Here is a 257,487-nt window from a genome sequence, read left to right as displayed (position 1 = left end):
GCCCACGTAAGGGTCTCTTACTTTCTTCACACTCCTGGTGGGGGGAGGCAAAACCCTGGACAGGGTAACCACTGTTTGCTGCACAGCCCTTTTTGGGTTTTGACCTTCCTCTGCAGACTCAGACCCTCAGGAGGTTATGAGGATTTCTCTTGCAGCCTTCCAAGGCCAGAAGCATTGTTTAACTCCCCACAGGAGGGCAGCAGTTGTCCTGTGGGTGATTCAGGATTTCCCACATTGCTCTGAGCTGGGGAGGTGGCATATCCTGTACGTGGCCCCACAAAGCTGGGCTGGGCAATATGGCTTCTCCACAAACTGTTTGTGGTGTACCTGTCCCTTTTCTGGCACTTGCTAAGGCTCACCTGGAAGTCCTGGCACCAGTCTGTGACCTTTTTGTTAGTGATGGACTCCCTGGCATGCTTGGAGACATCCCAGCAGCCATCTGGTTGCAGACATGGATACCTGCAATACCTGCAAGTTGGTGCTGGCAGGCCTGGCCATGGTGGTTTGGAGCCCTCTAGAGGTTTCTGGCCCAGCCCTTGGCTCAGAACAGGGCCAGCTTTGAAGACAAAACAAGTGCTGCAGAATTTTCTCTTTAGCCAGGCTTGGTGGCTTTCCAGCAGTGCCAAGCAGCCTCCATTTGTGCAGAAATGTCCTTGTGTCAAAGTCCTTCCATAGCTTCTGGAACACTTCCAGTCTGACTCCACTGAGCAGTGAGATGTGAACTCCGGAGGGCCAGCATGGCCTCTCTGGACTACGTACCTGAATGCAGGTCATGTTCAGGGTTCACTCATCCTTCCCTGGCATCACTTTGACCCTGAGCCAAATTAGAGCTGGCCATCCCTTAATCAGGGACTCATGCCCTACTGAGGTTTAGACTCCTGTGTTTCTTTGCTGACCAAGCCAGAGGGTGATGCTGTGAGCTGGCTGTGTAGACTCCATCTCTCCTCCCCTCCCTGGTGTGTTCTGTGGTCAGACCCCATGTGATGGCTGCGTGGACCTTCTCCGACCGCCATAACGGTCCTGGCCATATGGTGAGGAGGGAAGCTTGGGCTGGTGATTCCTATCCTTCCAGCCAGGTTTGGCTATGTCATTGGAAAGAGCAAGCTGCCAGAAAGAAGTGGACCACAGGAAGAACCCCAGAACCTGTAAGGACTGGGATGGCTAATGCCCCTGAGGGGCAGAGACAATTCAGAGTTTAGACTTTGGGGCTGTCAACCTTTGGCATATGGAATGGACAGTGTGAGGACCAAAATCTTGGGAACAGTGGAATGATAGGTGGCAGGAGTGGAGAGAGGTTTGGCTCTTCCCCCAGGGTATGGTTGGGCACTCAAACAGGCTCCTTGGTCCTGGCTTTAAGGCTGCCAGAGCTCAAGGAGCTTTTGTACAAATGGTAGGTTTGTTGAGGTTGTCCTATGCAAGGCCAGGAGTTGGACTCAGTTGGGTGCCTTCCAGCTCAGGATATTCCATGATTCTGTTATTCTAGGACACTGGAGTCAGGTTCTGCAGCCTTGGCTGGCGGCTGTGTTGGAGAAGAGCCTGAGCTCTGGCTGTGTTGGGGCAGAGCCTTAGAGTGGCCTCCATTGGGGGAGGGGGAAAGGGGACCAGCAAGGTGTCTGGTTAGTCACATGGTCCTGTGGGAGGAGGAGAAAGGACTTAAGTGTAACATAAGATGTACATCCCACGGGATAAAAATAAGCCAGAAGTCAAAAATTAAATCACCTACAATGCCTGTGCTGGAGCTCTCCTGGTAAAGGAGGATTCTCCCTGGGGCTGCCAGTCTGACACGGATCCCTGGGCAAAATTAGCAAGTCAAAAAAAGCTCTGCCAGAGTGCACAGCAGAGGTCTCGATGTGTCCAGCCCAGCTTTCTTCTTCCCAGTGGAAAAGAGAGGGAGAGTTTGGAGGCCCAGTGAAGCCGTGAGCAGAGGGAGCTGGACTGGGCTGAGTGCCAGTTGCTTGTGTCCCTATGCAGGCTGCATTTGCTGTGGTTTGCCCAGTGAAGTTTCACCTCAGGACTTTGGTTGTGGGACAGCAGCTGGTGTGAGGTGAGTTCAGCTGCCTGAAAATAAATGTCAGGGCTGCAGGAAGGAAACTGGAGGGATCAGGAAGGAAGGCGAGGGCTCATGTGGGAGCAGGATGGGTCTGACAGTGAGTGTGGTGGAACCAAGAGGGATGGTTTCTGCTCTGTGTGGTGAGGGCCTGGTTAAAACTCAACCCTCACATGTGCCACCCTCTGAGTGCATCCTGGCATCACTGGAGAGTGGCCCCTGTCAGGCCTTGGTGCTGACACTCAGGTGCTATTTTGCAGCCTGAAGCTGTGGCATTGAACACCCAGCCCTGTGTGGCAGTTCTCCCCTGGGTGCTGCCATGAAAAGAAGGTGCCTTCTGCTGAATATAGCTGCCACTGCAACTTCTGCCCTCCCCAATGGGCTCTTCTCCCTCTTCTCTTTGCTCCCACCACCCCATACTCACTGATGGGGTGGAACACCTGCAGCCCCCTTGGTGCCTGCCCAGTTTAAACACGTGGTGGGTGAAACCAGATGCAGGAGGCCCCATCCTAGTCCCAGGAGTCTGGTGGTTTCCAGGCCAGGAGAATGGGGTGTCTGCGGGCATGAAGTAGGACAGAGGAACCCACGGGTTTGTCACGGGGCTGTAGTTAGTTTCGATGCCTCTGGGGGGCACTGGAGCCCCCGGAAAGGCAGTGGGGGCCGGGCGGATACCCCCCCGACAGAGTAGTAATAATTTAACCAACTGCTTAATTCTCCACAGCCCCTTCCTTCTGAGAAAAACCTAGAGCTACCAGCCTGGGTATGAGGGGCGCATGAGTTAATGTGCAGTTCTGGCAGCAGGAATGCAGAAAAGAGCTTAAACAAAAATATTTTCCATCTCCCTTCCTTCCCCCCGCCTCTCCAGCCGCTGGTGAAGAAAACCGCTGCCACCAAAATCTATATAAAAACTTGCTCATTCTGTCAACCTGACGGCTCTGGAAATGTAGGGCAGGTACCATCCCAGATCTGCCAGCTCCCATCAGAGCCTCATGCTGCGCCCGGATGCTGGGGTGCTGGTTGAGAACATCTTATGAGGTACAGTGAGATGGTAGCAGCTTTTTCAGGGTCGATCCAGATGAATCAAGCCAGTTTTGCAGGTGTGGAGGTTTTCAGGGCTCAGTTTGGGGCTTGGCTAGGTCTTCCCAAGTCCCTCACCTTCCCCACTTGTGAAAGGCAGGTGAATCAATTCCTCTTTGCTGCCCTGTAAATACACTGAGGACTGAGGTGTCTTTGGGGTGACACTCATGCTAGGAGCTATGCCACAGAAGAAGCCAGACTCCTCCTACAGCTGTCCCAAGTGTTCCAACCATCCTTCCCCAGCTGTTGCAGCTCTTGCTGTCCCTGCCTTGCCAGAAGGGTAGCAGGGCACAGCCCTCCTCATACCTCACCATGGGGCTGCTCTTCCTGGCATTGCAACTGCACAGTCCCAGCTCTGGCTCTTCCCCCATCTGCTCCCAGAAGCCATCCTTGCCTGAGCTCAGCTCCTAATTTTGAACACCTCTGCTGCCCAGCACCCTCCCCTTCCCCCAGCTTGGATTCCATCCTGCATATATTTGCCACACAGCATTTAAAATAGAGCTTGGCAGCCCACGTGTGGCACTGCGCAGCCCGGCCTGTGCTTGTGCTTTATGACTTTGGTTCCTGGCTTCCCTCTGCTCCTTGCTTTTTCCCAGTATAAATGGGGGAGGAAGCTCTGTCCCCCTGTCCTGTGAGTCCCTTCCCTTACTCCATGTATGGGCAAGAGGTTGTGGCAGGAGACTGGGGTGGGCAGTCCTGGAAGCCTGTGCATGATGGTGACTGTCTCACCTTCATGTGTTTCTCCATCCAGCTTTTGTGTCTCTCCCAGATGCTTGCTCCTACCAGGTGTGCTCAGGATGGGGCAGCTCTGGTCTGTACCGTAGAGGTCATCTGAGCAGGTGAGGTCTCTGAGAGGAGGAATTTTGGGTGTGGACAGCACAGCCAGGGCTGGAAGCAGGGCCACTGGGAAATGGAACACTGTGCCGGTGGGCCCAGGAGGATATACAAGTGCCTCATTCCTGAGGAAGCCTTTGGCTGCTGCTGGGTGATCTGGCACAGTAACATGCAGAGCAGAATGAAACCCTGGGGTCTCAGTGGCCTCAGCCGTTCACCTTCTACGGTGTGGAGAGGGAAGAGGCAGTTAGAGGAGTGGGCTGAGTTTAGGAGGGGGCTCTTCATGGCTCCCCACTTTGTGAACACCTTCAGGTGTTCTGGAGTCTGTGGCTGGGAAAGGACTCCGCTCACCCTATGCACACAGTGCTATTGTGTCAAGGAAGGGGGCAAATAGGCTGCTGCTGAGCAACAGAGCCCTGGCCACCCTGACTGCCTCAGTCACCTGCTCCAGATGAGCCCTGCCAAGGGCTGGTCTCTTTGGCATTGCTCTGCTATCCCTGGGAGTGGGTGCTGGGGCTCACCAGTGACCTACAAAAATCTCTGGTATACTCCCTGGCTTGCTGGCTGGTGAGAAGCAGAGTAGAATTGAACTGAAATGCATTAATCTGACTCCTAACATTCCCACTCTCTCCGGAGACCCACCACTCCCATTCCCAGACCCCCTGGTGACCTGGAGTTAACCCTTCGTGAGACACACTGGGAGGATCCCTGGGATGATACAGCAGTGCTCTGGGAAATTTCCATGAGGTCCCTGTATGAATCTAACTTGACTTAGCAATGGCTTGGCTTTGCTGGAAGCCCAGATGGCATTTTGTTGTGAGGTGCCTGCAGGATGGGCTTCCTGGCATGGCTGGATCCTCCTTGGGGTGCTGGGGGCAGGAATTTCACTACTGGTCACCCTTTGTGGGGGAGCAGGGCTGTGAAGAGTAGCAGTTGCTGCACACTGCTAACATGAGGCCAGTTTTGTTTGACTCAGAGACTGCATTGTTTCAAGCTTTCTCCTCTCAAGCCTTTTCCATTCAGAAGGGAGGGGAACCCTTAGGTGCTCAGCAGTTCTGTCTGGGACTGTCCAGACCAGAAGCCAGTTAAACTGGTTTCCTTCCCCACTGCCCCTATGGACTTTCCTGATGAGCTCACCTCAGTCCGTGCTGTTCTTCCAGCCTGACCTAGAAAGGAGCTGATCTTGATCCATATTTAAGGAGAATCTGCCCTGGTTCAGATTCCTCTTATGCATGTGGGGCTGTTGTGCACAGGGAATTCCTCCAGCATGGCCAAGGCCTGTCATGAGCAGGAGTCAGACAGAGCTCGGGGAATGGCCTGACCTGATACAGCCGAGCTCCATCTGGCCCCGTATCCTGTCTCCATCAGCAGCAGATGCTGGGGGAAGAAGAGAAGAACAGAATGATCAGTGCAGTGATACTTTCTCTGTGCTTTCATCCTGCCCTGATACATAGTGGCTCAGCAACTTTCTAAGCACTTGGTCCTTCAGCCCTTTGGGGGGATTATTTTCCTTTTTCTTTCTGAATTTCAGCCCTCCCATGCCTGAGGGCTGTGCAACAGCATCCTGCAGCAGGTCCCTGCTGTGCATCACTGCTATGTGTGGCTGTTTTCTCCATGCAGGTGAAGAGGCATTGAGTGGGTCCCCAGTCCCCTTCTCTGCCTTCTGTGGGGTTCTTCTATCATGTCAATTTTCCCCTTTCAGTCTGTTTTTGGGCAGAAGAGTCATCATTTCCATGCTTGTTTCTCACTTGAGCATCCTTGTGCTCAAGTGCATGATTCTCCAGTGCTCTGAGGGCCATCCCCATGCTTGTGTGTGGACCCATTGGTGTTCTCTTCCTCCTACCCTGTTTCTTTTCTCCTTCGCTGTCCTGCTTTTTCTGTGAGGCCAGGAAATCTTCTTCCAGGCACATGGTACCTCTCACCGTAAAGTGACATCACTCCAATCCCTTTTTCTCCCTTCCCAGCTCTCCCGATCACTGACAGCTCTTTCAGGTGTGAGCAAGAGCTGCACAGAAGCTCTGTGTTGATGAGACGTACTGCTGACACACCCCAATGTGTCCTTGGCTCCTTATGTGGCACCAAGGCTTTGGGTTCTCAGGGTCTGCAGCACTGCACTCGCGGTGCTGTTTTGTTTGGTTTCTGGGAGGAATGTATCCAGGTAATACTGAGGGAAGCAGGGAAATGTAACTTAAGTTGTCTTTGATAAGTGGAGTCTTTTTTGCAATGGAGACAAGCCATTCCTGCTGGGAGAATTAATTTAATCCATATGCCTTCTCCCATTGTGGTGGGAACTCAGGAAGCATCCTTTCAAAGAGCTGAAACACTTGAGCTGAGGGTGAAATCCTTTAGCCCTTTCTGGTGCAGCCCTTGTCACTCAAGCCTTTTGCAGGTGATGAGGAACAGTCAGGGTCCAGTTTTCCAGTGTTCTCGTGGAGAACCAGGCCCCTCTGGTTAGGTAGCTAAGATCAGCAGCAGAGTGCCAGTTTCCCTGTGTAGTGCTGAACTGCTAAGGCTTTTGGTTGCCCTACCAAGGTACTGAGCTCCAAAATTAGGTCCTGGGACCAAAAATAACTAAATTAAAACCTAGAAATTTTTGTCTCAACAAGCAGAAAATCCCAGAGCTGCAAACCAAGGGACAGCATGTGCCCAATTCTTAGGTAAAAAAGCAATCGCTGTTTGTTTGGTTTAATATTGCAGCGTTCACCAAAAGGGGCCTAATGTGGAAAACTACCTGGACTGGGCTAGGTTGTGTTGGTGGTGCAGGGGTCTGAGAGGCCACCTTGTTATCTATTCCCACAGCTCAATCCCACTGACTTCCTTTGGCCTTGTCCCCCTTTCTCGGGGGAGCCTAGTTGGCTGTGTGTGGATCTCTCTCTTAGGAGATCTCTGAAGTCCAAGGTTGTATAAGCACTGTGCAAGCAATAAAGATCCCAGGGGTCTTTTCCAGACAGTAGCATGTCCTGCTGTCCTTGACCTGAATATCCCAGCAGCAGTGAAATTTAGCCCCCTGGTGCTGGCACTCCAACACTCTCCTGCAAGCTAGTGGTGGCATTTCAACTTGCCTAATGTCAGTAAGTTGGTGCTGTTGAATAACTGTAAATAACTCAGGACACAAAAGGGAAGGCTAAAAGCTCTCCTGAAGTGAGCGAGCTTGGGAAAGTGTAAGGCTCTCCCCCACCAGGCAGAAGGGCAGAGCATCTTGGTGGGGCTGGTGGGGGCTCCAGATGCAGAGGAGGAGGGTGGATTTGTTGGTTGGCTGCTGAGTAGAGCAGCAAAGACATCGTGTGGGTGGTGCCTTGGGCACCTGGTACACAGGAGCCTTGATCCCTTCCCACTGCATCACCTGGGCTTGGTGACACAGTGGGATCTCAGGGAATGTGTCTTGATGGGCTTGATTTTTGGTTGTTGGTCCCATCCTGGTGGTAAGTTGAAGCTCTGAGGCTTCCTGGAGGTGAGGTGACCTTTGGAAGTACGGGTCATATGAGGAACAGCTGGGGGAGCTGGAGAGGCTTAACCGGCAGAAAAGGAGGCTAGGAGGGACCTTCTCACTCTTGACAACTCTCTGACAGGAGGGTGGAGCCAGGTGGGAATCTGGCTTTGCTCCTAGAGAACAAGGGACAGGACAAAAGGAAACAGTGTCAAGTTGTGCCCAGGGAGGTTTAGGTTGGATTTCGGGAAGATTCCTTTATGGAAATGGCTGCCCAGCCCTGGCACAGGCTTCTTAGGGCAATGATGGAGTACTCATCCCTGGAGGGATTTAACAAATGTGTAGATTTGGCACTCACATGAGTGAGTGGTGCCCTTGACAGTGCTCAGGACACAGTTGGACTTGATGGTCTCAGAGGGTTTTTCCAATTGAAATAATTCCATGATTCCATGATCCTTGTAAGGGTGATGGTGGGCACTTCAGGCTTGAGCCTGGGCTGCACTTCCTGCCTGGGATGTGCCTCGGGTTTCAGAGTGAGGGTGAAGGCACTGGCTTGCATTTTTGACTTTTTGTTTTTGAGAGCAGGACCACCAAGCTGCACAGTGCAGGAGGTATGTGCTCAGGACCCCAGGGATAATGGGCTATGGGGAACTGTTGACAGACTTCTGCCCACTTTGGGGGTGAAGAAGACTTTCCAAAACTGAATTTAGGTTGTTCTCCAGCAAACCAAACACACCTGGGCTGGAAGAAATGCTGAGGATTAGGAGAGCCCTGGACCACTGCTGTGCTCAGGGCTGGAGCTTGCTGCCAGCCAAGGAGTGTTGGAGAGGATCGGGATGGATCAGAGTGGATCCTGAGGCTTATTGACTGCAGTGCAACTTGCACTGTAAAGGAAGGGATTTGGCATTCAGCTTGCTAAATGCTGTGCCAGAACCCTCATTAGTTGAAGTGCTTCTACAAAGAAGCCTTTGTGGAGCCCTTGATGCCTTCTAGACCCCAGCAAAGGTCTGGGAGCCACAGTCTACATTTTCCTACCATAGTGCTTCCCAGGCAGAACCCAGAGACAGAAAGTGCAACTGTCCTGATGTTTTGATGCCAAAAGATGTTAAATCTGGAGGTGGGGGGGAGGCTCCTTTGCAGCTTGCTTGCAGAAGGAGCAGAAAGCTGGGATTTTCCATGCACACAACCCCTGCAGTTTGGGGAATGCAGCCTTCTGATGAGGTTAAACCTCTGGCTTCCCTACCTGTTGCTACAGCACCCACAGTGGAACCCTGAGAAGCAGAGGGCACCTATTACCCTCTTCAAAATCATCTTAGAAGCTGGGTTTTTTGTTTTTTGTTTTTTTTTTTTTTGTTTTGTTTTGTTTTTAGCTTTTGCTGTTGTTCAGCTTAAGCTGAAGCTTGGTAGCTTTTTGGGGTACACAGACCTTCTGGTGGCTTGAGGCACTTTGGTTTATCATCTGGAGGGCTAGTAGGCAGAAGTTCTGGAAATCTGTTTTCCAGTAAATGTATTCTGTTGCATGTGCTGATGTCTTAGGGTGAGCATGGCCTTTCTGCAGCGATACAGAATGGGCTCTGCCATCCCCCCACCCCCTGCCTGCCTAGCTGGCATTTCTGTATGGTTTCTGCCCTGGTGTGCATGCTGCCCCTTTAATGCTGAGAGGGCAGGGTGCAGGTGTGGTGCAAGGTACTTCCCTAGCGGGGAGCAGGGATTTGTGGTAGTGTAAAGACCTGGAGGCTGCCAGGGGTCTGATGGGCCACCCTAGGTGGGTGACCCAAGTGTTGCCATGGTAAGAGGATGGTGGCTGCTGACGTGGTGCTGGTTCCCAGCAGCCCTGTGGGAATATTTTCAGGGGGACAGACTGTGAGCTGCTCTTCTAATCTTTCCTCAATATCTCCACATCTGGCCTGACATGTTTTCCTTAAAGCTGCTTAAATAATTCACCTTGACTAGTAGCAAACAGCAATGTCAGCTCCGGAGGAGGCTTTCTGGGAATGCCAGTGACATGAGGCTGTCTGCTGTATTGGCCACTGAGCCATGGCATCCTTGACTGCCAGGTATCCTGGACTTCCCTTCCTGAGAGGACAGGGATCCTGCCTTAGGAAGTTAAACTACTCCAGGTTGAGAGGATCACTTTCATTGAGTTCTTCTCAAAATCCTTGGAATTTTTTCCTTCTTCTTAGGGTAAAAAAAGAGGTCCATTTGGATTAATGCCATATCAGTTCCCTCCCATGACACTTTCCCACTTCTGCCCCTCATGTGTCTTTTCCTCAACTTTTGCATGCTTGCACCAAAACTCCTCAGTGAAGAGGAACTTGGTGAGCTGCCCTGCTTCTTCTCAGCTCGAACAACCAGATTCTTTGGTGTGTTTGGTTCCTGCTCTTTGTTGGTGTCCAACACTGTGTTCACAGAGTTGGTGCTGCAGCTGTTCAGCTCTAAGGACAGGAATGTGTTCAGCTGACTGTCCGCAGAGCAAGGATTGCTGTTGCCATTTCCACATTGCTCAGCTCATCGTGCAGCACCAACCCACGGAGCTGGGAATCCCGGAGTAAGAAATGCCCAGAAATCTGTGTATGGGGCTTAACATACATCTCAATCTTCCGACATCCAGCATTCCCACCAGGGACGACACTGCTGCCTCTCTTGGGGTCTTGGTCCCCTTATGCTGCTGCTCAGGGTCTCACCCCATGTGTAGGGAGTGGCTCCAGTCCCAGTGACAGTGCAGCCGTGCTGCGCCATGTGGCTCTGAGGAGTGGGAAACAGATCGGCTGCTTCTCCACGGTGCATTGTTAAAGGTTTCACCTCCCCCAAAATGACACATTGCGAGCAAAAATAGAACAAGACAGAACACATAGACCCACCCCCACCATCCCCACCACCCGGCAGCCAAGTGCACGCAGTGCCAAACCCTTGGGTTTAAAAGCTGGTGTTTTGTCACCCTCCCTCCCCTCAGTCCTGCCACCACCTGCCCCAGCCCAGCAGGCATTCAGTCCGATGAGTGACCGTCGCACCAGGAGCAGTTGTACTGCTGGGACAATCACCACCCAACCCACACTGTGTGCTGGATCTGGCCTCCCTCTTCACTTGGTGGCTCTTGGGATGGGAGCAGGAATGGTGGTGTTGGTGTAGGAGGTTCTCTCGTCCCCTGCACAGTGGTGCTCTTGAGACAACATGACGGATGCCTTTGGCCAGGAGAGCCACCTCCAGCGTGGCAGCATGGCTTGGCCCAGCATACTGTGAGCCAGAGCTGTCTCCTGTGAACGGTGAAGGAAGCTGCCTCCCAGCCAAGGAGCAGGGTCCAGTCCTGGTTGTGCCTGTTCTTCTCCTGAGGAAGAAAAGGCACATCCAGGACAGACCTGGTGGCTTTGTGACAGCAACTGATTGTTGTATTTATCCATGCTGAGGCTGTGTGGCATTTGCAGCTGGCGTCTCACCATGTGTGCCTTTGTACCAGTGGATTTCTCCCATCTTTGATGATCTGCATCTGGTCTCGTGAGCCTTGGCTGGGCATAGGCCCATTGCTTCCTCCTCCTCCTGCTTCCTTTTGACTTTTTCCCAGGAGAGGTCAGGAGGGGAGCAGCCCAGGGGAAATGGACATTTGATGGTTCTTGTCTGGTTCTTTCGTGATTGTGGGGAGCCACAGACACTTGGAAGGGCAACTTCCAGCTTCCCTCAGGTGCCTTGCTGGCAGGTTTGAGAGGAGCCAGGTTGGGCTCTGCCTTGGCCAGCATGGCCACTGAGCCAGGAAGCTGGGCTTCTCATGGAGGGAGGCTAGAGAGCACTGAAGGGTGGTGCAGGTAGGACTGTGGGGTGTCAAAACACCCTCCATGCTGCTGCCCATGAAGGTCACAGAAGAACAGAAAGTGGCCCACACTGCTTAGAAGGAAACCCTCTCTTAGGAGGAAAAAAACCCAGCTGGGTTTAAAATGTGTCAGATTTGTCCTCTGGTTCACTGCGTGGACTTGTGGCCAACTTGGGGTGGAGGGCAGGAGTACTGTGAAGCTGTGCTGTACCTGGGCACACCCCACAGCATGGGTAAACATCCTGTGAGGGCATTTAACCAGCCAACACAGCCTACACACAGACCCTCCTCCCTGACAGGGGCTGGTGCAGGGTGGTCTCTGACACAGTTGTGCCTTGAGAGCCAAGTTGGGTGCTGCCACTGGGTTTCCTAGGTGGGAACACATGAGACACATGAGACAATACCTGGAGACATGCCACTGCCTTTCAGCATGTTTGCTTCCCATGGGGGTGAGTGTGGGGCCCTGAAGACCCTTTCACCACAGCCCCTGGTTGCCTGCATCATTCGGCTTCTCGCCCTCCAGCCTGTTTGACTCCTACAATCCGGGGGTGGTTGGGAAGCGACAGCTGGAGCCAACAAACCAGCCCAGTGTGCGCTGCCATGCCAACCCTGTTTCCATGGCAATGGGCACCCAATGGGCGACTGCCAGGCAAGGCCAAGATGCCCGAAAAATGATGTGATGCCCCCTGAAATGGCCAGCTGAGGCTGGGAGCCTGTGAATGCCACTAGTCCCAGTAGTGCCTTCAGTGCCTGGGAGCAGATCAGAGCCACCCCAGTCCACAGGTGTAACAGGGCAGGTGAAACCCTTGGTGCACCCGGCGAAACCACAGAGAAAAAAAATGGGGAGGTGTGCACAGCCACGTTGACAGCCCCCTCTGACTGTCTTACAGCCTAATTGACTTTAAATAGATGGCTCTTACATAACCCTCAGGGCACTGTGCTGCTGGAGCCAACTGCACCCCATACTAGGGAGGGGCCCCCACAGTGAGGGTGCCAGGTAGGCAGTGGGGTACAGGAAGACAGGCTCCCCAGGGTTGTCTGTGCCCTGGGGCTGCTCTTCACCAGCCCCCCCCTTTACATAAGTCCCTGAGCCCCATGTTTATCCAGCTCCACAGTGAAACCTAGGTGGGTATCAAAACATTTTAAAATAACTCTGCCTTTTGTTAGCCCCACAGCTATCTTTAGAAGAGATTTGATTTTATTTGAAAGCCCTCTCTGTGAGGGTTCAGTGGGATAGATCCCCAGCTCAGCAGTTTAAAGGTATATAGGTGTGGTGATCTCCTTTCTTTGCTGGAAATACTGTATTAATTATTGCTTATTTATCTGATAAACCCCATCTTAACCCTGCAGCCATCTCCTCAGCTTTTTTGAGATTTCCACAGCTGGAAGGCGCAGTGTTGTGCTCAGTGTTGCTCGTGATTCACTTGTCCAGGCACCCTGGGATGGCTCTTGAGGCATCCTGGTCCCCAGCTCCATCACCTCTGAGTAAACAATTGTCCTGGTCATAACAGTTGATGGTCTTCCCAAACATTAAAATCAGGGTGAGGAGAACCAGTGCTGTGTTTTCATGGTGAGCTCAGGTCACAACCATAGGCCGCCACCTCTGCAGCCGTGGCAGTGGCTTGGGGAACAGCTCACACCCAGCACGTGCCAGTGTCCCTGCTCCAGCCATGATGGGAAGTGGAGGGAAGGAGGTGCTCTGTACTGGAGCAGAGGTGTCCAGGAAAGTACCCTGGGCCCATTGGGGGCCAACTCTGCACCTTTTGGGCAGTCAAACCATCATGTGTTTAATTGGTTGTCTTTTCAGCAGCCTGACTGCTGCTACAGCAGACTGGGGAGAGGGGACTATAAGTCACCCACAATGGGCAGGGTGGCTGTGCTCCCTCGGTCCTGTGGCTGCTTTCTTGTTGGACTTGTTCCCTTCCACAGAGCCAGCAGTGAGGGAGAGACTGGGCAGGAGCCCAGCCTTGGAGATGCTGTAGAAGGGCCGAGCAGGGGCTATGCCCTCCCTTTTGGTTTCTTGCATCCTTTTCTCAGGCTTCCTGCTCTCTCTAGGCTTTGATCTCTCTGACATTTAACATGTCACCCCTTTCTCCCACAACCAGGAGACAGGAGCAGTTCCAGACAAACCCTGACAGCTACAATGGAGCTGTGCGAGAGAATTACACCTGGTCCCAAGACTACAGCGACCTGGAAATTAAAGTGCCCGTGCCCAAGCACATTGTCAAAGGCAAACAGGTAAAGTGGTATTAGTGGAGTCTCTTTAGCATTTCCCTTTCCATTGGGATGTGCAGCTTTCCAGGGAAATTCTGTTTGGAGCAGAAAGACTCCTTGTCCTTTGTACTGAAGGACCAGGATGTGATTGTGCCTTATTCTCCAGTGTGAGTATGGTGGGGACTCAGATCACAGCCTGTCTGTGTTCCTGTTGTGTTGCAGTGTCCTCTCCATCTCAGCTAGGTTCCCTGGCACTGCCTCACCCTTTCTGCGCTGCTTCTTTCTGCTTCCACTACCTGCATAGTCACATGTATGCTTCGGAGCCTGGCTGGGGATGGATGCCCTTCCTCGCTTGTTCCTCTGGCTCTGAGTGTCTTCTGCCTTCTGTTTGGAAGCAGGAGCTGCTGGAACGGCTCATCTGGCACCGGGGAGCTGGATCAGGCACAGCCCCTGTGTGGCTTGACCTGCTCTAGATGGAAGGGAGCTGGCCTAGGGTGGAGTCTGAGGGCCAGCCCCTCCTCCTGGCTGGCTTCTAGCACAGAGATGTCTCTCCTCTCTCTTTGGCTCAGGAGGAAACTTCCCTGTTCTGCTTGTGGTCACGTTGTTTTTCCTGCACCACTTTTGTTCCCTCCTGGTAAGGGGCCCAGAAGGAGTGTGCCCAGGGCTGGCCTTAGTCAGACCTAGAAGTTTGAACTCTTTCCCAAGTGCTGCCCTTCCTTCTGTATTTTTCCATTTGGGAAGCCTGTGCTCCCCCACCTCCTGCTCTCCTTTGCTTCCAGGGTGGCTGAAAGGAGCACGCTGGAGTTTGTCACTGGCTTCAGCCTACACAGCTCCTCAGCATGCCAAGGAATGTCACTGGCAGCAGCAGCAGCAACAGCCTGGGCCAGAGGGGTGAGGGGGCACATGGCTGCCTCAGGCACAGCAGGGCACTAGGAAGATGCATTTCTCCCAGCAGGTCTCTCTAAAACAAGTCCAGGCTGTTTCTTGAAAGGATTCTGGGGTGTCCAGATGGATATTCCGTATATGGATAATCCTGCAGCTGGGGACCTGAGCAAATGGTGGTAGTGGAGGGCAGAGCCTCATCCCCATGCCTGGTCTCTGCGGTAAGGTGTCAGCATTGCGTTGGAGGGAGCTACTCCATTTAGGGAGTACCTCCTCTGGAGGTGTTTTCATCCCAGGGCAGCTGATCCTGTAGAGGCCACATGCTGGGTGACAGCCTGTTGTCCTGTCCCATCCTCACATGTCTTCCCATATCCCTTGTGAGCACGGTTCTGCTCCCAGCCATCACACTGGAGCTCAGTCCCATGTCACCCTGTGCTGTGTATGCTGGGCCTCCTCTGCTCCTGCTGGAGTACACAGCAGGTTTGGGGGCTGTACCCGGGTGACATCAGTCAGACACAGCCGCGGTGCCCTCCCTGGCTGGAGCAGCTCTGCCTGTCTTCTGCCTGTGTGGAGCTAGTGAGCTGCTGGAAATCTCCTAGGTAATGGATAATGTAATAACATTTCAAATGAGATCTGCAGAGCAGGAGGAAGATCTGGGGGAACTCTGGGAGAGAATGCAGGCAAATCTCACTGCAGTCTCCTCCTCTTGGGCCGGTGCTGGGGGCCACAATCCTGCCCCTTCCCAGCCAGGTCCTCCCTACATCCCCTGGCTTGGCGTGGGCTCTTCTGGCAGCACCACAGGGCTAGAGGGGACAAGAGAGAACATATGGTCTCTACAGAGACCACGGGTACTGCGTGCCTCTCACAGCCTGCCTCTGTCTCCCCAGGGGACAGCCATGTCACCTGCATGGCAGGTCGGAGCAGGGTTCCCCATATGGCTGCTGTGGGCGGGAACTGGCCCCGTTCCTGGGGACGGAGCTGCCCCTGTAGCAGGGAGCCGGGAAAGCGTGCTGGAGCATTCCTCCTGCACGAGGCCACTCCTCACACACCCAATGGGAGGCCTGGGCTGATCCCAGTGCTGGCTTCAGCAGTGGAAGCAGAGCCAAGGAGCATGCTTTCAGCATGGTGCAGTGAAGAGGGGATGACCTGCTGCAGCCCTAGTGTAGGAACTCCCCAATTGCCCCTGCTCAGCTATCAGGATGACACAGGCTCATGCCCAGCTTGTCACAGTGACAGACAGGCACACCCCTAAAGAGCTCTCTCACAGCAAGTAGGTGCCCAGCCTTTGAATACTTTTGGAGGCCTGTAGCATTACTGATCTTCTTTGAGGGGAAACTGAGGCACAGTGTAGAACCAGCTGCCTTGAATCCTTCAAGGGTCCCCCCCACTGCTGGGCTGTACTGCTTTTCCTTCCCTGAAGAGGTTCCCTCTCTCCTCCAAACTGTCGCTGTTTGCTATGAGAAAACAGCGGGATTCCCACCCTGCTAGTATAGGCATCATCTCTCCCTCTCATCCCCTGCAAGTGCACTTGACCCCAAACCCCAGCTTGCACAGTGAGATGGCAATCAGGAGCCTTCCAGATTATTGTCTCTTTGTTTCCAGGTGTCTGTGGATATCAGCAGTGGTGCAATTCGTGTAGCAGTGCTGGAGGGAAGCAACCAACACGTCCTCATGGAAGGGAAACTCACCCACAAGATCAACGTGGAGAGTTCCCTGTGGAGCCTGGAGCCTGGGAAGTGTGTTTTGGTAAGGGTGGTCTACACCATCTGTGTCTCATTGGCTCGCAGCTCTGCCACACTTGACCTAGAAAACTGGAGCAGCTGAAAGTTTGAGCCAGCTCTGGATGTGTCTTTGCTCATGGCTTTGCCTGTCCAACATCTGGCTCATGCTGCCCTTGCCTGTGCCTTGCCTCCTACTTCTGAGTTGCCTGTCAGGGTGCCAGCTGGGCAGGACTGTCAGGCTTGGCAAAGGGGTCCTCAGCTCCAGCTGACAGCCATTACTTGGGGGTGGTCATTGTCCTCAATGCCAGCATGGGGCCCTGCACTGCAGTGCTGGTCCTGCACACCTGGCCTTGCTGACTCTGCCTTCTGATTCTCCTGGCCCCACTCTGACCCCAGCATCTTGGCAGGTGCCTGTTCCCCACCATTCCTTTCTGTCCTGTCATGGGATTCCTATTTGCCCTGTGTGATGTGGACACTGTGGCTCCTCTGCTTTCAGTGGGCCTGTGGTTTGCGGTGTGCCTGTTGTCCCAAATCATCCCTGTCGACGTGGTCTTAGGGCTGGTGATGCCCAGCTGTGTATTACTGGTGGGTTCCCAGCCCCAAGCCTCATTTCTGATGTGCTCCAGATGTTCAGGCTAAGGGTGTGAGTTCAGCTGTGTTCATAGCTGGAGCTGTTGCAGGAGTTCTGCCCATCACCCTGGGATCTTGAGTGTCAAACAGTTTCCAAAGTTTATATGCCAGTTTGGGGGCCAGGATTGTGCTAGGAGCAGGATTTTGCTACCTGTGACCATCTTTGCCCTATCCTTTTCCACCTTTCCAGGGTAGTTTCCAGGGGAGTTTCATGAGTCCCAAGGCTATTCTGAGATCCAGGGACACATGCTGTCCCTGGGAGGGAGGGAGCTGGATCCAACCCTGTGGCACGAAGGTGGCAACAGATAAGCACCCAAATCCAAGCCCTCACAGTGGAAAATGGAGTGGGAATGTGCTGCCAGAGTCAGGAATCCTGTGGATGGTGTGTAGGGAGGCTGCACAGTGCCACTCGACCACTGCTGATCTGCAGGGATGTACCTCAAGTGACAGGCTGGTGCCAAAAGGGTGAGTGAGGGCCCTGCAAGGGAGAGGGGCTTCTCTGATGCTGCTAGGCCATTGAAGGGATATAGTAATGACATCCTTAACCTGCATTTTGTAAATATTCGTAAACATCTTGAAAATTAGCTTATCTGGGGCAAAGAAACAATCCTGGAAAGATATAAACCCATTGAAGAGGAGGCGGCCCAATGAGTGGCTGCTCCACGGTGCGGATGGAAGTCTGTAAGTCCCTGGTGGGTGTTCCCAGCATCAGCAAGGGAGGCAGTGTCTCTCCAATACCTGTCAGAGGCCGGGAATGGCACAGGTGGAGCAACACTCAGCGTCTCTTGGAGTGGCCACGGGCAGTGTGGGGAGTAGAGTGGGCCCATCACCCCCAACCCCAGAGCTGGGTCTTGCCTCGAATAGCACGAGCTTAGGCTTGTGAGGATCTCCAGCTGGCTGCCAACATATTGATGGTGGGATGAGATCTCGCTTGAAGAATTGTAAGGTAACTGGAGCAGAGTGAGTAATTCTCGCCCAAGAGCATCTCCTTTTTCCATGCGCTGAGTAGCCAGGAGTGGTTTGCGCCTCCTCCCGATTCATTCATCAGGGGACACCCACCCATGTGGGAATGCATTGCTTCATTCAGTGCCTGGATGGGACCACTGTGGTTCATTTGGAGCTTATGTGGCACATGGACCCTTTCTGTGCCCCAGTTTGTGCATCACTCTGTGTGAGCTCCAAATGCAGCAGTTGGGCTGTCTCCCTCCTGCAAGGTGCTGCAAGGTACTGCAAGGTGCTGCCTGGCTTCCCTGTGGGACCCAGGGATGGCGTTCCCTGGCAGGGTGTGGATGTAGTCAAAACTGAACTCACCCAATGCCAGCACTGGGGTTGTCTGAGGAGATCCTGCCTGCCTTGGGGACTGCTTGGGGCACTTCAGTGGCCCTGTCCAAGCTTCATGTTCATGGTCTGTGAATTGAGGTGATCCTGCAGCAGAACCCAGTCTTGGCACCAAGGAGGTGGAATCTCTCATGTGTGGTCCTGCTTGTCTGAAAAGGTCTCAGTTCTGTGCAGAGAGGCTGTTGAGTCCCTTGCCCTCTTGCAGGACATGTCAGGGATCATCAAAATCCCCAGATTCTTCAGGAGGCTGCTGTTACAGCATTTTCGCTGTCCTCAGCCCCCCTGGCCTCCTCCCGGCTCCCTTCTGGGATTGCCATTCACGGGCGCGCCATGATCAGACTCCCTTCTCCTCCAGCTCTTAACCTGGGAAGGTCATTTTGCCTTACAACCCATCCTAGTTCTACTTCCTCCATATTTATGTATCCTCTTCATGGTGTCACTCACACTCCAGCAGCCCCAGAACTCCCTTCACCAGGATTCAGAGACCACTCTGCCTTTCCTCTTCTGCTCCATGGAGCTCTCCCAGCTGGAGCCCAGCCTGACACCAACATGTTTCTCATCTCAGCCTTTGGCACACCTGTGTGCATGGCAGCAGAATCCAGCTGGCATTGTTCCACAGTGGAGTGCTCTGCCGACATGGGGTGGCAGCCTGTCCATACTTCCTGCTTGGGATTTTGTCCCAGGATCGTTCCCCTGCCTGTGGTGTGCCACACAGTACCCTGGTCCTGGGTGTCATCCCTGTGCTTTCCCTTCTCCGTCACACCCGCTTGCTTGTGGAAAGCGAGATTAAAATAACCTCGCTGTTTTTAGCAATTCCCACTGGGTGTTGTGCACAACTCCTTTTGGTATTATTTTCGTTGTGGAGGATTTTTCTCCCATTCCTTCTCTTTTTCTCTTCCTCTCAGCTTTTGTTTTCCACACTTGGGCTTTTGTCAGCAAGTCCTTCCTTGAACGTTTATTACAGTTTGACTTGTCATCCTGTGAGCCGTTGGGGCTGAGGAGAGACAATTCAGTGGTGCTCAGCCTTGCCCTTCCTTTACTGCTGAGAACAGCATTGCTGCCTCCTCTGTCCCCCTAAACACCTCCAATGGCTTTTGAAGTGACTTTGGCTGCTGTGGTTCCAACAGGAAAGCAGGCAGGAGGAGGTTGTCTTCCCAAGACCTACTTACACCCCTTGGCAGCATCTCTCCAGGTTTGACAAGGTATTTGGCATCAGAGAGGAAACCTTGTGCTACTGCGAAGCCCAGCACTGACAATGAGGGGTTGTGACCTTCCCAGTAGGGTGTGGAGATGGGACATGACGTAGTGTCCATGCTGGTGATGCCTGTCACCTGCTGGAGGGTCTCTCCTGCTGAGTGTCCCATTGTTCCTGCAGCAATCCTCCTTGCAATCCATCATTACCCTGGTGCTTTTCCAAGGAACAGCCCATCCTGGCGTGGCTGAGAGCTCGTATCTTGGACACCGGCTGTGGGAAGTGAGTGCTTCAGCATGAGGACACTGCCAGCTTCAGATACAGCATTGGGGTGTGCCTCCTGCAAGCCTCCCTCTCCTCAGGCCACTGTTGCAGAGGCTGTTCCTGCTTCCCTGTGCATCCCAAAAGACTCATCTGGACTTTTACCCCATTGGGACCCACCAAGCAGAGCCAAAATCTGGCTGAGAGCACAGGCACACCTCATCCTTCCACAGTGGCTCTCAGCATGTCTGGGGCCCTGGGGTCCCAGCCAGAGCTGTTGGCTGGAAAACTGAGCAGCAGTGTCAACTGCAAGCAAAGCTTTGCTTTGTCTCAAAGTGAGAAACATAATCAGGTTGGGGTTTGTCCTTGTGGAAGAAGCCATATTCCCTCCTAGAGCCCTCCAGTTTCTGGAACTCTCCCCAGCGATGCCCACAGCCTTGGGGGGGCCTGTCAGCTGAGTGCCAGTCTCTTCCATGGGCAGGTGAGTGGGTGAGGACTGGCATGTGTGGGGAATCACCCAGAGACCTGCCATGGTCTCTCAACTCTCCCTTGCCTCCACCTTTGGGCACCCAAAGTGCTTGTGGGAGGAACCAGCTGCATCTCCATCACCACTGGCTCTCATAACCCAGACACTCAGCCAAGCAGGGGCTGGATCCACAGAGGACATTGGCAGAATTGTCTAGGAAAATTGCCTGTATCTGTGTCCCCCATCCTGGAGGTGGGACCTGTCTGTGCCAAGTCCTCCAGCACCGCCCTGAACCACGAAACTGCAAACTCACTGAAATAGAGTGACCTTTGCCCTGACCCATGGGCATTTCATTTTAGAAACGGGCTCACTTGGAGTGAGTCTCATTTGGACAGCTATCCTGCTGGAATTAAGAGGGATGAACAGATCACCCCAGGCTGCAGAGGTGTGCAGATGGTGGCAGGGTGCCAGCAAAGGACAGGGGTTTGGTAGGGAAGGGAGTAGGATGGATTTCCATCCCCCAGTGCTCTGGGACGGAGTTAGGGTGATGCTTGAACTCCTCCAACACACCCCAATGCCAGCAGGCTGGCCCTGGTAGGGGTATACCAAGCCATGCATGCTTCACAGCAATGCCATGTGAGCATGGCTTGGAGCCCTCACTAGGGAAGCTCACACCTTGGCATCAGCACCATGGGGGCATCCTTCGTGTTCCAAACCTGAGGAGCCTGAAGGGTGCTCCTGCTGTGGGACACTCAGGGCTGCTGCCCCTCCACTTAGCTCTCTGTCTCAGGGTGATGTTCTGGGGACTCCACCACTCCCCCACCTGCCCACCCAGGGTTGGGAAGCCCAGGAGCAAACCCTCAGTGGCTCTCCCTTCCCTCCAAAGTGGAACTGTGCAATTAAAAAGAGAACAAGCATGTCTGTCTAGCTGGAAAAACTAACGCCTTCCCCAAGCTGGAATATTTTACCGGCTCTGCTCTCCCAGAAGGATTAAACCTCAGCCACCCCCTCCTGTATTAATTGGTTCCTTTTCTTCACACCACAGAGAAGCTTGGCTTTGTAACAGGAATGGCTGTCCGTGTTCTCCCCTCTGGAGCTATTGAGCTTCCAGGGAGGTTTGAGCAAATTGTATTGTCTGCCTTTATTGATGATTTTGCAGAGGCCGACGAATGCCATAAATCTGCCCTGCTGCTGGGATTAGTGCTAAAATAACATGGGAGGAAGCAGCCCACTCTTCCTTGAAAAACTAAAAGCAAGTTGGAGTTCCTGTTGCAGGATGCCCCATGCTGGCCCCAGCTCTATTCAAGGCACTGCCATCAGGGATGCCTGAGCCTACAGCTGGTGGCCTTTCCCAGTGAGGATGTTGGCTGGAGCAAGGGGATATCCCCTCTTCTTGTCCATCCTTCTGGGGCTGCTGCTGAGCTGCAGTGCCACAGGAAGCAGGTGCTGGCAGTCAGGGGTGGCAGAGAGCAGCAAGTGATATCCTTGCTTCCTTTGCCACCCATGCTGCCACCGCCCACTGAACCAGTGTCAGGGGAGCTGAGGCCAAGGTTCCTTCTAGGTTTCTTCCTAGGTTCCTTCTAGGTTAGGGAAAGGCAAGATGGCTGCATTACCACACCAGAAACCTTGGCCCTACACTCCACTGGACACAGCCTTCTCATCTGACAGTGCTGGGCTCTGTCACTGCTGGTGTGTCAGCCATGCAGCCCCAAGCCAGTGTCAACTCTAGGCAGGCACTGCTGGGGGACACTGGTCCTGACTTTGAGCTGTAGTGCAGGCTGAGATTTCATCCCCAGGGCCTGATCTGGGGCTGTGGGGGCCCACAGCAGGGTTGTGCAAAGCCTTTGGCTGCTGAGGGAGAGAGGCACAAGCATCCCTCCCCCTCTGCCAGCTGTGAGGCTGGATCAGTATGAGCTCGACTTCCACTCGTGGGCAAGCCCCAGCTGCTGACAGCCGAGCTCTGCATCTCTCCCGTGGAGCTGTGAGGTGGGCAGGGGTACCATGTTCTGGGCAGGAGAGAGGCTCCTCTCCCCATTCACTGACCCACACCTTGTCCTCAGATCAACCTGAACAAGGGGGATGAGTACTGGTGGAATGCCATCCTAGAGGGTGAGGAGCAGATCGACATTGACAAGATCAACAAAGAGCGCTCCATGGCCACTGTGGACGAGGAGGAGCACGCTGTGCTTGACCGCCTCACCTTTGACTACCACCAGAAGCTGCAGGGCAAGCCCCAGAGCCATGAGCTGGTAGGTGCTGGCTACCCTGTGCTACCGGCTCAGCCTGGCCCTCCCACCTGCCCTTCAAGGGTCCCATCCCCAGGAAAAGGGGCCCCATGGCTCTGCTCCATCTCAGAGCTTCTCTTCACAGTGTCCCCCCACATTAACATCTGGGGGCTCTGAGGTTCTGCTGATCAATCTTTTGCCATGCACTTCTGTCTTCCCTTTCCTGGCACCTTGGCAAGTGCCTGTAAGCCCAGACCCCCTGTACCAGGAATGGGCCCCACATCCCTGCAGCTCTCTGCCAAGCTGGCCCTGCTCAGGGCTGGACCCACATGGTCTGCCAGGAGCTGCCTGGTGCTGCCTTGGGTGCTGTCTGCCCTTTCCCAGGCAGCAAGGGGGAGCACAGAAGTGGTGTGTGTGCCCTTGGCAATGACTACTGCCAGCCAGGGAGGAGGGGGACTGCTTCCCACATCCCTTCCCATGGGTCAGGTGGCCATGCAGACCCAACGCCTGTGGGATGAGCTGCAGGGGAGAGCAAAGGGTGTGGGGAACACTGTGGTGTCACCCCGGCCTGACGGAAGCCTGCGGCCTCTTTACAGAAGGTGCATGAGATGTTAAAGAAGGGCTGGGACACCGAGGGCTCGCCATTCCGTGGCCAGAAATTCGACCCCTCCATGTTCAACATCTCCCCTGGTGCTGTCCAGTTTTGACAGTGGCAAAAACAACTGAAAAATAAAGCAGGGAGAGAAGACCTCCCCACCCCTGGATGCCCACCAGGACCCTCACACCCAGTGCCAGTGCCCTGGACTCACTGATCCACGCTGCCAACACCCATCCACGCTGTGTGGGGAAGCCTGAGGAAGCGGGCAGATTTACATCCTGTCACCACAGAAACCTGGGCACCAGGACCCCTCTTCTCCCTTCCCCTCCCCTCCCCTCACCTCGCGCTGCCGACGCTCCATGTTTTTCTGGAATAGAGGGTGCACGTTGGGTCGAGTTGGGTGATGTAATTATGTTTTTTAGTGGATGAGGATACTGCTTTTGGGGTTTCTGGGGATGTGGAGCCCTCCCTATCCTGGTATACTGGGCAGGTTTGCCCCTCGCAGGTGGAGATGGGTGCTGGGTATGGGCAGTGGGGATGGGGAAGCCTGCCTCTGCCTGCCTCTGCCAGCACCCTTCCCACCTGGCATCCCCAAATCCTCTCGCCAACCCCACTCCAGGGTATCCCAAGGGGGTTGTGCTGCCCCTGGCCTCCACCCAGCCCCAGGGGAAGCTTCCTCCTGGCTTCCCCCTCCTTCACCTCGAAGGAGGGTTGTCAGGACACCCAGGAGTGGGCAGAGACCACAGCTATCCCCTAAGGTTTGCTCCCCCTTCATCAGGGAGCAGCAGGGGTGCTCCCCACAGCACTGGCATTTGGGGAGGGCTACAGGCCCACCCCTCATAGCCAGCAGCTGCGCAGGAGCCTGAGAAATATACGGGTTTCTCTGGCATGGTACTTGGGGGTCTGAGAGTGGGGATTGCCTAGGAGAGTAGGCTCCACCTAGGCTCAGCCTGGCTCTCACAGCTTCCTACCAGCCCTCCACCCTGGGGTGTGTGGGCTGGGGGTCCCTGGCCATCACCTTGTCCGGTTCCCCACCCCCAGTTTGCAATAAACACGTCTCACCGTGGGGCCTGTGAGTGATTCGGTGCCACCCCTGGGGAGATGAGTGTGCCCAATTCTCCACCTTCATCTTGCTTATGGGACAAGGGCAGGGACACCCAGGCAGGGTGCCTCATCATGGGTTCCAGACGCAAGGGTGGATGTTGGGGTAGATACGGGATTCCTGGGGAGACTAGAATTTGAGGGTCCTTCAGGGTGTGGATATTGGATTCCTGGAGGTGGAGGGAGTGAATTTTGAGATCCCTGGGAGGGGCTAGATAAAGAATACCGCGAGGAGGGCTGGATTTATGGGTTACTCGGGCGCGGGGATGTTGAAACGTGGAACCCCGGGGGGGCTGGATTTTGGAGTCCTTGTGGGGTGATATGAGATCCCTGGGGAGAAGTGCTGGGTTTTTGTGTCCTTGGGGCAGGGGGGTGGATATGGGATCCCCAAAGCTGGCTAGGTTTCACATGGTGGGTGCTTTGGGGATACCACCCCCGTGATGTCACCCACAACTCTCCCCCTCTCCCCCTCCACCAGTGCCGACATCTCCCGGTGCTGATGCGCACACCGGGCCCGCGGCCCCCCCGGCCCCCCCGGCCGCCCACGGTCCCCATGGCAACAGCAGCGCCAGCCGCCCGCCGCCCACCCGCGCTGGGGGGGCACCCCCCGCGCCCACCCACCTCCGGCTGGGGGGGACACCCGGGCCCTAGGGCCACTGGTGGCCTGGAGGGCGGCCTTTGTGTGTCCCCCGCACCAAAACCCAACTCCACATTATGCCGCTGAAACTGGGGGGCTTCAAGGTGCCCTTGGGGGAAGCGGGGGGGTGATTTTGTCCCGCCCCGACCTCTCCCGGGCGTTTTGCTTAGGGAGAGGTTGGAGCCTGTAAGGGTTGTTTGGGGTGACATTGGTGTAGGAGGAGGGAGCTCCGTATTGGGGGGAATAGGGGGGATTCCCCGAGTTGGGGGGGGAAAGACAGGGCATGGATGTGGGGTCTTTGAGCAGGTTATCTGGATATTTGGGGCTTTTTAGGGGGAGAATGTGGGTTTGGGGTCCTTTGGGGGGGGTTGTGAGATTCTCGGGAGGGGTCTGGATGTGAGTCCTGTTGCGGGGGGTTTGAATGTGAGTCAAGATTTGGGGTCCTTTGGGGGGACCCGTCAGAGGGAGTCTGGGCACAGGGCTATTTAGGGGGGGAGTCCCAGGAAGGGGCGTTTGGATATGGGGCCTTTAGGGGTGGGAGCTTGGCATCCCACTCCTGGGGGTAATTTGGGATAAAGGGGCCCCGGGGTTGGGGGGGTCTGGTTATGGGGCCCTTGTGGAGACAAGGGGGATCCCTCCGGCATGCGGGGGCAGGTCCACGGTGGGGGGGTGCCCCGAGGAGGGGGTTGGGGGGGATCCCAGGCGTGGGGGGGTGGGGGGGGCGGCGGGGGCTGTCCCGGGCTGGAGCCTCCCCCGGCCCGGCGCCTCCCCCCGCCCCCCCGCGCCGGGCGGAGCCGGAGCCGAGCGGAGCCGGTGCCGGGGCGGCTCATTGCGGCGCGGCGCGGCGGCAGCATGGCCACCACCGTGCCCTGCACCCGTTTCACCGACGAGTACCAGCTCTACGAGGAGATCGGCAAGTAAGGGCGGCGGCCCCGGCCCCGGCCCCGGCCCCGGGGCGCGGCGGGGGCGGGGGGGCGCTGCCCGGGGCTCGGGAAGCCGCTCGGTGCAGACGTGACGCATCCCCCCCCCCCCCCTCCCCCCCGGGATGGGACACCCGGGACTGGCCCCCCCCCCGCCCCCCCCGGGACCGGCCCCCCCACCCAGCCCACCCCCCCGGGACCGGCCCTGCCCAGCTCCCCCCCCCCCCGCTACTGCCCTCCCCCCGGTATTGGCCCTGCCCCCCCACTGGCCCCCACCCCTTATACCGCCCCCCTCCTGGAGCCTTCCAGCCCTCCCCGGCGGCCCAGACCCCTCAGGTCCTCCGGGTCCCCCCTCCCCATAGCCCCCACTAGTTCCTGCAGCCCCCTTGTTCCCCAAGGTTTCCCCATCCTTATGGACCCTCACCTTTAGACTCCTCTGATCTGTCTTCATCCCCCCAGCCCTGGTAACCCCAGACCCCTCCTCCGTCCCTCCAGATCCCCTGCAGTCCCCAATCACCTGTCCCTAGAGACCCCCCACTCAGTTCTTACAGCTGCCCTTGACCCTATGGTCAAGGCCCCTATGGACGTTCCATCCTTACAGACCCCCCGATTCCTCCTCAACCCCCCAGTTTTCCCAGATTACCCCAGCATTCCTAATCCTGGCTCCTGCAGACCCCCTCAGTCCTTAAAACACCCCTGCTCCAGTAGAACCCCCATTCCCACAGACCCCTCATCCCCATAGACCCTCCCCCATCCTTACAGACCTCCCCACCCCCTGTGTTCCCTGGTCCTTATAGATGCCCTGGTCCTCCAGACCCCCACCCCCCAAGCTCCTACAAACCCCCACTCCCTCCAGTCCTTATAGTCCCCCTGTCCCTTCCAAACCCTTCACCTCACTCAATCCTGATAGACTCCTCCATCCCTAGTCCTTACAGCTGCCCTATAGACACTCCCCATTCTCCAGACCATCCCTGAGTATTTATAAGCACCTGCTCCTTTTAGACATCCTCCCCTTTCAGGACCCCCTTGCCCCTCACCCTGACGGATCTCCCTCCCCACCCCCCCCCCCCCATTTCCACAGACCCTCCCCCATCTCCATGGACCCCCCCCTAATCCCTCTCCTCTCTGGTCCTTTTAGACCATACTCCCCCCCATCCCCTATTAGACCCTTTTGGGCCTTATATAACTCCCCAAATCCACTCCCCCTTCGGGTCCTTATGGATTCCAGCCCTCTTGGGCCCACCGGGCCTTAAAGGCTTCTAGGTCCCCTCTGCTGCCCTGAATCCTTCCAAGCCCCTCAGCTGCACCCCCCACGTGATGACCCCCTCGAGTGGGTGTTGTGAGGAGCTGAAGAGGAGCTATTTCTGGGGGGGTTCGTTTGCCCCCAGGGCTATAGGGGTTGCAGTCGTCCCCCCCCCCCCCCCTCCATCCACGGGCAGGGATTGGTGGGGAGTAAAATGCGGGGAGGGAGGAGGGGAGACCTCTTGTGAGGGGGGTTGCACCACCACCCCCCTAGACTGAGGGAACATTTTACAGGGGTGGCTGTAGTCCCTTTGGGGGTACCAGGAGGGGAAACATGGTTCCAATCAGGGGCTGTTTTGTCCGTCTGCCCAAAATCCAGCCCATCCTGGTTGCCATGGCAACGTGGTCCTGTTTCCCCCTTTCCATCTCTCACTGTAGCCTGCCAGCCATCGTGCATGTGTTCCCCCCCTCACCAGGGTGGGGGGGGGATATTGCTCTCGCCGGGGAGAAACTGAGGCATGGCTCGAACCGTGACAGTGTGCCCCGCCTCAGGGGCTAGCATCCACCACCATGTCCCCTGTCCAGGGGCCATGTGGGGAAGGGAGGGGTCAGTGCCCCTTGGAACCCCCACTTTTCACCTGGTGGTGAGAGGGTCTCCACTGCTCTGGCCAGCATGGGGCCCTTGGTGCCTGAGGACATGGGGACATGGGGCGGTGGCAGGAGACAGCCAGGCCTTGCGCCCTTCCCAGGGCACATCCTACACGGCGCTCTCTCCACGGCAGGACTGGGGTGGTGCTGGTCTCAGCCATGTCCCCAGTCTGTTATGGGAATCTCCTCTGTGTGCCCTGACGCTGCCTTGACCCCCCCACAAGGGAGGGGCCTGTCAGGCAGGGAACAGGCAGGGGATGTGCAGGGACATGGGTCCAGGAAGGGGGACAGCTGCTGATGGCACTTGAAGAGGCTGCAGGTGTTTCTGCCTGGCGTGGTCACGACCATGCTTTTCTCATCTCTGTCCCTGTCCCTAGGGAGCTGGTGGCTGCCAGCTCCCTATACTCCCAGCTGGGTCGTGTGCCCACTGCTACCACTGCCACCACTGTCACTGCCGCTACCATCATCACCATCACCGCCACCACCACGGCCACTGCTGCCATCCGGGCCACCCACTGTTCCCATGGCAACGAGCTGCCGGTGCTGGATCCTTCCCGCGACCCTCCCCCCACGATGATGCGTGGCACTAAGCCCCCCCTCCAGCCTCTTCCCCCCAGCCACCCCCTGGTGCCCCCCCAGCACACCCACGGCAGGGGCCCAGCGTGTCAGGGCCCTCCCTCCCCACCCCCGTGTCAGGGTTCACCCCCCTGCTGCTGAGTCACTGTGGGTGCAGCCCCCTGACCTCGGGTGCTGAGTCATGGGTGGGAGCCATCCCCCACCCACCCCCCAAGGTGCTTTGGGACGTGCTGAGCCTGTCCCTCCCCAGGGGAGCTTTCTCGGTCGTCCGGCGCTGCGTCAAGCTCTGCACTGGCCATGAGTACGCTGCTAAGATCATCAACACCAAAAAGCTCTCAGCCAGAGGTAGGACCCCTAGGAACCCTGGGACTCCCTGAGACCCCTCTGGCATTTGAGGGGATCACTCCCAGATATCCCTGGTAGCTTGTGATAACCCCTGGTACCTATGGCACCTCTGATGCCCCTGGTGCCCCTGACAGCTGTGATACCTGTGGTGCCCATGACACCTGTGACAGCTGTCACCCCAGTGGTGCTGGTGACATCAGGTGCCGGTTGGGGGGGACAGGGTGAATGCACCAGGGGGTGGGGTCTGGCCCTGCCTATCCCCATTATCCCCCTGCTGCCTGCCCTGGGGTCCCTCAGAACTTCATCTGTCCCTGAGGGGTGTCCTGCGGGTATGCAGGTGTAAAAGCAGATGGCAGGGGTGAGGGGGGTGTACGATGGTGTGCACGCACAGGTACGAGCCCTGTGTATACACACATGTGAGCTGTGTGTGCACAGGTGTGTGCAATGTGTACATGCGGGTGTGTGATGGTGGGTATGTGAACACATGAGCAGTGGGGGGTACCTGAGTGTGTGTGCACACGTTTGTGTTCATGGTGTTTGCTTATATGTGTGTTCATGGTGTGTGTGTGCACAGGTGTGTGTGTGTGTGTTTGGTGTGCACCCAGGTGCAAGCAGAGTGTGTGTCAGCAAGGCTGCAGGTATGCATGTATCAACAGTGTGTGTGTGTGTGTGTGTGTGTGTGTGTGCGCTTGCACGTGAGGGCGGGCACTGCTGTGTGTGCACATCTGTGAGCAGAGTGGGTGCCTGTGGGGTGAGCTGGGGTGTGCTCACAGCTCAGTAGTGCGGGTGTACAGGTGTTTGCAGGTGTGGGACATGTGACAGTGCGTGGGGCTGTAGATGTTTAGGATGTGCACCTGGATAAGAGGCAGCATAGTGTGGCACAGGGTATGTGTGTGTGTTCTGTGTGTGTACACTTGTGTGTCTGTGGCTATAGCTGTATGCACAGGTGTGAGCGGTGAGTGGAACGGTGCACACGTGTGTGTGAACTGTGTGTGAGCTGTGTGCACATCTGTGCACGTGTCTGTGTGCTCTTGTATGCAGACACATCCAGAGGTGCAGCTGCACACAGAAGTACATGTGTACACTCATGTAGTGTAGACACACACGTGTAGAGTCACACACAGCTGCACAGATGTACACACACAGGAACCGCCGTGCACAGGGGTACAGCTGCACACTCCACATCACATACAAACACAGGTACAGTGATACACGTGGGTGCAGCCACACACACGTGTACAGCTGTGCACACAAGTACAACCACGTAGCTGTATGGCTGCACAGGTATTACACAGGTACAGCTGCACACAGGCACGCTCACGTGTGCACAACTGCAGGACAAAGATACCCCTGCACACCCATCACACCTGCACACCCACACACCTGTATGCTCACACACAGGTACAGCCACAGGTGCTTGCACACATGTGCACACCCATCTATACGTGTGTACAGGCATGCACAGCCTCACTCATGGGCACACACATGAGCATGCACACCTGCACAGGGTGTGCATGCCTGTATCCACATGCACACCCAACCCATACATGCAAACCTGTACACACTGGCACATGAGCACACCCAGACACATGCACACAAGCCCACAGGTACAACCCCCATCCCTGCCCCCAGTGCATACCTGCACAGAGCCACATGCACTCCCACATGGGCATCTTTGGCTCCTCTTGCTGGGGTTGGCCTGGGGGCAGGTGATGGGAGATGGGGGTAGAGGGGACAGGGCAGATGTCCCCCTGACCACTGCCCCCCCAGACCACCAGAAGCTGGAGCGGGAGGCGCGTATCTGCCGGCTGCTCAAGCACTCCAACATCGGTGAGTGACTGAGGACACCGGGGAGGGGTCTCACCACTGTGGACCTGGTTGGGGCCACCGAGGGACACCCTGAATGACATCCTGGGGATACACTGGGTGTCCCTCTGGGGATGTATGGGGTCCCTCTGGATGCCACCTTTGGGTCACTGGGTGTGGGTGTGTGGGCTGCACGTGACACAGACACACATGGGTGTCACATGTAGTGGCTGGGGGAGGATGAGGCCAGGGAGTACATGGGGGGCTGAGACTGAGCCTTTCCCTGTCCCCATCTGGTCCCCACAGTGCGGCTCCACGACAGCATCTCTGAGGAGGGGTTTCATTACCTCGTCTTTGACCTGTGAGTGTGGTGGGAGGCTCTCAGAGCTTCAGGAGGGGCTCAGGGGATCCTGGGGCCTTGGGGTCTCAAGGTGATGTGGTGCCTGGCTGTTTTTCAGGGTGACGGGTGGAGAGCTCTTTGAGGACATCGTGGCACGGGAGTACTACAGTGAGGCTGATGCCAGGTGAGCCTTCACCCCACCACCCACACCCCCTAAAGCGCTGGACACCCCCACCCACCTGTGCCCTGCACCCTGGGAAGCATGCAGGGATGGGGCAGCTCCAGCAAGGCAGGCAGGGGGGCACCCTGTGGGAGGGGGGGTGCACCCCCTCAGCCCCCACGTTGTTGTAACCCCTCCACTGGCCCCATCCTGCTGCTGGGTGGGGTGGGGCCCCCAGGTGGGGCCCCCCCCATATTCCACTTCCCACCCCATGCTCCCCTCTCTGCTGCTGAGTCCTGGCACTATCATGACCTGTGCTGGGGGGGGTTGGTTGCAAATGGGGGGCCCCCAGGGCCCGTCCTTTGCTGTCCCCAGCCCCCCAGTGCCCTGTGTGCCACTGTGTGCCCCTCCCCGTGGTCTCTGGGCTTTCACAACATTGTTTCTCCCCCTCTCTCGTTCCCCCCATCTCTGCCCCCCCGTCCCTGTCCCCCTTGTGCCCCTCACCTCCTCCATCCATTCCCCCCATCCCTCTGTCCCTCTTGTCTCCCATCACACATTGCTCGGGCTCTGTGTGTGTCCGTGTCTCCATCTGTGTGTCCGTCTGTCCCACCGCTGCCCTCCACTCGCTGCACCCCCAGCCCTTGCCCTCTGTTTTGCCTCCTACACCCATTCTTGTCCCCAAAATGCCCCTTATCTTCCCATCCCCCTGTCCTGCCCCTTTCTCCCACCCCGTTACCCCCAACCTGTCCCCACACCCTGACTGCCACTTCTTGCCTCCCACCCCTTTACCTCATCCCACCCCACCAACCTGCCCCCCCACTCCCACCCCCTTTACCTCATCCTGCCCCCTCCCACCCCCTCCATCCTGCACCCCTTCACCCCATCCTACCCCACTCCCACACCCTCTGCCCTATCCTGCCCCTGTATCCTGACCCCTCTCCTACCCCTAACCCTCCATCCTGCCCCCCCGCCCCCGCCCCCCGTTCTGTTTTGCAGTCACTGTGTCCATGAGCTCTTTGCCCGCGTTCCTCCCACCCATCACTTTGCCCCTGAGCAGAGGGAGCCGCAGGTCAGTATCTGGGGGGGGCCGGGGGGGCCATTTCCCCCTCGCTGCCCCCACCCACCACTGCCCCCGCTTCCTGGCCCCCACCTCCGCTCGTCAGGACCCTGCTGTGGGGCTTTCTCCTCACTCTTTTTTCTCCTTGATCCCCCTTTTTTGCACCCCCCCCTCACAGAGAGGTTACCCCCCTAATGCCCCTGCTCCCCCAGCTAAGCGGGGCCCCCTTTCACCCCCATTTCAGGCTCTCATCCCCTCGCTCCTTCCCTCTTTCTTTCTTGTCTTGTCTCCATCTGCGCCCCCCCACGCCCCCCACCCTCTGTTCCCCCACTTCCCCCTTGAGTCCTGTCTGGGGGACCTGTCTGGGTGGCAGCAGGGATTGGGACTCCCATGGGGACAAAAGCACCATTGGGGTGACCCTCATGGCTCTGTGCCAAGGTTGGAGGTCACCTGGTAGGTGCTGAGGGGTGACCCCCAGGCAGTGACCCCCTCAGGGATGAACCACCAGCCAGTGACCGTCCCCCCCAGCATGACCTCCAGGTCGTGATCCCCCAAGGGATGATCCCACAGGTGTGACCCCTAGTCAGTAATCCTCTTGGAGTGAAAACCCTGGGATGACAAACCAGGGGTGACGCCCAAGGGATGACCCCCCAGACAGTGATATGCCCCCAGGGGTGATGCCCCCCAGGAAGGAATGACACCCTCAGGGATGACCCCCCCTCAGGCTAGTGTCCCCTAGGCAATGACCCACTCCAGGTGGGATTCTCCCCAAGGGTAACCTCTCCGGGTGACCCCCCAGGTGGTAGTGATCCCCCAGGAGTCCCCCAGGGGTGATGCCCCAAGGCTGACCCCCTTGGGATACAGAGGGGTTGCCATGCACAGCACCCACAAATCCAAGGTCACCACTTGTTTTTGTCAGTTCCCCCCTGGGTGCAGTGAGGCACAGCAGGGCTGGTTTGGAGGTGCAGGTTGTGGACAGGGGTTGTGGGAGGTGGGGTAGCAGTGTACCTCTGACCCCCCCTCCATTTGCATGCAGCCACTGCATCCAGCAGATCCTGGAGGCTGTCCTGCACTGTCACCAGATGGGGGTGGTCCACAGAGACCTCAAGGTAAGTGTGTCCTCCCAACCCCCATTTGTTCCTCTGCCCCTCTCCCCCTGCCCAGTTCTTGGGGTCCCCACAACCTGGGTGTGGCCCTGGCCGGGTAGATTCTGGGGAATCACTGAGATCTTGCTGGGCTTGGGGGATCCCCTCAGCTCTGAGCACTCCCATCTACCTTTTCTGGGGATGCACATGTGTCCCCCAGTTGTGGCACTGTTCTGCGCTGCTGGGGGTTCTCACTGCAACCCCCCAGTTACCATTGCCCCAGGAGGAGTGTGAACTGGTGGGGATGGGGACATGGGGGGGGAGCAGCTGGAGCTTGCCTGAAGTGTCAGGGCAGGACACAGGGGGATGCTGGGATAGGGGGGAATGCTGGGATGAAGCCAACGAGACATGAGATATCCCTGAGCCAGCCATGGGGCTGTGCCATCCGGCACCCTCAGCCGTTGGCAGAGGGCACCCACAGTCACAGCCCCACAGCAGAGAGCCAGCTGATGGGCAGGACCTGGTGAATGGCAGCAGTAAAGTCCCTCTAATTGCCCCATCCCTCCTCTCTCACCCACCCATGTCTGTGCCCGGTGCTGTCCATGCCTGGTGCTCCCTGTGCCCGGTGACCACATAGCCGGAGAACCTGCTTCTGGCCAGCAAGTGCAAAGGGGCAGCAGTGAAGCTGGCGGACTTTGGCCTTGCCATCGAGGTGCAGGGGGATCAGCAGGCCTGGTTTGGTGAGTGCTGCCACACCCCTGCCCACCATAGCCCCAGCCCCTGCCCACTGTGTCTTGCTCACCATGTCCCTGCGCCGTCTGCTGTATCCCTCCACGTCCACTGAATCCCTGCTCTATTCCTACTGCATCTGCTCTGTGCCCACCATGTCCACCCCTGCCCAGCACATCCTGCCCCATGCCTATGTCCCAGTCCTGTGCCCTGTCCTTGTCCCTTCCCATTGTGGCTCACCTGTCTGTCCTCACCCATCTCTCTGTCCCTGCCAGGATTTGCCGGCACACCTGGCTACCTGTCCCCTGAGGTCCTGCGCAAGGAGGCCTATGGCAAACCGGTGGACATCTGGGCATGTGGTAAGAGCCAATCCCTGCCTAGTCCCTGCCTGGTCCCTGCCCCTTCTCTGCCCCCCTCCCAGACCTGGACCCAGTCCCAATCCTGAACCATGCCCCCATCCCTGCCCCACACCTGCCCTAATCCCTGCCCAATCCCATCCTAATCCCCACCCCATCACTGCCTGGTCCTATTCCGATCCCATCCCACTCCCATTCTGTCACTTTCCAGGCTCCATTCTAGTATTCTCCCATGCCCATCCTAGTTTCACCCTCTTTGCCATCCCATTTCTATGCTGCTCCCAGTTCCAGTTCCAGCTCTGACCCCATCCTGGGGCCATCCTGTGCCACATGTCCTGGCAGTGCCACACTGTTCCCTGTTCATGCTGGCAGCATAGAGGACAGGCCATGTTTGGAATAACTGCTTTGTCATGGGGACACTGCAGGGCCGGAGGGAGCCAGGGGTGGTTTGGGGTACCTGCACTCCCCTAACCCCACTCTCCCTGGCTCAGGGGTCATCCTGTACATCCTGCTGGTGGGCTACCCGCCGTTCTGGGATGAGGACCAGCACAAACTCTACCAGCAAATCAAGGCCGGGGCCTATGATGTAAGTCTCCGGTGCCCTGCGACGGCTGGCCCATTGACTCTGGAACCTACTGAGGGATGCCACACCTAACCTTTGGCAAGCAGAGCCTGGGGGTGGCTCTGGGCCATGTCTTTGGTGGCTGGCTGGGGATATGTAGGAGTTGAGTGATACAGATACCATGGCACTGCCCCTCCACAGCTGTCACCCCCATGTCCCTGTGCTCCCCCAGTTCCCTTCACCTGAGTGGGACACAGTCACCCCCGAAGCAAAAAACCTCATCAATCAGATGCTGACCATCAACCCTGCCAAGCGCATCACAGCCCATGAGGCCCTCAAGCACCCGTGGGTCTGCGTAAGTGCGGTGTATCCCCCCCAGTGCGTGTCACCCCTGTCCAGTGACCACTGGCACCTAGTGCTGACCCCACTGTCCCCTGCAGCAACGTTCTACCGTGGCCTCCATGATGCACAGGCAGGAGACAGTGGAGTGCTTGAAAAAGTTCAATGCCCGGAGGAAGCTCAAGGTGAGGGGGCTGGTGGGGGAGGTGTGGGCTGGGGACAGTGCTTATCCCCCCAGCACCACTCTGCCTCTCCATGGGGCTCTCCTGTGGGACCCTCCCCTGTCCACTGTAGGACCTCTGCCCTGCCTTCTGTGGGACATTCCCTTGTTTACTATGGTACCCCTGCCCTTCCCACTCTGGCAGCACCTGGACAGCCCATTCCTACCCCAGAACTCGTCAGGGCCTTCCTGTGCCTTTCCATGGGGTACAGTCCCTTCCCACTGGGTGTTGTGGTCCCACTCTACTGTGCCTGGTGCTCTGCTGCGGGCTTTGGTCCCATCCCAGTGACACACAGTGTGGCATAGTCCCACCCTGTCCCTGCCCAGTCTCTTGCCCCATGCCATAGCTGTAGCCTGCCCCCTCATCCTGCAAACCCCTCTCCCAATTCCCTGTCCCATGGGCCATATCTTGTACCACCCCCATCCCATCACCCCATTTCTCCCCCTCTATCTCGCTCGCCCCCATCACACCTCACAGTCCCAGGGCCCCGTCCTGCCTGTCCCACCCCAGCACCCTCTCTCCGGCTCACCCTGCCCCTCCCCACAGGGTGCCATCCTCACCACCATGTTGGCTACCAGGAACTTCTCAGGTAAGGGGGGGGCTCCCACTGGCCGGGGGGGCCGGGGGCCGCAGCCCCCCCTCCATAGCCCCCCCCGGGCCGGTGCCCCCCTCTCTCTATCTTGCTATCTTTCTCTCTTTCTCCCCTCCCTTCCTTAACCCCCCCCCACCCATTTTTTCCCCATCGGTGAGGACGGGGCATGTGGTAGCCAAGGTGGGGGCAGGACGCGGCCCCCCCGCCCCACGCACACAGCAGCAGGTAGTGCCCGGTCCCCGTGTGTGTCCCCCCCCCCCACTCCGGTGGCTGGCGGGGGGGGGCGACATGGGGAGGGGGACGGAACAGCACCAGCCACCCCAGGCCTGAGGCCAGGGTGATGGGCACCCCAAGAGTTCTTGTTGGGGGGGGGGAAGGTGGGGGTCCCGGCTGTAGCCCCTCCCCGCCCCCCCTAACAGGAGCTCTGCTCCCTCTCTCTCTCTCCCGCGGCCCGCAGTGGGCAGACAGACCACCGCTCCTCCCACCATGTCGGCGGCCGCTGCCGGGGCCCCCCTGGGGCTGGTGGAACAAGGTAGACGCGTCCGCAAAGGGCCCCCCCCGGCCCCCCGGCCCCGCTTGGTCTCTGTGTGTCCCCAGATCCTTCATCTTCATGTCAACCTCTTCTTCCAACCATCCTCTTCCCTGCCTCCCACCTCCCAACGGGTTTCGGGTACCCTCCTCGGAAATTGGAGCGCATGCATGGCCCCCCCCGGCACTGCCCCCCCGGCAGCCCTCCAGCCTCTCCCCCTCCCCGCTGGCCCCGAGAGATGCCGCTGTCCCCGCCGCTGTCACCCCGCAGCTGCCCCGGGGGGGTCTCTGCACCAGCTGCCGCCCCCAGGGCGGGGCTGCTGAGTGCTCCACCCTGGCCCGGTGGCTCCTGGAGGGGGACACGCAGGTGGCATCCCCAGGGTGCACATCTGGGTCAACAGTGGGGAGCTGGGGGTGGGGGGATAATTTTAGGGTGTGTCCTCCCACTGCTCCCACTCCACGGCACTGCCCCCCTCATGCACACAGGGGGGGCACAGCGGTGCATGAAAGAGGGGACAAACAGGCTGCATGCCCTGTGTCCCCCCATGCCCCCCCTGCGTCCCCACCCCGCATGTGTCCGTCCCCCCCTGCATGTGTCTCCCCTCGGCACGTGCCCCCCCCCAGCATGTGCCTCCCCACAGCTTCTGAGAGCTGCAGCCAGTGTTTGTGATGCTGCGAAACACTCGGCGGGTCTTAAACCATCCCCCACACAAAGGCACACCACTGGCCCCCCTGCCAGGGGTCCCCCTCTCCCGCCCCCTAATTTGGCTCTGGTTTAAGCCCCGACCTCTCAGCGCCCGCCTGCTTTCAGAGGAGGGACCGGGACCCTTGGGGACACCCTGCTAGGGACTCCTGAGGAGACATACGTCCACGAGGGAGGGATGTGTGGGTCATCTCCTCCTCCCAGCATCTGCCCACTCCCTCTTTTGGTGCTGATGGGTGCCACCCTGCTGTCACTGAACTCGTCACCGCACGTCCCCCCTCAACTTGTGGTGCCAACCGGGGGAGGGGTCCCTCAGTGTGGAGGAATGGCAAGGATGCTCGAGGTGATACCCCCTGCCCTTCACACCCCCAAAACCACTTGTGCCCCACCATGTCCCCATCACCCTCTATTGCCCTACTGGCCAGAGATCGTGGTAGCAGTGGCAGATGCTCATACCCGTGCCCGTCCTTGTCCCCGTCCAAGGAGACAGGGGGGGCACAGGCAGCTGTCCCCACCCCCTGTACTCAACTCATCTTTTTTATGTTCTTTTTTTTATGTTTTTCCCCTTTTCCTCTTTCCCCCTGACCCCGTTTCTCTCTTGCCCCCCCCCCCCCCCCCCCCACTCTTCTCTCTTGCTTTCCTCTCTGCATTTGTCCAAGGTAAGCCAGCCCTGCGCCCCCCATGCGGGGGCCACCAGGATGGGGACCCTCTCAGGTTGGGGGCACTTCTTTCCCCCAGTCTGAGGACTTGCTGAGTTTGGGGACCCCTCCCTCCAAAATGGGGACACCCTGCCTGGATGGGGATCTCCACAGGTTAAGGACATCCCTCCCAGGATGGGGACAGCCCCCCAAGGTTGGGGGCCCCCCTGAGTTGGGAACCTCCCACTAGTATGGGGACACCACCAGGATGGGGATGGCCCCACAAGGTTGGGGAAACCCCTCCCTGGGTGGGAACACTCTCTTCCCCCAGGACAGGGACCTTCCTGAAGTTGAGGACACCTCCAGGTTGGGGACACCCCTCCCAGCATGGAGAAACCCCCAAAATGGGGATTCCCTAGGATGGGGACACTCCACCCAGCATGGGGACTCCCCCCAGTAAGGGAACACCCCCAGGATGGGGACAACCCTCCCAGCATGGGGACACCCTCAAAATGGAGACCCCCTTGGAATGGGGACACCCCTCCCCGCATGGGGACCACCCCTCTAAAACGGTCACCTCCCCCAGGATGGGGATACCACCTTCCTTGTGTGTTCCCCCTCTCCAACACTGGGGTGGCAGGTGCTGCTAGCACCTGGGGTGGGATCAGGTTGGATGGCCGGGAAGGGTCTGGATTTCTAGGGACACACAGTGTCCCTTGTGCTGGGAGGGCGCACTGACACTGTCTCCCCCCGCAGCAGCTAAGAGCTTACTGAACAAGAAGGCGGACGGTGTGAAGGTGAGGGTCCAGAGGGGCTGGGGGTGGGGGGTGGGGGGGGGGCGGGTGGGCCGCTTCCCCCCTATGCCACTGACACCCTTCCATTTCTTCCCTCCAGCCCCAGACCAACAGCACCAAAGGCAGTGCTGGCGTCACCAGCCCCAAGGGGACCCTCCCGCCCACCGCTCTGGTAGGTGCCCCCTACCCTGCACCCCCTAGATCCCACATCCCATCGGATCCATCCCACCAGCCCATCCCATCCATCGCCATGCGTGCCCCTGACCGGCTGTTCCTGGGGCTGCTGGGGAGGGGAGTGTCCCGAGGATGGAAAGGGGTGTGCAGGACATGGGCACAAGGTGACCCCCCTGGACAGACAAGGTGGGTGAAGGGTGCAGGCATGTGGACAGGCCCTGTCTCCCTCAGCCATGGGGACAGTGGCATGGGTACAGGACACAGTCGTGTCCCACCACAGGGACAAGGTAGGTCCAGGACATGGACACAGAAATGTTCCTGCCATGGGGACAGTAAGGTGGGTGTAGGATGTGGGCATGAGGATGTCCTGTGACTGAGGCAGGTACAGGACATGAGTATGGGGGTGCCCCACCATGGCAACAAGGTAGGTGCCCCATAATGGGGACAAGCCACAGGCAGGAGGATCCTGGTGACACGGATGGTGAGGTGCGTGAACGGTTGGGGGATGGGGACACCCTGCCATGGCAGTGGCAAGGGAAGTGCAGGGTCACAAGGATGAGGCTGCTGACTGTGACCTCACAGGTGAGGTAAGATCCAGACACAGGACTGCCCAGCTGGCACAGGGAGTGCAGGACACAAGTAAAGGTGTGGCTGTCTCGAACAGCAGGTGCAGGATTTGGGGGTGGGTGCTCTGGCAATGCCAACAGCAAGGTAGATGCAGGATGTGGTTGCAGGGGTGACCGTTGTGACCTTCATGGCACAGGGGATGCAGTACAAGGGCAGGGACATGGTACCTGAGGGCAGGATACAGGCAGGATGATGCCCAGCTGTCACAGAGTGCTGTGCACTGGGGAAGATGTGCCTGGCTGGTCAGTGAGTGCAGGATATGGAGAAAGGGGTGCCCACCCCACACAGTGAGGGTGGGATGCAGGCAGTGGGAAGCTGTGGATGGGGTTGCCTGGGATGTGGGCACTGGGATGGTCAGGGTCCAGACACAGGGACGGTTGGGATGCAAGCCAAGGGATGCTTGGGATGCAGGCAGTGCAGTGGTTGGGATGCAGACAGTGGTATAGTTGGGATGCAGGCTGCAGGATGGTTTGGATTCAGGCACAGGGAGGCCCAGGATGCTCAGATGCACGGTGAGTGGAGCCCCTGGGCAGCGGGATGCAGGACAGGGGCATGGAGCTGCCCTCCAGCCCAGCCCATCCTTTTGGCCTCACTGCGTCTCTCCCCCAGCTCTGTCCACCTCTTTCTCCCCTTTTTTCCCCTCTCCATGTCTGTGAATTAAACCATTTGGCTTTGCTGGACTAATGACTTTCTGCTTCTCTCCCCCCTCTCTATCCCCTTCCCAAATCCGGTCTGGGTCTCTCCTCACCCCTGTCCACGTGCTGCTCAATCCGTCGTTCCCCCTCGTTGTCCCCTCCGGGCTCTCGCTTCCCCCACCCCCGCCTCTGTCTCTCTCCCTTCTCCCGTAGGAGCCTCAAACTACTGTAATTCATAACCCCCCGGACGGCACCAAGGTATCGCTGCCCCTGCTTTCCACCTCCATCCTCCCCCAGCATCAGCCATGTCTTGGGGGGGTGGTGACGTGGATGAGGAGTGCACATGGGGCGTGGTGACAGCAGGGTACCCCCATGGCGTCCAGCATCACTGGGGTCCTGCCAAGCCCTGGTTGGGCTTGTCCCCCCTCCCCATTCCCCCGGGGCCAGGTCTGACCCCCCTGTTTGTGTCTCCCCCCCACCGCCTCCGTCCCGCGAGCAGGAGTCCTCCGACAGCACCAACACCACCATTGAGGACGAGGACACCAAAGGTGACGGGCGCAGGGGGCGTGGTGGCAGGGTTGCACTGGGTTGCACTGGGAGGGAGCTGGGGTGCACTGGTGTGGTGCTAGGATGCATTGGGTTGCACTGGAATGGCACTGGGATGCACTGAGAAGGTCTTGGAATGCACTGGGATGGTGTTAGGATGGCACCAGTATGCATTGAGGTGCACTGGAATGGTACTGGGATGAACTGGGATGGCACTATGATGGACAGTTGTGGAATGCACTAGGATGGCACCAGGATGCACTGGGAGTGTGCTAGAATGCACTGGGCTGGAGCTGGGATGTGCTGGGATGACACTAAGATGCACTAACGTGCACTGGAATGGCACTGGGATGGCACTGGCATAGCACCAGAATGCATTTGGTTCACTGGGATGCACTGGAGCAGCACTGAAATACACTGGGATGGAACTGGGATGGCACAAGGATGCATTGGGGTACACTGGAATGGCACTAGGATATGCTGAGACTGTGATGGGGATGCACTGGGATGCCACTGGAATATACTGGGATGGCACCAGGATCTGTTGGGGTGGTGCTAGGACACAGGAAGTGTGCTGAATGGAGTGCATTGGAATAGAGCTGGAATGCATCGGGTTAGCACTAGGATGCCTTGGATTGCACTGGGATGAACTGGGATGAACTGGGGTGGAGCTAGTATGTCACCAAGATGCAGTTGGTGCACTGTGATGTGCTGGGGCAGCAGTGGAATGCACTGGGTGAGATTTGGGATGGCAACAGGATACATTGGGATGGCACTGGGACAGTGCTAGGATTCACTGGAGTACACTGGAATGGCACAGGGATGGCAGCAGTACGCATTGGGGTTGTACTGGGACATTTTTGGGATGCACTGGGAGAACGTTCAAATGCACTGGAATGGATCTGGAGTGTGCTAGGCTGGAGCTGGACTGACACTAGGATTCATTGAGATTGCACCAGGATGCACTGGGAGCACACTGGGATGCACTGGGAGGGTACTAGCATGCGTTGGGGTGCACTTGGATGGGAATTGTATAGACTGGGACACGCATGGAATGGCAACTGGGGTACATGGAAAAGGCTTGAGGTGGCATTGGGATGCCTGATGATACTGGGACACAGTGGGATGGTACCAAGAGGCACTCTGGGTAGAGCTGGGCTGTACTGGGATGTATGGAATGCCCTGGAATAGCAGTGAGACACAGTTTGTTGGCACTAAGATGTAGTGTGAAGTCACTGGCACAAACTGGAGTGTACTGATACACTCTGGAGTAGTGCTGGGTCATACTGGGATGGAAATGGGCTGCGTTGGAATGCACAGGAGTGACACTGGGATGCACTAGGAGGGCATAGGAGTGACAGTGAGATGCACTGGCACAAACTGGGATATAGTGGAGTGGCACTGAGGATTGGAATTTATTAGGGTAACAAAAGAATGGACTGGGGAGCGCTGGGATACGGTAGAATGGTGCTAAGATTAATTGAGATGCACTGGAGTGGCAGTGGGATGCACTGGATGGAACTGAGGATACTGGAATGCACTAGAATGGTACTGCAATTAACTGGAATGGTACTGGGATGTATTTGGATACACTGCAATAACACTGGGACACAGGAGCTTGGCACAGAGATGCAGTGAGATATTACTGGGGTGCACCAGGGCAAACTGGAATGTACTGGTATGCTCTGGAATAGCACTGGGATGCACTAGGATTGAAACTGAGGTGACTGGGATGGCATCAGGATGAAATGACTCATTGGGATATAGTGGGATGTGGTACACTGGAATGATACTGGAACACACTGGAATTGCACTGGCACACACTGGAATTGAACAGCATGATGCTGGGATGCACTGGGATGGAACTGGGATGAACTGGAATATACGAGAAGGGCACTGGGACACAGTAGGTTGGCACTGGATTGCACTGAAGTGCAGTCGGATGGCCATGAGATGTATTCGTGTAAACTGGGGTATATTGGGATGCCCTGGAATGGTACTGGATCACCCTGGGATGTGACTGAGATGTGGAATGGCACTGGAATGGCACTAAAGTGTACTGGGCTGTCACTGGAATGCAGTAGGATTGCATTAGGCTGGAACTGGGGTGTACTGTAATGCACTGGGATGCATCGGAGGACACTGGAGCAGCTCTGGGATGCACTAGGATTGCACTGGGATGTATCGGGATGCATTTGCATGGAACTGGGAGGGTACTGAGATGCACTGGAATGGCACTGAGACACAGTGGGCTGGCACTGAGAAACACTGGTATGGAACTGGCTGTTTTGGGATGTGCTAGAATGGCACTGGGATATACTGGGACTTGCAGGAGTAACATTAGGATGCACTTGAAACTCCTGAGACATGCTGAGCAGGCACTGGGATGCTTGAGCATGCTGGGAGGGCACTGGATGGCACTGGGACATGCAGGGGTGGCACTGGACTAGCAATGAGACATGCTGAGAGGATTCTATGAATACTGGTGTGGCAGAACTGTGGGGGTCCTGGGAGCACAGTGGTGCCTATCTGTCCCCAAGGGGTGTCTGTCTGTCCCCATGGTATCTGTGTCTGTCCTCAAGGTCCCTGTGTGTCCCTGTGGTCTGGCTGTCTGCCCTCATGGTCGGTCTGTCTGTCCCCAAGGTCCCTGTGTTTGTCCCCATGGTCCATCCCCATGGTCTGTCTGTCTGTACCCAAGGTTCTCCTTCCCCCAAGATCTGTCTTTCTGTCCCTGTGTCTATCCCCATGCCTCCCCTTCATGTCCCACGTCCATCCCAACATCCTGTCCGCCCACCCCCACGGTGTCACCGGGGGGCTGGGGCGGTGGCGGTGACAGTGACGTGCCCCCAGCCCGCAAGCAGGAGATCATCAAGATCACGGAGCAGCTCATCGAGGCCGTCAACAACGGGGACTTCGAGGCCTATGCGTGAGTGGGGTGGGGCCGGGTGGGGCGGGGACAGGTGGGGTGGGGCCAGGCGGGACCACTCTCACCTGCTGCCTGCAGGAAGATCTGCGATCCGGGGCTCACCTCCTTTGAGCCCGAGGCACTGGGCAACCTGGTGGAGGGGATGGACTTCCACCGCTTCTACTTTGAAAACTGTGAGTACCCGACCTGCCTGTGCCCACCTGGCCACCTTTCTGGGCCTGCCCATCTCCTCCGTGTCCCAGCCCAGCCCGATCCATCCGGTTGTCCCCGCCTGTCCCCCGTCTCTTGCCCACTGCCTGCCCATCCTGGTCCCCTCGCCTCCCCTGCTGGGCCACCAGTCCGCTTGCACTGCCCTTGTGCCTGCCCCTTCCCCTTCCAGTTCCTCTCCCGTTCCCTGCCCCGTCCGTGCGCGTACCCCTGCCCGTGCCAGCCGCGCTGATCTCGGCCGCCCCGCAGTGCTCTCCAAGAACAACAAGCCCATCCACACGACCATCCTGAACCCACACGTGCACGTCATCGGGGAGGACGCGGCCTGCATCGCCTACATCCGCCTCACCCAGTACATCGACGCGCAGGGCCGGCCCCGCACCAGCCAGTCCGAGGAGACCCGCGTCTGGCACCGCCGCGATGGCAAGTGGCAGAACGTCCACTTCCACGGCTCGGGGGCCCCCGTCGCCCCGCTGCAGTGAAGGTGAGGGTGGGCTTGGGGCTCGGGGGATGGGGAGCCCCAGCTGTGGCTCACCGGGGTGTCCCCACAGAGCTTGCGGTGGCTGTCCTGGTTCCAGCCCGATGGAGACGGCGATGGGAGCCGAGGCGGCAGCCGGAGCTGCGGCCCCCCGAAGCACGCGTCCGCATGCCTGTCCCCCCTACCCTGGCCCCTGCTCCCCCCTCCAGTGCCTGTGTTTGCAGAAAACAAAAAGAAAAAAAAAAAAAAAAAGCCAAAACAATGAAAACAAAAACAAAAAAAAAACCGAAAAAAAAAAGAAAAAAAATAAAGGGGAAAACTCCACCCCAATCCCAAACCCACCCACACCCCCAAACCTAACCCAGCCGCTCGGCCACAGGCGAGGGCGCTGGGGGGCTCAGCCCCCCCCCTCGGCCCGTCTCTGCTGGGGGGGAAGGGGGGTCCCAGCCCCCCTCCCGGCTGTGCTCGTGGCGTGTTGCTGTCGCTGGTGGTGGATGTTGTTCTTTGGGCTCTGCTTTGCTCTGTCCTGCCCCAGCCCCTGTACATAGAGAGAGCTATTTATTTTTTAATTCCCACGGGGGTCCCCAGCAATGGGGGGCTGCCAGGGGGTGAGTGAGGTTTGGGGGGGGGGGGGACACACACAGACTCTCTCCCCTTCTCCCCAGTCCAGTGCCTCCCCTGGGAATGCTGCCTATGGGGGCCTGAGGCTTATCCTGGGCACTGCTGCGCAGGGAACACGGTGGGTGCCTTTGGGAGGGTCCACCAGTCACACCCCCGTGTCCCCATCCTGCTGATCCCTACCCCAGCACCCCATGTCACAGGTGCCAGCTCCAGGTGCTGGCACGTTTTGGCAAGGGGGATGTGGGTGCCACGGCAGAGGGCAGCTGGGGGGTGTTGGGATTTGGGGTGGTGGGCTCAGGACGATCCAGCCAGCACTGACGCAGCATTGAAAGCACTTTAGACTAAGAGAATGGGTCTCTTAGGGGGCACAGGCTGCTCTGCCGGGGACTCCCCAGCACAGGGGCACCGGCAGCACATCCTGCACCCCCCCTCCCATGGCCAGCGCTCGGGTGGACTCCATCACCCCCAACCCCCCCATCCCTGGGGAGGCATCACTCCACTCCCAGGCACTCCCCACGCAATTCCCCAGGGCATCCCCACCATGCTGAGGGCTGGTTTTGGCTGGGGGGGAGGGGGCGGGATGGGCGGGGGATATTAATTATTTTTTAATTATTCTGATGATTTCTCTGCATGCCCTTTGCGCGGGAGCAACCCTCGGGCGCTAACGCTGTATGTCGAGGAGCTGAGCTGTTCCTGTCCCATGAATGCTGGTGGATCGTTGCCAAATTTTTCTCTTTCCTCCCCTTTTCTCTCATTCTTTTTCTGTCTCCCCCTCCCCAGCATATCCCCCCATGCCCCTCCCCCCAAAAAAACCCCTTGTCTTTTCTTTCTGAGCCTTGTAAGTGTAAAAGATGACTCTGATTTCGTTTTTGTCTCGGGAAAACTGCAAATAAATTATGAGGAAAAACCAATGATCATGAAGGTAAGAGGTGGAGAGGGAGGCCAAGTGCATCCGTCCCTGCCAGAGTGCCCAGGACGTGTCCATCTGAAACCCCAGCCCGGGACGCCACAGAGAGGGAACAGGGCTTCAACTGCCAAAGACAACTTTATCCCCCTGGCCAGTGCGGCCAAGGCATGGAAATAACCAGAGCACCATGCGGTACAGCCCAAGCTCAACTTTCCCCTTCCCAAGGAGAGGAGGAGGCAGTGGGGGCTGCTGGGCCCTGGCAGGTGCTGAGCCCCCCAACCCTTGCTGGCAGGGGCAGGGGCTCTGAGCTGCAGGGCAGGCTGGTGAGCTCCCCCCATCCCAGGACACAGCTCCAGGCTCACCAGCGGGGAGAGAAGCTGCCCAGGGAGGCAGTGAGCACTCCCCACCCAACAAACCTTTTTCCCTTCCCCCTTCTCCCACCCCCCCAGCTCACCCTTAGGACACAAATACATAAAAAGCCCCGCAGCCCCTGGGATGGCAGCAGGGGGCTCTGCCTGCCCCCTCAGCCCCCTGGACAGCAGTGGGGGGGCTCCTCCAGGCTTCCTGGGTGGGGGTGTGAAGGCAGGGGAGTGCATGGCTGGATGCCCCCTGGTCCAAGCTGTCCCAGGAACAGTGAGGGTGGGGGGGGTCTTCGGTGTGGACCTCCCCCCATGGGTGCCAGCCCGGTGCCAGCCTTGGTGTCCCCTTAAGGTGGACAACTGTCACATCATCCCAGGGGGCTGAGGACCCCTGGCCCAGCCCGAGGAACACCCCTAGGGTGGCTATGGAGGGGGGTTGAGGGCTGGTGATCCGGAGGTGGAGACCCCGGGCTCCACGTCACATAATTTCACAGCAGGAATTCTGCTTTCGGGCCTAAGAAGAAAAGGAAAGACATCTGTAAAGCTCCCCAAGGGTTCGGGGGTCCCACACAGCCCCTCTCCTGCCGGAGGACGCCAGCATAGCACAAAGGCTGATGACCTGGACGCTCCTCTCCTTTTGGCCAGACCTGGTACCAGGAATTGGGATGGGCATCACCTCCCAGCCATGGCAGGGTGCAGGACACCCCCAGTGAGGGTCAGGGGGGCTCTTCAGCTGGAATTGCAGCACCCAGGCTCTCTCCAAGCCCAAAGCTTCTGGCAACAGGGCTGATTCCTCCCTGGGACCCAGAGCTGTGCCCCAGCATTCATCCATTGGGGGTGACCCCCCGAGGATGACGTTCCACCCATCCCCAGCCCCCTCAAGGAGGGGTTGACCTGCCACACCCACCGTTTTGTAGAAGGCTTTGGATTGTGCCCCCAGCACCTCCGATTTAGAGACCAGGTCATCCAGCTTCTCCCCACGCTCCAGCAGCGATTCCATAGTGTTGTGCTGCCAGAGAAACACGTGCTGAGCTCCAGGACCAGCCCCACACCACTCTGTGGCAGGAGATGGAGGTGCCACCCTCCTTCATCCCACCTTCCTACAACCCCCCCAGCTCTGCAGCCCCAAGGGAGATGGGAAGATCATTTTGGCTGGGGGCAGGAGCAGCACAGTTCCCATGGGCTCACCACACATAAAGGAGAGTGGCATTTGAGGAGGGGTCAGAGCCCTGGTGCTTGTATCTGGCCAGCTGGGAAAAGCCCAAGGAGAAAAAATTGGAGGAACCGAAAAAGGGGAAGAGAAAAAGAAGGTCCCACACCAAGGAGATCTCCTGGAAATGGCCTGGGGTGAGTCTACCCTGCCCCACAACCTGCCCCTAAGACTGTGCAGGCAGAAGCAGCTGGCTGCAGGCCTGCAGCCTCACCAGGATGATTTTGGTCTCGTCCAGCTCTGCCTGCACTCGGGTCATCGGGTCAGCATCCCGGGGATTCTGGGGAGAAACAACATGGCACTGGCACCAGCACAGGGACAGCAGGGTCCCAGCATGGGTCAGTGCTGTCCATCTCCCCTGCCATTGTCAGGGCTGCAGGGAACACCTCTGTCCTCCTGCCCTCTAGGGTCCCAGGGGTCTGTACCTGGTATTTGCTGAGGTATCCATCCAAGGCAGAGTAGCTGATGGTGGCAGGTGACCCTGAGGGCCAGTCCATCCTGCTGACCTGTCTGGAGAACTCATCCAGCACCTGCCAGGTACGGAAGCAGCAGTTACCATCCAGGAGCACAGCTGTGGGGCCACAGTGGCTGGAGGGGTTTTGCTCATAAGAATAGGAGATCTGGAGATTTTTGGGAAGGGACCTTACAGCTCATCCACACCCTGCCATGAGCAGGGACACATTCTGCTACACAGCTCCAAGCCCTGTCCAAACCAGCCTTGAACACTTCCAGGGATGGGGCAGCCACAACTCACAACTTCCTTGGGAAACCTGTGTTAGTCCCTACCACCCTACAGGGAAGGACTTCTTTCCAATATCCCATCTAACCCTGCCCTCTGGCAGTGGGAAGCCATTCCCCCTTGTCCTGTCACTCCAGGCCCTTGTCCCAGGTCCCTCTCCAGCTCTCTTGGAGCTCCTTTAGGTACGGGAAGGGGTTTGGGGTCTCCCTGGAGTCTTCTCTTCTCCAGGCTGGACAACCCAGGTCTCCCAGCTTGTCTCCCTGGCAGTGGCAGGAAAACTGCCAGTTTTCCTCCAGGAAAACTCCAGGAGAAGGACATGGAGGTGCTGGTGACAGTGGCTGGACACGAGTCCAGGTAAGCCTAGGTGGCCCCTGGCCTGTACTAGCCATAGTGTGGCCACAGGTCCAGGGCATTCTCTGTGCTGAGGCCCCTTGAGTGCTGTGTCCAGTTCTGGGCCCCTCATGGTAAGAAGGACACTGAGGGGCTGGAGCATGTACAGAGGCAGGGAGCTGGGGAAGAGGCTGGAGCCCCAGGAGGGGCTGGAGCTCCAGAAGCATCTGAGGGAGCTGGGAAAGGGGCTCAGCCTGGAGGAAAGGAGGCTCAGGGGGGAACTTCTGGCTCCAAACAACTCCCTGACAGGAGGGGACAGCCGGGGGGATCGGGCTCTGCTCCCAGAGAACAGAGACAGGAGGAGAGGGAATGACCTCAAGCTGTGCCATGGGAGGTTCAGGTTGGATGTTGAGGAAATTTTGCCATAGAAAGGGTTGTCCAGCCCTGACACAGGCTGCCCAGGGCAGTGGTGGAATGCCCATCCCTGGAAGCATTCAAAAAAACATGTGAACATGGCACTTGGGGTCATGGTTTAGAGGTGGCCTTGGCCATGCTCAGGGAATGGTTGGACTTGATGGTCTTGGAGTGCTTTTCCAACCAAAACAATTCCATGAGAGGTGCTCCTGCCCTCTGACCACCTTGGTGACCCTCCTCCTCCCCTTCCATCCCTTTTGAATGAGCTGAGGGCAGAGACATGAACAAACAGTCTTGGCAAACAAGGACCAGTGATGCTCAGGCCGAGGTGGCCAGCCCCGACTGTCCAAACGTGCTGCATGTGCCAGGGCAGAGAGACTGGAGGAGCCCCCCGGAGCAGCTCCCAGCATGCACCCTCACCTTGTCCAGCAAGGTGAAACAAACCCGCTGTGGATATTCATTGTCTGCAATCACCACTCCAGCCAGCCCATCATTCCGGACATACACATGGCACAGGTACTCTGGGGAGAAAATTCCTGTCAGAGAGGCAGCAAAGGTCCCGAGCCTTCTCCTGCACCCACCACCCTCCATCCATCCCCCACAGTTTCCCCGCTCCCCCAAACCACCCTGGAAGGTGTCATCAGCACCTGCATTTTCATTACTTCATTAGGAAAGTAGGAAAGGCTTAAAATTTGGGGCTCAGACCCAAATTGTGCTGTGGCAGGGGCTCACAACCATGCCACACAGTGTGGGACAGGAAACTGCCATCCCACAGTAGTCAGAGGTAAATAAAAACCAGTGGGAGAAGAGCTCAGCTTGATTTTAACTAACTTTAATTAATCACAAGGCTGGGGTGTCATTAAAGAGGCTCCAGCAGCCAATCTAGGCTGCATCCCACGTGTCCTGTGGCTCAGGAGGCATGTGAAGCAGGACAGGGAGTCTGGAATGAGGTGAGGATTTGGGATATGGAGCCTGGACTTGCATGGCAAAGCTGGCACAGCCACTCTGCAGGGGTTGGGGGGCTGCAACCCAGGGGGTCCCAAGGGAGCCAGGGAGAGTGCCGACGCTGGAGCAGGTTCCTGCTCCCTGCAGAACCTCTCCTGCACAGGGCTGGGCTCACACCCGGCCCAGCAGCTCCTGCCATCAGCGCTGCTCACCCGGGCACTGCGTTTGGTTTCCCAGGAGTGGGGTCAGGGGAAGTGGCTGCGTGGGTGGGTCTCACCTTGCTCCTTGACCGAGGCCCTGCTGCCCAGCGCCGAGCGCTCCGCGATCAGCTGGCTCGTGAACGTCATGAACTCCTGCACACTGCGGGGACACAGCACCACATCAGGGGACAGCGCTGGGAAAACCAGCCTTGATCCCCCAGGCACCCAGCCACCACTGTGAGTCAAAGTTAAAGAATATCCTTAACTTGCTCTGAGTTTGGAAAACATTCCTGAACCCAGGCTCAGGCCTATCCCTGCTTCATCAGAGAGGGAGCACGGACACTTTCCTCCCAAGCTGAGGGATCTGCTGCCAGACACAGCTTCCCACCATCATCCCAGGGTTTCATATATATGATGGAAAAAACATTTAAGATCACCGAGTCCAACCACATGTCAGTTAGATCCCAGTATATATTTTCTTCAAGGACAGCTCTTCCACTGGGAATACTGCTTTTATTTCCCAGTATTCTGGAAGAAACTGCCCACTCAATACTTCACTCTGCCTTCCTGACCCTGCCAAATTCTTGGCAGATGTTCAGCAGACATGAGGCACTGGCACAGCCCAGCCCCGTGCTCCTGCCCAGCAGGTTCCACAGCTCCCAGGAGCCACAGCCCTCATTATCCCAGATCCAACCCTTCAACCCAGCTCTCTGGGAACTCCAAACTTCAGCTAAACACACCTCAGACATCACACCTGGGCTAAGCTCCTGTAGGCCCCCTGGGAATAAGACTGGGACTAGCATCCTGAGAACAGCCACAAGACTGACGTGTACAGACCACCCCCTCTCCAAACTTCACTGCTCTTCCCAAAATCCCAGACTTTCTTTAAGCAGAGACACAGCCTGCTGTGGCAGAAGCCCACAGTATAACCACACAGGGAATTTTCTTGGGATTTGGGAATAGAAGAGCTGCAGCTACAGAGTGTTTTTGGATTGGAGCTGACGTCACACGCTGGCACTGCTCTGCATCCCACTCACACATTTGGCTAAGAAAGAGCTTTTTAAGATAGTCTTACATCAGTCTCTACCCCTGGAATTACAGAACCAAATGTGCCTGAGGCTCCATAAAACCTTGGCATGGAAATTTTGGGTTCCAGAGGAATTTCTTGACTCCTTTACCATTTGAAACAGGCGTTGGGAACAGCTTACTCCACAGCATGTTCCTGCTTTGTTTTACAGCTTCAGGAGGTTCTCAGAAGCTGCTGAGAGCTCCCTGATCCCTGTGTGCCCAGAGTGGGGAGTGGAACACAGGGAGCCTGAGCATCTGGGGCTCAGTGAGCTCACCTGAAGCCGTTGGAATAACCTGAGCAGGGTTTTACGGGCTGGGAAGGGCTTCAAATGAGTCCAAACAGTCCAAGGGCACCAGGATGCAGGCAAGTCCTGTGAGCCTGGCACAGACAGGCCTCCCCTAGCCCCGAGAGGGAAGAGCTGACCCCACTCCCAGGGCATTCTCTGTGCCATGATTTCATCACCTTGGATGCACTGGAGGATTTGTGTAGTCAGCTCTGACCTACTGCGGCTGAGGCTCCAGGAGTTTCACTCCATTCCTGAGACTGATCCATCATTCCAAGTGCTGCAGCACGTCACAGCTCCCCAGGGAGTAGCTCCTGGAGTATTTTCTTTTAGGAAAAGTCTTTCCTGCTGCCACTGCAGTCCCAGTGGGGCAGAAAACCTCCCAAAAGCTTCTGCTTCCTCTCCCCAAGGTCCTGCCTGAGCCACATGCCAGCCTACAGCACACAGGAGCAATTGCCCCCCAGAGGTTCCAGCTGCCTGGCACCCACCTGGATCTCTGAAAGAAGTTGAAGGTGGACACATCATAGGCAGCTTTGAGCAAATGCACTTTTGGGTCACCTTTGTAAAGGACACTTAGGCTGTAGAGCCTCATCGTGGCGGCTCCGTGGGCCTGGGGGAAAGGAAGGGTTGGGGCTGAGGCCATGACAGGGCTAGGACACCCTCGGACCCTCCCCTGTGCCTGGGGCTCCCCCCAAACCCTCCTTCTGACCGTTAAATGCTATCCCAGTCAGCCAGAAATCCCCTGCCCCCGGAGCCCCCTTGACTCCTCATCCCGGCCCCAGCCCAGCCTAACCAACCCCTGCCCTCAGCTGTCCCAGTATAACCCAGTAAAACCCAGCTCCTCCACACAGCCCAGCCCTCGGCCCCGAGTAAGTGCAGCCAGCCCGGTCCCGCCTTCTCTTGTACAGCCTAGTTCCCCCGTAATGACCCGGTACAGCCCACAGTCCCCGGTACAGCCCACAGACCCCGGTACAGCCCACAGCCCCAGGTACAGCCCACAGACCCCGGTACAGCCCACAGACCCCCGGTACCGACGCTGCGGTCGCGGCTCAACGCGGGCGGCGGCCGACGGGGCGATGGCCACAACCCGGAAGTGGAACACAGCGGCCGGAAGTTCCCCGGTGGCGGATGCTGCCACGGGACTCCTGCTGCCCTGCGCACGCGCCAATCTGGCCCCGCCCCCTCAGCATTCTCACCAATCACCGCCAGCCTCTTCTCACTCCGGTGTCAGCCGGACAACCAATCAGCGCAGCACTTGGAGCCGTAAGGCGGTCCCCGTTCCTCAGGGCGGCCAGCAGGGGGCGCAGTGCCCGCCCGGCGGGTTCTGTGGGGCCCCCTCGCTGTGGGGTGGGACCCCTCTGTGTGGGGGGTGACTCCTCTGTGTGGGGGGAGGTCTCGCCCTGTGGTGTGGTGACCCCTCTGAGAAGGGGTCCCAGGGGGGGAACAGCCTCCCCTGGGTGCTGGGGGACGCCCTGGGGAGTGGGAACCCTTCCATGAGGTGGTTCTGCCCCTGGGTGGGGACCCCTCCGTGGTGGGGATGTACTCACGACATGGTGGGTGAACCATCCGAGGGTTTCGGACCCCTCTGAGGTGTGAGGACCCCTCTTTGGGCGGGCACCAGCACAGGGGCAGGGCTGCCAGAGCCTTGCTGTGCCCCCAGGTGCGCAGGGGGCAGGTGAGGTACCGTGACTCGGTGACCCTGTATCCGCTAGGGTCTGCTCTGCCACTCACAAACCCTCTGCCCTCCTCTGAGCCCCCGCAGTCCCCCAGGGGCTGTCACCCCCGACACCCATCCAGGCTTCCTAGGGATCTTCCTTAGCTCTGTGTCTGAGGAGATGCTGCCAGAGACCAACACCAGGAGGTTTTGGGATCTACCCGTGACCAAGGGTGCTCCTCATCCCATTTGGACCTTCATACTCCCCTGTTTCCACAACACTGGGTGGATGACGTGGCTCCAGGGGTAATGGGAGTTGCCACATCCCCATCCTCAAATCCAGCACCCGTCCCCAATCCGTTGCTGGTCAATCCCAGCACCACTGGATCCTTTCCCACCCTGGGGGCTCGGAGCCCTTCCCCATCGCCCTCGCCCCTCTGCGGGTGTCTGTAGGCCGTGCTGTGTCCGCAGTCTCCATGGGAGCACGCTGGTTGCCAAGCCGGCCGCTGGAGTGCTTGCCACCACCATCGAGCCGTTGGTATGACAACGGGGACACGGGTGACCCGGGGCGTGGTGCTTCCCGTGACGGGGCCAGCGGCCCCTGCAGGGACGCTCCTGGCCAAGCCTCGCCAACTCGCCAGGGGGGTCTCCACGGGCTGCCAGAACCCACCGCGCTGGGCTAGGGCCCCTGCGCCAGCACCGGCCCGGGAATTTATTGACACATTAAGGAAGCAAGCGGGAGACTGTGAGCAGAACCCCTCCGGAGCAAAGGATGTGGGGCGACAGGGCTGATCTCACCAGGGCCCCGGGCCCCGCTCCCTGCCCCTCCGCTTGAGGCCTGGAGGAATCAGGACTCCCTCACTGAGTGCTGGACTGGGGTAACAGATGAGATAACGCAGCGCAGCAAAAGTGGAGCATCCGCGTGTGGAGCGAGGAACGGAGCAAGGGACGGAGCAGCCTGGTGCCTTCTGGACAACCTCCAGGACAGGGCAGGGGGCTCCCCCAGGCCAGGCACCACGGTGGGGACGCAGGGGCTGAGGGGGGCACGGCTTGGCCCGCAGCCCACCCCACCCCACCACCTGCCCCCATGCTGGATCACCGAGCCAGGATGGAGAGCAGCAGGAAGGAGAAGGTGAGACTGCTGCCAAGGCAATGCTGGGGGGCCGGGGGAGCCAGGGGGTTCCCAGTGGATGTGAGGAAGAGTGCGGATCCTCACCAGGGTTCCAGTCTTCCCTGGAGCGAGTAGCCAGGTGCTCCCAGCGTCTCCCAAGGTTACAGCAGAGGTAGCCCAGAGGGTGGCTGGTGGGGAGGACACCAGCTCCTGAGCAGCCTGTGGGCAGCCCAGCATGCCCCAGGGAGGTCCCCATCCCTGAGGTCACGCCCCAGCACAGGCCCTACTGAGGTCAGCACTGATGGTCTCATGATGGAGCATTTGTGGGACATTCTGCTGGGCTGGGATACTCCCACCATCCAAACATCGCCCCGGGCATCTTGCAGCATCACAGCTGCATCCCCAGGATGAGACGGGGCTTGTCACCTCCTTCAGCTGGCTGTTATCACTGTCACTGAGGCACCCAGCAGGATGGCACGTGGCTCATCCCCAGTCAAAAAACAGTTGTTTGTGGGAAGCATCCTCTCCCAGATGGACTGAGCTCATGGGGTCATAGGCGAGGACAGTGGAGACATTCCCTGCTGCCAGCTGGGACACCGAGGGGACACCGAGGGGACACGGCACATGCGGGACCAGCAGAGATGGGTGTCACTGGCCACTGCAGCCAGCAGCCATGTGGTTCCCAGCTCCATCCCATTTGTGGGATGCACTGGAGTATACCATTTCCATGAGAAGCTGAGAGCCAGATAACGTCATGTGGGAAGACCCAAATCCTGCCAGGGAAGGGCCAAACCCATTGTTTTGAAGGCAAGTGAAGAGATGAGTAGGGACATGTGGTGCCGAGATGGAAAAAACATTGGAGAAATAAAATTTGGTGCCAGCCTTGGGACGGGGATCCTCCGGCTGTGGCAGATCTGGTGCTCCCATGCCAAGCGGTGCCATGGGATGGATTAACACTGAATGCCTTCAGCCAACAACCCAGGAGAGATGATCAAATCCAGCTCCATGCTTTTTCTGGCAGGATTTTTCCAGTCATTCTGGGCCAAACATCCTCTGGATCAGGGCAAACCTCACCACAATGTTGTTGTAGGTGCCCAGCCCCATGCCAGGGGGCTCTGTGCTTCAGCATGGCATTGGGGGCCAGGTGATGTGCCAGGACAGAAGGCAGATGGACTGAGCCATGGCAAGGGGTGCCCTCAGTGTTGGGATGCTCCAAACCACACCCCAAAAGCTTTACTGAGCCCCCTACCCCAAAAACTGTCAGGAAACAGCAGCAGCCTCGAGGCAAACATCAGTGTGCTGGCAAGAGCTTTGGAGCCTACCTGGAGCCCGGTGACTAATGAGCCCTAATGCTGCCGACTGCAGCTGGCAGAGGAGTGCTGGCTCCAGCTCCATCTGACAGCCGAGGCACCTGGCCCCAGCCCTGCCAGCTAATGGAGGCTGCTCCAAGCCTGGGGTTGCTACGGAAAGGATAAACACAGATCCTGCTTGCCAGGTGCTTCCCTGGAGTGGGCCCTGTGGCTTTCCCTGGCAGCGAGACAAGGCAGCAATCCCCAAGAATATTCCCACCTGCTTGCCCTCTGCCCCATATTAGCCCCACATTTGATGGGTGAAAAATGGTACCCACAATTCCCAGTGGGATATAGGGAGAGGGATGCTCCTGGGAAATAAGGAAGATACACCAGCATATTGATAATAAAAGAATCCCTTGATAAAAGAATCTCATCATAAAAGGATATCCTTGTGCTCCTTAATGGCATGACCAGAAGCACTCCTTGTTGGGAATGACCCTGGGATTCATCAGGATGGGATGTCCCAGGTCACCATTGGAGTGATGCTGGCTTCTACACAACCATACAAAAACTTCAACCGGGTGACAGGGATGGCAGAACCCCAGTGCCAACCCTGCTCCTGAGGGACCCCAGAGCTGACTGTGGCATCCTGCAGGCAGCACCAGAAGGGGACTTGGTGCCTTGTGATGGTCCTATAGATTCCCTGGTGCCTCTGTTTAGTGGGAGGACAAAAACAGAGTAATAGGATAAGTCATTTCAGGGTGTCCGTGTGCTGATGGGGAAAACCAGGGCTGGCAGAAGGGAAATTTGGATATTTCTTGCAGTTCAGGCCCCTTGCATCCAGTATCCTTAGTCCCTGGCTGATGCTGTGTGGTGTGCAGGTGGAGCAGATCCTGTCGGAGTTTCATCTGAAGGAGGAGGACCTGAAGAAGGTGATGTACCGGATGCAGAAGGAGATGGACCGAGGGCTCAAACTGGAGACACATGAGGAAGCCTCTGTCAAAATGCTGCCCACCTATGTCCGTTCCACCCCTGAGGGCTCTGGTACGGTGTCACTCCCTGTCCCTTGTGTGTCACCCCTTCCTCTGACCCCGTCAAGCTCCATGTGGAAGGCTGAGCCTACCAAGAGCCCATCACCTTCTCCCCCTCTCCCTGGCTTTGCAGAGGTGGGAGATTTCCTGTCACTGGACCTGGGTGGCACCAATTTCCGTGTGATGCTGGTGAAGGTGGGCGAGGGGGAGGAGGGGCAGTGGAAGGTGAAGACGAAGCACCAGATGTATTCCATCCCAGAGGATGCCATGACCGGGACGGCTGAGATGGTCAGTTGTAGCACACGGGGCATCCCATCCTGCCCCAGCCCCTTTCATTGTGTATGTTTCAGTGGGAACACTGGAGGGGACACCCCCATCCATCCAGCCAGCGGAAGCTGGGGGGTGGCCAGGCCTGGGGAGCCCATGGTGGGGGACAGCATCTGTCCAAGAGCAATAGGAGGGTGGGGACATCCCTTGGGAAAGGCTGGACCCCCTGTCTTCCAGCTTTTTGACTACATCTCCGAGTGCATCTCTGATTTCCTGGACAAGCACCAGATGAAGCACAAAAAGCTGCCCCTGGGCTTCACCTTCTCCTTCCCTGTGCGGCACGAGGATATCGACAAGGTGAGGGGGTGGCCAGGGAGCAAGAGGGCTTAGGGGTTCCCAGGCCTCACCTACAACCACAGACCCATTTCTGTCTGAACCCCATTCCAGGGCATCCTCCTGAACTGGACCAAGGGCTTCAAAGCCTCCGGCGCGGAAGGGAACAACGTGGTGGGGCTGCTGAGGGACGCCATCAAACGGCGAGGGGTGAGAGGATCAGACAGCTGTGCTGGTACCGCCATGGTGCGGAGACCCCAGCACTCCCAGCTGTCCCTGTGATGGGCTCACTGAAGCCTGGCTGTGCCTGCAACAGGGCCACTGGAGCCTGGTGTGTCCCCAGGAAGGGATCACTGGAGCACAGTTGTCCCCACAATGGGGCTGCTGGAGCCAAGTGTGTCTCTGGGCAGGGCTGTTCCATGTGTGCACACATGTTGCATGACACATGCCCAGGTCCTCACCTTTGGGGACCATCCACTCCAAACCTGCCTGTTGTGGGACAGCCTGACCCCCCATAAGCCCACAATGGTCCCTGTCCCCAGGACTTCGAGATGGATGTGGTGGCAATGGTGAATGACACAGTGGCCACGATGATCTCCTGCTACTACGAAGATCACCGGTGCGAGGTTGGGATGATTGTGGGTAAGATGCCCCTTCTACAGGGACATGTGGCTGGGGACAGGGAATTGTCCCATGGCCCTGCTCCCCTGCTGCCTCCCCTGTCATTTTGGGGAGACACACCAAGGACATGGGGTGGCAGTGGCACTCTGCTGAGGTGTCCGGTGGTTGGGACATCAAATGGCATCGCCTGGCCCCAACAGAGTGGTTGGGGCACTTTGGGGGTAGAAAAAGGGTTGTCATCATAATAGGGCAGGTCCCCACAGGACTGCCCTGCCCTCAGGCTGTAGGTGGCTCTGGCACCTCATCATAGGGACCCACAAAAGGTGGTAGGAATGAGTTTGAAGCCTGCAGGCTCCATCCCCCGATCCCTGCAGAGAGCAGCCCCCCACCTCCCCCAGCCCCTCCCTATCTTTAGTGCCATCAGCCACGTGCTAACATGCCATCTGGGCTCTGTGTCCCCTCACCTGGGTAAACACATGTTGGGATGTTTATCAGTTTCTTGGGGCTGGCACAGGGCCCAGAGCCCCCTGGAGCCTGCCATGGGGACAAGTGGCCAGCCAGGGCTGTGGGGACACTGTGGTGGTGGGGAGCAGGAGGGATGTTCATCTCCATCACTGCAGGACAAGGATGTGCAGCTCCAAGCACAGCCTTCAGTCATGATCTCAGTAACTGAATCCTGGTGCTCATGCAGTAGCAGGCGCTGGCTGTTCAGTCAGTTCTTTTACTCGGAAACGAAGTTTAGCATGGAATCATGTTTGAGTTGGAAAAGCCTCTAAGGTCATCAAGTCCAACCAATCCCCCAGCACTGTCAAGACCACCACTAACCCATGTCCCCAGGTGCCACATGCACATGGCAGTTGAGCCCACCAGGGGTGGTGTCTTCACCACTGTCCTGGGCAGCCTAGGCCAGGGCTGAACAGCCCTATCCATGAAGGAATTTTTTCCAATATCCAACAGAAACATCCCCTGGTGCAACTTGGGACTGTTTCCATTATATCCTTGGAGCAACCTGGTCTAGTTGAAGGTGTCTCTGCCCTGGGCAGGGTGATGGAATGAGATGAATTTTAAGGTCCCTTTGAACTCAAACCATTCCATGATTCTATGATTTGATGATTCTATTGCATCCCAATGCTGGGTAGAGCAGGGATACAGATTTGGGACCTATGTAGTAAGTTCCTAACCATCCTTGCTTCCAGCTTTCATGAAATCACAGAATGGTTTGGGTTGTAAAGGACCTTAAGGATTACCCAGCTCCATGCCATGGGCAGGGATAGCTCCACTAGACGAGGCTGTCCAGCCTGGCTTGTAACACTTCCAGGGATGGAGCAGCCATAGCTTCTCTGGGAAACCTGTGTGGGAAACCTACCACCCTCACAGGGAAGGATTTCTTCCCAGTATCCAGTCTAATCTCCCTTCTTTTTGTCTAAAATCTTTCCCCCATGTCCTGGAGCCACCCTTGAAGTAGTTGTATACCATGGTGCCAGTCACCAGGCTGAGGAATGTCCCTCAGGCTCCATGTGGGTCCCAACCCCTGCCCTGGCACTTTTGGACCCCCTCCAGTTCTTCCCCATTGCTCCACAATACTGTCCCAGCTTTATCCCAGTTGGGATGGGAGGGCTGTGGCGGGGGGGTGTGACTGCTGCCCCTCCCTCCCCACCGCCCAGGGACGGGCTGTAATGCCTGCTACATGGAGGAGATGCACAACGTGGAGCTGGTGGAGGGCGACGAGGGGCGGATGTGTGTGAACACGGAGTGGGGAGCCTTTGGTGCCTCTGGGGAGCTGGACGAGTTCCTCCTGGAGTACGACCGCGTGGTGGACGAGACCTCACTTAACCCCGGTCAGCAACTGTAAGGAATAGGAGAGATCCAGTTCCTCTGGGCATCCCTCCCATCCCCTGCGCCATGCTGGGCTCAGCCCCCCAGCACAGGCATCCTTCACCCTGGGCCATGCCCATGTGCGGGAACACATCCAGCAAGGAGGGGGGGAAGGAAAGAGGGGGTGCTGTGGGAAGTGGCCCCTCAAATCCCAGCTCTGATGCCGCCCCCTCGCCTATGTCCCCCCCCACCAGGTACGAGAAGATCATTGGAGGGAAGTACATGGGGGAAATCGTGCGGCTGGTGCTGTTGAAGCTGGTGGATGAGAACCTGCTTTTCAATGGGGAGGCCTCTGAGAAGCTCAAGACTCGTGGGACTTTTGAGACCCGCTTCATGTCCCAGATTGAGAGGTATGAGGTTGGGGTTTGGCATCCCCAAACCAGCCTTCCAGGCTGCATCGCACTGGGAGGTCTGTGCTCTCACTCCACACTGGTTCAGGCATACTGAGGAGTTTGTGCTCTCGCTCTGCACTGGGCTGTCCCACATTGGGATCCCCCTATTCCATCATCTCATACCAGTCTGCTTTGACTGCCTCATTTTGGGGTCCTTTATCCTGTTACTCCACACCAGCCTACTGTGACTGTTCATCTTGGAGTCCCTGCATCCTACCACCCAAACCACAGTGTCCCATGTCATGGACCCATCATGATGAGACATTGTGATCCCATCATTCTGTACCTGCCTGCTCTGTCCCAAATTCGGGTCCCTATGTCCCATCATCCCACCTTAGGGGGACCCACTTCCAGGTCCCTCTGTTCCATCACCCCACATCAGCCCTCTACAGTAGCCCCCTGTTGGGGTCCCCCATCCCATCATCCCACAGCAACCTGCTCTGACTGACCCAGTTGGGGTTCCCCATCCTGTGGCCCCATACAACTGTCCCATGTGAGGATCCCCAATCCCATCACTCTCCCATCCCTCTCCAGCTGTCTCACCCATGGTCCCCACTCTTTAGCCTTTGCTGACCCCCTCTTCTCTCCCTACCCCAGTGATTCTGATGACCGCAAGCAGATCTACAACATCTTGTCAGCCTTTGAGCTGCTGCCATCTCGGACAGACTGTGAGATCGTGCGCCGGGTGTGTGAGAGCGTGTCCACACGGGCTGCCCAGATGTGTTCTGCCGGGCTGGCCGGTGTCATCAACCGCATGCGGGAGAGCCGCAGCCAGGACACCCTCAAGATCACTGTTGGTGTCGATGGCTCCGTCTACAAGCTCCATCCCAGGTGGGGATCCCCAGACCCCAATGATATTTCTATCCTCTCCCTTCATCCCCAAAGCCTTGACTCCATTTGTGACCCTGTGTTCCTACTCCCCAGCTTCAAGGACCACTTCCATGCCACAGTGCGGCAGCTGACGCCTGGCTGTGACATCACGTTCATCCAGTCAGAGGAAGGCAGCGGGCGCGGGGCCGCTCTCATCTCAGCCGTGGCCTGCAAGATGGCCTGCATGATGGGGCAGTGAGCTGGACTCAGAGGGGGGACGGCAGGGGCTGGTGGTCCTGCTCGGAGCGCTGTGGGAGCAGACATGGACGCGGGAAGGAGGCAGCTCCGGCCCCCCAATAAATGGGGTGTGTGTGGACTTCTCTGGGGCCCCTTGGGCCAGTCCTCCTTGTGCCATGCTGGTAGAGAGACGTACCCAAATGGGTATGGGGCAGCCAAGGAGCTTCCCATGCCCTCACCCCCTCCCCATCCTCACCCAGCTGCAGCAAGGAGGGCTCCAGCGCACCCCGGAACCTTTGCTGGGGGAAAGCCCCCCAAGGGGATTGGCCTAGAGATAAGGGGCTTTTTGGGGGGTACTTTGAGTGGGATATCGGGGTAGAGGAGCTCCCCACCAGTGATCCCTGAGGTGCAGAGACTGACCAGAGTGCACTAGAAATAGACCAGATGGAGGTGGGTATACTGGGGTACACATGCCCTTCCAGCCATGTCCTCACACATGTTCCCTGAAAGGTCTGGGGTATCCCAGAGATTTAAGTTCACCAGAGGGTCTGGACCAGAATATTGGGGTCCCTCTGTGGGTCATGGGCACCCCAGGGTGCTTGGGATTTCTCTAAGGATCTGGTAATACTGGAGCATATTGTGGTTCCCTGAGGGCTCTGGAAGCACCCCAGGGTGGAGGGGTTCTCCTGGGACACCACAGGGCGTTGTGGTCCCTTTGGAGGTTTGGGGCACTCCAGGGTCTGGGGCCCACTCAGGGTGGGGTCAACCCTGGGGGTGTGGGGCTGCCCCATGATATGGACCATCCTGGTGGTCCAGGGTTATATCTGTGATATTTGGGGCCACTGCAGGGGTCTTAGGGTCACCCTGGGACATGGGGGCACTGAGCATCTAGGGACATCTCAGGGTGCTGGGGTAACTCTTGGGCATCCTGGACCACCTGAGTGGACAGGATCACCACAGGATGTGGGCCCAACCTGGGAGGCTGGGACTGCTGTAGGGTCTTGGTGTCCTCACAAAGTGCAGGGTCACCCCATGGCTGGGAGTGCACATTAAGGGGCTTGGGACACAGGTGTCTGTGTCACCTGAAGGGACAAAGCCACCCAGTGGTGCTGCTCCTGAAGCCCCAGATCCATGGGTGGCAGTGGGATCCCCACAGCTCATTGCAGGAGGGGAAGGGGATCCCCTCTGTTTGCTTGGCTGCAGCCCTCAGCCAGCAGGATTCTGTCTGTTCTGATCGGTTTGCATCAGAAAAATATCCTTGAGTTCTAATTGATGGCAGCCCTCAGAGACCTGCAGTCTCTCTGTTCCAATTGGCCAGAGGCAAACAGAAGAGATTCCCTGCACTCAAATTGTCTGGAAATAAAGAAAAAGGGGTGTGGGATTCCCTGTGCTCTGACTGGCTGGGACTGAAGAAGGGATTCCCTGTGCTCAGCTGGGACAGTGCCAATTCCGTGTGTTTGGGACACAGAGAATGATCCCAAGCCCATGGCAGTGCTGGTGACAAGTGGGTGACAAGTGTCAGTGCCAAGTGCAGGGACAGATGCAGTGCCAGACATGGGGACACATGCTGGTGCATAGTGAGGGGACAGCGATGGCCAGGACCGCTCACTCAAGCCCACATGGGACACATCCCCACACTAGCGCTGGCATCTTTGGTGTCACCTTGGCCCTTGGGGGCAAGCCAGGGCCAGACTGTCCCCTGCTAGTGCCTGGTGCCATACACCCTTGTCACCGTGTCCCCCCAGGGCAGACAAACAAGACACGTGGAGCCAGAGGAGGGACTTTATTGTGGCGGAGAGAGATGGCTGGGCTGCGGGGGCATCAGGGACTGGAGGAGCATCGGGGTTTGGGGGGCACTTGGGGCTGTGCCTGTGGAGAAAGGAAAGAGCAGGGGGTGAGTCGGGGGCCAGCAGAAGCAGCTTCTCTAGCCTTCCTCCTGCTCCACAACACACTTTGGGGTGACCTGGTTCACCCCCACCCTACAAGGCTGCAGCAGGGAAGGTTCAGAAACCCCAAGCACACTCCCACCCCTCCGGCAGGTGTGGGGGTGCAGGATGTGGGGTGCAAAGTGTGGGACGCAGAGGGGGGATATGGGATCAGCATGCAGGGTTCAGGACATAGTGCAGGACTGGGACATGGAGTGCAGGACATTTGTTGCAGCATCAGGATATGGGTGCAGGATGTGGGTTCAGGACCAGGTCGTAGGGTGCAGGACAGGGGGTGTGGGATTGCGATGCAGGGTGCAGGGCATGGTGCAGGATGCGGGATGTAGGTTGGGATACGGGGTGCAGGACACAGGGTATATGGGGTATGGGATCAGGATGCAGGATGTGGGATGCAAGACACAGGATGCAGAGTGCAGGATCAGGCCATGGGATGCAGCATCAGGATACAGGTGGGCACTGACCATGCTCAGGACCGGCAGATGCCCATGGCAGTGCAGATGTCCCGGGGCATGTCCCCGTTCTGCAGCGCCTCAGTGATCTGGTCCTTGTACTTGTTCACCAGCCGCTGGCACAGCCTGCCCATGACCCGGCCCAGCACCCGGCAGCCCTTCTGCAGTGCTGCTGCCACTGCGTCCTGCCAAAGCCACTGCAGGTTAGGGGCCATAGGGAGTGGGCTCCTGGCCCAGCCCCCCAGACCCTCATCTCCTCTCACCTGGTCGGGGTCGTCACCTGCTAGTGTCTTTATCTTCCTCAGGGCCTTGGTGCACAGGCTGCACTTAATCCCCCTGCCCTGCGCCACACCATCCCCATCAGTCATGTTGTCCCTTTCATCCACATTCACCTGTAGAGACACAAAAGACCTTCAGGGCTGCCTGGTCTCCTGGGTGGCCCTGGCAGTACTTGGGGGTGGGGCACTCACCAGGCTGTCCCAGAGGTGCTGGCACGGCTGCTCCCAGCCACAGCGTGTGACCATGGCCATGTCCCAGCACCGGGACATTGGGTCACCCTGGCAGGGCAGGGAAGGTGTGGCCTGTGTTGCTGCATGGGGACAGGACAGTGAGCATGGCTGCAGGTTGGGTGCCAATCATAGGGGCCGCGGAGGTGCCCAGACTCCTAAACCACCAGTCCCAGGTATTCAGCCCCATCCCCACCATCCCTCCTGCCCTCACATCCTTCTGTGAGGACGCCATCCGTGCCACCCCCAGGTGCTTGTTCTCATAAGACACCATCCCAGCAACTCCCAAGCCCTCACCATCCCTCCTGCTTGTCCCCTTGTCCTCCTCCTCACATCCCTAAGTGCCTGTCACTACAGAGACCCCATCCCTGTCACACACAGGTCCCCACACAGACCCCAGCCCCCCAAGCTCAATCATCCAGGCTGCCACCCCCATTGTCCCCATGTGTCTCCTCTCCACCTCGGGGTGATCATCGCCCCTGGGAGGCAGGAGGGTCCCCATTACCTCCCAGCAGCAGCAGCAGCAGGAAGAAGGTGGCAGCCATGGTGAGCACACTGAGCCGGTGACAGCAGGTGACTGACAGGGGGTCACTGCCCTGACACCTTTTATAGCGAGGCCGCGGGCTGTGGGGGTGGGGGACCAAAACCCCAAAACGCCTTAAAACAGAACGCGGCTGCTCCCCAGAGCCCTTCCTGCCTCACACCTCCACCCCCGCAGGAAGGGGACACCGAGGGCCTCGGGGCGGATATGGGGGAGCTCAGCAGCCCCCAACCTCCTCAGCCTCGTCCCTTCAGGGAAGCTGCCCGTAAGTCCCCCAAAGTGTGGGGCAGGGAGGGAGTGGCCAGACTGGCCACTGGCCCGAGGGCTCCGGAGGGTCTATCCCGAGATGGGTGAGGTCTATCCCGGGGTCCTCTCTGGACCCCTCAGGGCCCTGGGGAGTGCAAGGGCTTGGGCTTAGTGTCCCCCCGGGGTGAGTCCTGGTGTCCTCTCTGGACCCCCTGGTGTCCTCTCGACCCCTCTGGGGTCGGTCATGATGTCCCCCAGGGTTTGGTCACTGTCTCCCCTTCATCCCATGGGCTCGGTGTGGCTCCGGGATCGATCCCGACATCTCGCCGTCCCCTCCATGTCCCCCCGTGCGGTACTCTCGCACCGCCCGCTCCACAGCGGTTGCCGCGGTGACCCGAACGTCACTTCCGCCGCGCGGAACACAACTTCCGGCTTTGCAGCGTTCGCGCCTTTTCCCGCCTCGGCCCCACCCTCATGGCGAGTGCCGGTGTCAGCGGCGACCCTCGACCTCTGACCCCTCAGGCCGTACGTGACCTGCGGGAACCCCGAGCGGCGGCCGAGGGCTTATTCCCGTTTGGGAGCGGGGGAGATCCCGGTTGAGGGGGCTGGGGGGACCCTGTGATGTCCTGCAGCCTGAAGGGGGCTGGGGTTGGGGGGGCTGTTGTGCCTTCGGGGGTTCCCCGGTGCCAGGGAGGTGTGTGGGGGCCCAGTGCCGCGGGAAGGAGGATTGTGCCAGAGGGAGGCACTGGTACCCGGGGATGTCAGGGTGCTATGCGGGTCCTGAGTCCATTTGGGAGAGGGGGGGTCCTGGGAGGATCCGGTGTCCAAGGTGTATTTTGTGGGGTCTTCAGGTGTCCTATTCTGTGGGAGGAGATTTTAGGAGAGGTTGGTCTGGTGCAGTCACCAGGCTGAGTTTGGGATGCCCTGGGTTTCAAGGAGAAAGGGAGGAACGGGGGCTGAGGAGATGCAGTGTGCAGAAGGAGGGTCAGACCCAGACATGGTTTGTATTTTGGGGGTGGAGAAGATTTTCAGGGGGATTGTTGTGTCTTGGGGTGATGGTGATGGCCAGGTGGGAGCTAGGGTCCTTAATTCACCAATTTATTTTCCAGATCCTTCGTTAGACCCCCATGTCCCACACCATGTTTTCAGAGCAGGCAGCCCCCACGGCACAGGGGCTGCTGGCCCCCCCCTCGGCCGAGCCCCCCACCTTCCCCCGGGTGCCTGTGTCAGGCTATTCAGACTGCTCACAGCCCTTCCAGCTGGGCGAGCGCAGCTTCTCCCGGCAGTACGCCCATATCTACGCCGTGCGCCTCGCCGGGATGCGGCCGGGCCTGGAGCAGCGTGCACGGAACCGATGGGGTGAGCCCGGGGGGAACCCTCTGTTTGTCAGAGCCCTGCCCCAGGAAAAACACTGAGGGGCTGGAGCGTGTCCAGGGGTAGGGACAAAGCTGGGGAATGGGCTGGAGCACCAGGAGTGGCTGGGGGGCTCAGGCTGGAGAGAAGGAGGTTTAGAGGGGACTTTCTGGCTCACCACAATTTCCTGGCAGGAGGGTGCAGCCAGTAGGGCGTCAGGCTCTGCTTCCAGGAAGCAAGGGATAGGACAAGAGGACACAACCTCGAGTCGCACCAGGAGAGTTCAGATTGGATATTGGGAAAATTCCTTCATGGAAAGGGCACAGACTGCCCAGGGCAGTGCTAGAGTCCCCATCCCTGTGGGGAAATAACAGTTGTGTGGATGTGGCACTTGGGAACATAGGTTAGTGATGGCCTTGGCAACAAACGTCTGTGGAGCTGCCTTTAGATTTTATATCCATGTTTGACCAGATATATATCTGGGGTCCAGAAGTGAGTTAGTTTTCTCGTTCTCAGGCTGGATGTAATGTACCCTGCAGGCATCCCTGTGGTCAAGATCCATCCTTGTTGGGGGGCAGTCCATCCCTGCCAGGCTGGGATCCACCCACAACCTTCCTGCAACCTGAGCAGCTCCAGTGTAGCCAGTTCTGCCAGTCTCCAGTGACATTTTACACCCTTGACAGGCTGTGCAGCACAGCCCAGCTGAAGCAGCTTAGCCCCATAGCTCTGGGATGCACAGCAATGATGGGATAATCCATTTGTGATTATGTGATAATATTTGTAATTATGTGATAATCCTGCTGCAGCTCCCACCTGGAGTTCTGACCTTGGGACAAACTGCATTCCCCATCACAGATAGAAGGGGGGGTGTGGGCAGGGAGAACACAATTGTCACATCGCCCCACACACTTTTAGGAGCAGGAGTTGAGTGTGAGGTTTGTCAGGGTACCTGCAGGAAGGGTAGTAGAAAGAAGTGGGGTACAGGAGGGTGCAGGGGTGTGAGAGGTGTTGGGGGGGGTTGTTTCCTGGCCAGGGGGTTGTGGTTCTGTGGGTGGGACACTCAGAGTTTCCATCCGCAGCATGAAGCAATGCTGGTGCTGCTGAGGCTCTGCCCCCCCAGCCTGGGCACAGCCTGCGATCGAATTTCCTTTGGCTTTGCCCTTCTATGGGCAAAAACCCCTTCAGTGGAAGCTTTTGGGCTGGACGCCTGCTCTTGTGCTCTTCCCAGCCCCGTGGGCTGTGTGGAAGCAAAGCCAGTGCTGGTCCCACAGCAGATGTCATTCCTTGGTTGTCCACCCTGAACTTTGCCAAGTGTGACAGGACCCAGTGGTTTGTAAAGCTCCACCTCCTGGAGTCCTGGGATGGGACCAGATTTAGGGGTTTGTCTCCCAGCAGGAAGTGCCTGCAGGCAAAAATCTGGAGAGCACAGCCCCCTCCCCCCTGAACACACATTTTGGGGAGTTTGAGCCAAAAATAAGAAACTTCAACAGGATTGTTTTTGTTCTGACTCATAGTGTTTGCATTCCCGAGCTCGGGAATCCATGTTTCCAGTGTGGGACGCCAGGGATGGCAGTGGGGTGCTCTCCTTGAGACAAGAATCGTGTTCAGCAGCACATGATGAGCAAAGTGAGATTTTTGGGAGGAGAAATGTCACCCAGAAAGGACGAGGAGCTGGCGCAGGCAGTGTTGTTTTGGGAGAGGAGACCAGGAGCAGGTTCCTTCCTCTTCTCTGGCGTCTGAGGCTCAGGATGGACTTAACAGGCTGGTTTGAATGGGGAATGACAATCTCACAGCCACATTTGGGATGGGAAGATGCACACTGAATGGGGCTGGAGCACCTCTGGGTCCCCAGGGTTGTGGGGTAAGAAGTTTTTAGCTCACCTTGTGGTGAGGGAGACTTTTGCTTCTCAGCTACAAAGTGAATGCAGCTGGGGCTGCGATGCTTCTTTCAGCTCCTGAGGTTCTCCCAGCCTGTGTCCCCTGTGGATCCTTGCCTAAAGCCCAGGGACCTGTCAGCATGTCAGGATCTTCTCTGAATGTAATGGGGATCCTGAATTCCACAGGGATCTGGGGCAGAGGATCTGGCCCTGGCAGAGGTCAGGTTTGGAGGTGTTGAGTGATCTGTCAACTCTGAGTAGGATGTTTGGGCCATCCCCGGGGTGAAGAGCAGGAACAGCAGCCCCCAATGCCCAAGGGCAGGAACATTGCATCCTGGACCCTTCCTGGGTAGAGCTGTTACTGGGAGCTAAACACACCACCATGACCCAGCTTTCCCCCCAGCACAAAGGAAATGCCTGAAGGCTTGCAGGCTCTGGAATGCTCCTCGGCCCCATCTGGCCCACACATGTCTGTTCGGCACCGTGCCTCAAGGAAAAGCAGGAGACTTCCCAACATTCCCCACCTCCTCTTGCTGGCCTCAACACTGGGGCCCTTCAGCTGCTCCCACTAGCCCTGCACTGTGCCCGCCACCACCCTGAGGCCACTGACCTACGTCTCTCCACAGGGAATGACATTGCACTGCGGAAGCTCTCAGAGCTGCAGGCAGGAGAGAAGTGCTGCGTGGTGGGGACGCTCTTCAAGGCCATGGAGCTCCAGCCCTCCATCCTGCAGGAGATCAGCGAGGAGGTAATGGGCTCACCACCTCTTCCTCCTCCTCTGCACAGTTTGGGGGGTTGTGCCAGCACACTTCAGAGCTCAGCTGGGTTTCCATGGCTTCCCTGTGCTTGTAGCCAGGGCACTGGCAGGGATTTGAGCAGGATGGCCTTTGCCCAGCCTGTCCCTGGATGCCACCTTGGTGCCAGCATGTGTGTGTGTGTGTTTGTGTTCCTTATGAAATCATGGAAACATGGAATGGGTTGGGTTGGAAGAAACCTTAAAACTCATCCATGGGCTGGGATACCTTCCACTAGCCCAGGTTGCTCCAAGCCCCATCCAGCCAGGCCTTGAACACTTTCAGGGATCCAGAGGCAGCCACAGCTTCTCTGGGCAACCTGTGCCAGGGCCTCACCACCATCACAGGGTATTCCTTCCCCATATCCAATCTAAACCCACCTTTTTTCCATCTGTCCCTCCCTCCTGCTTGCCACCACTTGCTCAGTGATGCTTTTCCAGCGCTCAGTGAAACTGGCCCATATGGGGGGTTCCAGCTGCCAGGGCCCCCAGCTGGTTTGTTGGCTGTACTGGTGATGGGGGTCTGGGGTTGGGAAAGGTCCTTGGGGCCTGCTGGTCCTTGCTGAGGCTGTCAGAACTGTCCCTGTGCTCTCGCAGCACAACCTGGTGCCTCAGCCACCCCTGCCCAAGTACATCCAGCCCTCTGACGAGCTGATCCTGGAGGATGAGCTGCAGCGGATCAAGCTGGAAGGAGCCATTGATGTGCAGAGGCTGGTGACAGGTAAGGGACAGTGGTGGCTCTGTGGTGGCACCCACCCTGCAGGTGCTGGCCAGGGTTGACCACCTGCTCTGCTATAGGGACCATCTTGGCTGTGTATGGCTCTGAGCAGGACGACGGCAGATTCCTGGTGGAGGATCACTGCTTCACCGACTTGCCGCCACCACTGCCCTGGAACGGGCCCAGCTCTGACCGGTGAGTCAGCAGCAGCAGGACTGGGGCTGGCAGTGTGTCCCTGCTGTGTCCCTGAGCCCCTTGTCCCAAGAGGGCTGGCAGGTGTCTGGGCCCTCTGCCCCAGCTCTCTGAAGCCCTTAAGTTTGGGAGCGTGGCACTGCCTGAGCCTCTCCATCCATCCAGGTTTGTGCTGCTGGCCTCAGGACTGGGGCTGGGCAGTGTGAGTGGGGAGGCCCTGCTGAGCACTCAGCTACTGGTGGATGTGGTGACGGGGCAACTGGGTGCAGAGGGCGAGCAGAGCTGTGCTGCTCACATCACCCGTGTCATTCTGGCTGGGAATCTGCTGAGCCAGAACACACAGAGCCGAGACACCATCAACAAGGTACAGCAAGGAGGGAGCTGCAGCCTTCGTGGTGCTCCTGGGGCACTGGGAGGGTGTGGAGAGAGGGAAGAGGGGGTGCAGGATTGTCCCTCACTGTCTTCCCGCTCACCTAGGCCAAGTACTTGACCAAGAAGACCCAGGCTGCAAGTGTGGAGGCTGTGAAGATGCTGGATGAGATCCTGCTGCAGCTCTGTGTGAGTGCTCAGGGTTGGCCAGGGAATCAGGTTCCTTTGGGGGAGGGAGCCTAGTTCCTGACATGGGGTAGCAATCAGGAGTGCAGGGTGGCAAAACCCCCTTCCCCAGCAGCCAATTTCCCTTTGAGCACCCAATATGGGGAGGTAGATTACAGCCCAGCTCCAGATCCTTCTCCTGGGATCTGGTGGAGCGAGGTGCGGTGTCCTGGGAAAAAGGAGCAGCAGTGACACCAGCGCTTTGCTCTGAGCCCCCTTGGAGGGCACTTTGGCCACCCAGTTAGTCCCTGTTCTACCCACAGAGCTCCGTGCCTGTGGACGTGATGCCCGGCGAGTTTGACCCCACCAACTACACGCTGCCGCAGCAGCCCCTACACCGCTGCATGCTGCCCCTGGCCGGTGCCTACGCCACTCTGCACCTCGTCACCAACCCCTACCAGGCCAACCTGGACGGTGTCAGGTAAACTAACCTGGTGCTCTGGTGACTGTCAGTGGCGTGGGACCATGGGACATGTCCCAACATGCCCAGCATCTAAAGCTCTCCTTCTTTCCCCCATGATGTAGGTTTCTGGGGACGTCAGGACAAAACATCAGTGATATCTTCAAATACAGTAGCATGGATGACTACCTGGAGATCCTGGAGTGGACACTGCTGGCAGGACACATCAGCCCCACGGCCCCAGACACCCTCGGTATGGTGAGGGCTGGGAGGTTGTTGAATGGGGGGCTTTGCCAGGGGCTCCCCCCTAATTCCCATCTTCCCCAGGCTGTTACCCGTTCTACAAATCTGACCCATTTATCCTCACCGACTGCCCTCACGTCTACTTCTGCGGCAATGCGCCCCACTTCCAGTCCAAGCTGCTCCAAGGTGGGTCTCACAGCACACCCAGATCATCGTGGGGGTTGGAAACCCGCATTGGGGGCTGCTGGGGGACTCCTCTGCCTGACATGCACTTGTGTTTGCAGGGAAGGAGGGGCAGCGGGTGCTGCTGGTGACAGTGCCAGACTTCAGTGCCACACAGACTGCCTGCCTCGTCAACCTGCGCAACCTCACCTGCCAGCCCATCACCTTCTCCAGCTTTGGAGCTGACAGTGAGGATGGGGACATGGAAGTTGGACACTGACCATAGGGAGGGCACAGACTCCACAAGCCCCCACCCCTCAAGGGGTCCTGGCAACCCACTGCCTTTGTCCTCTGGGAGGGTAACAGCTGGGTGGGGAAGCACTGGAGGGACAAGATGTTCATACCAATATAACTTGATTTATTTGTGTAACAAAAACTATACAGAGGGGAGAAAGGCTGTGCCTGCCTCCATGGGCCCTGCCCAGGAGAGCAGTACCAACCCTGCCATCCCACTGGGACATGGACAGTGGGCTGGCACTGCCCAGCTCTGAGGGATGGGGTAGCACGTCCCTGACAGCACCCAGCTGTTGGCAATGCTGTCGACAATCCTTGGAAGCAGCAAGGTGAGGGGCTGGAGCCCACCTGGAACAGCTGCCTGGGCTCATGGAAGATGTTGGAAGCGGATGCCGAAGCGTCCGACCATGGCTTGAAGCAGAGTGAGGGGTCAAGTGTTCCTAGTCCCCAAAGTTCACGGTGTAGGTTTCGGCTGTGGTGAGGGGCTGCGCCGTCCCCGTGTGCAACTCCCAGCCCTCCGTCTCTGTCACCAGCTCGGTGACCACCTCTGTCTCAGTGTCCATCTCCCAGGTGCCAGCAGTGGGTGGCTCCTGGCTCCAGGGTGTGTAGGCTGTGCTGCTGAAGGGGAAGGGCAGGGCTGTGGTGGACGGCGGGGCTGTGGGGCTGCTGCTGGCCATGGTGGCATTGAGGCGCCGCAGCCGCATCTGCTCCCGCAGCCGCATGCGGTGCCGCAGCCGCATCTGTAGGCGCAGGCGCTCACGGGGCGTCATGGGCCGGCCAGGCACCACACGGCGGATTGGCCGGTTCCCGTTCATGGCCATGATCTCCCGGATACGCTTCCAGTTGGAGCGGGACAGGACAAAGTTGCACTGGGTGGCCCCGATGTCGTAGAGGACATGGCAAGTCTTGACGCTGGGGTTGTAACCCTCGGCCCGTGCTGACACGCGGTACTCGCCCGGATTCAGGATGCGCCAGTAGTCTCCACCGCTGGCTGCGGATACAGGAGGCAGCAGGGTGGGGTGGGGGTGGCATGGTGCTGCCAGTACCCTGCCAGCACTTCACAGTACCTACCTGTCCTTACGTTGTGATTGATGCCACCCACCACAATGGTGGCATTGGCAATGGGCTCTCCCTGCTGGTCTGTCACTACACCCTTGATTCCCCGGTGGATCTGGGTGAGGAAAAGGGATGAGTGGAATTGTGTGGGACAGGTGGGGCAGCTGGGCCATGTCCCAGCACACACCTGCTCCATGAAGGTGAGCAGAGACTCCTTGTTGTTCTCCCATTCCTGCTGCAGCTCAGTCTCATGGGGAAACTTGTCACAGCCCAGGTAAATGGAGAGCTCCAGGCAGTTGGTGTGCAGGTAGCTGAAGTCATTCATACCTGCAAGAGCATAGACATGCCCAGACTTGCTCACTTGCCAGTGGCCAGGTTATGGGGCAGCCACACCACTGGCCCCAACTTACTGCCAGCCCGGGGGTGCCACTTAGCACCCTGCACGATGCCCATGGCATCGGTTACATCCTGTGCATGGCAGCCTCCACGGAAGGTCTCAGTCATGGTGAGGTGTGCCGAGGCATAGGAGATGGCAAGCCAGCGGAACACAGCATGGTCGGGTGTCTCCTGCAGCTCAGGGCGCTCATCCTCATAGTCCAGTGGACGAGGGGCAGCTGCCGGTGTTGGGGGGCTGGGCCGGGCCGTGTCGAAGGGGAAGGACACCAGCTTCTCCCCACCCTGCAGGTTGGCTCCCAGTACAAAGGGGTTCTTGTCCATCCATGCTATGACAGCCCGTGTCTCTGCTGCCACCTGTGAGGCAGGCACGGGCAATGAAATGTCACCCCCTGCCACCCTCTCCCCATCCCTCTGCCCTACGCCACACTCACCGCCGCATCCTCAGACAGGTAGTGCTCCGGGATAGGGATGTGATGGTTGGGGAACTGGTGGGGCACCAGCCGCCTCTCCTCAGCTGCCCACAGTGCTGAGGCCAGGTCAGGGAAGTTCTCAAAGAGGTCAAAGCCTTCCTCTGTCCAATGGCCCAGTGCCCAGTTGCCCAGTTCAGAGCCCTGTGGGCAGCCCAGGATACCGCTGAGTCTAGGGCGCCTGCATCCCACCACCCATGTCCCATCCCACTGCTGCAGGTCCCATCCCCTCCACTGACACATCTCAGGTGCCCAGCTTGGAGCCCTGTGGCCAGCCCAGGGCAGTAGTGAGCTGTAAGGGGGGCCTGCCTCCTACTGCCCCACAGCCCATCCCAGCACCCCACATCCCACCCCACTGCCTCATGGCCCATCCCACCCCGCTGCCCCCTCACCGCCTCATGGGCCAGCTCGTAGCCGTCAGGGTTGAGGGACGGGACGAGGTGGATGCGGGTGTCGGTGACCAGGCCCCGCACGCGGGGATTCCCATCCTGGTACTCCTTGCACAGGAACTGCATCAGCAGCAGCAGCAGCTCCCGGCCCAGTGCCTCATTCCCGTGCAGCCCCGCCGTGTACCGGAACTCTGGCTCACCTGCAAGCAGGGGCCAAGGAGGGTCAGCAAACACCTGGGACCATGGCTGGGGGCCACCAGTCCCTCACACCTCCCTCACCCGTCTCATGCTCGCCCGGGTTGTCGGAAACCTCCATGGCGTAGATCTTCAGCCCCCGTGAGCTCTTGCCTATGTTGTAGATGCGGGTGATGGTGGGACACTCCTCATTCACCACCTTCATCAGCTGCAGGGTGGGGAGAGATGGGGGCAGTGCTTGGGGGGCATGAGCCCACACCCTGCAGGGCATGCCACACCTATGGAGGATCCCACCCCATGAAGATGTCCACCACCACGAAAGTGCCCACAACCACAGAGAATGCCATGCCCCAAAGATGTGCCCACCACCACAGAGGTGTCCACTCCTCATGGAGGATCCCATCCCACAGATGATCCCACAACCATCAGTATTCCAACCCCACAGAGGATCCCACTCAGTGGATTTGTTCACAGAGTACTTCATCCCCTACAGAGTATCCCAGCCTCCCCAGCAGGGCTCACCTGCCTCATGTCCTTGTAGGAGTGGTGTCGGAAGTCCAGGTTGTCCATGGAGGTCACCTCATTCTGCTGGGTGTAGTAGCTGCTGACAGCTGAGGACAAGGACACAGCAGCAGGGAATTGCTGGAGTGATCCCACCCCCCGTGCCCCCCAGGGTGCTTTGGGGTGACTGTTACCAGAGAGGGGGCACCCCAGGACCTCAAGGCGCAGGCAGAGGCTCCCGTTCCAGCGCTGGGGGTAGATGCGGATATACCGGGCCACCACTGGCTCAGGGAACTCGCTCAGCACTGGCGTGTCCTTGTCCACGTTGCCGTAAAACATCTGCCAAGGAGGGAGAGATGTACCCAAGAGGGTCCCCCCGTTGTTCCCATGTCACCCGCCCAGAACAGGTCCCCACCATCTCCTCATAGCCATTGCTGTACATCACCCAGTGTTGGCTGTCGTTGCTGAAGCCCACATAGAAGCTGGTGACAAAGTCATCACTGTGGGAGGACAGGGACAGGTTGAGACGGGGTCCCCATGCTGCTCCCCTACCCCACATCCCCGTCTCCACCCCCATATCCCCATACTGGATCTGAGAGTCGCGACCCTGGGTGACGACACCGGTGAACATGGTGATGCGGCGGGTGTCCACCTCGAGCCAGTGTGCCCGGCTGTCATCCTCAGCACACCATGCCCCATCAAAGAAATCATCCTCGTTGGTGCCTGCCTGGGGAGCAGTGAGTGATGTGTGAGTGGAGGTGTCACCGTGACCTGTGGGGTGGGTGCTGGGGGTGACCCTCACCTGCATGTTGAGGCGGCCACGCTGGGCACCCAGCCCATGACGCAGCATGGAGGAGGCCAGGATCTGGTCATCCTCGATGCGGTGGGACTCCAGCCCGATTGGGGGACACCCTGCAGACAGCAAGGGGTAGGGGGTGATGGGCTTCCACCCCCAGCATGGTGTCCCTGTCACCCCAGGAATGGGGATGCTCACTTTTCTTCTCTGCTGGAGGGGTCCATTCCTCCTCATCTGGATCCCCCTTCTTTCCTCCTGATTTTTTGGGTTTTCCTGGGAAAGGAAAAGGCACAGTGAGGGGGGCAGGGACAGGGACAGGTGTGAGGGTACAGGAATGGGGACTGGCACTCACCTTTGCGGTCCTGGCCCTTCTCCTCCACCCAGCGCTCCTCCTCCTCCTCCTCCTCCTCTTTCTTGGGCTTCACTGTTGGTGAGGTGATACCCACCCCAGGGACATGACACCAGTACCCAGGAACATGCCACCCACCCCAAGAACGTGCCAGTGAGCTAGGGGCATGACACCCACCCCAGGAACATGCCACCTCCCAGGGGATGTGACACTCACCATGCAGACATGTCACTCACCCCAGAGACATGCCTCTCACTCCAGGGATGTGCCACCATCCCTGAAGACATGACACCCACCCTGGTGATGTGCCACCCACCGTGGGGATTTGACACCCACCATGGGAATGGAACACAGCCCAGGGACATGCCATCCTCCCTGTGGCTTTGCCATCGACCCTGGGGCACACCTGCCCACCACGGAAACATGCACCCCCACTCCCACTGGGCCCTGCCCAGCCTTCTCCACCCCTTCTCACAGGGTCTGATTTTCTCCTTGTCCGTCTCCATCCTGTCCTCTTTGTCCGGATGTTCATGGGTCTTCGTCGGGGGGGGCAGCCCGTAGGTCCCTGGAGGGCACAGAGTGGGGCTGGGACAACCTTCTGGAGATGGGAAGGGCAGGGATTATTGGGGTGCTGGGGTGCCTTATCCTTCCTGGTTCATCACTCACAGTCATCGTAGTCAGGTGGCTCGAAGCCCTCGCCATAGTCCCTTTCAGTCACCGGGCCAGGCAGGGGGGGCTGCGGGAGGGGCTGCAGGGGGGGCTCTGGCTCTGCTTGGGGGAGGGGGAGGAAAGGGGCTGTGCTGAGGATGGGGAGGCAATGAGGGTCCCCATGTCCCTATAGGGTGCCCTCTGTTCCCTATGGGGTCAGCATGCCCCTCTGGAACCCACATTTCCCTTTTGGGTTCCCATGTACCACGAGGTCCCCATGTCCCCACCGGACTCCTCTGTATCCCACTGGGATGCCCATGTCCCCAGAGATCCCCACACCTCTGGTGTTCCCGCAAGAGTCCTCCATGCTCCAATGGGAACTCTATTTTCCTACAGGGTTCTCCATGCCCCCACAGGGTCCCCATGTCCCTGCAGGGCTCTCTGTGTCCCTACAGGACCCCTCTATATCCCCAGAGGACCTCTGTGCCACCAAGAGATCTTCACACCCCTACAGGGTCTATGCACCCCCTGTGCTGTCCCCATGTTCACCCCAGCTTCAGGCTGCCCCAAAATGCTGCTTCCCCAGACTCCCAAGGCTGGGGACTGTCCCCCTTCCTCACCCTGAGCGGTGCCAGCCCCCCCATGTCCCCATCCTCCCACGTACCTGTCTCCTTGGGCTGGGGCCAGACCCGGTCAGGTCTCCTCCTGCCTGGGGGCTTGGGGGGCTGCCGCCGGATGTACTCGACTGGGGACAGAGAGGGTGGCAGTAGCCTTGTGGTGAGAGGCGGGGGGGGGGCATGCCCTCCATCCCTCCCTGCAGGCCAGGGGCCCCCGTGGCCCCCCGCCTACAGCCCAGCACCGTACAATCCTCGTAGTCCTCCCGCTCCAGCTGCTCATTGTAGTCCAGAGTTGGGGGTTCTGGCTCCTCAGGGACCTCTGCAGAGAAGGGACACACAGAAAAGGGGCACAGGTTTCCACTGAGGTGCAGGCAGGGGACAACAGGGAGGGAGGTGGCACTTGAGAATAGGAAGGAGGCCCTGAGGTAAGGGTGACGGCCCTGGGGCATACAGGAGGTGACACCTGGGAGCAGGGAATTAGCCCAGAGTGCAGTGGAGTGCAGGGAAGTGACACCAGAGAGGAAGGAGGTGGCCCTGGTGTGCAAGGTGATGGCACTGAGATGTAGGGAGATGGTGCTGAGACACAAGAAGGTGACAGAGGGGTGCAGGAAGGTGGCATTTGGGAACAAGGAGGTAGCCTGCGTTGCAGGGTCATGGCCCTGGGGAGCTGGACATGGCATTGGGGTGTGGAAAGTTGACATTTGGAGACAGGGAGGTGGTCCCAAAACACAAGAAGACATTCCCAGGGTTCATAGGGGTGGCCCTGGCCTGCAGAGGAGCGTCCTCATGACACAGGGTGGTGACCCTTGGGAAAAGGCACTTACCTGGCTGCGGCTGAGGGTTCCAGTCCTCCCAGCGCTCTTTTAGTGACTCTTCTCGCTCTCCTGGGGACAGAGACAGAGCAAGGGACTGCTGTGGCCTCCCAAGGCCCCTGTCCTGGCCCCCCTAGCCCCACAGTGGGAAGAAAATCCCATGGGAAAGAAAGTGGGGAGACAGAGGAGAAACGCAAGGGCACAAAGCCCAGCCAGCTGTAGGGTGCTGCCAGGGCAGCTGAGAACAGTGTGGGATGATGCTCTGCTGTGCTGAGGCCTCCCATCCCAACCCCACTAATGGCAAGATGAGTGCCCCAAAACTCACCTCGGACACCTCCATCCTCCTCCTCCTCCTCCTCCTTGTTGTGCAAAGGCTCCAGGAACCTGTGTGTCTTTTCATCCTCTTTGCCCTGTGAGGGCTGCAGAGTACTGGGGAGTTCAGGGGAGGGGCTTGGTGGCACTGGTGGCTTCTTGCCAGAGGGCTTGGTGGCCTTGGGTGGCTTCTCCTTGGGCTTCTTGGAGCCTTTTGGGGTTTTTTCAGAGGCTTTTGGAGGTTTTTCAGAGCCTTTTGGTGGCTTCTCCTTGGACTTCTTGGGGGGTTTGTTCTTGCCCCGGTCTTTGTCCTTAACCTTGTCCTTATCCTTCTTGGGGCCTCGGGGTCTCTCCTTGGGCTTCTTGGGGTTTTTTTCCTTTTTCCCCTTCTTGGGTCTCTCAGGCTCCACCAGCGACCCCGGAGAGCCTGAGGGGACAGAAGCGGAGGGGCAGCCACGCCGAGGCAGGGGGAGCGTGGCAGGGCCGGGTTTGGGGGTCCCGCCCATCCCACCCCTCCCATTCCCCGTGGGATCCTGGTGCCGAACACTCACCGGTGCCGGTGCCGATGCTGAGGTCGGCGCCGAAGCCCAGCTCAGCACCGTCCCCGTCCCGGTCGGCGTCCCGGTCCCCGCCGTCCCCGGGTTCAAGGAAGCCCCGCAGAAACTCCTCGATCTCGGCGTCGGTGAGCGCGGGGGGGCCCGGGGCTGCCCCCGGTGCCGGTACCGGCAGCAGCGGCAGCAGCGCGGCCGTCAGCAGGAGGCACGAGCGGGGCGGCCCCGCCGGGACCATCGCGCTCCGCACCGGCCCCGCTCCCCGAGAGCCCCGGGAGCCCCGGGCGGGCGGGCGGGGGGCGGTGCTGCGGCCGGGGGCGGGATCCGCTCGGCACCGAGGTGGTACTGGCGCTTAACGGGACCGGGCTGCCACTGAACGGGACGGGCACCGACACCGTCACTGTCGCTGGGCCGGGATTGCCGGGAACCCGCAGTGACACCGCGCGGGACTGGCGCTGCCCGGCACCGGCACCGGCACCGGCACCGGCACCGGCACCGGCACTGGCACCGGCACCGGCACCGGGACTGGCACCGGGACTGGTACTGAGCCCACACTGGCGCCGTGCGGGGCCTGGGTTGCAGGGGTTGGTGCTGCATCAGCGCTTGCCCGGCGTGGGGATCGGCGCGACAGTGGCACCGGCCCTGTGTCACCACGCCAGCCCCACTGTGACGGCCCGGCCCCAGCGCTTGCACCGGGCCCGGAGCTGCGCCCGCAGCAGTGGCACCGACACAGCGCTCCCGGGTCACAGCACACGCCTGTACCCCCGTACCCGCACACCCCCGTACCCCTGTGCCCCCGTACCCGCACACCCCCGTACCCCTGTGCCCCCGTACCCGCACACCCCCGTACCCCTGTGCTCCCGCGGGTGCGGCACACGCCGGCACAGAGCTTCACACACCGGCCCTGCGCTTTCATGGGGACCGGGCACACACCCACTGCGTCCGTGACACTGCAGGCACAGCACACGGGAAGCACATCACCCGGAGCAGGGCACGGACACGCGGCACGAGCTAGGACACGGAATGTGAGACATGCACAGCACATGGAACACGCACCGCACATGCACACACGGGTCACACACTGCACATGGACCTGACACACGGAACACACCTGATACACACGCAACACACACACACGGGTCACACACTGCACATGGACACACAACACCTGATACACACACACTGCACACGGACCTGGCACACGGAACACACCTGATAGACACACACTGCGCACGGACCTGGCACACGGAACACACCTGATACACACACACTGCGCACGGACCTGGCACACGGAACGCACATGGCACATGTGAGAAGCTGCACACGTGTGGCAGTGCCTTGGGCTGCACACGGAGGAAGCACACGCAGAGGATGCAGTGCACGTGCTCACACTGCACACACATTACACATACGTGACACCCCCCCCAAAAAGCCCCCCTGCTTGCAGGGTTGAGGTTCAGGCCGGGGTGTGCATGCCCAGGGTGCTCCCTGGGGCGCTGGGGGGTGCACGGGGTGTCCCCCACCCGCCCGGGCCCCGCAGGCTCCCCGGGCTGATGTGGTGGCAGGGCCACGTGGCAGCTCAGGCCGCCAGCGATCGTCACATGCGTGACCCCCCCTCGTCACACGCGTAGCCCCCCCAAGCATGACTCACTGTCCAGCAATGCTGTGGCCTGCCGGGAGCTGGGGGCGCCACCTGCACCTCCCAGCGCAGCCCAGCGAGCCTCTGCTGCAGCCCCTAATCCACCCCATGCAGCCACCAGGAATGGCCCCCCACTTCCAGTTCCACTCCCCCTACAGCCTCCCCAGCCTGTTATGGCTCCCCCAGTACAGCCCTGAGTACAGTACATATATTACAATACAATACTTCTTGCAGGACTTGCAGGGCACCTGCACCCTCCTCTCCACCTCTGGGCGAGTGCCCTGTCACCCACCACGAGGTGCAGGGCAGTGAGTCCAACCTCTTCATGGTCTACTTCCCCCTGCCTGTCCCATCCCATTATCCCAATTCCTTCGCCCACCCCATGCTTGTCTCCATCCCTATCCCTACACCATCCCAAGCCCATGTCATCCCCACAAGCCACTGTCCCCCCCCACTGCTGCTGCAGCTTTGCCACCTTCTTGCATGTGGCTGTGCCACACCGTGCCCACCCCGTGCCCACACTGCCTGTGCCCACACATCCTGCACCCCAGTCCTGGTGAATAAAGGGATGTGCCATGTCCTGAGAGGTGTGGTGCCAGCCCTGGGAATGAGGAGGTGTGAGGGGACTCAGACAGGACAGGGCAATGCCAGTGCAGGGGATGAAGTGTCTCCAGCACCCTGGTGTGATGCCACCCCATCTGGCACACGGCAGGGCCACCTGTGTCACCAGTTCTCTGTCCCACGGCCACATGATGTCCCCAGGTCCTTGTGTGAGCACCTGATCCCCTGTGTTTGGGAAGGGTGGGAGATGGCCTGTGGCACCCATCTGGCTGCCACCATGGGTCCCCCATGTCCCCAGATCCCTCATGTTCCCAAATCTCCGCTGTAGCTCCATGTGCACCCTCTGCTCTCTCCACAGTCCCTGCACCCCCAATATCCCCAGTGCTCTCAAACCACCGGTGCCACCAGCCACAGCCACAAAGCCCCTCTCCACCTTGGGACCACCCAGACCCAAGGACCCCAACCACTGCAGGCTACTTCCTCCCTCATTAGACCCAGAAAATTAGTGTTGAGACTAATTATATCCCTAATTACCCCCTCCTTGGCCCCTGCTCACAACCTGGTGTGATAACATGTCTGGCATTATGGACACCAAACCCCTGGCATTCCTCTTCAATTCCCACTGGGATCCTGCTACATCCATCACCAAAGAAAAGCCCTTTTATTGTAGCTGGGGAGGGCCCAGGGGGAGGGACTCAGAGAAGCCACCATGTCCCCCAGCACCTGAAGGAGGGGTGGGTGAGCTGGGACCCCCCAAAGCCCCAACCCTTTCTCTCCTTCTATTCCTGAAGTGACACCAGGGCGGGAAACTCTGTATGGGGGAAGGGCTGGGCTGGGCTTTTCCTTGTTCACAGTGAGTTTGGGGGGCTGGGGAGGGGGGTCCCACACGCTTGGCCAGGCTGGATCTGCGCTGCAGGGGAGGTTATTCACTCCCAATTCAAATCCCTGGAGCATGTTTGGGGTGAGAGAAGGGAACAGCGGGGAGGAAAACACAGGATCACAGAGTGGTGAGCTCAGTGTGCTCAGGATGGTGGGGAACAGAGCCAGGATTCACGTCTCCTGGTTATGTCAGACCCTGCAGGATTCCAAAATGATTCTGATGAGCTTTTCCAAAGAAATAAAATTGGGAAAGTGGCTTCTCCAGTGTGGCTGCGGCAGGTCCAAGGTCACGGGGTGGGAGGGAGCACAGCGGGGAGATCATTTGTTCCCTGAAAATTCCTGTGGGGGATTTGTCACGCCCTCCTTCCCACTCCAAAGCCAAGGGAGGGGGCGGAGAGCAGCACTGTGGGCTCAGGGTGGGATGGGACCCTTCCTTCACCCACTCAAGGGCAGCTATGGGGGACAGGGGAGCAGTGCCTGCGCATCCCCACTGCCGAGGGACTGGGGAATGGCATTTCACTGAGAGAGAGAGAGAAATAGAGAAGAAGAAAAAGCCACATGTCGTTTGGAAGAATCAGGCAGGAGCAGAGTGGTCTCGGGGGTCTGGAGCCCCCCCATCAGACCCCCACCAGCTCCCCTACTCTATCAGTTCCACGTAGTTGGCAGGGAACATCCCGAAGTGGCCGTCGGGGCCGTAGCCGCGCCACCAGCCCTCATCGATCATCTCGATGTTGGTGATGATGTTCTCAGGATCAAAGGAGATCTCGGTGTCATCAGCTGCAATGGGACAGAGGGAGGGGGGTCAGACTACCTGAACTACCCCAGTTCTGGGGGTCCCAAGATAAGAGGGATGTCGAGCTGCTGGAACAAGTCCAGAGAAGGCCATGGAGGTGCTCCAAGGGCTGAGCCCCTCTGCTCTGGAGACAGGCTGGGAGAACTATCAGTGTCCAGTCTGTGAATGTCTCTGGAGCAGAGAAGGCTCCGGGGAGACCTCAGAGCCCCTTCCAGTGCCTAAAGGGGCTCCAAGAGAGCTGGAGAGAGACTGGGACAAGGGTCTGGAGGGACAGGACAAGGGCAATGGCTCTGGGGGTCTCACCAGCCTGGTAGTCATAGAGTGCCCGTGCACAGAGCCCCTTCCCCGCCAGGTCCAGTGGCTCCTGGTACTCCACCCTGTAGTCATATTTGGCATTGTCAACTTGTTCCTTCAGGAAGGAGAGGAGAGCAGGAATTACCAGAACAGTGGGAGGAAAGAGAACAACAATGTCCAATACTCAGAAATGTCCATCAGCCCTCAAGGCTTGGAGACCTGTGTGCTGGAAGTTCTGGAAGAAAACATGGCTCCAGGAAATTTGTGCCATGTTGTCAGCCACAGGAGCAAACTAGTTCTTGGCCGAAGAGCCAAGGTGGCCACATCTCCATCTGGCTCAGCACCAATCCCTGTCCCTTGGAAACACTGGAGACCAGTGGCAGCTTTGATCTCTTGGGATCCCTGCTGCAGACAGAGGCTCATCCCCCAACAGATAAGCTCAAGTTTCTGAAGCATTTCTGCCAGAGCCTGAGCTGGCTGTGGTTTGCTTTCCTCAGGAATCCTTTGGAACCTGCTGGACACTTGAAGACAAATTCCAGAATGAGAAAATGTTTGGAATGCTGATGGTTAGGTGAGCACAAAAGAAATCCAAGGGGCCCCACAACTCTGAAGGCAACATGGCAGCACAGCACAGCCCTGCAATGAGCCGCTGGAGAACCTTGGACTGCACCAGGAATAGCTGGAATTGCAACTCTGCTGGGTCCAGATGCGCAGAGAAGCAGGAGAAAGAGAAGGGGCTTTGGAAGAGGCTGGTGGGTCCTCTCTCCTCCCTGGTCTGGGGTGTGGCACTGACAACAGCTGGAGCTGGGGTGCAGGATGGGTGCCAGGGACTCAGTACCAGTGTCTCCTGGTACTGGGAGCATTGGGAAGAGACACAGTAGCACCCCTTTGCCACATGGGTGTATCCCGAGTACACCTGACCTCTGGGGTTTTGCCGTTTCCTACGATTTTAGCTCAGAAAAGTGTTCCAGGCTCATCCTAGGGATGGGACGTGCTCTTCCACGTAGATCTGGCCCCGATGGGGTCCCCTGCCTCTCCAACTCACCTGGGGCGGCTCCTCATAGAGGGCCAAGGGCTCTGGAGGCTCCTCATACAGATTCTCTTCCATGTGGGACCCTGGGACACCAGAGTTGTATCCAGAGTCCCGTCCTGAGGAGAAACAAGGGATCTGTCACCACAACCATGCCCTGGCTCCTGCTCCAAGCTGGGGTGACACCACATTCCTGCTCATGAGCTGGGTGTCCCCCGGGTCTCCTGCTCAGCTGGGGGATGGAGCAGGCAGGAAGCATGGGATGGAGTGGGCAGGGGTTTAAGGGAGCAATGGAAAAAACAGAGGAGAGTAGCTCTGATAGGGAAGGGATAAAGACAGGGAAAGGATAAACTCGCTCAAGATGAAAAAATTCCCATGGAGGGGAAGGGCTGGAGAAGAGGTCCTGGCCAACAGCAGCATCTAGTGGTGACAGTGGCCTAGGGACATTGGAGCCCCAGCACATCCCTGGATCCCTGCCCAGAGCAGGGGAGGTAGAACTAGGTGGTTTGAGATCCTGTCCAAGCCAAACCAATCTGTCATTCCATGCTTCAGGGAAGGGCCAGCCCCCGGTGCCACCTACAGCACATGGGGAGACCTCTGGGCACAGCCAGCCTTTCTCTGGAATTGCTTCTTCCCCTAAAACACTGGGAAGTGGTTTGACAGGGACACCTCCCACAGTCCCAGGTTGTTCCAAGCCCTGCCCAACCTGGCCTTGGACACTTCAGAAGCCACAGCTCCTCTGGGCAGCCTCTACCAGGGTCTCCCCACCTTCCTAGGGTGCGTCTGGCAGTGAGAAGCCAGTCCCTCCTGTCACCCTGTGCCTGTGTGCTTCACCTCAACAAGGAAACAACCCAGTCTAACTCTGGAGCAGGGGTGGAGCCACCTCGGCTGGGCCTTGGGGCATTTTGGAAAAGCCCAAGCCCCTGTGGCAGGTCTGGAGGAAGGCTGGGGGTGCATGGAGCCAAATTCCAGGCTGAATTCCAGCCTGAATCCCAGCAGGAGATATCCTCATCCCCCAGGCACTGAGCCTTCGGCTAAAGACAAGCAAGAACCATCCTCATCCTCAACACTGAGCCCTGGCTGGAGACAAAGCCCAGGGGAAAACCAAATGGAATCTCCAAGTCCAGCCTCAAAATGCCAAATTTTGTGAGAACTAGTTGGAAAGATGAGGAGAAAAGCTTTGGGGAGTGGAGGGAGCCAAGCACGTACCAGCTACAGGTACCGGGGAGGCTGGCAAGGACCCCCAGACATCCCGGCTGGGGGAGGCAGGACCGGGCACAGAGTTCATCTCCTTCTGCAGGAATGGGCTGCGGAGCTTCCCTGGAAAAGGAGTTGAAGGGGCTGCAGGAGCCTGTCAGGCAAGGGGGTGCTCCCAGCCTGACTGTGCACCCACAGGTACTGCTGGGTCAACCTCCCAAGCAGGATTTTCCAGCTCTAATCCTGCTTGTGGAAAACAAGTTTGGCAACTGGTTACAGCAGCAGCCAAGGGAAAATTTAAAAAAAAGGGTTTTGTGGAGGAGGAAGAGCTGGACAGCCCTGCCTCTGGCTCTCCATGGGGACTTTTAGAGCACCCTGAACTCAACAGATATCAAACTGGGAGGGGATGATGCAAACTGGTTTCTGCCAGTGTGTTTCCTGTGGCAGGAGGTAACTGCACTGGTATCTCTTCATCTCCACCTCCAAACCAAACAAAAGCTGAGCAGAATTCCCAGACAAGCCCTACTAGCACCAAGACTCCTGCCTACCCTTATCTCTGTGTCTGATCAATTCCAGGGCATTTATCTCCCTTTCCTCCATGAAAACCATCAAACCTTAATGAAATACCTCAGGAAGTCTCTCCCCATGATGTCCAACCATCAAAAAAGCCATTTTCCCAGCGTGGCATTCCCTCCTCTCCTACCCATGGCTTGCCTGCCCAAGGAAGCAGGGATTCATGCTCCTGTCACCAAGTGAAGGTGGTTATTCTGAACCAATTTAAGGTGCTTTGGAGGGGGTTGGGCTGAGGAGGACAGGGAGGAGGAGGTGGCAGAGGCAGTCACCCTGGGGTGTCACATGCTCGTCACAGCTACTTCCTTAGCTACTCTCAGCTCTGGTTTGCAAACTTCCTGATTTCTATCTGAGAGATTGGATCAGGCTCTTCTAACAGCACAAGATTCTGTTTGGCTGGGGCAGTGCAAAAATCCAGGTGAAATTTCATTCAGTCAGGATAGGCTGCAATAGTGGTGTTTTCCTAGTCTTAACATATTGAACTATAATTTAAAAAAAAAAAACAAAAAAACCAAAAAAATCTTTAAGGCTCAGAAGGGGAATCAGAGTATGAAAATCTGTCTTTGTGATTAAAACTTGGCTAGAGCCACACTCTGAAAAATGTCAGGAGCCAGGTGTGGGACACAGCACAGCAGTGTAGTGAGAGCAGCCTGCTGTCAGCTCATGTCCCACTGGGACCCCTCCATGTGCAGAGAGACCCAGTGGGGGACTGGGACCCTCCCTGTGTCCCCAGGCCATACCTGGCTGCGCTGGCATCCCCGCATCGCCTGGCCCCGCTTTCTCCCTTTGCTTGAAGATGTCACGGGGGTTCACAGCTCTCTGCGCGATCAGCGTGGCAGCCTCCTGCCCAGGAGGGCACACAGTCCAGTTAAAGCCCTGAGCAGCTCAGGGGGGCAGAGCTGAGGCAGCCCCCTTTCCCCAGGGGCTCGGGGTCACAGTTCCTCACCTGGGCTTTCTCCACCGACTCGCTTCTCTTGACGCCCTTCCACTGCCGCGCCTCCTCGGCCTGCTCCTTCTGCAGCACAGGAGTGGTCTGGGCAACCAGCCACTCCTCCAGCCCCAGCCAGCCCTCCTGCCCCCTCCAGCCCCATCCACTTCCTTCCAGAACCATCTGCCCCCTTCAGCCCCCTCGGGACCCAAGGAACTGCCGTGGCAGTGGAGGGTGGATGAGGAGAAAACCCTGGATCTGGGAGGGAGACGTGGGAATTCCGGGCTAAGAACAGGAACTTGGTGTTACGGAATCATGGAACGGTTTAGGTTGGAAAAACCCTCTGAGAGCATCAAGTCCAATTGTTCCCCAGCACAGCCAAGGCCACCACTAACCCATGTCCCCAAGCACCATATCCACACAGCTGTTAAATCTCCCCAGGAATGGGGATGCCAGCACTGCCCTGGGCAGCTGTGCCAGAGCTGGATAACCCTTTCCATGAAGGAATTTTCCCAGTAACCAACTTAAACCTCCCCTGTGCAACTTGAAGCCATTTCCACTTGCCCTGTCCCAGGTCCTTGTCCCCTCCATCACGGGTAAACCTTGCCTGGGGCCAGCACCAGAGCTCACCCATTGCTGCTGCTCCCTGTCCCTGTTCTCAGCCTCCTGTTGCTGCTGGAGTCTCCTGTGGGAACGAATGTGTTAAAACTGAGGCCTAAAATTTGAGACTTCACCCCATTATTCCAGTTCCCTGGGAATGGCACATAAAGGCCATCCTTCACTTTGGCCCTCACTTCAAGGTGCTACAGGTCACCCTTGAAGAGAGGAGCATGGTGAGAGGGGCAGGAGCTGCTCCAAATAGTGCTATCATTCCAGGGAAATCTCTTCCTCAGGGATATGGACAGGAGCATCTTGATATGGGAGCTGGGCAGATTTCCCTGGAGTTGTCCCTGTGGGGCTTGGAGCTCCCTGGACCTCTGACACCACAAAAATAGAGGCCACAGGTGTCAAGCAAGAATTTGGGAAGCAAAAGGAGGAGTAGTCCTGGAGAAAGATCCATGGGCAGGGAGACTCAGGGATGATGCTGGACAAGCAGCCAAGCTCCCTGGGGGTTAGCCAGGGAGGTATTACCATCACAGCCAGAGCAAGATGCCCTTAATGGAGATTTCCTGGGACTGCAGGAATTCCAGCAGTGAGAAATGCATGGACATGATCTACCACTTCCAAAGAAATAAACCTTGCTGGAGTGGGGGCAGCTCAGAGAGGTAGTGACAGGGACACCCAGCTCCAAAGGGACCCCAGACAGCAGGATGGGCTCTAGGAATCCTTCCCAAAACCCCACTCACTTCTGGGCTTCAATTTCACTGGATCTGGCTTTAAACATCTGCTCCCGCCCTGCTGCCTCCTGCAGCTCCCGCTCCCGCTGCTCCCGCTCCAGCCGCTGTCGCTCTTCCTCCGCCCTCCTCTTCTCCTCCAGCCGACGGTTCTCCTCATCCTTCTGAGGGGAGATGGGCACAGAGGCTTGGGCATCCTGGGCTGAGGTGTGGGGGTCACACCTGTGACACACCTGTGACTGTCACAACCTGTGCCAGTGCTCGGAACCCCCCAGGGCACACAGCAGGGCCCAGGGGACATGCCATATCCAAGGGCACACAATGGATCCTGAGGCTTGTGGTGGATCCCCTTATCCAGTCAGAAGGTTCATATGTTATTGCTTAACCCCATAAAACCCAGCATGAAAGGGAAGGAAAAAGGGAGCAGCCCTCAGAGAGGTCAAAAACCAGTTTCCTCAACCATACGGGTTTTGCTGGGAGCTGGGATGCAGCCCAGCTGTCTGCCAGGAGAGCCTGGGTGCACCCCAGCAGCCCTGAGCAAAACTCAGATGAGATAAAGGAGCACCTTTTCCCCTTCAAGACTCAGCCCCTCCTCTCTGAGCACTGCAGGGCAGTAACTCTGCACTTCCCTGAGCTCTTGATTCCAGGCAGGACTGCCCAGTTCCCAGACAGGGAATAAGCATATGGAGAATAATTCCCATCTAAATCCAAACACTTTGTGCTCTGAGGCATGAGTTCACTCACCTCTGCTTTGGCCCAGAAATTATCCTTATTGACCCGTTTGATTTCAGACATCGCATTCGTCTTCTGGTACACAGAGCCCTGAGGAAGACACAGAGAAATCACCTTTTTTGCATTTTTTGTCAACAGTCAGCCCAAATTATCAGTCTGAGACTTCTCTTAGAAGTTCCTATAACCTGATGCTTTGCCCCACAATTTAAAGGAGAGCTGGGTGCACATTGCCAAAACCAGGGAATTGCTGGCCCTGGCACAGGTTGCTGTCCCATCCCTGGAAGTGTCCGAGGTTGGACAGGGCTTAGAGCACCCTGGAAGGTGTCGCTGCCCATGGCAGGGGTGGGACTGGATGGGCTTTAAGGTCCCTCCCATCCAGCCCATGATTCCACGCTGCAAACCTGCCCTCTGGCATTCCCCCTTGTCCTGTTACTCCGTGCCCTGGTGCTCTCCAGCTCTCTTGCAGCCCCTTTAGGCCCTGGAAGGGGCTCGAAGTTCTCCCTGGAGCCTTCCCTTCTCCAGTCTGAACATTACACAGACATGTCAATGGCCAGGGTGCCTCTTCCATCAAGGGATGATAATGGTCCCAGACCTTCACCCCACCCAGAGGCAGCCAAAAGCCCTCAGTGATTCAACTCACCACAGGAGCCTGGGGCCCTGAGTCCTGGAACTTGCTGCTCTCCTTGTGGAAGCTGTAGTTGGCCCCAGAGGCCTTGGCGACCTTCTCCATGATGAGTTCAGGCTCCACATCCTCCTCTGCCCGGGCATTGATGGTGACATGAGCCCCCTGAGAAGGAGGAACCAGGATAAGGGTGAGGGGGTCACTCTGGGAGCCCCCAAACCCACCACCCTGCCCTGGTGGGTCTTGTCTGTGCTCCCAGAGCTCCCAAGGAAAGGAAAAGGGTGCTGGTGAGAAAGAAAAAATATCCAGAGGGATTTTTTCAGCAAGCTGGTTTACTGGAAGATATCCCTGACCATGGCAGGGGAGTAGAACGGGATGGTCTAAGGGCCCTCCAACCCAAACCATTCAGTGCCGAGGACACGAGGAGAATCAGACCTTCAGGAAGTTGGCCACGGTGCTGACGTGGTTGGCGCAGGCTCCTTTCCGCACGTCATTGACACCTTCACCCGTCTGCAAGGAGACACCATCAGCACTGGCTCACCTGAGCCCCTCCAGGGTGGACTCATGGCAGCAGCACCTGGATCTGAGCCTGAGTCCCTCTCCTGGAGCCCCCCAAGGCACTGCAAGGGGCTCTGAGGTGTCCCTGGAGCCCTCTCTTCTCCAGACTGGACACCCCCAGCTCTCCCAGCCGGGCTCCATGGCAGAGGGGCTCCAGCTCCCTCCCAGTTAAGCCAAGCTCTGTCCCCACTCACCCAGTTGACAAGGACATATTTGGGCAGCCCAGAGTTGGGATCCTTCACACGGCAGAAGCCGTACATCACCTTCCCACTGTTGAGCTCCTCCACCATCTCTTCCAGCCCCCCATCTGTCCCAGGAGGAAGGAGAGGGGGTGAGTCCAGCCCATTCTGTACATGTGCTGGGAACAGCCAAACCCACCCCAGCTCTGTATTCCCTGGAGATTTTCCCCATTAGGTGTGGGGCTGTCACACCTCCTGAGTGTCTCAGACCCCTGTGTTTACTCTGTAAACACATAACCTGATCATTTATCATCCACGTGATTATTTGGGAGCCAAGCCCCAGCCTTTTCTCACCCACTCCCATCCCCAGCAGCCTTTATCACACAGTTTGTCTTCCTCAGGCCTTCACAAATCCCATATGGAAAGATCCTGGATCTGCAACCAAGTGCAGGCATGACAGAGAAAGGGAAGGAGCTGCTCACACTCCCTAATCAATTAGAAGTTTTAATGAGAGCAGGCAGCTGTCAGTTTTGCCCACAGGTTCCTGCACAAAACCATACTCAGAAACACCTCAGTGAGGGTGGGAATGCTGCTGAGAAGTGGTGGAGGAACTGGCTGAGCCTTGTTCCTGCTTTGCAAGATGGGAAGCAGAGAAGGAACCAAAAGAGTAACATGGGGCAAGGTCCTGCAAGTCCACCATGGGGAAACTCCTGCCTCAACACTTCCCTCCCTGTTACACCCACCCAGAGTGGTCTCAGTGCTGCTTTGAGGACTTGAGAGTGAACCCCAGAAGAAAAATCCCACACAGGGCTCAGGGAGTGGCAATGGAAAGCGGACAGCGTCGCTCCCACCACACCAATAAGCTACCAGGAAAGGAGGAAAACCACCAAAAATGCACGTTCTCATCTCAAAAATATTCTCCCAAACCACAATTCTTCCTGTGCTGGGTTGCCTGAGCCCTGAAAAGTGGGAAAAGAGACACTGGTCCTTATCACTCCTGGGAGGAGTAACACAGACCAACACAGCTTGCTCTGCTCTGCAGCATCACCTGGATCATTTCCTTCTCCCTATTAAGTATTTATGTTTTGGCTCTACATTTGGCTCCAAACCCGGCAGGGAAGTTGAAGGTTGGAAGTCTGAAGCTGGTTGGTGAGGGCTGGCACAGAGGGACATGACAGGAATGCTGGGGGTAGCAGGGATCTGCAGGGAGCTCAGGGCACTCTGCAGCTCCACAAAACTCTCATTTGTGACTCAAGAAGAGTTTTTCTCAACAAAATTCCCTGGCTCCATGGGCTCCACCAGACCCTGTGGAGCATCACAGAAACTTCCACAGAGCTCCACAGGCTGGGAAAAACACTTGGAAATTAAGGAAGAAGTTGGGGAGGGATGAGAGGATGCAAATTCCGAGCGCGGGGACACCCGCCTGAATGTGCTGCTTCCTGAAGGCTTCGGCTTTCCAGCCAGTAGTGCTTGGGTGGGAATCAGCAGCCAGATAAAAAATAAATAGAAGAATTGCGGGAAGAAGGGAATTGGACATGAGGGGCTTTAAGAGCATTGAGTAGGGAGCCCTGGCTGAGTGAGCAGCTTTGAAGCACCATGTGGTCCTGCCTAAATCTGGGATCTAAAATACTTCAGGGATGCAACGAGCAGTCAGGATCCAAACTCTGGATCCTTTGGAAAGGAGAGGAATGAAAGGAAAGGAGAAGCAGAGCTGCCAGTGAGGCTCTGCTCCATATTCCTCACTCCGAAATCACACCGGACACCCCAACACAGCTCCCACCCTTGTCCCACCACCAAGGGCACTCCCCAAAACACTCTCAGGGATTAAAACCCCCCCAACATCTCAGGCAGGTTCAGTGAGACGAGCCCTGGAAGCCCCCCAGACCCTGGAAGCCATGGAAACAGAGTGATGGTCCCCAGAATCCTCACCTCCGGAGCCGGCCACCCGTAGATCATTGCTGTTGCCTTCATAGGTGAACAGAGCCCTAAAATTAAGGCAGAAATGGTATTTTTGGCCAGCACAGTGCTCATCTGGGGTGTTCATACCCCCCTGACACCTTCTGAAGTGCAGAGCCCCACAGGGACCTGCCAGCCCACAGCCCAGGGAATTACTGATCCCCCAGACACCCCCTGATCCTCTCATACAGCCCACCCCCCAATCGCCCCCCTACCTCCCCATCCATCCCACACCCCTGACTCCCTCTATACACCCCACATCCCCCCAAACACCCCCACAGTCCGGTCCCTGTCACACCATGTCCCCCCAAGCCACTGGCCCAGCCGTAAATGTTTTCCCAGGCCCTCCACCCGCACCCATCTCTGTTTCACTTGCACCCCTCCATCCCCTGCCCACCCCCTCGGATTCCCCCTACACTCCCATCCCCCACCCCAAACTCCCACATCCCTCCGAACACTTCACACTCCCCCCCCAGCTCTTCATCCTCCCCCATCCCCATCCCATCCCCATCCCCATCCCCATCCCCATCCCCATCCCCATCCCATCCCCATCCCGTCCCCATCCCCATCCCCATCCCCATCCCCATCCCCATCCCGTCCCCATCCCATCCCCATCCCCATCCCCATCCCCATCCCCATCCCCATCCCCATCCCCATCCCCATCCCCATCCCCATCCCCATCCCCATCCCCCGTCACCGTTCCCGGTCCCCGCCGCCCCTCCCTCACCAGTCCGTGGGGCTCCCCGCGGCCACCACGCTCCCGTAGGCCTCCTGCAGCGCCCGCCCGTTCTTGGCCAGGTTCAGCGCCATGGCCGCGCCCGCTCCGCCCGCCGGGCCCGCCCCCGGCCCCGCCGGTGCCCCCGGTGCCGCCTCCGGCCCCGCCCCGCCGGTGCCCCGGTCCCGCCCCCTGTCCCCCCCGCCTCCGGCCCCGCCTGTGCCCCCGGGCCCGCCCCTCCGGTGCTACCGATCCCTCCCCCGGTGCCCCGGTTCCGCCCCCGGGCCCGCCTCCGGCCCCGCCCCGCCGGTCCCACCGATCCCTCCCCCGAGTCCGCCCCTCCGGTGCCCCGGTCCCGCCCCTCCGGTGCCACCGGCACCGAGACCCCGCCCCGGAAGCGCTCAGCCCCGCCCCAGACAGCCCCGCCCCACAGGGCCACGCCCCCAAGGTGCTGCACCGCACCCCCGATCTGCCGGAGCACGGCCCTGAGTGGATGGACCCCCCCCAAAAATACCGAACCCCCCCGAATAACGGACCCCGACAGGGAGGGAGACCAGCCCCGACAAGGAGACCACCCCTCCGAACAAACCGGTCCCGCCCCCGGCTCGGTTTCTCCCCCGGACCCCCCGTCCCAGGTGTTTCCGGGGGTTCTCTGTCTCAGAGCGGCTCTCGGGGACCCTGGCCCGGGGCGGCTCTGGGGCTCCCCCATCTCAGAATGGCTCCTGGGGGCCCCGTTCCCGGGATGTTCCGGGGTCCCCCGTCCCACATCAATTTTCGGAGACTCCCGTCCAGTGAGAGTTCTCGGGGTCACGCACCCCAAGGACAATTCTCAGCTATCCCGGGCTCCAGGACACCCGCTCCAGGCGCTTCTCGGGGTTCTCAGTGCAGCCCCGACAGTGCCCATGTCCCACACAGCCCCCCGCAGTGCCCGTACCCCCAAACGCAGCCCTCGGGGGCAGAAAATGGCATTTCCAGGGATTTCCCTCATTTCCCAACCGGAGTGGGAGCGCGTATCAGGGATGTTTGCAGGGACCGAAAGCAGTTCGGAGCCTGGAGCTTTTTGGGGTGTAAATGCGTCTCAGCTTTAGCTCAAATCATCAAAATTCTGCCTCTCAGCTCCCCGTGGCCATGACCCTCCCGAGGACGTGTTCTCGGGCGGCAGGAGGTGGCCCGGGGGGACACGGGAGGTGACCTGAGGCAGAGGGGTAGGTGAGGGGAGGGACAGCGGGTGGGCTCCCGCCCGGCGGTGTCCCCAGAATGTGTTAAATCGACATTAGCAGCTCATTGTTCCCCCAGCCCTCCCCCGCTGCCCACATCTGGCTGGGACCGCCTCGGGAAGGGCTGCTCCTGGGATTTCGGGGTGGCCTTCCATCGGGTCCCCTTTCTCTCCCCAGAGCCTTCCTCCACATTCGGGGTCTCCTTAAAGTTGAGAGAGTAGCAAGGACGCGGAGATGGGGGAGGTTCCCCCAAAACTCCTGGGGCGTCTCACCCCCCACCCCTGCGGGCTCGTGGGCCACGGGGAGAAACTCATCCACGACCCCTCACCTTCACACACGGGGGAAATAACGGGGGCCCGAGGTCTCCGAGCCCCCGGAGGCCGAGCTGGGGTTTAAGGAGCCCCCCAGGCCCCCGGTTTGTCCCCAGTGGTTGTGATGGTTCCAGTGCTCTGTCAGGATTTGTCTCAGGCTTTGGCTGGGGAGGTGGAGGGGGTAGGAATACCCTCGTGCCTCCAGCTCCCGGGGAAAAATGTGTCTGGGGGAGTGGGATGGGGTGGGAGATGGTGAATGGAGTGATGGAGGATCCTGGGATGTCCAAGGGTCCTGAGGCACCTAAAAGCCCTGGGGTGGCTGAGAGTCCTGGGGTGTCAGATGGTCCACCTTACACCCCTCATCCCTTCCATCCCATGAATCCCCCCATCCATTCATCCGGCCATCACCCCCAGAGCACCAGATGTCACCTCCCAGTGGATGAAACACATTGGAGAGGCTCTCCTGTGTTTGTAGAACCTACAAAAATGTTGGGAAGCACTCCAAAACTTCAGGGCTGCCAGTGCCTTTTTATGATTTAGGAGATCATAGGAGTGCAAAGCTGGGGGGAACCTGGGGAGTGCCGGGTGGCACAGGATGTTCACCTTCCACTGTCCCCTGTTGAGAAGCAGCTGTGTCCTCATGCCTTGAGGATTCATCCCATATTTATGGGAAATACGGGAAAAAATAATGCATAAGGTGATTCTTTATATTTTTTAGCATCCTGGGACTCACACAGACCCCTGAACATATCCATACCCCTGCTCCATGTACCCCTAAACAAGGAGCTGTCTGGGAAGAAGGGGCAGATTTGAGCTTCCCCATTCAGCACGTGGCTGGAAATGTTAATTAAACACAGGGCAATAAAACATCTGGAGGGCTGGGAGCGGGGAAGGGCCAGCCGGCACGACCCCCCACAGCTGCCTCCTGCTTTTCCTTGGGAATCTTGGGCAGGGGGGACTGGGGTCACCAGCGATTTCGACGGTACAAAAGCCTTTTCATGAAGTATTTCAGGCAAAGCAACTGAAGAACCTTTGTGGTGCGGAGCAAGGGGCTGCCGGGGGGTGGTGGAGTCTGGTGGCCCCAGGGGTTTGGGGATTGGAGATGGTTGGAGATTGGGGTTCACGGTCAGGCTGGGGGTGATGGGATGGGACAAAGACAATGCTTTGGAGATGCTGGATTAAAGCCCATTCGGTGCCACCCCACCAGCCCCGCATGGTGGGAATGAGCCCATCCGGTAAAAAATAAACGGGAAAGCGGTTTTTCCAATGAGTCTGCCTTGCAGGCTGGCAGGTCCCATCACGGCAGGACCCTGCTCCCAGTGTGGGGACGGATGGGCATCTCCCTCTGAGCACTCCCTGGGGTACGGACAGGGACACTGGAGTAGACTGGGGTCACTCTGGTGAAACACATGGGTGAGATGGGGACACCGTGGCGGGCCAGGTGAGATGTGGGCTTTCCTGAGACATGGAGGCACACAAATGGGACAGGAATAGCGGAGGGAGGGGTACCCTGGGTAGGATGGGGGCACCCAGGGAGGGCGGAGGCAACTGGGTTGGGTGGCAGAAACATGGATGGAATTTGGGGGGGACCGTGAGCAAGCTGAGAATACTCAGATGTATCAGAAGTGTCACCCCGCATCGAATGGGGGGACCACGGGTGGGATGGGAACACTCGGATGGGAGGTGACAACCTGCACGGGACGGGGCGACCCCAGCTGGGGCACCCTGGACGAGGCGGAGGAACCCTGGCTGGGATAAGGACGGCACGGACGGGATAGGGAGCCCGGGCAGGATGGGGGTCCCCGAACGCGCAGGGGGCCTCGGACGCGGCGGGACCGAGCGTGGGCGCCCCGTGGGCAGCGGGGCCGGTGCGGAGTCGGCGGCGGGACCAGTGCGGGCCCGGCGGGGCGGCGCGAGCCCCTGCCCGGCCCCCGGTGTCGGTTTGCATCCCGGCTCCTCCCCGCCCCGCCGCCCCGCGCATTCCCGACCCTCCGGGCGGTGGCGGCGGCGGCGGCGGGGCCCGGCGGGGCCGGGGCGGGACCCCACGATGCCGCAGCTGGAACCGACGGGGGGAGACGACCTGGGGGCCCCCGACGAGCTCATCGCCTTCCAGGACGAGGGCGAGGAGCAGGACAAGGGCGCGGGGCGCGGCTCGGCCCACGGGGACCTGGACGAGCTCAAGTCCTCGCTGGTCAGCGAGACCGAGAACCGGGGGGGCCCCGGCCCCGTGGTCGGCCCCGGCCCCGAGGTGAGGCGAGGGGCGGCGGGGAGCCGGGGGGAGGCGCCCCCCGCCCGGCCCTGCTCCGCTCACCGCCTCTCCCCGCAGGCGGAGCGGCCCCCGCCGCCCCGGGAAAGTTTCCAGAAGCCGCGGGACTCCCTGGCAGAAGGTACCGGACCCCCCCTCCCGGCGCCCCCCTGCTCCCCGCCACATCCCCCGGGACCGGCCGACACTTCCCAACTTCTTTGTTTCCGCCCCCGGCCGCGGGCGGGACCCCTCGTGTGCCCCCCCCGTCTCCCCTCCCCGTGTCCTTCAGTTCTCCCCACCGTGTCCCCCCCGCAGTCGTGTCCTCGCCCCCCATGTGTTTCCCCCCGTGTCCCACTCCCCTCGCATCCCGCCCGCCGTGTTCCTCCCCCCGGCCCCCGAATTCCCCCCGTCCGTGTCCTCACCCTCGTGTCCTCGCCCCCCCGTCTGCCCATCCGCCGTGTCCCCCGTGTCCACTCCCCCGTCTCTGCCCTCCCGTCGTGTCCCCGCTCCCACCCGCGCCCCAGGGCCCGCCCCCCGCCCCACTAACGGGCTCCGCTCGCTTCCCCACGGATGCCTCGGTGCCTCCCATGGCTCCACGGAGCAGCCGGACTCGGGACACCCCCAGGGACACCCCCAGACCTTTCAGGGAGTGACCAGCACCGGGTTCCGCCACGCCCCGGGACTCCCCCCATGCAGCCGAGAGCCCCTCCCGGGGGGACCGCGCTCCCCTGTAGCGGGGACACCTCCCAGAAGAACCGAGGACACGCCCAAGGGACCGGGACACCCCCAGAGAGACCCATCCGGGCCCCTCCCCAGCGGGGATCCCCCAACAGAACCAAGCATCCCCCTAAGGGGATTGGGCACCCCCCCAGGGACATACCCAGGTGCCCCTCAAGTGGGAACCCCTAGAAAATCAAGGACCCCCCCCCCACAAGTGACTTGAGCAACCCCAGAGGGGCTCACCCATGCCCCACAAGTGCGGATCACCCTCCACGAGAACCAAGGACTCCCACAAAATGACTTGGGCACCCCCAGAGGGAGTTCCCCGGGCCCCCCCATGCACCCAGCCTCGCCCCTTTCCGCGGGTGCGCCCCCCACCCCTCCGCCTCCTGACTCCCCCCTTCCTTCTCTCCCCAGTGGTCAGACGACAGCAGGATGGGGGTTTTTTTAAGGGCCCTCCCTATCCCGGCTACCCCTTCCTGATGCTCCCTGAGCTGGGCAGCCCCTACCTCGCCAATGGAGCCCTCTCCCCCGGCGGAGCCCGCACCGTAAGTGCCCCCCCGCACCCCCCCTAACCCCCCTTTATTTTTGGTTCACTTTGCCCCTTTGGGGGGGGCTTTGAGGGGGCTTCACTCTGGGGGACCCGCCCCGAAACCTGACCCAGAGCTGCCGCTTTTCTCATTTAAACGGGTTTTAAAGCCGTTAATGGGCCAACATTGGCCGCGGGGGGAGAAGTGATTAAGCAAATTGAGCGAGAACTGGGTGGTGGGGGGGCATGTTGGGAGAGGGGGAGCGATCCCCTGCCCCCAGCAGAATCCCTCGACCCCCAAACCGTCCCCCTCAATTTCTCTCCCTGAAAAGGCGTTTCAGGGATGTAAAGGTGTTTTAGGAACAGAAGGTGTTCTCTACGCGGCCCTACAGAGCCGTCCTGGGAGGATTTCTCAGCCCCCGAGGGAATTCTCAGCCCTCCGGGGGTCCTGAGCCTTCGGGGAGGGAGGGATGCTGACTCGGGCACTGGTACCCACCGAATCCTGGGCTGGAGCACCGCTCCTCACTCCTCATTGTCCAGGTGTATTTCTCACTCCAGTGATGCTTTTCCACATATCATTTCTCTGGATCCATAGGGAACTCTGTTCCCATATGGAATGTATATGGGATATTGTGGTGTTTATAATGGTTTGAAATCCCAGAATCCAGCTGGTTTGCGCGGAGAGTTTTCCGTATTTTCAGGATTTTCCTACTTTTGCTTTCCTGGAAGCAACTGGTTGGAGTGGCCGTGAAGTGCAAATCCCTTCATGGGGATGGGGAGGGCAGATAAGCTAATTATCCTGGTGTTTTGCCGTGGCTGGATAAAGGTTGTATTCCCAATTTGTCACTTTTGGGATTACGAGGTTTTGGGGATGAAGCACGATTGACCACGATGCCAAACACTGGCAAGGAATCCGGGATAATGAGAAGGGATTGGGGTTGGGATCTGTCACAAGCGGCCACTAACGATGATGTAATGAATCCCAGAAAGGGGATTAATTAACAGGGGCTGGAGCTGGTGTCGCCTCCCGGATGTTCTAGGGAGATGAGATGACTGGGGTTGGGAAAGCATGGATTTGGGCTGAATTCCGATGGACTGGGGCCTCTGTAGAGCCAAGTTAGTGAGGGGTGTATGTGGGGGAGCTGGGGATGATGGGGGTGGGTTGGCTGAATTTTGTGATGCTGCGGGGTGAGGCCCTGCTGGATCCCACAGCCACTCATGCACAGAGAGCAGCTGAGCTCTGTGCCCATCACCAAACCCCCTTCCACGAGCTCCCACGGCGTGGCAGCACGGGGATCCCCCAGATCCCAGGACATCATCACACCTAGTGCAACTGGATGGGCACAGTGTCCCTGATCCCATCTGGGCACAGCACCCCCAATCCTGTACCAGATCCAGCAAGGCTCAACATCCTTCTGCTACATCCATAACAGAAAATGACAGGATAGAGCATCCTTGATCCCAGTCTGGATCCAGCCAGGCGCAGCATCTTTGATCCTGTGCTGGATCCGTTTGGGTGCAGCATCCTCAGTCCCAAACCAGATCCTGCTGATCTCATATTGGATGCAGCCAGGCTCAGCGTCATTGATCCTGTTCCTGATCCATCCAGGCACAGCATCCCTGATCCTGTACTGCATCTGTCTGGGCACAGCATCCTGGATCTGATTCTGGATCCATCCTCAGTCTCTTCAGTCCCGTACCGCGACCATCTCGGAACAGAATCCTTGATCCTGTAGCAGATCGATCTGGGCACGGCATCCCCGATCCCCTACCGGATACATCCAGGCACAGCCTTCCCAATCCTCTGCTGGAAGCAGCCTCCCAATCCCTTCTGGATCCAGCTGGGTGCAGCATCCCCACATGCAGCATCGCCCGGAGGCACTGAGCTTGCCAAACCCGCCTCCCACCCTCACCCCGGGAGGCTGTGGATGAGCCTGGACACGTGGAGCACCGGGGTGGCAGGAGGCACAGCCTGCCTTGGGAACCGTCTTTTTCTTGTTTCCTTCTTTTTTTTGCCCCAGCATTGGAGGAAACAAGCTGATCTGCAGGATCCAGCCATCCCAGTGGCCATGGCACCCAGCCTCACATTTCGCAGCTGGGCGCTGTGGATTGAACCGCGTGGAAAAGAAAGATTTTAGGAGAAGAAACGCAAACCCCAGTTGATCTCTGTGGCCGGGAGATGCTCAGAGGAGGTGGCCAGGAAGGTGCTGGATGAGTCTGCAGATGCCAAGGCTGATCTGGCCAAACAACTGGAGGACTTTTTTTGGAACACTGGGCAGGAAAGCAGTGCTTCTGCATTTCTCCACTCCAAAATCTTAATAAACCTGGGATATCCGTGGAAATCTGGGAAATATTTAGGAATATGTTTACATAGTGCCTTCCCACACTCCAAAGCAGGAAGTCTCATCCCTATGCCAAGCCACCAAGCACCAATGGATGGATGCTCCTGCTCTTCAATCTGTGTGAATTTACTTTGCTCCTAGGTTATTTCCAAATGGGATCCTGGAATTTGGGAAGTGTCCGTGGTCCCCAAATCACTTTCCAGGCAATTTCTGTCCAGAGAGTATTTCTGGGGCTCTGCTCTGATGCTGAAGGAATTTGTTGGAATCTAACGATGGCATTGCTGTTCGGAGAAGCATTTTAGCCTGGATTTCTTCATGGGGAATCAGAACCTGGAGACCTGTGAAGCTGTGTTTGGCTCCTTGAGATCATTCCCAACAACACAAAGATATCCAGGTCGGGATGGGAAGGAAATGCTCTGGACATGCATGAGCTGGATGGATGCAAATCCCTATTGCCATGATGCTGGGTCCATTCCTTCAGGATTGTGTGGAGCTGCTGGTTTTATCCCAAACCCAGAATGAGATGGATCCACACCGGGGTAAAATCTCATCCCAGCATCTTTCTCCTGCTTGGGAAGTGGATGGGAACCAGGCACGGCACTGCCGGAGCAGCGAAACTGAGACCATGCACAGGATTGGCATTATTCCCAAAAAAATCAGTTTAACCCCAGGAATTCGAGTCTGGAGGCGAGGATTTAAATAAATCCAAACCTTCCTCAGGCATGGAATTCCATCCAAACAGCTTTCCCGACGCCATGCCCGGTGTAATTAATGCACCTCGATGTAATTAATGCGCCTCGGTAGGCTGCGATCCCAAAATAAATGAGGGAAAAATCAATAACCTGGGCTTATTCCGGCTTCTTTTGCGCCACTCCTGCAATGAATTCCCGAGGATACAGAGCCGTATCTGTCTCCTAAAGAAAATAGATCCTTAACTGCACTGCTGCCAAGGAAAATGATTAAAATACGGATTTTTGGCAGGAAAAAGGGTTGCTCCAAAAACTGGGCGGGTCTTGCTGGCGGTTCTGGCAGAGCGTGGAGGGTTTTGGCATTGGGATGCGGACGGAGGTGCTGGAATGGGGGGATTTTTCCGGCGTGGGGGCTCACTCGGTGCTCAGCATCCTCGGACCACGGCAGTTCCCGCTTCCTCCTGCACTAATTTGGGATTTTCTGGTTTATTTGGCATTTGCCCTCCATCAGTGCCGCCTTCCTTCCCCACCTGGAAAATATTAAGGAAAAACCCTGTTTTTTCGCACTTTTTGGCTTGTCTGTGTTGCTCTGTGCAGCTGCTGGGTTGATCCAGTCCTCCCCGGCTCTGAGCCCTCCCCGTGCCTCAGTTTCCCTGCTCCCAGACTCTCCTGACTGCTCTGCAGAGCTGCCGCACACAATGGCCCTTTTATCCCGCTCCTTAATTATGTTCTTCGGCTAATTACCCTGCGGGCGGAGTTTGTAGACCTACAGGAGATTTCCACTCCCCCCACCCCCCAAATCTCCCTCCTCCCTCCTTTTCTAACACGATTCCCAAATTAAAGCGATGAAGTAAGTGCTCGGGGCGCCTCTGCTCAGCCCTGGGATTGTTCCGGGACTGAGGCGCATTCATCATCCTTCTGGAATTCCCAGCAGCTGCTTTTCATTAGTTTTCCTTCCTTGAAGTCGCTGGCGGGAGCTCGGGAGGGAAGAGGAACCCGGGGGGAAGTGCCCGGTGCATCCTGGATGGAGGAAGAGGAGGGATGAGGGAAGAAGGGACCGGGACCGGGTGTGTTGTGTTCCGTCTCCCGGAGTTCGGGGCAGGTTGGAGGAGGAGGGGGAGATGTGTCCCTTTCCGGTTTGCCTCTTTTCTGCTGTTTTTTGGCAGCGATTTCAGGCTGTGTTGGCCCCGGGGGTCCCGGAGCCCTGGGGACGCTGCTGGGGCTCTGGCAGAGGGCAGGACGGGGAGCTGTGCTGCTGCCCCTCGGCTGCTGCTCCCCGGCTCAAGGATGCTCCGGGGAGGCTCTGGAGCAGCGGATTGTTGGTGCCGGGGCAGGCTGAGCCTGCTGGGATCCCCGTGCAGATGCAGGGAGATGAATGGATCCATTGAGGCCGGGAGCTGCAGACAAAAGCCTCGGGGCAGCAGCAGGATCAGGGGCAGGGAGTGGGGGCCCGGTGGGAGCTGAGCCTGTCCTGCCCCATGGCTGGGGGCACCCATGGCTGGGGGAAGCTCGGGGTGTCCCTGGGAGGCTCAAGTCGCCCCGGGATGTTTGGGTCCTGTGTGTGGGGAGGGCTCTCGGGGCACTGAAGGGTGGGGGAAGCTCGGGATGCTCAGGGCTCCCAGTGTGGAGGATGCTCCGGTATCCCGGTGCCGAGGCTGCTCTGGGCTCAGGCTCTGTCCCAGCTGCTGTCCTGGCAGTGCTCCAGCCTCATCCCGCTGCCTCCCATCCCTCTCCTGCCTTCCTGTGGGACCAAGTCCTTCAGCAGATGCCACCAGTGTCCCCAGAGCGGGGACAGGGGATCAGTGGGTGGAGATGAGGTCACACAAGTGCCACCACTCCCAGCTCATCCCTAATGGAGGGGGTTTTTAACTTAATTTTTCATCTCTCAGCTGCTTTTCCCACCTTCCCATCCCACCCCATTGCCATTTCCCATCTGGTATCTGTGGCTGTGTTACAGGAAGGGACAAATATCTGTCATGAAGGTGTCACAAACCCTCATTCCCACCCCAAAATCCTTGTCCCTTGGGACACCCTTTGTCTTGCCAGTGTCACCCAAAAAATGCCAAAGGGGGACGTGATGTCTCCTGCATCACCCCCACATTGCCCTTTAGAAACCCTAAATCCTGATGGGAAAATAACTCTTATCAGGAATTGTTGGGGCTCTCCCTGGGGTGTGGAGATGCAGGAGACCCTCCCAAAAGTCTCCTGGTTGGAATTTGTCATCCTGGTGTTCATGGGCAACATCTGGAGGAGATTATTTGGCTGGGAAGCGGATGGATGGCGGCAGTGGGGAAGAGATTTATGTCTCATTCCCTGGGCTGTAAATCGGAGCTCTAACTGGGATTTCTCCCTTCCCAGTTATCCCAGGGAAGCAGAATGCAGCAGCTGCGCTGCGAGGTTGCAGAGTGGGTGATGGGCTCTGTGGGACCGGGATGCTCCTGGGTTTCCTCCCTGAGTTTTGGCATGGGGGTGATTTGTTGGGGTGCAAAGGACAGCCCATCCTGGCTCAGGAGGGGGAGAAGCCAGGTTCCTACTTTCCCCTGTCCTTCCTCCCCTTCCCCCACTCCTTTTTTCCCTGGTTTGGGGCTTCCCCCCAATCCCCTTTGGCACCATCCCCATCTGGGTGCAGCCTCAGACCCTTCAGCCAGAAAAGGGATTGTCGTAAGGATGGGTAGCTGGGGGTCACCATTCCCCACCTCTTGTCCTGGGACAAAAGGATGGATATTTAAATGCATGGATGCCTATGGGAATCTTCATGGGTGCCTTCCAGCTCGTCCTGGGGGTTTTGGGGATGGGGATGAAGCACATGGTGGTTCCTGTGGGATCATCTCCGGGCTGGAGCCTGGGCAAAGGGAAAAGACAGCAAAGAGGCTCCTGCCTCAGAGCCTCTGGCAGAATGGTCCCAAACAGAGCTTTTCTCCCCCAAAATGAGGCCAGTGAGCACCAAGGCTGAGGCTTTGATCCCAGCAGAGAGGAGCCTGTCGGGATAAGCGATGGGATGTGCAGCACTGGGATGAGTCCTGGAAAATGGAGCAGTGGGATGGGCAGTGCTGGGTGATCCTGGGACCCCTGGATGTGGTGCATCCAGCCTGGAAAACCCATCTCCCTCAACAATCCCATCTGGTGCTGGGACCAGGACAGTGGGGCAGGACGTGCTGGGACACTCAGCTGGCTGATGGAATCCTGGGACACGCCACATCGGCACACGGAATGCCAGGATGAGCAGTCCTGGGATGAGCAGTCCTGGGATGAGCAGTCCTGGGACACAGCACCAGGACGTGCCAATGTTGGCAGGTGCCACACTGGGACATGCAGCCCCAGCCCAGCCCTAGCCAGGGTTTGCCAGTGGCACTTTTCCCCCTTCCCAGGGAAATCATCACAACTGGGTTGATCCCTGTGCAGAAGAGGAGCGGAAATCCTCTCATGAATGCCCTTAATTGGACGTCAGGGGATCCCCTGGCCCCTTTTCCTCTGGGGTCCTGGGGCTCCCAGAGGGATGGGCTCCAGCAGGGAAGGGGTTATCCCTGGTTTTAATTGGCTGGTAACGAGGACCCAGGACTGGCTCTAATCTCTCTGGAATGTGACCGATTTTCAACTATTTTCCTCTTTTTTTTTTCTCTTTTTTTTTTTTTTTTCCCTGCTGTTTCACAGCTCAGATCCCCATGTGGGGGGACAGTGGGGGCTGTGTCCCAGCTGGAGCCAAGGGATGGGGAGGAAAAAAAGGGGAGGGGGGGCTCATTTTTCCACATCACCACTGAACCATTCACCAGCTCCCCCCGCTTTGTATATTTTGAAAGAGTCCCCCCTCTTCCTCCCCCTCCCTTCCCCTTTCCCTTCCCCAGGCTCCTGAAATGGCCTCAAAATGAGAATCAGCCTTTTATCCCCCAAACCTTCCCCCACTGCCGTCCCCCCTGCGCTGCCTCCCCGCCTGTCCCCGTCCCCGGGCGCCTTCTGCGCTTACAGAGAGCCCAGAAAGCCCCTTTGTGACAGGGAGGGGCTGGGGCTGGGGGCTTTGGGATGTGAGGGGGCATCTCCTGCCCTGTCCTGGACACAGCCACAGGGGGACACGGTGGGGGAGCAGCGAGGGGCTCATCCAGTGCTCACAATGTGGGGTCTTGGCTTGGGACAGGTGGGGGGTCCCCGGTGCCGTCCCAGAGTGGCTGCAAGCGTGGCCATGGAGCTGTTGGGACATTTTGGCTGCCCTGGCACTGTGGATCACCCAGATTTGGAGGGTGCATCAAAGCTGTCACTTTGGGAGCAGCTCTTCCATCTCAGGGAGTGCTGGGTGACAGTGAGCCCGTGGGTGACAGTGAGCCCATGGGTGACAGTGAGCCCGTGGGTGACAGTGAGCCCGTGGGTGACAGTGAGCCCATGGGTGACAGTGAGCCCGTGGGTGACAGTGAGCCCGTGGGTGACAGTGAGCCCGTGGGTGACACGAGCTGGCAGATCGTGGCCAGCCCGCAGGAGACAGTGAGCCCACGGGTGATGTGGGGCCTGCAGGTCAGGGTGAGCCCAGGGTCACGAGGCCACTGCATTCCAGGCGTGCTCTGGGTGCGTGGTGTCTCAGCTCTCAGTCCCTGCAAGCAGCTGCCAGGGGATGGATCCAGTCCTGGCACCTGTGGGATCATCCCAGTAGTGCCAAAAGTCTTCCCGTGGGGGCACTGGGAGCGTGGTGCTGGAGCGTCCCTGTGCCAGGATGGGGATGGGAAGTGGCCCCGTGGCTCCTGGGTTAGGCAGTGAAGCAGGTTTTGGGGGATCCCCTGTGCCAGCAGCTGTGGAAATGGATCATGAGGAATCCTCATCAGCTTCAGGACTGTGCTGTGCCATGGGGGTCCTGGGTGGGGGTTCTTGGGTGCCAGCAGGGAGGGGGGCGATGGGGGGTGCTGCGGATGGAGTTCCTGGAGGCAGAGGAGGAGGAGGAGACTAAAGGTGAAGGAAGGGACAGGATATCAGAAATGCAGGCTGGAGATACTGGAGATGGAGGGGGGATACTGGAGTTACAGGCAGGGGTGGGGGGTGCAGGAGGGGCGTGCTGGAGACAGGGGACAGCCAGAGGGGCTGCAGGGGGCACATGTGACACATTGGGGGTGATAGGAGGCCACGTGAGGGGGAGGAACCCCCCAGCCCTGCAAGAGTTAACACTCCCCCAAACTCCTCCTGGCCTTTCCTTCCAGCTGCCTCAGCTCAGGAAGGTCTGTATTTGGGGAAATTCCTGCAGGCAGCTGCTCCAGCCACGTTCCCACATTCCCGAGCCCTGGCATCTCCAGGGACCCTCCCTCCTGTTGGCTTTGGGAAATGCCTCTGTCTCCCCAAACACTGCACAAAGCGCCTTTCTTTGGGGGTGCCAAGGAGACGCCCCAGTGTCACAGCGAGATGTTAACCCAGAAAGGGGGAAAAGCCCCCAGAACCTCTTTGCCCCAGCCCATGGGTTGGGGCGTCCTCGGCTGGGTATGCAGGCGAGGCTGGGGAATGTTCTGGGGCTGAGTGAGGTGTTTCAGGGTTGGGAGCCTTTTTGGGCTGGGGGTGTTTTGGGGTCAGAGGGTGTTTGAGGCCGGGGGTGGGGTGATGTTTCAGGACTGGTGCAGTGTATTGGGACAGGGCTTTTTTGGGGCTAGGGGTGTCCAAGGTTCTTGGAGGCCATTGTCCCATCCCTCCCACAGTACCTGCAGATGAAGTGGCCACTGCTGGACGTGCCGGCCGGGGCCACGCTGAAGGACAACCGCTCGCCCTCGCCCGCCCACCTGGTAAGAGCAGCCCCCACTACTGGGGTGGTGGGTTCCCAGCACCCTCAGATCCTGCAGCTGGGGAATCTGGGAGTGGTTTGGGCTGGAAGGGCTCTTAAAGACCAAAGTGGCACAATCCTGCCATGGGCAGGGACACCTTCCACTGGAGCAGGTTGCTCCGAGCTGCCTGGAGCAGTTGCAGGGATGGGGCAGCCCTGGTGACGCTGCCCTGCTGCCCACGGGGGTGTTCCTGGACGGTGGCCGCAGGTCCCCTGCCACACGCTCTCCCTGCAGTCCAACAAGGTCCCGGTGGTGCAGCACGCCCATCACATGCACCCGCTGACGCCGCTCATCACCTACAGCAACGACCCCTTCCAGCCCGGATCGCCGCCCAGCCACCTCTCCCCAGAGATCGACCCCAAGACAGGTGAGCAGGGCATGGGGGACACCTTTGGGGGAACAGAGGGAGCGTGATGATGCGGAGAATGTGCTGGGAATGGGGTCTGGGGTGTGCAGCCGAGGACCAGGGGGGGCCTTGCCCAGCGACAGGCTGGGTTGGGGTGTGGGGATCCCCCCAGGACTACACTGTGGCTGTTTCAGCCCTGCCCAGCCTGGGGTGACGGGTGCTGAGGGAATTGGGGTCCTCAGAGGGAGCTGGGGTGCTCAAAGGAAAGGTGCTGGAGGGCACAGGGGGCTCCAAGGCTGCTGTGCCCCTGTTCTGACCTCCCTCCTTGCCCCCTCTCCCCCTCACAGGGATCCCACGGCCGCCGCACCCCCCCGAGCTGCCCCCCTATTACCCGCTGTCTCCTGGAGCCGTGGGGCAGCTCCCACACCCGCTGGGCTGGCTCGTGCCACAGTAAGGATGGACTGACCCTGGCACGGGGTTCCTGGGAATCCTGGGAGCCCCACTTCTGACTGAGACCCTCCTCCTCCTCCTCCTCCCACTTTATCCCATTTTCCTGCGAGCTCAGCTGGATGCTGCAGCCTCCCGTGGGGGGTGGGAGGGGAGGCTTTTCCCTACTGCTGGAAAACCTGGGAATGGAAAAAATCTTTGCAGATGGAAATCAGCTGAAGACCAGTCCAAAGATGCCATGAACTGGGAAGGGATCTTTTTTCCCCCTGAAACTCATGTTTTTGTAGGCAGGGACAGCCTGTGTACTCCATTCCTGCTGGTGGCTTCCGGCACCCGTATCCCGCCCTTGCCATGAACGCCTCCATGTCCAGGTGGGTCTCGGGAGGGACCCTCAGGGACACCCTGGAGCTGGCACTGGGTTTTGGGACACACTTTCCTGCACACAGAGCATGGGCACAGAGCAGTCCCAGGAGATCAGGGTGGTCTTCTTGGCTGAAAATGCCACCAGAGCGGGTGGCTGGTCCTCAGGGATGGAGGAAGGGGACATCCCATGGGCTCAGGGCATCACTTGGGCTGGGGTGTCACCATCTCAAAGCTGGGGTGGGATGTGAGGTGGACTCAGGATCTCCAGCTGGCTTTGGGAAGTGCAGTGTGGATTTGGGGTTTGCAGAGTGTGTTTGAGGTTTCTAGAGTGGATTGGGGTTCCAGCATGTTCTCAGGTTTTCCAGTTCAGCTGGGTAGAGGCAGGTGGTCTCTCAAACCCAGGAGGTTCTCAGGGGGGTCTTTGGCTGCCTGTGGGGAGGTGACCACCCCTCCTGTCCTCTTCCCCCGCTGCAGTTTGATGTCCAGCCGCTTCTCCCCGCACATGGTCCCGCCACCCACGCACGGGCTGCACCCCTCAGGCATCCCACACCCCACCATCGTCTCGCCCATCGTCAAGCAGGAGCCGTCCCAGCCCAGCGCCAGTCCTGGAGGCAGCTCGTGAGTGGGGCCGGGCCGGCCGTGGGGACGGGGGCTCTTACTGGGGGTCCTGACCCCCGTCCCACTCCTTCCAGGAAATCCCCGGTGGCAGTAAAGAAGGAGGAGGAGAAGAAGCCTCACATCAAGAAGCCTCTCAATGCCTTCATGCTGTACATGAAGGAGATGAGGGCCAAGGTGGTGGCCGAGTGCACGCTGAAGGAGAGCGCTGCCATCAACCAGATCCTGGGCCGGCGGGTACGGTGGGGATCCCCCCACAAGGGACCCTTCAGACCCCCGGCTTCACTTCTCCCTATGGATGGGACCCCAGACCTGGGGCACTGCCAGCCCAGGGAGTCCCAGGGAGGTGCTGGTGGCACTGGGATGGGGAGGGATGGAGGCCCATCAGCCCAGGGCAGCAGGTCCTTGGGGTCAGCAGTGTGGATTTGGGGATTCCAGCTGGACTTTGGGGCTCCCAGAGTGGCTCTGGGGTCTCCAGCATGCTCTCCCCTTGCAGTGGCACTCGCTGTCACGGGAGGAGCAGGCCAAGTACTACGAGCTGGCGCGGAAGGAGCGGCAGCTGCACTCGCAGCTCTACCCGACCTGGTCAGCGCGGGACAACTACGTACGTGTGGCCCTGGCCACCCCCGGCCCCTGCCCGGGCTCCGGCTGGGGGGAGGGAGCTGCCTGTGCTTGGGGATCGGTGTTGGGGTGCTGGGGGCAGCGGGTGATGGTGCCGAGTCCCCGCAGATGCTCTGGGGCACCGCCAGCCTGTTTCCCACCACAGCATCCACCATGGTGGCCAAAAGACCTGAAATCATCTTTTCCAGGGCAAGAAAAAGAAGCGAAAGCGCGAGAAGCTGGCGCAGCAGCAAAGCCACGACGCGGACAGTGAGTACCCCCCCTCCGCCTCCCCCCGTGCTGGGCTCCGGCCCTCACGCCGTGCCTGTCCCTCCAGGCTCCCTGCCCTCCAAGAGCAAGAAGCCGTGCGTGCCGTACCTGCCGGCCGAGAAGCCGTGTGCCAGCCCAGCCTCGTCCCACGGCAGCATGCTGGACTCGCCGGCCACGCCGTCGGCAGCGCTGGCCTCGCCGGCCGCGCCGGCCGCCACCCACTCAGAGCAGGCCCAGCCGCTCTCGCTCACCACCAAGCCAGAGGGCAGGGCTCAGCTCGCCGTGCATTCCACCATCCTCACCAGCAAAGCCTCCTCTTCCTCTTCCTCCTCCTCCTCCTCCTCCTCCAGCCTCGGCAGCCCACCCTCGCTCCTCTCCAGACCCATCCCCTTTGCCTCGGTGACCCCCACGGCTCTCCTGTCCTCCCCGCCTGGCTCCATCCCTGCCGCCCTGGCTGTGCTGCAGACACAGCCCCTCTCCCTGGTCACCAAACCTGCTGACTGAGGGAAAAGCCTCCTTCCCCTGCCTCCCCCCTCGGGCTCCTCCCCGCTGTACATTGCAGAAGCCACAATCAAGATTCAAATGCAGCCAAAACCATTATTGGTCAATATTTGACCCTTTCTGAACTCTTTGGAAGCAGACTCTAGAGGAAGAGGCTTTCTGCTCGGAGCTGCTGCCAGCAGTCAACTTAAAGACTGTTTTTATTAAAAAAAGGAAAAAAAAAGGAAAAAAAAAATAATGAAATAGACCCTCCACAAGCTGCCGATGATGGGAATCTCTGCGGGATGAACTGAGTGCTCCTCGCTGCTGTGGGGCACGGGGATGAAGCCTGCGTGGTGATGCCAGCACCAAAATACAGCAGGTGTTGACTGGAACTCCATCCCGGATCCAGGAGCAGGAGTTCCTCCAGCTGCTCCCAGATCCTCCCGTCCTGCTCCCATCGCCAGCTCTGTCCTGGCAAGGAGCTGGATCCTGCCCCAGGGATGCTGCTTCGTCGGTGCCGCTCCTGCCTGCAGTCCTGCTGGAGTGGGCAGGGTCTGGGGCTGAGCCCTGGGAGGGGTTGTGTTTTTATCACCTCAAAATCCTGTTATTTTTCACAAAAGGAAATAAAACTACAGCTGCAACTCACTGTGTGAGTGTGGTCTGTGTGGGAAGTGCTTGCTGCTTGTCCACTGGCACCTTCCTGGGAAATTCCTGAGGACAGAGCTGCAGTCCTCCCCTGAACACCTCTGTCGATGGGCACAGGGGGATTTTGGGGTGTCCATTGGGGTGTTCAGTTTGCTAGAGTTATCCAGGCATCAGGACCTGGGGGGTTTGGTGAACCAGTGCCTGAGGGAGCGGGAGTTACTGGTGTGTACTGGGTCCTCTGTGCCTGCTTCTTCCAAACCAGGGATGAAAAGATTGGAATTGAAAAGGACCAGCAGAAAACCAACCCAATGGATTTTCAACCCATTTGGATTCCTCAGTTAGTTTAACAGGAAAAAAACATCAAATTTTCCCCTGCAACTCACAATTTTGTTTCTGTTACAGGCTGACTTGGAGCTGCACCTGCCTGGAGATAATTTATGGGGTTCACAGCCCTGTTCCATTCCCCTCTGGAAGTTCCTGCCCTTTTCCCAGGCCCAGATCTCTACCCACCCCCCCCCCCTGCATTTTGGGGACCGCAGTGTCCCCCAGTTCCCAGGCGTGGTGGTGGCAACATCCCAACCATCAGTGATGGGTGAGCCCATCCCACAGCCTCTGGCTCTGGTGGGACTTTGGTTCATTTGGGTGACCAGTGACACTTTTTCCTCCTGCTGTGACATTTCTCTTCTCCTTTCCAGTGCTGAGAAGTTACCAGGGAAGTGTTTTTAAGGAAGTGGAGCAGCAGCAGTCACCTGTCTGCAGGTAGAGGGGAAAGGGAACTTCATGGTGGCCAAGGAGATCTGTCTGTGTTTTATAGATGTGCAATACGTTGGCATCCATATCTACAGCAGTTGAGAGCTGGATTTGAGGATTTTCACATCAGAGATGGGCAGAACTACAAGAACTCACGCCTGAACCAGCCCCCAACTACAGGCATGAGCCCTTGGCTGAGCCCTGGGGACACACCTGGGGCCAGGGCCAGCTCCCAAAACCTTGTGAAAGCTCCTGATGCCTTTGCAAGCCCAGTGGGACCTGAGGCAGGAGCATGGCTTCTCTGTCTAGCTCAGGACCATCATGTGAACAGCTGAAATTCCCAGCCTGGAGCATCCCAGAGCTCCCAGAGTCAAGCTGGGAGCCATGAACAGAGAATGCAGCTCACACAGCTGTCCGGTGCCACCAGATCCTCCGAGTACCCAGAGCACCCTTACTGTTGTCACACCCAAGACAACCCCAAATTTGGGAGATGCTTCCATTCCACGCTCCAAATTATTTAAATTTCTTGTTTTCAAAGAGAAAAGAATTGTGTAAATTCTGGAGTGGAGCACGATTGCTCCTCGGGAGCACCCGGGAGGAGCAGCCACGTGTCCCATAGTCGTGTGAGCATCGGGGTGGAGGGGATTAGGGTGTCACCCAAAACGTGCACGGCTGTCGCTTGAAAAGAGGCAAAGCAGAGCTTTTTTTGAGAGAAACTGTTCCAAGAAACTGGTTTTGGTGAGGAATGCCCAGACGACATGCGGCCCTGCTCTCCCCAACACCAGGAGCAGGCTGCGGACAAACAGCTCCTTGAATTGGATTTCATGGGACATTAGAGGCATGAAGAGACCTGTCACAAGAATTAAATCTGAACCAGAGCCAGACAGCTTCAAACAGATGTTGGGCTTCAGCAGGAGAATATTCCTTTGTTTTACTCAGTGTTTTCCCATACGGAAAAGGAACATCTGTTCCGATGCTTTCGCGGCGCTCTGGAGCTGCGACGTCCTGGGATTATCCCTGCCACAAGGAACTGGTCACCAAACCCTCCTGGCCTTGCTGCTCCTGGGGAAGAAGGTGAGACCAGGGATGCATTGCTCCAGTCCTGGGTGAACCCACTGGAGCTGTCATCGTGGAACAGATCACAGGATCAAAGTGTCTATCATGCCTGCAGCAATAAAGCTGGATAAAAATACTGGATTCAGAACGGTTCTCCATGGAAAATGGGTCCTTCTGGATTTTATTTGTCCTCTGGAATACTTCTGTAGGAGGTGTCTCTGCTCATGAGAGAGGACTGGAGCAAATTGTTCTTTCTAAACCACATCCAGGGGAGAAAAGGCCAGGAGGAGATGAAGTGGAGTGTCAGCAGCAGAGGGAAGGGATAGCACAGCGTGAGAGAGGTGGGACAGCTGGATCCTGCGCTAGCTGAGAGGCACGGAACAGCTGGAAGAGGGGCCAGCATGCCTGTGATGGGGTCCTGTCGAGGCAGGGAGCTGGGAGCAGCCATGTAGATGATGGAGCTGGGACTGGGAATGAGCAGCTGTCCCTGGTAGCTCCCAGTCACCGTCACTGCTGCCCATCCCAGAGTGAAACAAAGCTTGGGAGGCGTCCAGCATCTCGCCTGGGGCTGCTCCAGGTGAGAAGATGCTGCAGAGCTGTGCTTGGGGTGGAACTGGCTGCTCCATCCCTGGAGGTGTCCCAGGCCAGGGGCTTGGAGCCACCTGGGACGGTGGAAGGTGTCCCTGGCCATGGCAGCGGGGTGGAACGAGGTGATTCCTTTGAGATTCCATCCAGCCCAAATCATTCCCTGGTTCTGTGGAAAGGCTGAAAACTTTCTAGGAGGGGCACGGGCCCCCCTCAGCCCCAGCCCCTGGGGTTCATGGCCAGGAGCTTGTTAAGGGCTCCTTGGGAGCATCTGGGAGCCAGCTTGGAGCCAGCTTGGAGCTTTCCTGGCCGCTTTCTGGGTACGGGGTTATTCTGTCACCTCAGCCCGATTAATTGCAGCCCCCTCCCCCAGCCCCCTCCCCACCCCAGCCTTTCCCCCCGCTCCCCCCGCAGGCTGGCCAGGCACTAATTGAAAAGCCTAATGAGGTCCCAGGGGTCTCCTGCAGAGATGGAGCTAATTAGGGTCTCCACCACCAACTCCGAGGTTTCTTCAAACCTCTTTTTTTTCGGGGGCTGGAGGGGAGGGCGCACCAGATGTCCTGTTATCCCACTCTGCACCGGGATAAGGCTGGTGCTCCACGTTCTCCGGGCTCCTGCCAAAGCAGCTGGTGGAGAGGCAGTGGCTACACTTAATCCATTTTAATTAGCATCATTAAATTCTTCCATTTGCTAATTGTTTCTCCTTTTGATCCTTTATCCTGACCAGATTAGCCCTCAGGGGGAAGGGGTGGGATGGGGGATGCAGACATGTCAGATGAGGTGAGGACTTTATTATCTTGACACCAGACCTTGGGACACCACATTAAAACACCCCAATTAGTGTTAATTAAGGCCAGATTTGTGTGTCCAGCCTGCTCTTGGTGGCTGTTCTCAGAGTCATCCCCAAAAAGTGAATCCACGAGGATTTATGAGAAGTGATGGCACCAGTCCAGGAGCGCTCCGGAGCTGAAAGCAGAGTGTGGAGCTGCTGTCCAGGTGATGACGTGCTCAGGTGTTGGGGTCTCTCTGCAGGGCCAGGAGCCGAATTCCACCGTCCTTGTGGGGTCTCCAGCCTGGGATATTCCATGGATCCACGATCCAGGAGCAGCCGCTGCCAAATGTTGTCTTTTCTAGCGAGACAAACACCCCGGTTCAAGGAACAGCACGGTGACCACACCACTCGGTCCATAAAACACAAACATCAATGGGATGGAAAATCCCTGGAACTGGGGGAAAAACGGGAATGGGGGGAAAAATCTGGAATTGGGGGAAAAAAAAGTAATCGGGAAAAAAAAAACGGGGGGGGAAAAAAAGGGGGAATTGAGGGAAAAAAAGGGGAATAAAAAAAAAACGGAAATTGGGAAAAAAAAGGGGAATAAAGAGAAAAATGGGAATTGTGGAAAAGCGGAAATCAGGATAAAAAACGGGAATGGGGGAAAAAAAAACCGGGAAAAAAAACCCCTCGGGAATTGAGGGGGGAAAAAACCAAAATGGGAATAAAGAAAATCCCGGGAATTGGGGGAAAAAAAAATGGGAATTGGGAAAATCCAGGAAAAATCCGGGGGGGGATGGGAAAATTTGGGTGGGAATGGGGAAAAATAGGAAAAAAAGAGAAAAATCGGGGAGGATTTGGGGGGAAAAGGGAAAAAATTGGGAAAAATCAACAAAATCCAGGTGAAAAGTGGGGGAAAAGAGGAAAACGAGGCCAAATTTGGGTTAAAAATGAGGAAAGAGACGAAATTGGGGCAGATTTGGGGGAAAATGGTCCAAAAAAGGTAAAAAAATTGTTCAGATTTGGGTAAAAAGTGCCCAAAATGAGCAAAAAAAGCCAAAATTTGGGGTAAAACCCGGAAAAAAATTCAAAATTAATCCAGATTTGGGTCCAAAATGGCCAAAAGTTGGGGAAAGGAGGAAAAAGGGGGAGAAAATTGGGTGGGAATGGGGCAAAAAAATGGAAAATGAGGCCAAATTGGGGGGAAAGAGAAAAAAAAAGGGAAAATTTGGGGGAAAAACCATAAAAAAGAGAAAATCTGAAGAAAAAGGGGAAAAAGAAGAGACAAAATGTGGTGGAAAAGTGGAAAAAAAGGAGAAAATTTGGGATAAAAATGGGAAAAAAGAGACAAAATTAAAGGGAAAAGTGAAAAAAAAAGATTTGGGCTAAAAACTAAAAAAAAAAAGATAATTGGAAGAAAAAAGGGGAAAAAAAAGGACAAAATTTCAGGGAAAAGTGGAAAAAAAAGAGAAAATTTGGGATAAAAATGGAAAAAAGAGACAGAATTAGGGGCAAAAATGGGTGAAAATCCCAAAATTCGTCCGGATTTGGTTCCAAAGAGGCCCCAAAGAATCAAATGAGGCCAAATTTGGGCCAAAAATGGGGAAAAAAGACAAAATTTGGGGTAAAAATGAGGAAAAAAGGGAAAAAAAAAAAGAGGGAGATTGGTGCAGGTTTGGGTCCAAAGGTCCATGAAAGGTTCCTGAGGGACTTCCAGAAGGTTCTGGAGCCACCCCGGGGTTGCTAGACTATCCTGCAGGGTGCTGAGGTTCTAGATCGTTCCGCAGGGTTCTAGACTGTCCTGAGGGTGCTGAGGTTCTAGATCGTTCCGCAGGGTTCTAGACTATCCTGAGGTTCTAGATCGTTCCACAGGGTTCTAGACTATCCTGAGGTTCTAGATCGTTCCGCAGGGTTCTAGACTATCCTGAGGTTCTAGATCGTTCCGCAGGGTTCTAGACTATCCTGAGGTTCTAGAGCGTTCCGCAGGGTTCTAGACTATCCTGAGGTTCTAGATCGTTCCGCAGGGTTCTAGACTATCCTGAGGGTGCTGAGGTTCTAGATCACCCACGGGTTCTAAACTGTCCTGCAGGGTGCTGAGGGTCTAGATCACCCTATGGGTCCTGAGCGCCTTCCAGAAGGTTCTGGATCCATCCCGAGGGTGCTGAGCGTCTTCCAGATGGTCCTGGGTCCATCCTGAGGGTCCTGAGTGCCTTCCAGAAGGTTCTGGATCCATCCTGAGGGTCCTGAGGGTCTTCCAGAAGGTTCTGGATCCGTCCCGAGGGTCCTGAAGGCTGCTGAGGTTCTCCCGGTGTTTAGGACTGTCCTGGGTGATCTGGAACCTCAGCACCGAGCGGGGTCCAGCAGAATCGTCTAGAAGCCCCAGACTGGTTCCAGAACCTCGGGACTCTCTGGATGGATTTTGGGCTGAAATTTGGGGGTTTTGGGGTGAAATTTGGGGATTTTGGGGGTGAAATTTGGGGGTTTCGGGTGGAAATCCCGGGGGGCGGTTTTGGGGTGAAATCCGGAGATTTTGGGGTTTTTGTGGCCGCGCGAGCCCCCGGGAGCAGCAACAGCGCCCGCGCCAGGGCCGCTCCCACGGTGACACCGAGAGGGCAAAAAACCCCGGCCCGGTTTGGGCCTGGACTCTCAGGGCCGGGAAGCAGACCCCAAAGCGTCAGTTTTACCCCACACCGGTAGGTTTAACCCTAGACCAGCAGGTTTTACCCCAAACCTGCAGATTTTACCCCAAACCTGCAGGTTTCACCCCCAAAATGCGGCCGTGGCCGCGCAGGGATTGGGTGAGGGGGGCGCCGCAGCCGCCAGGGGGCGCCAACCGCCCCCCAATGAGGCTCCGGCTCCCTAAGCCCCGCCCCCAGCCGGAACAAGCCCCCCCCCCGCCCATTCGGCCACGCCCCTAGCACCCCGGTAAACCGCGCCCCTCTGCGTCCCAGGCCACGCCCCGTGCACAGGGACCCCGCCCAGAGGTTCGAGCCCCACCTCTTTCCACCTCGGCTCCGCCCCCTCGCCGCCGTTCTCGCTCCCTCCCATATCTCGCGATATCAGTGCCCGGAAGCGGCAGCTGCGGCCCGAGCCGGCGCTAAGGGGCCCGCCCGCAATGGAGGCCCCGCGGCTCCTGCTGCTCCTGCTGCTCCTGGCGCTCTGCGCCGCCCGTGCCGTGGGTGAGGAGCCTCTGGCACACCGAGCGGGGGGCCTGGCGGGTCCGGGGAGGGGTCGCGGAGCTGCAGCGGACGGGGGGACTGTGGCAGGGGCAGGAGAGGGCAGCGAAGCCCCTGGGCCGGGGGTGGGTCGGGCCCCGCACTCGGTTTGCGGCTCTGCCCTTGAGCCCCGGTCACTCGGGGGTTCCCCCTCCCGCCTTGGTAACCCCCGTTCCCCACCCCTCTCGCGGTTCCCTTCCCCTTCTGCTCCCGCCTGCCCCCGTGGGTTCCCCCCGACTCCTGTGGGCTCCCCCCGGGGGTTCCACCGCCCCTCGAGGGCGGTTTCCCCTCTGCTGTCCCCCGGTGCCGACTGACTGCTCCCCCTGTTTGCCCACAGCAGAGACCTCACAAACGGAGACCGGCGAATCGGGGGCAGCCGGGGCACCTGGAGCAGGTGACAACCAGGAAAACCAGAGCACATCCCCAGAGAATAACGAGCAGAAGAATAAACTCAACAATGGCAACTCTAAAACAGACGCGAATAGCGGGACCAGCGTGGATGTGAACAACAAGGAACAGAGCAACAATCCGACTAGAAATGACAGCAAAGAGGAAGAGGAGAAAAAGAAGAAGGAGTCACAGAAAGCCAGCACCACGGAGGCTACTCAGAATAGCCAAAGTGCAGATGGGACTAGTGAAAGCAGCAAAGCAGGAGGCAAGGAAGAAGGAAATGAAGGCCAGAACAGCAGCGGTGGTAGCACAGGCAGCACAGACGGTGGTGGCACTGGTGCCCAGGACAACACTGGCAGCAACACTGGTGGCCAGGGTAACACAGGCAGTGGCACTGAGGGCCAGGGCAACACAGGCAGTGGCACTGAGGGCCAGGGTGACACTGGCAGCAACGCTGGTGGCCAGGGCAACACAGGCAGTGGCACTGGTGGCCAGGACAACACTGCCAGCAACGCTGGTGGCCAGGGCAACACAGGCAGTGGCACTGAGGGCCAGAGTGGCAGCAGCAACAACAACGGGCAGAGCGGAGACCAGAACAGCCAGGATGGCAAGCAGCCAGACAGCTCTGGGAAAAAGGACACCAAGGGAGACGGAAGTGAGAAGGGCACGGCTGGCGATGGCAAGAACAGCGACAGTAATGACAACGAGAACACAAATGGCAGCAACACCCAGGGCAGCAACAAGGACCAGAGCACCAACCAGGACAGCAAGGACAGGAACGGGGCTGGCACCCAGGGCAGCAAGGCCAGTAGCGGGCACACAGATGGGGGTGTCAGCCAAGGCAGCAGTGGTGGGCAGCAGGCCCAGGTTGAGACCCCAGGCAATACTGGTGAGAGCCAAGGCAGTGCTGGTGGCGAGCAGCCTCACAGCCAGGACAATCCAAAGAACTCCCAGGAGGACCAAAGCCCTGTGTCACACTCCTCTCCCTCTGCTGTGGAGGACAACAGCTTTTTGGACAATGAAGAAACTGCTGCAGAGGACGAGGCTGAGGAGGGCAGTGACACCTCCTTGGAGCAGGAGACAGGGAACAGTGTTCCCTCCCTGCCCAGGGCCCGCTCAGAGAGCAGCCACTTCTTTGCCTACCTGGTGACCACAGCCATTATTGTTGCGGCTCTGTACGTGGCCTACCACAACAAACGGAAGGTGAGCAGCCAGCCTCAAGCCCTGAAGTTGGGACTGGGACTTGCTCAGCCCTTTCCCCTCATCCTGACTGCAGTGTCTCCTAGTTTGGTTCAGTGTGAAGGGGTGTGAAATCCCCTTCACATCTTTTCTCTGACAGTTTCCTACTGACAGTGTTCTGTAGCAGGTTACACAAGATTGTTTTTTCTCACATAAAGCTGGTTTTGAGGGAGGAGAAAAAAAACAAAATTCTTACTATTTTCTGCTCATTGGGCAAACTTCATTATCCATCTTAGCTGGGGTCGAGTACTGGCATTTACATATTTTAAGTACTTTGTCACAGGAGAAGGGTTTTAGGAGCAGGTGAATGAAAAACTACAGGTGAGCCTGTGTTGGAAGCTGCTGTTCCACTCACTCTGTCTCCATTTTTCTCTCTCCAAAGATCATTGCTTTTGCTCTGGAAGGAAAAAGATCAAAAACTGGTCGACGGCCCAAATCTGGTGATTATCAGAGACTGGATCAAAAGGTGAGACCCAGCCCAAAGTGGGGGTTGGGGTGCCTGGTGTGTGTTGGAAATACAATTGGCCTTTGCATTAGAAAGGGTCCCAAAGCCCCAACTCAGTTTGGGAAAGCACAGTTTGGTGTAGAAACAGGGTTTTGCCAGGAAATGGAAAAAAGACTGAGAAATGCTGGCAGAGCTGACCCAGGGTACAGCTGGGACAGTCTTGAGCTGGGCTGTGCTGAACAGCTTTGTCACTGATCCAAATGACTTGTCTGAGAGGATTTTAGTGGGAGAAGGGTAGGATTTGTAGAGAAATCCCTTTCTTCTCTCCCTTGATACCTATTTCCAGCTCTTGCCCTTCAAGGCAGACGTGCTTGTAATTATTTTCTGCCATGGGAAGAGGAAAGGTAGGAAAACAAAGAACTCATGTTTGCTTTGGGAGCTTCTCAGCCCACACAAGTTGGACAGATCAGCAGAGCAATTCTGAGCTTTCAGGTAGTTCCAACCTTTCCTTTTGCCTTTCCAGATCTAGATTCCTCCTCAGATTATGACAGCTGCCAATGGGAACACAGTGCTGCCACAGATGATTTCAGTCCACGGGAAGGAGGGAAAACGCTTTCTGTTTTGCACCTGCACCTTGATAAAACTTGTCACTTCCCTAAACTGCTCCTTTCCCAGCTGCCTTGTTTTCCCCCTGGGTGTCTGGCTGCTGGAAAAGCCAGTCCCAGAACTGCACACCCAGAACTTCTGTGTCCCAGTGCAATGGAATTTGCCATCTGCTGGACTGATCCCTCCTTTTTGTGGGGGAAATTAAGGATCTGCTGCACAATGAGCCACGGGACTGTCCCTTGCCTGGGAATGAAGCTGCCTTGGTCTCTCCCCTCTCCTTCTCCTCCATCCCTTGGGTTTGGATGCTCAAGTTGGGAGCATGTGAGTTCTCTTGCACTTGTTTGGAATTGACCCACCACAGCCTCAGATTTGGGTTTTCTCTCCTTGATCAGTTTTCAGATTTCACACTCGGATTCCCTTTCTCACACATACCTTTGGCCATGCTGAAGCAGTTTTTGTGATGTAGCTCAAAGCCCTCATGCTCTGTGCAGGTCCTTTCCCTCCCAGTGCTCCCAGTTCAGCTGTCTGCCCTGGGGGTGCTGGTTGTGGTACAGTGCTGTGGAGGAGGGGTCAGGCTGGGGAAGCTCCGTGCCCTGTTGGGGTCAGGGATTCAGATGGGAAGATTGCTTCCTCCCCCTTGTCAAGTGTAGGAAGGAAGGAAGGAATATAAATCCCTGAGGAGTTTGGGGTGAGTTCCCAGTCCCTGCAGTTGTGTTGGATGGGTCCTGCTCAGACCAAGGGCTGACACTGCCGAGGTGCTTCTCATTCCTGTACTTCTACTCCCCAGAGGTTTGTTCAAGCTGGGATGTTCCTGGAGAAGGCACAAAGTACCTGCTTGGCTCCTGCTTTGGATTTTTCCACTATAGGCAGAAAAAAATGGATTTGAGGAGCCCAGCTGTACCACATCAGGTGCCAGGCATGTGCCAGTCCTGTACTTGCCAACTGACTGCACAGGAAGAATGCCAGGATGGTTAAATTCCCTAAATTCCCTCCTGTTTTTTTTTTTTTTTTCCTGGCCTTCCCAGGCCTGGGAACAATAAGCACCTTGCTCTTTGGTCACCTTGGACAAGGGCAGAGCCATTTTCTGGTCACTGTGAAAGCTGCCGCTCTAGTTTTGACTTCCTCATAGTTCATTCCAAGAGGGGAGAGAGGGCTTGACCTTCTCCAAACCCTAAAATCTTCCTTTCCCTTTTTTGCTGGCTCTTGGTGAGCATGAGGAGCATGAAGAGTCCTTCTTGGCTTTAAAGATTCTCAGAGTTACCCTAGGAAACATCTAGGATGCTAAAAGGACTTCCAGGAGTTGTTTTGGAGAGCAGGAGGGTGGAGGGAAGGGAAAGGGAAACAGGACTGGGAATGTAACTCTCAGGGGAAAGGGTGGGAGCCTCTTGCAGCAAATCACCCTGCTCCAGAGTTCCTGTGGGATCAGCCAGGCTGGGGGGGCTGCTTCAGGGCAGGGCTGGGGAGGGGGACACAGGCTTTTGGCTGGTGACAGCAGGGATACAAACCCTATTCCAGTGTGTGGAATTCTGTGTGCTCCTGGGCTGCTCCAGCCAGGATTTTTTGAATGTGTGCGCTTTTTGGAGTGTGAGTGCTCTTCGCTTGCTTTTCCTGTTTTGGTTTTAATTGAATAATAATTTAGAAAGGTGATGGGGCTTTTTTTCCACCATCCACTTATTTTTCTATCCTGAGAGCTGATTCAAATCCTCTCTTGCTCTAGGCTGTGGGAATCCCACCCTGCTGCCAACAGGGGAGGGAATATTTTGGACCTCAAACAGCTCGATCCCAGGCTGAGCCAAGCACAAGCAGCTTAGGGAAATCAGGACACACCTCATGGCTCTGGGAAGCCCTGGGTCTGGGGAGAAGCAGATCTCACACCAGGCTGAACTGTGGGGTTTTTCCCCCAGAATCTCCCTGCCAGCACTTTCTGGGGCTGGTGTGTTCTGCCAGCAGTGTGGGCTGCCCCAAACCTCTGGGAATTGGTTGAGTTTTATGGTGTTTATGCAACATGTCCCAAAGGGGTCAAAGTGCACAGAACCTTTTCCCTTTAGACATATGTGTTTTCCATGGATGGTATCAGTTGGTACAGAAGGGTTTTTTGCCAAACACTCCTACTTTTTAGGCTTGAACCAGCACATGATTTGTTTTCTGCTGCAGTGAAATGCACCTTGCTTGGAAGGATCAGAATTTTTTACAGCTCTTTGTACTGTTTTTTTTTTTTTATTTTGTGTGGTGAAGTCAGTAAATGGATTTAAAACTGGTTGAGTTTTCACTTCTCTCTTGGTTTTGTTTTTTTTCGTGTTCTTTGCGTGGTGTTCATTGACACCTGGCACCAAAGGTTCAGGGTGGCTCCTCTGTATGCAAAACCAATTTGATTTTGATGAAAACACCTGCTTTTGTGGAGCTGGTTGTGCTCAGAACTCTGTGTGCAGCCGGAAGGAGCCCAGACAGGCCGAGGCCAGAGCGGATTTGAAGTTTCCAGTCCGCTTTGCAGAGCCCAGTGTCAGCCCAGCTCCACGGGGGCTGGCATGGGGTGATGTGAGGTCAGGGCCCAAGAGGAGATTAAACTGCTCTGGACAGAGCTTAGTCCTGAGCTCTCCTCTTGGATTTCTTCTTTCTCCTCCAGAGAGCCCCAGAGGGCAATCACAGGATGTCCCAGCCTGGTGGAGCAGCAGCAGCTGGGAGACTGGAAAAGAGAATGGTGTGGCTGCTGTCAGTCAGCTGTGGAATGGGGACAGAACGTGCCTGATCCCCAGTGGATGATGAGGGTTCTTCTGGAGAGTATTTCCTGCAGAGAATGGAGGAAGCTCTCTCCTTTCCCCCACCTCTTTCCCCCAGAAGGAGAAAATCCCACCTTCCACTCCCCTCGAGTCCTGGCAGTGGCCAATTGGCCAGACAGGGAACAGGGCCACTGGTTTTCCTGGGGATGGGGTTACTGACAGCTTGCAGGAGGAAAAAAGAGTGAAAATGGGGGATTAAATGAACATTCCCATGGGGATGTGGGGTTGGGAGAGACCTTACAGACCCCCCCAGTTCCAAGCCTTGCTATGAGGGGCTCAAAGCACTGCTCTGTGTCCTTAGGGTGATTTCCCAAAATAAAACTACCTCACTGTGCTCCAGGAGCTTGCTGAACCCCTTTCCTGCTCTCAGCCTGATCTGAGGGGGCTGGGAAGGCCCCAAAGCACTTTGGCAGGCAGAGGAGCTGCAGTGGGGCAGGAGCAGCCCCTCGGGTCAGGGCCTGGCCCTGGGTGCAGGAAACAGTGGGAGCATTCCAGAGGTGGGCAGTGACTGCCCAGGAGTCGAAGTCCATGAGTGGAAATAATGTCAAATCAGAAATGCTTTGCCAGCTGGGTTGGGCTTGACTTATCAGGGCTGAATTGCTGACACATTGCGATAGAGGCAGTTTAGCAGAGAGGCCCAGAGGGTGGAAGACGTTTTATGCATGAGAAGCTGGGTGAAACGGGGCACTGAGCTGGGTGCTGGGGTTGGGTCTGTGCCCTCCAACCCTCCTACTCCTGCACAGGCTGACTGGAGAATGCTGCCAGCTGGGGGTTGGGGTCTGCTCCCAGGGAACAAGGGACAGGACAAGGGGAAACGGCCTCAAGCTGTGCCAGGAGAGGTTTGGGTTGGATCTATCCGAGGTTCCTCTATGGAAACAGCAGCCCAGGCCTAGCAGAGCTGCTCAGGACAGTGGTGGAGTCCCCATCCCTGGGGGGATTTAGCAGCTGTGTGGATGTGGCACTTGGGGACATGGGTCAGTGGTGGCCTTGGCAGTGCTGGGGGAATGGTTGGACCTGATGGTCCTGGGTTTTTTCCAGCCCAAATGATTCCATGGTTCTGTGAAATGCTGCTACATCCACTCCCTGACCTCCATTCTGGGCCCCAGTGAACCTGATCTGCAAACCCTGTTAACCACCCAGGGTTTATTTTTTCTTATCTTCTTTTGTTGAAAGCTTTGAATCTTGCACAGCCTCCTGAGCAAATAGGTGAACTTAAGCTGATCCCACAGTAGGTATTTTCCTTATGGGCAGGGCACCAGCCAAGCAAACACATCAGCTTTGCCTCTGCAAGACAAATTCCATGGCCTGGGAAGGTTTGTTTGGATTAAAAAGTCACCAAAATGGTGCATCAGGGGCTCTCCCTTACCTGGGCTGCAGGTGAACATCTGCAGGGAGGGATGGGAAGGTCATTTGAGATTCCACCTTGGTCAGCCTCCAGGTCTGCACTGTCACACTGCACACCCACCCCTGGTTGAATCTTCCCCCTGACCAGTCTGTGGGGAGAATGGCCACCTTGAGCTCCCCCAGTTCTTCTCTCTGGGGTCCTTGGGGGCTCCCTGTGGGCCTCTAACCACAGACAAGGATCCATGGCTTGGGAGAGACCTTACAGACCACCCAATCCCAGCCCTGCCTTGTGAAGACAATTCCAGGGATCCATGAGCAGCCACAGCTGCTCTGGGCAGCCTGTGCCAGGGCACTGAAAGGAGCTCTTACATTCTCACTGAAGCCATCTCTTCTGCAGGTGAGCACCCCCAGCTGTCCCAGCCTGGCTCCAGAGCAGAGGGTCTCCAGCCCTTGGGAGCTCCATGGCCTCCTCTGGACTCACTCCAGAAGCTCCACATTCCTCTGGAGTGGTCTCGGAAGTGGAGGAAGTTCTGTGGGGGGGGTCTCACCTGGGCTGGGGGCTGCAGCTGCTGGAGGTGCTCAGAGCAGCCTCCCCAGCTCACTGCTGTGCCCAGGGCACTCCAGCGTGGATTTCCCAAGGGGTTGGCTCGGGGTAATTTCTCTCTGCAGAGCTCACCTTCTCTGCAAATTCCATCCCATCGCTGAATTATCTCCTGGCTCAGTGATCTAATCCTCTTTGCCAGATCAGCCTTCAAGCGTCTTTCCAGGGCTCCTTTCCAGTACGGTCACACTATTCCCTGCTCAGGAACCAGCTCTGGGGTTTATCTTTCTTCTACTCCATCAGCAGCTCACAGCTGGGCTTCTCCCAGCCCTGCCCTGGGGGGTTGCTGTCCCCAAATGTCACCAGGATGGGATTTCAGGTCAACTTCTATGAATTCCTCTACTTCCAGTTGGTGTCTGGGAGGAATATTTGCTCCCAGTGATGTCCTGTGTCGTGGCACAGTGAGATTTCAGTCCAAAGAGTACAAACCACTGGGAGAAATGGGGACACTGGGGATGACTGAGGCTGTACCCTGAAGGAGAGACACCTGTAGGGATGGCAGGAGGCTGCAGTGAGCAAGAAGACCTCAAGATCGGTCAAAGCATCAAAAAAGAGGCATAGAGCATAAAAGAATTGGGATGGAGGGCTGTGGTGGGAAGCTGGGGAGTGAGGAAGGGATCAAGGACCCACAACCAAACCAGATTTGTACTGGCAGCGGTTCAAAACTTCATGCTATCAGTCCAATTCTAGCCCAAACCTAGCAAAAATTCTAGCCCAAACCAAAATTTCCTGGTGGGGAAATTCTCATCCAGCAGCTGCTTTCCCTGGACAAAGATATTTCAGGGGATTTTGGTGAGCACTGTGTACTTCTCTTGTGATCAAATCTGGAAAATCTGTGTCAGGTTCATGGGCTTTGAGCCACAGCCCAAGGTGCCCTGATGCTCATGAAGGACTAGCACTGCTCACAGCAGTACACCCCAGTACCAGGGAATTCCTTCTTCCCGTGGCTGTCAGCTCCAGGGAGGTGGGAAATAAATAAGCTAGCTGGTTTTCCTCACTTGGGTTCTCAATCTATGGCTGTTCTGCCATTATTCCTCCCTAAAACTTGTCTGGTGCAGGACAAACCCCCAGCAACACGTTCACAACAATGGGGCTATCCCTTCCCCTTTCCCTTCCTGTTCCACTTCCCATTCTGCTTTCCCTTCCCCTTCTTTTCTCCTGCACAACCACTGAGCCATTATGAGGCACAAATCTCAGGATCATTATCACTGTTTTATTTCTTCCAGTCTCAAGTGCTTCCCTTCCCGTCTGGAGAGGACTTTGATCCTGCTCCCAAGGTTTTACCAGCAGACAGAGAATGTTTGGAGAGTGTGTTTGTGCCACCGATGCCTTGGGGCAATGGCGAGGGAGCACGAGTCCCTTCATGGCCAGGGACCAGCACTAGACATGATGGTGGAAGGGGATGCATTGTTTTGGAGGGGGTGTGAGGTCCAGCACAATCTGTCTGGGAATGGGAACGGCATCTTCCTGGACTGAAATCCCTCAGCTGCAAATAGAGATGGGTCTGCTACAGGTGTGTGACAGCTGAGAGTGAGGTGGGGGTGATGTGATGGGGAGCAGGGGTCCCTGGTGCTGGGGTGCTGGGCTTTAGTCTCCCTTCTTGGAGCTGCTGGCCTGCAAGCGCATCTTCAGCCACGCTGCATCCACGTAGAGGTTGCGCTTGAGGATGGTGCTGGCGCAGACGATGGCTCCTTGCAGGGCTCCCATGAACCCCCCCAGGCACAAATCCTGCCCTGAAAGGAGGGAGCAGCAGATTGGTCCCGCTGTGAGCAGCCCTCTCTCCCCATTCCATCCCCATCAACCACCAGCGGTGTTTTGGGCATCACCTTCCCCACCTTCCAGCTGCCCTTACACCATCCCTGGGGTCTGAACCCACAGCCCTCTCCCTGCCTGACCCTTCCTTGTCTCCAGCAGAAAAAGGGGCTCATCCTGCCCCATCGTGCACTGGACAAGGAGACTTCCCAGGGCTGGAGGAGCACAGCCCATTTCTCCTCCCCTTGGGACCATGGAACTCTGCTTTTCCAGGCATTATTCCATTGCCCTTTATTCCATTTCAGCACGGAAGGTTTTCTCCCCCCACATCCCGCTCCCCCAGAGCTCTCCTCCTCTGAGGACGCTGCTGGCCCCGTCACCTGTCAGGTAGAGGTTGGGCACAGCCGTCTGTGCCCGCACAGCAGCAATGGCTTCGGCCTGCAGGCGCGGGATGCTGTGGCTGGCGCCGTACAACTCCCCTTGGGGACTGGCGATGTAGTGCTGGTTGGTGAGGGGAGTCCCACCCGAGAGGTACTCGACCTGCAGGGATGGGGGGGCATTGCAGGAACCTGGGTGTGGGGGGTTTGGGCTGGGCTGGGTTTCCTCACAGACCCTGGGGTGGTGGTTCTGGCCAGTTTCCATCCCAGGATGGTTCTGGATGATCATCCTGGGATGGTCATCCAGGTCTGCCCGGGTTGGATGGGGCTTGGAGCAGCCTGGTCTAGTGGAAGGTGTCCCTGTTCATGACGGGGTGGAACTGGATGAGCTCTAAGGCCTTTTCCAACCCAAACCATCCCATGACTCCACGGTCCTTGGTAGGTAGAGGGGACCCAGAGAGGAGCTGCAGGACCCCTGAACCCTGTGTTTCCTCACCCGGCCCTCGATGCGAGGGTAAAGCTTGAAGACAGTCTGCATGATGGCATCCACAAAAGTCTTCTTCAGGTCCTCATAGTCATCTCCCCGCTTGTGGACCTGTTTGTCCTTCCACTCCTTGAACCACTCGTACCTGGCGAAGGTGACGATGGCCAGTGTGGATTTACCTGCAGGAGGACAAGGCTGGGGTGCTTGTCCCTCTGCCCACCCTCATCCCACCCTGTCACTGCTCCAAACCCTCCCCAGCCAAACTCAGGAGATGTCCCCTGACCTTTGGGGTTCCGTGTCCTTCATCCAGGTAAACCCAAAGACTGTGTTCATGAGCCCTGTGCTCAGCAGCTTTGATCATGGAAAGCTGAGCAGAAACTCCTTGTTTGGGATCACCAAAACCCAACAAGAGTTTTGAAACCCCTCACAAGCATTTGTGGCTGGGTGTCAGCCTTACCTGGGTGCCTCATTTCCCAGGTGGGGTCCTTGGCTGATGGTGAGGTGACAAAGAGGAAAGGGATGTTGTTGGCAGCTTCTTCTCTGGACGAGCCCAGGTAGCGCTTCATCCTGCATGAGGGGAAAGGCCTGGGGTTCACTGCACACCTTCCCCTGAATCCTCCTTACAGCCAAATCCCCATTCTCTGAGTCACTGCCCAGGAATTCATCTCCTTACGCTCAACAAGCACATCCAAGGTGAAGCCAAACCTACATCCCATCCAGGTCATTCCCTTGGAATATGAAGTAGTTGGTGGGTTCCAGCCCCAGCTCTTCCCTCGAGCCGCTGAGGCCAACGAAGACGGTGAAACCGCCCTCACCGTGGGTCACCATGCGGAGCTGGGACTGGATCTCTGCAATGTGGAGGGAAAAAGGGGAATTAGAACTAGTCTTTCCTGGGGGAAATCAGGTTTTTTTAGGGTCCTCAGCCACAAAGAAGTGGTTTCTCCAATCCTGGTCCTTTCCCACCAAACCCTGACCCTTCCCATCCACACAACCATCCCCTTTCCACCCAGCTGTGACCCATCCACCTAACTGTGCCCCTTCCCAAGCACCTCTGTCCCCTTCTGCCCAACCATTCCCCTCCCATCCTTGCCCCTTCCAGAAGATTTTCTGGCAATCCAGCATTAAGTGGACATTCCATCAACTTCAACTAATTTTGGGGCCCTGCACTGAGTTTTTCAGGGAATCCTTGCACCAAACCAGGACTTTGCAAACTACAGCCAATTTGGGCCAATTAATCTAAGCTTAATAAAACCCCCGTGAAGAAGTGAGTGGCCAGGGCTGGGTTTTGAGGGCTGTGGTACAGGAGCAATGGGGGGTTTGCCAATGTTAATTGATAAATCCGCTTTCTGATGAGGCTCAGGATGGGATTAACGCTGTAACCCCGTGCTCCGTAACCAGAGCTGACGCGGGACCTGGCAGAGCCTGAGCCTCCGCTGGCAGCAGCCTCTCATAGGTGTTGAAGATCCCGGCATCCGAAATGATCACGGGAGCGAAGATATCCACCAGATCTTGGCCTTTTTTGACACTCACACCTGGGAGGGAAAACCCAGAGGGAGAAGAATGAGGGGCTGGTAAAAGGAACCTCACCGTAGGGAGCAGCCCCTCGCCCCATCCCAGGCTGGTGCTCACCACAGGCTCTGCCCTGGGGGTCCAGCAGGATCCTCTGCACCGGTGCCTTCCCAAACACATTGCCTCCGGCCTTCCGGATCACGGGAATGGTGTGGAAGGCGATTTCCCCAGCCCCACCCTTGGGGTACCAGGCGCCGTGGAGGAAGTGATTCACCAGGATGCTGTGCATGGAGAAGCTGGCCTTGGAGGGGAGTACACCTGGGAAAAGGGGCAGCCAAGGTGGGTTTGGGAAAATCTTGGGTTTGGAGCCCATCCTAACTATTTTAGGATGAGGAACACCCTGGACATGCCACCAAGAGGAAGGTGAGAAACCTGGAGGAGTAGGGAGGATGTCGGGTGTGGGTGTCCCATGGCAAAGCCCGTGATCACCAACCTGACCAAGCCATGGGGGGCTGTGAGTAAAAACCCATGTGGGATGGAGGGAACAGGGAGGCTCAGGAACCTTCCCTTCTACAGGAACGATGTCACCCCATGGGGAAGATGAAGAAGGCAGAGGGAAAGAGATGGAGATGAACAATGGGGCCACGTCACCTGCCAGTGACCTGGGGGCAAGGATGCTGGTGAAGCATCCACCATAGTGTCCCTGCAAACCTTCCAAAAGCATGTAAAAAAAGGGGTTCTTACCTTTTTTCTGCTTCTAAAGGGTTTAACATCATCCCAGGGCATCCCGGTGACCTACCGTAGGTGGGGAAGAGGTAGCTGAGGACAGCCCGGAGCTCAGGGTTGGGGGTGAGACCATCCACCACCTCCTTGAGGCTGCGTGAGGCCAGGTGGGAGAAGGAGCAGAGGCGTGGGAGCAGCCTGGAGCGGATCAGGAGCCCAGCCAGGAACCGTGGGAGCATCTTTAGGATCCCCAGCAGCACAACCCCGCGGCCAGTGCTCTGCAGGGAGAGCCTGGGGCTCACTGCGCAGGCCCAGGGGCTCAGAAATGCCCTAAAGATGCTCCAAAGGATTTTTTCCCCTTAAATTCACTGCTAGGCATCCTGAGGAGCTGGGAGTACTAGCTCCCTCAAAAACCTCCCTTAAAAAAAATCTTCCTCAAAAAAGCTTCCCCACCAAAACTCCTCCAAAAAGGTCCTCCCAAAAGACATCCCCAAAAGCTCCCTAAACAAATGGTTCTTTAAATAAACTTCTTTAAAGAACTCTGCCCCAACTCCTTGAAGAACTTCTTCCTGAAAGAAATCTTCCTCGTGACACCGTGACACCGTGACGCTGCATTTTTGCGGCAGAAAGAGGCGATTTTGGGTTTCCCAATGCTTTGGGGTGATGCTGTACTCCCTGGGGGTGCCCAGTATCCAGGTGCCAGGGGGGTTCCCCCCTGTGTGACTCCCCAGACCCAAACTCCCCTTGTTTTATTCCACCCAGATATGTCTCTACCTTCACCAACTGCTGGAACTCATCGATGGCCGCTGCCTCCCCAGGGAACTGCTCCTTCAGCCTCCGGAAATATTCCCTCTTCCCAGAATGGATGTGGAAGGTCTTTCCAGCACCCTGGGGGTCCCCCAAAACCACGGCATCGTAGGTGGCTGGGAGCGGGGCCCACTCCAGCTGCCCATCTGTCAGCTGGTCCATCAGGAACCGCATCAGGGAGCCCTCCTGCATCTGCCCCACATAGTGGATCCCTAAAACAGACATTTTTTCCCCTTTATTTTCCTCTTTTTTCCTTTATTTTCACCCTTTTTATTTTCCCACCCCTCTTATTTATCCACTCCCACCCCATCCAGCTCCATGTGGGAGGGAAAGGGAAAATCTGGGATACGCCTGCCTCCCAGCTGGGGTGAATGGCTCTGACCATAGCGTTTTCAGCTGGTAATTTCGCAATTTTGTTACACTTAACTATTCATCTCTGCTGTAAATAATTAATCCTGGAGATTCAGGGACATGCAGAGCCAGAATTTGTCCTGCCACAAGAAGTTTGCCAGCAAGATATGTCCTGAGGTAATATCCCCCATGCTGGGAAGTACATAGGGGCTGGATATAGGAATTTTGGGGGCTTTGGTATCCTACACCCAGAGGATTTTGGGGTGAAGAGCAGGAAAATGGTTTGTCTAATACGAAGTGTGTGCTGGGGAGCCCCGGTCCTCACCCCAAGGGGTGCAATTCCCACCCTGGGGGTATCCCAAGCCCCTCCCTTGGATCTGGGGGGAATCTGGGGCCCCGAATCATACCAGTGTCAAACTCAAAGCCCTTCTCAGTGAAGGTGTGGCAGCAGCCCCCCAGCTTCCCGTGCTGCTCCAGCACCAGCACACGCCAGCCCGCCTTGGCCAGCAGTGCCGCGGCTGCCAGGCCACCAATGCCGCTGCCCACCACGATGGCATCGAGCCCCTGGGGCACCTTCTCTGCCGAGAACACTGCAGGGAGAGCAGGGCGTCACTGGGGGGGAGCCCCACAGCATGGGGGGACCCCCAGAAGCTCGGTGAGCGGGTGGCACCGCGGGGTGACACTGGGGGGACAGTGCCATCCCGGGGGGATCAATGACACCCCGGGGGTGGTGCTGACCCGGCAGATGATCCCACCCTGGGGGCAATGCTGTCCCGGGGGGCGATGACACCCCGGGCTGTTGATGCCACAATCCGCCCCGGGGGTCCCGTACCTGTCTTGACCACGGTCCTGCGCACAGCCTTGTCGGTGACGAGCGGGGCGGGCGAGCGGCGGCTGTCGGTGGCGAACGGGTTGCGACTGGCCGGGACCCGCGGGAGCAGGAGGGAGAGGAGGGGGAGGAGGACGAGGAAGAGGAGGAGGAGAAGGGGGACGAGGAAGAACAGCGCCTGCAGCCACATGGTGCTGCGCCGTCCCGGAGTCCCGCTGTGCCCCGCGGAGCCAGAACGGAGACTGCGGGAACGGGAACAGCGGGGACACGGACTCCGGGCAGGGGCGGGGGCACGGGGGCTGGCACTGGGCACTGGGGGCGGGAACCGCCATTCCGAGAGCCGGGAACAGGAAACAGGAAACGGGCACTAGGAGCTGGGACTGGGAAGTGCCACTGGGCACCGGGAGCTGGCCTGGGATACTGCGAGCTGGGACTGGAGAGTGAGAGCTGCCACTGGGCACCAGGAGCTGGCACTGGGATAATGGGAGCTGGTACTGACAGCTGGTAGTGGCACCGGGCACTGGGCACTGGGCACTGGGCACTGGCGCAGTGCCCGAAAGCCCCCAGCCCCTCTCTGGGTCCCTCCCCCGAATTTCGCCCCTCCCACCGGGCCCCACCCCTGTCCCTCACTTGGTGCTGACCCTCGCGTGCCTCCGTCCCCGCGTCGCGCGGTGCACGCCGGGCGCTGTAGTCCCGTGTCCCCTCCCTAGCGGGCGGCGGTGCGGACTGCAGCGCCCGGCGTGCAGCGCGGCCGCGGATGGGCAGTGCGGCGGCCTTGGGCGGGGGGAGCCTGAGGTGTCTGAGGGGTCCGGTGGGCTGAGCGGGGGCTGGAACGGGCTCCTGAGAGGTTGGGGGGCCTCAGAGCCTGGGGGCTGCTGAGGGCAGCACGAGGCTGCTCAGGGAGCGGGGGACCCTGAGCGGGTTGGGGGATTCCCGAGCGGCTGAAGGGAGCCTGGGAACGGCTCCTGAAGGGTGGAAGTGCTGAGGGCTGCCGGAGGCTTTCCAGGGATGGGAGAGTCCTGAGTGGCCCAGAGGGGTTCCTGAGGACCTGGGGTGGTTCTGGGGGTGTCAGTCGTCAGGACAGCCCCATTCCCACCACCGCCTGATCCCCTCCTGTCCCGCAGGCCATGAACCGCGCCGGGGGCTCGGAGCGGCCGCAGGAGCAGCCGGAGGAGCGGCAGCAGCGCCTTGTCCCCCCGGCAAGTCTCTGTCCGGCCGGAGCCCCCCCAGCCGACACCCGCGGGACCCCCCACCTCAGGGTTACAGCCCCCCACTTCCCCTCATTGCTCCATTTCTACCCTTACAACCACATAAAATCATCCTGAGGGTACAGACCCCCCTGAAGGGGCCTGAGCCACCTTCCCACGGCGCACAGGGGTTGTTACCTGGGGGAAAACCTTGGAATTCGGGGTGTTTGGGGTCTGTCCTGGGGGGTAACACTGTTCCCTCTGTCCCCCTCAGATTCCAGCTCAGGGACAGGAAGGTGTCCTGCAGGAGCTGGTGCTGGGAGCCAGGCAGCCCCCAGACCCTGGTGAGCTTTTCCTGCTTCCCTTGGATCAGTCGTGGTGTTTCCTGGTGGGAAAGTCAACTGCAGGGCTCAGAGGGACCCCAGGGAGCAAGTTGGGGGATTGTCTCAGTCAAATCTGGTGTCAGATTATTCCCCAAATTAATGCAAGATAAACCCTGTGGTTCCCCAGGTGGCTCCAGTTGGGATTTTCCTTGGAAAAGAGGAAATACAGCCCCAGGGTGTACTGAGTGGTTTGAGGGGAAGGGAGAAAACCCCCCCACTCCATGTCTGCCACCCAGATCTGACTCCTGTTCCTCTTCCCTTGGGCAGGGATCAGCGAGGAACAGCGCCAGGCCCAGGAGGAATGGGAGGCTCTGGAAGTGATCCAGTCAGGTACTGGGACTAACAGAGGCCTGGCAACTGGAAAGGTCCAGGAAAAGGGAAAGGAGCTGCGTCCTGGAGGGCAGGATGGGTGGGGGAGAAGCTGGGGGCGTTATTTGCTATGGAGGGGCTGGGAGGTTCCATTTTCCCCTTGTTCCCCACACTTTCAGTCTCCTGGAATCAGAGATGATTCAGGGGGGGAGTCAGGGGTAAGTGGAGGTCTTACCCACTCCCTGCCTCCCTGCAGGGTTGGGGGGCACCTCAGGCGCGCCCCTCCCTCCGATTTCCTTCACTGAGGCGCTGCAGCACTTCCAGAGCACGGAGCTCTTCGAGAGCCGGGTACGGCCGGGCTCCGGCTCCTGCTCCTTGCTGGGAGTGTAGGAAGTAGGAGTTGGGGGCACCAGCCCCCTCCCCTTGCCTCTGGCCACGTTCCCTGATGGGTTTGGGCTGTTTGTCCTGCAGGGGAAGGTCCGGACACCAGGGCGCCGGGGGATCCTGACTGCTCTGCTCCGCTGCCTCCGCGGGCCCCCCCAGCTCCGGCCGCAGCTCCGGGGAGAGCAGGAGCTGGTGCTGGCCATGGCACAGTGTGAGTGGCCCCAGGGTGCCCTTGGTGCCCTGCTGGATCTCATCCCTGCTCCCTATGGACACAGCTCCAGGTGGGAGCCCTCTGGCTCCATGGCCTTCCTGCCCCTCAGTCCAGGGGCAAACGGGATGGGAATCACCCGGTCCCTTGGTGTGAGGGGGTTGCACACACATGGAAACCCTGGGCCTGTGGGTTTGGGGGCTGAGTGGCCTTTTCTGGGCACCAAGGGGGTTTTTAAGGTGCCAGGCTCTGGTTTTTAGGTGCTGTGAGGACAATTTTGGAGGGTGTGGGTTTGGTTTTGGGCACTGAGGGACATTCTCTGGGCACTGTTTTTTTAGAATATTGAGGGGTGAATTTGGGATCTTTTGAGTGCCAAGAGGCATCTTTTGGGTGCTGAGGGGTGTTTTTGAGAAACCAGGGGGATTTTTAGGGTGCCACGGGGCATGGGTTTGGCTACTGAGGGTTTTCAGTGTCAAGGGGCATTTTTAGTTAACAAGGGGGGTTTTTTTGGAGGATGTGAGGTTGTTTTTTTAGATGCCAAGGAATATTTTTTGGGGCCAAGGGGTGTTCTTGGGGCACTGAGGGATGTTTTTTAGACACCAAGAGTGTTTTCAGCCAGCTGGGTGTTGGCTCCCTCCCTGCAGGTGCCCTGGATGACTCGGAGCGGGTGCACATGCGGATCCTGCAGACCATCTACCAGCAGCTGACACGCTCCAGGCTGGGCTGCCCACGCTATGGAGCACACTGGGAGGAGCTGGGCTTCCAGGGTAGGAGAGGGAGCAACCCTCTGCCTGTGGAGATCCCCAGGGCCATTCCCAAAATCCATTCAAACCTTCCTTGGAGTAACTCCGTTCTATCCCAGCTCCCTCAGCCACTCCCTGTGCTCCAGACCCAGCTCCACTGGCCTCCCTTGGACATGCTCCAGCTCCTCAGTGTCCTCCTTGGACCCCAAAACTGATCCCAGGTTTTGATCACCTCTCCATATCCCTACAGGATTCCCAAGGGCACTCTCAATCCCTCTATCCATAGAAGAATTAAACCAAACTGGCCCCAGTACAACATCTGGACTGGTTGGCTGGGTCATCCCAGTATCATGTTCCTAAAAAGGCTGATAGCACCTGGAAAAGTGTGGGAATGGGAGTGGTGGGCTGGAGCAGGGGCTAGTTAATACTCAGATGAGCGAGATGATGGCCCCATTAGGGAAGCTGCCTGAAAGCTTTCCTTCAGGAAAGGGAATCCCCAGGATTCTTGGACTCTGGAAGTGCAGTGACAGGGAATAAACAGCCCATGGAAGTGGGAAGGTGACAAGGAGTGACTCCATGCTGTCGCTCACCTTCCCAGGTGCGGATCCCGGGACTGACCTGCGTGGGACGGGAATGCTGGGGCTGATGCAGATCCTGTTCTTTGTCCTGGATTCTCGGACTTTGCCACTGGCACGGGAAATTTTCCAGCTCTCCCAGCATGAAACCCAGGCATGACCTTCCCCCTCCTCCCTGCCAAGGGGTTCTCCCTTGGAATTCCTGCTCTGGGAAAGGAAAGAACAAAAACCTTCTCTTCTCAGTTTTTTTGGGGATGCTGAACCACTTTGTGCTTGTGAGGGGAAGAAGGTGCCCCGATCCAGGCTGTATTAATGTTGGGAATGGGATTTCAGAGGTTTGATGCTGGCTTTGAGTAGGATAAACAGGCTGGAGAGTTGGGCAGCAGGTAAATGGGAGTGAGTGGAGCCTGTGTTCCTAAATTCCAGATTTTAGGCTAGGTTTAAGCATGGGAACAAGACTGGCTGAACCCCCAGCGTCCATCCAAACCTGGATCTGTAGGGCTGTTGTCCCATGGATCCATCCCATGGATTTGTGGATGCATGGATGCGGTGTCAAAGGGCTGGAAGTGCCAGAGGGGAGGAGAGTTTTCCATCTGAGCTTCCATAATGCTGCAATTCTGGTTGTTTTCCAGAATTTTCCCTTCTGCATCATGTCCGTGAACATCACCCGGATTGTCATCCAGGCGCTGCAGGAGGAGCGGCTTTCCCGGTGAGGGGGGTTGATTTTGGAGTCTCCAGCTGCACTGTGGGTCCTTCCCCATTCCCAGGATGTGGCTGAGCTCTCTCCCCCTTTGCAGGGAGTGCAACCAGCGGCAGCAGGTGATCGGGGTGCTGAATGACCTGTACGCCGCTGCCTTCCTGCAGCTCTCCCGCCTCTGGAGGCGGCAGCAAGGGACCATTGCCGACGCTGGCTTCTTCCTCAAGGGTTTGTCTTCCTGGGTTTTCCTTCCCCACTTTTCCTTGGGGAGACAACCTCTGGACAACAACCTCAAAACACCTCCCGTTGTGTTCTCAGCACATCCTAGCTTAATGCCAAGGCCTGTAATGGCCAAAAAATCCAAACATTCACAGTTTAACCCTCAAACTGAGGTTTTTCCACAAATTTTCCCTATCCCAGTGCTTCAGGGGGTGTTTTTCCTCCCGTTTTCCACCCCAGAGGGATGCTGTGACAGGGTGGCTCAAAGTGCTGCAGACACTCCCTGCTCCCCAGGCTCACAAGGAGCTATAGCTTAGCCCCTGTCCATGAATTACTTATTCCAGAGAGGATTTCTGTCAGTGGGACTAATGTATCCCTCAGAAATCAGGATCTGGGCTCCATCTTCACCTCATCTTCCCTGCATTCCAATCTCAGGGTGCTCAGGCTGGCACTGGGCTTCCTGTGCTTCCTCATCCCAGGGAAAGCATGAGCATGCCCTTACCCAAGGGAAAATGTCGGGACACCTAATGTATGGGACCCTTGACACCATGCAGGCCCTGCTTCCCTCAACGTTTTCCCCCTCTGACCTTTCCAGAGCTGGAATTATCCACCAAAAAGAAGCCAAGGCAGCTGCTGAAATCCCTGGAAGCCTACCTGAGCTGTGGCCTACAGCCTCCCTCCCCTCTCTCCTCCCAGATCCACTTCACTGGCATTTGTGACCCTGGGGCAGAGCTGGAGGGAGATTCCCGGCTGATCTGACATGGACTGGGACCTGGCATAGGGAGTTCTGCTGGTGGATCAGCCCTTGCAGGCAGACACACCACTGTCCCCCCTGGTTTGGGGGCTTGGAAAGGCCGGGAGAGGTCACGGAGCTGGGATCTTGTGTGCTTCAGGTAGAATTCGAAGCGAAGGAGGAAAAGGTGGTGGAGCAGGAGATTCCATTATTCCAGCCTGCCACTGGGATAGTCCCTGTCTCCATCCCAAATTGAGGGTCCCAGCTGAGTCCTTGCCCTCCCCAGCTGGAGCTTGAAGCTGGTGCTGAGTTCTTGGATCCCATCCTGGCTCCAGCAGTGCCTGGAGTGGGTGACCCCCACTTTGGGCTGTGGCAGAACCCCCAGGGTCACTGTGGGGTGTCAGCACCCAAAACAGCGATTAAAGGGAGGAGATGAGGGATCTGGCGGAAAAGAGGTTTGGATTTGCCACTGGACCCTGTATCTGGGGAAAGGTGAACTGGGGGTGCCCAGAGTCCACTTTGGGGTGAAAAAGATGCTGTGGAGGAGAGAAACGAGGGTTGAGAGCCCCAAGGAGGAGGGGAAGGATTATTCCCTCCCTCTGGGAGCAGCTCAGGGCCAATGCTTGGGAATGTCCCCAGGCCCCTAAAAATGGGGAAAAGCAGCCCCCAAAGCCCAAATCTGGAGGGAAATGAGGGGGAGGATTGGAAATGAGTTTGGAGGAGAGAAGTGGGAGCTGGGGCAAGAATGGAGTGTTGTGGCCCCAGTTCCCCTGAGAGGGAGATGATTCCTGAGGGGTGGGAATGCTCCTGAATGGAAAAAAATAAATGGAGAAAAAAGAGCCTGAAGTTGGGGTCTGCTCTCCTGATCTTGAATTATTGTGGAAATTGAAGGGGGAATCCTTTTCAGGTGTTTTGGGGGAACAAAGATGCGGGGTGGGGATGGGAATGCCAGGAAGGGGGAGGACGTGCAGGTGGGATGCAGTGACCAGGGAGGGATGAGGGGAAGAGGTGGAGGTGTCACCTGCTGGGGAGACTGGGGGAGTCTTGCACCTGTGGAAACATATTTGGGAGTGGGATCTGGGATAAGGGGGAATAGAAAAGACAAGAAAAAAAGGAAAAATAGTGTGTTCCATAAAAGGAGGGGGGAAAACCAAGAAAGAAATAGAAAGGACAAGGAAAAAAGGAGGGAAAGAGCCCCCAGCGCCCTTTCCCTAGTTTGTTTGGGGGTTTTATTTTGTTTATTTGTTATTGTGGGTATTTTGGTTTTTGTCTTTGCTTGTTTTCCCCCTTTTCCCTGGCATTCCCATCCCATCCTTTATCGCAGGTCCCGGGTACCGCTCCCAGGTGTGGTCCCGCAGGTGCAAGGCCGCCAGCCCTCCCCGGGTGAATCAGGGCCTCTTTGGCGTTTCCAGGCCGCCGCAGCCCCCCGGGTTCGGCGGTGTGGAAGGGACAGGGCCGGGGAACGGGGCTGTGGGGCTGCTGGCCCCGGGGGTGCCAGGGATCCCCCGGTGGCCGTGGGGGCTGTCCCGGGCGGTTCCAGCGGGGCCGGTTCCGGCCGGGCTGCCCGGGGGCGGAGCGGGGCCGGGCCGGAGCGCGGTGTCTGTGGTGAGCGGGGCCGGGGCCGGGGGGCTGCGACCCCCGAAACTCCGCAGGGCCGGGGAGGGGGCGTGGGCCCGGTCTGGGGGTGACCCAAAGGGTCCATGGGGGCTGTTCTGCCTGTGAGGGGGGTGCTGCCCCCACACCTCGGGCCTGTCGGGCCCGTGTGGGCTGTGTTACCTCCGTCAGGCCCTCAAGGGCCCGTGTGGGCTGTGTTACCTCCATCGGGCCCTCTGGAACCCGTGTGGGGTGTGTTCCCTCCGTCAGGCTCTCAAGGGCCCGTGTGGGGTGTGTTCCATCCCTCAAGGAGGAATGTGAGGTGTCAGTGTGGGCTCTGCTGTCCCCCCCAATTCCACAGGAGCTGTGGGGTGTTAATCCCCCCACCCAGGCTGTGTGGAGCACACGTGGGGTCCCTTTCCCAACTCCTGTTCTGTGTGTCCCAAGCCTCTCAAAATTCCCCTTTCCACCTCTTTGTGTCTGCAGGATTTTTCCCAGGACCCTTGAGCACTAGTTCTCCCCAGTTTGGGGGTGTCCCCCCAGCCATGACATCCCCCAGGGTATGTGACACCACAGGGACCCTCTGTGCCACCAGCCTGCCCCTTGTGGATCCTCTCCAAATCATACCAGGGTCCCCTCATTTTACCCTTCTTTTCCTCTCCCCCAGCTCTATTTTAACCCTAATTTGCTTTTTTTTCACCTTCTTTTTTTTAGGAAATAAAATTTGTTCATCCCACCCCTCAGAAAAGGGAGGGGGGGAAATCCCAATTTGGGGGCCAAGGAATTGGAATCCCAGTGTTCCAGGGTACCCCCTGACTCTGGAGGTGGAAAGGGCTGATGAGGGGTCTGGGGTCTCCCCAGATTCCACTGAGCCCCCTCAGGCCCATATTTCCCAGCTGATCCCACTCGATCTGGGTTAATCCCACTGGATCTGTGTCTCTGAGGGACAGAAAACCCTGTGCCAAATCTTGCTGGGGTGCTGATCCCCCAGAACCAGGTTGATCCAGTTACCAAAATGTGCCACCAGCTTGTCCCAGCTAAAATTCCTTTATTCCTTGCCATTATTGAAACCCCCCACATCACAAACCTGTTTTGAGATGTATCCACCCACATTTGGCATTCCCAGATGCCCCTTCCCATTTTTCTTTTGCCCCTCAGATTCAAACATGGATCAGCCACTCGGGCCCAAAGCTGGAAGTTTTCATCCCATTCCTGGGCAAATACCACCACCCTGTTTCGGGGCGCTGCTGCCAGACCTGCACCCCCAGGAGCTGGGTAGGAGAGTTTGGGATCCTGGGATGCCGAGGATCTGCACTTGCAGGGATTGATCCCGTTTTTCCTGGCAGGATGGATTCTATCCCAAGGATCTCGCTGCTCTCGGGTTCCGCGATGTCAGCCGTGTGACAGAGACAGACACGCGGTGAGGATGGATGAGCTCTGTGCAGAAAGCACCTGGAAAACCGCTTCCCCCCCCATATTTCACCAGAGTTCCTGTGGGAATCCCTCTCCATCCTCTCCTGTTCCTCGTTATCGCAAACTGAGCTCATTAATCAATTTTGGGAGGTTGGAAGTGGCATCTCTGAGGGCTTGGGCTGTGCTCCAGTCCTGGAATTGAGGATTTGGGGTCATGCCTTTAATTGAGCAAAAATTGGAATTTTGGTGGGAGGAACATGGAGGTGGAGGGTTGTTCTTTTCTCTGGCTCACAGGGAAAATAGAAAACAGACACTTCCTCCTCGAAGGAGAAATCCCTGGTGCCTCAGCATTTCTGGCTGTGAAATGGGGAGAAATGTCCTGAATCTGGCAGAGAGGCAGTCTGGGGGGTCTGATCCTGGTGGAAAAGCTCGCCCCGCCAGGATGTCACCATGTGTCCCCTCCAGGTTCCGGGGCTGGCTGGTCCGGAGGGTCTGTGGATTCCTCGCAGCCTGGGAATGGGAAATCCCAGCAGAGACCCCCGGGGAGCTCCTGGTGCGGATCTGCAGCAGCAGGAGGTGGGTGGGAGCTGCTGGGGCCATCCCAGGATCACCCTCACCTGGGAGGGGCCGGCCCCCAGCCCTGGGGATCCTGTTTGGATCCCAGGTTGGTGTGATCCTGGAATCCACTGAGGCTCTCTGGGTCCCAACATGTGGGTCCTGGGGTGCTCCCCCCTCCCATCCTCTCCCCAGGGTGCAAGATGCTGCCTCTGGCCGGGACCCTGGATCTGGAGGGGATGAGGGATCCCGGCGGCGCTGGAAGGAGGAGATTTCCCGGATCCTGGGGGAAATCCAGGCCCCGCTCTCCCCTCTGCTGCTGAGGTCATGGATCTTTTGGAGAAATATTCTGGGATTCTCTTGGGGGGTGGATACAGATCCTTTTGGAGATATTCTGGGATTTTGGGGGGATGCACATGGATCCCTTGGGTGGTTTTCTGGGATGCTTTGCAGCGATGCGCTGGAATACTTTGGGGGATATTTTAGGGTCCTTTGGGAAATGCACACAGATCCTTTGGCTGGCTGCCCTTGCGGTCCTCTGTAGCTCCTGGGGCCATTCCCCCAGTTCCTTCTGAGGAGCTGGAGTGGGAAAATCCAAACCCTGCAGGAAGGAGAGAAGCAGAGAAAACTTTCCTTTTCCCTTTCCCATCCCACTACTGACAGCTGGGAATCTGGGGCTTCATTTCTTGTCTGATCCAGTGGGAATAAAGAGTATTTCTGAACCGTTAAAGGGGAGGTATTGGGGATCCCAAGGTGGGACAGGAAGATGGAGGGAATGCAGGATTCCTGATGGCAGCCATGGTTGCCAGTGGAAAGGAGGATGTCTCATCACATGCAACCTTTCCCGTGTGATAAAAGTGAGAATTTTGAGCACGGATGGGTTGGGAAAACTGAGGCAGGGAGAGTTCCTCATTCCCATTTTTCCCACAGGCTGTGCCACTGGCTGCTCCCCAAGCTCCTGACCCGTCTGTTCCTGAGCGTGCAGCTGCACCGGGGGCAGCTGGAGATGGTGCAGCGAGCTGCCAGGACGGTACGGAGCTCAGGAGCCTGGCTGGGCACTCTCAGCCCCTGGAACGCTGGGAATTCACCCCAGGATCCTTCGCTTGCAGCCCGAGGTGCCTCTGGTGTTCCTGTGCAGTCACCGGTCCCAGGTGGACGCGCTGCTCCTGTCCTTCGTGCTTCTCTCCCAGAGGATTGGGCTGCCCAGGGTGATGGTGGGTGCCTGGACAAGCCCTCGCCTCAGGTAAGGCAGCGCTGTGGGATATTCCCAGAGGATCCAGACGGATGCAGTAGTTGCCCACAGTGTCCTTCCCTCACCAGATCCCTGCTCCAACGCCTGGGAGGGATTTTCCTGCCTTCAGGAATGGTACACACACGGAGTGCCCGGGATGAAGAGCTCCCGGGGGCTGTGCTGGATATGGTAAGTGCAGTTTGGGCTGAAAAATCTCTCTGGAGTGTTTGGGGAGGTGCTGGCAGCTCCCAGTACTCCCAGTCTCTCCCCAGTACATCCAGGAGCTGCTGCGGAGCCGCCAGCCCCTCATCCTGTTCCTGGAGGAGCCCCCAGGCTCCCTGCAGCTGGCGGACCCTGCCCGGTGCTGGCTGCTCCGCGTGCTCCGGGCCCTGCGGGACCGAGCTGTGCCTGACGTCCTCATCGTCCCGGTGGGAATTGCCTATGATGTGGCTCCCGGCACAGTGGAGCAGGATGAATTGGTGAGAGGGGGTCAGGGGGCTCAGCAGTGCTCCCCCAAATCACTGGCACTGTCCCTGGGAGTCAGTGTTCCCCAAAACCTCTAGGAAGCACTGTTCCCCTAAATCTCTGGGAGGATCCCTAGGGAGAGGCATCACTCCAGATCTCTGGGAGCATCCCTGGGGAGTGGCATCCCCCCAAATCTGCCATTAAACTCTTAATGTCATCTCCTGGCAGCCCCCTCAGCCCCTTGGGATCGGCACGTGTCTCTGGGCAGCGTTCCAGGCCCTGCGCCGGCACCCTGGATGTGCCCGGGTGGATTTCTCTCAGCCCTTCTCCTTACGGGTACGGCAGCTGCGGATCCCCCTGGATCCATCCCAGCACTGGGAGACTGTTCCTGGGATGTTGGTGGGGTTTGAGGTGTCTGGGGGGATCGAGTGAATCATCCTGGGGATCCTGGGATCAATTGAGCTCATGATGCTAAAGGGTGTGAGCACCCACAGGCTCCTTCATCCTCATTCCCAGGAATTTGTGGACAACAACCTCGTTGGGCCAGTCCTCACAGGGAATCATCCGGAGCAGCTGCTGCTTCCCACCATCCTGGGCAGGCGGTGAGGAGCCGAGCCCCAGGCAGTGTTTCCCCTTGGATCTCTGCTCCTGGCTTCTCTCCTCACCTCTCATCCTGACTCCTCAGCCCGCTGGATGTCGGGAATGTGGGGACTTTGAGTCCCAGCTTGGGGACTGAAGAGGAGACTTTGGTGACGGCACTGGGGCTGCATGCACTGAGTGGTGAGGGGGGCCGGGGCTTTCCTGCATCCCTTGGGATGGCATTCCCTGCTTGGGAATGGGGTGGAGGTTAATCCCCTCTGGAAAACGAGTCCTTCTCCCCCACTGCAGATTCCAGCACTTGCTCTGCCATCACGGCTGTGGGAATCACTGCGGCGCTGCTGCTCCACAGACACCAGGAGGTGGGATAAGTTTTCCATCTTTCCCTTCCCTCAGAACAGCATTCCCAGCAGGACTCCCCGCTTCCCATAAGGCAGCATGGCCAGTGGGAATGACGCTTCTTTCCCTGGGAGCAGCATTCCAGGATTCCAGGAGTAATCTCCCTCTTTTAACAGGGAGTCTAGTCCTAATGAGCCTCACTCCTCAGAGCAGCATTCCCAGTGGGAATCACCCCCTCTTTCCCTCAGAACAGCATCCCCAGCAGAATCCCCCTTTGTTTCCCCAGGTGGTGCTGCTGCCCCGGCTGATGTGGGATTTCTCGGAGCTGCTGGAGCAGCTCCTGCTGCGGGGCCGGGCCGTGGGGTTCTCGGGGCAGCTGCGGGCGTTGCTGGGGCACAGCCTGCGGCAGCTGCAGCCCCTGCTGGCCCCACTCCTGCCAGGGACCCCCAGGGCTGCTCTGGGGCCCCCCAAGGCCTTGGCCCGGGCACAGCTGGGGCGGCTGGCAGGGGGTGTCCGGCACCACCTGGCCAGGGAGGCCGTGGGTGGTGAGTGGGGATGCCAGGGAGGGGGGACGGGGTGACACTGGTGGCACTGGGGAGCAGGGATGCCACAGGAATTGGTGACACCAGGGCTTAGAGGCACTGGGGGAATCTGTGACACCGGGAATGGGCGATGGCTGCAGTTTGGAGAACATCAGGGTATTGTTTATATCGTGGGGTTGATGACATTGGGATTTGGGACACCAGGGATCGGTGATGCCAGGGAGATTGGTGATATTCAGGAAGTCAGTGTCACCAGGGTAAGTGGCACTGGGGAAATTGGGGATGCAGGGGATTATTGACACTGGGGAAGCGGGGGATTGGGGATGGCAGAGGTCAGGAGAGTTGGGGACACTGGGGATTTGGGATGCTGGGGTATTTGGTGACTCTAGGACTGGTGACACCCCTGTCCCATCAGCCTGTGCCATCCGTGCCCTGCTGCTGGAGGTGCTGCCAATCCTGGGCCCCCCCTCCAGCCTCACCAGGATCGTGCTGAGCCGGGATGAGCTGCTCCACAAGATCCTGGAGCTGCTGCAGCTGCTGCCTCTGACCCTGCTGGGGCTCCAGGTGGGGACATGGGGGTGGTCTGTCATCCCCAACACTGCTGGGTCTGCAGGTGGGGACCCAGGGGTAGCCTGTCACCCCTTTCCTGTGTCCCCAGCCCTGCCAGCCCACAGACTGCCACAGCCTGGACATCCTGGACAAGCTCATCCTTGGGGGGCTGCTGGAGGAGGAGGAGGTGGGTGACACCCCAAGACCTCTCCTGGGGCACAGGGACAGGGTGGCTTCGAGGTGAGGTGACACCCTGCTGTCCCCATAGCCAGAGAGTGAGCGCTGGGGTTGTGACGTGGCCCCCCAGGGCTTCTTGCGGGGACGTTCCTTGGGATCCTTCACTGATGACAGCGACAGTGACAGCGAGCACGGGGTCCCCAAGCAGTGCTACAAGGTACTGGGGGCTCCCCCCGCTGCCCCCCAGGCTAGGGGGAAGGTGATCTCCCCCAAATCTGGCCGTGTATCCCCCACAGCTCAGCGAGCCTCAGGGCTTCCCTGGCTTCCTCCTCTTCCTCTGCCGCCTCCTGAGCCCCATCCTGCAGACCTACAGCCGGGCTGTGGAATTCCTGGAGAGACCCCCCTGGCCCCAGCCTGGTAGGACACCCCTGAAGTGGGGAATCCCTTGGGACTCCCTGGGGGCACTGAGGCACAGCTGCAGCCCCCAGGAGGTGGGATCTGACACCCCTCCCCATTGCAGAGGCAGACTACGTGGAGGCACTGCTGGAATTCCTGGCTGAGGATGAGGATGGTGAGTCAAGGTGGAGGGGTCTTGCTTTTAGGCTTCAGTGACCCCCAAACCAGGCTAAGGGTTCTTGAGAGGTGGCATTTGGGGGTTCCCCTGGGATCTCTCTCCCCACAGGGTATCCTGACAGGAGCCTGGCCCTGAGCTCCCTGCAGAGTTTCAAGGACATGGGGGTAAGCACAGCTCCCCCAGCCCCCCAACATTTTGTTACCCCCTCTCTCCCGTCCTGACCTCCCTGTGCCCCCCCAGGTACTAGAGGAGCTGCAGTCCCCCACTGGACGCCTCCTGCAGCTCTCCCAGCCTTTCCAGTCTGCTTTCATCCGAGAGAAACTGGGAGCCTTTATCCACCAGTTCACCCAGCAGTAGACACCCCCCCACCAGACCCATAAACGGGGCACAGTGACCCAGTGGCTCGTGGATTTATTGACCTGTGGGGGCAGGTGGGGTCTGGGGCGTCTCTCCACCATCAGACCACCCGGTTGCAGATGGTGCCCAGCTCCTCAATCTCGCACTGCACCTCATCACCGCGCTGCAAAGGGGGACATGGTGGCATCTGTCCCCAGGGGGTTCCACTCTGTCCCCACTCACACCCCAGCCCCACCTGAGCCCCCGTTTCCCCTCACCTTCAGGAAAACGGGTGGTTTCTGAAAGACCCCCACTCCCGCAGGGGTCCCTGTCAGCAGGATGTCCCCAGGGACCAGTGTCACAAACCTGGGAGCACATGAAGTGTCAGCCATGGCCACCCAGGCTTTAGGGGTCCCCAGCCCCCCCATTCCTACCGGGACACCCAGGCAACGAGGGTGGGCACCCCAAAGATGAGGTGGCGGGTGTTGCTGTCCTGCATGCGCTGCCCGTTGACGCTGCAGCGGATCGACAGGTTATGGACATCTGTGGGAGGTGACATGGGGGGACATGGGGACAGCGCCACCATGACCCCACCTTGGGTAAAAAAACACACGTGGTGGCACCAGTGGCAGCTGAGAAAGAGTTGCCGTCCCATCCCTGTCCTGTCCCTGCCCTGTTCTCATCCCATCTGTCTCCTGTCCCCATCCCATCACTGTCCTGTTCTTGTCCTATCCCCATTCTCCGCCCATCCCATCCCTGTCCCACCTGGCACCGCCTCCCTGGTGACAATGGCCGGTCCCAGGGGACAGAAGGTGTCGAAGGTTTTGCCCAGCAGCCACTGCCGCCCGTTGCGCCGCATCTGCCAGTCGCGGGCGCTCACATCGTTGGCCACGGTGAAACCCAGCACGTGCTCCAGCGCCGCTGCCTCCTGGGGACAGCGGGGACCTGCTGGCAGGGGGACACTCCCACCGACCCCCCAAAGTCAGCTGGGGATCAGGACGGGGGGGGTACCTCGATGTGTCGCCCCCTCTTCCCAATGACGGCAGCCAGCTCCACCTCCCAGTCCAGCTCCTGTGGGGACAGAAGTGGGGCTGGGAGGGCCATTTCCCTGGGGGGCCGTGGGGTGGCTACCGGGGTACCCACGCTGGTGTCCTGGGGGTGCACGATGTCATCGAAGGGCCCGGTGATGGCGCTGGGGAACTTGCTGAAGATGAGGGGCTCCTTGGGGACCTTCACGCCCTGCTCCTGACAGTGGTCGTGGTAGTTGAGCCCCACACAGATCACCTTCTCGGGGTCTGCTATGGGTGCCAGCAGCTGCACGGTGGCCCGGGGCACCCGGTGCTGTCCCGACTCCAGTGCTCTGTGGGGACAGATCCCCCCTTGGGATCAGCCCCCCTTTGGGACACACATTTCTTTTGGGGGGGTCATTCGGAAGGGTCAGCTGTATTTTAGGGACTCCCCTTTTGGAGGGTGCCCCAGTTGAGGGGACCCGGTTGTTGGGGTCAGCCACTCTTGGAGGTCACACATCATTGGGGGTCACCTATGATTTGGAGTGCCCGTCTTTTGGGGGGTCCAGCTGTTGAGCGTAACCCACTTTGGGGTCATCCAAAGCAGCATGCAGATTCGGGTGGCCACTCCTGTGGGGATCCACGAGGATACCCCCTTTTGGGGTTCGCTCTCCGTTTGGAGGACCCGCCGCCGGTGGGGATCGCTCACCTTTGGGAGCCACCCTCGGCCTCACCCACCTCTGGGCGAGCTCCAGCCCGCGGGGGCCGATCTCCAGGAATTCCCGCATGGACCGGGGCAGCTCCGGCTCCGCCGCGCTCAGATCCACCAGGTCTCCCCCGGGCGCCTCCTCCAGCCCGAGCCGGGGCCCCGCGGGCCCCCGGAACCGCAGCAGCCGCAGCGCCCCGCGCATCCCCTGCGGCACCGGGGCTCGGGATCCCGCCGGAGGAAACCGGGGCCGAAGGATTCCCCTCGGCTCGGGGTGAACCCTCCCCCCGATCCCACCTGGCCCCGACCCCGGGGGATCCGACACGACCCCAGTGCTCGAGGGTCGCGATGCCCAGAACCCCCTCGGTCACAGGGGATGCCATCCTGATCCCGTACCGCTCCGATCCCAGGGATTCCCACATTTATCCCGCACAGCCCCGATCCCGGGAATGCCCCCGACCCAAGGGATACCCCCCCCAGTCCCACAGTGCCCCGTTCCCAGGGGTTCCCCCGTTCCCAGGGGTTCCCCCATCCCGGGGTCCCGGGGGTCTCACACTCGGCTGTTCCCCCGCTCCGCTAGGGGGCGCTGCGAGCCCCGGCAAGTGTCACGTGACGCTTCCCCTGCCCGCCTGAAGGTCGCCGCGCCGAGACCCCGCCCCCTTTGTGCTGTCCAATAGGAGCGCGGGGGGGGGCGGGGCCAAGCAGCCAACGAGAGCCGATGGCTGAGGGGCGGAGCCCCGGGACCGGGACCGGGACCGGGAGATGCGAATGGGATCGGGGTGGGAATGGAAGGGACACGGGGAATAGGAGCGGGAGCGGAACAGGGAGGGGGACACAGAGAGCAGGACAGGGACCAGGACAAAGCGCGTCTCTCACATCCATCCCTCTTGACTCCATTTCACCCCTAAATCGTCACTATTTGGTTTATTTATAAAATTCCCCCCCTCTCCACGCTCTTGGGTGAGGGGGCTTCATAGGGGGTCCCCTGAGTGTTGCGGGGAGAAGGGGCTGTGTGCTTCTGGTTGGTGTTTGGGGGCTCCATTTCATGGCTGTGATGTGGAGACCCTCACCCAGAGAGCCCCCACATCTCGGGGGGTCCCTGCCCTGGGGGTCCCATCTCTGAGGGTCCTCACACCCCGGCAATTCCCGTGTCCCAGGAGCTCCTGGGGTCGGGTTTGTGCTGGGTCAGGTCCCTGCACTGCCACGGGGGGGTCCGTGTCGAGGGGAGGCTCAGTCCCCCAAAATGGCTCTGTCTGGCAGCACCGTGCTGGGCTGGCTCTGGTGGCAGCGTTGTCTTTGTCCTGTCCCATCTCAGGGAGCCACATGCTGGATTTCTCCTGACTTTGAACTTCTTGTTTGCCTGAAACAGTAGAAAATCTCCGGGGCGGGCTGGGGTCTAGAGCACGTTGTGGAATATCTGCATGGAGCTCATGATGTCCTTGTCCTGGGGAGGAGAGAGCAGAGACCCCGTGTCCCCTTCCCCCTGCTCCCAGCTCTCCTCCTCTTGTCACCCTTTTGCCATCTCCCTCCTCTTCCCCTCATCCTGTCCCCGTCTCCTGTCCCCTCTCATCCCACATTTCCCATCACAATCCTGTTATCCCCCCCACATCCCTCTCACAGCTCTGACTCCTGTGCCTCCCCCTGTCCCTCCTGTCCTGTCCCACTCCCATCCCTCCTGGGGTGACCTCCTCCTCTCGCCTGGTGTCCCCAGCACATCACTTTGGGACAGAACAAGGAGGAGGAGGATGGTGTCCCCCTAGAGCCCCTCACCTCCTGGCAAGTGGCCAGGAACTCCTCGAAGGTCACCACGCCGTCCCTGTTCCTGTCCATCTTCTGCAAGGGAATGGCCAGGCCTGAGTGGGGCCAACCCCTGGCGGCAGAGTGGCCCCGAGAGGTGACAGTGGGGACAGTCTCACCTGGAAGAACAGCTCCACGTGCTGGGCCGGGGCGCTGGCCCCCAGGGCGGGCTCGGTGCAGCGGCCCATCATGGCATAGATGGATTTCATGATCTCCAGCATGTCCTGGGGGACACAGGGAGCTGGCAGGTCCCCGTCTGGGTGTCCCCACCCCATCAGCCCCCTCAGTGTCTCCCAGTGTCCCCCACTGTCACCTCCTTGCTGATGTAGCCGTCCTTATTCACATCGTAGAGGTCAAACGTCCACCTCAGCTTCTGCTGCTCCGTCCCCCGCAGCAGCACCGAGAGCCCCAGCGCGAAATCCTGCCGGAAGGGTCGTGGCCATGAGAGGGGAGGGACCCTCACCCCCTGCCCCTCCCTCCCTCCCGCTGCCACATCGATCCCGGGGCGCCCGAGGGATTTCATTCCCTATTGATCCCGTTATTTTTACCCCCAGTGCCGCAGCGCCCGGCGCTCCCGGCACCCGCGAGGGAGAGTTCGGCCACAGCCCGGGATGGGGAAGAGCAGCAGGAGGAGGAGGAGGAGGAGGAGGAGGAGGAGGAGGAGGAGGAGGAGGGGAAAGATGTGATGAATCACGGTGCTGGCACAGCCATTCCCGCCAGGAATTCCCACCTGGAAGCAGAGAGCCCCGTTGCGGTCGGCGTCGAAGGCGTCGAACAAGAAGTGGGCGTAGGAGCTGGCGTCTGCGGGGGAAGGGGGACGGTGACTCCCCCGGGACTGGGGTCGGGCCATTTCCCAATGGGCCCCCCCAGACCCTCGTGCCGGGTTTGGGGACCCCCCGACTCACCGCCTTGAGGGAAGAACCGCGAGTAGATGAGTGTGAAGGTTTCCTCATCCACGAGGCCGCTGGGACATTCCTGGGAAGGGGAGCGGCGCCGGTGACCCCGAAGAAAGTGGGGACCCAGGGATTTGGGGTGTCGGACCCCCAGACTCACGTTCTTGAAGCCACGGTAGAGGGATTGAAGCTCCGACTTGGTGAACTTGGTCCGAGCCAGCAGCTGCTCCAGCCCCTCGGGTTGGTGCCGGATGGTCGGGAGCTCCACGTCGGCATCGCCGCTGTCTGCCAGGAGAGAGCCCCGGGCAAAGATCCCCCTTAGGAACACCCCCTGCACACCTCAACCCACCCACAGCCCCCTAAAACCGCCCCCGTCCCCCTAAAACTATGGCCCAGCGCCTCGGCAGAGCCCGAATCCCCCTCGGGACCCTGGAACGCCGCGGGTGTTGCATCCCGAGGTGTTTCCAGCATCCCGAAGGCGCAGAACGTTCCCGAGCCGCCTCTTAGCCACTGCCGCTCCGGTCCGGCCCGGTGGAAGGTAATTAATAAATGATGGTTCATTAATAATTTCAGCCTGGGAAGCCCCTGTGGAGCTGCTCAGCGAAGGGGGGTGTCAGCAATTTTGGGACGGGATTGGGAGCCTGGAAAATTCTCGGGGGCTGTCAGAGGGGGGTGAACCCCCAGCTCCTGCTGTGAGGGGTCTCAAGGGACTTGGGGGGGATTGGGGGTCCCTGATGTCCCATCTCAGGGGGTTTAAGGGGGCAGAGGGAGTGGGGGACCCTCATGTCCCCTCTGAGGGGAGGTTCAGGGGCTGATGCAGGATTTGAGGCTCCCTGTGTCTCACCTCTGGAGGTTTTGGGGGTCACTGTGGGGTCGAGGTCCCCCAGAACCCCATCTCGGGGGCTTCTCGGGGTTCAGCACCAGCTCAGAGCCCTCCCAGCCCACCTTGGGGAGGTTTGGGGGTCACTGGGGGTCCCCGTTATCTGTTTCTGGGAATTAACGGGGAGTGGGGAGGTCTCTGGGGTGAAGGTGCCCACCCCCCCGGGTGTTTGGGGGGCAGCGCAGCCCCTCGGGGAGGGTCGGAGCACAGCTGGGCCATGACGCTGCTGGAGGGGACCTGGGGGCTCTGCCCGCTCCCCCCGCACTCCCAAATCCTCAACCTTCACCCCAAACCCTCCCGAGGGGGAACCCCAAAAACAGCCGGTTCTACTCCAGGGGAACCAATTAGAGGTCAGCGGGTCACTTGGTGCTGGGAGGAGGGTCGGGGACACCCCGGGATGGGGGGGTTGAGAATCCATTTAATAAAATAATTAAGATTAATTAAGGTTGGGGGGGGGGTGGGTACCTTCTACAGAGATGGGCTCCAGGATGCCGAACTGCTTGAGGACGGCGATGAAGAGGAGGATGACCACGGCCACGGCGCACAGCTCCATGCCCTGGATGCCCATGGCCCCTGGGGGGGGACTGGGGGCTCCCCCCCCCCCAAAAGCTGCGGGGGTGCAGCGCTGGGTGCTGCGGGAGCGTGGAGCGGGTGCTGCTCCCGCCGCCCGTGTCCGGCTGTCCTGTCCTGCCCTCCTCCTCCTCCTCCTCCCCTGGCACGCGCCCACCCCCGGCCCCCCCCGCCGCTCTCCCATATTTTATTTCCAGTTTCCCAAATAAAGTTGGGGGTTGGGGGGGGGGTCAGGGGCGCGACCCCCGCCCCCCGCAGCACCCGTGGGTGCTGGGTTCACAGCCGGGGGTTCAAATCAGAGCGCGCCTCAAAATTGGGTGAAAAAAAGGTTGTTTTGCCCCCCCCCCCCCCCCCCCGCCCCGGTGGGATCGATGGGATCGATAGGGATGAGTAAGCAGCGAGAGGAGGGGAAACTGAGGCAGAGGAGGCGAGCGGGGGGGGCTGTCCCTGTTCCCCCACCCCTCTGTGGGTGTCCCCCATCGTCCTGGGGACATCGGCCCTGTTCCCCGAGGACTGTCCCTGTCCCCCCGGGGCTGTCCCTGTGCCCCCAGAGGTGTCACCTCCCCCCATGGCCATCTGTGCCCATCGCCGCAGGGATGTCACTCCTCAGTGCCTGCGCTGGCCTTGTCCCCAGGTCTCCAGGGACACCGGCACTGTCACCCCGAGGCTGTCCGTGTCCCTCGGGATGTCCCCGCCACAGGACACCGTCCGTGTACCCCCGGGGATTCGTGTCCCCAAGACCTCAGGGGCGTCTGTCTCCATCCCTCCAGGGGTGTCCCATCCTCATGGTCACAGGGACATCATCCCTGTCCCCCCAGGGCTGTCCCGGTCCCCAGGGGTGTCCCTGTCCCCCAAGGGGTGTCCCTGTCCCTCAGGGCTGTCCCTGTCCCCAGGGGTGTCCCTGTTCCCACGGGGGTCCCATCTCCCACCCAAAATCTCGGGGGCCCCCCACCCCCCCCGCCCCCCCCAGTCCCGCACTGGGGGCGGGGCCGCACACGGGGGCGGGGCCGAAGAGGGCGGGGCCACATGAGGGCGGGGCCAAAGGGGCGGGTCCAGATTATCTGGGCGTGATAGGGGCGGGGCTAACAATCACTGCCCCGCCCTCTCCTGACGTCACTTCCGCTTCCGCCCGTGCAGGAAGCGCCGCCACTTTCGCCGCCATGGCCTCAAGGTTACTGCGGATGAGCGCGGCCCTGCGGCTCCTGCCCGCGGCCTCTGCCCGCGCGGTGCCCGCCCGCCACCTCGGCGTGCCCGGTGAGCAGGGACCGGGGGAGCGGGGAAACAGGGAGGGAGCGGGGGAGGAAGGAGCGGGAGCGAGGAGGGAGCGGGGCCGGGTGTCTGCAGCTGCGGTGTGACGGCCCCACGCAGGGAACCTGGCCAGCGATGAGGAGCAGGCGACCGGGCTGGAGCGGAAGGTGATGGAGGCCGTGAACAAGGGTCTGGTGAGTGCCGGGCATTGGGGGGCCTCGGGAGGGCCCCGTGCTGGGGCTCGGGCCGCGGGGTTCGGAGGATTGCGGGCAGCTCTGCGGTTTCTCAAGGGTTCCCGGGGGTTCTGGGGCGGTTTCAGGGTTCGGCTGTCCTTGGAGGGGCAGAGTGTGGTGAATGGGTATTTGGGAGAATGGAAGTCACAGGGTGTCCTAGGGGGGCCCAGGGAGTGGCGAGGGGTTCGGAGTTATTTCAGGGTTTTGGTGCCTTTGGTGGGGGTAGGGTCTGAGGGATAATGGGTGAGGAGATCTGGGGATCCCAAGGGGTTTGGGGAGTGCTGAGGTGGTGGCAGGGATGGAGGGGGGTTTCAGAGTTTTGGTGTCCTTGGAGGGTTGCAGGGTCCAGGGCTGGGGAGTTGTTGGGAAAGTCTGGGGGGTCTCAGAGTTGGGGGTGTCTTGGGGATGAAACTGGGGGATGCCAGGGTGGGGTGGTCAGTTTGGGGTTGTCAGGGCCGGGCTGCCCTCAGAGGGGTCTGAGGCACGGAGGGGGGGATGGGGGTGCTGGGGTGCTCACAGCCTGGGGCTGGCCCCGCTCACACCTCGCCCACAGGATCCATACAGCATGTTCCGGCCCAAGCGCTACGCGGGCACCAAGGAGGACCCGAACCTCGTCCCCTCCATCAGCAACAAGCGCATCGTGGGTTGTGTCTGTGAGTGCCCCCCATCCCTGTCCGTGTGTCTGTACTCCCCTGTGTCCTTATGTCCATCCCCGTGTCCATGTGTTTGTCCTTCTCCTGCACGTGTGTCCATCCCCGCGTCAGTGTGTCCCCGTGTCCGTGTGTCCATCCATGCCTGTCCGTGGTGTTGGTGAGTCCATTCCTGTCCCTTGTCCATCTGTCTGTCCCCTCCTGTCCTTGTGCACTGTCCCACGCTGTCCAGGTCTCCTGTTGCTCTCCCCCACGCTCTCCCTGTGCCCCCAGGTGAGGAGGACAACAGCTACGTGGTTTGGTTCTGGCTACACAAGGGCGAGGCCCAGCGCTGCCCCTCCTGTGGTGCCCACTACAAACTGATCCCCCATGAGCTGCCCCACTGAGGGGCCGTGGGACCCCCACCCTCAGCTCCCCGGGATTCTGGGGCCTGCTGAGCCCTTTGAATCGGCCCAGATAAAGAGGTTGTGTGGAGAGCCTGACTCTTGTCTGTGCTGCGGGGGCAGTGGGGTGGGGGGATAAGGCCATGAGTGGGGAGGGGTCTGGGGGGAATGCCATGGTCTAGGAGCAGTATTTGGGGTGGGGGGACCCCATTTCATTGTCCCTCTGCCCTGGGATTAGGGGAGCCCTGGCTGCAGCTGCAGGGGGAAAGCCTTGTGTGTCTCATCGCTGCTTTGTCCCCTTTGGGTGTCCTTGCCCAGCCTGTGCCATGCCCCACCCCAAAAGAAGCCCCTGAGCACTACGGGGGGTTGGGTTGGTCCCACAACCTCCTGGACAGATCACAGCCCCCCACACAGAGGGTTACCCCCCAGAGTCCCCATGGAGGCTGGTTTGTCCACTTGGACCTGTGCCTGCCTGTCCCGTGGGTGACACCTCTGTGGGCAGGAGCCTCCTGCTGCTGCCGGAGGGTCCCAGGGCGCCGATCCTGCCAGGCACCTGTGGCTCCATCTTCCTCTGAGGGGTCTCGGAATGCCCCACCGGGTGCCAGGAGATCCCCAGAGGAAGCCTGAAGGTTCCCAGGTGATCCCAAGTGGCCCAAGGAGGTCCCTGAAGGGTCCCAGGGTGTCCTTTAAGGGGTGACACATGCCGGACATGATGACTCCCCTCGGGCACGTCGTCCCATACTGGGGGGAGTTGTGGGTTCTGCTCTCCAGGCTCTGCTCAGGGGTCTGGGCAGGCCAGGGAGGACACGGAGGTTGCCCATCCAAAGTGTAGCCCCATGTGCTGTGATGTCATCGATGATGTCACCGATGATGTCATACTGATCGACCATGACATCATGTGTCCCCGCTGCAGGGGGTGGGGCTGTGAGCGTCACTGGCCAATGGGGGCTGTGAGAGACTGTGACTGACAGCGGGAAAGGGCGGGAATCTGCTCGCAATGAAGGGAGGAGCTGGGGGCGTGGCTTCAGGGATCGATAGGCGCTGCCTGGCCGTGATTGACAGCCGGGGGCGGGGTTGTGCCGCAATAGAACACTCGTGTGGGGAGATGCTGCGGGACACGTCTCATCGTGGGCGGAGCCCAGGGCCTCCTTGGCCAATAGGAGCCAGCCGTGGCCGTGACTGACAGCCAGGAGCAGAGCTCAGCGCTCAATGGAGCGGGGCCTCTGGGGGGCGGGGCTTCGGCGGGGGCGCGCGGGGACGCGGAGGGCGGGGCCCCGGCGCACGTGACGGCGGCGGTGCGGCGGTGACGTCAGCGGTGTCGCAGCGGGGCCGGAAGCGGGCGGTGCGCGGGGCGGGCGGACAAGATGGCGGACGGGGACAGCGGCAGCGAGCGCGGCGGTGGCGGCGGGTTCGGGACCGCCCGCGGCGGGGCGGGGGGGGCCGGCCCGGCCACGGGGCCTGGCGGCGGCGGCGCGGCCGGCCCCGAGCAGGAGACGCAGGAGCTAGCGTCCAAGCGGCTGGACATCCAGAACAAGCGCTTCTACCTGGACGTGAAGCAGAACGCCAAGGGCCGCTTCCTCAAGATCGCCGAGGTGGGCGCGGGCGGCTCCAAGAGCCGCCTCACGCTCTCCATGGCCGTGGCCGCCGAGTTCCGCGACTACCTGGGCGACTTCATCGAGCACTACGCGCAGCTGGGCCCGTCCAGCCCCGAGCAGCTGGCCCAGGCCGCGGGGCCGCCGGGCGAGGACGGCGCGGGGCCCCGCCGCGCCCTCAAGAGCGAGTTCCTGGTGCGGGAGAACCGCAAGTACTACCTGGACCTGAAGGAGAACCAGCGCGGGCGCTTCCTGCGCATCCGCCAGACCGTGAACCGCGGCCCCGGCGGCCCGGGGGGGTTCGCGGGAGGCCCCCCCGGGCTGCAGAGCGGCCAGACCATCGCGCTGCCCGCCCAGGGCCTCATCGAGTTCCGCGACGCCCTGGCCAAGCTCATCGACGACTACGGGGGCGAGGAGGACGAGCTGGGCGGCCCCGGTGGCGGCGGCCCGGGCGGTGGGGGGCTCTACGGGGAGCTGCCCGAGGGCACGTCCATCACCGTGGACTCCAAGCGCTTCTTCTTCGACGTGGGCTGCAACAAGTACGGGGTGTTCCTGCGGGTCAGCGAGGTGAAGCCGTCGTACCGCAACGCCATCACCGTCCCCTACAAGGCCTGGGCCAAGTTCGGCGGCGCCTTCTGCCGCTACGCCGAGGAGATGCGCGACATCCAGGAGCGCCAGCGGGACAAGCTCTACGACCGGCGTGCCGGCCCGCCGGGACCCGGCAGCGGCAGCGGCGCCGGTGACGACTCCGACGGCGACGACGTGGACGACGACTGAGCCGATCCCCCAGCCCTCGACCCCGACGCCGGCCCCCCACCACCCCCCCCGAGCCCCGGGGCAAAGGGGTCCCCAGTCCCCCCTCCCAGTGACGGGGCAAAGGGGTCCCCGAACCCCCCTAACAGCGATGGGGCGAAGGGGTCCCTGAGCCCCCCTACCCCCCTCCCAGAGATGGGGTGAAGGGGTCCCTAAACCACCCACGTCCCCGCTCCCAGCAACGGGACGAAGGGGTCCCCGAGCCCCCCCCCCCCAGCAGCGGTGGGGCACGGGGGTCCCCGAGCCCCCCGAGCCCCCCCTCCTGCCGCCACCGGAGAGAGAGAAACCGGCCCGACCGTGCCGCGGCCCCCTCGCCCCCTCCCCTGCTCCCACCACGGGACCCCCGGCCCCCAGGAGTCGCTGCTTTGGGGGGGGGACGGGGATTCCCCCGCAGCCCCCTCCCGGAGCCCCCCCATCAAAACCAGCACCGAGGGCCCCGGAGCTGCGGCAGCGCCGGGGGGGAGCAGCGGAGGCACCTTGGACCAACGGCCGTTCCCTCGGCTTGTAATTTTTCCTTCATTTTCCTTTTTTTTTTTTCCTTTTCTCCTCTTTCCACGTGTTTTTTTGGCTTGTTTTGTTTTGTTTGGTGTTGGTTTTTTCCTTTTTTTTTTTTTGTTTTGTTTTTTGGGGGTTTTTTTGTTTGTTTTTTTTGATGCAAACTCCGGGCACCCGAACTGGAACCGGCCCCGAGCTGGCGGCTCCCTGACAATTAGGGAATATTTTCTCGGTTTTGCCGATTTCTGACCGTTTTTCCCCCCTCCCCGTTTCCCGCCGGAAAGGGGGAGGCGCCGGCACAAAGCACAAGGAAAAACTCGACGGGGCGAACCATCTTCCACTTCTCTCCAAATAAGGCGCCTCCGGCCCCGTTTCACTAGGACCCGCCGGAATCCGCCCCTTGGCTTCACCCAAATTGGATTTTCCGGCCCCAAATCCGTGGCCACGCCCGGCCCCGGCACCTTGGGGGTGGATTTTGGAGGTTTATTGTTATTTTTTGCCTCCTTTTGTCTTTTTATAACCCCCTGGGCCTGGCCCTGGCGCTGCCTGGTCCCTACAACCACCTCCTATTAAACACATTTTTCCACTCTCATTTAGTCTTTTTTTTAAATTCTTTTTCACTCCCTCAGCTCAGTCCCGCCCTTCCCAGAATTCCGGTTTTTCACCCCGTTTTCCCACAACTCTGAACTCCATCGCTCTCATTCCAAAGTTTTGCCTCTTCTTCTCCAACGGTTTCACCATTTTAGGACTTTTCTTTTTTCTTTTTTTTTTTTTCTTTTTTTTTTTTTTTTTTCCTTTTAATCCATTTTTGGGAGCCCAATCAGCTGCCTCCTTAATTTATTACCATGGATCCGGCATCTCCCACTCTCCATATTTATTGGGAAGTGAGGAACAGCCGCAGAGCCCTGGGGGACCCCCGCACCGCAGGGATGCTGCTGTCCATCCGTCCATCCGGCCCCATCGCGCTGCTCCCACTGCTCCCGCTGCCGTCGCTGTTTTTAAAGGGATTTTTAAAGCGAATTTCTTCCGTTGATCCCGTTTTTAAGCCTTCTCCGTCGCAAAGGACCCGGATCCCTCACTCAATCACACGGGAGCAATAGTCCTTCCTCGATGGCTGATGTGTCCGTACTGTATTTTGTACCCTCAGGCAGCTCTTTCCGGTGAATTCCTGCTGTATCCACCCATCCTCCTGGTCCTGTGTTCTTTGCCACGGAGAAAAACCATAAACCACGACGGCGACAATGGATTTGGGGGGAAAAACGCTCCCACCTCCGCGGGACTCACCGGCGTCCAGCCGCGGGACCTCTCCTTTTATTTTTGAAGAGGATGAGAGATATATATATATATATATATATATATAAAAATATATATATATTCCTTTGGGTTTCTTTCTTTTGGCTGAATTGCGGTGATTTAGCCTTATTTCTACTCTGGGAGAGCGGCAGAATCACTGCTGGCCCGGCCCAGCTCTGGGAGCTGGCTAGAAATACATGGAAGAGGAAAAAAAAAAAAAAAAGGCAAAACCACCAAAATCCAGTAATAAACCCAAAAAAGCTCCCGGCGTTGGCTCAGGGAGTCTTTCCTGGCCAGAGAAGTGCTGGATCCATGGACAGAATCTCCCACAGCTCCATTTGGGTGGGAAGAGCAGAGCACGTCGGGGGAAGACAGCAGAAAAAACAGACAAAATGAGATAAAATAGGGAAAAAAGGGGATTTGAGGTGCCAGCTGAAACAAGGGGAGCGGCCATGGGGGCTGCCATGGGGGAGGGGATCTTGGGGGAGAATTTTTGGGTTGTTTTTCTCTTGGAGTCCCCCAGGAGCCGTTGGGTGTTTCCCAGGAAAGCAGGACAACGCCGGCATCTCCCCTGAACCCCCTTCCCATCTCTGTGTGTATAGACATGGCTGTGTGTACATAGCTCAGATTCGGTTGGGTTTTGGGTTGAATTCTGTAGAAAATGGGCAAATTGCTTTTTTTTTTTTTTTATTTTTAAACCACAAATAGGGAAAAAATATCCCAAATTCCTGGTACTTCCAGCTTTGCTGCCCCAGAGGGGTTGATGGAGAATGCGATGATGGCTTTACAGACAGAATATTGTAAGTCTTGTACAATGCCCCAAAACCCAGTGGAAAATACCCCAAATGGCTGGGTCTGGAGTGGGTGGTGCTTCCAGGGCAAGTTCAAACAGCTTCAATTCGTTTTGCCCTAAAAAACATGGAAGAAAATTCGGATTCTCCTGCCTGTTTCCAGGCGATTTGGGAGCGGTGTAGGATGGTTTGGGGGGCAGTGCCAGTGGCGGCTCCTCATGTTGGTGACAAAACCAACCCAACCCCTCACTGGCCTCTCATAAAAAAGCAAAAAGTGGAAAAAAATCGCAAAAAAACTGGAAAAGATAAAAAAAAGCAGCTGAGAGAGCACTGGGGGTACGCAGGGTGGTGCACCACGGAGCTCAGTAGGTGTTCCCAGTGGGAAATCCCAGCTGGCTTCATGGATGCTCCCAGATGTTCCTGCAGGGCGAGGCCACAGGTGCCATCGCCCTCCTTATCCTCGCGGAGCCGGTAGAGCCAGCGGCACTGGAGCCAAGCCACGGGGTTGGGTGTTGGCAGGAGAACCCAGATCCAGGCAGGACAGCCAGGAAGGAGCACTGCACAGCCTGCAGCCCCCGGGGTTCAGCCCCACAACAGCGGCCCCAGGGGGCTCTGGCCTCGGAGCAGCAGCTGAGAGGCAGCTGGTCCAGCACAGGTGGCTCACCAGGCCCCAGCACACGGGTCAGCCCAGCCAGGAGGCTGGGACAGCATCAGTGGGGAGAGCACTGGATCCTCCTCCAAGAGCCAGGCGCTCCCAGACTTGGATTCTCTGACAGCTGGGTCCTCCAAGAATTGTATCCAAAAGCTGGATCTTCTGAGTTGGATCCTCTGAGAGCTGGATCCTCCAAACACTGGACCCTCCTCTTTGAGCTGGGTTCTTCTCCAAGCAGCAGATCCTCCTCGGAGAACTGGATCCTCTGACAACTGGATCCTACGAATGTCGGATCCTCCTCCGAGCACCGGATCCTCCTCAGAGCAGCAGATCCCAGGAGCGCCACCTCCCTCCCCGAGCGCTCGCCATGATGTCCCTTTGCCGAAAAGAGAAAAAAAAAATAAAGTTTTATTCCTGTTATTTTTTTAATGAAAGAAAAACAAAAACTAAAGCAAACCTGCACTTTAGGCAGCCGGGGGGACCGGGGCCCCCGTGTCCCTTCCCTGCAGCCGGCGGGGCGGCTCCAGGGGCCGGAGGCAGGTCCTGGGTGTTACCACTAGCGCAGATGAGGCCGACGCGACGAACTCCTCCTGCTCCGAGCACTCCTGACGTAGCAGATTTTTGCAAATGGAGTTTTACAGTCTATATTTAAAGAATTGTATGTTTGTAACAAATAAAGTATGCGGAAAAGTGAATGAAAACGAGCCTGGGCCTGACTCGCTCCTTGGGGGTGCCGTGGGAGGCTCTGGAGGGTGGAGGTGGTGCTACCACTGTGGTGAGGGGTGGGGTGGTCACCCTGTAGCTCTACAGGGACATGCAGGATGCGAAGGTGGCGGGGGCACAAACAGGGAACGTTGGGTCCCCCATCTTGTCCTGAGGGGATCGTCTGGCTCAGAGGAGCTGGGGGTGTGAGGTACCAGTACAGTGGGGAGGGAGAAGGTTTGGCGTGGCTTAGACATGTTGTGTCACAGCTCAGGCTGGTGTGTGCACAGGAATAACGCGTGTGTGGGTGTGTGCGAAGTATGCGAGGTGTGTGTGTGTAAGGTGAGTGTAAAGAGAATATAAGGCATTTGTGCCATCACATGGCTGCCTGCTGTGGGTGTGTGTGTGTAAAGTGTGTGTAAGGCGTGTGTGCCATCACATGGCGGCTTGCCGTGTGCGGGTGTAAGGCTGGGAGGGTTTGGCGTGGCGCGTGTGCGGTGTGTGTGCCATGGCTCAGGCAGGTGCGCGCACAGGTGTGTGTGCACAGATGCGAAAGGGTTGTGTGCCACACACACGACTGCGCGGTGTGTCAGGTGTGCGTGCCATCACACGGCTGTGCCACACGTGCAGGTGTGTGTAGCGGGGCTGTGCCGCGGCCGGAGCTGCGTGCCGTGTCCCCGCGGTGCCGGGTCCCCGCGGTGCCGGGTCCCCACCGGCAGTGCCGCAGCCCCCGCCCCCCGCGCTGCGGCTCCCTGCGGGCTCGGGCTCATCTGAGGACACGCGGGTACCCGCCTGCGCATGAGCCGCCGCCGCCGCCGTCACTGCCACCGCCACCGGGGCCTGCTGCGACCCCCGAAGCCCCGGCCCAGATATTCCCGCAGCTGCTCCAGCTCCCCTCTCGGCCGGACCCGGGGGTCGGGACAGCTGGAGGGGCCCCGAGGACAGCCGGGGATGTCAGCTGGATGGAGCCCGGAGGGGCCCAGTATGGGGCAGTTGTTGGCCGGGACAGGTGCGGGATGAGGGGTCGGCGGCACCCTGAACCTCCCCGGCAGCTGCAGTTGTACGGTGCAGCTCGGCCCTGCCCAATGCAGGGAAACTGGCACGGCGGCCGGGACAGGCGGGGGAACCAGTAACAGGTGCCTCCCTCCCCCAGCTCGTACCTCCGGCTGGAGCAGGGTGGGCGTGGGGCTGGGACCCCCGAGCTCCCCCGGCAGTGCGGCGAGGACTGTGCGGTGCCCTCACCCCGCCCGCTGCTGGAGGGAAACTGAGGCCCGGCAACCGATGGCCGTGGGGACAGTGACCGCGCCGGGTGCAGCCGCGCTGAGGGGCCCGGGCTCCGGCCCCAGCCCGGGCAGGGCTGCGCTGTGTGGGGCCCACCAGCTCCGCAGCTAATGCCCCGTCAACGACCCTCGCTCGGGAATCCCCAGTTCCATTTATAAACTCAGCTTGTCACACAATCGGGTTCCATCGGACACTGAAAGGGGCTCGTCATGAGAAACTGAGTTTTCTGTAAAACGTTTGTTGGGCAAAGGGGCTTTCTTCCCCACAACAGTGCCGTGAATTTTTTGGCCACGCTTGATCCCTGCCGTCACCACTGGCAGTCCCTTCGGCCTCTCAGGGTCCGCCCCAGCCCCCGGTCCAGCCCAGGGGCTGCGGGTCCATGTTACCTCACTACCGCTGTCCTTCTCCCTCAGCCTAGGGGGCAGCGCCGGGTTATTTGTGTAGTGCCCCAAAGAAACAGGGCGGCTCAGAGGCACCGGCGGGCCTGGGTGTCCCCGGGCAGGCTCCCCTCACGCCGGGGCCTCTCTCAGCCCCGAGCAGGCCGGCCACGTCAGGAGCGAATCCCACAGCCCCGCGGAGCCCTTTAGCAGGCGCAGGGCCCTGTGAGACCCTCTGGCGGGAAGCGGGGCCCTCCGGGACCCGCCAAGCCCCCACCCCCCTCGGCTCCCTCAAACAAACACGACCCGGGGCGGCGCGATGGAATGGGCGGGAAAAAACACCCTCTTGCTATTGGGTTAACCAGCTGTCAATCACTTTGACCCCTCCTTACGCCGCGGTGCTCGTTATTACTATTCGTCGGGTGGTGACATCACCGACGCGAGCACTCCCCGCCCTCACCCCGCTGTGTGCCGTGTGCAAAAGCAACACAGCCGTTAAACGAGCCGCGGGGCGGAGCCAGTGATGGACGGGGAAAGAAGTTGCTCTCCCATTGGGCGCCGCGGGATGTTCAAATTAGTATGGGAGGCGGTGATTGGTGGCGACGCGGCGCGGCCCGCCGCCCCCGCCCGGGCGGGTCATTGTCTGGCGGCTCCTGAGGCGGGTCGGGCGCGGCGGTGGCTTTGGGGTTCGGACGGCGGCGGCGGTACCATGGTGAGGGCAGGGGCTGCAGTGGGGCTCGGGACCTGGGGGGCCGGCCAGGACAGCGCGGCCGGGCTTAGCCGGGCCCTGTGTGGCCGCCAATGGGCGCCGCTGTCAGCCCAGGCCGGGCGGGGGGAGGAGGACGGGCCCCTATCCGTGACCTTGGGTCCGGCCCGGCGCTCCCCCGGTGCCCCTTGGCCGCTGCCGCCTGGCTTCTGGGGAGGGGGTTTGTCCTGCCCTCCAAATCCGGCCCCGCCGGTGCCCTCCAGCGCTGTCAGAGCGGTGCAGTGTCGGCCGGTGTCTCGTCGGTCGCGGTGTGTTCCGGTTGCGGCACGGTTGGACCGGAGGAAGTGGCTGTCGTAGGGGAAGCGTCAATCGAGGGGCCCGAACGGGGTCTGTCAACCGCGGATACATCTCAGCTCGCCTCTCGGGGAAAGGCCCGCTCCGTGGGGGAAGAGAAGGAAGTTCATTCTCCGGTGCCCCGTTCCTGTGGCTCCATAGGGAGAATGAGGGGAGCCGGCTCTGGAGCTGTCAGCGCAGGCGGGCAGGGGGATGTGGGGTACAGGGGTTCTGTGGCCCTATGCGGAGTTCCGCAGATCTGCAGGATGCTTTGGGAGGTTCTAAGGCTCGTTGGGGGGGTTCCGTGAATTCGCAGGGTGCCTGGGGAACTCCCTGGGTCTGCGGGAGGGTTCTGTGGTTACACAGGGGATTTCTATGGGTTTTTAGGGTGAGTCGGGTGGTTCTGTGCAGCTGCAGGGGGTTCTGTCGTTCTGTAAAGGTATCCTGTGGATCCACAGGAGAGGTTCTGTGGATCTGCAGAGGGCTTGGGGGGTTTCTGTGGATCCGCAAGGGATTTCTGTGGATTTGCAGGGGACTTGGCGGGGTTCTGTAGTACCGGGTGGGAGAGGGGTGGTGGGTGTTTCAGGGGATTCTGTGGATTCTTGGGATGTTCTGTGGATCCACAGGTGGGCTCGAGGGAGTTCCGTGGGGGGCTTCTGGATTCGTGGAGGTTGTGGAGCCGGTGGTAAGGGCCCCGATCCCTCCGCGATGATGGAAACACCATTGTATTATGCAACTTCTGCTATCGCCAAGAACTTGTGCTCGGGGATGTCTGGGAATGTGCTGCAGGAGATAAGAAGTTGCTGCTTGGAAGGGTTTTATCCTGTTTGAAGCAATAAGAAAGAAAAAAGTTTGCCTGCTGTGGAGGATCCAGTGTGTCAGACCCAGGGAGGATTTAGCATGGGAATGTGCTCCCAGTGAGGGGCTTTGGTGGAGAGAAGGGATGGAGATGTCACAAGGATTGTCTGAGTCCCTGGGAGCCGCGACCCGGAGGGTGAGGAGAGAATTCCTCGGCATTGCTTCCTCTGAAGGGAGGAATCCAGAAGCCCTCGCTCCCAGCACAGAGTGAGATGATCTCCCATAGGGAGCTGGAGGCGACTGGGCTGGGTGGGGGAACTTCCCGTGTTCCCTCTGCAAACCCCGTGTTGGGTTGGTGAAAACTGGGACAAACCTCGAGATTTCCACAGCGAAACCTTTCTTGCTTTTCTTAGCCAACCCCTCCCCGTGAAGATCTATCAGGCAGGCAGCTCCAGGCTGGAAAACCTGATGGGGCAGTGGGAAAGTTCACAGCTGGCTGATAAAAGCTCTCAGTGAGAACAGCCAGTGCTTTTCCCAACACTGCCTTTTATTCCTAGAGCAAGGAAATATCCACAAATCCCCCTTGCCTCCCCCTTTCTTGCCCATAAATCTCCCTTTCCACCCCTCAAATCCTGCTTCCCCCAAAACGCCCTCCTTGAGTTCTGCAGTTTTATGGAGCGATGTTTTCTCCTGATTAAAGTAACTTTTGGTGCTTCACTTTTTCTCCAAGCCATCCCTGAAGACCCTTCCTGTCATGGTTGCAGGGATATAGAGCGGATTTGCTGGGTCCCCCATGGCCTCACTCAGTACCCTCTGTTTATTTTAATCAGCCCGGGATTAATTAATGCCCCCTTGGGATTAATTTTTTTTTTCCAGTGTTTGAACTGAACCTTGTGTTATATTCCCACCTGGCTGGGATGTGACCCAGATCTTCGTTAAGCAGCATCTTGTTTTAAGGATTAACGTGCTCCATTTGCTCTCCTGGATCCTTTCAGCTCCCTCACCATGAGCTGAAATTCCTCATTTTTAGAGGAGATGGGGATTGTGGGATCAATATATGCTATAAAAATAGGGACTGTGAATATCCAGGGTGTTTTCAGGCTCCCATCTCCCTCTGCTGTTGTTTCTTGTCTCTGTGTGGGCTGGAGAAATTGGTTTTGGGGATTGTTATCCCTGTTTTTTTTTACCTGGAGCAGATTTTGAGTTGCTGACATCTGGTGCAGCTCCCTATGCCTTCCTTCATCACCCGTGGCTCTCACCATCATTAGGAACAGCTCTCATTAATGATTAATGATGTCACGGGGTCTTCCCATATCCCTGGAATCCATGGGTTTCCTGACAGCGGATGGGAGAGCCCAGCAAACCCATGCTTGGCTCTTCCTTGTTGCTCAGCAACTCCCAAACTCTTGGCTTTGGCATTTCCACCCCTTTCAACATGATTTTCATTAAATCCACAATTTCTGGGGCTCCTGGGTGATTTCCAGGAGGGGAATTACCCTTGAATCCCACAGGATTCACATTCCCATATACAGGAACAGTGTCCTGCCTAGTGTACAGTGTCAGTATGTGGAGAAACTGAATCTGAAAACAAGCTGGGCTCATAAATGCTGGGAAAAAATGCCCAAAAATGGGATTTTGGGCTGTTTCCCCCCCATTTGGCATCTTCTGGAAAACAGTGGGATTAGTGGCAGCAGGAATAAGACACCTGGGTGAGGGAGCAGCTGCTGCACCCTGAAAACCTCCCTTGTTTATCATCCCCTTGAATTTGCGTGGTTTGAGAGGCCCTGAGTTGCCAGGGAGCTGCCAGATTATCCTGCAGCAGGTCCCTCTGGCTTAGAATTAACGAGATTGTTTGGATTCGGGGATTAATTAATGGGCCCCTTTCTCCCCCAGGCTGGAGGCAAGGCGGGCAAGGACAGCGGCAAGGCCAAGGCCAAGGCCGTGTCGCGCTCCCAGAGAGCCGGGCTGCAGGTATGGCACAGGGAATCGCCACCACATGGAATGCTGAGCAGCTGGAGGGCCCCAAACCCTCTTTTTCTGGGGTTTAAAAAACTAAGTATTTTAACTTGGAGCGATGAGGAGCCCTGGGCTTGCAGAGGGGGTTTGCTGTCAGGTGGGACAGAGAGGATGGGAGGATTAATCGGGAGAATTAGTTATATTTTCTAACTAATAATTAAAATACAGTTATTTTATGCTATACAAGATATAACTGCATTTTACTAAATTATATGATAGCAATATACAATATATATAATAAAAATATAATGTATTATTATAACATTAATATTACATATTAATTAGTAATAAATAAACTGGATGGTGATACTTAAGTCCTCTCTTTGGAGTGTTGGTCCTGGAAGCTGCAGCCCAAATCGACAGTGTAGGGTGTAAATATGCACGTTGTGGGGGGGTCTGTAGGTGTTAACGAGGTTGTTAATTGCCCCCCAGTTCCCAGTGGGCCGCATCCACAGGCACCTGAAGACTCGGACCACCAGCCACGGGCGTGTGGGAGCCACGGCGGCTGTGTACAGCGCAGCCATCCTCGAGTACCTGACTGCTGAGGTAGGAGCCTCCTCCCCAGCCCCAGCCCCTCTGCCCTTGGCATTCCCACCTCCTCCTGCTGTCCTGCAGGTGCTGGAGCTGGCCGGGAATGCTTCCAAGGATCTCAAAGTGAAGCGGATCACGCCCCGGCACCTGCAGCTGGCGATCCGCGGTGACGAGGAGCTGGATTCCCTGATCAAAGCCACCATTGCTGGTGGAGGTAGGTGGTGTTCCCGTGTTGCCATCCTTGAGTAGGAATTTCAGGAAGAAGGGGAAATGTGGGAAACCAAAGAGGAATTTGGCAGTTGGTGTAAATGCACGGGCTTGCTGCTTCCCTAGATTCACACTGAGGGGGATGCACTCGACATTCACACTGGATTTTCACAGAATGGGAAATGGAGGATTTTTTTGAGTTTCTTGGGAATTCTGCAAGTGGCTTGACAGGATTTCTCCCCTCTTCTCTGCAGGTGTCATTCCCCACATCCACAAGTCCCTGATTGGAAAGAAGGGACAACAGAAAACAGCGTAGAGGAAGCGCAGCACCGAATCCCCCCGTCGTACTGTACTTGGGCACAGGAACATCTCGGGGATACGAGGAATTTTTTTTAAGGAGTAGTTCAAAGGAAGAGCATAGAGAGGATTGACTGTAGAGGAAACATTGGGATGGGTTTAGATTCTGAGTAGGACACACTGCGGGCTGTGGGGTGGCAGCTGGGGGGGTGGGTGAGTGGCTCAGCTGCCCCTACGTTTTATACAAAAATGGAACCCATAAACCATTTTTTACAAAAATCCAGACGGTCTCCAGTGGTGGTGAGGGAAGGGGCAGGGGATTGGGCCCCCCGGTACCGATCAGAGGGGCCTGGAGCGCCCCATGGAACTGGACCCCAATGCAAAGGCACGGTGAGGGGCGGGGCCGCCCACTATGCAAATGTGGGGGAGGGGCTTGTCCCACGGCCCCGCCCCTCATGGAGGTGTCCAGCTGTCCTGTCCTGAGTGGGGTTTTTGGGTGTCTGTCCTGCCCACGGGGGTGTCCGTCTGTCCCCGCACTGGGGGCTCTGGGTGTTGGTCAGATCTGGCTGTGCGGGTGCAAGATGTCCATCTCTCCAGGCCGTCTGTCTGTGGTTCTTAGGTTCTGACAGTCCTGAGCACAGGGTCCTGCCCGAGCTCCCGCCGAGCCCTCTGTGTCGTGGTTGGATACAGGGGGGTGCTTCGAGCCGGGCCCGGCGGCGGTGGCGGGAGGAGCCGGAGCTGCTCCTGTACTGGCAACACCGGGCGCCGGTTGCATCAGGCGTCAAGTAGCCCCAACGGCCTAGGGCACCATCAGGGCCGTGCCCGGGCTCAGACCCGCCCCGCCGGGCCTCAGCGCCTGGGGTAGCCACGGGACCGGTTGCAAGGGGGGGCAGGGGACAGAGCGGGGCCGTGCCCGGGTCGGTCCCGACGGGCCCGAGGTCGCACAATGGCGACGCTGGTCTGCGCAAGATGGCGGCGGGGGGGCGGGGCCGTCCTCGCTGCCCGCGGGCTATGCAGTACGCATGCGTGCACCGTGCCGTTGTCGGGCGCATGCGTGCGCCGCCGCGCGCCTCGAGCTGCCGGGCAGCGCGGGAGTCACCATGCGGTCACTACGGGGGAGTACGGCGGCAGCATCAGTGCCCGTCCGCAGCATTGCGCCGTGCGGGGCACAGGAGATGGTCTGATGGGCGGTTTATCTCCGGTGAGTGCCCGACTGGCAGCGGAGTGCTACGGGCTGCCCCGGAGATTGAGCCCAAGCTCCGCGTTACATAACGTGCTCCCCTACCCGACTGCAGTGGTTCTGGCCGCCCGCCCCCGTGGCGCGTATTGCGATTGCCATTGGCTGGGCGCAGCGGCGGGGCGGAGCGAGGAGGCTATAACTAGAGGCGGTGCGGTAGGGGCCGCGTTCAGTCCGTCGCTGCCGTGCCTGGGTTTTGCTGGTCCTGCGCTTTTCCCTTCCGCCTATCGCCGCCCATCGCGCCACCATGAACGGGCAGCTGAACGGTTTCCACGAGGTGTTCATCGAGGAGGGCACTTTCCTCTTCACCTCCGAATCCGTGGGCGAGGGGCACCCAGGTGCGGGCCGAGCGGGGCTGGGCGGGGCGGTGATCGCGCAGGCGCAGCGGGGCGTGGGGGGAGGAGGAGGATGGTGAGGATGAAGATGAAGGAAGTGAGGATGAGGATGGAGAGAATAAGGGTGGACCGGGGGCGTGGGGGGGTGGTGACGCGGGCGGGCGCGCGCGCAGTGTGAGGCGGGCGCGCGCTCGCCGCATTGCGGGCCCGGCGCGCACGTGCTGCCCGCGTGGGGCGGGACTCGGGGGGGGCCGGTGCCGCCGTGACTCAGCCGTGACTAAGCAGCTCCCGGTGCCCCCGCATGGCACGGGACCCCCGCCGTGGGCTGCCTTCCCGCCTGCATGCCGGAGGTAAGACGGGCCCGGTGACCCCCCCCACGCCCCGGGGCCGGAGTGTTGCCCTCAGCCCACCCCACGCCCTCCAACGGTGCCGCTGATGTCGCTTGGCTGATGATGAAGTCTCGTGGGGCTACCCAGATGTGCCCTTTCGCCTTAGCTTGGGGAGGGGTTTACACTTCTCCCGGGCGGCGGTTGGAGCCCCCCCAGCTCGATACCAGTCGGTGCCGGTCTCTCCCGGTCTTTGTCGCCGGTTTGGGGCGCATGACCGTTAATCTGCTGAGGCCGCTGCCGACGCCCAGCACCCGCTGCCTGGGCACACCCAGTATCTCTGAACCCTCTCGGCTCCGGCCACTATGGCACTCGCTTTTGGGGCACATCCAGCACCTCCCGAGTTCCCATCAGCTCTGGATCCCCATTGGGCCCCACAGCTCTGCTCCTTCTGGCTCAAGCATGCACAATCCAATGGCACAACCTGCGGCTGCGCTGGGGCTCCCCCGTGCTGCCCAAGGGAGGAGGCTCTGAGGTCCATTTCCTTACTCTTTCCCACCAAAAAGCATCCGGGGGATCTTCCTCCCCTCACCCCAGCTGGGCGCTGTCTCCTCCTCGCCCAGATCCTGCCTGGAAGGTCGCTTGCAAGGACACCCGCAGTCCCGGGGACACGGGTGGCCCTTGGGACACTCCAGCCACCTTCCACACACACAAAACACTCTGGGAGCAGGAGGGAGCTGGGTGTCCGGTGAGCTGCAGCAGCTTTAGCTGAAGGCAGAGTTGCTGGAAGCTGGCATGCTGCGGATTTGGGAAGCTGGGATACAGATCTGATCCCCTCAGTGGTGCCACAGGGCTCAGCCTTAGTTGGAGCTGGAGCTTAATTGGGACATGCCTGGAATTCCAGTCTGGGGACAAGGCAATGGCTGTGTGCACCCTGGGGGGGCTCCTGGATTATGGGGGCTACAAATCCCTGTTCTGGAGGCTCCGGAAGGAAGGGCTGTGCCATGTTGAGCTGTCCCGTGCCACCGTGACGCCTCCTGCTCTCCATGTCCCCAGATAAAATCTGTGACCAGATCAGTGATGCTGTCCTGGATGCCCACCTCAAGCAGGACCCCGATGCCAAGGTGGCCTGTGGTGAGTAAGGGCACCAGGGGACAGGCAGCAGGTGGGAGACATGGAGGTGACACCGTGCTGACGTCACTCATATCCCTGCAGAGACGGTTGCCAAAACTGGGATGATCCTGCTGGCGGGGGAGATCACCTCCCGGGCCAACGTAGACTACCAGAAGGTGGTCCGGGACACCATCCGGCACATCGGCTACGACGACTCCTCCAAAGGTGTGTCCTGGGCTGCCTCCGTCTCAGTGACAGCAGCAGAGGTGGCACAGGGCTCACCAGAGCCCCGTTTGTCCCCCCAGGTTTTGACTACAAGACATGCAACGTGCTGGTGGCCCTGGAGCAGCAGTCCCCGGACATTGCCCAGGGTGTGCACCTGGACCGCAGTGAGGAGGACATTGGTGCCGGTGACCAGGTGAGACCCAGGGCCGTGGGGTTGCTGTGGTGTGGCCAGGGGCTGGGTGTGACCTCGTTGTCCCTGTGCTGCAGGGGCTGATGTTCGGCTACGCCACGGATGAGACGGAGGAGTGCATGCCCCTCACCATCGTCCTGGCGCACAAGCTCAATGCCAAGCTGGCCGAGCTGCGCCGCAGCGGAGCCTTGCCTTGGCTGCGCCCTGACTCCAAGACACAGGTGAGGTGCTGGTGGGTCCACAAAGCCCTCGGGAGCCCCCTTTTCCCCTGCCTGGCCTCTGACTGGTGTCCCCTGGCAGGTGACAGTGCAGTACATGCAGGACCGCGGGGCAGTGATCCCGATCCGGGTGCACACCATCGTGATCTCGGTGCAGCACGATGAGGACGTGTGTCTGGATGAGATGCGGGATGCGCTCAAGGAGAAGGTCATCAAGGCTGTGGTGCCCCCCAAGTACCTGGATGATGACACCATCTATCACCTGCAGCCCAGCGGCCGCTTCGTCATCGGCGGGCCCCAGGTGCAGCTGGGGGCACTGTTGGGGGCAGCATTGTGGTGGCAGCGGTGACACCGTGACGGTGACATTTGTCATGGCACGATGGTGGTGTTGGCAGTGACACCATAACGGTGGCAGTGATGTCACGGTGATGGCAGCAGGGATGGTTCAGTGCTGAGGGCTGGTGACATCATGGTGACAGTGCTGACGTGGTGGTGATGACACCGGTAGTGGCACAGTTGGGGCAGTTGGAATGGTTTGATTGTGGTGAGAATGGCACAGAGGTGGCAGAGGTGGTGTGGCTGTGGTGGCCACGATAACGTGTGGTGGCGGTGAGGGCGTGGTGATGGCTTGGTGATGATGACACTGGTGACAATGTGGACAGGGTTGAGATGCTGCTGTCCCCAACAGGGTGACGCAGGGCTGACAGGCCGCAAGATCATCGTGGACACGTACGGGGGCTGGGGCGCGCACGGCGGCGGCGCCTTCTCGGGCAAGGACTACACCAAGGTGGATCGCTCGGCCGCCTACGCCGCACGCTGGGTCGCCAAGTCCCTGGTGAAGGCTGGGCTGTGCCGCAGGGTGCTGGTCCAGGTGGGTGCTTCTCTGGGTCACGGCTGGTCCCACTGGGTGCTGGGACACCCCTCCCCAGGCCTCACCCACAGCCCTGCCTTCCCCTGCAGGTCTCCTACGCCATCGGGGTCTCGCACCCCTTGTCCATCTCCATCTTCCACTATGGCACCTCCCAGAAGAGCGAGCGGGAGCTGTTGGAGATTGTCAAGAAGAACTTTGATCTGCGGCCTGGGGTCATCGTCAGGTAACGGGCAGGGGGGTCTGTGCCGGGGGGTGGGGGTGGGCGGGGGTCCCTCCCGGAGCAGCTGGGGACCGCCTGGCGCCTGGACCCGGCGCGGAGCCGCTCGGCCGGACAGAGAAGGCGCGCCTGGGGCGCGGACGGGGTAAGTATCCGCCGGAGCCGAGCGCTTGGAGCTTCCCCAGCACCGGGAGCGTGCTGGTGTTTGGGGGAGCAGCTGGGGAAGCTCCAACCGCCCCGCGGGGTGGGGAGGAGGCAGAGGCGCCACTGTGGAACCCCCGGCCAGGCAGGGAAGGGGCGAAGGCAGGACCCCGGGGCCACCTGACTGAGTTGGGAATTGTGTATTCCAGGGATCTGGATCTGAAGAAGCCCCTCTATCAGAGGACCGCAGCCTATGGCCACTTTGGTAGGGACAGTTTCCCTTGGGAAGTGCCCAAAAAACTAAAATACTGAGGAAAAAGCATTGTTAGGGCTTTTCCCCCCACTCCTGCGGGCGTAGGTTACAGAGAAGCCCGTGGGCTCTGGGGGAAAGAGCTCCTGGTCCCTGCACCCCCCCCGGCTCCCTGGCCCCACCATTGTCTCTCACCATCGTTTTGGTTGTGTGGGGACCACGTGCCTCTCCTGGAGCCCCCCCATCTCTCCCCAAGTTCCTCTGGATGCTTATTAACAAATCTGTCTTTACTCCAAGCTATGAAACGGAGAAAAAGGCCCAAGTGCCCTCTCTCCTATGCCCCCACTGTCGCAAGGGCCGCCCCGTTTTGGGTCCCAGCAGTCCTGCTGTGGGGGCCATACCCCGTTTTATCACTCCCCATTACCCCATGACCCCAAATTCCACTACATCAGTTTGGCTCCCACTGTCCCTGCCGTCCTGCTGCAGGGGTTGGGGGGACACACAAACCCCTCACTCTGGCTCCCTGTGTGTCCCCCCCACAATCCTCATTCCACTGGGAGGATACTCATTCTGGCTCCCCCAGTCCCACTGGTGGGGAAGACACTTCCCATTCCACCTCCCCATCCCCTGGGACCTCGCTGGTGCTTGGTTTGGTTCTTAACCCTCATTTTTAGCCTCTTTTTGTTCCAATAATGCACATTTTGGGGGGGGACACGCTAAAACAGACCCCCAACCCCCCCCCCTGAGGGTTCGGTACCAGAGGAAAACATTTTACATTTTTTTTTTTGTTGTTTTTTGGGTTTTAATCCAAAAGCTGAAGTGACTCCCCAACTGCACAATCCCTCCACTCCCCCAACTTTGTCCGGATTTTGGGGGGAAAGGGGGGGCATTTGGCGCTTGATACTTGAAGGTTTGGTGTATTTATTGTGCGCCGAGGCGGGGGCGTGAGTACAGAGAAGTCCCCGCACTCAGCCGGCAGCTCCTGATCCCTGAAAGCCCCCCCTTCCCCTCCCCCCGCCCTCCCCCCAGCCCCAGCAGTTTGGGGTGAAACGGGGGGGGATTGGGTTTGTTGGAGTGCCGGAGGTGCCCCGGGCGTGGCGCTGGTGGCTGGTGTGGTACAGAGAAGCCGGCTTGTTTACTGCCCGCCCAGGCTCCGGTCCCCAGAGTGCCTTGGGGAGAGGCAGGGGGGGCTTTCTCCTCCCCTTGAGGATTTATTTTCTTTTTTTTTTCTTTTTTTTTTTTCTTTTACTATTTTCGGGAGGTTTCGTCCAAATGTTTTAATCCACTGAATCCAAAAATGAATTCAAAAAGAAAAGAATCTCAATAAAAGCGATGAGTTAGATGGAGCCCCTGGAGTGTGTGGGGGAAAGGGCTGTAGGGGGCAGCTGAAGGAATTTGGAAACTGCCACCAGGAGATGGAGAAATTGGGGTACAAGGAAAGTGTGACACGGGAGATTGGGGTACTGGGGAAACTGAGGCACGAGGTTCTGGGATGGGGGGAACTGTGCAAGGCAGGAATGAGTGTTGTGGGAAGTTGGGGTTTGGGGAAATAAGGAATGGAGAAACAGGTAATGGGGAATTGGGGTTTTGGGGGAAAGTGACATGGAGGGGAAATGGGAACGGGGGAGACTGGGGTGGATGAACCAGGAGAGGAATGTGGGTGGGGAGCTGAGGGGAAGGGGGTGGAGGGAGATGGGTTCAGTGGGTGCGGAATGCACAGGGGAGAGGGGACTGGTGTCGGGGAGAACCTGGGGCACGGGGAAACCAAGGCACAGAAGAATTTGTGGCTTAAAAACCAGCATTTATTTCGGGTGTTCAGAGCTCGGGGCCCCTCTGGGCCCCCCCATCGGTCTCGGGCCGAGCTTCCTCCTCCCCGCGCCAGCTGGCAAAGGCCACCTCCTGCGCCAGGCGCTCCGGGGACGGGCGGCCCAGCGCCAGGTTCCGCAGCGCGATCAGCGTCATCAGGGCACTGTGGGGACAGCGGTGGGCAACAGGGGCATGGGGACGGCAGGGGACGAGGGGACACGGGGGCTTTGGGACTCACCTGCGGCGGAAGAGGAAGAACTTCTTGCGGAGGAAGCGCCGGAGGCGCTGGGCCAGGCTGGACTCCTGCTCCCGCCGCTGCTCGCGCTGCTCCCGCCGCAGGAACAGCGACACCACCGGGTCCAGTGGGACCCCCGCGGGTGGGGGCTCCCCCAGGATGGGGCGCAGCTCGGGGGGCAGTGGGGACTGCTCTGGGGGAGTGATGGAGGTTTTGGGGTCCCTGTGATCTCCCCAGCTCAAAGCCAGGGATTCTGGGGGTCCCCATGATCCCCCCCGGTCTAGTGATGGGGATGTTGCTGTGATCTCCCCACCCGAGTGACGGGGTTGGGTGTCCCTGTCATCCTCCCATCCTGTTGCTCTCCAGAGAATGAGGTGACTGGAATTTGGGGCTCCTGCTGTCCCCCACCCCAGCGACAGCACCTGGGCTCACCAGGGACTGAGGTGATGGGGACTTTGGGGTCCCAGGAAGCAAGGTGTCAATGATTTTGAGATTCCCAGGGGTGGGGTGTCAGGGGTTCTGGGGTTCCCCCTGCCCTCACCAGTGCCATTGCGCACACGCTCGCGCAGCTCCCGCAGCCGCGTCAGGTTCTGCTCCAGCTCCAGCGCCGTGGTGTTCACGTACAGGTACATGTAGCACGAGGGCTCCGGGGACACCGTGTGCACCTTGTGGTACTGCCCCGCTGGCAGCTGGGGGAGAAGGAGTGTTGGCACCCCCAGGTACCCCCAAGCCCCCTGGGGACCCCCCGAGGCTCACCTGCATCCCCTCACCCTCCTGCAGTGAGTGGTTCTGCTGCTGCTCCAGCAGCTCCACCACCACCTTCCCCCGCAGCACCCGCAGGCTCGTGTTCCCCAGGTCTTCGCTCACAAAGTTCTCCAGGTGCAGGCCTGGAACACAGCTGGCTCTGTCCCCCCACCCCAAACCCCCAGAACCCCCCTGTGCCCTGTACCACGTCCCTCCAAGCCCTCAGGTACCCTCCATGTCCTCTACTCCCTCCCACTGACTGCAGGGACCTGCTTGTGCACCCCAAAACCCCCACTCAGCCTCGGGATTCTCCCACCTGTACCCAGCCCTTGATCCCCTGGGACCCTTCATTCCCTCTCCATGCCCTGTAGCCCCCAGGACCCCACCAGGGAAGTCTGCAATGAACACGGCGTCCGTGTGTCCGTCCAGCTGCGCCTCCAGCTCCTGCAGCCGCTGGCGCCACGGAGAGAGATCCACGAGCAGCGGGAGCAGCCACGGCGTGGGGGTCCACGGGGACCACGGGGCACGGACCAGGTCCACCCGGGGGTCCACAAGCCTGAGGGGACAAGGTGTCATGACCCCACAGCACCCCCAAATTCTGTGCCTGTCCCCAAACCGCTGCTGGCAGTGCCTGGGGGACTGTGTGTTCCCCCCAAACCTGTGTCCCCCCGAGCCCAGCTGAAAGCTCCAGCTCCAGCAGCACCCAGGGCTGTGGGCCCACAGCTCCCACCCCCCCCGTCCCCCTGTCCCACCTCTGCTGGAAGCGCTCGTTGATGGACACCCAGACATCGAAGTAGATCTGGGGCTGGCTGATGTTGTAGCGCGGCAGGAGCTGGCTCAGGCAGGCCGAGTACTGCTTGAGCATGTCCGCGTGGTCCCGCCAGCGCCGGCTCTGCGTGAACGCCTGCAGGGAGCTGAGGTGAGGCACGGGGACAGCAGCGTGGGGAAACCGAGGCAATGTGGGATGGGGAAACGTGAGGGGAAATGGAGGCACAGGGGGAAAATGAGGGATGAAGGAAACTGAGGCCCATGGGGGAAGTCCCCGTATTTGGGGTTGGTCACAAGGGGGAAACTCGGGCATGGTGAGAAAATGAGGGACTGGGAAAACTGAGGCCTGGCTCAAAACACCGAATTTATCTAAACTGATCAGACCCCCATCCCTCTGCAGCCCTGGCTCACCCCAATCTCAGGTGCTCCCAGGGCTCACTCACCCCTGGTTTCAGGTAGCCCACCTCCCCAGTGAGCCCATCCCTGTAGGTGATTTTGACGTGCTGGTGGAAGCGGGAGTGGACCATCATGTCCCAGGAGTAGCCATAGAGCCCGTTGGTCCAGTTGTTGTAACCCTTGGGAGACAAAGCACAGTCGTGTCCCCACTCCAGGGGACGAGGAGGGGACAGGGACCCCCACACCTACCATCAGCCCCCTTTTACCATCCTAAATGCCCACCTCACACACCAAATTGCCCCCTATGTGCCCCCAAATGCCCTCCACATCCCCCAATCCTCTCCCTGTGTCTCCCAAACTCCTTCTTCCTCTTAGATCTGTCCCCAAACCATCCCCCCAGTCCCTCCTGTGCCCACCTGGGTGATGAAGTGGGAGTAAGGCAGGAAGAGCTGCTCCAGCACGTAGAGGATGGTGAAGGCTGCGGCCAAGTGCTGGCGAGGCCGAAGGCTGCCCCGCACTCCCCGGCCCCCGTAGTGGCAGTCGGGGCTGGGCTGGGGGGGCTTCGTGCTGGGGAGCCACCCCTGCAGCCGGGGTGGGCAGCGGGCCACGAGCCCCCGTGGCCACTCAGGCCGGCAGAAGAGCCCGTTGGTGGCCAGCATGGTGTAGGAGAACATGCCTGGGGGGAGGACACTTAGAGACCCCCCCTGCACCTGGGTGTGGGGGGGTGCCCCTGTCCGGGACAAGCGGGGGGGTCCCTACACAGGGCCAAGATGTTTTTGGGGTGTCTGCGCGCCCCTGTTCAGGACTGGGAGGGTTTTGGCCATGGAGGGTGGGAGCCTGGCCTGGTTGGGGGTCTTTGGGGGAACCCAGGGGTCCCGTGTCCAGGTTTGAGATGCTCTGGGGGTGCCATGTCCCCCCTCACCGATGCTGAAGAGCTGGGAGTTCATGCAGTGGAAGTAGGTGACAAAGACGAGGGCGAGGGGCCGCGTGGCGTCGAAGAAGAGCAGGAAGCCAGCAGAGAGGTCGAGCACCAGCCCCCCTCCGTGCACCACCAGCCGGCTGGTCAGCTCCTCAGACATCACCAGCCTGGCCACAGAGCCTTCCTCAGCATCGGCCTCACCCCAGCACTGTCCTCAGCCTCACCCTGTCCCCTCCACATTCTTCATCCTCAACACAAACCCATCCCCCTGTTCCCTTCCTCATCCCAGCCCCATCCTAACCCCAGTCCATCAGCCCCACTCCTTCCCCATCATCCTCCTTCCCCAACCCCATCAAACCTCCTTCATCTCATCCTCACTGCACAACCCTCCCCAGCCCGGCTCTGCCTTCATCCTCATCCCCTCCCTACATCCCCCTCACCCTCCTCACTGTGCCCCATTCCTGCCACCCCATCATCACCCCCTCCCCAACCTCACCCTGGTCCCATCAATCCCACTGCACCCTCACCAACCCCCTTCTTCACCCTCCTCATCCTCATTCCAAAGCACCCCTCATCCCATCCCCACCACTGCGCCGTCCTCCTCCTCACCCACGCTCTCACCCCTCCCCTCACCTGAAGGGTGCAAAGAGCCAGTGCCGGGCGAGGGTCCCCATGGAGAACCCCCCGACCCAGTCAGCGTCCAGCTTCTTCAGCCCCGCGATGAAGTACACGATGAACACCTGGGGGGGGCAGGGTCAGGGGGTCCTGGGGGGTCCTCCGGGGTCCCGGGGGTCCCGGGGCAGGGACACCCACCTGGGCACGCAGCAGGGCGTAGTTCCACAGCGGCACGTGGGCATTCCGCTTCTGGGGACGGAAGAGCCCGTCCACGGACCTGCGGGGACACAGGGGGGACAAGGCCACTGTCACCACTGCCAGAGCCACGTGTCACCGCACAACGGGAACACAATGGGGGCAGAGTGCCAGGGGTGACACCGGCTGGGCACACAGTGCCACAGGGATGCACCCGGGGACACAGCACCACGGAGACCCCAGGACCTGTGCCACTCCACAGGGACCCAGTGTCATGGGGACCGTGGGGTCTGGGCCAGCCCACTGGCATCACAAGAGACCCCAAAACCTCTGTCACCCCTTGGGAACCCCAGCCCCACGTCACCACCTTGCTGCCTTGCAGTGCCCCAGAGTCTGGGCTGCCCAGTGCCCCCCCATGTTCTCCTGTGTCCCGCAGGATCCCTGAGCTTCGGGGGTCCCTGCAGCCCCCCAGGTGCCCACCCGTAGCGGTCAGCACCCATCAGTGCCAGCTGGAAGCCCAGAAGCCCGTAGAGGTAGGAGTGGTTGTTCCAGGAGGTTTTGTCCAGCAGCAGCAGGTACCAGTACGGGCACAGGAACGCGATGCAGCTCAGCCGGTAGCAGCAGCCCAGCATGATGCCCAACGCTCCTGTGGGCACAGAGCCCCTGGTGTACCCCTGTCCCCTCCTGGTGCCTCTCCCCAGCCTCCCTCAGCCCCCCTTCCAGTCCCAGTGTCCATCCCAGTCCCCACCATGGTTCCTGCCCGTATCCCACCTCCATTTCTGCCCCAGTGCCATCCCCTGCCTGTCCCGTTCCTCCCTGGCACCGTCCCAGTCCGTACCCAGGAACATGATGGTGTAGAGCATGTACATCCAGTCCAGGGGCAGGGGCTGCAGGAAGGGCAGCAGCGGGAAGCGACACACGTCCAGCCCGTCCAGGTACCGCTGGTCCAGGTGCCCCAGGCCCCGCTCCTGCGGCACATCCAGGGCCATCAGCAGTCCTGGGGGGATGAGGGGGGGACCCAGCGTCCATGGCTCAGTGGCTGTGTCCCCGTCTGGCCTCAGGGAGCCCCGGCTGTCCGGGCAGGCACTGACCCCTCCACACAGCCAGGCCATTGCCCAATCTTTGCTGCTGTGCTGACGTGGCACGGCTGGACATTGCCAGGGCTCCCCGGACCTCAATTCCTCTCCCTGAGCCCCTGGATTCCCTGAGCCCCTGCAGGCGCAGCTTCCCTGTCCCCACGGAGCCCCTCCATCCCTCCCAGGCCCCTCCATCCCTCCCGGAGCCTCTCGGGACCCCCGGTCCCCACTGCCCCGTTCCCCGTTTCCCCTCTGCCCACCCCGAGCCCTCCATCTCCTTCCCCCCGGGGTCCTCCTGGATCCCCCCATCCCGGGGGTTCCCCGCGCCCTCAGAGCCCTCCTAGCTCCCCCAGTTCCCCTCCGTCCCCCCGGTGTCCCCCCGTGCCCGGTCTCCCTGTCCCCTCGAAGCCCTTGGGGCTCTCCCGGTCCCACCCGGGACCCCCCGGTGCTCCGTCCCCGCTGACCGAAGGCTGCACGGAAAGCTCCGAGCGCAGCGGGGTCCTGCGGCCGGTGCAGCAGGCGGACGAAGCGGTGCCATCGCGTCAGGTCCCGGAGCTCGAACCCCAGCAGCCGCCGCGCCAGCCCGGGGCCGGTACCAGAGGACTTGGGGGACCCGGTGGGGTTCGGGGGAGGCCCCGCCGCCTCCCCCCTCTCCGGCCGCCTCCGCCGCGCCGGGCCTGCCGGGGGTTACAAGTCAGGGGTACAGGTCCGGGGTCACGGGGGTCCCCGAGGGTCCCCGAGGGTCCCCGGGGTCCCGCGCCCCCCGCCCGCCACGCTCCGTACCCGCCGCCGCCATCGCCCCGGCCCCGCCCCCGCACGTGACGGCCGCGGCAGCCAATCGGCGCTCGAGGGGGGCGTGGCAATGAGCCACACCCAAATAAACCCCGCCCTCATTAATCAGACCCCGCCCCCCGAGACCCCGCCCCCTTCCAGCGCCCCCAGACCCCCCCATCCCCCCATCCCCCCCCGCCACCCCCGGCTCTCCACGACCCCCGACCCTGCCCTGACCCAGGCCCCGCCGCGACCCCGGCCCGCCCCCGGCCCGCCTCCCGCCCCGCGCTGCCACCGCTCCCGGAAGCCCCGGGCGGGCGGGGCGGGTTCGGGGCCGCCGCGGGAGCGGAGCCGAGCGGGGCCGGACGGACCATGGTGGGGCCGGGGCACCGAGGGGCACGGGGGGAGCAGCGGGGGATGGGGCGGGGGTCCCTGCGGGGGCGCCGGGCCGTGCAGGGGTTTGGGGTGTGCGTGGGGAGGCGGCCGTGGTGACCCCGGCTGTCTGTGGGGTGCCAAGGGGGTGCTCATAGGGGTGAGCCATGCCCCGGGGGAGCTTTGGGGGTCCCTTTGAGGTTTCTGGGGTTCATACGGGTGTTTGGGGTATGTGTGGGGTGCCATTGGGTGCACATTTGGTGCTCGGGGTGGACGTGAGGTGTCTTGTGGGTACTACCGGGGCACCTTTGGGGTACCTGTAGGGTGTATGTGGGGTGTGGGGAGTGCTCAGGGGGTGTATATGGGGCGCCCATGGGGTGCTGGGGTGCTCATGGGGGGCTTGGTGGGCACCTTTGGGGTGTCTGTAGGGTGCTGAGGGTACATTGAGAGTGCCCCAGGGCATACATGGGGTGTCTGTAGGGTGCTGTGGGGTGTTTGTGGGGTGCTGGAGGCGCCCCCCTGACCCCTGCCCCGTGCTGCAGGCGGGGGTCCCAGGGGGGGTCCCGGAGGATGTCGCGACAGATGCCACCTCGGGCGACGGGCGCGTGCGGGCGCTGCAGCGGGAGGTGCAGGGGGTCACCACCATCATGACACAGAACGTGGAGCGGATCCTGGCCCGGGGGGAGAACCTGGAGCAGCTGCACAGCAAGAGCCAGGACCTAGAGGCCACGGTGAGGGGGGGCAGCAGGCTCGTGAGGGGGTCCCCAGGGTGGTCCCAAAGCCCACAAGGTTGTGCAGGGCTCCTGAGGTGGCTCTAGGTCCCCAGGGTGGGGGCTGCAACCCCAGGTCAAGAAGCACAAGATTCCCAAGGGAGAATGGGGTCCCTAAGGGGACTGCAGGGTGCCCAGTGGGATGGATGGGACCCTTGGGTGTCCCTGAGAGGTCTGCGAGGGTCCCCAGGGTGGGCAGGGTTGTGTCCAGGGTGGCCATTGGGGTCCCCAGGGTGTCAGGGTCCCCGTGTCACTGAGTGCTGTCCCTGCAGTCAGAGCACTTCCGCACGACGTCCCAGAAGATGGCCCGGCGCTACTGGTGGAAGAACGTGAAGCTGCTCATCATCCTCGGCCTCGTGGGCGTCATTGTCCTCATCCTCATCATCCTCCTGGCCACTGGCACCATCCCCACCTAGAGCCACTGTCCCCACGGGGACATGGCCACCCCAGGGCCCAAATACAGGGGAAGAACCAGCAAGATGTGTGTGTGTGTGTGGTGGGGACATGGTGGGGACACAGACAGACATGGTGGGGACACGGACAGACATGGTGGGGACACAGATGGACATGGTGGGGACACGGACAGACATGGTGGGGACACAGATGGACATGGTGGGGACACGGACAGACATGGTGGGGACACAGATGGACATGGTGGGGACACGGACAGACATAGTGAGATGGGCATGGGGACATGGGGGACAGGCATAGGGACACAGGAATATGCATGGGGACATGGGAGGAGATGATGGGGGACAGGCCCTAGGGATGTGGGGATTGTGTGGGGACACTCACGTGCGGTCACAAGGGGGACACGTGTGACAGGCGTGAGGGGATGCGTGTGGGAGAGGAGTGGGTGCCGTGCCAGGACACCGGGGGTGGTGCCAGGCACCGAGAGACAAAGGACACTGTGGTGGCACTGCCACCCTCAGAGGCTGGGGCGGGGGGGGGAGAAGGGGAGGAGTGGGGACAGGGACACGGGGGGTCCTGGTGTGGCCCCACGTCTGCAGGGACCTGGGGACACCGACACGTGTGGGGCTGTGGGGCCCCTTCTCTCGGGGACAGGGCAGTGTCGAGGCGCACACTGGGGGTCCTGAGGACATGGGGGGTCCACACTGGGGGTCCTGGGGACATGGGGGGTCCGAAGGGCTGGAGGGACAGGGGGGTCTCGGGGACATGGGGGACCCGGCGGCTGCGGAGGGTTGAGTGGGGCGTCCTGGGCAGCCCCGTCCCGGGGTGCGGGGGTCGGGCTGTCCCGGGGCTGCGGGCACTCGGGGGTGGGATGGGGGGCGGTCCCGGTCCCTCCCGTCGGGGGCGGCCGCTGGGCCCGAGGCGGGACGGGTACAGGAACGGGCGCACCGGTACCGGCCCTGACACCGACCCGCGGTACCGGGATCATGGTGAGTCCCGTGCCGCCGCCGCCACCGCCGCTTTCGCTTTCGCTTTCCGAGGGGACAGACCGGGATGGGAGACACGGGACCCGCCGGGCTCGGGATCCCCCGGTGCCAGTCCCGGTCCGCCCCCCGGGCTCTCCGTCCCGAACGGAGGGACGCGGCCCCCCGGGGTGGTGGCCGGGCGGGACTTTCGGTGTCCCGGTGTCCCTGCGAGTCCCGGTGTCCCTGCGTGTCCCGGTGTCTCTCCGTGTCCCGGTGTCCCTGCGTGTCCCGGTGTCCCCGTGTGTGCTCTGGCCCCGCAGTGCCCGTGTCCCCCCCGGTCCCCATCCTCAGGTGGCCCCGTGCCCACGTCTCCCCGGTTTCCTGTCCCCGTGGTCCCTGTGTGCCCCCCTCGCGATGCCAATGTCCCTGCGGTGCCCTTGTCCCCACGGTCAGGCTTTGTCCCCAGGGTGGCAGTTTCCTCACGGTGCCCCGTGTCTCCATAATCCCCGTGATCCTTATGTCCCCTGGTCCCCATCCCCGCCGTTCTTGTGTCCCCAGGTTCCCCTGTCCCCCTTCCTCACGGTGCCCAAGTCCTCGGTGTGTCCCTGCCTGTCCCCGTGGCATCTCCGTGTCCCCATGGTCCCGACATCCCCACGTCCCTTTGTCCCCACGGCCCTTCGCCGCAGCGCCCACATCCCCAGTGTTCCCGCAGCATCCCCCATGTCCCCCCGTGTCCCCCCGTGTCCCCCCGTGTCCCCCCATGTCCCCCCGTGTCCCCCCGTGTCCCCAGGCGGGGCTGGCGCGGTGCCAGCGCGAGGCCGAGGAGGTGGCGGAGCTGATGCGACAGAACGTGGTGCGGGCGCTGGAGCGGGAGGGACACCTGGAGCAGCTGCAGAGCCGTGCCCAGGACCTGCGACAAGCGGTGGGACCGCGGGGACAGCCCGGGACACGCGGCCGGGGGGGCGGTGGCACTTCAGGGGACACCTGGAGCAGCTGCAGAGCTGGGCCTGGGGACACGCATGGCCCGGGGGTGGGCTGAGGAACTGAGGGACACCTGGAGCTGGCCAGGACAGCTGTGGGACAGAGGGGACACATGGACCGGGGGAGGGACAGGTCAGTCTGGGGACACTGTAGAGGCATAAAGCCCCAGACACGAGCTGTTACAGGAACATATAGCCTGGGGGGGACAGTATAGCGACATCAATCTCAGGGCTAGACTTGCTCTAGAGCCCTGTAGGGGGAACATTCAGAGCCCCAAAGGGACAAACTGTTGGGACATAAAACCCTGGGGTGACCTATAGTCCTGGGGGACACAAAGGGGCTGTGGGACACTGTGGGGACAAAGCCTGAGGAGGAGAGACCCCAGGGCCATGGAAGGGCTGGGGGGGTGTCTGCCTGTTCCTATAGGTGCCCCCAAGGCCTCTGTAGCCCTTGGAGGGACTGTCCCCTGTCCCTCTCCATGTCCCCACAGAGTGAAGCCTTCACCCGCACCACACAGACGGTGACGCGGCGCCAGCGCAGGAGACATCGGCGGTGGCACCTGGTAGCCCTGGGCATTGGCCTCCTCCTCCTCCTCATCCTGGGTCTGGCACTGGCGCTGGCCCTGGCACGGTCATCCCCTGGGACTGGCGCCAGCACTGTCCCCACCCCACAGGGGGGGACCAAGCACCCCCCCAGCACTGCAGGGACCCCGTGACAGAGCAGGGGGACACCTGAGGGGGCCCCATGACAAATAAACACCAGGAGCTGCTTGGGGAGACCCTACAAGAACAATAATGAACCACTGGGATGATCTCCAAGGAGACTTTACAATAAATAAACTCCAAGATCTGCTTTGGAGAGACCCTGCAATAAAAACCCAAGACCCACTCCAGGGAAACACTACAAAAAGCACCAGGAGCTCTTTGAGGAGATCCTACAATCCCAAACCAACGGGATGATTTGCATGAAGCTCTTGTAAAACAAATGTGCCACAGCCTCCAGGGAGACCCTACAATTAATAAACATCAGAATCTACTTGAGGGACACCCTGCAATAACAAATGAGCAGGATGATCTTTGGGAAGACCCTACAATAACAAACATGCTGGACCTCCTCTGGGGAAAACCTGTGAGAATTAAACCCCTTTTGTTTGGAGAGACACTACAAAAACAAACCAGCAGGACCATATGAAGACACCCTGGACCCTCTCTGGGGAGACCCTACAATAAACAGAATCTGTTTGGGGTAGATCCTGCAGGAACAGCCCCTCTGTGCCTTGCTGCTGGGAGACCCTACAAAAACAGAGCAGTGGGGTGATCTTCAGGGTGACAAAAGGCCCCCATTCAGGGACCCCCCACAATAAATCCCCCAATCCGCTCTGGGGAGACCCTACAACACCACACTCGTGGGACCTGCCCTGGGGACACCCTGGGGACACCTGGCCTTGGCCAGAGGTGCCACCAACCTGGGCCGGGGGCAGGAGGGGGCTGTGGCCCCACCACAGCCTCTGGGGACACAATGGCACCTGAGGAGGGGATGGGGACTCCAGGGCCCCAGGGACATGGTGATACCTGGGAGGGACTGGGGGACTTGGCACTCAGTGTCACAGTGACATGGGTGACACATGGGACAAATAGGAATGTGACAGTCGGGGACCCAGGAGCCGCACCACTTCCCACTCCCCCGCCCCCCGTGCCTCAGTTTCCCCCATCAGTGAAAGACACCGGAGCCTCGCAGCACCTTTATTGACACGGGGGGGGGATGGCACCGGTCCCACGGGGGTGGCAGTGGCAGCGTCACCCGGTGCCCCGGCGCTTGCTGAGCTCGTCCTGCACGCGCTGGCACAGGGCCCTGCGCAGGGGGGGCTCCAGCGGGCTCCGGGCGCACACCCGGCGTGTCACCTCCTCGGCGCTGTCACCCTGCGGCACCCACGTCACCCGCCGGGCCTGCCACGGCTGCCGGTGCCCCACGGCACCCACCTACAGCACCCACCGCCCCACAGAGCCCCCATCCACAGCCCCCCACGGAGCCCCAGCCCTATGGCACCCACCGGGAGCGATGTCCCCTGTCCCGTGGGACCCCCACCAACAGCACCCCGTGGCAGCTGAGACCTGTGGCACCCCCATATGACGGCAGCACCCCCTGCCCCACGGGCTCCCCCCTTCCGATGGGCACCCCCAGCCCCGGGACAGTGCTCTGTGCCCCCCAGGACCCCCACCCATCACACCCCAGCCCCACAGCAGTGCTCTGTGCCCCCCAGGACCCCCACCCATCACACCCCCAGCCCCACAGCAGCGCTCTGTGCCCCCCAGGACCCCCACCCACCGCACCCCCAGCCCCCCCCTCTGCCCCCCAGCTCCCGGCGCTCCCGGGGCCGCACCTGGTGCACGATGACAGCCGTGACCCGCCCGTCGTCCCCCTCGTACTCGAGGCAGAAGAGGCGCGGCCCTCGGGCGGGGTCCGGGGGGGTCCCGCGGGTTTCGGGCTGGGGCCCCGCGCTGGCGTCGCCCCCGGGCCCCCCTGCGGCACCTGCACCCTCAGGGGGGGCTGCCGGGGCTCCCCATCCCCCCGTGTGCCCCCCCGCCCCCGGTGCCCCCACCCCCGGTGCCCCCCAGTCCCGGCCCACCCTTCCCCACGCATCTCCCGGGGTCCCCCCGCCCCGGGCGCGCTCCGCTCCCTCAGGAGCCCCCGCATCCCCCGGTCCCGGCGCTCCCCTCCCCCTGCCGCAGCCACCTCTGGGATCGCCCCGCCGCCCCCGGTGCCCCGCGGGGCCGCTGCCGCTCACCGCTGCCCCGGTGGGGCCGGTACACCTGCTGGTCGGGCCGCCGGGGCCGCGCCGGGGCCGGGGTCAGCCGCGTCCGAGCTCGGCCCCGCGCCTGCCGCACCGCGCGGTCGTACGCGTCCCTGGGCACCCCAAGGGCCGCGTTACCGGCGGGGCGGCGGGGTTACGGGGTGGGGAGGGGGACCGAGGAGCACCGGGGTCAAACCGGACCGGGGACGACCGGGTCCCCGGGGGTGGCCGGGAGGTACCGGTACCTGGCGAGCTGGTTGCGGCGGATGTGCCGCACGAAGCCGTGGCTCATGTCCAGACGTCCCCCCGGCCGGCAGCGCCAGCCCGGGGCCGCCGTCGTGGCCGCCGCCTCCATCCCGGTACCGGGGGCGGGGGTCGGTACCGGGATGCGGCGCCTTTAAGAGCCCCGAGGGCGCGGCGCGCGCGCCGGCAGGGGGCGCGGCAGTGCGCAGGCGCAGCAGCGCGGCTCCCCGCCCCCGGCGGCCGCGCACGCGCAGAGCCGCGCCGCCGGTTGGGCGCCATGTCGAGCCGCGGGAGGCGGGACCGCGACCCCCGGGACCCCCGCGGGGCCTCCGCCGCCTCCTCCGCCCGGGGCTCCTCCCGCAGCCGCCGCGACGCCGATGCCGAGCGGCCGCGGGGCCGGCGGGACGCGGAGCGGGAGCGCGCGCGGCGGGAGGCGGCGGAGGCGCTGCCGGTGGATCTCGCGCGCGTCAAGCGGGAACCGGGCACCGGCACCGGCGTGTGGGGGGACTCCGGCACCGCCGCGCCCGCCGCGCCCGTGCGCGTGAAGCGGGAGCGGGAGCCGGATGGAGACTCCGACCCTGAGCCCGAGCCCGCCGGTGGGAACCGGGAGGAACGGACGAGACCGGGCGGAGTGAGGGGGGACCGGACACCGGGATGGGGAGCGGGGAACCGGAGGGAGGGAGGGAGGGAGGGAGGGAGGGAGGACCGGTGTGGAGAGAGCCAGGGAGGCAGTAGGTGGGGGGATCGGGCTCTGGGGGTGTGAAGGGACACTGGGGACACTGGGGAGCGGTCACGGTGCGATCGGGATGTCCCGGGCTGTCCCGGGGTGTCCCGGGGATGTCCCGGGTGTCCCGGGCTGTCCCGGAGGACACCAGCGTCCTGTGAGCTGATGGGGTGTGGGGGTAACCGGGAGGAGAGGGATGGGAATGGGGTGTCGGGGGGGATTCCGGGCCCGGGGGTCACCAGGACTGATCCCGGGTGTCCCCAGCTCAGCTCTGGGCAGAGTTTGGGGACACTGGAGGGAGCTGGGGCTGGAGGGGGCGTCATCCTCGTGCTTTTGGGGTCCTTGTGCCCCCCATGTTAACACTCTCCTGCCCCCACAGTGCGCTACGGGCGCTTTGACCCTGAGGACCAGCGCAGCCGGCACTGCCCCTACCTGGACACCATCAACAAGTGAGTTACGGGAGTGTTTTGGGGCTCCCCCAGCTCCCCACAGCCCTGTGACTCTGCTCTCCCCCCAGGAGTGTCCTGGACTTCGATTTCGAGAAGCTCTGCTCCATCTCCCTGTCCCACATCAACGTCTACGCCTGCCTCGTCTGCGGGAAGTATTTCCAGGGTAAGGCTACCCCCAGGGCTGCCGTGGGGCACTCGGGGACAGGGGTACAGAGAGGATGCCTGGGAGGGACACCCTGGGGACACCCAGGGACGGGGTGGCTGTTGGGGGAGCTCAGGGACCCTCGCTGTGTGGGCACGGGGGATCCTTTCCGTGCCCCCTCGCTGTCCCCACGGCTGCACAGGGACTCTGTGCCCGTCCCTGGTGCTCTGTGTCCCCCTGACGGCGCTGTCCCCGCAGGCCGCGGCCTCAAGTCCCACGCCTACATCCACAGCGTGCAGCTGAGCCACCACGTGTTCCTCAACCTGCACACGCTCAAGTTCTACTGCCTGCCCGACAACTACGAGATCATCGACTCCTCGCTCGAGGACATCACGGTGCGGGGCGCCTTCGGGGGTCCCCAGCTCTGAGGGGTTTGGCTTGGGGTCCCCAGCTCTGAGGGGTTTGGGTTGGGGTCCCCCAGCTCTGAGGGGTCTCTCTCTCCCCCCGCAGTACGTTCTCAAGCCCACCTTCACGGCCCAGCACATCGCCCACCTGGACAAACAGGCCAAGCTGTCCAGGGCCTACGATGGCACCACGTACCTGCCTGGCATCGTGGGGCTCAACAACATCAAGGCCAACGACTACGCCAACGCTGTGCTCCAGGTGACACCAGGGTTAAAGGCTTCATTCTGGGGTGAAACCCTCCCAAAATCCTGCTGTGGGGGTCTCGGGGATGGCTCCCATCTCTTGTCCCACGGTATATGCTCCTTGGGGATGCTGCCTTCATTTTGGGCTGAATCTCCTCTGAAATCCTTTTAAAGTCGTCCCACTCTGGGGGTCCTGAGGGTGTATCCCACCTTCTCTTCTACACCTGGGGGGTGCAGGTGGCCTTTTAGGGTGAAAGCCCCCCCATAACCCACCCCAAACCCCCTCTGTGGGGCTGACAGGGATCAACCCCATCTCTGGATCCTTTCCAGCTCAGTCTGTTCTGAGATTTCCCACAGGTTTCACTCCCATGGCAGCGCAGGGTTTGCAGAAGTGCCCCAAAACCCTCCCAGACCACCCCTCTGGGGGTCCCGGGGCTGAATCTCCCCTGCTCTGTCCTCAGGCCCTGTCTAACGTGCCGCCCCTGCGGAATTACTTCCTGGAGGAGGAGAATTACCGGCGCATCCAGCGCCCGCCTGGGGACATCATGTTCCTGCTGGTGCAGCGCTTTGGGGAGCTCATGAGGAAGCTGTGGAACCCCCGCAATTTCAAGGCACACGTGTCCCCCCATGAGATGCTCCAGGCCGTGGTGCTCTGCAGCAAGAAGAACTTCCAGATCACCAAGCAGGGTGGGCTTTGGGGGGACAGGGCAGAGCTGGGTTTGAGGGGAAGAGCTGGAGCGGGATTTGGGGGTGCAGGGCTGGGTTTGGGAGGCAGCACTGGCTCTGGGGGCTCTGGATTCGGGGGGCAGAGCAGGATCCGGGCTCAGCTCCAGCTCTGCCGTTCCAGGGGATGGGGTGGAGTTCCTGTCCTGGTTCCTGAACGCGCTGCACGCGGCTCTGGGCGGCACCAAGAGGAAGAAGAAGAGTGAGTGGGGGGAGGTTCTGGGGGGGCTCTCGGGGGCTGCTGTCCCCCTGCTGAGCCCCTGCTGTCCCCACAGCCATCGTCACCGACGTGTTCCAGGGCTCCATGCGCATCTTCACCAAGAAGCTGCCACACCCTGACCTGGTGGGACTGGGGGGGAATGGGGGACACTGAGATGCACTGGGGGATGTTGGGGTCCAGGGAGGGGTGTCAGGGTATGCTGGGTGGTGATGAGTGTTGGGGTGCAGCATGGGGTGCCAGTGGGATCCTGTGGGGAGAATTGGGGAACTGGGGGAGTGCAATGGGAATGGCAGGGTAAAATAAAAAAGGGGTGTCACGGTCCAGTGGGGAGCGTTGGGGTCAGATGGGGGGTGGTGGGGTCCAGTGGGGGGTGGTGGGGTCCAGTGGGGGGATGATGGTTCCAGTGGGGGATGAAGGGTGCAGTGGGGGGATGTTGGCTCCAGCGGGGGATGTTGTCTCCAGTGGGGGATGTTGGCTCCAGCGGGGTCTGATGTGTCCACGGGGCTGACGGGTCCAACCCAACGGGGATGTCCCGTGGGTGCCCCACAGCCAGCAGAGGAGAAGGCGCAGCTGCTGCAGAACAGCGAGTACCAGGAGCGCATGGTGGAGTCCACCTTCCTGTACCTGACCCTGGACCTGCCCACGGCGCCGCTCTACAAGGACGAGAAGGAGCAGCTCATCATCCCCCAGGTGCCCCTGTTCAGCATCCTGGCCAAGTTCAACGGCAGCACCGAGAAGGAGTACAAGACCTACAAGGAGAACTTCCTGAAGCGTTTCCAGCTGACACGCCTGCCCCCCTACCTCATCTTCTGCATCAAGCGCTTCACCAAGAACAACTTCTTTGTGGAGAAGAACCCCACCATCGTCAACTTCCCCATCACGTGAGCCATGGGCAGGGGCCTGGGAGCTTGTGGAGGGGCATCTAAAAGGAGATGGGGGTATCTGGGGAGGTTGAAAGCGTCTGGAGGGGGTTGTAAATATCTGTGGAGAACTGGAAACATCCGGAGGGGCTTTGGAAGCACCTGGGTCAGGAGATTAGAAGTGTCCAGAGATTTGAAGGTGTTTAGGGTGGTGTGTGGGCATCTGGGGTGGGATCTTGGCATCCTGGAGGGCTTTGAGTGGTTTATAGGCATCTAAAAGGGGTTTGAGTGCACTTGGGGAGTGTTTCTGGGCATCCGTGGGCGCGTTGGGGTGTTGATAACGCCTGGGAGGGGGACGTAGATACCTGAGGGGGTGATGTGGGCATCTGGGGGGGCTGCAGCAGTCCAGGAGGGACCTGGAAGCAGCTTGGAGGTGTTGTGGGGGTGCTGTGGGGGTCCCCTGCGGCCAGTGCCCCCCTGAGGGTGCGGGGGGTCCCCAGGAACGTGGACCTGCGGGAATACCTGTCGGAGGAGGTGCAGGCTGCGCACTCCCACACCACCTACGACCTCATCGCCAACATCGTGCACGACGGGAAGCCCTCAGAGGGCTCCTACCGCATCCACGTCCTGCACCACGTGAGTGTCCCCTCCTCAGGGGGCTTGGGGGGCCACGGGGACCCCCCTGAGTCACCCTGTCCCGGGTCCTGGCAGGGCACAGGCAAGTGGTACGAGCTGCAGGACCTGCAGGTGACCGACATCCTGCCCCAGATGATCACCCTGTCTGAGGCCTACATCCAGGTGAGGGGACAAGGGGACAGTGGTACCCCCAGAATGTCTCCTGTGCCCCCCCCAACCCCCTCTTGCTCTCCTGCAGATCTGGAAGCGACGCGAGGAGGACGAGACAAACCAACAAGGCGCCTGAGACCCTGGGGGACACCCAGCAACCCCCTTGGGGACACCCCCAGCTGCCCCTCGTGGGTATCCCCATCCCCCTACGGATACCCTGAGCACCCCAAGATCCCTCATAGACACCCAGAGACTCGCAGGGACACCCACAGCCCACCTGTGACACCCCCATTCTCCCCGGGGTCACCCAGAGGGCTCCAGGGGAACACCCAGAGCCCCCCTGGGGACACCTGCAGCCACCCCTGGAGGTGTGTGTTCCAGTAAATGCCACCCACTATTTTTGTAACTCATTTTCACCTTGTCTCTTCTTTGGGTTTGGGGGGGGTTTGTGGTTTCTGCTGCTTCCCGTGACCCCCCAGCCCCCATCACCCCCCAAAACACCCCAAAACACTGAGGTGCATCCAGACTTTATTGTGCAATGCTGGGGGGTCCTGGTGCCCCCCTACAGCCAGACGTGCTCCTGGCAGTGCTGCAGGGCCTGCAAGGGGCAGAAGGGTCATTTGGGGGTGGCAGCCCCCCATCCCTGTGTCCCCTGTGTCCCCCGTGTCCCCCCTCTGTCCCCACTGACCTGGCAGCGCCGGGCGGCCTCCGGGCCCGAGCACCAGAAGATGGGGCCCAGGGCACAGGGGCCCAGGGGAGGGGACAGCGCAGGGACACCGACACCTTTGGGGTCCTGTGGGGGGGACACAGCAATGAGGGGTCCCCCCAAGGGTGGGGACCCCCCAGAGCTCCCTCCCCGGGGCCGTGCCCTGCGGATTCTGGCACTGTCCTTTCGAGGGAGGGCAGCACTCACCGGGGACATCGCTTGTCCCCAGGGGTGATGGGGCTGTGACACCCCGGGACGTGTCCCCTCAGTGTTGTGTAACCCTGGGGTGCCCCATCACCTCCTGGGGACCCCAGCGTGTCCCCCTGGTGTTCCCCCCTCACCTCCTCGCTGACACACTCCGCCAGCCGCACCACGATGGTCTCCAGCATCCAGGGCGGTGGCAGCGTCCCCTCGTCCTCGTCCCCGCTGTCCCCGCCGCGACAGGCGAGGAGCAGGCGGCAGAGCAGCCGGGGTCCCAGGCGGCCCAGCAGCCCCTCCAGGGCCAGCGCCGCGTAGCGCTCGGCCAGGCACTGGCACGCCCCGGCCACCGGCAGCGGCAGCGCCCGGCACAGCCCGGCCACCGCCGCGGCCACCGAGCCCACCGGGACAGCGGCCTCAGCCCGTGCCACCAGCGAGCGGCACAGCCAGCACAGCGGCAGCGGCAGCGGCAGCGCCTCCGGGGGCAGCCCGGAGCCCTGGGGAGGGGGGACACTGGGTGCTGGGGACACAGCCCTGGGTCTGGGGACACAGCCCTGGGTCTGGGGACACTGCCCTGGGTGCTGGGGACACTGCCCTGGGTCTGGGGACACTGCCCTGGGTGCTGGGGACACTGCCCGGGGTCTGGGGACACAGCGTGGCTGTGCCCCCCCCAGCACCGTGGTGGCAGTGCCGATGCTCACAGGGTCACCGCCACCAACCCTCCCGCTGTCCCCATGTCCCCGTACCTGCGGGTGGGTGCCGGGCACCTCAGGGATGGGCACGGCCAGGGCGGCCCCGGGCTCTCCACGACACAGCCTGAGTGTGGCACAGACCTGCCAGGGCTTCTGCAGGGAGCAGAGGGTGACCCGGCTGTCCCCAGGGCCCCAGCAGCCCGGGGTGTTCCTGGATGCTGGATGTGCCCACTGCCCCCAGCAGCCTGCATGTCCCGGGGGCCACAGATTCCTCAGAGCCCCTGCCTTGGGCCCCTGCTGCCACTCACAAGGTGCTGGATCTGCCAGAGGAGGTGATGGACCAGAGCCCGCACCAGGGCCTGGCATGGGGTCACCACGACAGAGAGATACAGGCAGGGAATGCCCATCACCTTATCTAGAGCCACCTGTGCCAGGGCAGTGACAGTGACAGCTGCAGTGACAGCCGCAGTGACAGCCACCACTACCGTACCAACCAGCACAAGCCACACCTGTCACCACTGCTGCCCATGGGGGTTGCTGTGGCCATGGCACCTGTGGTGGCACCCTCAGTGGCTGCCACCACCTCACGAGCCACAGTGGCACTCCCAGTGGCACCTCCCTGGCACCCACCACGACACCCAGAGTGGCCCCTGGCCCCCGTCCCCACGGGCACCTCCAGGGCCGATCGATTGGAGGCCTGGCGGAGGAAGGTGAAGAGCTGCAGGCACGAGGCACAGACGTCCTGCAGGAGAGGACAGTGGGGACATGAGGGACATGGGGACACAGGAACGGGGGACACTGGGGAATGGCAAGAGAGGAGGACGTGGGGATGTTGTGGCTCAGGGATGCTGGGAGGTGGGACATGGGAACGAGGGAATGGGGACATGGGGACATGGGGACATGGGGACAGGTTGGGGTGGGGCCGTGATGGGAGTACTGGGACCCCAGTGGAGTTTTGGGGACATAGCGGTGGCAGAGGGACAGAGGGATGGCTGGAGGGGTGTTAGAGGGGTGATGGGGACACGGGGATGTCTCTCACCATGTCGGGATGTCCCTGGGTGAGGTGGGGGCAGCGCCCCAGGGCCCCACAGCGCAGCGCCGTCACCCAGTCCTGGCACCAGGCAGTGGGGGGCACCCCACAGCCCCCCCCCGGAGCCCCCAAACCTGTGGCCACTGTCAGCACCCAGCCAGGGGGACCTGGCAATCCAGAGTCCCCCCAGTACACCCCCCCCAAGTCACCCCATCCCAACACCAGCCCTCTGGGGGGACCCCTCAAGGAACCCCCCCACTCCAGTACCCCATCCCGGGGGTCCCTGGCACCGTGACCCCACCTCTAGTCACACATCACCCCCAAAACTCCACTCCTGCTGTCATGGGGGGACCCAGGTGGAAGGGACCCCCCCATTACATCACCTGAGACCCCTCCCTCATGGGGGCAGCCCCCCAGTGACACCCCCCATGCCCCATCCTGGCCCCCAGAGGGTCCCAGGGGTCTGGACCCCCACCCAAGGGCCCCCATCCATCCCCCCTTGCCCAGGCAGGTGTCCCCGTCCCAGGGTCCTGGAGGGGGACCCGGCTCTGGGGGTGCCCCCAGGTGCGGGGGTCCTACCTGGGGTGGTCCCAAGGAGGAAGAGGAGCAGCAGCAGCGCCGGGGCCATGGCGGGGACAGGACCGAGGACGGGAGCAGTGGCCGGGCGGTGCTGGCAGGGCCGAGCCTGCGGGCTCTTAAAGCCCCGCGGGAGGGATGTGGCCGCTGGGACTGTGCCAGCGCACAGGGACAGGTGTGTCACAGCCCCGGGGACACGGCGGGGCCTGCCAGCCCTGCCCTCCACTCTGCTGCTGGCCCCACGCCCCGCTGTCCCCACAGGCACCTCCTGGTTGAGGTCCCCATGTCCCCAGCAGGGATCTCTTTTAATGTCTCCATGTCCCTGCTCAGTCCCCATTGCTGTCCCTGTGTTCCCTATTGGGGTCCCTTGTCCCCACTGGGGTCCCATGTCCCCACACCCCCTTGTCCCCTACACTTTGCCCTGTCCCCAATCTCCCCTCAGCCCCCCATGTCCCCTCCAGCCACCTCCCCCCCTCTGCCATGCCCCCACATCCCCATGTCCCCTTTGTGTCACCACGGTCCCACACCCCAAAATTCCCCCCCTGTGTCCCCCTGTCCCTTCCCGTCCCCGTGTTCCCCCAACCTGCCATGGCCCTTCAAAGCCCCCAGTGTCCCCAAACCCTCACGTTCCTGTTTCTCCCGTGTCAGTGTGTCCCCCTCCGTGCCCTCCCGCTCATGTCCTGTGTCCCCAAAGTCCCCAAAGTCCCCGTGCCCCCCCTGTCCTGCCCCCCCGTCCTTCCCCCGCTGCTGTTCCCGTAATGTCCCTCCCTGGTCACCAGCCTGACCCCACTTGCCTGGAGGGTGCTCAGCGCGGGTGTGGCGGGCGAGCAGGGCCCCACGGGCCCCAGCTGAGGCTCTGCGGTGGCTCCCAGGGTGGCACAGCCCCACACCGCGCCCTCTGTCACCCTGTGCCACCCTGGGCTGCCCCGTCCTCGTCCCCCTGAGCGTTCCACATCCTTCTGTGCCACCGTGTGTGCCACCGTGTATGTCACCGTGTGTGCCCCAAATCCTCCTGTGCCACCATGTGCCACCCTGTGTGTCACTGTGTCACCATGTGTGTCACTCTGTGTGTCACCGTGTGTGCCCCCAAGTGTGCCCCCGTGTGTGTCACCGTGTGTGCCACCATGTGCCCCCGTGTGTGTCACTGTGTGTGCCACCATGTGTGCCACCCTGTGTGCCCCAAATCCCCGTGCCACACCCCGTGTGTCCCAGGCTCCGGTGCCACCCTGCACTTCCCAGAGCTCCAGTGTCCCCTGGGGCAGCTCTGGGGACACAGCCCAGGGACAGCACAAGGGACAAAGCCCCAGCCCAGGGACAGGACAAGGGACAAAGCCCCAGCCCAGGGGGGACCTCCTCACCCTCCACAGGTCCCCGCAGGAACGTGGATCTCCAGCCCCACCATCCCCTTCCTGCTCTCTCCCCAATTCCAGCTCCTGCCTCTCTTTCATAACGAAATAATTTATTTCCTAACAATCAAACAAGACAGAAATATCCATGGACACAGCAAAGATCTCCTAAAACATGGAATTCCTAAAAAAAAGCACCATTCTATTGGCTTGACACGGGGATCAGCCCAACAATGGGATATTTACAGCAGGAACGGCTGGAAATGGGATCCGAGTCCGCTCCCAACTGCCCAGCGGAGCCAAGGCTGGGGTGGATCCACTTCTTGGGAAGCAAAAAGGACAGAAAGAAATGATGGAAAAGCACAAAAAAGAGTTGTACCAAAGAATGATAAAGGAAAGGTTGAGTGGAGATGGGATGGCTCCACTGGAAAAATTCAGGGTGGAACATTTTGGTGCTTCCCGGGAGCTGGTGGTTCGGGATCTGCCTTCCAAAAGGAAAAAGAAAGGAAAAACAGCCCAAAATTGGGGATTTTTGATTCCCACCCGTCCCTGCCCCAATCCGACTCCCCGCACTCCCTGGATTTTTGTCACAACCTATAAAAACGTCCTTCCTGCAGCTTATTTGATAGGAATGCTGGTGGATCAGTGAATTCCAGGTAAGGCTGGCACCACCACTGGGGACCCGGGGATTCCGGGTTAGTGCAGAGTTCTGGGGTTCCCGGAGCACAGCCCGACACTGCAAAGGGGTCAGTCTGGGATAGGAAGGGAAAAAAGGGGAAAAAAAAGGCATTGGGAACTCAAAAAGGCACAAAGCTGCCAAAACCCCTCATTTGTGCTGAGGCCAAACCTCCAGGATGTTCAAAACCAAGCAAAACTCAACGCTTTGTACCTCTGGAAGGGCCTTCCCAGTGCTGGGAATCACCTGCCTGAGGGTTCCGCTGGGATTCCCCAGGTGAAGGCAGAAGCCACCTGAGGCACCGGCCCCCACGGGCTGATATTCCTCTTTTCCTCAGTGTTTTCCATCTTTTTGCCTTTTTTTCCCTCTTTTTGACCACGCAGGGGGTTGAGCTCAGGTACCCCTGGTCTGTGGCAATGCCAGAGGGTGGAAAATTCCAGCAGCTTGAAAGGAAAATTCCTTGTGGTTTGGGTTTTTTTTTTTCTTCTCTTAGGAGACAGCAAATGGAAAAAGAATCTGGGGGATTTGGGCAACTTGTGGGGTCTGTGGGTGGCTTCCCACTGCCCTAAGTGAGCCAGGAATGGGATTGGGGTGTTGAAAGGAAAAGGGGAAAGGGGAACAGTAAAGGAGAAAAGGAAAGGAAAAGCAGGAAAGGAGGAGAAGGAGAAAAGGGAAACAGGAAAAGGGGAAAGGACAAAGGAAAAGAAAAAGCACTGGAGTCTCCTGCTGCTCATCCCCTCGCACTCCATGGAGCACCTCGATGCCTTTCAGCACTGGCGATTCCTGAAAGGGACTGGCAGAGGGTCAGGGTTTGTATCCCAGAGCTGGGAAAAGCCCTGGAGAGCTCCTTGCCCACTCCTCACCAGGGCCTGGCCGGATCCACGGGGCTGGAAAAGCCCTTGGAGCACTCCAGGGGAAAAGGAAAGTGCTGGAAGCAGAGCTCTCTGCACGTCAACATTCCCAGAGCATCTCTAGGAGCAGGGAATGCTCCCTCCAGTGCATCGGGAAACGAACCCACACCACTGGCAGCTGACGGTGCCCTGGCTCAGAACACCCCTGACCCCAGGGCTTCCCTCCCTGTGGTGGCTTCTGGAATCCTCCGCGAGTCTGGGGAAATCCCGGAGGGATGGACACGATCCGGGGAGTCCCGTGGGGTTATTGCTGAGCAGAGGCATCATCTTTGTGCTGAAGGGGTGGAGAGAGTCCGTGGGCTCCCTCCGAGGTAGAAAGAATTGTCCCCGAGACTAGAAGCGTGGAAAAGGAATTCCAGAGCTCTGGAATGCCACGCCACGAAGGGAGGTGGGACATCCCTTTCGGGTTTAGGGAGGGCAGAAACTTCCCAGCCCGGAGGAGGCCGACCCGAGGGGTGAGGATGGCTCTGAGCGCTGCTCCCCACGCCAGGAACGCTCCGGGACGACACGAGGGCTGGGATGGGGTGTCCCTGAATATTTAGAGTCGGGGGAAGGAACCCCCGACTGAGGCTGATCCCTGTGCCCAAAATGCTCTGTGTTCCCGGCCTGGCTCCGCTCTGTCACGGATGGAAACTCCACAAAGGACCGGCTCTCTCTTCGGATCTGCTCCCAGAAGCTCAGCTTCTTCGGTCCTGAGGATTAGGAACACGATGTCGCCACCCAAGCGGAGAGAAGATCGGGAATAGCGGGCAGTGACAGCCTGGGAAGGAGCCCGGGGAAGGCTCTTGAGGTTGCTGTTATTGCCAGGATATTCCCGGGCGCTTCAGGCGTGGCTGGAATGTCGGGCCTGGCAGAGAAGGTTCGGCCAGAGAGGCTGGCGGTGCAGACGGAGCCCCGGGAGCGGCTGGAGCTGTGGGATGTTCGGTATTTCCGTGCGGGGAATGCTGGCAGGGTCGGTGTGCTGGCTAACGGGATCCCAAGGGGACGGCGGCCGCGGGATCAGCTCCCTATATCCCGACGGGAAGCTTACGGCTGCCGGCCAGCCTGGCCCTGGTCCCGCCGGAGCTGGAATATCCCTCGTCGCTGCCCAGGCTCTGGAGGCTCCCGCGCTCGTCCGAGTCGCTGGGGCTGCTGCTGCTCCAGTCCAGGTCGGCGGGGAGGTCGTCCGTGCTCTCCACATCCACATCCATCTCTTCTGCCGGAGGAATGGGAACGGTTGGCGTTCCAACGGGGCCAGGCCTCCCGCCGGCCGCGCCCCGGCGAGGGCTCTCACCTCGATCCGAGTTGGAGCGCTCGGAGGAAAGGCTGGAGCCGATGCTGTCTATCCTGACCCGCTCCATGCCCAGCTTCTCCAGCTGCCGCTGCAGGTGCCGCTGCTCCCGCTGCAGCTGCTCGATCTGGTGCAGCGCCCGGCGCTCCTGGTCCTCCAGCTTCTGTGGGGGACACGGCACCTGAGCTCTGGGATTCCCTCAGAACCATGGGAATCACACGGCATTCCCGGCACCCTGAGCTCTGGGATTCCCTCAGAACCATGGGAACCATGCGGCATTCCTGGCACCTGAGCTCTGGGATTCCCTCAGAACCATGGGAATCACACGGCATTCCCGGCACCCTGAGCTCTGGGATTCCCTCAGAACCACACAGCATTCCCGGCACCCTGAGCTCTGGGATTCCCTTGGAACCACACGGCATTCCCAGCCAAACCACCCCAGCACAGCCACCGCCGGCTCCCGAGGGGCTCCCGTCTTCAGCACGCTTGGGATGTGGAGCTGTATGGATTCCTGCTCTCCCAGTTATCCCAGCCCAATCCCAGCCCATGCCCCGTGCTGGATGCTGCTCTCAGCTCCGATCCCAGTGCCAGATCCCATTTCTGGGCTCACCTGGATGTGGAGCCTGGCCCTGGTGAGGAGGCTGAGCGTCGTGTGCCGCCCGGCCGCAGCCCCCAGCGGCACCAGCCCCTTCAGCCTCTCCAGGCACAGCCGGAGCTGGGCACGCCTGGAACGGGAGCACACAGCTGCATCAGCTTCCCAAATGGCATTCCCACCCCTCTGCTGTGGAAAAATGGGGTGGCAGGAGCTAAACCCAACCTCCCAGCCTCCATGGGCTTCCAGAAACCGGGAGGAAACTGCAGCCAGGCAAAAAGATGCCTTGGGAAAACCTCATGGATGAACCCTGCTGGCATCCCGGGCTGTTGGGATGATCCCAGGCAACGACCTCAGAATTCTGGCTGAGAATATCAACTTTTGGTCATTCTCTTCCCCAAAAGGCTCCACCTCAGGAGTGCTGTTTGGTTCCTGCTGACAGCTGAAGCTGCCCAGGATAACACCCAGCTCCAAATCCCTTGGGAGAGCTCCCTTTCCCTATTTTTAGTAGGAACAGGACTGTTTTGGATACAAAACCCCAAATCCCTGCAGGAGCACTGGCCGTGCTCCAGGAATCCTCCCTCTTCCTGGAACATCTGGCTTTTCTCTGCTTTAACAGGTGGGACATTAATGCTGGAGGGAAACTCCTCGAGGAAATCCCTTTATCTGCCGAAAGCAGGGATGCTCCCAGCACACCCAGGTTTCCCTGTGTCCATCACTCCAATCCCAACATGTAGGTCAGATCCTCGGGAACGCGCTGCAACCACATCCCTGCACCGCCTGATCCCAGGCAGCTCCAAACGGATTTTGCAATGACCTGCTGGTCTTGTTTGGGATATGCTGGGAGTGACCTGGGATTTCCTCACCCAAAGGACCTTGGGATGACAACACAGGCAAAAAAAGTGGGATTTACTCGGGATAAATCCCAAACTGCGACTGGCTCAAAGATGTGAAAAGGTAATTTCCCTGAAGAAGCAGAGTGGGAGCTGGCTGTGGAGGTGGGATATCATTCCCAACAAAACTCACGTGTAAAAAGGGAATGCTTTAATCCTTGATGTCCTTTATCCCATTCCTTCCCTCCCACTCTCCCTCTCAACCCATCTCAGGTGGAATACCCCTGGGAAAGCAGTAATTCCCCCCAGCCCAGCTCCTGACAACCCTCTGGCACTCACCTGTTCTTTTCCATCTCATTGTGCGTCGACCTGGAAAAGAAGGAAGAAGTTATTAATTCCTCTGGCTGATTAGGGATTAACAGTTGGGATTAACATGTGGGAATTAGCAAAGGCTCCCTGGAAAACCTGCAGACCCAGGGGGCTTCCAGAGCTCCATACCCAGGGATGGGGAATGCAAGGATGCAGACACAGAGACTGCTGGGTAAGTGGCAATAAAGGGGTCAGAAAAACCAGAAAATGGGAGTTGAAACCAGAAACTCAACTTTTAGAGCTGAGATTGTGATCAAGAGCTCATCCCTGTCCCTCGACCTGCCAGGAACATAACGTGGAAAAAGCTCCCTGTGAGCACAGAGCAGCTCTGGAGGAGGCACCACTGACACACTAAACCCATGAAAAATCCCCCTGAAACTCCCAATTCCCATAGAGCTGGAAAAAGGTGGAAAACAGAAGCCACGACTGACTTTCCCTCCACAGGAGGCCACACAGTTTGTGTTTCCAGGTGCTTAGGGAAGAGCTGCCTACTCACTTCCTAAAACCTCCAGAGGTCTCAGGAAGCTCCACTCTAATTTGGGGGAAATGTTGATACGTGCCAATAATGTTACATAAATGTGGGAATAACCCACAGGCTGTTTGGATGTCTCCTGGGATGGCCCCACAGCATCTGGGAGTGCTGGAAAAACAAGGGATGTCACTGAAGGGAAAACCAGGGATGCCAGCAAAGGGAAAATGAGGGATGTCACCACCACAGCGGTGGGAGATGCTCTTGGAGGTCTCCTTCACTTTTCCAGCAGCCTCTCCCGATGGATCATCCTGCTCCAGTGGCTCTGCTGGCTTTCTGACAAGATCAGAGCCATATCTCCCACGTTCCCAGAAATGTTCTATCCCAGCAGAGACACTTCCCACTCCAGTGAGATTCTCCTGACACAATGGAAGGCCTCAGCCCTCTGGCTCCTGTGCAGTCTCTCCATTAAATTTTTCCCTGGATAAATCTGCATGTTTCACACACAGCCCTTTACCAAGGAGTTTCCATGGGCTGCAGACTTATGAGTTTTTCCCTTGATTCTAAATTACCCAAACACTTCCTGAGCACTGGTACAGACAGAGGTGAAGCTCCCATCACCTCCACACTCATTAATTAAAAATCCATCCTCTATTCTGCCTGGATTCTACCTAGAATGGTTGCTTTCTCTTTTGGACTTGCATTCACCATCATCAATATTTAGCAAAAAAAAAATAAAATTAATTGATGGCTTTTAATTTTGGCTGAAATAAGCAGGGGGACAGAGGGGATGGCAGCTTCACCCTGGGGCAGGTGGAGCTCCCATTTCTGCGGCTCCCACATCCCCTCCAGAGCGAGCTCGTGCCCACAGAGTCACTGGTTTGGATTCCCACCAGTTTGAACTTCACCAGCCTTCCCTTCAGAATGGGATTTTTATTCCTGAGAACGGTGATAGTTTGGCCTGAAGCAAACAAAATATTCCGAGAAGGAAAACCCAGAGCGTGTCCAGGCAGGACAAAGCTGGATTTGAGCCCGGCAGCTCCAGGCCCCTGGAGGGGCTCCTGACACCCCAAAACCCCCGCAGGGGATCCACCCCGGCCCTGGGGGACACGGGGAACGGCAGCACGGGCAAATCCAGGTGGATTTGTTCCGGCAGCTGCCAAAGGTCGGCCGTGAGGCGTCGCACAGACGGGATCGCTCCCGAGCAGGAAAAGAGTGACAGATGTGGTGCCATCACGGCCTGGCTCCTCCCTGGCACCATCCAGCGCTGCTGACGTGTTGGGATGGACCTGCTGCTCCTCACGGTGTCCCCTCGGCTGGGGACACGTCCTGGAGCCAGCCCTTCCCAAAATCAGCCCAGGCTCCCCCCAGCACGAGGATCAGAGGGATTTTAAGGCTGTTGATGTGATGGAATAAATCCTCCAGGATGTGAGATTTGCTCCTGGAATTTAATGTGGGTGCTTGGAGGCGGCTTCAGCTTGGAGAAAAGGTGGTTTAGTATTTAAAATCAGCGAGGAGGAAGAGGGAGAATCAGCCAAGGAGGGACAGTGGGGGGCTCTGGGTGGGTTTCAGGGTGGAGAATTAAGGAGGTGGCAGGAGGGTCCCCTCCAGGTCCCCTCCCTGGGCCGGCCAGCCGGGGCCAGAACGGTCCCACCCACGGTGTCACACCCGGTGACAGGAGGACTTTGGTGACAGCAGAGCCCCACCCAGTCCTGTCACACACCCGGCGACAACAGGACCTCACCGGGCAGGGTCACCTCAGACGGGAGCGCTGCCCGGTGCTGTCACACACCCGGTGACAGGAGGAGCTCCCTGTCCCCAAAGCCCTGGGGACAGGAGGGTGCCCCCCGCCCTGTGACACCCCCGGTGACGGGGGGCACCCAGCAGAGCCCGGCCCGGCCCGGCCACAGGCACAGCGGGACCCCCGAGCCGTGACACCCGGCCACAGCAGCCCCGGGGCCCGTCACACACCGGCACAGCCGGGGACAGCGGGGCCAAACCGGAGCCCGGGGCCGGGGGGGTGAGCCCGGCCCAGCCAGAGGCCCGGTGACAGCGGGGGCTCAGCGGGCCCGGCCGCACGGTGCCCGGAGCTGCCCCGGCCGGGACCCACGGCCCCACAACGGCCGGGCCCGTTCGGTGCGGTCCCCCCGCCCCGCCCGGTGCTGCCGTCACCTGCCGCCGCTGCCGCTCCTCCGGGCCTTGGCGCGGCGCCGCGGGGCCTCCCCGTCCTTCCCGCCGGGCCGCAGCGAGGCGTAACCGTGCTCGGCTTCTGCGGAGACACAACGGCGGGCGCGGGTCACCGCGGGGCCCGCCCGGGGACACCGGGGGTACCGGGAGGGGCGCGGGGGGTACCTCGCTCCCGCCGCTCCAGGAACTCGGCGGCCTCCAGCAGCATCTGGATGCCGAGGCGGGGGGGGGCGGCCATGGCGGGGCCGGGACGGGCCGCGACCGGCGGCGGGGGGGGAGCGGCGGCCTCTGCCCGCCCCGAGCGCCGCTCCGCCAGACCCCGCGCGCGCTACGCCCCCGCCGCCCCTCATTGGCGGAGGCTGAGGCAGGCCCCGCCCCTCGCCGCCGCTGATTGGAGGACGGGGCGGAGGTCCCGCCCAGCGCCTCCACGAGCGGCCGAGTGGGGGCGTGGCCTCGCATGAGGACACGCCCTCCGCTCGCTGCCATTGGGCGAGAGCGCCACGCCCTCCTGCCATTGGCCCAACCCCCGGCGGCGCCACGCCCACACAACCGGCCCCGCCCTGCCGGCCGCAGGCGCTGCCCTGACTCACTTCCTGCCGCTCAGCCAATGACGGGGCCGGACGGGGAAAGGGGCGGGGCCAGGGCTACGTGAGGCAACGTGACCGGGGTGGGGACCCCCCGGACAGGGACCCCGGGATGGGCACAGGGACCCCGGGATGGGCACAGGGACCCCCGGGAACGGGAACAGACCAACGGGAACCCCCCGGACAGGGACCAAACTGATAATGGGGTGAGGCTGAGGAAGAAAGACCCCCCTGCCGAGCACCTTCGGTTTCAGCTCAGGGCTCAAACGGAGCCCTACGGGATTGAGCTGATCTGCATCAATTCCAAGGATTTGTGGGAGGGGGGAATTGAGGCCCTGCTTTATTTCTGAATGATAAAAATTAAAGGAAAAAATACATCTGGGGTTTTATTAACAGGGAAACACACCAAAAAACAGGGAAAACACAGCAAAATCCCAGCCAGAAACTGACTTTGGTTGTAAGAAAAATAATAACAAAAGTTTGGGAAATGGAAACTCCTGCTGGCTCTGGCTGTGGAATTTGTTGGGAATAACACCAATTCCAAATCCAGCATCAGAGCTCTCCCAGGAGAGTGCAGGGAAGCGAAATTCTTCCGTGGTGGGAGCCGTGTCCCAGTGTCAGGCAATGAAATCCAGGGGCCTGTTGAATCCTCCTTTTCTGTTCATGTATTGCCTGGGTGAGGACAGAGACAGAGTCAGCCCTGGGATCAGGGAAATGAGGAGAAAAGAACTGGGGGAGGCTGGGAACGCGGCTCAGTGGCTACAGGGGAACCAAATTCCCAAAAAAAGAGCAGGAAGGCTCCCGGTGAGGATGAGCTCTGACTGTGTGAGGATGCCAGGTTCCCATCAGAAAGGGAGCAGAATTGACAAACTGGGAAAAACTGTGTTTTTTTTGGGAATAAACCAGGTGAAGAGTGTCGCTTCCTGCTGCTCTGATCCTGTTCAGGCCTCACTGGGCACATCCCACCTCTTCCTAACGTGTTCCCCACTCCTCATCCTCCTGACTTCTCTGTTCCCAGGGGCACCTGGAGAACTCTCACCTCTGCTTTTGAGTCTAAACCTCACAAAATTTCTGTTTTCCCCAGGCCTGGAAGCTGGACCACCGTGAGACAGCGGCCAGAGTTACCCCACAAAATAAAATCTTCTTTCTATCCCAAAGGAGGGGACACACACCTGTACTTCCTCTTCTGGGACACATTGATGGCGTAGGCATTGGCAGCGCCATCCACCTTCTTCCCCTGAGGAGAAACGTCCCAAAATCTCATGGATTACCCCCAAACAGGGCAGGTGACACCAAGAGCCCCTGGAGTGGTCTCTGGTCTGTGCTCACCTTGGTGGTATCAAAGGAGGCAAAACCCATCATCTTCATCATCTCGATCTCCTCCTCTGTCTTGCCCTGCAAATCTTCCTCTTTGGGAAGAGTCAGGGATTGAGCAAACACAGAGGTTGGGATTCCCAATAATCTGGGTGGTCCTGGGCTGGTCCTGGCCCTGCAGGGCATCTGGGAGTGTTCCGAGAGGAAAACTCCCCCTCACCTGTGATCTGCCGCTCCTTCTTGGAGTCCTTGAGCTCCTTCTTCTCCTCATCCCGACGCTCCTTGGGCCGCGCCGGCGACGAGGAGCTGGAGCGGTGCCGGCGTGGGGACCTGCTGGTGCACACGAGGTGGGGCTGCAATTCCCACCTGGGGCTCCCACTGTCCCTGGGTCACCCAGGATGCCCTCAGCTAGCTGTCCCCACCCCATGCTGGTGTCCCTCACCTGCATCATCCTGAATGTCCCTGCCATCTCCTGGATCATCCTGAATGTCCCTTCCCTCACCTGGATCATCCCTGCTCTCACCTGGATCGTCTCCGGTGCGGGGAGCGGGACCGGCTCCTCCTCCTGTCCCTGTCCCGGGACCGTGATCGCTCTCGCCGCCGCCTGTCCCTGTCCCGGGAAGCGGAGCGCGAGCGCCGGCGCTCTGCCCGGGGAAGGGTCAGCTCCTGCGTCCCTGCCCGCTTCCCAAAGGAAATCCCACAGAAAATCCCAGCTCCGGAGTGGAGAACCCCGGGACAGCCCTTCCCACCCCTCCAGGACAGTTCTGGGCTCAGGGATCCCCCCGGGCACCCCCAGCAGTGAAAGAGCGGCTGGAAAAACCAGACCTGGAGCGGGGGGAATCATCCAGGGGGAAAATCACCCGGGGGGGAGCAGCCAGGAGGGGGTGATGGTCCCCAAAAACCTGAGGAACGGGGAGGGAGGAGAGGAGGAGAAGATAAGGATGGGGAGGGGCAGAAGGAGCAAAAGGAGAGGAGGAAAAAGAAGAGGAGAAGGATGAAGCCGAGGAGAAGGAAAAGAAAAAGGATGAGGAGGAAGAGGAGGATGAGGAAGGGAGTCTCTGCTCTACCCCAGAGCGAGGAACCGGGGCCCCCCCGCCCTGCAGGGTCTCAGTCCCCCCCTACCCCTGGCCCTTCACCCGGATCTCCCCGGGCCCGCCCCCCGGGTGCCCCTGACCCTCCCCGGGCTCCCCCATCCCACCCCGGTTCCCCCGGTGCCCCCTGACCCTCCCCAGGGTCCCCCATCCCACCCCGGTTCCCCCGGTGCCCCCTGACCCTCCCCGGGCTCCCCCATCCCACCCCGGTTCCCCCGGTGCCCCCTGACCCTCCCCGGGCTCCCCCATCCCACCCCGGTTCCCCCGGTGCCCCCTGACCCTCCCCAGGGTCCCCCATCCCACCCCAGTTCCCCCGGTGCCCTCTCACCCCGCCGCGGCGGTGACCGGGAGCGGCTGCGGCCCATGGCCGCCCCTCAGCCCCGCGCTGCCGCTGCCGGAGCGGGCCCGGGCCCGGAGCGGGGCCTGAGGGGCAGAGCCCGGGGGCAGAGCCTGAGGGGAGCGCTCAGAACCGCATGGGGACGCGGGGCCCCGCTCCCGCCGCTCGCCCTGGGAGCCCGCCCGGCCCGGAGAGCCACGGGAGGCCGGGGAGGAAGGGGAGGCCCGGGAGGAAGGGGCGGGCAGGGAGGCGGGCCCGGCTCCCTCCGCAGCCTCGGCTCGTTCCGTGCGCTCTGTCCTGCCCCGGCCCGGCCCTTCCGCGGCCCCGGCCCTGCTCCCGGCCCGGCCCGGCCCTTCCGCGGCCCCGGCCTCGGTTCGGTTCAGGCAGGCGGGGCCGGGTCGGTGCCGGGCCGGGGAGCAGCCTGGAGCCCTGGGGCTGTGCCTGCGTTTGGCTCCGGGGGGTTCAGCTTCTCTGAGAAGCTGCTGGAACCTTCCCGGTGCTCCGGGACTCCTCAGCACTGAATCGGGGAGTGCCGTTCCTGAACCGTGACACCATGGTTCCTCACGGGCATCCTCACCCTGAGCCCCATCCCTGTCCCATTCCCACCTCTGCTCCCGTCCCATCCCATCCCCATCCCACCCTCAGCTCCCCCTCCGTCCCTGCCCCTGCTCCATCCCCATCTCATCTCCACATCCCCATCCCCATCCCATCTCCACATCCTCCATCCCCATCTCATCTCCACATCCCCATCCCATCTCCACATCCTCCATCCCCATCTCATCTCCACATCCCCATCCCATCTCCACATCCTCCATCCCCATCCCATCTCCACATCCTCCATCCCCATCCCATCTCCACATCCTCCATCCCCATCTCATCTCCACATCCCCATCCCCATCTCATCTCCCCATCCCCATCCCTCGCCCCTCAGTCTCCGAGCGCTACCGAGTGCCAAACACGGGGTTTATTTACACCGGCGTTCCACCCGCTCCCGGCCGCGATTGTCACACGCGGGGGGGACAGGTCACCCCCGGCCTCCTCCCGGTGCCACTCGGGCTCCAACACCCGCCCAGCACCGGGGCCTTCCTGGGCAGCCCCCGGTGGGAGGAGAGGCGCTGAGTCCCGCTGGACTCGCCCTTCCCTGTTGCCGACATGGGATCAGCCCCTGTTTTCCAGCAGAGGTGCGGATGTGGAGGCCCCAGATCGGGGATTTGTCCCCTCCCTGCCTTCCCCTGGGGACACCCCCGCCCTGAGCCTTACCTGGGGCAGGGAGGTGGGGAGGGGGACGTACCCGAAGGGTGGTTCTGGGATGTGATCCTGGCTGTTTCCTTCCAGCCAGGACCCTCGTCATGGTGATGATGGTGGCACTGGAGCCTTCGTCCCTTTCTACTTGAAACTCCCCAGAATTTCATGGAGGAGAATCCCAGGGTCCCTTGGAAAAAAGGGTGACAAAGGCCCTGGGGACAGACCTCCAGGGACAAAGGGGTGACAAAACCCGGGGGAAGCCCCTGAGTTGGGCTGGGGTGGCAGTGCTGGAACAGTGCTACACTGTCACCCAGGGAGGTGACAGAGCTGGCTCTGCTGCCCTGGGTCACCCAGGGGGAACAGGCCCAGGGACAAAAATGGCCTCAAAGAGTCTTAAGATCAGTGGCAGTGAGGAACAGCCCCCCCAGTGACAAGGCTGGGGTTTAGGGGCTCAGTGTCCCCTCGGTGCTCCCCATCCTGCAGGAGTGGGCTGGGGACCTGTGGGGGGGACACTGGGCAGGGAAAAGGCTCTTCCCAAAATCCAGGCTCAGGCTGTCCATGGGGCTCTGGCAAGATCCCTGTCTGGGGTCTCTCTGCTGTTTCCTGCACCCCAATCCCTGCCTGCACCCCCTTATTCCATGGGCTTCCTGCTCTTCCTGATGGATCCAGCCCCCAGGAGCTGTCTCACAGCAGTGAGGTTTGAAACCACAGTGATGGGAAAATCCTGCTGGGCTGAGGGAACCCCAGACAGGAGCTTCTGGAGCATTCCAGACCTCCTGGACAGGGCTCCATGGATGCAGGAAGGCTCAGGGCGAGCACCCCAGGAAATTGGGAGGATGTGGGGCTGATCCCGTTGATTTATCCCCAGATCTCAGCCCTGGAATGGCTGTGGGGAACATCAGCATGGCTGGGGCTCTTCCCGGGAAGGGGCTGGCCAGGAGTTTGTAACGCTGGGAGGGAAGGGAACGCCAGGAAGGGTTGAACTTGTGCTGGGAATCCAGAGCTGGGAAAAGCAGGGAGCCGGCGTGGACGGGGTCACTGTGAGCGGAGGCCGGCGGGAATTGGCAGCGTGTGTTCATCCCGAAGTAGCACTTAGTGAGTGAGTTTTGCTTAGTTTTAAATAACACAGACAATTCCCAGAGGTTTTTTTCCCTATTTTCCCAGGTGCAGGTCGTGCAGTGAGGTGGGGGCTTTTCCAGTGGTGGGAAATCCCGCTGCTCTTCCTTGGGTGGGGAGAACACAGGGTAGGAGTACCAGGAGAAGGGGATGAAGTGGTTCTTTAGCCCAAGGAGAGGAAGATTACAATCTGGGAAGGGAAAACCTCAGCTTCTCCTTCAGGAAAAGCAATCCCCCGCCTTCAGCTCAATCCCGTTCTCCTGGTGAAGCAATGGACAGTTTTCCCTGGGGATGAAGCCAGCGCCGTTCCAGCAGAGCTTGAGACAGAAGGTGAAGAAAATAACCACAAAACACCTTTTTCTTCCTCAGATCAAGCAGAACTGGGCTCTGGTGGAAAAAACCCAACCCTCAGCCCACGGTGGGGAGAGGCTGGAGCCCAGGAGGGAAAGGGGGGGAAGATGCAGCAGGAATTCCCCCAAACGGGGACCACAGTCTCTCTAAGCTCGGTGACCGCCTCCAGAGGCGGGTGACAAGGGGGATGAGGTGCCTTGTGCCAGGAGGACCTGGAAAACAGCCGGATTCCAGGGGTTTTGGGCCGCGCCTCGGCCAGACGCACGAGGCAGGAGCTGCCCCGGCGCTCCCGGGCTCAGAGATCCCAGGGGTTCCCAGGATGGCCACGCACGAGGCCTCGGGAGACTCAGGATTCGATCTTTTCCTTCTTTTTGCCTTTTTTCAGGAACGATGGGGTCCGGAATTTCTTCTTCTTTTTGGAGGGTGATTTGGAGGGTGAACCATCCGGGGACACGGGGTTGCTGGTCACTGTCTCCTTCTCCTTGGGGGCGTCCTGGTCAGTGTTGGTGGTTGTCCGGTCCGTCCCCCCTTTTCCAAGGTTTTCCTCAGTGCTTTGCTCTTCATCCTTCCCGTTCACCACCGCTGGTGGCTCCTTCTTGGCAGTGGAGTCAGGGGGGGCTTGGCCACCATTGGCCTTCTTATCACCTTGGGAAAGGGAGAGGGAGCAGGGAATTAGGGCAGCAGCCTCAGTGTTGTGGGGGTGGTTTAACCCCCCAAAAGTCCAGTGGGGCCTGGGCAGGAGCAGGATTTGGCCTCCATGAGTGGAGAACGTTGGGATTTGATCCTGTCCTGCTGCAGGCACCGCTTCCTTGAGCCGCCCCCCTCCCCGCGGGACAAGCGATGTGGGATGGAGAGCCGGGAAGAGGCAGCAGGAAAAGCAGGAAGCAACGACAAGGAGGGATTCCCCAAGGGATTTCCTAAGGAATTTGCCCCGAGTGGGGCTGGAGTGGGCCATGGAGACTGGATCCCCCCGAGCCCGTGTCCCTCGTCCGGGGTGGCCTCTCCGTACTTACTACGGCGCCAGGGATTCAGGGATAACTCCTTGGGTGACAGGCACACGGGGAGGAAAGAGAAAGGAGACGTTGTGGAGACAGACACAGACAGACAGACAGACAGACACCACAGACACCATGGCAGAGCCAGCAGCCCCGAGCCGTGCCCCGGCACCCACTGTGGATGGGAACAGGGGGAACATCACACCCGCCGGAGCGTGAGGACTGGGATGGGGGACAGGGGTGTCCCCTGCACCCACAAAGCCACCAGCAGATCCTCCTGCCGTGAATCCCCATCCACTAGGCCCCTGTGGATCGGGGACCCCCGGACAGGCGGGGGGACAAGAGGTGACAGCGAGCTGCGTCTCAGCACGGTCTGGCCACAGCAGCCCTTGTCCCCCCACTCCTGCTGCTCTCCGGGACCCCACCCCTCGTTTTGGGGTGCTCATCACCCCACTCACCCTCGGTGGGCTCTGCAGGTGCTGGGGGCTCCGGAGGGAGTGCCTCTGTGGGGGGAGCCTCACTCTCCTCTGCTGCCGCGTCCCTCTCGCCTGCCACAGAGAGACAAGCTGGCCCCACGTCCCCTCAGTGCCACCCGGGGGGGTTTGGGGGTGTTGGGGTGTCTCTCTTACCCTGCAGGCGCTTCTTCCTCTCCACCTCCTGCTTGTACTCCTCCAGCTCCTGGTCTGTGAGCTGGCTGAAGGGGTTGGGGGGCTCTGGCTCAGGGGGAGCCTCTTCCCGACCCTCCTTGGCCTCCGCGTCCCCCAGGTGGCTCTCGGTGGACTGAAACAGACCCCCAGAGTGGTGTCACCCCCCGGAGCAGTGTCAGCTCCCCCTGGAGAGATGTCACCCCTCAGAGTGGTGTCACACCCTCTGGAGCCGTGTCAACACCCCCACACCCCACCCCAAGCAGTGTCAACCCCACTGGAGCAGTGTCCCCTGCTCTGAGCAGTGTCCCCTCTGCCCTTGGAGTGGTGCCACTGCCCCTGGACCTGTGGGATGCTGGGGAACCAGGGAAGGGCTGGGTTCTCTGGGGTGGGGGGACTGGGCATGTGGGGTGATGTGGGGCTTGGGACAAGAGGTGACATGGGGTGATATTGGCCTGGGGACATGGGGTGACACCGGGTGGCACAGGCTGTGGGCAGGGGACACGGGGTGTCTGTCACAGGGCTGGGGACACAGGGTGACACAGGGTAACACAGGGTGACACAGGTGCCGTACGGGGCTGCGGCTCGTCTCGGCAATGACACTGGCCAGCAGCTGCGACTGGGGCCCGGCTGACTTCACGTCCTGGCGGTTTTGCTCCCGGATCTGTGGGTGAGGACAGGGATAAATCCCCCTCCGAGGACAGGGATAACCCACCCCGGGACCCCCCTGTCCCCCAGCCCACACCACCTTGTTGCGCATCTCCAGCACCTCCTGCGGGTCCGTGTAGAGCGGCACGAACTGGTTGGGGTTCTCGATGCGGATGGGGGTCCCACTGCTGCCCTTCTCCACCTCGTCCGCTCGCAGCCACTGCAAACCCAGCAAAAGTGTTTTGGGAAGCAGGAGACCCCGAGGACAGGAGGGGAACCCTGACAAATGCGACTTGTATAGAGGGGAGACCGTGATAAAGCTGATGGCACTCGGCCCCAGTAGGATGGGGTGGTGGGATTTGGAAATAATCATTATTACAGGGTGAAGGTGGTCCCTAGGCCTCCCTACACCCCAGATTTTAGCGGGATCCATAACCAGGACACCCTCCACCTCCCTGGTTGTGGATCCCCAAGCCCCATCTGCCCCTCACCGTGGTCTTTGTCCTCTGGCCACCGGCGGTGCCCTGCTGCTCCTCGGCCAGGTTGACCCTGGTGTAGGTGTTGGGGGTGTTGAGCCACCTCGTCTTCTCCTTCTGCTGCTTCTGGGCGTGCTGGCGCAGGGCGGGGGTCCCGGTGGGCTCCTCCTCGAACACGAAGGCCGTGACGGTGGCGGGGATCAGCACGTCGCTCTTGGGCTTGCTCTTCTCCTGCACGAAGGGGTAGCGGTACGTGTAGCCCGTGCGGTATCCCTGGAAAAGCACAGAGCGGGGAGTCAGGCACGCAGGGATAAACCCGGGGGGGGTCGGAGCGCGTTTTGGGTGGGTTTTGGCGCTCACCAGGTTGTCCAACATCCTCATGAGGGCCTCGAACTCGTGCTCGCCCAGGCGGCTCTTGTGCAGGGGCCCGAAGGTGGTGCCGGCGCGGCGCACGGCGCCCAGGCCGTGGGGCACGCGCTGCTGCGCCCGCTCCAGCACAATCAGGTTCTCCGCGCCTCCCGCGCTCGCCAGAGCCGACACCTGCGGGACAGCGGGCACCGCTGAGCTGGGGACACCGGGGGACAGCCCCACAGCCACCCCGAGAGCCAGAGCTGGCACACTAATGGCACACAGTAATGGACTGAGACCTGGCACAGCTCAGTGCATGGTCACTGCTCTGGCTGCAAGGACCTGGCACAGCTCAGTGAATGCTCCTGCAGTTTCTGGGTCCATCCACAGTTTATCACTCGCCTCACACTCACCTGGACCTCACAGGCCGCCTGCAGGTGGAAGATGCTGTAGAAAGCCTCCTCGGCCGTGTCCCCCAGCGCCAGCACCCCGTGGTTCCGCAGCACCAGGATCTGCGGTGCCAGCGCGGAAGGTCAGTGGGGCAGGCAGGGGATGATGGGGTGACCCCCCTGTCCCCCCCAGGAGTCCTCTCACCTTGCAGGTAGGCCCGAGGCACTTCTGGAGCTCCACACGATCGGCCTCATCCTCCACCTCCCCGCGGAAGTCGAAGTAGGCGACGTCCCCCAGGAGAAGAGCGGCGCGGGAGATGGGCAGGAGCCCACAGCGCATGGCTGACACCTGGGCATGGGGGGGAACAGGGCAGGGGGCCGAGCAACCCCAACAGCCCCCAAAACCACCAAAAAACCCCCACAAAAACCCCAACCCTTCTCCAAAAAACCCGTAACCCCCCCAAAAAATCACCCTAAAAATCCCCAACCCCATAAACCACTCCAACCCCACAAAATCCCTCCATAACCAACTCCCTAAATTTCCCCAAACTCTTCAACTCCCAGACTCCCAAAACGAACTGCCCCCAAAGAACCCCAACCCCCCAAAAACCCCCGCATCATCCTGATCATCTCAACACTTTGTGTTGCCCCCCAAAATCTCCCAAACCCCTTCAAACTCTCAAGGAACCCAAGTCCTTTCCAGTCCCCCCAAATCCCTCCAAAAACACCCTTCTGTTCTCCCAAATCCCAGACCCAACCTCCCACACAGGCCCCCAAGTTCCCCCAAGCTCCCCAAATCCCCCCAAACCAAGCTCCCAGAGAAGCCCCCATCTCCCCCTGCCCGGTTCCCGGCCCGTACAGCGGCAGCAGCAGGGGTGTGCAGCCGCACGATGCAGCGGATGTCGGGGCGCGCGGCGTAGATCGCGGCGTGCAGGCTGAAGCTGCGGGCGTCGGGCGCGAAGCTGGTGCTGCCCTGCTCCACCACGGCCCCCAGCACGTTCACCTTCACCTGGGGGCCACAGGGGGCTCAGGGGGGGCTGCTCCCCGCCAGGCAGCCCCAGGGCGGGGGGAGGCAGGGGGCTCACCAGGCTGGCTGCTGTCACCTCGCTGCACGCCAGCCCCTGCGGGGCCACCAAGAAGTGCTCCTGCTCCTTGCTGACCCGCAGCTGCCGCGGGGGAGAGTGGGATGAGAAACACCCCCCAAAAAAATCCCCAAATAAACACCCCCCATCGCTACAGGTCCAGCAGGTCCCAACTCCGCCGCAAAAAAAACACCAAACCCCTTAAAATCCCCCCAAAAGAACCCTGAATAGCCTCAAAATCCTTTCCAGTCCTCCCATTTGCACTCTGCTGGTTTTGAGGTGCTCACAGGGTTAGGGTTTAATTGTGCCCAGCCTGTACAGGTCCAGCAGCAAAAGGCCCCTAACCCCCCCAAATCCCCCCAAGACAACCCCCTATGGCGGTCTTGGCGTGCTCACGGTGACGGCGGCGTGTCCCAGCTGTGCCCAGCCGTACAGGTCCAGCAGCCGGTGGATGCTGCCCACCTTGCAGCGCATCAGCCGCTCGCCCTTGGCCAGTGCCGGCCCCTCCGTCCCGTGCAGGTCATTGATGGGGGTGACCGATGCCAGCCCTGGGGATCAGGGACCTCCCATCAGCGGTGGGACCCCCCAAGCCATGCGACGTTCACCAGGGATGGGGGAGCACAGGGTTGTGGGAATGGGTTTGGTGGATCCAAAGGTTTGTTGGACATTGAGCCCCAAAAGCTCTGGGGGTCCCCAAAGCCTCAAAGGTTTGGTGGTCCCCCAGGTTTGATGGCCACAAAGATTTGGTGGTCCTCAAAGGGTCTGGGGGATCCCAGGGGCTTGGTGGCACCCCAAGACTCCAAAGAGCTGATGATTCCAAAGGTTTGGGAGTCACCAAGATCTCAGAAGTTTAGGGCCTCCCCAAAGGTTTTTGGCGTCTTCAAGGTCCCAAAGGTTTGGTGGTCCCAAATAATTTGATGGCCCTGAAGGTCCCCAGAGAAGATTCCAAGGTAGCAGAGATTTGGGGTCCCCCAAGGTTTTGGGGCTCACCCCACCGCACCCCCCTCAGTGACACCCTTCACAAGCATCCCCAAACCGCCCCGTCCCCAGCCCCATGTACCCATGGGGGACGTGGGCAGGGCAGCAGGGGACGTGGTGGCCATGAAGTCGGCGATCTGCCGCAGCGCCCACACGTGTGACGAGTTGTTCCCCTTCTTCATCTGCTCCTGGATCAGGCTCTCCAGCTCCTCCCGGAAGGACTGCGGCACCGGGGACAGGGTGACAACAGGGTGGGTGGGACAGCTGGGGACATCGGGGCAGGGGCAGCACCGCTGGCTTGGTGGCACTGGCAGCGTGGTGACATGGTGATGGTGGCACTGCTGACTTGGTGTCAGTGGTACCAACAGTTTGGTGGCTCACTGGTGGTGCCAGCATCACCAGCTTGGTGGCACAGTGGTGACGGTGGCGTTACCATCTTGGTGTCGGTGACACCAGCGGCGCTGGCAGCTCCGTGGCAGCAGCGCCGTGGTGGCAGTGACATTGCCAGGTGGGGACATGCACCACCATGTGGTGACATCTATTAGCTTGGGGACAGGAGGGATGGGGCGGGGACAACAAAGGATGGGGCCAGGGACGAGAAAGCTGGGGCTGGCGACAGGAGAGACGGGATTTGGGCCAGGAGGGATGGGTTGGGGGACGTAAAGGAAGATGCTGGGGACACGAAGGACAGGGCTTGGGGACAGGTGGGACGGAGGTGGGGACAGGCGGGACGGGGACAAGAGAGGAGTTGGGGACACAGGGCTGGCGCGGGGCCGGGGGCTCACCGGGCTCTGCAGGATCATCGTCACCCGCTTCTTCTGCTCCATCAGGTTGAAGTCCTGGCGCAGGTCCCCGGCCCCGCTCCGCGCCCGCAGGAACTCGGGGTCCTCCTGGGGGGGGCAGCGGGGCCCGGGGGCGGGGGGCTCGGGCAGGGGCTCGGGGCTGGCGGCCGTGCTCATCCTGGGGACGCGGGGACACGCGGCGTCACCCCCGGCACCCCCAGATTGGGGAGAAAGCACCGAAAACAGAGCGCGGCTGCGGCCGGCAGATAACGCCCGAGGGGCCCCCGCCCTGCCCGGAGCCCTGCGGGGACCAGGGGACAGCTTGGGGACACTCGGGGGGGGGGAGTCCCCCGCTGGTGGCACTGCCCAGGCTGGGTGACACGGCTGAGGTCACGGCTGGGAACCGGCACGGTTCGGCACAGATGGGAACGGGCACGGTTCGGCACAGATGGGAACTGGGAACAGGCACGGTTCGGCACAGGGATGAGCTGGGAACGGGCACGGTTCGGCACGGTTCGGTACAGGGATGGAAACCGGCACGGCTCGGCACGGGGATGGGAACCGGCACGGTTCGGCATAGGGATGAGCTGAGAACGGGCACGGTTCGGCACGGGGATGAGCTGGGAACCGGCACGGTTCGGTACAGGGATGGGACCGGCACAGTTCGGCACAGGGATGGGACCGGCACGGTTCGGCACGGTTCGGCACGGGGATGGGACCGGCACGGTTCGGCAGCAGCGGGGCGGCGGCTGAGCACCGGGAGCGCTCGGTCCTGCCGGGAGCGCTCGGACCGGCCCAGCCCCGCACACCCCCAGCCCCGAATTGGGGTCACCCGCTGCTGGGGGCTCGGTGCCGCTCCGCCGCCGCACGGGGGGGTCCCGGCCTCCCCCCCTCTCCCCCAGGTCACCGAGCGCTCTGGGGGTGCTGCTGCCAACCCAGGGCACCCCCAAAACACAGGGTGGGGCCGCTCGCCCAAATCCCGGGGGTGATTTCCAGCCTCCCCCTCTCTCAGGCCAGAAGGGCACCCCCAGATTTTGGTGCTCGGAGCGCACCTGGCTCACCGGGCCGGGATGAATCCGGGGGGGGCCCCGGTGACCCCCGGCCCCGAGCAGCCCTAGGGGAAGGCGAGGGGGGCTCGGGGGGGCTGGGCCAGGACCCCCCAGCGGTTCCCCCTCCCAGCATCCCCCCCCCACCTCCGCCTCCGCCCTCGCCGCGCCCAGCGCCGCTGCGGCAGCCGCAGGGCGGGGGGGGAGAGCGAAATCCGGGATGGAAAGCGGGATGCAGCCGGGGGGGGGCCGCAGCATCGCCCCCACCCCGGGGGTGGGGATGGGGGGAGGGATGGACTCGGGTACCACCGGGGATGAAGGCCTGGGAAAGGGGGGAGGGGTGGGATGCAGCCCCCCCACACCTGCATGCGGCCAGCTGGGGGTGGGCTGAGGAAAAGCGGGGGGGTCACCCAGCCTCCCCCCACCCTCCCCAAATCCCCCCTCCCCCCCGAGGGATGCTGCGGCCGGGGGCTGCTGCCATCACCCACCTTCCTCCTCCTCCTCAGAGCATCCTGACAAAGGGCCGCCCCCCCCCGACACACCACGCGTGTCCCCGCACCTCCCCCCGCCCCGCCCTCCCGCCCGCACCCCCCCCGAGAACTCCATCCCTGCAAACAAACAAGGGGGGACCCCCAAACCCAGCGCTGACGCTCCCACAGTCCCTTTTTATTGTGCAATTAATTTGGTTTATATTAACAGTCTTTAATAAGCACGTACCTGGGGGGAGGAGCAGCTAATTACTAATTACAATTAATAAAGCAATTAATTACAGCTCTGCCCCCCCCCTCCGACCTCTGCGTTTTAGGGGTGACAGACCCCCTGCTCCCCCAGTTTTGGGGGGCAGTGCTCCAGGGCAGGAGCGTGACCCCAAAAATGGGAACTGGAGCCTTGAACTTGGCTTTCGGGGGAGACCCCGGCGGGGCCCCCCGGATTTTTAGGGATGTCAGGAAAAACCTTAAAAAAAGGAGAAAAATAAAGGTTTTTCTCACCTTTGGAATATTTTTTGGGAAAAGGTGATTTCGAGCCCCCCTTGTTTATGTTGGTACTACCCAGATGCACCCCCAAACCCGGACCCCCTGGGTGACCCCCCAAGGCTGCTCTGTCCCCCCTCAGGAGCCCCCAAACCACCGGGGGGGTCCCTCAAGGTGCTCTGTCCCCCCCCAGGTGCCTCCCCCGAGCTGATCCACCCCCATCCAGGTGTTCCCCAAATTCCCAGGGTGCCCCCCAAGGTGTTCTGACCCTCTCCAGGTGCCCCCCACTCACCATCCCCTCACTCTTCAGCAGTGCCCCGGGCTTGGGGGTCCCCACGGGCACGGGGGGGCACTGCCAGGCCAGCTCTCAGGTGGCCCCCCCAGGGACACCCCTCCAGCGTCCCCCAACTCCTGCTCATTGCTGTGTTCCTGGCAAAATGGGAATTAAAAAATGTATTAGAATTAGGGGGAGGCCCCCCAGTAATAACACCCCCCCCCAATATTACCCCCATAATTAATCAATTGAATAATTAAATTAATTCCAACCTCAAAAACCTCAAGCAGGAAAATCCCCACCAGGCCCCCAAATTATAGGGGGGTTGTTGGGTCAGTTTTGGGGCTTATCCTCAATAATATTTTTGTTTGTTTTTAAATTAATTCCAACCTGAAAAATAAGAGTGAAAATCCCCCGAAGCCCACTTTATAGGGGGTCCATTTTAAAGTCCCTCCTCAAATAATAATTCAATTTAATTTTGATTATTAAATTAATTCCAAGCTGAAAAATATCAAGAAAAATCCCATGAGCCTCCCCAAACCCCAGAGTTATAGGGGAGTTTGGAAATGGAGGGTCAGTTTTTGGGGTCCCCATATGCTGGAGGTCAGTTTTGGGGTGTTTTCCCCCCCGCAGCTGTTATATTTATTGTTAACCTGAATTCCAAATTAAAAGATCAGAAGGAATTGGAATAAATATGTCCCTCCCTCCATGTACCCATCCCCAACCAGGCAACTCCCCCCACCAGCCCTGCCAAAATCCAATTATAAGTGGGTTTGGAGCCCAGGGCTCAGTTTTGGGGTGCCCCACAATAATTGAATGACTGAAAACACATTGAACTATTGATTCCGAGATGAAAAATATCAACAAAATCTCCATCAGCCTCCAAAAATCCCCCATTTTTTCCCCCAGCTGGTGCGGGTGTTTCGGTGGGGGGTGAGTTTGGGGGTACCCACCTGGCAGTGTCCCGGCTTTGGGGGTACCCACCTGGCAGCCCCCCGGCTTTGGGGGTACCCACCTGGCAGCCCCCCGGGTTTGGGGTACCCACCTGGCAGTGTCCCGGCTTTGGGGTACCCACCTGGCAGTGTCCCGGCTTTGGGGGTCCCCCCGTGTCCCGCAGCACGCCCCGCAGCAGGCGGATGTACTGGGCCGCTGCCCGCAGCGTGTCGGCCTTGCAGGGCCGGCGGTCCCGCGGCACCAGCGGCACCAGGCTCCGCAGCCGAGAGAAGCCGCTGTTGAGGTTCCGGATCTGTGGGACACAGAGACCCCGAGGGACCCCGATCAGAGACCCCGAGGGGACCCCGATCAGAGACTCCCCGGGTCGGACCAAGAGCCTGAGTTAGAGCAGGAGCCCCCCAGGATCAGACTGGGATCTGTTGGGCTCAAACTGGGACCATCCCCAGGATTAAACCAGACCCCCCCATAATCAAAACCGACCCCCCCAGCATTCAACTGCCCCCCCGAGAATGAATTTAGGTCCCTCACAGAATCAAACTGGGGTCTCCTGGATTAAACTGGGCTCACCAGGGTTAAACGTGGCTCTCCCAGAACTGAACTGGGACCTCAGAGTTTAACTGTGCCCCATCTGGAGTGAAACTGGCACCTCCTAGATCTGACTGTGTTTAGCAGATTTAAAGTGGATTAAACTGGACCACCAGGCCCTCCTAAAACTCAGCTCCCCCAGCGCAGGATCAAACCCACCCCCTCAAATGCAGAGCCCCCCGGACCAGCCTTGTGGCGGCACTGCCCGTGTCCCCAGGCAGAGCAGCGCTGGTGCCACCACGGTGTGCCCCGACCCCCGGGCTGTGATTTGAGGGGGCTCAGCAGGTTTTGGGGGGGCTCAGCAGGTTTTGGGGTCTCTCACCCTCTCTCTCTCCTTGGCGTTGGCCGCCTGCCGCCGCTCCAGCGCCTCGCTGGGGTCCCCGGTGGGCTCGTAGGCCCCGCTGGGGCCGCGCCGCAGGCGGGCGATGGCGGCCGGCCGGGGCAAGGGCCCGAAGCGCTGCCTCAGGAGCCCCTCCAGCACCTCGGGGGGTGGCGTGGGCTGCAGGACCCCCGGGGGATCTGGGACCTCCGAGGGCTGCAGGACCCCCGGGGGATCTGGGACCTCCGAGGGCTGCAGGACCCCCGGGGGATCTGGGACCTCCGAGGGCTGCAGGACCCCCGGGGGATCTGGGACCTGTGAGGGCTCCGGGACCCCTGAGGGCTCCGGGACCCCTGAGGGCTCAGAGACCCCCAAAGGTTCTGAGACCCCTGAGGGCTCCAGGATCTTTGAGGGCTTCAGGACCTCCAAAGGCTGTGGGACTTCTGAGGGCTCCGAGACCCCTGAGGGCTCCAGGACCTCTGAGGGCTCCAGGACCCCCGGCCACCCCCCAGCTCTGCTGGGCTCCCCCATCCCACAAAACAACAGAAGCTGCACCCTCGGAGCTGACTCTCCAAAAGGGGGGAAATTGCTGAAAAAGGGCCCTAAATACCCGGGGCCAAACGAGGCACAGGTGGATTCCCCAGGGCCTGACGAGCTCGGGCTGTGCCTCAGTTTCCTCACCCACGATCCCAGCCTGAACCCACAAAATCCTGATCCCCCGCTGTGCCTCAGCTGTCCAGGTATCCACAAAGCCCCGTGAAAAACGAGGTTCACATCATTTTTATAGAGTTTAAAAGTTTAATAAAAAAGACAATTAGGAGAGGAAAATAAAGTGTACAGATACGGCCGGGTGTCTCTGCATTCACCTCACTGACAAAGGATTGTCCCTTAAAAACAGAACCTTGCTACATATCCATAAATTCTTATATATATCCATAAATTCTCATTCATATCCATAAATTCTTATATATATCCATAAATTCTTATATATATCTATAAATCCTCATACATATCCATAAATTCTCATACATATCCATAAATTCTTCTTAGGATTTTTGGGGTTCTTCTGTTTAGTTTTCTCTTGCCCCCTTCCCCATAGATCAATCCTCTTGGTGCCATTGAGATTTACATTCCCTGATACCAGAAATGCAATAAATTCCTCCCTCCAGAGTTCTGGTCACTGCTGTCCTCATCTGAATAAAACAGTTTACAAATGCAGGAGTTCTGTATCTTTTTTTTTTTTCTCAGTCTTTGGGTTATACAAACAAAAACAGTTTTTATTTTAACACTATGCCATAGCCTAACATAAATGTATTATACCACTATTTCTAAATTTCATCAATAACAGAAATAAAGAAAACTATATTAATACAACAAAATTTCCCGTTCTTATACACATAATATTCATTTTAATATTTGTGAAAAGCCAACAATATAATCTGTTAATAATAATTATAATTATATCAATAATTATATTAATAATATAATAACAGCCCTGAGCCCAAAAAAGGCCCCCCAAAACCACGCTGAGAGGAATTTGGGGGTCTGGCACCGATGGGCACCTGGATCCTCTCCAGAGAGAAGAGAACTGGCTTGAAAGGCCTCGTTTATTCTTAAAAACGTGAGGAAAACAGAAATAAAAGCTTTAATGGCACGAGGCTCGGTAGATGGCAGTGTTGGTCCCTGACATGCTGCAAAACTCAGGGAGGCTGGAAAATAAATGGTGAAATCTCCCTTTTTCCTCCAATAAAAGTTCAGATCACTTCGGGTTATCCACCATGGAGGGGATCCCAGTCCCCCAGCACCGGGATGGATTTCCCCTCCCCTCTGGAGTTTTCACGGGGAAAAGTCCTTCAGGGGAGTTCATCCCGGTTTTCCTGGGAAATCTGGGGCTCCCAGGGTGCTCTGAGGTGTGTGTGGGGTATGGACATGTCCCCTGTGCGGGGTTGAGGCTGCGCTGCCTCAGTTTCCCCAAAGCTGGAAGCATCTGCAGGAGCTGAATACCATCCCCAGCTGCTCCGGGATCCTGGAAGTTCCTTCTGTGTCCATAAGGAGACAGAGAGTGCAGAGCAGACCCTAAAGAAACCCCAAAATGACCCTAAAATGAGAGGCACCTGGAAGTTAATTGAGGTTTTCCTAAGAACTTAGAAAAAACCCAATTTTCTTCTCTTTAATGCTCTGTAATGAGCTTCCCTATCCCACAGCAGGCTCTGGATAATCCCATTATTCCTGCCCCGATCTGGGCAGAATTCCAGTATCAGACAAATTAATCTGAGGGCAGGGAGATGTAAAGTCACCCCAAAAATGGGTCCGTGCCCAGCAGCTCACCTGAGCTCACCTGAGCTGGGAGTATCTGGGGGGGTCAAACTGGTTTTGTTCCTTCTCTGTGCTGGGAAAAGCTGGGGAATGCTCCAAGTTCAACAGAGAGGGATTAAATATCGAGGGGAAATGGGGTTTGCAAGGGTTGTGCCCTGAGGGGAAATGAGTGGAGCCAGTGGGAAAAGAATTGGGGACTGGGGAGGATTGGGAGGCACAATTATTGGGGTGTCATGGTCATTGGGGGTCAGGGTGTTCAGGGGTCACAGTTATTAGTGAGCTCATTTTACAGTCATGGTTATTAGGATTTGGGGTTATTAGGGGTCACGGTTAATAGGGTTTGGGGTTATTAGGGGTCACAGATTTAGGGGTTACAATAATTAGCATTTGGGGTTATTAGGGATCATGGTTTTAAGGGGTCATAGTTATTAGGGCCCACATTTTTTTAGGGTCACTGTTGTTTGAGGACACTGTTATTAGGGAGCTCATTTTTCAGGGGTTGTGTTTTTTAGGGTGACAGTCGTGAGGGGGCAGGGTGCTGAGGGGTCCCAGTTAGGGATGGGAGCTTGGAAAAGGCTGAACTGCAGTGAAACATCATCCCAGCAATCCCAGGGGTGCTGCTTTGGGAATGCCCGTTTGGAATGCTGCTCTCCAACCCTCCAGGCTCACTTTTCCCTTTCATTTTTCCTCTCTGAGCACGGGCAGAGCTGGAAGCAGCTCCCAGCCCTCCACCCCAGGATGCTCCCTAAATCCAGGAGTCCCACCCATCCCAACGCCGATGATCCATCGAGGATCTGACATTGGATATCGAGACTGGAAACACGAGCCGGGGGTTTCCAGTTACCGTGGAGGGGTGGCCCGGGAAGGTCAGGGAAGGGGAAGGGAGCCAGGGCTGATCTGGGGCCAGGGCAGCTGTTGGCATGGGATTAAACCCAATCTTTCCTGGCACTGTCCCAAACCCTTTGGGAGCGTCTGGTCCCTGCCAGAGCTGCCAGCCTCGTGCCAGCCTCGTGGTGCCCAGATCTTGGCCACAGGTGGGGAGAGCAGCAATAAAATATTCCAAAGGGCCTTTATGGAGATGTGGCCACTTCCACCTCTCCATCCTCCTCCTCCCCGTGCTGCCAAACACGTCCCAAGACACCTCCTCCGCTGGAGGAATCCTAAAATCTCAGGCATAATTCATATCCTGCTCCCTGAGCTCTCCAAGGGTCGAGCCTGGGTTGGCACCAGGATCCTCATCCTCTTTCCAGCGGGCTCTGGGTACCCAGGGATGGGCTCGCTGCTGCCAGGGCAGGGAAATGTGGACAGGGAGACTCCTGGAAAACTTCTGTCCTGTCATTAAAATCATGAAATCCTCTCTCCTGCTGTCGGTGCTGCTGGTGACATCAGGACCAAAGCTCCCAAGTTCCTCCTCTTTGCCCGATATCCCGGAGCTCTGATGCGAGACAGAGATCTCTCCTGCCTCAGTTTCCCCAGCTCACCCAGAAGTCTGAAGGGATATTTGGGAGGGAATTCCAGAGGCTGCGTTTGCACCTAAATCCAGCTCTGGGGTTGACGCTGGAGGATTTGCGGCTGGGTGGGTTCTGAGTGCAACGTCCGGGGGTCCGAGGGACATCCCGGGGACATCCCGGGGGACATCCCGGGTGACATCCCGGGGAACATCCCGGGGACATCCCGGGGACATCCCAGGGACATCCCAGGGGCATCCCGGGGACATCCCAGGGACATCCCGGGGGACATCCCGGGGACATCCCGGGGACATCCCGGGGACATCCCAGGGACATCCCAGGGGCATCCCGGGGACATCCCGGGGACATCCCGGGGGACATCCCGGGGACATCCCGGGGACATCCCGGGGACATCCCGGGGACATCCCGGCGGGCATCCCGGGGACATCCCGGGGACATCCCGGGGACATCCCGGGGACATCCCGGGGACATCCCGGCGGGCATCGCCATCCCGCTGCATCCCCGGCTCTTGCTCCTCCACCTCTCCTTATGAAGGGATTTTGTGTCCCCCTTTTGTGATGGAGAGCAGGGCTGGGAATTGTCCCGGCCACCCGGCGAGGTTCGCGGGGTCCCGGGCTGGGAAGGGACAGGTCTCACCCCCGCCATGCCTGGATTATCCATGGGGAGGGAGACAATAAAAGGATTTATGGGCACGGAGAGGATTCGGGCAGGGACAGCAGGGCTGTGGGGGTCGGCATCGCTTGGATCCCCTCAGCCCCACCCATCATTCCGGGGGGGATATTAAACAATCCCGGTTTGGTTAAATCCAAATCATGACCAAAATCCTGCTGGGACTGGTGGGAGGGAGTAAATCCGAGACAAGCAGCGATGCCCCCGGCGCTCATCTCCCACCACCCCGCGCTCGCGGATCCCTGATTTTCTCATTCCCGGAGATTCCCGGGGAGCGGATCCGGAGCCGAGCGCTGGTGCCGGTCCTGCCCGCTCGGAGCGGGGCGAACAAAGGAGGCTCTGTCCGGCTGAAGGAGCCTTTGTGCGAGCTGTGGGCGGCAGGGAGCGATCCCAGCCTGGAGCAGCCCGAGCTCTCCCCGTCCGAGAGCAGAGGAATTTTTGGAGATAAAAGAAGTTTCCATTGGATGGAGGCGCTGCCAAACCCTCGTCATGAGGCAGGTGGATGTGGGGACAGCTCGGGGTGGGGGTCTGGATGAGTCCTGGGCTGTCACCCGGGGAATGGGATGGGATGGGACAGGAAAGGGATTGGGGATGAGATGGGACAGGAACCAGGACGGTGTAAGGGATGGGGATGGGACAGGGGTGAAACAGGGACAGGGATCAGGACAGAGATGGTGACAGGGATGGAGATGAGAATGAGGATGGGGATAGGAATGAGGATGGGGATAGGAATGAGGACAGGGACAGGGATGAGGGTTGGAGATGGCACAGAACCAGTGTGGGGACAGGGATGGTGTCAGGGATGGGGATGGGATGGGGACAGGAATCAGGATGGTGTTGGATTGGGAACAGGAACCAAGACAGAGACGGTGGCAGGGATGGGAGCAGGTTTGAGATGGGGATGGGGACAGGGCAGGGATGAGGATGGGATTGGGATTGGGACAGGGGTTGGGGCAGGGATGAGACAGGGACAGGGATCAGGATGGGGACAGGGGTGGGACCAGGGCTGGAGCTCAGCTCTGCCTTGTCCCACCAGCTCACACAGAACCCGACCAAGGGCTGGGACTGAGCTGAGCACCTGGACAAAGATTTAGGTCTGGTCTTAACCTTTAGCCCATCCAGGTGGTGCCTAAATCCAGCCTGGAGCCTGCTGCTCCCAAATCTGAGCTTTACCCCTTCTCTCAAGCCCATCCCTCTCTGTGATGGGAGAACCTGGGGCTGCAGCTCCATCCTCCTCCTCCCTGACAGCAATTCCTGCCTTTCCCATCTCAGATGACCCTCCAGGACTGGCTGCTGGTGCTGCTGGGCCCTCCGAGCTGGATAATCTCTGTTAGAATTAATAAATGAATCAACCTTAACCCTCTTTGCCTGTCAGCTCCTCTCCAGCAGCAGGGACGGGGCCCTGCGTGTCCACTGTCACGTAGGGATGGACCCACGGAGCCACGGGCTGGGGGAGGAGCCAGGCAGCTCTTTTCCCCCTCTTTTATCCCCCATCCGGGTTTTTGGAATTCTCCAGGACTCTCAAAGCTCCTCCTAAGCACAGGAGCCGCCGCTGCTGCCATGGCAGATGCTGCAGATCCCAATTAAGCCCTTTGCGGGTCAGATCCTCGGGGGAAGCCACGTGTCCCGGTCCCACGTGTGGCCTCACACGCAGCACACATTTGCACACGCATGATGTGTCTGCAGCAGGCTCCCAGCCCCTCTGAACGCATCCATCCCCCCTCAGCAGGGCTTCTGCCAGTTCGTTTTCTCTCTCTCTGGGAGAAGGGAGAGAGGATTCCTCAGTAAAACTCTCTGCACTGAAATTTGGGCTGGGGGCAGGCGAGGTGACTCCCCCAGGGACAGGGGGATGTGGGGCTGATCCATGATCTGGCTGCTCCTCCTTGCCGTGCCGAGGGGCCCGGAGCGCAGGGGGGCTCCGTGGGGCTGTCAGTGCGGGGCAGGAGGAGCCCAGACCCTGCACAGAGCATCTCACCCCAGACAGCTCCGTCACTCTCATCCCAAGGCTCCGGGATTACACCACTGCTGCTCAAATCCCATCTTCATCCGCGCCGTGCCCAGCCAATGACCTCGGCGCTGGCACGAAGGGCCTTCCTCCACAGGGATCAGAGATGATAAAGCCCTCCCAGACCCAGCTTGGCACGGCGAGGTCTCGGTCTCTGTCTCAGCAAAGCATGGTGGATGCTCCAGGGATGACGTCCACGCACACGGAGAACGGGATGGACAACGAGAGCTTCACCCAGGTAAGGGGATTTTCGCCCTGGATTTGGGATAGTGCTCCTAGGATGAGGGAGTTTGTGCTCCTTGTACCTGGCTGAGGGTCTGTGATGGGTGCAGCACAAAGGGGAGCAGCTGCGGGGGTCAAGGGATCACGGGATGGGTGCAGGGTGGAGGGGAGTTGTTTCTCAAATCTCCAGCCTCGACCAGGTACGGTGATGCTGGAGCAAGGTGGGATTTAATTTTTGTGGTGATTTTTCTGCCTGTCAGAGTGAATTGATGAAAATACAAAAACCGGGGTCTTTGAGCCGTGATCATTTTGTCAGGGAGTGAGGAGATGCTGCCTGTGATGCGTGAGGGTCCCAGGAGAGCCCAGCTCTGCTCCTGTATCCCAGAGAGAGCTCTGGGCTGGATTTAGGGATCGTTCTGGACTTGGGGAACCTGGGGGATTTCAATCCTCTGCCCACCAGCAGTGCTGTGGCTTTTGGCTGGGATTTTGGAGGGGCTGGAGGTGGGGTCCCAGCCCCTCGCTCCCTGTGCCTCCTCCAGACCCTGAGGATGGGCTGGCAGGCACATCCATCCGCACGTGGCTTTGCCACGCTGGTGTGGATGCTGGTCCCTGCCAGGAGGACTGAAGGGTGGGACTCTGCCACAGCTGGGCACCCCTGCCCTCCTCAGATGTGAGTTTTGTGTGATTTCCTGCCATCGGCTGGGAAGGATTTCGGGTTGGTGCCAGCTGGATGTGGCTGTGGCACGGGACCATCAGGGTCCCCCTCTCACGAGACCCCCGAGACCCAGCTCGCCCACACCCACAGTGCTGGGAGAGAGGATGAGCAGAGGGAAAAGCCTCTGGCACTGAGCACTCCCTGCCCAGTCCCGCTCCTGTCCCTGCTCCGGTTTGGTGGCATCAGGGACGTGGCACGTCCCACGCCATGGGACGTGGCGGTGCCCACGGAAAGCGCCCCAGGGGTGCAGGAGAAACCTCCCCTTTCCGCTGGGGTTGGGAAAGTGCTGCACGCGGGAGGTGCCAGGGCAGAGTGACTCAGGGTCCTGTGTCCTGACCGGGACTTTTGACCTTGGAGCTGTGCCAGGTTTGGTGGCACCTGGCACAGCCCCTCTGGGATGGAGGATGATCCTCAGCTCTCCCTGCGTTTGGCCATGCTGGCTTTTGGGGACACCTTCCTTCCTGCCAGCTCCAGCATCCAGGCTTTGGGTACTGGATTGGGACCTTTGGGACCTTCCTGGGATGTTTGAGACCTTCCTGGGATGTTGGGGACCTTCCTGGGGTGCTGGGGACCTTCCTGGGGTGCTGGGGACAGTGTGGCTGCTGGGAATGGAAGGGGTCAGACATCTCCTCTCCCTGTGGTGTCACGGGGCCGATCCTGTGACGCATCCAATGGATCAGGAGATGTTTGATGGAGCTGGTGGGCTCCTGTACAGCTGGATGAGCTGGATCTGCCCTGAGGGAGGTCTGGTCAGGCCAATGTCATCTTCACGGTGTGGTGATTCAGGACACAGCAGCAGGACATGCAGGGAGTGCAGGGAGAGAAGGGATGTGTCGGTGTGGAACATCCCAGTATAAAATGCCCCTGGGCAGAGGGGGCTGCTTGGGACGGAGATGATCCCAGGTTTGAGGGTCACCACCACCAGTGGAGAGTGGCCACCACAAGGGGACAGTGGCCACGAGCGAGGAAAGGTGGCCATCACTGGAGGTGGATGGGTGCCACCGATAGGGAGTGACTGTCACTGTGGAGGGGGCCAGCACCACTGCAGGATGGCCACCACCATCCAAAGATGGCCATGTCCCAGTGGAAGGTGGCCATCAGCCTCAGCCACCTCCTGGCACAGGTCTAGTGATCCCCATGCCCACCCACCTCTGGGTGCCACTACCCAGCCACCCCCCATTGGATCCCTCCTGTGCTGACTGGTGGCCTCGGTGGCTTTGAGGCTCACGCTGGGCTGGGGGAGAGAGGGAAGAGCTGGAGCAGTGTGTCAGCGACACGTGAGGACGCTAAAATTAGGCGGCTCCAGCTAATCTAATTTAATCTCCCTTTTTCCGTCCGTTCCGTGGGGATTAGCCTGGCCAGCGGGGTGGGAAGCCAGGGACACCCAGGCCGACCCCCGGGGAACCCCTCTGGCTGTTCTGGGGAGAGGGGTCCGTGACCTGGGGGTGCAGGTGGGGTTTAGGATGGGCTGGAAATCGCTCCAGCACTGTGAGATCTGCAGAGGAGCAGAAGTAGGATGGGTGAAGGATGGATTCCCACCATCCCCAAGGCAGGAAGGGCACAATCCTCTCCTCCCTGTCCCTTCACGGAGCAGTTTGGGATGGGCGAGCCCCCTCCCTCTCGGCAGAGCCGAGGAAAGGCTCAGCCCAGCTCAGCCCAAGGTCACGCGCTCGCTCTGCGGCTGCTGGAGAAAGAAAAGTTCTCCGACCGGTTTTCTATTCCCGGCCCTGTGCAAGGGCTGGGTCCAGCCGAGTTCCAGGTTTTCCGGTGCTTTGGGTGACAGGGCAGAGTCAATAACTGGTCACCGGTGTCACGCTGATGCTGATGGGTTCATGGGGATGTGTGTGCCCGTGTCCAATGAAACCTCCTTGGAAACTATGTGGAGCAGCGCTGGAGCGATGAATCACGGGGCAGGTGATCCCAGATGAGTTCGCGCCTCTCCTGGAGCAGCTCCAGCTCCAGGGTCATCCCAGCTTCTCCGTGCTTGGATGGTCCCCAATTCCTCTGTACCCACCCGTGCCTCAGTTTCCCCAGTATAGAAGTGGGTTATGACCCTCACTGGGTTCCCAGGGGTCTCCTGGGGGTCCTCAGCAGCGCTCCACGGGGGGCTTTTGGGGTCTGGGTGCTCCGTCCCTGCTCTGGCCACGGGGCACGGCTCTTCCTCCCGCTCCGACGCTGTTATTACTGCACCACTCGTCCTTAAGGAATCACATTAGAGAAATTAGAGCTGCCTGTAGCTCCAATCCCTACAATCAGCCGCTTCCTCTTCCTAAGGAACGTGCCATTAAATGCCGATAGATTATTACAAGCCTATGTGGAGCTGGGAAGCAGCTGGGATGCCTTGAAAAGATTTCCATTGGGAGCTTTATTCCGTGAAAGGAATTCCAAAACCAACTGAAGAATCTCAAATTAAAAAAAATTACTGTATTTATAGGAACTGGTTGGGCAGAGTCCAACTCCTCCTGTCTTTTCTTGACTAGGGGGTTATCTGGCAAATCAGCGGAATCTTGGGGAATATTTTCCCTGAATAAAGTGATTTTACAGGGCAGAGTGATGAGACAGGTCCCTCATTTTGCGCAGACAGTCGCTTCCTTCAGCCAGCCAGGCCGGCGGCAGATGGGGAAGGCGGACAGATGTGTCCAGCTATTTTTAGGCTCAAACGCTGCTTTAATTTCAATTTGCCCACGGAGAATTTGGCTTTTTAGGGTAAAAAAAAAAAAAAAAAAGCTGGATCAGAGGGTGAATTGAAATGTAGGGGCAGTGACAGAGATTAATGGAACATCCTGGTTTGGAAGAGATCCACAAGGATCATTGAGTCCAAATCCTGAAATGAATCAGGTCACGATCTGGGGATTTAACCGGCACGCCTGACAGATTCATGGTGGGTCCAGCAGGACTGGATCCTCAAGGAAAAGGTGTCTGGCAGCAGGGTTGACTCACCTCTGGCATCGGTTGCTTCTCTCCCTCTTTCCTTTGAAACGGGATTACAATTCCTTGAGCAAAAACACCAAAATGATGTAAATGGCCTCGTAGAAAGGGCTCTTGAGAGGGTGAAGGCAAGAAGAGCCGGAGCTGCTCCGGACTGGTTGGGAAAGCGGCGGGAGCGGGCAGACGGGTTGGGTAACTCTGCCCCAGGGCTGCTGGGACCGGCTCTGCGGGGAGCGGGGAGCGGGAGCCGCTCCGGAGGGCCAGGACGTGCCGCGGCCCTCGTAGGGCTCCGGGCCACCAACGCCCGGCCGCGGCCTGCGGAGTCCCCGTGGAGCTGGGATGGAGGCGATGGAGCAGGGATGGAGCAGGGATGGAGCCGGGATGGAGCAGGGATGGAGCAGGGATGGAGCAGGGATGGAGCAGGGATGGAGCAGGGATGGAGCCGGGATGGAGCAGGGATGGAGCAGGGATGGAGCAGGGATGGAGCTGGGGATGGAGCAGGGATGGAGCAGGGATGGAGGAGATGGAGCAGGGATGGAGCAGGGATGGAGCACGGATGGAGCAGGGATGGAGCAGGGATGGAGGAGATGGAGCAGGGATGGAGGCGATGGAGCAGGGATGGAGGAGATGGAGCAGGGATGGAGCAGGGATGGAGCAGGGATTGAGCAGGGATGGAGGAGATGGAGCAGGGATGGAGGGGATGGAGCAGGGATGGAGTAGGGATGGAGGAGATGGAGCAGGGATGGAGGAGAGCAGGAAGGTGGCACGGGGGAGGCGGGTGCCAGCCGCAGCGCTGCTCCCGAACGCCGCTTGCCGAGGTTTTCGGGGCGCTGCGGGCACCCCCCGCCGTCCGTGGCTGCGCACGGGGAGAGGAACACGCGGGCGGCGGGGCGAGCGCCACGGGCCTCGGGGTGATGGATGCGAACTGACGGGAGCACAGGGCCGAGCACGTTCACACGCATGTGACAGCACCGGGCACACCGGGGCGGAGCGGCGGCTGCGTGCGGGGACACACACACCGGGCTGGGGACACACCGGGCTGGGGACACACACCGGGATGGGGACACACACCGGGATGGGGACACACACCGGGATGGGGACACACACCGGGATGGGGACACACACACCGGGATGGGGACACACACCGGGATGGGGACACACACACACCGGGCTGGGGACACACACCGGGCTGGGGACACACACACACACCGGGCTGGGGACACGGCCGCGCCTGCTGCGGCCCCAGCGCACCCCAAATCCAGCTCCACTGGACACCCTCACTGCACCCCCCAGTGCTCCCCCAACCCCCCCAGTGCTCCCCCGACCTGCGGGGTCCTGCAAAGCAGCTCCGCTGTGACCTGCCAGGGCACCCGCAGCCCCCCTAAAGAACCTCCCCGGTACAAAGCAATGCGTGACCCCCGGGACATGCCCCGTGCACCCCAATTCACCCCTCGCTGCAACCCCGACCTCCCTAAAGCACCCCCGATGCAGCGCCAGTACACCCCAGTGCATCCTCCCAGTGCATCCCCCCAGTGCATCCCCAGCCGTACATGCCCAGCGCAACCCCCCGTACACCCCCAACCCCTCCAGTGCACCCCCAATTCACCCCTCCAGTGCACCCCCAATTCACCCCTCCAGTGCACCCCCAATTCACCTCTCCAGTGCACCCCAAGTGCACTCCCAGCCCTCTCCAGTGCATCCCAGTGCAGGCCTCAGTACCCCGATACATTGCGATCCAATGCACCCCTCCAGTGCACCCCCAATGTCCCCCCCAGTGTCACCCCAGTGTCACCCCAATGTCCCCCCCAGTGTCACCCCAGTGTCCCCCCCAGTGTCACCCCAATGCACCCCCGGTGACCCCGGTGCCCCCCGGGTTGGGCGCGGCCCCGCCCCCCGCGCACACACCCTCGCTCCTGGGCCAATGGGGAGCGGCGGAGCGGCCGCGTCACCGCCCGGGGGCGGGTCCTCAATGAGCGCGATTGGCGCGGGGAGCGCGCGGCGCTGCCGGGGCCGCTCCGCTCCCACCGAGCCGAGCCGAGCCGGGCCGAGCTGAGCCGAGCTGAGCCGAGCCGAGCCGGGCCGAGCCGAGCTGAGCCGAGCCCAGCCGAGCCGAGCCGTGCCGAGCCCAGCCGAGCCGAGCCGTGCCGTGCCGAACCGGGCCGAGCCGGGCCGAGCGCTCCCGCCATGATCGCATCCCATCTCCTCGCTTATTTCTTCACCGAGCTCAACCATGACCAGGCACAGAAGGTGAGGGGGGCCCGCGGGTTAAAGTGGGGAGGGGGAGGCTGAAAAGGGAAAAGTGAACAGGAAAAGGGGAAGGGGAAAAAAAAAAAAAAAAAAAGTTGGGGAAGAAGAGGAGGAGAAAGTGGGAGAAGAGAAAAAGTGAAGAAGAAAGAAAGGGTAAAAGTAAAAACAAAAAGAAAAAAGGAGGGAAAAAGGAGAAGGGGAGAGTGAAGAGGGAGAAGAGAAAAAGGAAAGGCAAAAGAGAAATAAGAGGGAAAGAGAGAGGAATGAGGAAAAAAGTTGATAAACGAAAGGATGTGAAAAGGAGGAAAAAAGAAAAAAGCAGAAAAGGGAAAAGGAGAGCAAAGGAGTAAAAAGAGCAAAAAGGAGGGGGAAAAGTGAAAAAAAAAATAAAAAAAGCAAATGGGAAAAAGAAAGAAAAAAGGAGAAAAAAGCGGGGGGCGGGGGCGGAAAGAAAAGAAAGAAAGTTTTTTAGGGGGAGCAGGAGGCAGAAGAGCGGGGGAGCGGAGGGGAAGCGGCGCCGGGCCGGGCGGAGGCCCCAGCGCTGCCCGGCCGCGTGCGGTACGTGCCGGGGACCCCGCGTGGCCGGGGGGAGGAGGAGGAGGAGGAGGAGGAGGAGGAGGAGGAAGCGGGGAATGTCCGCGCTCTCCCCGCCGGAGCCGGGACCCCCGCTCAGCACGTGCCGCCGCTTCCCCCGGATCCCGCCGAGCATCCCCGGGAGCCGCTCCCGGGACGAGCCCCGAGCCCCGCGGGGAGCTGGAACTCGTCCCTCGGGTCCCCTTCCTTGGCCACGCGGTGCCCCCCACCCAGCCCTGCTCTCCTGGCTCCCGTTCCCCTCATTTCGGGCTTTTGAATGCTGAATTTCGGGGCGCTGAAGTCGCCGCTCCTGTTCCCGGAGTGCCGGGCGGTCCCCGGGGGTGCAGGGGGTGTTGGGCACCCCGCTCCTGAGCTGGGGCAGCTCCAGGCTCCCTCTGCTCTCCCACGGCTGCCGGAGCCTTTGTCTGGCCAGGACAGCGCTCAGGCTGCGCTTAATAAATTATTCCTGGAGAAAAAAAAGCCGGATGGGAGAGGAGGCTCGGGCTCCTGATGCTCTGCTGGCATCGGGAACAGGGCACAGAGAGCTTCATCTGCGATTCCTGACTCTGGGAAGTGCTCGGGATTTGCTGATCCGAGTGTGAGGTGCTCGGGATTTGCAAATAGCGCCATAAAAAAATGAGAAAAATGCTTGGAGAGACCTGGGATAACCCTGGAGATGTCACCGGGGAAGTGAAACTTGCCACGTTGGCCCTTCACCGGTGTTACATAGGAAGGAAATCGACGCAGAACATTAAAAAAAAAAAACCCTCCAAAAAACAAAAGACACACACACAAAAAAAAAAAAAACACCAAAAAAAACCCCACCAAAAAAAACCCACCAAAAAAAACCCCAACCTAAACAAAGTTGCGGGAAAACCTCCCAAGGCGAAGTGATCCGTAAGGAAATACGGGCTCGGCTTCTGGCGGGGTTGTGCAAGAGCCGAATCCGCGGGCTGGGCTTGTGTAACCCCGGCAGAAATGGGCCAGGAATGGCCCTGCCCCGAGCCCCGGCTGCTCCCCGGGAGCTGCGGGGGATGCACGGGGAAGGCTCGGATGGAGGAATTCGCCTGCCTTACCCAGCAGAGAAGGGCGTCGGGAACCGGCTGCGTTTCCCTCCCGGCTCCAAAACCCAAATAAAAAGATGTGAGGGAGGGAATAAAAAAGCCTCTCCAGGAGCTGGTGGCCAGAGCTGGGGGTGCTGTGGGAGATGGCACTGCTCTCCGGGCCGCCTCCACAACTGGATTGCTCTGGGATATTTTTAAACAAATTCCTGTGAATCCTCGCATGAGGCAAAGCTGGGAGGGAGCACCGAGCTCAGCCTGGCTCAGGGAGAGGGGGGAGAAGGCAGCTGGCTGACCTGGCTGCTTCCACCATGGGCGTCAAAATGATTCCTGCTTTGTAAATCTCCCCAGGCAAAGGGAAAAGCCAGGGAGTCCCCAGCACAGGGACGTGTAGGGGGTGAAATTCTTGGAAAGCTGCAACTTGTTTGGTTGGGTCTTCTTATCAAACCCTGTCTTTGAGACTATTTGGGAAAAAGAATTGCAGGTGATAACCTGGGATGTGTTTTCCCTTTGGATGAGGGAGAAAAGGAGCTCAGCTAGGGTAAAAAAACGCCTTTTCCAATAGCTGTGGTTTGTGTCTGCCTCAAGGCCTTGAAAATGGCCCCAAAAATGGAATTTTTCTTCCCATTCTTGCTATGGAGCAGCTTTACCTGCCCTGCCACTCATCTGGGGGCATGTTACCTCCCTCCCCAACTCCAGCCCTTTTCCTGCCTGGAAAGTGGGTTGTCCAGACTTATCTAACCCCCAAGGGATTGTGCAAACTTTAATTAACCTCGGCAGCGTCCTTTGAGATCCCAGCTTGAAAGTTTCCCTTCTGCTGCCCCTGGCATGTGCCACCTCAGCCTGGGCTTCCTGGTCCCTGAGCCTGCTCATGCCACGGGGGTGGGGGCTGAGCTCTTCCCCATCCCTCCTTCCAAAGGGAAAGACTGGGGATGGAATTGATTTTCCTGCATTTGTGGCTGTCCCCAGGCAGGGGCAGCTTTTCCTCGTTTTGTATTTTTTTTTTTCCCCCATTTTTCCTTTGCCGAGGGATTCGTTTGGCCCAGCTGATTCCTCCCTGGCTGCCTCTGCGGATATGGGAGGGGCACCTATGGCAAATTCCTGGAAAACCAACTTAACAGCTTTCCTTGAGGCTGCCGAGGTCAGAGCCAAGGTCAATGTCAGGACGGCTTTTCCAACCTCTGGGAAGTCATCCTGTGTGCCCTCGCTCCTCTCCACCTCATCAGAGCTACCCAGCCTCAGTTTCCCCTCCACAGGGGGCTGCTCCCACCACCCCAGGGGGGATTCTCGGGGCCAGCGAGGCTTTGCCCTCCAGCATCCGAGTGGGGTCTGTGCCCCAGAGACCCTCGGGGTGTAAGGTGGGGTGAAGGGTGCAGAGCAGCAGGGACAGGAGCGTTTTCCTGGCTGAGCTGGGGTCACTGGGGCAGTGGGGTCACCCGAGGATGGGTCGCTGGATGCTCGGCGGTGTCACTTCCTCACCGGCAGTACCCGGCTCCACCTCCGGCGTGGATCCAGCTGCTGTCCCGGGGCTGAGGATGGGGAGGAACCGGCCGAGCAGGAAAGATCTGACTCAGCCGGGCTCGGGATGACTCCAGGCGTGTGTCATCCCAGGCTTGGCCCTGCCGGGGAGGGCACGTGGGCTTGGAGCTGGCGTGGAGCAGCTGAAGGACGTGGGTGCCACCAGGGCCAGGCACAGCCAGCATCACCCCTGTGTCACCCACGGGAGGCTGGGGAAGGGGACGAGCCGGTTCCCTGCTCTGAGTCACCCGGGGTGGGAAACAGGGACAGGCACGGGCAGCACAGGGGCCCCATGGCACAGGCTCTGCCTTGGGACAGGGAATAAACCCTTCCCACTTCATCCTGCAGCCCCTGCTGCTCCCTCTGCCCAATTCCCCGAGTTCCTCATGTCCCACCACAGATTTCGGTGCACAGCATCCGAGAGAGGCAGCATCCCCCAAAACTTCAGGGATTCTTACAAAACTATGCTTGAAGTTAAAAACTGGAATAGGGAGGGAAGTAATTTAAATAAAATACAATTCTCATCAAGAATTGCCCTGGAGAGAGGGGTGACAGCGCATGCTGTGTGGGTTTGGGGTGTTCCAGCCTTCCTCAGCTGTGAACACTGCTCCATCATCTTACAGTCAACAAACGTTTGGCTTTGTTGCCAAAAAGATAAAGAATCTATCCCAGAAAGCTCCCAGTGTTCTGCTTTTGCTCAGAAACACGCTGGAGTTAGTCACATCCAGCTGAAGAACCCAGCAGGGAGATGCTGAGGGACTGGAAACGCGTGCAGTGCTCCAGTTCCCGGCAGCCACGTGGCTCTGGGAAAGGACTCAGAGCAAAGCGAACACAAGAGGCAAACAGCTTCCCCTTCTTGGAAGCCGGGGCCATCAATGGGAAAGGTTTATCTGGGACCTTTTGGCAGAGGAACAAAGCTCCCTTCCCCTTCCCGCTGGGCAGGAAGCGGTGGCGCGGTGCCGGAAGCGCCGTCACCCTCGGCTGCTCTGCCCTGTGTCCCCAAGAGATGGGGAGAGGGTCCCCAGCATCCCTGCAAGGGCAGCATGAGAGCCAAGGAATTTACAGAATCCTGGAATGCTTTGGGTTGGGAAGGACCTGAGAGCCTTCTGACAGCTCCCACTGTCCCAGGCTGCTCCAAACCCTGTCCTGGCCTTGGGCACTGCCAGGGATCCAGGACAGCCCCAGCTCCTCTGGGAATCTGTTCCAGGGCCTGCCCACCCTCCCAGGGAAGAATTCCTTCCCCATATTCCATCCAGCCCTGCCCTCCGGCACTGGGAGCCATTCCCTGTGTCCTGTCCCTCCAGGCCCTTCTCCAAGTTCCCTCTCCAGCTCTCCTGGAGCCCCTTTGGGCTTCTCGAGGCTGAACAGCCCCGGCTCTTTTCTATGGAGAACGGCATTGACTTGGAATTGAGTTATTTGAAGATGAGTTAATTAATATTTCCTCAGCGCTGATCCCTCGGGGTCCAGGCTCCTTAGGAGGAGTCCTGAGGAGCAGAACTGTGTCTAGCTGCAGTGCTGGCACCAGAGCCACGAGTTTGGAAATCAAAAGCTGTTTTTTGGGTTGCTTTGAGCACGGCTCAGCTGAGCTTGGCTCAGCTCAGGTCACACAGCAGCAGAAATTGGGCAAGTTGAGGTTTCCTCAGCTGGGGCGGGCAGACCTTTCCCAGCGGTGCAGCCGGGACAGGCGACCCTGGGCACCTCTCCAGCATCCGGCATGGAAATGAGCTGAGCCTTGGAGACAGCCTTGAGCCAAGAGATGGGGATTTGCTGGGGTTTGGTTCAAAAACGTGGCATTGAGCTCATTACACCCACAGCTACTCCGTGATCTGGAGCTTTAACATGATGTCCTGGGCTGGGGTATGCCCAGCGCTCCCCTGCTTCCATCCCTTCCTTCTCCCCTCAGTTTGTTTAGATTTCCTTGAGGAAACACTGTTATTTAGACTGGAAGCTTTCCAGAAATTCAATTGCCCCCTTCAGGATCCTAACCTAGTGACTTTATTTGTTTGGAATTGGCAATCTGACCTAAACTATTCCATGCTCTTCAAAAGCATGAAGCAATTGAGGAGGTGTTTTGTCTTGGAAGATGCTCAGACTCTGGCACTGCAGCCTGAATTCCCCATTTTATCCCAATTTGAGGGGTGCTCGGAGTAACCAACCTGGCCACAGGGCTGGGAAGTTTAGGGAAGGACGGTGGCCACGGCTTTTCTTTGGTGGGGCCCAGGCAGGGCAGTTTCAGTGGGGAAGGAGCTGTCCTGCTGTATGTCCTGACCCGCTTTAGCTGCCAAGTGGGGTGATATCCACGTTGGGAGAAGATGATCCAGGTTTTAAGGGCTTTGGAGATTAGAGGGAGGTCACCCTGTTGCTCAGGCTGAGGTTATTCTTGGTGTGCTGCAGCCCGGAGGACATGGGGGACGTGCCGAGCAGGGCCTGTCCTGGGGAAAGGGGGTGAAGCCTCACGGGGGTTTCCCTGTACTGGGAATTTTGGGTGGGGGGTTCTTCACTGCTGAGGAGCTCCCAGAATACCCAGATTCCCTGGGAGGGGGACTGTCTGCTCTGGGTTGATGACTGATAACCCTCAGGATGACCCTTGGCACAGCTCAAGGGGAGGTTTCCTACCTTGGGGCTGGCATGGAAGCGAGCTCCAGCCCCAGAGCAGTTAACGGGAGGGCACTGGTGGCAGCAGCCAGAGCCTCACACAGGGGAGGGAATTTTCAGCAGGTGAAAGCAAACAGGAGGGGAGGGAGGAGAGTGTTTGACTTCCTGCTGCTGGGCTGGATAAGGAGAGGCTGGTAAACAACTGGTACCAGGAAATCTCCAGGTTTCCTTCTCCTTGGACTTTCCCTCTTGTCTAACTGATCTTCCAGCTGCTGGTTTTGGGAAGGAGCTGAAAGCAGCAGGAGAAATGGGGAGGAGATTTTACTCAGAGAATGCTGCCCTGCATCCCAGCATCACTCCTGGAATGTGCCAGGCTGGGCTCTCCTCCATCCTCTGACCTCGCCAAAGGGATCTCAGCTCCCAGATTTCCAACAGAACTCAGGGTGGGGAAAAAAGGATGTGCTGGAGCACCCTGAACCCGAAACACAGGCAGCCAAAAGCTCAGCAGGGCTGCTGTGTCCAGCCCAGGGTGGGATGGCACATCCGTGAGCGAGGTCACACTGGGCCTGGTGTAATTACTTTTACCCACAAAATGCCCATTTCCTCCAGCACGGCCCCGTAAAGCACAGCCCGAGCCCGGGTTCCGGTGTTACGTGCCTGCAGACAGGTGAGCACACGGGGTGGAGTTTTCCTCTTGACTTCTCAGGGCTTGAGCTGCCCTTTAATTAGTTCGAAGGGAAGCTAATTGAAGCAGGGCATCGTTTGGGAGTGGGCAGTGTCCGCCTCTCCCGCCCCCTGCTCCGGCCAGGCTGCACAGATGCACAAGGCGCTGATGGATGGATGGCCAGGAGCTTTTCCATGCCTTTCCCAGGCAAGACATTTTGATTCCATTTATAGAAGGGCTTCTCTGCATCGTCAGCTCAAGGGTATAACAATTTCCAGGAACAGGGGTGTGGGGTGGATTTCTTCCCTCTCTGGCCATGGCAGGTGCTTGTGTCATTCCAGCACTCACTTGTGTCACTCCAGCTCCCACTTCTGTCACTTCAGCGTGGTTTGCTCGAGGGTTGTTGAGTTGCTCTTGGCTCTTGGGGTGATCTCAGCTGTGGAGAAATGACAGGGCAGTGGGTTCCTGCCGAGCATCCTTGGTGGAGGAAGAGGCCCTGGGGGTCAAGGTCAAGGTGCGTTGATGCCGTGGAATGGGAAGGGCTTTGCACCTGGAAAACCTCCACTGCTGACCTCCTGACTCACTCCTGAGTTTGAATTCCTGCTTCTGTAGCAACCTGTTTGGGTGTCTGTAGGTGACTGAGCGGGAAGATGCTTTGGAGCATCAGGAGCAACTTGTGGTTCGGCATTCCCGAGCTGGCAGAGTCCAGGGAGGGGATGCAGGATGGCGTTTGGGGAGCACCTTGGGGAGAGGTGCAGGAGCAGTGGTGGGCGATGCCTGGGATGAGCAATTCCAGCAATGCCGCCATGTCCTGCCCTTTGGGACGGGTCAGAACCCGCTCCTTCTGTCAACCCCAGCAGTCTTGGGAGGGGCTGGACGCTGTCCTGGGGCCTGTGCCCGTGTCCCCTGCTGACCTTTGGGCTTTATCTCCACCTTTCAGATCGATAAGTACCTGTACCACATGCGGCTCTCCGATGAGACCCTCCTGGAGGTGTCCCAGCGTTTTGAGAAGGAGATGGAGAAAGGGCTGGGAGCAGACACCAACCCCACCGCCTCCGTGAAGATGCTGCCCACCTTCGTCAGGTCCACCCCGGATGGGACAGGTGAGACCAGAGGTGCTCCTGGCAGAGCAGGTGGAGGGCTGGGGACACCTGGCACTGCCAGCACAGGGGTGGCACTCACAGCCACCTTCACTCACTGCTGGCCCTTCACCCTGCTCGGGCTGAGTGTGGAGCCTGCCTCGCTCCCCACTCCGTGCTGGGGCTGGAGGGGCTCCCAGTTCCTGCTGGCAGGAGGAGGGAGGGAGGGAGGGAGGAGGGAGGGAAGCCGCCCTCGCGTGCCCTTGCTGGCAGGACAGAGACAGTCACGGGTCCTGCTCATCAGATTTCATTAGCAGTGAGGCGGCAGCGGTGCCAGCGCTGTCTGAGTGCCACCAGGGCCCCGGCAGGAGCTCACAATGTGGCCTTTCTGCCTCTCCCCGAGCTGCCCACAGCAGCTCCAGCCAGGCACATCCTCCTCTCAGCCCAAAGAGCTGCTCCCTTGGGCATCCATATGGGAAAGTTCCTTGTTCCCTCTCCCAGCCCTGTGTTCTGGGGAGGACTTGTCTCCATCCCTGCAGCATCACCCCTTGCCCTCAGGTGTGCCCAGGACACACCGAGTGTTTGGAGCGGTGCTGGCTCAGGAGGGAGGGAGCTCTGAGCTCCCTGGAGCTGCTGCAGTTCCACCCCTGGGCTGGCAGCAGCCTTGGAAAGGGCCCCAGGGATGGTTGGTTGTGTTGGATGGAGTTACTCAGAGTTGGGGTTGCCCTGGTGCCGGCACCTTCGCAGGGATCTGTGCCAAAGCTCGGTGGCAGAGGCTGCTGGCCACCAGCAGGAGAGGTGGAAAAGAGGAACAGAGCCCAAATCCCTCATGGCTGCTGGCTGGCTGCTCCCTGGGGGCCAGGACAGGAGTGATAGAACCATGGAACCATGGAATGGTTTGGGCTGGAGAAGCCTCTACGTTGGTGAAATCCAACCACGCCCCAGCACAGCCAAGGCCACCACTGTCCCCAAGTGCCACATCCACACAGGTGCTAAATCCCCCCAGGGATGTCCCTGTTCCCTTCCCTGGTAATGTCTCAGTGAGTCTGGGGATGGTGGTGGCACCTCCTGCATCCCTGGGGAGTAAAAGACATCATGGAATGGTTTGGGTGGAAAGAGACCTTAAAGCCCATCCCGTGCCACCTCCTGCCATGGGACACCTTCCACTGTCCCAGGGTGGTAATAATATCCAATTTAAATCTCTGCTTTTTTGCTTTAAAACCATTCCCCCGTCCTCTCACTACACCCCTGCTAAAAATCCATCTCCACCTTCCCTGTGAGCCCCTTTAATCCTCTGATCTTGGCCCCCTGCACATACACCCAAAACTGGGCCTGGCTGTCTGCCCTGGGATCAAGACTCCAATCTATTTAAATGTTGGAGAGTATTTTTAATTACAGGGATAGCCAGGAGCCGCCCCTGGGCATGGGAACTGGTGCAGCCAAAGGTGCTGGGTGCAGGTGCAGCGTGTGTTAGCACTTGTAGCACCCTGACCCACCGTTGGGACAAGGAGCAATCCCTCCCCGTGCCCTTACAAGGCAGATCCTTGGTGCCTTTCCCTGGATCCAGCTTCTCCAGTGTCCCAGCTGGCATTTCTCACCCTGGAGAGGGGGGAAAGGGGAACAGCAGCACGGAAAATGTCACATGAGAGCGATGCTGGGGCAGTCACGGGAAAATGTGAGAGTTTGAGCAAATCCCAGGGAACTAAAGCTGGATTCCCTGGCCAGCTCAAACTGGATCCAGCCTCTGAGCGGCATCAGAGTCCCTTGGGTTTTGGGGAGGGGGCTAGAAGGTGGCAGGTCACGGTTGGGGGCTTGGTGCCAGATCCCTGGCACAGATGGTGTGGGAGGACCTCACTGTCCAGGGCTCTGTCCTTCCTTCTTCCCTCTCTTTGAAGCTCCTGGGCAAAGTCTGACCTGGGCTGGGCACTTGTGCCAGCGCCAGCAGCTGCTCCCAGTCCAAGCCAGGTTATTCCTTTGCTCCAGCCCTGCTCTGACCTGATGCTGGTGCCATAGGGCTCCCAACTATCCACCTGCAGAATGTGTCTGTCCTCTGCCCTCCTCCTGCAGCTCCTGTGTCTCTGCTCCGGGATCAGACCCTGTTTAATGCACGGGATCCAGGGGGATGAGAGGTGCTTATGGAAACACAAGGTCACATCTGCAGGTTAAGCCAAAACAGCCCTGGCTCCTGGCTCTACTGGCTTTGCCATTCCACTGTGGTGTGATAAAATGGGGGAGTTCTGCTTTGAAAGCAGAAACTCTTCTAAAGCCAACTTTCCTTGCTTTGCTTGTCTCTGGCAGCCACTGGAACACCACCATGCCGTGCTGGCAGTGAGGTGATGGGGAAACAGATCCCAAATAAGCCTCTCCTTGGAGCCCCAATGACTCTCCCAAGGGCTTTCCCTGCTCAGTGCAACCAACACCCTCCTCCCTGCTCCATTCCTGGCTTTTCCAGGCTTTTCCAGGCTTTTCCAGGGTCCCCAGGTTTCCTCCTCCACAATGGTGTTGCCACAAGGATCTTGTGGTGCATCCTTTGTTAGGCCCCAGCAGCTGATAACCCCAGCCTGCAGCTTTCAGGAGGATGTTGAGACTTGGGGGTCTCAAATCCCTGGAAATCTGAGGGATGGCTCTTGGCAACACCTTTCCCTTGGCTGGTGGGCTCAGCTTCTGCCAGTAAGTGGCTGCCTCTGCAGGAAAACCAGCTCATGTGGTGCAGAGGCTTGAAAGGTTTGAAAAGACTGGCTGTTTTCATGGTCTTAGTCCCGTGGTTGGGGATTTACCACATTCCCAGCAAGGTTTCCCAAGGAAGTTGTGTCTGCCCCATCCCTGGAAGTGTTCAAGGCCAGGCTGGATGGGCCATAGGGCAGGGGAGTGGAACTGAGTGGTCCTTGGGTACCATTCCATGATACTGTGAATTAGCTGGAAGGAGGGAGAGGCTGCCAGGGTCTGCAACTCCACCTTCTCCATCTCCCTGGAGTCTGGGCCTCCTGGCTTTTCCTCTCATTTTGAATTAATCCAGTTTTCCAGAGGGTTCCTAGGCAATGGAATTGCAGTCAGTTGGAGGTCTTGAGGTGGGATCTCTGGGGTGACCAGCCTCGGAGGTGCTGGGACGTGATCTCACACATGCTGCTGTTCCCAGGAGCACAGCAGCTTTTCCAGGTACTCAACTCTCACCTTTTGCCAAGAGCAAACAGCCCCTGGAATCAGGGTTCTGTGTTTGCCCTCGCTGTGGGCTCAGCACCGGCACTGATACCTTATCCTGGGACCTGGAGCCCGAAGTGGGGCAGTGCCCAGACCTGCAGCCCAGCACGTGTTCCCAGCATGGCTGGGAATTTTCCGAGGGAGAATTTGCTGCCTTTTTCCTCCTGCAATGCTGATCCACCCAGGGATTGCCCCCAAACTGCCTGTGCTCCTCCTGTGGTGCTGAGCAGGGTGAGGGGGGTTTTGGGCGGTGTTTGGGTTCTGTTCTGTGGCCAGGGCAGAGCAGAGCTGGTCCCACACAGCTCTGGGGCCATGAACCCCACCAGGTGTGTGAGGGACAAGGATGGCCCCATCCGGGCTCCTCAGCCCGTTTTTGGGATCCTCCTGGGTTCCCTGCGTTACCTCCAAGGAGCTGAGCAACCTGTGATGCTCCTGGCTCCCGTGCCCTTATCCCTGGTGTATTTATCAGCCCTCCTGAGGTGTTCTCCATGCTCTGCTAGCGAGCAGAATGGCCTGAGTGCCCCTGGCCAGGGAACCGGAGCTCCGTGTGAGGGGCAGGACGCGATGATGGGCATCACATCCAGCTCTGCCGGGCCGTGGCTGAGGCTGGTGCCCAGGCTGGGCTCAGCAGGACACTCAGGAGCCTCTCCAAGGTTTTCCTGCTGTGTTTTCCGTGTGAAGAGCCACCGCGGCTGTGGCATGCCCTGTGGAGAGGAGCTGCCAAACTGGTTTAGAGCTCATCGCTGCAAAGGGTCAGGAGGAGGAGGAGAAGAAAGGAATATCCAGGGGCTGAGTGGCGCAGGACAGCTCTGACAGCTCTGTGCTTTTCAGTGATGTGATGCTCTGACCCCTCATTTGGTGGTGTTCTGGCCCCCAAGGTGACCCCCAGGTGCACTCCCCGTTCTCCCTGCCCAGCTCCGGTCCCGCTGAAGCCGCGCACGGCCTCGGAGCCCTCTCATTCATTCCTCATCTCCTTGGAGCACAGCAGCTGCTTTCCGCGGCCCTTTTCCACATCTATGGAGCCGCTCCAGCTCCCAGGCAGTCCCGTGCCCCGTTCCCTCGCCCCCGGGCCCCGGAGGGTCAGCCCGGAGCTGCCTTTTCAGCCGGAGTCACTGGAGATGCGGGCGGCGTGCGCATACTAATGCCCGAGCCTTTGTCCGCTTTGTGCCGCACAAAGGGCCGGGATCGGCCCGCGGGGAGCCAGCACAGCACATTCGATGCATTCAGGACTCCCGACAGTGCTGATAGAGGGCTTTCCCCAGCCCTCTCCGCGCTAAAACAGCCAGCTGGGCGCTTTTCCTGCTGCCCGGCTCCGAGCGCAGCGAGCTGCCTTGGAAACAAGCGAGGGATGCTCGGGCTCGGCCCGTGGGGCTCCCCTGGAGCAGCCGAGTCCCGGTTCTCTCTCCCCTGGAGCAGCCGAGTCCCGGCTCTTTGGGATCAGCCGAGTCCCGGCTCTTTGGGATCAGCCGAGTCCCGGCTCTTTGGGATCAGCCGTGTCCCAGCTCTCTCTCCTGGAGAAGGCAGCAATGAGGCTCCAGAGCTCTTTGGGAGCCTCTCCCTGCCTCTTTTCCTGCTGCCACCTTTCCGTCCTGGGGTTCCTGGGCAGGGAGGGAACTCAGCCGAGCTCTGCTGTTGCCACAGCTGCCATCAGGGTTTGACCCCTTGGGATGGAGCTTTAGGAGCTTCCACACCAGAGTTGGTAGGGTCAGGAATGGCTCTGCTGCCTTCTTCCTGATGGAGCCTGAGATCCCTGCTGGGGATGGGCTTTTCTGGCTGGGGCTGCTGGGATTTATCCTCCTGCATCTGGATCTGGCTCAGTGATGGTCAAATGTCGATTCTCCACTGGCTGTGGGGGTGCCAGAGGGCAGAGGAGGGGCAGGGGATACAGGGACTGCTCCAATAAAATACCAAAAAAATGTAATAATGAATTAAATAATGAAAGCTAATAAAAAATCTGACCTTATCCTTGTACCTGGGTGGGGGCCAGTCACCTCAGGGCTGTGGCATGGTGTGGACAGAGGACCCTCCCAGTTAATGGCTTGTCCTTGTCCTGATCCCACAGAGGACGGGGATTTCCTAGCGCTGGACCTTGGTGGCACCAACTTCCGTGTGCTGCGGGTGAAGGTGTCGGACAACGGGCTGCAGAAGGTGGAGATGGAGAACCAGATCTACGCCATCCCCGAGGAGCTCATGCGCGGCAGCGGGGTGCAGGTGGGTCCTGGCAGAGTCCCTGGGGCTGGAGCAGGACTGGGTGTCCCCATTGTCACCCCTGGGCCAGGGGACGCTGCTGGATCTTGGGGATTGCTGCTGGGCAGGGATGCGGACACAGCATCCCCTCGGAGCAGGCAGCCAGCTGAGTCTCACTCTTTACCTTTCTTCCAGCTTTTTGACCACATTGCCGAGTGTTTGGCCAACTTCCTGGACAAGCTGCAAATCAAAGACAAGAAACTCCCCCTTGGCTTCACCTTCTCCTTCCCGTGTCACCAGACCAAGCTGGACGAGGTGGGTGATTGCTGTGGATTCCACACCAATTTATCTTAGGCATTTAATTAGGCTCATTGATTTTGAGTCACGTGACCTTTCCTGAGGGGCCACATCTCTCGTTCCTGTAAAGCCATTTCCTAAGCTCTGGGTGAGTGCAGCTTAGGAACAGCACTGTCCTTTTATTTTTTATGAATATTTCTTGGCAGTGCAATGACTCAGTGGCTGCAGGGTCAGGGACAGAGAGGATGGAACATTCCTTCAGGGAATGCAGCTTGGCATCACTTCCCAATAATCCTGTTGCTCGTCATCTTTTCCAAACATGCTATCACTGTCACTGTCACTGCCACTGTCACTGCCACTGTCCTGTCACCGTCACTGCCACTGTCACTGCCACTGTCCTGTCACTATCACTGTCACTGCCACTGTCCTGTCACTGTCACTGCCAGTTTCCCCAGCTCTAAGGAAGGGTGGGGGTCTGCCTCCCTAAAGGGGCTGTGCCCATAGGGTTGGAGATTTCAAACGCAGTCGAGTCCTATTCCTGCCCCCCAGGGCTCAGCTTGGCACCTGGCCAGGTGCCCCCCAGCCCACAGGAACAGGTCAAGGAGCATTCCGTAGGCACAATGAGCCTCTCACCCCTCAGGGATGGGTCAAGGAGCGTTCCTTGGGCTTGTGAACAGGTTTTGCTGCAGGGCTCAATCAAACCTGATCATGGGAATCGAGCAAGAGCAGCTCACGTTATTTTGTGGCCATAAACGTTATCTGACACGGAAGCTGTGGCTGACAGCGCAGCTGGTGAGCTGATAACGAGGGGTTTGCCTGCAGGGCCACATGTCCCCTCTGCCAGGAGTCAGGTGTCACCTCCAAGCTTCCCTCTTGTTGTTCCCCTGCAGAGCATCCTGGTGACGTGGACGAAGGGGTTCAAGTGCAGCAGCGTGGAGGGCAGGGACGTGGTGTCCCTGCTGCGCAAGTCCATCAAGAAAAGAGGGGTAAGAGGCTGGGATGGGTGCACAGGGGTCCCTGGCACAGGAGACCTTGGCTCCCTGCAGATGTTTCGGTCTGTTTTGTCTCCCTTGGGTCACTCTTGTTTCCACCATCCCAGGACTTTGACATTGACATTGTGGCCGTGGTGAACGACACCGTGGGAACCATGATGACCTGTGGCTATGATGACCACAACTGTGAAGTTGGCCTTATTGTTGGTGAGCTGCAGCAAGGGGGAAGAGCTGGGGTCCATTCCTCCAGGAGAGCCAGAGGGAGATCCTGCTTCTTGCAGACCTCGGGGTCTTCGGGGAAAAAAAGAGAGGGGGGGTATCAGTGTGGAAAAACCAGCTTTGTCCAATGTTTTTTGCTTAGCTCTTCACTTTCTTTGGTGCGTTGGGCTGTGGCCAGAGGGAAATTGGGAATAATGAGAATGAGGAAAAATGGGAATGAGGGGAAAGCAGTGTCCTTGCTCACCCTGTCCACGTGCTTGGCCCAGGTACCGGTACCAACGCCTGCTACATGGAGGAGATGAGGCACATTGACCTGGTGGAGGGGGACGAAGGTCGGATGTGCATCAACATGGAGTGGGGCGCCTTTGGTGACGATGGGGTGCTCAACGACATCCGCACCGAGTTCGACCGTGAGATCGACATGGGCTCGCTCAACCCTGGCAAACAATTGTGAGCAGATTCTTGGCTCGGGCTCAGGCTCGTGGTTTGCTCAGCATTGTCCATCCTCCCATAGCGTTACTGGGGCTGGGGAGGTCATCCCAGCTAACTGGGTCACCGTGTCCTCCGCCACCGGTGCACAGAGGGGCTGTGTCCCAAAGCAGGACTGTGTGCCCCACCCGCTGCCCTCTTGAGCCCCTCATGTGAATGTGCTGGTTCCTGTTCCCCTTCTGGCCAGCAAAGTCACCCACCAGCCCAGGCAGACACCCTCACCTGGTGTCCACATCCCAGTCCTACACGTTTCCCATTCCCCACAGGGCTGCTGTGGCATGGGGGTGATCTGAGCTCCCTAAGGTGGCCACGAGTTCTGTTTGCAGAATCATGGTCACATCTGCACAGCTTCATGTTCTCAGTGATGGGATAAACTGCTCTGGGAAGAGATTACCTAGATTCTGTTTGGGATGAGAGGCTGCCAAGGGGTTTTCAGGTCAGCCTGTGGCCACCTCGTGGCACACACACAGCCAAACACACACATTGTTTAGCCTGGAGAAAAGGAGGCTCGGGGGGAGCTTGTGGTGAGATAAGAGAGGTTTAGGTTGGACATTAGGGAAGATTTCTGCCCTGAAAGGGTGGTCAGGTGTGGCATAGGCTGCCCAGGTGCCTGGTGGTGTCACCATCTCTGGAGGGATTTAACAGCTCTGTGGGTCAGCAGGTGGCCTCGGCAGTGCCGGGGACTTGATAACCTTAGAGGGCTTTTCCAGCCCAAACCATTCCCTGATTCTGTCTCATGCCTCCCCACGGGCAGGTTTGAGAAGATGATCAGCGGGATGTACATGGGGGAGCTGGTCAGGCTCATCCTGGTGAAGATGGCCAAGGAAGGGCTGCTGTTCGGGGGAAGGCTCACGCCGGATCTGCTCACCACTGGCCACTTTGAGACGAGATTCGTCTCTGCCATCGAGAAGTAAGTAGGATCCAGGTTTCCTGGGTCCCAGCCCATCTCCCAGCATCTGTGGATGGACCATCACTGAGAAAACCTGGACCATCACACAGCAAAGGTTGGATTCCCAGGCACAAACCCCTTTTTCACCTTCCAGGGAGAAGGAAGGGCTGCAGAAAGCCCACGAGATCCTGAGCAAGCTGGGCCTGGAGCCATCACACGAGGACTGCCTGGCCACGCTGCGCATCTGCCAGATCGTGTCCACGCGCTCGGCCAGCCTGTGCGGGGCCACGCTGGCCGCGGTGCTGCGCCGCATCAAGGACAACAAGGGCGTGGAGCGGCTGCGCTCCACCGTGGGCGTGGATGGCTCTGTCTACAAGAAACACCCCCAGTGAGTCTGGGCTGCTGGGGACAGGGGTCTGGGGTGCTGGGGACAGGGACACAGGGATCAGTACAACTTGGCACAAGAGAAGCGCCTCCAAATATCCCCTTGGGCACCTCGTGTGGATCCCAGGGGTCACACTCAGAGGGTCACACTCAGAAGGTCACACTCAGGTCCCCTCTCCTCCTCCTCCGTAGCTTTGCCCGTCGCCTCCACAAGACGGTGCGGAAGCTGCTGCCGGACTGCGAGATCCGCTTCATCCGCTCGGAGGACGGGAGCGGCAAAGGGGCAGCCATGGTGACAGCGGTGGCCTACAGGCTGGATGCACAGCACAAAGCCCGGCAGAAGATCCTGGAGCCCCTCAAGCTGAGCCACGAGCAGCTGCTGGAGGTGAAGGAAAGGATGAGGATAGAGATGGAGAAAGGGCTGGGCAAGGAGACGCACGCGGAGGCGACGGTGAAAATGCTGCCCACCTACGTGTGCTCCACTCCTGATGGAACAGGTGATGTGTCCTGTGTAAAACCTCTGCACATGAGCCCATGGATGTCCTGCATCCTTGGGAATGGCTGGATCCTTTGCCATGGCTGGTTCCTCTTTGTGGTGGGAGTGGCACAAAGCTCCAGTTTGATACTGGGCAGATCACTGAGTCTCCGGGACGTTCTGCACCTGACTTAACACAAAGCCTGGCTCTGCGTGCCCACAAATCCTGCCACAGGATTCTCTCCACCCTCATCCTGGATTGTGCTCCTGGTTCTTCCTGTGGCTTGGGCGAGTGCCTGACCTTGGCTTGAAGCTTGCACAGGTCCTGTGCAGGGCCAGGAGCTGGACTTCAGTGATTCTTGTGGGTCCCTTCCAACTCAGGTTTATGATTCGAAGCCTCATCATCACCCCGAGTCTGGAGCAAACCTCTCCATCCTCTTCCCACCTGCACCCCCTGTTCCCACCTGCATCCCCAGCCTCCATCCCCAGCCGTGTCTCCGTTTCCACCCCTCTCCCTGGAAGGGGCAGATTCACGTCTGCTCTGTGCCACGTCCTGGATGCCCTGTGCTGGGATCTCTCCTGATGATCCTCTCTTGGGTTGCAGAAAAGGGAGATTTCCTCGCCCTGGACCTGGGAGGAACCAACTTCCGCGTGCTGCTGGTGCGCGTCAGGAACGGGATGCGGCGCGGGGTGGAGATGCACAACAAGATCTACTCCATCCCCGTGGAGATCATGCAGGGGACGGGAGAGGAGGTCAGGATGGGCAAATGGAGACGGGAAAGGGGCATCTTCCCTGGGGTGGCTGGAGCAGGACTGACCCTGGAGCTGGTTTTGCCTTTCCAGGGAGCAAAACCAGGAGTGGGGAGGGTTGGTGCTCTCCTGCCCTTAGAGCAGCGAGTTCTTCCCAGGGCTCTGGAATTTGGGAAGCTGGAGACTGGTTTTTAGGTTAGGAATAGATTTTTGTTGTTCCTGGATGTGACTGAACCTCCCCAAATCCCTCACACTTGACAAGAGCAGATAAGCATCATCCCCATTTCCCAGATAGGGAAACCACAACACAAGCAGTGAGAGACACATTTGGAAAGAGTTTTGCAAACCACTCCAGGCAGTGCTTGGGGGCTGGGAGTGTCTCCAGCAGACTGGGCTAGAGGGCTGTGGGGATCCCTTGCAGAGGGACTGGATTCCCATGTCTCCTCCCTGCTGGCCCCCACGGCTCCTGGGAGCTTCGAGGTGGGGACAATGCAGGGATTTGGCCATGCTGTGGGTGGGGAAGGGGGTGAAATTGAGTTTTTTGGGGTTGCTCCCCTCCCACAGTGCTGCTGAGCCGTGTTCTGCTCCGTTCCAAGTCCTGGGAGTGACTTGAACATGCTGGTGTTCCGAATGGCTCAGAATCCCCAGCAGTTTGGCCAGGCTGGCTTCCGGCTGGGGTGGTAACTTTTCCCTTTGGCTTTTCTTGTCCAGCTCTTTGACCACATTGTCCACTGCATCTCCGACTTCCTGGAATACATGGGAATGAAGGGCGTATCGCTCCCGCTCGGATTCACCTTCTCCTTCCCTTGCCAGCAGAACAACCTGGATGAGGTAACCCTGCTGCTCCTGGCAGCATCCCTGGCTCTGCCTCCCACCTGCTGTTCAGGGGTCTCACTGGGGGGCTTTTCCCACAACAGGGAATTCTTCTGAAGTGGACAAAAGGCTTCAAGGCGACGGGCTGCGAGGGAGAGGATGTGGTGGGCCTGCTGAAGGAGGCCATTCACAGGAGAGAGGTGAGCGGCCACGGGGCTGGGGGAAGGCGGTGGCTGCTCCCACATCCTGGCTTTCTTCAGCGTCATTAATTGGCCTGTAAAACAAATTACTGGGCTGAGCTCAGGGTAATGAGAGTTGGAATTTTCACAGCCGCCCTTACTCATCACTGGAGGTTGGATTTTCAGAGCCTGGAGCTATGGGCTGGCTCCTGGCCAGGGCTGGAGCAGACTTGTCTGGCCTTGAGCTCAAGAGACACAGTTTTGTTTCCTCAGCACAGACCACCCTGAGCTCCTGCCCAGGGGCTGCTCCTGGCAGAGCTGACCTGGTCCCTCAGCAGCTGGAGGTGTCTGAGGTCTGAGCTCTACCTGCAGACAGGTGGGGCTGTGGGAAGTCCATGGGTGCCTCCATGTCTGAGGAGGCAGATGGTCATGGAGGACGAGGGAGAACAGTTTTAAACTTTCCCAGCCATGGGAGCAGACATAGCAGGAATTCCAGGTCCTCCAGGAATAACTTGTGCAATCCATCCCTCTGCAGGAATTTGACCTGGACGTGGTGGCAGTGGTCAATGACACAGTTGGCACCATGATGACCTGTGGGTACGAGGATCCCTACTGTGAAGTTGGGCTGATTGTTGGTGAGAACTGCAAGATCCTTACAGAGCTCCTGCTCTGTGGTCCCACCCCTGCCCCGTGGGGTGTCCCAGGGCTCTGATCCCGCTCCTCTCCGCAGGCACGGGCAGCAATGCCTGCTACATGGAGGAGATGAGGAATGTGGAGCTGGTGGAAGGGGACGAGGGCAGGATGTGTGTCAACATGGAGTGGGGGGCCTTCGGGGACAGCGGCTGCCTGGATGACATTCGGACAGAGTTTGACCTGGCGGTGGATGAGCTGTCCCTCAACCCTGGGAAGCAGAGGTGGGTGGTGGCTTTGGGGGGCTGCAAGGGACCCCGATGAGGCTGAGGGTCCAGGAGCAGTTCTGACTCCTCGGTGGGTCCAGGGGATGATGAGCAGGACACTGATGTGTCCCTCGTCCCCTGCCCGTGGGTGGGGGCCGTTCTGCTGAGCTTGCTGAAGGGATTGTACCGAAGGCACCTGGCAGGGCTGGAATCCCTGTCCAGTCCCAGTGTCCCCTCCTGTCCTGATGTCCATCCTCATCCTCTCCTTCCCAGGTATGAGAAGATGATCAGTGGGATGTACCTGGGGGAAATCGTCCGCAACATCCTGATGGACTTCACGAAGAAAGGGCTGCTGTTCCGGGGACGGATCTCGGAGAGGCTGAAGACCAGAGGAATCTTTGAGACCAAGTTCCTGTCTCAGATAGAGAGGTGAGGTCCAACAGGTGACTGAGCACCAGCTGCCAATCAGAGCAGGGATGGAGTTTGGGGGAAGTGCCCCCAGGGCTGGTGGGAGAAGTTGCACGTGCTGGGTCTGGAGCCAGGGTGATGCAGGACGGTGCCACGCAGATAAACCAGCAGAGCCCACGTGGTTGTGGCAGCAGCAGTGTGGAGACACGGAGGCTGTCTGGGGCGGGCAGCACAGATGGCTCTTCATCCTCTGCCCTGGCCAGAGAGGGGCCGTGGGTTACCCGAGTGTCACGCTGCCACGGCTTTGTCCTGAGATCGCCTCCCTGATTAGGATGTGACACCAGGCCGCGGCCAGGTCTGAAAGCTGAGCTTCAAGGGGGCTGGAGGGTCGCCCCAGGCAGTCACTCGAGCCATGAGTCCCTGGGCTCTGTGGGATGTAGATCAGGAAGGGGAAGGCACACCACAGCTGCTCCATCTCCTAACGCTGCCCGTTCCCCGTGTCCTCCCCAGCGACTGCCTGGCCCTGCTCCAGGTGCGCTCCATCCTGCAGCACCTGGGCCTGGAGTCCACGTGTGACGACAGCATCATTGTGAAGGAGGTGTGCACGGTGGTGGCGCGGCGCGCGGCGCAGCTCTGCGGAGCCGGCATGGCCGCTGTGGTGGACAAGATCCGTGAGAACCGCGGCCTGGACTTCCTCAAAATCACCGTCGGCGTGGACGGGACGCTCTACAAGCTGCACCCTCAGTGAGTGGCTCTGGTTGTGCTCCAAGGGGGCTGCCCGAGGGCACCTGCCCACCTTGGGCAGTCATGGGGCTGAGGGGAAGGTTCAGGGGGATAATGGGGAGGATTTGAGGTGTCTCAGGGGCTTGAGGGCTGCCAGGAGCTCAGTGACCCGAACTTGGGGCTCAGCAGGAGTCAGCTGGTCCCTTAAGGACAGGGGCACCAAGACAGGTCACACAACAGGGGCTCCTCCAATCCCGCTGGACCTGACCCAGATGTGGTGACCGGGTTCAGCCAGGACTCCAAGGCACGGAGATGAGGCAGGGGTTGGGACCGATACCTTCACCAGTTAACTCAGAACCTCTCCCTCCCCTTGCCCTGCAGCTTCTCCAACGTCTTGCAGGAGACAGTGAAGCAGTTGTCCCCCAAGTGCGAAGTGACCTTCCTGCAGTCGGAGGACGGCAGCGGCAAAGGCGCCGCGCTCATCACGGCCGTGGCCTGCCGCATCCGCGAGGCCGGGCAGCGGTAGAGGGAAGCAGGTTTGCCCAAGAGCTTGGTTTCAGCAAAACAGGACATTTCCTCACCCAATCCCTCCCTCTCTCTGCACACACTCACACACCCATGCAGCCCCTCCCCTCCAAGCAGACTCGTAGCTTTACTTGTTCTCCGAGGCACCACGGTGGGACTGGAGACGCCGTGGGCTCTGTACAAAGTGATGTCGTAGGAGTTTCCTTGCATGCCATAAAACCGCCTGTCGAGTAAAGCTCACAGTGTCATTTGGCTTCTCCCTGCATTCCCAGGTGGAGCTGGAGCTGTCCCACCCGCAGCCTCCGTCACACCCCAGCTCTCCTCGCACCTCTCCAAACCACTGGTCCTCCCCTAACGGCAGTAGTGATAACACTCAGATAATTAAGACACTGCATTGTCACTTTAACGGTACCTATTTATGTATGTCCGAGTCGTAGCTGTAGAAGCAAACCTCTAAGATTGGGCTAAAGACCTCCACTAGTCTTTTACCCTGATCAAGGCTGTATTATTTCCATGAAAGTCATGGTAACTCTTAAAGCACAGGGTGCAGAATTCCACCGGCGTGGCCGCGGCTGCACTGGAGATACCGCGTATCTCCCTTGGTGAGCAATAACGAGAACCTGCTGGGGCCAGGCTCCAGCAGAGCACGTGCCTGGAAATAATTGGGGACTCAGGGTCTAATCCCATTTCCTGACCTCTCACCTGCACTCTGAGTAGCGTGTAGGAACGTGGCGTGTGCGTAGGGTCGTGTTTCACCCCTGGACACCACTACCCCTTCCCTGGTGCATGTGTGGGCACGAGAAGCCGCTGCCACGGGTCGGCGTCTCCCCTGCCAAGCCCCAAACTCGTGGCTGTGTGTCTGCCCTTGGCGTGGAGAGTCTGGTTTGCTTTGTGTCTGTGAAATAGTTCTGCAGCTGCAGCCTTTAGGTGGCACCTGGATTTATACACTGTATATTTATGTTTTAAGAGATCTTATGTCTTTTTATGTACATAGTCTCGGGGGGGTTGTATCACTTAGTTTTAATGTCACCTTTCCAGGTTGTTGAGGAACAGTACAGAGTAATTATTTTCTTTTTCTTTTTCTTCTGTCGTGTAATTTTTTTTTTTTAATTTAAAATTTTCTTGGGGTAGACTGGAAAAAGAGACCCAAATACCTGAGGACGGTTGTACAAGAGGTTTGGGCATTCTGACTTTATCACCAGGACAAAAGGGAAAGCAGAAAGCCAGGGTGCAGGAGCAGCGGGGCCCTGCGGTGATGCTCTTGGCTTCAGGCTGGGTTTAACCTTAGGAGAAGTTTTATTTTGTCCCCTGCCCTCCCCAGCTGTGCTCTGCAAGGTCACACCACGGGTGGATGACATAACCCAGGGCCCTGCAGGGCTCTCGACCTCAGGCTGAGCTCCTCTTGGGGAGGTGACAGCAGCTGGTGTCACTCCATCCCCACGTGGCATCCCCAGGGACCCCTGTGCCCGCAGCATCGCTTGTGTGCCATGGCCAAACACAGGGATCCATTTTTGCCAACAGAAAACTCTGGATGAACTAAAAGCTGCAAGTCTCTGTCTCTGCGAGCAGAGGCAGACAAAGTGTGGGGGTGGAGGGGTTCTGTAAATATTTAGCAGAAGTTAATGAAATTACAGTGATGTACAAAAAGAAAGTAATAACTAATAATCCCCACAAACAGCCCTTCAGATTGGAGGATAAGAGTTTTTGTCTATTTTTATGTATATTTTTATACTGCTTGGGGTAACCTCATTACCAAAAGTCTCTCTTCTGTGTTGGGGGTCAAGTTCAGTAGCACAATTTTAAAGCAAAATTACTCTTTTGGGCATTTTAAATGCTTATTTTTTTATAAGCTTCAAGACAATTATAACAGAACCTGTGTATAGAAATGATGTAAGAAACCAAGTTTAGTGGAAGTTTTAGAAGCTGTCAAATAAATCTCTGAAGGATGATACAGAAATCCTCTAATCTGGTACCAAGCAGTTTTGTGTGATTTTTTTCCTCAGAAAACCAGCATTTTGCCTACTGAAAAATCAAACCAGAAATCTTTTTAGCTGCTGCACTTTGCAGAGTTGCATTAGTGGCTGTTTTTACTCTTAGCCAGCTGTACCCCTTCTGAAATCCATTGTGTTTTCATCAGTTAGTGAGTGAAATTTTATACAAAAGTAGTTTTGGGGGCAGAATGGGAAGGACTGGGATCTGAGCAGCCCTGCTTTTGATTCAGGCTCCGTTGGAGCAGTGAACTGACAGGGTGAGAGGGAAACTGGGGAGCTGAGGTACCTGGTCTGGAGCAGGGTCATCACAGTCCCCTCACCTGTCTGGGGTGAAGGAGGGGCTGTAGCTCCACAGGGGTGAGGAAGGATCACCCTGAGCTTGCAGGATGGATTTTTGGCTGGGCTTGGTCAGAGGGATACCCAGCTGGGTATCCAAGGCTCCTTTTTCTTAGACTCAGAATCAAGCAGGGTCTGGAATGTTCCCAGGTAAAAGCAGTACTTGAAGCGTTACAAGACACACACCTGTGTTACCTGTGGCTGCAGGGAGGGCTTGGGAACACCTGGAGGAAGGATGTGCCCCTGGGCTCCCCAGGGGGATGAGCACTGGAGGTGTTGGATGTCCAGTCTGACTGTGACGGCTGGGACCAGAACCTCACGCCAAAACGTCGCCATGGGATGTTCTGTGAATGTGTTTAAAATGAAGAAGGGAAGATTAACTCCTAATTATTGATATGAAGGGAAGATCAAATGATTATCTGTAGGGACAGACGGACAGACTGCTCAGCCTGATTTGCCCAGTCTGCGTCTTCCCTGCAGCAAGAAGCGCTGCTCTGTGGATTTAGGATGGTTTTGTTTTGCTTGGTTGTTCCCATCTGGATGCATTTTCTTTGTGCTCCCGGGGAGCTGGGACGTTCTCTGGCCCCACAGGCAGCAGGGAACAGAGTCTCTGCCCTTCCCTCCCTGGCAAATCTCTCCTTGTTGGTACTTTGGACAGGATTTTATTGGCTTTTCAATATATATGCAGATATATATCAACACAATCAGCAAATTACTGAACCTTGCAAGCAGAATTTGCCTCTTCCCTTCCTGGACTCCGTGGCTGGGAGGGAGAAGCTCGTGCTCAGTGGCCCGAGGGGTACAGGGGTATCAGTGGGGCACAGATCTCTGGGCTGGCAGCAGCTCGGGTGCAGTTTGACCCGAGATAATTCGGTGCCTGCTCTCTCTTATCAGGCAATCCAAACCCATCTGGCTTGCCAGAGAGATAAGGGGGTGAAAGGTCCAAGTGCATGGGACAGGAGAGGTGTAAAACTGTGGTCAAAAGCACCGTGCAGGGGTTGTGAGGTACAAGGTAACAACAAAATAAACTCTAATGTGGGAAGCCCTGGCCCCAGTCCCCTCCCCTCCAGATAAGGAAAATGCCTGCTTTGGGTAGATCATTCACTTGCTCTGGTAGAAATATGGGCACTGAAGGCATGAAGAGGCAATTCCTGTTCTCAAGGTAATTCGGAGAGAGGAAAATTCTTTCCCTTGTGACATCCCTGACCAGTCTGAAATTTTTCTGGCCTGAAGCAAAGAAAATGCATCTTGATGTGGGCACTGGCTCCGTGCGGGCAGGGGAGTCATAAAGCCAAAGACTGTGTGGCTGCTGGCAGAAACGAGTGCTGTAGATTCACCTGATGTTGTTCTTTCGTGTTTACAATATTTATTTTTAGCAATTGACTGCAATGATATTATATATAGGCTTCCTTATTTTTGTACTTTTCATACCGTTTTCCTGAGTGTGGTGTTGTACTGCTCAGCTCCCCTCAGCCACCACTGCTGCTCCTAGTCTGTGACAATAAACGAGAGAAAAACAACCACCACCCATTCCTGGGGTCAAGTGTGTGTGTTTCTGCTTCTGTGCCCCCCTCTGCCCCTCAGCAATCCCTGAGGAAGGGCACCTGTGCCCACCCCACCCCAAATCCCTGCTCCTGGCCCCTGGGAAGGGGGACCCAGCTGGGAGGGCGCTGCCCCCACAGCCAGGAGGGCTCAGGGAGCCCCAGGACACACCCAGGGATCAAGGGAAGGGGCTGTTTCCTGGGAAAACAACACCAAGATGAGTTTCCTGCTCCACATCCTGGTGACACTGGGTGGGGGGCAGCCCTGGGATCCAGAGGGCAGAGCAGGATCAGGCCCTGGCAGGGGTGCAAAGCTCAGACTTTGATGTGCTGCAGAAAACCACCTGGATTTGAGTTACCTGTTCCCCCTGCCATTAACCAGCAGCCCCTGTTGCTTTCCATGGAATCAATTTCCACTGAATCTATTTTAAGGAGTGGGTACTTCTAGGTAAAACCAGAGTTAAGTATCTAAATAAAATTAACTCAATTAATAAATTTGATGCCAGAGCAGCTGAACACCTGAAAATGCTTCTGCTCTCTGCTGCCAAAGCTGTGACACAAGATCACACCGAGGTGCTGAATCCACAGGGTGAATCCAATACAAAAAACAATTCCCAGCAGGAAAGGATGTGCAAGTATTCCACTTGAAATCATTTATTGACACATTGCCATGTTTTTCTATATTCCCCAACACATTTTTATCCTTATTATAAAGTACAAATGGTTTTACATTTTTCTGACATTAAAAAAATAGGCTAACGAGGCAAAAATTCCCAGTTTGAATCAAAAAGTCCTGCTGTTAGAATTCAAAATTGTGAGAGACAAACATAAAACCCAACAAAGACTGAACAGAGTGTACCATGACATGACTCATCCATCAGACCAAGTGGAGAGAAATCTCTTGTTCCCAGCTCTTGCCTTTGGATCCTGTGACCTTGCTGAACTGATGTGAAGTTGGTGTTACACATACAACTCAAAAGGCACTCAAAAGTCACAAGTTCCTGAGCTAACATGGGAGGGATTCCCAAGGTAACAGCTAAAACGAGCCACAGAAAATGTTTAAAAACTGGTATTTGGTCTGTGTGAGTGGAGTCAGCACTCAGCAGAACTCCAGCTGAGAGCTGCTGCTGACAGGACTCAAGTGATGGTGAAGACATTGGAATATTTGCTGTACATGGAAAAAACTATTCATTTATGAACACCCTTATTAGTAAATTAACCTGCTAAGAGACAGAATTATTTGCTTCAGTGCTAGAACAAGACCAAGAATGAAATGTGTATGTGTGAACTACAAAAAAGGTTTAAACCCAGCAGGTGGGAAGGGCTGTGCAGTTAAATAACCAAAGTCGAGACGCCACATTTACAGAGATTATTTGGCCCTAATGGAAAAGGATCAGGAAAAAAAGCAAAATATGGATCTACTATTTACAGATCAGTTATTTAAAAGCCCAACAAATAATACAACCAAAACCCACACTAAGAAAACCCACACAACCTACAATGTGTGCTCAAGAGTCCAGCAGGTAATTTCTAAGTTGTGATCCACACAAATTCCCTATTTCCAGTTTGGCTCAGTTTTCACCCAGAAAAGCCCAAGTGTAACACTTCTCAAACACAGAATGGCTACTGCCTGACAACACAGAACAGAAATAAAATAAAAAATCTGAAAAAGGGTAACTGGTTTTGGCCTACCTAATGTCTGATATTTTCTGAGCTGCATAGGAGAGCACTAAGGCCAGGGCTGCTGCTCCAGGGTAAGGCCTGCCTGTCTGAGCTTTGGAGCAGCATCCAGGGTGGGAGAGGGGCTGCCACAGCCCCCAGGGAGGTCTCAGCCTTCCAAATTATCCAGCTGGGCCTCGCTGTCTGCCCTCTTCTCTGGTGATGTGTACAGGAAGTTGCAGCAGATGTAGAGGGGGAACATCAGGAGTCTGCTGTCCAAATTCATCACGATCTGCTCCTGGAACACACAGAGGGGACATTTTGTGTGGTGAGGGGGGGACCAGAAAGCACAATACTGACACAACACTCATTCTGCACATCTTAATGACTACAGAATAAAATCCCAACAATTCACCTTCACCTCAAGTTTATAACACTGACACATTCTCAAGCCTGCCCACAGCTCCCAGCCCTCTGCAGCACAGGGAACAGCCACAGGAAATCCCCTCCAACATGCTGGGGAAAAAGGACCAGTTTTCAGTTTCGGGAGATTTCACCAATCAGGCGTTCCACAACAGTTTATACTTGAGAGCAAATTTTAGTTTGTGGGTAGGAATTTTTTGGTTCCACTACAGGAGCTGGTTTTGGGGTAGCAAAATTGAAACTTCATCCTCGTGAGGATGCAAAACAATTGAAACTTCAAAACTGAAACTTCACCCTCCAGTGAGGATGGTACTGACAAAGGAAAGTTTTCTGTGTTCTCACCACCTTTGTATCACTGCTGGCTGGGATTTGAGAAACTTGATTAACAAGTTCCACACATGCCTCACTAAATCCTGCTGTCAGCAATGGATGGAAAAGAGCACTTGCTCCAAGAAAACTCCACTCCTCTCTGGGGCTTTCATCAATTTATTTAGTAGAGTAATAAATCCAACCCTTAAACAACATGTAGACATTCTCTTAACTCCTCAGCTTATGAGAGTCTTCAAATTCTGAATTTGCCTCTAAATGAGGAGTCTGATGGACAGATTATGCAGAGGGGTGATGTCAGCAGTGCTGGAAGGCTGGGAGAAGAGCTGAACATGACACTGGCAGCAGACAGCAGCACCACAGGCCCTAATTTCACTAATATGGGAACTAATTTCATATTATCAACACTAATGAAACTCATATTACCATACTCTAGATCCACTTCACAAATTAGCTTAATTACTCACCACCTCTAACAGGAATGCCTGAGATTCCACATAAGCAATGACAACAAGAACAGCAACTCCCCTCCAAAAGCATTGTGACTTCTCAGCAT

The 257,487-nt window shown here is 59.1% G+C and overlaps 32 protein-coding genes and 4 long non-coding RNA genes across 86 annotated transcripts in view; 16 read left to right on the top strand and 20 right to left on the bottom strand.

Moving 5' to 3' along the window:
• Nucleotides 1–23,780, top strand: part of NUDCD3 (NudC domain containing 3) — a 27,613-nt gene extending 3,833 nt beyond the window's left edge. The window contains exons 2-6 of the mRNA XM_023940875.2: nt 1–6; nt 13,293–13,425; nt 15,886–16,029; nt 21,952–22,140; nt 22,713–23,780. The exon at nt 1–6 is cut by the window's left edge and continues 287 nt beyond it. Of these exons, the coding sequence (XP_023796643.2) occupies nt 1–6; nt 13,293–13,425; nt 15,886–16,029; nt 21,952–22,140; nt 22,713–22,823 (583 nt within the window). The 3' untranslated portion in view covers nt 22,824–23,780. The remainder of the gene's footprint in view (nt 7–13,292; nt 13,426–15,885; nt 16,030–21,951; nt 22,141–22,712) is intronic.
• A 1,447-nt stretch (nt 23,781–25,227) lies between these two features.
• On the top strand, nt 25,228–45,218 carry CAMK2B (calcium/calmodulin dependent protein kinase II beta). 15 transcript variants are annotated; one of them, XM_086865258.1, is made up of 22 exons: nt 25,243–25,369; nt 28,089–28,183; nt 29,954–30,013; nt 30,296–30,350; nt 30,448–30,513; nt 31,128–31,558; nt 32,583–32,655; nt 33,269–33,371; nt 33,636–33,719; nt 34,208–34,302; nt 34,511–34,633; nt 34,719–34,802; nt 35,385–35,427; nt 35,888–35,962; nt 38,059–38,096; nt 38,194–38,265; nt 39,743–39,787; nt 40,029–40,077; nt 42,926–43,001; nt 43,080–43,174; nt 43,458–43,692; nt 43,760–45,218. In XM_086865258.1, the coding sequence occupies exons 6-21, from the start codon at nt 31,497–31,499 to the stop codon at nt 43,688–43,690; spliced, it is 1,350 nt and encodes a 449-aa protein (XP_086721384.1). In that variant the 5' UTR covers nt 25,243–25,369; nt 28,089–28,183; nt 29,954–30,013; nt 30,296–30,350; nt 30,448–30,513; nt 31,128–31,496; the 3' UTR covers nt 43,691–43,692; nt 43,760–45,218. The 15 variants fall into 15 exon arrangements, with proteins under 15 accessions (XP_086721388.1, XP_086721377.1, XP_086721382.1 ...); XM_086865257.1 differs by having other exon boundaries at nt 38,056–38,096; XM_086865260.1 differs by lacking the exon at nt 35,888–35,962 and having other exon boundaries at nt 25,239–25,369; nt 38,056–38,096.
• A 115-nt stretch (nt 45,219–45,333) lies between these two features.
• Nucleotides 45,334–52,959, bottom strand: YKT6 (YKT6 vesicular SNARE protein). Of its 4 annotated transcripts, none has more exons than XM_023940865.2 (8): nt 51,960–52,959; nt 51,252–51,373; nt 49,489–49,571; nt 48,687–48,787; nt 47,209–47,313; nt 46,998–47,063; nt 46,481–46,582; nt 45,334–46,087 (listed from the first exon to the last, which is right to left on the bottom strand). In XM_023940865.2, exons 2-8 carry the CDS (start codon nt 51,353–51,355, stop codon nt 46,052–46,054), a joined length of 597 nt encoding a protein of 198 aa, XP_023796633.1. In that variant the 5' UTR covers nt 51,356–51,373; nt 51,960–52,959; the 3' UTR covers nt 45,334–46,051. The 4 variants fall into 4 exon arrangements, with proteins under 4 accessions (XP_023796633.1, XP_023796631.1, XP_023796632.1 ...); XM_023940863.2 differs by lacking the exon at nt 51,960–52,959 and adding an exon at nt 51,786–51,953; XM_023940864.2 differs by lacking the exon at nt 51,960–52,959 and adding an exon at nt 51,795–51,951.
• Nucleotides 52,810–60,525, top strand: GCK (glucokinase). 2 transcript variants are annotated; one of them, XM_023940853.2, is made up of 10 exons: nt 52,810–53,549; nt 55,702–55,864; nt 55,985–56,139; nt 56,356–56,475; nt 56,566–56,661; nt 56,994–57,093; nt 58,737–58,920; nt 59,142–59,297; nt 59,937–60,170; nt 60,264–60,525. In XM_023940853.2, exons 1-10 carry the CDS (start codon nt 53,505–53,507, stop codon nt 60,406–60,408), a joined length of 1,398 nt encoding a protein of 465 aa, XP_023796621.1. In that variant the 5' UTR covers nt 52,810–53,504; the 3' UTR covers nt 60,409–60,525. The 2 variants fall into 2 exon arrangements, with proteins under 2 accessions (XP_023796621.1, XP_086721401.1); XM_086865275.1 differs by having other exon boundaries at nt 52,952–53,549; nt 58,737–58,910.
• Nucleotides 60,526–62,154: 1,629 nt separating this feature from the next.
• LOC111938913 (saposin-C-like) lies at nt 62,155–64,474 on the bottom strand. Its single transcript, XM_023940873.2, has 5 exons — nt 63,793–64,474; nt 63,252–63,370; nt 63,045–63,173; nt 62,794–62,966; nt 62,155–62,255 (listed from the first exon to the last, which is right to left on the bottom strand). Exons 1-4 carry the CDS (start codon nt 63,830–63,832, stop codon nt 62,799–62,801), a joined length of 456 nt encoding a protein of 151 aa, XP_023796641.1. The 5' UTR covers nt 63,833–64,474; the 3' UTR covers nt 62,155–62,255; nt 62,794–62,798.
• POLD2 (DNA polymerase delta 2, accessory subunit) lies at nt 64,458–70,842 on the top strand. Its single transcript, XM_086865273.1, has 11 exons — nt 64,458–64,599; nt 65,184–65,433; nt 67,931–68,052; nt 68,695–68,818; nt 68,896–69,010; nt 69,173–69,371; nt 69,485–69,565; nt 69,865–70,022; nt 70,127–70,254; nt 70,329–70,430; nt 70,529–70,842. The coding sequence occupies exons 2-11, from the start codon at nt 65,202–65,204 to the stop codon at nt 70,684–70,686; spliced, it is 1,419 nt and encodes a 472-aa protein (XP_086721399.1). The 5' UTR covers nt 64,458–64,599; nt 65,184–65,201; the 3' UTR covers nt 70,687–70,842.
• On the bottom strand, nt 70,804–78,092 carry AEBP1 (AE binding protein 1). 3 transcript variants are annotated; one of them, XM_086865233.1, is made up of 21 exons: nt 77,790–78,092; nt 77,252–77,665; nt 76,939–76,998; nt 76,362–76,433; nt 76,162–76,242; nt 75,516–75,617; nt 75,325–75,414; nt 74,853–74,924; nt 74,699–74,773; nt 74,507–74,616; nt 74,292–74,431; nt 74,120–74,204; nt 73,899–74,043; nt 73,726–73,814; nt 73,288–73,411; nt 73,012–73,208; nt 72,584–72,763; nt 72,167–72,506; nt 71,944–72,083; nt 71,772–71,871; nt 70,804–71,691 (listed from the first exon to the last, which is right to left on the bottom strand). In XM_086865233.1, the coding sequence occupies exons 1-21, from the start codon at nt 78,025–78,027 to the stop codon at nt 71,141–71,143; spliced, it is 3,405 nt and encodes a 1,134-aa protein (XP_086721359.1). In that variant the 5' UTR covers nt 78,028–78,092; the 3' UTR covers nt 70,804–71,140. The 3 variants fall into 3 exon arrangements, with proteins under 3 accessions (XP_086721359.1, XP_086721357.1, XP_086721360.1); XM_086865231.1 differs by having other exon boundaries at nt 75,516–75,620; nt 77,790–78,066; XM_086865234.1 differs by lacking the exon at nt 75,516–75,617 and having other exon boundaries at nt 75,325–75,447; nt 77,790–78,073.
• Nucleotides 78,093–80,631: 2,539 nt separating this feature from the next.
• On the bottom strand, nt 80,632–91,905 carry DBNL (drebrin like). 2 transcript variants are annotated; one of them, XM_086865276.1, is made up of 14 exons: nt 91,789–91,899; nt 91,035–91,090; nt 89,121–89,233; nt 88,804–88,878; nt 88,387–88,533; nt 87,759–87,836; nt 87,027–87,178; nt 86,311–86,365; nt 85,699–85,767; nt 85,493–85,595; nt 84,195–84,305; nt 83,001–83,104; nt 81,965–82,070; nt 80,632–81,645 (listed from the first exon to the last, which is right to left on the bottom strand). In XM_086865276.1, the coding sequence occupies exons 1-14, from the start codon at nt 91,869–91,871 to the stop codon at nt 81,506–81,508; spliced, it is 1,392 nt and encodes a 463-aa protein (XP_086721402.1). In that variant the 5' UTR covers nt 91,872–91,899; the 3' UTR covers nt 80,632–81,505. The 2 variants fall into 2 exon arrangements, with proteins under 2 accessions (XP_086721402.1, XP_086721403.1); XM_086865277.1 differs by lacking the exon at nt 84,195–84,305 and having other exon boundaries at nt 91,789–91,905.
• Nucleotides 91,906–95,267: 3,362 nt separating this feature from the next.
• Nucleotides 95,268–109,381, top strand: TCF7L1 (transcription factor 7 like 1). 5 transcript variants are annotated; one of them, XM_086865246.1, is made up of 12 exons: nt 95,269–95,552; nt 95,631–95,691; nt 96,687–96,817; nt 105,490–105,573; nt 105,847–105,979; nt 106,306–106,408; nt 106,693–106,776; nt 107,243–107,386; nt 107,461–107,620; nt 107,880–107,987; nt 108,193–108,253; nt 108,321–109,381. In XM_086865246.1, the coding sequence occupies exons 1-12, from the start codon at nt 95,352–95,354 to the stop codon at nt 108,755–108,757; spliced, it is 1,707 nt and encodes a 568-aa protein (XP_086721372.1). In that variant the 5' UTR covers nt 95,269–95,351; the 3' UTR covers nt 108,758–109,381. The 5 variants fall into 5 exon arrangements, with proteins under 5 accessions (XP_086721371.1, XP_086721370.1, XP_086721372.1 ...); XM_086865245.1 differs by having other exon boundaries at nt 95,268–95,552; nt 108,193–109,381; XM_086865244.1 differs by having other exon boundaries at nt 95,268–95,691.
• LOC147648952 (uncharacterized) lies at nt 97,071–108,559 on the bottom strand. Its single transcript, XR_015279723.1, has 2 exons — nt 108,362–108,559; nt 97,071–100,359 (listed from the first exon to the last, which is right to left on the bottom strand). It is a non-coding gene; the product is annotated as an uncharacterized LOC147648952 (long non-coding RNA).
• Nucleotides 109,382–112,543: 3,162 nt separating the features above from the next.
• Nucleotides 112,544–115,404, bottom strand: LOC147648951 (uncharacterized). The gene is made up of 2 exons (XR_015279724.1): nt 114,950–115,404; nt 112,544–114,808 (listed from the first exon to the last, which is right to left on the bottom strand). It is a non-coding gene; the product is annotated as an uncharacterized LOC147648951 (long non-coding RNA).
• Nucleotides 115,405–115,443: 39 nt separating this feature from the next.
• TGOLN2 (trans-golgi network protein 2) lies at nt 115,444–120,696 on the top strand. Its single transcript, XM_086865274.1, has 4 exons — nt 115,444–115,723; nt 116,097–117,352; nt 117,771–117,854; nt 118,357–120,696. The coding sequence occupies exons 1-4, from the start codon at nt 115,660–115,662 to the stop codon at nt 118,360–118,362; spliced, it is 1,410 nt and encodes a 469-aa protein (XP_086721400.1). The 5' UTR covers nt 115,444–115,659; the 3' UTR covers nt 118,363–120,696.
• Nucleotides 120,697–124,354: 3,658 nt separating this feature from the next.
• RETSAT (retinol saturase) lies at nt 124,355–130,340 on the bottom strand. The gene is made up of 11 exons (XM_023940852.2): nt 129,997–130,340; nt 129,572–129,754; nt 128,781–129,025; nt 128,083–128,284; nt 127,404–127,601; nt 127,187–127,306; nt 126,484–126,622; nt 126,232–126,341; nt 125,787–125,953; nt 125,294–125,453; nt 124,355–124,894 (listed from the first exon to the last, which is right to left on the bottom strand). The coding sequence occupies exons 1-11, from the start codon at nt 130,181–130,183 to the stop codon at nt 124,749–124,751; spliced, it is 1,857 nt and encodes a 618-aa protein (XP_023796620.2). The 5' UTR covers nt 130,184–130,340; the 3' UTR covers nt 124,355–124,748.
• Nucleotides 130,324–136,277, top strand: ELMOD3 (ELMO domain containing 3). 3 transcript variants are annotated; one of them, XM_086865280.1, is made up of 11 exons: nt 130,324–130,433; nt 131,118–131,192; nt 131,455–131,524; nt 131,831–131,893; nt 132,129–132,220; nt 132,344–132,467; nt 133,109–133,231; nt 133,806–133,936; nt 134,415–134,491; nt 134,580–134,707; nt 135,294–136,277. In XM_086865280.1, exons 2-11 carry the CDS (start codon nt 131,121–131,123, stop codon nt 135,455–135,457), a joined length of 1,044 nt encoding a protein of 347 aa, XP_086721406.1. In that variant the 5' UTR covers nt 130,324–130,433; nt 131,118–131,120; the 3' UTR covers nt 135,458–136,277. The 3 variants fall into 3 exon arrangements, with proteins under 3 accessions (XP_086721406.1, XP_086721405.1, XP_086721407.1); XM_086865279.1 differs by having other exon boundaries at nt 130,324–130,484; XM_086865281.1 differs by lacking the exon at nt 130,324–130,433 and adding an exon at nt 130,752–130,788.
• A 477-nt stretch (nt 136,278–136,754) lies between these two features.
• On the top strand, nt 136,755–143,860 carry LOC111938898 (glycerol-3-phosphate acyltransferase 2, mitochondrial). Of its 4 annotated transcripts, none has more exons than XM_086865239.1 (22): nt 136,755–136,775; nt 137,511–137,584; nt 138,183–138,299; nt 138,371–138,444; nt 138,903–139,013; nt 139,188–139,316; nt 139,923–140,022; nt 140,102–140,235; nt 140,313–140,412; nt 140,496–140,702; nt 140,917–141,024; nt 141,205–141,290; nt 141,374–141,468; nt 141,577–141,647; nt 141,911–142,169; nt 142,582–142,730; nt 142,825–142,902; nt 142,984–143,109; nt 143,189–143,309; nt 143,413–143,463; nt 143,575–143,630; nt 143,707–143,860. In XM_086865239.1, exons 2-22 carry the CDS (start codon nt 137,570–137,572, stop codon nt 143,821–143,823), a joined length of 2,304 nt encoding a protein of 767 aa, XP_086721365.1. In that variant the 5' UTR covers nt 136,755–136,775; nt 137,511–137,569; the 3' UTR covers nt 143,824–143,860. The 4 variants fall into 4 exon arrangements, with proteins under 4 accessions (XP_086721365.1, XP_086721367.1, XP_086721364.1 ...); XM_086865241.1 differs by lacking the exon at nt 136,755–136,775 and adding an exon at nt 136,781–136,814; XM_086865238.1 differs by lacking the exon at nt 136,755–136,775 and adding an exon at nt 136,935–137,036.
• On the bottom strand, nt 143,861–146,150 carry LOC111938780 (oxaloacetate tautomerase FAHD2B, mitochondrial-like). Of its 2 annotated transcripts, XM_086865293.1 has the most exons (8): nt 146,070–146,150; nt 145,548–145,723; nt 144,946–145,162; nt 144,814–144,873; nt 144,568–144,730; nt 144,237–144,345; nt 144,081–144,168; nt 143,861–143,986 (listed from the first exon to the last, which is right to left on the bottom strand). In XM_086865293.1, the coding sequence occupies exons 2-8, from the start codon at nt 145,718–145,720 to the stop codon at nt 143,924–143,926; spliced, it is 873 nt and encodes a 290-aa protein (XP_086721419.1). In that variant the 5' UTR covers nt 145,721–145,723; nt 146,070–146,150; the 3' UTR covers nt 143,861–143,923. The 2 variants fall into 2 exon arrangements, with proteins under 2 accessions (XP_086721419.1, XP_023796468.2); XM_023940700.2 differs by lacking the exon at nt 146,070–146,150 and having other exon boundaries at nt 145,548–145,861.
• Nucleotides 146,151–146,411: 261 nt separating this feature from the next.
• LOC111943036 (calsenilin-like) lies at nt 146,412–149,785 on the bottom strand. 2 transcript variants are annotated; one of them, XM_086865300.1, is made up of 8 exons: nt 149,551–149,771; nt 148,366–148,490; nt 148,218–148,287; nt 148,043–148,113; nt 147,626–147,733; nt 147,432–147,536; nt 147,286–147,348; nt 146,412–146,959 (listed from the first exon to the last, which is right to left on the bottom strand). In XM_086865300.1, exons 1-8 carry the CDS (start codon nt 149,651–149,653, stop codon nt 146,912–146,914), a joined length of 693 nt encoding a protein of 230 aa, XP_086721426.1. In that variant the 5' UTR covers nt 149,654–149,771; the 3' UTR covers nt 146,412–146,911. The 2 variants fall into 2 exon arrangements, with proteins under 2 accessions (XP_086721426.1, XP_086721427.1); XM_086865301.1 differs by having other exon boundaries at nt 148,218–148,490; nt 149,551–149,785.
• A 969-nt stretch (nt 149,786–150,754) lies between these two features.
• Nucleotides 150,755–152,262, top strand: COX5B (cytochrome c oxidase subunit 5B). The gene is made up of 4 exons (XM_086865306.1): nt 150,755–150,909; nt 151,024–151,097; nt 151,690–151,789; nt 152,060–152,262. The coding sequence occupies exons 1-4, from the start codon at nt 150,816–150,818 to the stop codon at nt 152,170–152,172; spliced, it is 381 nt and encodes a 126-aa protein (XP_086721432.1). The 5' UTR covers nt 150,755–150,815; the 3' UTR covers nt 152,173–152,262.
• Nucleotides 152,263–153,527: 1,265 nt separating this feature from the next.
• PURB (purine rich element binding protein B) lies at nt 153,528–154,637 on the top strand. The gene has a single exon (XM_086865283.1). It carries the CDS (start codon nt 153,534–153,536, stop codon nt 154,536–154,538), a length of 1,005 nt encoding a protein of 334 aa, XP_086721409.1. The 5' UTR covers nt 153,528–153,533; the 3' UTR covers nt 154,539–154,637.
• A 2,395-nt stretch (nt 154,638–157,032) lies between these two features.
• Nucleotides 157,033–160,635, bottom strand: LOC111938916 (uncharacterized). 3 transcript variants are annotated; one of them, XR_015279719.1, is made up of 3 exons: nt 159,668–160,635; nt 158,263–158,447; nt 157,033–158,181 (listed from the first exon to the last, which is right to left on the bottom strand). It is a non-coding gene; the product is annotated as an uncharacterized LOC111938916 (long non-coding RNA). The 3 variants fall into 3 exon arrangements; XR_015279720.1 differs by having other exon boundaries at nt 158,263–158,410; nt 159,668–160,516; XR_015279721.1 differs by having other exon boundaries at nt 160,175–160,440.
• LOC111938912 (histone H2A.V) lies at nt 160,583–165,336 on the top strand. Its single transcript, XM_086865302.1, has 5 exons — nt 160,583–160,877; nt 163,896–163,973; nt 164,451–164,564; nt 164,634–164,763; nt 165,011–165,336. The coding sequence occupies exons 1-5, from the start codon at nt 160,689–160,691 to the stop codon at nt 165,070–165,072; spliced, it is 573 nt and encodes a 190-aa protein (XP_086721428.1). The 5' UTR covers nt 160,583–160,688; the 3' UTR covers nt 165,073–165,336.
• An 828-nt stretch (nt 165,337–166,164) lies between these two features.
• MAT2A (methionine adenosyltransferase 2A) lies at nt 166,165–171,518 on the top strand. The gene is made up of 9 exons (XM_086865278.1): nt 166,165–166,628; nt 168,008–168,085; nt 168,167–168,289; nt 168,370–168,482; nt 168,557–168,700; nt 168,780–168,998; nt 169,386–169,568; nt 169,658–169,791; nt 170,136–171,518. Exons 1-9 carry the CDS (start codon nt 166,538–166,540, stop codon nt 170,236–170,238), a joined length of 1,188 nt encoding a protein of 395 aa, XP_086721404.1. The 5' UTR covers nt 166,165–166,537; the 3' UTR covers nt 170,239–171,518.
• A 438-nt stretch (nt 171,519–171,956) lies between these two features.
• Nucleotides 171,957–177,767, bottom strand: GGCX (gamma-glutamyl carboxylase). 2 transcript variants are annotated; one of them, XM_086865242.1, is made up of 15 exons: nt 177,714–177,767; nt 177,395–177,607; nt 176,693–176,851; nt 176,335–176,500; nt 175,858–175,936; nt 175,678–175,784; nt 175,048–175,211; nt 174,542–174,801; nt 174,173–174,304; nt 173,714–173,865; nt 173,348–173,517; nt 172,974–173,104; nt 172,759–172,906; nt 172,221–172,410; nt 171,957–172,145 (listed from the first exon to the last, which is right to left on the bottom strand). In XM_086865242.1, the coding sequence occupies exons 1-15, from the start codon at nt 177,724–177,726 to the stop codon at nt 171,992–171,994; spliced, it is 2,238 nt and encodes a 745-aa protein (XP_086721368.1). In that variant the 5' UTR covers nt 177,727–177,767; the 3' UTR covers nt 171,957–171,991. The 2 variants fall into 2 exon arrangements, with proteins under 2 accessions (XP_086721368.1, XP_086721369.1); XM_086865243.1 differs by lacking the exons at nt 176,335–176,500; nt 177,714–177,767 and having other exon boundaries at nt 177,395–177,615.
• A 228-nt stretch (nt 177,768–177,995) lies between these two features.
• VAMP8 (vesicle associated membrane protein 8) lies at nt 177,996–179,321 on the top strand. Its single transcript, XM_086865308.1, has 3 exons — nt 177,996–178,076; nt 178,616–178,804; nt 179,116–179,321. The coding sequence occupies exons 1-3, from the start codon at nt 178,074–178,076 to the stop codon at nt 179,257–179,259; spliced, it is 336 nt and encodes a 111-aa protein (XP_086721434.1). The 5' UTR covers nt 177,996–178,073; the 3' UTR covers nt 179,260–179,321.
• Nucleotides 179,322–180,140: 819 nt separating this feature from the next.
• On the top strand, nt 180,141–182,448 carry LOC147648948 (uncharacterized). Its single transcript, XM_086865307.1, has 3 exons — nt 180,141–180,243; nt 181,010–181,141; nt 181,691–182,448. The coding sequence occupies exons 1-3, from the start codon at nt 180,241–180,243 to the stop codon at nt 181,913–181,915; spliced, it is 360 nt and encodes a 119-aa protein (XP_086721433.1). The 5' UTR covers nt 180,141–180,240; the 3' UTR covers nt 181,916–182,448.
• Nucleotides 182,449–182,928: 480 nt separating this feature from the next.
• C29H2orf68 (chromosome 29 C2orf68 homolog) lies at nt 182,929–184,437 on the bottom strand. The gene is made up of 4 exons (XM_086865303.1): nt 184,237–184,437; nt 183,986–184,104; nt 183,581–183,720; nt 182,929–183,119 (listed from the first exon to the last, which is right to left on the bottom strand). The coding sequence occupies exons 1-4, from the start codon at nt 184,344–184,346 to the stop codon at nt 182,997–182,999; spliced, it is 492 nt and encodes a 163-aa protein (XP_086721429.1). The 5' UTR covers nt 184,347–184,437; the 3' UTR covers nt 182,929–182,996.
• A 44-nt stretch (nt 184,438–184,481) lies between these two features.
• On the top strand, nt 184,482–189,191 carry USP39 (ubiquitin specific peptidase 39). Of its 2 annotated transcripts, XM_086865264.1 has the most exons (13): nt 184,482–184,559; nt 184,677–184,830; nt 185,338–185,407; nt 185,476–185,570; nt 185,808–185,944; nt 186,060–186,212; nt 186,658–186,883; nt 187,044–187,121; nt 187,195–187,262; nt 187,689–188,020; nt 188,500–188,635; nt 188,711–188,797; nt 188,874–189,191. In XM_086865264.1, the coding sequence occupies exons 1-13, from the start codon at nt 184,512–184,514 to the stop codon at nt 188,919–188,921; spliced, it is 1,632 nt and encodes a 543-aa protein (XP_086721390.1). In that variant the 5' UTR covers nt 184,482–184,511; the 3' UTR covers nt 188,922–189,191. The 2 variants fall into 2 exon arrangements, with proteins under 2 accessions (XP_086721390.1, XP_086721391.1); XM_086865265.1 differs by having other exon boundaries at nt 184,490–184,830.
• A 105-nt stretch (nt 189,192–189,296) lies between these two features.
• Nucleotides 189,297–192,119, bottom strand: SFTPB (surfactant protein B). Of its 2 annotated transcripts, XM_086865295.1 has the most exons (8): nt 191,991–192,119; nt 191,421–191,545; nt 191,055–191,123; nt 190,690–190,806; nt 190,436–190,534; nt 189,833–190,186; nt 189,474–189,578; nt 189,297–189,383 (listed from the first exon to the last, which is right to left on the bottom strand). In XM_086865295.1, the coding sequence occupies exons 1-8, from the start codon at nt 192,037–192,039 to the stop codon at nt 189,348–189,350; spliced, it is 954 nt and encodes a 317-aa protein (XP_086721421.1). In that variant the 5' UTR covers nt 192,040–192,119; the 3' UTR covers nt 189,297–189,347. The 2 variants fall into 2 exon arrangements, with proteins under 2 accessions (XP_086721421.1, XP_086721420.1); XM_086865294.1 differs by lacking the exon at nt 190,690–190,806 and having other exon boundaries at nt 191,991–192,101.
• Nucleotides 192,120–193,429: 1,310 nt separating this feature from the next.
• Nucleotides 193,430–201,029, bottom strand: MXD1 (MAX dimerization protein 1). 4 transcript variants are annotated; one of them, XM_086865298.1, is made up of 6 exons: nt 200,806–200,966; nt 200,626–200,722; nt 197,955–197,984; nt 196,801–196,915; nt 196,194–196,353; nt 193,430–196,115 (listed from the first exon to the last, which is right to left on the bottom strand). In XM_086865298.1, exons 1-6 carry the CDS (start codon nt 200,876–200,878, stop codon nt 195,928–195,930), a joined length of 663 nt encoding a protein of 220 aa, XP_086721424.1. In that variant the 5' UTR covers nt 200,879–200,966; the 3' UTR covers nt 193,430–195,927. The 4 variants fall into 4 exon arrangements, with proteins under 4 accessions (XP_086721424.1, XP_086721425.1, XP_086721422.1 ...); XM_086865299.1 differs by having other exon boundaries at nt 196,194–196,350; nt 200,806–200,957; XM_086865296.1 differs by having other exon boundaries at nt 193,430–196,353; nt 200,806–201,029.
• Nucleotides 201,030–201,584: 555 nt separating this feature from the next.
• Nucleotides 201,585–204,135, bottom strand: SNRNP27 (small nuclear ribonucleoprotein U4/U6.U5 subunit 27). Of its 2 annotated transcripts, none has more exons than XM_086865304.1 (6): nt 203,958–204,135; nt 203,062–203,182; nt 202,759–202,871; nt 202,554–202,633; nt 202,397–202,461; nt 201,585–201,896 (listed from the first exon to the last, which is right to left on the bottom strand). In XM_086865304.1, the coding sequence occupies exons 1-6, from the start codon at nt 203,992–203,994 to the stop codon at nt 201,842–201,844; spliced, it is 471 nt and encodes a 156-aa protein (XP_086721430.1). In that variant the 5' UTR covers nt 203,995–204,135; the 3' UTR covers nt 201,585–201,841. The 2 variants fall into 2 exon arrangements, with proteins under 2 accessions (XP_086721430.1, XP_086721431.1); XM_086865305.1 differs by having other exon boundaries at nt 202,759–202,868; nt 203,958–204,134.
• A 780-nt stretch (nt 204,136–204,915) lies between these two features.
• Nucleotides 204,916–213,212, bottom strand: ADD2 (adducin 2). Its single transcript, XM_023940851.2, has 14 exons — nt 213,024–213,212; nt 212,321–212,459; nt 211,657–211,808; nt 211,264–211,344; nt 211,038–211,187; nt 210,384–210,527; nt 210,203–210,301; nt 209,802–209,981; nt 209,457–209,714; nt 209,066–209,185; nt 208,892–208,981; nt 208,303–208,453; nt 208,132–208,221; nt 204,916–207,323 (listed from the first exon to the last, which is right to left on the bottom strand). The coding sequence occupies exons 1-14, from the start codon at nt 213,195–213,197 to the stop codon at nt 207,025–207,027; spliced, it is 2,127 nt and encodes a 708-aa protein (XP_023796619.2). The 5' UTR covers nt 213,198–213,212; the 3' UTR covers nt 204,916–207,024.
• Nucleotides 213,213–214,747: 1,535 nt separating this feature from the next.
• LOC111938909 (uncharacterized) lies at nt 214,748–217,700 on the bottom strand. The gene is made up of 4 exons (XM_023940862.2): nt 217,173–217,700; nt 216,387–216,557; nt 215,330–215,466; nt 214,748–215,020 (listed from the first exon to the last, which is right to left on the bottom strand). Exons 1-3 carry the CDS (start codon nt 217,698–217,700, stop codon nt 215,344–215,346), a joined length of 822 nt encoding a protein of 273 aa, XP_023796630.2. The 3' UTR covers nt 214,748–215,020; nt 215,330–215,343.
• Nucleotides 217,701–223,578: 5,878 nt separating this feature from the next.
• Nucleotides 223,579–254,511, top strand: LOC111938897 (hexokinase-2). 4 transcript variants are annotated; one of them, XM_023940849.2, is made up of 18 exons: nt 223,688–223,866; nt 237,092–237,254; nt 242,491–242,639; nt 242,811–242,930; nt 243,803–243,898; nt 244,012–244,111; nt 244,390–244,573; nt 245,367–245,522; nt 245,656–245,889; nt 246,078–246,382; nt 246,965–247,113; nt 247,822–247,941; nt 248,028–248,123; nt 248,638–248,737; nt 248,833–249,016; nt 249,272–249,427; nt 249,917–250,150; nt 250,511–254,511. In XM_023940849.2, the coding sequence occupies exons 1-18, from the start codon at nt 223,735–223,737 to the stop codon at nt 250,653–250,655; spliced, it is 2,823 nt and encodes a 940-aa protein (XP_023796617.1). In that variant the 5' UTR covers nt 223,688–223,734; the 3' UTR covers nt 250,656–254,511. The 4 variants fall into 4 exon arrangements, with proteins under 4 accessions (XP_086721363.1, XP_023796617.1, XP_086721362.1 ...); XM_086865236.1 differs by lacking the exon at nt 223,688–223,866 and adding an exon at nt 229,444–229,740; XM_086865237.1 differs by having other exon boundaries at nt 223,579–223,866; nt 242,491–242,930.
• Nucleotides 225,858–228,710, bottom strand: LOC111938917 (uncharacterized). 2 transcript variants are annotated; one of them, XM_086865291.1, is made up of 2 exons: nt 227,506–228,710; nt 225,858–226,763 (listed from the first exon to the last, which is right to left on the bottom strand). In XM_086865291.1, the coding sequence occupies exon 1, from the start codon at nt 228,453–228,455 to the stop codon at nt 227,550–227,552; it is 906 nt and encodes a 301-aa protein (XP_086721417.1). In that variant the 5' UTR covers nt 228,456–228,710; the 3' UTR covers nt 225,858–226,763; nt 227,506–227,549. The 2 variants fall into 2 exon arrangements, with proteins under 2 accessions (XP_086721417.1, XP_086721416.1); XM_086865290.1 differs by lacking the exon at nt 225,858–226,763 and adding an exon at nt 227,139–227,262 and having other exon boundaries at nt 227,506–228,582.
• On the bottom strand, nt 242,347–244,560 carry LOC147648946 (uncharacterized). The gene is made up of 2 exons (XR_015279722.1): nt 244,368–244,560; nt 242,347–244,195 (listed from the first exon to the last, which is right to left on the bottom strand). It is a non-coding gene; the product is annotated as an uncharacterized LOC147648946 (long non-coding RNA).
• A 641-nt stretch (nt 254,512–255,152) lies between the features above and the next one.
• The window catches only part of GMCL1 (germ cell-less 1, spermatogenesis associated), a 14,889-nt gene continuing 12,554 nt past the window's right edge, over nt 255,153–257,487 (bottom strand). For 5 of the 6 annotated variants that reach the window (XM_086865272.1, XM_086865266.1, XM_086865268.1 and 2 more), the window contains one exon: nt 255,153–256,479. In XM_086865272.1, coding sequence (XP_086721398.1) covers nt 256,351–256,479 — 129 coding nt within the window. In that variant the 3' untranslated portion in view covers nt 255,153–256,350. Of the gene's footprint in view, nt 256,480–257,398 lie in introns of all 6 variants that reach the window. The other variant, XM_086865267.1, reaches the window with a different exon arrangement.

Source organism: Cyanistes caeruleus, chromosome 29 (genome assembly GCF_971803275.1).
Source record: "Cyanistes caeruleus chromosome 29, bCyaCae1.hap1.1, whole genome shotgun sequence".
NCBI classification, from domain to species: domain Eukaryota; kingdom Metazoa; phylum Chordata; class Aves; order Passeriformes; family Paridae; genus Cyanistes; species Cyanistes caeruleus.
Note: the sequence above shows the minus strand (reverse complement) of the source record. Positions and strands in the feature narration are given on the sequence as shown.

Bases quoted from the DNA above. Each gene is read 5' to 3' on its own strand.
- CAMK2B (XM_086865249.1), top strand. From the start codon at position 25,305: ATGGCCACCACCGTGCCCTGCACCCGTTTCACCGACGAGTACCAGCTC. The intron at 30,351-30,447 runs GTGAGTGTGGTG...GCTGTTTTTCAG, and splicing joins CATTACCTCGTCTTTGACCT to GGTGACGGGTGGAGAGCTCT. The intron at 33,720-34,207 runs GTAAGAGCCAAT...TCCCTGGCTCAG, and splicing joins GGTGGACATCTGGGCATGTG to GGGTCATCCTGTACATCCTG.
- YKT6 (XM_023940865.2), bottom strand. From the start codon at position 51,355: ATGAGGCTCTACAGCCTAAGTGTCCTTTACAAAGGTGACCCAAAAGTG. The intron at 49,572-51,251 runs GTGGGTGCCAGG...GTGTCCCCGCAG, and splicing joins AACTTCTTTCAGAGATCCAG to TGTGCAGGAGTTCATGACGT. The intron at 46,088-46,480 runs GTGGGTGTGGCA...TTTTCTTCTTAG, and splicing joins CCAAAGCCTTCTACAAAACG to GCCCGAAAGCAGAATTCCTG.
- GCK (XM_023940853.2), top strand. From the start codon at position 53,505: ATGCTGGATCACCGAGCCAGGATGGAGAGCAGCAGGAAGGAGAAG. The intron at 58,921-59,141 runs GTAAGGAATAGG...CCCCCCCACCAG, and splicing joins CTTAACCCCGGTCAGCAACT to GTACGAGAAGATCATTGGAG. The intron at 60,171-60,263 runs GTGGGGATCCCC...CCTACTCCCCAG, and splicing joins GTCTACAAGCTCCATCCCAG to CTTCAAGGACCACTTCCATG.
- LOC111938913 (XM_023940873.2), bottom strand. From the start codon at position 63,832: ATGGCTGCCACCTTCTTCCTGCTGCTGCTGCTGCTGGGAG. The intron at 63,371-63,792 runs GTAATGGGGACC...GTCCCCATGCAG, and splicing joins GCTGCTGCTGCTGCTGGGAG to CAACACAGGCCACACCTTCC. The intron at 63,174-63,251 runs GTGAGTGCCCCA...GTGTCTCTACAG, and splicing joins AGCACCTCTGGGACAGCCTG to GTGAATGTGGATGAAAGGGA.
- POLD2 (XM_086865273.1), top strand. From the start codon at position 65,202: ATGTCCCACACCATGTTTTCAGAGCAGGCAGCCCCCACGGCACAGGGG. The intron at 68,819-68,895 runs GTAAGGGACAGT...GCTCTGCTATAG, and splicing joins TGTGCAGAGGCTGGTGACAG to GGACCATCTTGGCTGTGTAT. The intron at 69,011-69,172 runs GTGAGTCAGCAG...CCATCCATCCAG, and splicing joins AACGGGCCCAGCTCTGACCG to GTTTGTGCTGCTGGCCTCAG.
- AEBP1 (XM_086865231.1), bottom strand. From the start codon at position 78,027: ATGGTCCCGGCGGGGCCGCCCCGCTCGTGCCTCCTGCTGACGGCCGCG. The intron at 74,205-74,291 runs GTATGGGGATAT...GTCCTCCCACAG, and splicing joins GGTCGCGACTCTCAGATCCA to TGATGACTTTGTCACCAGCT. The intron at 72,764-73,011 runs GTGAGGGGGCAG...GGCTGCCCACAG, and splicing joins ACGAGCTGGCCCATGAGGCG to GGCTCTGAACTGGGCAACTG.
- DBNL (XM_086865276.1), bottom strand. From the start codon at position 91,871: ATGGCGCTGAACCTGGCCAAGAACGGGCGGGCGCTGCAGGAGGCCTAC. The intron at 85,768-86,310 runs GTGAGCTCTGGT...CCTGTGCTGCAG, and splicing joins ACAGGGAGCAGCAGCAATGG to AAGGAGCAGGCCGAGGAGGC. The intron at 83,105-84,194 runs GTACGTGCTTGG...GTTTCTCCTCAG, and splicing joins CTCCCCGGTACCTGTAGCTG to GACGGGACTCTGGATACAAC.
- TCF7L1 (XM_086865244.1), top strand. From the start codon at position 95,352: ATGCCGCAGCTGGAACCGACGGGGGGAGACGACCTGGGGGCCCCCGAC. The intron at 95,692-96,686 runs GTACCGGACCCC...TTCTCTCCCCAG, and splicing joins GCGGGACTCCCTGGCAGAAG to TGGTCAGACGACAGCAGGAT. The intron at 105,574-105,846 runs GTAAGAGCAGCC...CTCTCCCTGCAG, and splicing joins CGCCCTCGCCCGCCCACCTG to TCCAACAAGGTCCCGGTGGT.
- TGOLN2 (XM_086865274.1), top strand. From the start codon at position 115,660: ATGGAGGCCCCGCGGCTCCTGCTGCTCCTGCTGCTCCTGGCGCTCTGC. The intron at 115,724-116,096 runs GTGAGGAGCCTC...GTTTGCCCACAG, and splicing joins CTGCGCCGCCCGTGCCGTGG to CAGAGACCTCACAAACGGAG. The intron at 117,353-117,770 runs GTGAGCAGCCAG...CTCTCTCCAAAG, and splicing joins CCTACCACAACAAACGGAAG to ATCATTGCTTTTGCTCTGGA.
- RETSAT (XM_023940852.2), bottom strand. From the start codon at position 130,183: ATGTGGCTGCAGGCGCTGTTCTTCCTCGTCCCCCTTCTCCTCCTCCTC. The intron at 126,342-126,483 runs GTAGGTTTGGCT...CCCCTCATGCAG, and splicing joins GGGAATGACCTGGATGGGAT to GATGAAGCGCTACCTGGGCT. The intron at 125,954-126,231 runs GTAAGGCTGACA...GTCCTCCTGCAG, and splicing joins CTGGGAAATGAGGCACCCAG to GTAAATCCACACTGGCCATC.
- ELMOD3 (XM_086865280.1), top strand. From the start codon at position 131,121: ATGAACCGCGCCGGGGGCTCGGAGCGGCCGCAGGAGCAGCCGGAGGAG. The intron at 131,525-131,830 runs GTGAGCTTTTCC...TCCCTTGGGCAG, and splicing joins CAGGCAGCCCCCAGACCCTG to GGATCAGCGAGGAACAGCGC. The intron at 134,708-135,293 runs GTTTGTCTTCCT...TGACCTTTCCAG, and splicing joins CGCTGGCTTCTTCCTCAAGG to AGCTGGAATTATCCACCAAA.
- LOC111938898 (XM_086865239.1), top strand. The intron at 140,703-140,916 runs GTGAGAGGGGGT...ATCTCCTGGCAG, and splicing joins CAGTGGAGCAGGATGAATTG to CCCCCTCAGCCCCTTGGGAT. The intron at 143,464-143,574 runs GTGAGTCAAGGT...CTCTCCCCACAG, and splicing joins CCTGGCTGAGGATGAGGATG to GGTATCCTGACAGGAGCCTG.
- LOC111938780 (XM_086865293.1), bottom strand. From the start codon at position 145,720: ATGCGCGGGGCGCTGCGGCTGCTGCGGTTCCGGGGGCCCGCGGGGCCC. The intron at 145,163-145,547 runs GTGGGTGAGGCC...CTGTCCCCACAG, and splicing joins GGGCTGGAGCTCGCCCAGAG to AGCACTGGAGTCGGGACAGC. The intron at 144,874-144,945 runs GTGGGTACCCCG...CTGTCCCCACAG, and splicing joins TGCACCCCCAGGACACCAGC to GAGCTGGACTGGGAGGTGGA.
- LOC111943036 (XM_086865301.1), bottom strand. From the start codon at position 149,653: ATGGGCATCCAGGGCATGGAGCTGTGCGCCGTGGCCGTGGTCATCCTC. The intron at 148,491-149,550 runs GTACCCACCCCC...CTCTCCTGGCAG, and splicing joins GGAGCCCATCTCTGTAGAAG to ACAGCGGCGATGCCGACGTG. The intron at 147,349-147,431 runs GTGAGACTGTCC...ATTCCCTTGCAG, and splicing joins ACGTGGAGCTGTTCTTCCAG to AAGATGGACAGGAACAGGGA.
- COX5B (XM_086865306.1), top strand. From the start codon at position 150,816: ATGGCCTCAAGGTTACTGCGGATGAGCGCGGCCCTGCGGCTCCTGCCC. The intron at 150,910-151,023 runs GTGAGCAGGGAC...GGCCCCACGCAG, and splicing joins CCGCCACCTCGGCGTGCCCG to GGAACCTGGCCAGCGATGAG. The intron at 151,790-152,059 runs GTGAGTGCCCCC...CTGTGCCCCCAG, and splicing joins GCGCATCGTGGGTTGTGTCT to GTGAGGAGGACAACAGCTAC.
- PURB (XM_086865283.1), top strand. From the start codon at position 153,534: ATGGCGGACGGGGACAGCGGCAGCGAGCGCGGCGGTGGCGGCGGGTTC.
- LOC111938912 (XM_086865302.1), top strand. From the start codon at position 160,689: ATGGACGGGGAAAGAAGTTGCTCTCCCATTGGGCGCCGCGGGATGTTC. The intron at 160,878-163,895 runs GTGAGGGCAGGG...TTTCTCCCCCAG, and splicing joins ACGGCGGCGGCGGTACCATG to GCTGGAGGCAAGGCGGGCAA. The intron at 163,974-164,450 runs GTATGGCACAGG...ATTGCCCCCCAG, and splicing joins CCCAGAGAGCCGGGCTGCAG to TTCCCAGTGGGCCGCATCCA.
- MAT2A (XM_086865278.1), top strand. From the start codon at position 166,538: ATGAACGGGCAGCTGAACGGTTTCCACGAGGTGTTCATCGAGGAGGGC. The intron at 168,086-168,166 runs GTGAGTAAGGGC...ATATCCCTGCAG, and splicing joins CGATGCCAAGGTGGCCTGTG to AGACGGTTGCCAAAACTGGG. The intron at 168,290-168,369 runs GTGTGTCCTGGG...TTGTCCCCCCAG, and splicing joins CTACGACGACTCCTCCAAAG to GTTTTGACTACAAGACATGC.
- GGCX (XM_086865242.1), bottom strand. The intron at 173,518-173,713 runs GTGGGACAGGGG...TTGTCCCCTCAG, and splicing joins AACGAGCGCTTCCAGCAGAG to GCTTGTGGACCCCCGGGTGG. The intron at 172,146-172,220 runs GTGAGTCCCAAA...CTGTCCCCACAG, and splicing joins TTCTTCCTCTTCCGCCGCAG to TGCCCTGATGACGCTGATCG.
- VAMP8 (XM_086865308.1), top strand. The intron at 178,805-179,115 runs GTGAGGGGGGGC...CTGTCCCTGCAG, and splicing joins GCCAGGACCTAGAGGCCACG to TCAGAGCACTTCCGCACGAC.
- LOC147648948 (XM_086865307.1), top strand. The intron at 181,142-181,690 runs GTGGGACCGCGG...ATGTCCCCACAG, and splicing joins CCCAGGACCTGCGACAAGCG to AGTGAAGCCTTCACCCGCAC.
- C29H2orf68 (XM_086865303.1), bottom strand. From the start codon at position 184,346: ATGGAGGCGGCGGCCACGACGGCGGCCCCGGGCTGGCGCTGCCGGCCG. The intron at 184,105-184,236 runs GTACCGGTACCT...TGGGGTGCCCAG, and splicing joins CGCCGCAACCAGCTCGCCAG to GGACGCGTACGACCGCGCGG. The intron at 183,721-183,985 runs GTGAGCGGCAGC...CAGGTGCCGCAG, and splicing joins CCGGCCCCACCGGGGCAGCG to GGGGGCCCGGGGGCGACGCC.
- USP39 (XM_086865265.1), top strand. From the start codon at position 184,512: ATGTCGAGCCGCGGGAGGCGGGACCGCGACCCCCGGGACCCCCGCGGG. The intron at 184,831-185,337 runs GTGGGAACCGGG...CTGCCCCCACAG, and splicing joins CCCTGAGCCCGAGCCCGCCG to TGCGCTACGGGCGCTTTGAC. The intron at 186,213-186,657 runs GTGACACCAGGG...CTCTGTCCTCAG, and splicing joins ACGCCAACGCTGTGCTCCAG to GCCCTGTCTAACGTGCCGCC.
- SFTPB (XM_086865295.1), bottom strand. From the start codon at position 192,039: ATGGCCCCGGCGCTGCTGCTGCTCCTCTTCCTCCTTGGGACCACCCCA. The intron at 191,124-191,420 runs GTGAGAGACATC...CCTCTCCTGCAG, and splicing joins CCCAGGGACATCCCGACATG to GACGTCTGTGCCTCGTGCCT. The intron at 189,579-189,832 runs GTGAGGGGGGAA...TCCCCCCCACAG, and splicing joins CGGAGTGTGTCAGCGAGGAG to GACCCCAAAGGTGTCGGTGT.
- MXD1 (XM_086865296.1), bottom strand. From the start codon at position 200,878: ATGGCCGCCCCCCCCCGCCTCGGCATCCAGATGCTGCTGGAGGCCGCC. The intron at 197,985-200,625 runs GTGACGGCAGCA...CTTCTTTTCCAG, and splicing joins AGGAGCGGCAGCGGCGGCAG to GTCGACGCACAATGAGATGG. The intron at 196,916-197,954 runs GTGAGTGCCAGA...CTCCCGTTCCAG, and splicing joins AATGAGATGGAAAAGAACAG to GCGTGCCCAGCTCCGGCTGT.
- SNRNP27 (XM_086865304.1), bottom strand. From the start codon at position 203,994: ATGGGCCGCAGCCGCTCCCGGTCACCGCCGCGGCGGG. The intron at 202,462-202,553 runs GTGAGCACAGAC...GTTTCTCCTCAG, and splicing joins CCTCCTTTGATACCACCAAG to GGGAAGAAGGTGGATGGCGC. The intron at 201,897-202,396 runs GTGTGTGTCCCC...GTCCTCACCCAG, and splicing joins TCCCAGAAGAGGAAGTACAG to GCAATACATGAACAGAAAAG.
- ADD2 (XM_023940851.2), bottom strand. From the start codon at position 213,197: ATGAGCACGGCCGCCAGCCCCGAGCCCCTGCCCGAGCCCCCCGCCCCC. The intron at 210,302-210,383 runs GTGAGAGGACTC...CTGGCACCGCAG, and splicing joins GCCTCGGGCCTACCTGCAAG to ATCCTGGTGCTGCGGAACCA. The intron at 209,982-210,202 runs GTGAGTGTGAGG...GCTGTCCCGCAG, and splicing joins AGGCGGCCTGTGAGGTCCAG to GTGTCGGCTCTGGCGAGCGC.
- LOC111938909 (XM_023940862.2), bottom strand. From the start codon at position 217,700: ATGGGGGAGCCCAGCAGAGCTGGGGGGTGGCCGGGGGTCCTGGAGCCC. The intron at 216,558-217,172 runs GTGAGAGACCCC...TGTGTCCCACAG, and splicing joins ACGCCAAGGAGAGAGAGAGG to ATCCGGAACCTCAACAGCGG. The intron at 215,467-216,386 runs GTGGGTACCCCA...CCATTTTGCCAG, and splicing joins CAAAGCCGGGACACTGCCAG to GAACACAGCAATGAGCAGGA.
- LOC111938897 (XM_086865237.1), top strand. From the start codon at position 223,735: ATGATAAAGCCCTCCCAGACCCAGCTTGGCACGGCGAGGTCTCGGTCT. The intron at 223,867-237,091 runs GTAAGGGGATTT...TCCACCTTTCAG, and splicing joins ACAACGAGAGCTTCACCCAG to ATCGATAAGTACCTGTACCA. The intron at 248,124-248,637 runs GTGAGCGGCCAC...ATCCCTCTGCAG, and splicing joins AGGCCATTCACAGGAGAGAG to GAATTTGACCTGGACGTGGT.
- LOC111938917 (XM_086865291.1), bottom strand. From the start codon at position 228,455: ATGCGTGTGAACGTGCTCGGCCCTGTGCTCCCGTCAGTTCGCATCCAT.